The sequence below is a fragment of the Coloeus monedula genome, assembly GCF_965178545.1.
Source record: "Coloeus monedula genome assembly, chromosome: Z".
Taxonomy (NCBI): Eukaryota; Metazoa; Chordata; class Aves; order Passeriformes; family Corvidae; genus Coloeus; species Coloeus monedula.
Genome location: NC_138822.1, coordinates 459,904 through 741,564, shown reverse-complemented (window position 1 = coordinate 741,564; position 281,661 = coordinate 459,904). Strand labels below are relative to the sequence as shown.

Here is a 281,661-nt window from a genome sequence, read left to right as displayed (position 1 = left end):
CTGGAAATGATTGTCCTCTTTTGTTGTCAAATTATTGTGTATGTTTAAGGCATGTTGCGGGAAAATAATTGCTTATAAAGCTGGTGTATTTCCATCACGTGCCATGTCTCCAATGCATGTAATTCACTGGAAAACTCTTTCCTGTGTCACTGCAGTGCTGAACCCCACGTTGAGCTGTGGCGTGGGGGTGATGCTGTGCCACAAAGAGTTCCTGCCCTCGGTGCTGTGTGCCCAGTCCTGCTCTGACAATGGCATCGCATCGCGGCAGCAGCGCGAGCCCAGCCCTCAGGTCTCACTCGTGCATCTCAGCACAGGGGCAGCAAAGCCCTTTTCTGAGGGGAGTAACGAGAAACCTGGGCAGTGTGGAGCCATGGTGGTTGAAAGTGTTAAGACAGCACCAAAAAATCACTATTTACTGCAAGTTCATGCAAAGACGTGAAGTTTATCTCAGGGTGTGAGGGCTTCCAGCTGCTAAAGCCCATGGCAGAATGTGAGGAAAGCATCTCAGATCCCCATGAGGACAGATCTACCCAGCCATCAGCTGCTGACTCCAGGAAACAGTGGAGATCAAACTATTGGTCTGTGGCAGTGAAGCTTGCTTTGACATAATCCACACTCAATTCTTGCTACTGCTGCAAGAACCAGGCTAGAATCATCTCACATGAATTACATAACAATTACGAACGGCATGCATCTAAGTCTGACTTACAGCTCAGGGCTGACAGTCGAAGTGCTTGTGCCATCCCTGCAGAAGTTGTCTCGTGCTCTCTGTCCCTAAACATTCTTTCAGAGGTGCTCTGCGCACCACCACAACAAACCACAGCCCTCACCCAACCAGGGGTGCTTTGCCTGGAGCTGTGCAAACACAACTGAGCTGCTCTGTTGGTATTTTTGGCCTCACTCATCTCTCAGGGCAGGACGTCAAGAGGCAAACATTGTCTGCTAACAAAAAGCTGCAATGCATGGCATCACTACAGGAACACTGCAATCCCTTTCATTTATTCAACCAAAAAATGCCCTAAATGAAAGATCTCCAGCCATATGCCAGCCTCAGTGTTCAGAGGCTCTCAAACAAATTATAGGCTCATACCTCAATGTGCTGGATATCAGCACTGCCCCAAGGAAACAGCAAGGGCTCACACTGAGCTAAGAGAAGGCAGCAGAGTTCCTCCGTACAAAGACAAGGATACAGCACTGGAATACAGCAAATCAGAAGGGGTGCCTCAGAGATGTATTGCTTATGGTATGTTGATAATGCTGAGCAAGGTAACAGCGCCGTAATTGTCAGTGATCTCATGTTCAGAACAACTCAAACAAGGCACCAGACATCAGTTTCCAGATCTGAGTGTGCGTGTCTGATTGGGAGACCAATTGTAATGCTGGTTTTCAACACCTTTTTTTTTCTTTTTTAATAGGTTAGATGACAGTATATACTTCAAACAAAGGTATTATTCCTGCTGGTTGTCAACTGATTCTGGAACACCAGAAATTCTGGCCTGCTAGTGATGTGGCTAACCCTACAGGAGATGTGCAAGCATTATTTTTAAAACACAACCTGTGTTGGGGATATGGAAGTTACATAAAAATTTAAAAACACAGGGTAACACTATGTCTGTGATGGGTGCCAGGTACAGTAGGAAAGAATTATCCCTACCACATCTGGAAGATCTTGATGATAGGAGTTATGTAGGCACACTTCATAAAACAGCTTTAACTAAGTACGTTTAGGAAGTACATTTCAGACTGCAAGAAGGAGCTCTTCCAGATGGTGAGAGAGGGTTAAGCAGGTTTACTTTGGAAACTTAAATTGTAAATTTTCCAAAGCTTTGGGATACTCTGCCATGCTCTAAAAGTTAATCAATTTAATATTTACCAACAGATAATACATTAAATTTTACATAATATTTAACAACATACAAAATACCATTTTTAGAACACTTGAATTCACCTATGGACTCCAGCATATTCCAGAGGCAGGAACAACCTAAAGTGACTATCAGTGCACATTTCCAAAAATTAAGCCAATGTTGCTTATCCAGTATGTAAGAATTCAATGTAAGTTTTTAAAACAAATATTTCAACTGCTAAGCTTAAGGACATCCTCAGAGCAATTTTCAGTATCAACATCAACAACAAAAAATGTGCATCCCTCCATCCTTTTAAGTCCGTATTGCACATTCCGTGTTAAGTCACAGGGACTTTTGCTGTCTACTTACTCTGTGTTTGTTATGCTAACAGGTGCCAACACTTCCATTTAATCCAATCTGGAATGTCTGCTGTATCTTCCTGTGCCTTCCTGTGTCTATGTATGGCAAGCTAAGCATGCCCAGCTCTAAGACGCCTACAGCTACACAGCTTTGGCTCCTCCACAAGCTGCTGTACAAGCAGCATCTTTTAATTTAGCTTCCCTGAGTATTTAACAGGGGGCACTGAAATGGATTAAGCCTTTCTGTGCACCCAAATGGCTGCTACGGGTTTAAACACACCCAGCCTGCTGAATAGATTTGCTACTACTGTGTAGCTGGGAGAGGTTTGTTGCTCCGGGTGCCGGGGTGTTTCTGATGATACAAACACAAACAGCACGGTTCCCACCCTGTCTCAGCAGCAGGGCTGAACTCAGGCGTTGCCCAGAGGCAGCAGCACCAGGACATCAAAGCAGCACAGGGGTGGCCCAGCTCTGCCCGATGCATGGACCCACTCACTGCGGTGACAGTTTACACCACCACGTATTTCCTATCTCACCGGGACCAGGCAGCTCTAGGAACTGCCAACGCCATCTGCATAATTAAAACCTGCAGCTACTCCTGCCTGTGAAGGAGAACTTCATAAAGCAGGGAGAGATCCAAGATTTCCAGCACAGCCACCTGGTAGAGGACAAGGGGCATACAAGGAAAATAGGAGAGGCATTGAGACTCTTTGCTGGTAGAAAAGGATATTGTAGTCTACTGACAGTTACAGCCGTAAGAATTTGTTCTGTGAGACAGATTTTGTTCAATATAAACACTGTCAACAACTAAGTCCGCAGTCACTGACAAAATGCGTTTCAAGTATCTCACTAAATTAGTTTTTCCCCTTTAAGTCCTTACTTTAAAAAACAGCAACAAAAAAAAACACCCAAGAAACAATGTTATGACATACTCTATTGTGGCACATTGTAATCCCAACGTTGAAAACAAGAGAGGGTGCCAATAATTCCAGGCTGAAACTTTCCATATTTTTACCTTAGTAGCCTTGTGCTTTTCTCAAATAGTTCATGGAAAGTGCTGGTGCTTTAAGCATATTTAACACTCCCCAGTTTCCCAAATAACAAGTAAAATGAACACACACCGACATTTTCACATGAGTAATCTACAACAGAAGCTGCAGGTTACACATAACACACATGCAGAACTGGATACTATTATTCATATACGTATTACTGATTAATTAATTTGATGGGTTCATGATTCAGGGGATTTTAAGAGGGTAAAGGGAGCAGCCTGAATCTGGTAAGTGTTTTTAATCATATGAGTCGATACATTTGAATACTCTTCTTTGGAAGCTCTCAAAACTCCCTTTCAAATATGTTTTCCATTAATTATCCACACTTCCCTCAGCACTCCACCCCACTCATATCCTTCCTGACCCGGGTGACTTAAAAATAACCTTGAATCAAGAAAGAACATCAGGAAATATAAATGGAAATGGCAGCTGATCAACCCTTAATAAAAGGTACATGGTATTAAAGCAGATCAGGCACCTGGTCCCACTTGATATATTTAGAAAAGTCTATTGAAGTCACTTAGATTAAATAATCCACTGCTGTGAAATTACATCAGGTAAAGGACAGGCATTTATTGTATGTCTTTGATGTAAGAAATACCATTTATGTATTTTTATAAAATTAAGTGGAGTAGGAATAAACAAACCTTCACAATGCTGGGCTGTGCTGGGAGATGTTCCAGATTTATACGTGATGCACCTTCAGTACCGGGTATGTATTCCCCAAATATACCTCAGGGGGAGGAGATTAAATAAAAAGCCACCTGAGTGAACAGCAGGGACAAGTAAAGGGTAAGGGGAACATTGGAAAGAAAATGGGTAAAGTGACACACACTGGAGCCAAGGTGAGTCCTTCTGACAGTGTCTGGAACATCGTAAAGCTGAACAGCCACTTCTCCCTCTGTGCTTCTACCTCCGTAACGACACAGCCTGAAGAAGACCCACAGTTACTGTACACTTCCCAGGGCAGCAAAACTAAGTATTTTGAAAATATTGTTGCTGCTCAGCACAAGGAGAATACAAAGGCAGAAAACCACTGAATTACAGATATATTCCAAGTAACTCAAGACAAGGAAAAAAGGCTTCAGCTTGAGTTAGCAGCCGTTATATCACATTCTGTTCATTAGCGCAAAAAGTTTAAAGTTAAGTTTATTCTAGTTGCACAATTTTTTCCTGCTACAACTTAAACGTGAGCCAAACCAGAATGACTACTTCAAATTTAAATCAGATGGGAAATGATTAAAAAGAAAACAACCTCTCTCGGTCCCCCAGCAAAAAAAAGAACTGAAAATACATGCCACATACATGGTGCAGTTAACGTGTGCACTAAAGAAAAAAGCACATCACAAGCACAAAAAGACAGGGTTTTCATCTTTTTAGTTTACTGTAAACTCTTTAAGAATTCTGAATTTTTTTTATGGTTCTCAGTAACACATCAGCTAAGATGCTGAGCCAATAGTAAATTTCTTCCAGAAAGAAGACAAGACTGATCACTGTACAGCAACTTGAAACAATGTCCTGGCGTATATATTTCTTTTCACACGTGATTCCACTTCCTGACAACAAGCAGAGAGGAAAATTTAAGAAAGCAGAGTGGGAAGCCGTGCTGGTTTTCCTTACAAAGAAAATTCCTACTATTTGGGCCAACAGGCCCATCTTAGAACTAAATGTCCTGGGTGAAGGTTCAGTATCTTTTACTTGTCCTCAGGACCTGGTCGTTCAGAGAGTTTCAATCCACATCACTGCTGAAGGCTATTAGGCCGGTCAAGCATGATTTCCCCTTTCTAGATCCCCACTGACCACTCCAAATCACCCTCTTGCCCTCATGTGTGTGGAAATGCTTTCCAGGAGGATTTTCTTCATCACCTCCCCGAGGACTACAGTGAGACTGGTGGTCCTGTACCACCCTAGACCTCCCCAAAGCCATCCCCAAAGACACAAGGGATATCTGCTCTCTTCCAGTCCTCAGGAACTTCTCCCAATTACTGTGACCACTCTACAACTTTCAAGGTTCACTCAAGCAAAAAGTCTGGATGCCACTGGACTGCATTAAGAAATCACTGAAGAATATGGATGGATTCAAAGTCAAATAGGTTTGTGTTCCTGAGTCACTCAAGAATTTAGAAAATTCTGAATTTTTATATGACACCACAGTAATTTATAGAAAAAAAATTAGCTGTTTTTACTGCATATAACGGTCAAATGCTGACATTATTGTAAGGTAGGAAAGTATAAATATCAAAACATATTAGGGAAGATGAAAAAACACAATTCAAAAAGATGAGGTGTCTTACACTGCTCAGAATAAGAGGACTTGGTTGCTTACAGTTCTCCACCCACCTTGAAAACAGCAGCCAAAACTCAGGATCTCTCAGCCAGGAGAGGAAGAGATGTCCACAGAAAGAAATAAAATGTGGTTGCCCTGGAAGCTGCTGAAGCAACTGCACAAGTAGGACACAATGAGGTGGAGAATCCATGAGAAAGGACACAAATGATGAACTAAGTCCTACACAGGTTCTTGGTTCTATTCCTGCTCACACCTGGAGTCTTTTTCTGTCCTGGTCCCAATGAGGGGAGCACAGGGACTGACCAAGCTCATCCAGAGTTCCCAGCACTGCACATGAGGCAACTTGGAAGAACCACATTAACATTTGTGGGGCAGAAACCAGGCCAGGAAGATGAATCAAAAGCAGTTTGAAATTTACATGAGGTAAAACAAATGCTGAAGGGAAAGGGTCAAAGAGAGGGACACCAGAAAGAGGAACGAAATGTGTGAACAAAGATATGATATTACCCTGACAATGAATTTCAGTTATTAAAAAACTCATACATTCACCCTTCTAATGCAAGCAGTATTAAGAGGACCTGCAACAATTATAAATAACTTACTCACAAAAGAAATACGAGGAGTAAGAACTCTTCCCAATCTCAGCCAAGTGCATCAAAACCCAACTGCCTGAAACAATGTTGTACAACTGAGATCAGCAGGACTAGAGAGAACATTGTGCCTGGAAGGACAAACCTGCAAGGTGCACCCAACAGATCCCAGTGGCAGAGGGAAATGAAGCCATGAATTAGAAGAGGAAGAGCCCAGACACAGGACGGGGGACCTGGCACTTCTCAGGTCTTGCCGTGTGCTCTTCCCATGTGCAGAAACTTGGACGTGACACCTCGTGACTAATGTGGGAACCACTCCTGTGTCAGCCATGCAGCCACAGCTGAACACCCTAAAAGGCTGCAGGACAAACACACATCCCCATGCAGATGGTGTCACCCATATGCCAGCATATGGGATGGAATTCCACATATTAGGCTGGTTTATGTCTCCAGAAGTTATAGCAGACAGGAAGCTGATTCATCAGGAGGCCACAGGGTGAGAGAGGCTCAAGAGGCAAGCAACTCACGACACAGAAAATGGAGACAATTATCCTTCTACTTTGTATCACCCAGGTCATGAACACATGTAAGATATACATTCAAACACCCTCAAAAAAGTAAAAGTAAAATAAAAAATCAAAGACATATTTGCAGAAAGTCAATGATCTTTAGGAAAACCTGTTTGAAATCAGTGCTGAGTTATTTTTTCCCCTCCTTTCTATGGGAGGTAAATACATTCTTTGTCTCACACAGAACCACCTGGCATCACTCTCAATTCGTCAGGTCTCTCTGAGTGGCTGCTGTGCCTCGTTCCCTTCACTGGGAGCCACAGCCACGATCAGCTGCTGAGCCACAGGATGCAGAGCAGCATCCAGGCAAGATCCTCTCTCTCTAAATCATTTCAGCATCGTCCTAGTGGTGCAGACACGACCTCTGGCAGGTCTGCAGCCACTCTGGCACTGCTGACAGCAGAGCTCTCTCAGGTCACTGCGCATTCAGGGCTGGAAGTGCTGGACACCAGCGAGCCTGGGCTGCCCTCGGGCCAACAAGTAATGCTCTTACGAAACTTCTGACTGCAGCAGGCAGCAAACATGAGGAAAAACCCTCACTTAGGCCTGCAAGCTTACACCCATCACAACAAAATATCTGCACCCAAACAAATTGTTTCTGTGTGGTTGTCTCCGAAACCTAAGTCATGGGTCAAAAAAGCTCCATTTCTTACAAGCTTTTGCATGTCAGTTTCATGTTGGTTTTTAGTCTGGGTTTTTTAGTGGGTTGGTTTTTTGGTTTTGTTTTGGGGTTCTTTTTTTAAGTTTTTGGCATTAGGTTGCAAAGCCAGGTACAGAGAGGTGATGAGAAACACGGTGTTTGAGGCTGCCCGGTGCAGTGTGAATTCAGTCCCACGTGTGCAAACAGCGATTGCAGCACTTTTTTAGAGCATTCTTCTCTCAGGAGATCCTGGTTCAGTCACCACATATAAGTGAGACGTGATCTGATTCTTGGGTGCATGTCTCATGCACACTAATCAGCAGAGTTCAGAAACTTCTTACATCGTATCCTGTGACACCTCTCATTACATCATTCAGACGCTTCCCTAGAATTAACACATTTATTTTCACAACAGCCAGTGAGGTAAGAAGGAATTACTGCAAAAATGGTCAGTGCAAACCACAGCAGTTCTGATGCAACTCAGTTTGGATGCCTGGTGAGAAAAACCATTGACCTTTGGTGTTTAAGTGGCACTTTCATATTTTAACCACTACATTCACAGAGATTGGTTCTGCCTCTCAACATGCCTACTTCCTGAGCCAAGCTGGGTCCCTGAAAAGGATTGATTAATTACTGTATTAATCACAATCGCAATTCTCTTCTGACTATTCTACAGCAAAGGAGGCCCTGTTATTTCTCTCAGCCATCACGTACTTGCTGGGCCAAGAAAGCACAGCTGCAAGACCTCAGTGACACAAAACCAGCATAAAAATCTGGTAACTCACACACATAGGGCTCAGTCCCACCCCAGGAACCCTCACTTGCCTGACATTCCTGTTCAAGCTCTCAGAACAGAAAACAATACTTCAGATATCAAATGCAACTGCTTATCACCTACAGTGTTTGGTATCACTCCAGTGCCATTTAGCACTGCTTTTCCCTTCACCTGCACAAGCAAACACCTGCATGACCAGTGATGATACTGCACAGGTATCTCTGCTGGAACCCTCCACTCCTCTGTTACTTCTTCTCCCATCATTCTCGCAAGAGAGCTTTGCAGTTGGCCTACACATTTTTAGTTCTCCCCAATAGGTTTATGAAGAAGAAGCATTTTTAATAGTTCAATAAAATTGTTCCATGAGTGCCAAATTGAAGAGAACATGACTAGTGCAAAAGAAGGTTGCAATTTTCTTGTCATGCCTTATCCTCCATGAATGCAGAGGGTTAAAAATAAATTCTGGTTCAATTCTGGAGGACATCAGAGACACCCTGTCAAAGGTGTTGAACATGATCCCCAAAATTCAGAGAAGAATATAAAATCTTCGGCATTCGCTGAAACAGGAGAAACAACTTGTGTAAGGCAGAGGAAGTGAACAGAAAGCAGAATGAAAAAGAACCAGTGGTTACCAGCAGACATCCTAAATTTCCAAGAGGTGAGGATCCAACATACACCTGAAACCCCAAAAACAGCAATAGCGTGGTGTATTTTAGGATCCAACACGGGAAATGTCAGAACAGATGCAAACATCCAGGATGGGGTGACCAATTCCCCAGACTCCACTGGCTCCCCTGGCCAGGACTTCACTGTCTGCCACAGGATCCGGCTCAGGTGGGGCTCCCAGAGTCCTAGCAGCAGCACCCTGTCCTACATTCCACTCCTGCATGGCTATGGACATCTACAGAGAGCTTATCATTTACTCACAGAATGCTAAATCGAGGCACATCATTTTAAAAACGCAACATAATGAACTAAATATAATGAATTAAAGCAATTCAACAAGCTTGCTGAGTTCAAAAGATTGCAAAGGGCACACTGCAGTGCAATGGAAATGTTGCACTAATTCAAGAACTTGAATCATACTAGTTCAAGCCTGCAGAGTAATTTATCAGATAATTTCTGTTACCCAGACATTATATCACAGTCAAAAATCTCAGAAGGCAAAAAATGGGCAAAAGTCACAGTTCCACAGCACCATGAGAAAATAAGGAGACAATATAATTCCAGATTTTTTTCAACAGTTACAGCATTTACCCCTTCAAACACAATCCCTTTTTTTTTTTTTTAGGATGTAGTGGAGCTGATCAGATCTACCACAAAAAAAAAAAAAAAAAACAAAAACCACTTCCAGAAGTAAAATTTAAAAAGATAATATAGCTCAGTTCAGAATTGGCAGTTTATAAACACTTCCTAAAAAAACTCAGTTGGTTCTGAGCTCATGGCAAACACCAAAAGATACTGAAATGGCTGGACTGACTTGGGGAAGCCTCTGCTTCTATAAATACTGATTCTGTAGCTCAAACAGAAAACCTTATGGGATTGGTAAGTCAAAAAAAAAAAAAAAGAAAAAAGAAACATTGGAAGCTCAATTGCAAGCATATGTTCCTACACATTTAGTGCAGAGGCACAGTGTTAAAAAAACCCCATCCCTGGATCAGTCCTCAGCATCAGTAATGGCTGGTACACAGTAAGAACTGGGAAGACGTACTCCCTAAAACCTCATGTTCCTCCAGGGACAGGGACAGGCAGCGTACTCCTGAGCTGCTGACCCACGGCCCCACGAACACCAGCACTGTCCTCGACCCCGACAAACCCTACCCACCTCCTCCGCGGGTCGGCACCTGGCTCCCAACAGCTCACCACCACTTAAAACACAAACTGAGAGCACCCGGGACATTCGGGCGGGAAAGGGGTTTGTGCAGCCTCGGGGTGCTCAGCACCGTGTGCTTCCTGGCAGCCACATCTGCTCAGGAGGGAAACAAGGGCTGCGGGATCGGCACTTCGGGCCTGGCCGCCTCCACAGCCTCTGTGGGGATCCGCTGCCCTGAGGGGGATCCGCTGCCCTGAGGGGGATCCGCTGCCCTGAGGGGAATCTGCCGCCCTGAGGGGGATCCGCTGCCCTGAGGGGGATCCGCTGCTCTGAGGGGGATCTGCTGCTCTGAGGGGGATCTGCCGCCCTGAGGGGGATCCGCTGCTCTGAGGGGGATCTGCCGCCCTGAGGGGGATCTGCTGCCTGAGGGGGATCTGCTACCTGAGGGGGATCTGCCGCCCTGAGGGGGATCTGCTGCTCTGAGGGGAAGCTGCTGCTCTGAGGGGGATCTGCCACCCTGAGGGGGATCTGCTGCCTGAGGGGGATCTGCTGCTCTGAGGGGGATCTGCCACTCTGAGGGGGATCCACCGCCTGAGGGGGATCTGCTGCTCTGAGGGGGATCCGACGCCCTGAGGGGGATCTGCTGCTCTGAGGGGGATCTGCTGCTCTGAGGGGGATCCGCTGCTCTGAGGGGGATCTGCCGCCCTGAGGGGGATCCGCTGCTCTGAGGGGGATCTGCCGCCCTGAGGGGGATCCGCTGCCCTGAGGGGGATCTGCTGCTCTGAGGGGGATCTGCTGCTCTGAGGGGGATCCGCCGCCCTGAGGGGGATCTGCTGCTCTGAGGGGGATCTTCCGCCCTGAGGGGGATCTGCCGCCCTGAGAGGGATCCACTGCTCTGAGGGGGATCTGCCGCCCTGAGGGGGATCCACTGCTCTGAGGGGGATCTGCTGCCCTGAGAGGGATCCACTGCTCTGAGGGGGATCTGCTGCTCTGAGGGGGATCTGCTGCCCTGAGCGGGATCCACTGCCCTGAGCAGGATCCACTGCTCTGAGGGGGATCCGCCGCCCTGAGGGGGATCCACTGCTCCAAGGGGGATCTGCCACTCTGAGGGGCTCCTCCTGGGCCCAGGGGCACACTCAGAGTGGCTGGAGGGACACAAGGCCACAGCGTCCTGCAGGGACCCACCCTCAGCACCACCCCACACACTGGAATCCATAAACCATGGAATGGTTGGAATGACAGGATCACAGGATCACCTAGGCCACAAAACACCTCCAGGATCACTGAGTCCAGTGGCTGACCCAGCACTGAACCACGTCCAACTGGTTACCAGCCTGCTAAAAAATGATGGAAAAAATAAAAAAGATCAATTTTTAAAGTTAAATCAAGGCAAATTAAATGAATGAAGTACAATTATTCAGTAAATTAGGGACTGAGTTGCTATTTTGTGCTCAGAATTTGCTTTCTACAGACGTCCTCTTACATTTGAGGAACTAAACAGATTAAGCCGAGTCAATGCAACTCCCTCAATAAAGGAGATGAAATGAAATGAGCAGTAACACTGGCTATAAAACAGGTGGAAGAATGAAAGTCATGTTAAAGTGTTACAGTGCTTTATTTGAAATTTATTTTGAGTGTTCTCATCACCAACATGAGCCAAAGGGAGGTTCTGGTCACCTTGCACATCCCTGGCATGACATTTAAGGTTGGGACTGTGCAACACATTATTTTAACATGGTAAGTGATTGTCTGACATTTTTGGTCTTTGCACTGGGATTTTGCATTTCCAAGTAAGGTCTAACCTGTGCTTCCAGTCACTCAGTCACTGACATTTCACCTGTTAGCTAAAAGCATTTCCCAGCAACTCCACAAATAAGCCCTTGCCAAATGTCATTTGCCTTGGGATCTAATTATCATCCAATAACTTAATTACACATTATACACTTCTGTTAGAGCACATTGTAATATTTCAGGATCTTACAATACCTTGCAGGGAAATGCTGAGGACTTCACTCCATGGCTTCTATTCAATAAAACTCTGTCTCACCAAAATCTGGTCTTATTACCCTCAGTCCCAATGTCCTTGTAATTCCTCTCTCACACATTCAGGTGGGGTCTCTTGTTGCCTTTTGCACTCAAGGGTGACCAACAGTGAAGAACAGAAAACAATGGATCAGGCTTGGGTTCCTGACCAAAGTCATTTCACGTGGATTAAGGTTGCCAAAGGTTTAATAATAAGCTATTAAATGTCATCAATATTCTCCAGATTATGTCTGTGTGGATTTAACTAACCTTTCAGGAGGAATGCATGTCAAAAATAAACTACACCTACCTGTAACTCGATTATCAACTGTGTAGGTTCACGCTTCCACAGTTACAAACAACCCATTTGGTAACATGACAGAAGAAACATAACATTTTCAAGAGTTAGGAGGAAATGCCTAAATTTTTCCAGAACCGCAATAAATATGGCTGTGAGATTTTCCTGTTCTTCTCTATATTCACAAAATGTGCTCACTACTAAGCAAATACAAAGCATTAGTCAAAGAGCAAAATTCAGTCCCTGGATAGATCACAGGGTTTTTTTTTACTTTTTTGTTTGGTTGTTGGTTTGGGTTGGGTTCTTTTTAGTTTGTTTGTTGTATTTATTTCCCACCTGTTGCCTTAGGTCACAGGGGACACTGTAAATTCACTTTTCATTTCTTCACAAAGAGAAAGAGGCAACCCCTTGGCTGCACAGTGCCAGTGACTCGTTCTCTGTTACCCCTTAAAGATAAACCAGAAGAGTTTGAGTGTATTTGGTGAATGTGCCCACAAACTGTATGGCAGTGACTGAGGGACAGCATGGGGACAGGGGTAACCGGGGAAAGTGAACAAGAGCAGGATACCCCAAAGTTGTCTTCACACAAGAACCATTCAGAGACTCTGCCATGAGAAGATCTTACAAACACATTAACCCCCAGAGCACTAACAGCCATCTTTTTTAATTAACTGCTTCTGTTGAAGGTAGTCCACTAAAAAATAAAGTTTGGAGAAAACAAAACCGCAACACATCTTTTTTTTTTTTTTTGCTTTTCAGATGCTGAGAAGAAAAACTCATCTATTATTATGTAATTGCTCCTGAAAATTTCCAAAACATGGTGATCTCTGGCCTGCCTTTTACTGGAACATCAGAGGGAGTTACCTGCCCACATGCAAGCAATAAGATTTATGGACAATACTAATTCTGAAGGTACCAAAAACCCACCACTCCTCAGCCATTTACAACATTAAACAGGCACAGGACGCTGAGCAGCGCAGGGGGGTTGCCCAAAAAATGTGGATGACTTTTAATTAATTATATCTTCATTTAAAAATGCCCTTTAATGCTGTTGCTAGGTTAAACATACATTAAACTAGCTGAGAGGAACAGCAAAAGCTGTTGATGGCATGTGCCAAAGCGTGTATGTAAAACAGAGAGGTTCCAAACACCGCAAAATCACTGTGTCCTCTACAAAATCAGAGCTACAGTAGGCAGAAAAAAATTCAAATGATTGGATTCTGTTAATCTGTGAGGACATGGACTTAATACTGCATTTAATTTTGCTAAGTGGGAGGAAGATTATTGCAGGCAAGATACAAAGAATATCTCAGCTCTAATCATGTAACATTTACAACCTTAAATACTCTAAGACAGTTATTAATAACAGTATCAGAATATTTCCATGTATTCTATGCACAGTTATGAAAGAAACTAAACATACAGGCCTCCTCCCAATGCAGACAATAATAATAATGTTAATATTTACATTCCTCTAATCACTTGTTTCCACTAGTATTAAAAAAAAGTATTTGTGAACTTGCTGGATAACAAGTGCCAGCCTTCAGTGAAGCACTGAAGAAAGCGTGATTTGGGGCATTTTGCTTCACTTTTGAAAGAGACTAACTGCTCACTGAACCAAAGCCATTCTCTTTCCAGAGGTTTTGAAAGAAAAGCTGAAACTTATTCTCATCAAGTCTCTCAGTGCCACAGTGAAGGACTTGTTGGGAGCTGCACTTGTTTACAACCCTCAATTCCCATGAGAAGAGGCAGTTTAACTAAAATCAGAAGCTTTCTGTGCGTAGTATTCACATGTCCTAATTTGCTGTTTTGAAACACAGCTTCTTCCACATTGTTATTCTTTCAATAAATCTGTGTCTTCTTTTTTTGTCTGAAATGTGAAATCAGAGCGTACAGCTACACCGGTTTTGGTGTTTGTGAAAACTCCTCTAAAATCTGAGGGAGATCAAAACACTTTCCTTTAAAGACAAAAATTCCCTCAGCAGATCATTTAGTATATGCAGCATACTCAGTTTGATCACACATTTCCAGAATACCAGTTGATTCACTCTTGATGCAGTCATTATTAAGACAGGTCTGTACTTTTAACAGAATGTTCTTTGAAGCAAATATCCTTCTGAAGGAATAAAACATACTAATATATTAATGGAAAAGACAAAATAAGAGCATTCTGCCATTGTAATTGTTTTTCAAGCTCTTAATGCTGCAATATTGGAGCAAATCTTATGAAGGCATTTGGCATCTTCCACAGAATGGTGGTTCCTGTAACACTTTAATGTCCCTTCATGGTGGGCTGCTGGAAGGGCCTAGCAGCACCAGCAGTGGTGAAAGGTGCTGCTATCCAGCACCTGGGATTGCTGGGAGATGGGACACCCAAGCCTGGACACACCTGTTGGCCAAAATTCCGTGTCCTGTGTAGGACAGAACAGCCAACACTCGTCCCACTGAGCTCTGACAACTTAGAGAGTTGTACCTGGCACATGGCTTGACAATCAATCCTCAAACAACTGAAAATCAACATTGAAAGGATCTGCAAGGTAAGGAAAATAAAATCTATTTGTCCCACAAGCATTTTCCATAATCTTTATTACATAACTTGGAGAAAATGCACTGCTTTTTCAAATATCCACTCAAAGTATGCTGATGAAGCTCCCTCATGTAAGTAATTCTTTCTCTCCCTCATTTGTGTAATTCTATAGCACATATCACTCTAATGTCCAAGTTACTCAGGTAAATAAAACCTGGACTAAAGGAGATAACTTTTTTCTGGTCTCCTTCCTTTGGGGAAAAGAGATCTGATTCTTCAAAAACTGCCACAGAGCTTCTCTTTTTCCTTTCATTCCATTGATACATTTGTGTGGTAAAATCAAAGCAGATTAAATCTGTGCAGTTTTTTTACACTGCCAGGAGTTAGCATGTGCAATACTGACTTTTCATTATCATCTGATTAAAGTACATTTGCCTGCCTCTGTTAATAAACTGAAGATTCATGGTTTATTACTTTACACCTTTAAGAATATGTACACATTTTCTAAGTGAAGAAGACTGCTTAATTTTCAAATCTTTCTCTTTTTATCTTGTGATGGATTAGTTCTAGTCACTGAGGGAATTTCCTGCACACCTTAGCAAAGATTTGTATCTATATGTATATACAACAAGGGTGCATTTCAAGGAGTAAACATCTCTAAAAGCTACTAACACTCAAAAGCTTTGAATAAAGCTCTGGATCAATCAAAAGGTGAACAGAAAAAGATACTTCTTGATGATCTGCCTTGAAAATTCAAACTAGCATCCCATGAAAAAAAAATTAAGCATTCTTCTGCCTCTTTAATAGCAGTCTGCTATTCTTGAAAACACCAACATAGCTGATATTTGAAGCAATAAAAGCTCAGCTTCCTGCCCTGTAATTATTACTAGATGTTATTATGAACAACTCATTCATCACTATAAAAGCACAACGTAAGGCTCCCAGAAAATAGATATGGGAAATATTTGTTTTCATGCAGTTCTCTTAGTCAAGCTGCAGTTTAACAACATCACTGATAAGTGTAGTAAGCCAGTGCAAAGCAGGCAGGGCAACATCCATGTTTAATTTCATCTGGGTATCCTCCAGGTCTCCATTTATAATGCTATAAAAACATGCCTCAAAGCAATAAGCAAGAATTGAAGGGTGAATATGACATAACTACATAACTACAACCATCCCAGCTCCCCAGAGTTCACTCACTTAACCATGTAACATTCAGAGGCTGCCTAAGCACACCAGGATTATTTCTAGGTGGGAAAAAAAGCACAAATATAAGACAAGGTTCTGAGCTCTCCTTGCAAAGTTACCACTCCAGAAAAGCTCAGAGATGTGCTGGGTTTCAGAGCATGGCTTTGGTCTGTGTCACTTTCTCACAACCATGAGGAAACACCTGGAGCCAGCTCAAAACCACGCTCACTACAGTCACTCAAACTTCCCCAAACCAGTCAGACACCTGCTTGGCTTCTCCCATTCAGGGAGAAAGGCACCAGGGCACACCAGGACCAGATTCAAACACATCTCAAATAGGCAGTAAGTAAGATCAAGAATTCAGATGAGGCAACAGGAGGTGTGTGGTTAAGATACCCGATCTCTACCTACGCCGAACAACTACAGCGTCCTTTTCTTCCCGGTTATGTAATACACGAGAGTATTTAACCACTCGCTGGTTTGACACATACCTGTCAAACAGATCAGCTTTGGGGAGGATCAGCTGGGGCCGCCGAGGGGCAGGGGGGAGTGAGCAGGAATTTGGCAATTCACGAGCTATGAATGGTCACCCCTCTGGGGAAGGAATCCCACCAAAGCCTTCAGCGGTCCTCGCCCCGTGACAGCCGGGCAAGACCTGGATCGGGTGCTGTACCACCATTCCTATCTCAAGCACGATCGGCCTCACAACACCTGCCTGGCAAAGAACCTTCCCACTCCCGTGGGATGTCGCAGGCTGCAAATCAGGGTACGGGCTCACCCCGGCCGCCCGGCCGCCTGCTCGGCTGTCACACGCGTCCCCAAGGGGGAACTGAAAGACTGTTCTGCCCCCAGAGCATCGCTGGGAGAGGCGGCAGCTCCACAGAAAAGGGCTTAGTGTCTCCTGTGCTGCTTTGGGACTTTGGCCCCTCACACCCTCTACAAGCTGAGTTTGCTGAGAAATGTGTACGGCAGAAGTGTTGGCATCAAGATGAGTAAACACCTGGTTTGTGAGATGCTACTCTCCGGGCACCTCACTGAAATTCGGCGTGCTGTCACTGCGGGGGAAAAGAGAAGAGTCAGGGAGGAACGAAGAGTCGTCAGTGAGGACACCAAAACCACCAGCTTCGCCACTTTGTGAGTAGCTGCTGCTCCTGCCCGCGCCCCGGGAGCCACAGCAACTCCTGGCGGGGCCGGACCCGGGGGCGGCACCGCCGGGGGATGCGAGGGGGCGGCCCGAGCGCCTGGCTGTCCCTCCCCGCCTCCCCTCCACCCCCAGGGCGCGGGGCGGCCGCCGGGGCGGTACCTGCTTGTCCAGCGCAGCATCCTTGGCGCTGCCCGCGGCGCATCCTTTGGGAGCGGGCACCCGCTCGCAGTTGCAGCCCTCCAGCATGTACATGCCGGCGGGGCGGGCGCTCTGCTCGCCCTCGAAGTAGAAGAGGACGTTTTGGTAGAGGGCGAACCACTTCTCGTGCCAGCGGTTGGTCTCCGCCGTCTTCTTACTGAGATAGCCGCGCTTGGTGCCCTCCTTGCGGGCCAGCAGCGCCAGGTACAGGGCGTGCCCCTCGTTGTACCGCACGCTCTTCTGCATCGTGCCCGGAGCCCGCGGCCGCGGCGCAGCCTCGCCGGGCGCTCACGGAGCAATTCATGGGCTCCGGCACGCACCGACGGGGCGGCCCCGGCCCCGCGCCCCGCCCGAGTGTCCCCCGGCCCCCGCCCCGCCCCGCCCCGCGCCGCCTCCCACCGCCCCAGGCACCGGCGGCGGCGGCGAGCGGCCCCCCGGGCGCTGACGTGGGGGATCAGCCGTAAATCCGCTTTGGAGAGCGATTTAAAGAGCAAAGTCGCCGCCGCCGCAGCGCCCGGGTCCCTGCCCCCCTCTACCCTTCCCCCCATCTCCGCATCCCTCCGCTCCTCCATCCCTCCATCCCTCCGGGGGCGGATGGAGGCGGGGAGCGGGAGCGGGCGCGGAGCGGGGTCGGGCGGGGAATCCCGCGGGCAGCGCAGCGCTCGGCCGGGCCGGGCCGGGCCGGGCCGGGAACCGCGGGGTGATTTGGGTCTGCCCCGTGGTTTCTCGATAGTTTCCGGCTTTTCCATTCTTCGAGCGAAAATCTTGGAAAGCGAGAGGGCCGGGCAAGCGCGGCCGCCGGAGCCGGTAACTTCACTCTCGAGCTGTGGCGAAAGAATTAAAGCAAAAGGCAGCAGAGAAGCCCAAGCGAAATACCAGAAACTCGTCCCTTTTAACCCGATATGCACGCTGATAAAGGCGCGGGGGAGCGTCTCAGGTCTCACCCCGGGGAACCTCAACCCCGCATGTCCTTGGGCACCGCGCTGTGCGCAGAGACCACCCCGGCACGGGCTGTGGAGGGGCTCTGCCGTGTGCCGGGGTTCGCCTGCCGCAAATGGGACCATTTATAGACCCCAACTGGGCGGCTGCAGCACGAGGCACCGCGGGCGGGGACCGCCACCGGAGAGGGCAGCTCGCACATGCCGAAAAGAAAATTTCCCGGCAGTTAGGCGGGTGTGTTTTCACACCGGGCTAGTAAGGATGGCAGCAGGTGCGGTCTGGTTCCTGCACTCGGCACAGTGATACCTGCACACCTTAATTATAGCAAATAAACTTCGGCGAGGGAGCTGGCATCAAAGAATGGTTTCACATAAAACATAGCAATATGGAAATTTTTACCAACTAGAGCACACTGCACCTTTAATTTAGCAACTTAAACTTCCTCTTAAGGTTCTTTTCAGGAAAAGTCTTGGAATTCTTGCATTTGAAAACATATTTTGCATATGTAGCTTTCATTCTCTTTTGTTTTACTGCATCTGATGACTAAAAGAGAAAAAAGAATAAAAATGTGGAAGTTATAATATTCATTATTGCTGTATAATGCACAGAATGAGTTAGAAAATATTTCCTGTGTGATCTGTGACAATAGCTGTGGTTTTGTGTACTACTTGCAGGAACTACGGACCCATGCAGAATTGCAAGGCTCTCCTCTTGTCAACAGACAATTTTTTATTAGAAAAAACAAACAGATGCACAAATCCTGCTGGAACTGGCTTAGCTTGCCTTGTGTCTTCACATAGTGAAATTTGATCTTAGCGCATCATGCCCAGGGAAGTCCAGGCTTTGGACAGGGCTTGGACACCACCTGGGTGGCTGGAATGTGTGAAAGGACTCATGTTCATCCATCCCGGGCACTGGGGCCCCACCTGCCTCTGTTGATGCCTCCTTGCCTGGGTTCCCCTCAGCCAGCGCTGAGTCAGTGAATCAATTCCGTGTGTAAAATTCCATGGAATATCGTGTCCCTTGATGGAAGCAAATGGCAAGGCAGCCAAACCAAGGAGAGAAGCAAACTGCCACTCAGAAGAGCGTTCAGACATTTGACACTCAGTGAATAGCTGGAGCTTTCCAAAACAAGCACGTCGTACATCACAAAGAAATTCTATAGCAAGAACCCATCTTTGCCAAGATAAAGTTGCAGGCTTTTGTCCCAGCATACATAATTTGTACTTTTAATACAGCTTTTGTATAAATCACAAATGATCACACATCATCTATTCCACCAGGTCACCCGAGACACACAGAAAAAAACACATGACGGGAGTTAAATTTTATCTATAAAAAAAAAGAAGGAGAGGGTTTTCTTTGACTACATCATTTTCTCCTAGACATGCAGGCATTTTTCCTAAGCTGAAAATGTTGAATACGTCATTGCACAGCAATCTATAGGAACTATAAGGAGTCTAATATTCTTGTTCACTACAGGAAATGCTGTTTGTGTAACCATCAGTTTGTCCTTTATTGGTCAAGTATGATTTAGTTCTCTCAATGATATTATTACTTGATCATTCTTATACAAGGACCACCTATTTTTTCTTGCTTAAAATGTCTACGATGTACATATAAATGTATATACTATCTAATACATCTAAATGTATCTAAGTATCTATATGGGAGTATTTTTTAAAATTCCTCATTATCAGCAGTAAAGAAGGGGTTGTTTGTGCTTTTTAAAAAAGGAATTCTAGGCCAAATTCATATGTATGAACACGATCGAGTTATATGTGCAAACAGATGTAAAGGAATCTGTGGATGTAATTTATTCCATAGGGCTCCGAGGAAAAGAACATACAGATAAGCACACTGTTTTACTTTATTTTCTATCCGAATCTTCATTTTATTGTATTTTAATTCCGGAGGATTCATTTATCAAAATAGCTTCCCAGGTGTTGCCATGATAGGCCCTGAGGACCTTGCTGTAGAACTACAGTGGAAAGTTGTGGTTCTGTATTAGCAGAGATACTTTGACCCAATTAACCTACATTTAACCTGAAATTTCCTTTGGGAACTAGTCCAGTGCAAGGTGTTCAAAGATGTCAAAAAGAGGGAAATATGTAGTGTTGCTGAATCCAATACCCAGAAGTGACCCTGGGAGTTTGGGGGACAAGGGAGTGAGCTGTCAATCCTCTGGGTGACAGGAAAATCTAGTTTAAAAATCATGTAAATTTTGGGCCTCTATTCTGAAAAAACACTTTGGAAAAAATACTGTTAATGGAATGGTAATAAAAGTTCATTAAAGCAATGGAAGAAAAGTTGTTACGCTACTGTTTTTATGTCTGGGTTTGTATATATGTGCTCTGTGTTTTTATATGTTCATTTGTCACTAAATCATTATTTGCATTTTCACATCACGATAATGTATCAAATACAAAACAATTTAGTACAGCTGTTGAAGAACTGCTACAATAACTTACGGGAAAAAAAACTGGTTTCACTAAGAATGTACCTGTATGTCTCCCCTTACAGATTGACTGAGAAGCAGAACTGAACCAGTACCTTCTCAGTAATTTTACTCACATGCTTTTGCTGATCTAATTGTTTACTCTTTGGGGCACAGAGTATAACGTGGCTACTTGAAAGGTATTTGTAATATGCAGCTAAGATTTAGTTATCTGAGAAAGCAGGAAGATTTTGAAATACATACTATACATCACTGCCATAGTAAGTCTTGAAGACCTTGCAAACAACTTGGGGGTTAATACAGCTGATGACGTCATTTGAGATTTACTGTTCCTGTTTTATGGAGACATTTTTGGGGGTAACTGTCTTGTTAAACCAATTTTAAGTCATTGTATATACCACAATGGTAGTTCATTCCTCATGGATTTACTTGTGGCTGCACACACTCCTCAGTGGTGTGAGAGAGGTGGTAACAGGTGTCCATGAGATCCCTCCTTCAGGAATCTCTGGCCAATACTCAGTGGGAGTTCCAGCAGAAGGCAGTCAAATGCAAATCATTACCGTTATGCAGATGAGGATATCATCATCATCATCATCATTTTTTATGATCATGCCTTAACCTCTTAGTGCAAAATGTTGCAAACATCCAAGCCAGGAGCTACTTAGTCTAAGCAGAAGATCAGATCCCTAGAGCCAAGAAAGAAGTACAGGGACTATGTGCTGCCCTTTGTGACAGGCAGCATCCCCAGGACACAGCTGGCATATTTGCTACTGCTATTTTGGGAGAAGAATAGCAAAATAAGGTTATAGAGGAACTTCTGAGAGAAACAGTTTGGTGTGTCTGCAGAGGTCATTGGTGAGTCCTTGCATGTGGTCAAGGACAGCATGAGAAAATACAAAGCACTGTTGAGAAAAAATGAGAAAAAGAAATGTGTGGCAGAAGGTGTCTGACAGTCAGGCTGGAGAAAATCAAAAGCAGAAGGGGAAAAAAAAGACAGAAAAGCTGGAACCAAGGGACTCAATTAAACTGGAGAAATACCACTAGTGAGGCAGGAGGCAAACACGAGTGGGCTGAGGGAGAATTGAACCTGGCTGGCAGAGTGATGGTAATGAAAAATGATGAGTAAAGAGCAGAGGGAAACAGTGTGATTGAGCAAAGGCTGGGAGTGGCTGGGGGTTGGAGGAGACAGAACCAGGGCAGAGCGGGGAGGAACTGGGGCAAGGTGGGCAGGGAATTGTGGAGAAAACGAAGTCAGGAGCGATGGCATGAGAGTCCTGGCTGCTTGGTACGTCTGGACCAGCAGGTTGAAAAGAGCTGGAAAACACCCACTGAGATGTTGGGGGTGAGAGCAGGACTCTGGCACAGCAAGAGAAGGGGCCAACACATGGGCAAATTGAGGAGGTTGGTGGGCAGTGAATGGGAGAGAAAGAGGAGGGTCATGTAGGGTCAGTCCAACACAGCACATCAAGTGAAAGGATTAGATCGAGGGGGATGCTGGGAAAGAAAGTGGCATTTGAAATGTGGAAACCCTGATAGTTCAAATCAGCACTGAAATCACATGGGGAAGAAAAGACAGCAGCTTTTCTCCTTAAGCCTGTTTTCAGCTGGTTCCTTTTCAGCAAAGGTTTGCCAGCTGGGATTAAGATGGGAGAGCCAGGATTCAGTTTGTTGACCAGACATGAATTAAAAGCTCCAGGACTATTTTATTTAATACAGATGCAACAAGCATTAAATGCACTAAAGAACTAAAATGCACTAAGCACTAAATGCAAACTACAGTGACAACAATGCTGTAAAACTTTCTTGATATGACTACAATTTTCATATTGAGACACTCACTTGTTGGAAATATGACTGTCAGAGCTGAGCCCTAACTTTTAGAGTTAGTAGAGATTGGTCTGGGAGCTCTAATGAGAATTTCACAGACCCTGTTATTAGTGTGGTGTCCTTAAGAAGGGTATTGTCCTACAGCTCACAAATTGCCAGAGCATGAAACTGTCTCAATGTTCTTGGGAGATATCTCAAATTAGTGCTCTCAGTGTTCCAAAGGCATTGGCGTGCCCTAACACAGATTTCATAATGTTCTCCGAATGTGAGTCGGGAGAGGCAGTGTGATGGCTGAGCTCCTGAAAGCAAGGGGATCAGCAGACACTGGGCTATGATTGCTCTCAGTTTCAGAAAGCCCTGGGTAACGGGGAAAATGAGTTTAGAATTAAAAAGACACAGTGGGATAAAATTTCCTCTTTTTTCTTATTCCATGTGAACCAAGTATAAATGCAAATCACTCTTTGCTTATTCTGTCAAGATACTCTCATATATTGGCGTAGAAATAGGAAAAATGTGTAAAATATTAAAGCACTCTCATTTCTTGGGAAAAAGTAAGCCCCACAGATTGGAAGAAAGATACAGAGAGCACAGCGGGTGCCATCTGGAATAAGTAAGTAACCCTGGGAAGAAGCGGTGATGTTTACAAGGCCTGATGCTGATACAGAGAATTCTCTCCATCTGGCATGAAGCCTGCAAATAATCTGCCACAGGAGTGCATAATTCAATAGAAACAGGTTTGATAATCTGCAAGTTGCATTCCCCATAGAAACCTTGAAAGAGACATTTAATGTATTATGCAGGTGAGCAGCTTCTCTCTGCACCCGACTTCGAGGGCAGGCAGACCCACAGACCATAAAAATGGGGTTTATGGCAAATGGGATCCACTGTTCTCTTAGCAGAAAACAAACATTGCAGGGCACCCACATCCCCCCAGGATGGTGTGAAAATTCTGAGACAATACCTTCATAGGGGAACATTGCATTTATTTTTGATACAGATGCAATATACTGAAAATCATTTAAATGAATCTGTTCAGATGCAGCTGGGACTGTACAAATGCCTGGAGAAAATGTATGTAACAGCAGAAAAAAATAATCTTAAAAGGCTGTAGGCAGAGCAGCCCTGACAACAGTGATCGGAGCCAATGTTATCACCCCTCTCATGCAAGCAAAGATACACCAAACAACACCTTGTTAAACAAGAGCAAGGAGATTTAGCTTAACATCAGTCCCTGTTTATGTGGGGGATTTCTGGGCAGGTGGGAAGTGCATAGCAGGGCGTCTGTAATTGCTGACCCACTGTTGATAATGCGCATTCTTCCTGGTCCAAATTTATGTTGTTCACATTCTCAGCTGAAAAGCTTTGTAGCTGCCTGGGAGGTGTGGGTTGTGATTTTCTGTGGGGGAAAAAAAAAGAAGAGGGAAAAAAGTGAAAAAATAGCTTAGAGAAACATGATTTTAAAAAATTAAAATCAACAATATCCATAGGCAATTATATCAACAACTTACGTAAAATTTGTAACTTCATCATTAATAGTAGAATGCTTTCCAGGGGATAAGGATATTAATTGCACTTCAAATTGACACAGATATATTTTTTAAATAGAATACAAAAATAAACATTCATTTTACTTGTCACAAAGGCACTACTGTTACATGCTAAAATGTGCAAAGGCCTGAATCCATATCAAAGTACACTTGGTCCTTTTAATGCAGAAATAAGAGTTTATTTCACAAGTAAGTTCCTCTTGAATGCATGTAAGAATGTAAAATTAAAACAATTTTACCATGTAAAAAATGAAATTTCTGTTCACTCCTTTATTATTATTTTTGTTTTTTCTTCTTGGGTCAGTTGTATTGTTTCAAATGTTAACACAACCATTTTGTTAAACACTGGTGGTTGCAAGGGGAGCTGAAAAGTGTATTTATTCTAATTTGTCATCCTATTTAATTGTATCAATAATGAAGTTAGGTTGTCAATATTCAAGGATTTTGAGTGATATTATTGCTTGTTTGAGGCGTGCTTTTTTTCATTGAAGAAAAAGGCAACATGAAAATGCTTCTCTTGATGATCTGTACTGTTTCTATTTCTTGCTGTGGTGTTCAATGGCGCTGTGGAAATAATTCTGAATTTCTGACGTGTAGATACACAGATCAGATACAGCTATTGAATAATAGTTCTGTCAGATATTAAGAAAGGCTAATTAGATAATGCCTTAGAGTATTCTTCAAAAAGAGTAAAAAATATCTGGAAGTAACACATCCTATAGGCACAGGAGCCCACAGTACAGGGAAAGCAAGAATGTGCAGAAACCTCTAAAAAAAGTTCTCCAATACTCTGGGGAAGAAATGGATGAGGGAAATTGTATTTTTCAGCAACTGTCCCCATTCCGATGGAGAATACATCCTGGGTAGTTCTCCATGGTATTTAAAGTGCTCTCACTCTGGCGAAGTTTAGCTTGTATCCCAAGATATCATCCTCAGGAACCTCTGATAGACAACCTCTTACATCTGTGTCTTTTATACATTTCCTTAATACAGATTATAGTTATCCTCATTAATTGCTCATCTATCCATTTCTCTTTTACATGTTCCTTTGGAGTTAAGGGGCATTTTTGGACACTGCAGTGCTTATCACTTACTGATGCAATTACTGTGAATGATTAAGCCTGTCCATCCCACAGCAGGGACGGTTTCCCTTCCGGAGGGTTCGTCCTTTTGTGTTTCTGTGTTCCTGCCCTGTAATGCAGGCTGACAGCCAGTGTGATGCAGGGAAGGGGAAGGAGGGGCGTTCTGGGCAGACGCAAAGGTGGTGAAATGGTTTTGGTCAGAGGTTTGTTATGAGTGTCTCAGGGGGCATCCGGAGCAGCAGACGGAGTCTGGGGTATGTGCAGGATGGGAGGGCGACTCCAAGGTTATTCCTCACAATCCCCCCAGTAGCCACATAAAGGGTTTCCAATCTCTTTTCAGGAAAGCTTTCAGAATGTTCTGAGTGAGGTAAGTGAATGGCACGTGGAGTTAGTCATGGGATACAGAGCTTTGTGCCCTCAAGTCACCGGTTCACATTCAGTAAAAGACAGTAATTAGGACAAATCCTGCTCTGACTTATGACATTTCCACTGGAGTAAGTGACTGGTCATTTATCTCCGTTTGGTTACCTGGTGTCTGGTGAGCACAGGAACACACAGCATCTTCCTCTGGCCCAGGGGTCAGAAAATGGGGAGAAACACCCAAACAGCCCCTGGGGAATGCTGCAGGTGTGAACAGGCTTCTGCCTGTGCTTTTGGCATCTCCTTGTCACTGTGCCAGCCCCCCGGGACAGTGACAGCACTTTAGCACTCAGAAAATGGCATTCCTAAAAGCAAAACATCCCAAACATTTTCCTGCTGGTTTGAAATGAATCCCGTGTGATTAATCCTACCTACATATGTGCAAGAGCTTTAGGCACCTCTCACAGCTGGACTAATTTTATCATGTTACCTTGCCTGTTCATCTATGGCTGCAAGAATACTTTATACCTCTGATAAATGATTGATTCACATCTGGATTTGTCACATAACATACAGATAGTTAGAGATAAAGGTTTTATTTTTTTCAGTGTTTTATAAAGGTTTGTTTGTTCTCTGCACCTTATCCTTTCTTCGTAACAGTTAAAAGATCTTAATTGCCTAAAATTAGAGCGATCAGATATGACTAAAGCTGAGTTATTACATAAAAACGGGTATGAAATATAGATGAAATATATATAATTTATATAAAAACTATTGTTCTGATTTCATTTCTCTCTGCACCATTTTTATGCTCTGCTTTCTTGGATTATTATTGCTCCAACTTGAACTGAACTCTGAGCTGTACCTTGTCAGCCTAACTGGGATGTACCCTATGAATTATATAAGTCTATTAACATATATGCATCAGAATAGCTGTTAAAATTAGAAGTACTAGCACAACTGAGGAGCAGTCAAGAAAAGGAGTTGGGTAAAGAAGTTTGGTAGACAAGGCTGAAACAAAATTATGCTGGTTTCATTTGGATTTCTTAGTAATATTCACTGTTGCCATTCTCTCTGCTGCTTTCTTCCCAGATGGAGCAAGACACTTCATAAAGAAAAACAATCAGGAAAATAAAATCTCAAAGCGCTTGTTAATTCTGCTACTGATAAAACATCCTTTTCTCAGCTAATCTTCTTAATTAATCTAACAAAAGTACAGCTACGCACAGATTTCCTGCAGTGCTCATCTACCCAGATTAAAAAAAAAAAAAAAAAAGAAGTAAAAGCAGAAATATGAATCTATTTGCATTACAAACAAGAGTTTATTCCCCAAACACATTTTTCATTATAATCAATTATATTCCAAGTCTAGGCCAAACAGAGCTTGTGGTAAAAGCAATCATAGTCAAAATAAAAACTACTTAGGAAAAAATAATTATGGCAGTATAGCTGTGGTGTCACAATGCAGCAACGCCTGTCACGTACGGGCAGCAGCTCCCTGCCTCCCCCCCAGAGGAATCGGGCAGGGCGTGGTGGCACTTGGGCACACGGCCATAGAATGTGCACAGACTTGGCCACACACCGAGTTCTCAGTGCTCCCCTTGTCCTCAAAGCACCAAATCCATGAGCAAAAACAGACACCTCAACATCTCTGCTCCAAATTCCTGACATGGGGTGAAGCTCATGTTGAAAACACCCAGGAAGGTTCAGGCAACACTTCTGTCATTTAGGTAGAGACACAGAAGACACACAACAACGTATTTGTGTCCTACAAACATCAACATCCTCTGATCCTTTTGTCCTTAAGCAGTTCCAAATGGGTGTTTCTATTGTTGCCAGACAAAAGAAAGAAGGTCACTTACATCCTCGAGCCTTTGAGGAAGGGTTTTGCAGGACAACAATCTTCCCTGACTCCTGAAATCACAGAGTGGCTAAAACCCAGGAATACTGTCCATGCTACAATCCTGTATTATTCAGTCCTGTGTGTGTAAAATCTCCAACTACAAACGAGCGCGGAAGGAGCAGAGGAGCTCATCCCCTCCTTCCCGGGGCAGGCTCAGCAAAGGCAGCAGCAGCCTCATCTCTGCAGGTTCAGGGGTCTCCAAAGCTTTGGATTCTTCTCCCCAGGTGCTCCAAACCATCTCTCCAAGTGATCAGCTCTCCTTACCTTTAGCAGTTTTCCCAGAACACACACCTGGAGTTTTCCTTCCCCAGCCCCTCCACAGCCCAGGGGCGAGGCAGACCTGACTGCTCCGTGTTTGCCGCTGCCTTTCGCCGTTCAGAAGAACTTTCCTGTGCCTTCCTCCCTCCAGGTTGAAGCACTCTGCGGTGTTTCCTCGGCCCCTGTCTCCAGGCAGCTCTGTGTCACCTCGTCCCTGTCCTGGTGTCCCTGCTGTGGTGCCACTCCCGCGCAAGCCTGCTCAGCCCCGAGGGGTCGCGGGGCTGGCAGGGCTGGTGGGATTCACTCCGGCTCACAGCACTTCTTCCCTCTGTGCCAAGACGTCTTGACTCAGGTTCAGCTGATGATTGATGAGGAGCTCTGGGTCTTTATCCTGCAAACCACCACTTAAACCAGATGACAGGATAAGCTGTTGCTGGGATGTTAAAATTAGAACAAAACCTCCCAAAATCTCAGTTCCAGTGAGTGGGATCCCTGCCCACACCAGGAGGCTGGAAATAGATGGCCTTTAAGGTCCCTTCCAACCCAAACCATTCTGTGATTCCATGATTCAGTTTGGGGGACATGAAATAGTTTCTGGAAGGGACACAAATGCATTTAATGAAACTAAACCCTTATTTGCATCAATTGCCAACAAAACATCACTGCCAAATATGAGTTTTAAAAACCATAGTGAATCCAGCTCACAAGACATACCTTAGCCTCCTCTTTTCCAGGAGAAAATCAGCGTTTCCGTAACACCATTTTAGTGCTTATTTCTCGTGTAGGAATAGTCAAATCACAAGCTGAGTGAGAGGGTGTTTTTCTACGACCTTCTTTTGCCAAAAATATTAAAGGTGACTTTGAACAGCAAGAAAAATCAGTTTTTAGGTGTTTTAGATAATGACTCTTACTATGGGAACCATATTTATTTATTAACGGATTAAAATGCCTTCCTGGAAGTATAGGAGTATAGGAGAACGGCCACAGCATCCTACATACAATCTGGTAAATAGCTGCAGAAGAAAACATTGCACTTACTTTTGTTCATCTAGTTACCTGCCTGAGAAGGGAAAAGGAACAAGAAAAGGGACCTCGGGCACTGAAGAGTTGGAGGATAATGCTAGAATGGCTTGTGCCATGTTTTCTCCAACACGCTTCTGGCAGCAGAGGGGAGATGGACACAGGGAGGGGATGTGAAATGACCCCAAGTCAGGGACCTGGAGGGATGGGTCTGTCTGCTCCTTGCAGCCCAGCAAGTGGGGCAGGGACACTCCTGACACTCCTGCCAGCTGGGAAGTCCATGGGAAGAGGAAGGAGGGAGAAGCAGCCACACTCTCCAACGGCTCCTCTTCCCCACTCCTTGTGGGGAGTTCCCTAAACACATCAGCAAGTTTTGAGTTACTGATGTAGAAATCTGAGCAGTCCCCTGTGACTGGGCTCCTCCTGCAGCCATGTCCCTCCAGCTGTCCTTGTGACACCTTTGCATAGGAGATGCTTGTGGAAATTGTGTTAGACCCAGTGCAAAACTCTGCTCTCTGTCACTGTTGCTGTGCTGGCTTAGCCAGATGGGGGGAAAGGAAAACCTAATTACTGATGTGCTGTGTTCATGAGATAAAAAAAGGCTTGGGCTGCTGTGCTAATTATTTGGGTGGGGAGTTTCAGGGCATTAAGGGCAGAGAAGAGGTTTGCAGGTCTAGAGCTGCTGCCTGCCCAAGGGTTGCTGCCCCCCAGGAAAACCATGAGGGGCCAGTTTGTGTTTGTGCTCTGAGTCCAAGCAGCCAGACCAAGAAGGGGTCTGCACCATTTCCAGCTCTTCCTTTGCTGAGGAGCACCCACAAGCAAGGACCAGCGTCTCCCACAGGGCTGGAGCCAGTGCAGGGGGGGGGGCCTCTGTCTGAGTCTGGTGGGCACAGCCCCTCTCTGGGATGCTCTGAGCTGCAGAAGAGGCAGAGGGGATGGGTTTGTGCAGCCCAGGCTGTGCCTGCTCCTGTGCAGGCTCCAGGCAGCGTCGCTGACAGATGTGACAGTTCCCTGCAGGATGGGGCAGGGGCGAGCGGGGGACACTGCTGGGCTGGCTGTGCTGAGGGCACGGTCACAGCACGGGGACCCCAAGGAAACCTGCCAGCACTGACCTCCCTCTGCCTCCAGAGCTCAGGGTACACTCCGTCCCCAGGCCACAACCTGCAATTTCAATTTGGGAAACTCTAAGGGAGGAAGTGTAGCTTGCACAACTTATCTGAACCTATTTCCCAACAATAACTATTGTTCACTCCAGCAGCTTGACATAATATAATTTGTTTTGTGAAAAATAAATACAATTTGCAGCCTGTAACTGTAGTGAGACATACTGTGATTTTATTAGCAACAGTAGATGGATTTTTTTCATTGTTTCTGAAAGAAATCAACATGGTTCTGTTTGCAGAATGCATTAAAAACTCATCTTGAAACTCTTGAGATGGTATAGCATTGGTTGGTTTCAGTTCTTAACAACTTTAGCTGAGTTACAGGAAGCTGTGGCTTCCATATGCTGAAAAGGTAATATCCCTTTATTTTCTGTGAAGTAGCACACACACACACCACCATGGTTCACTAAGAGATTCTGCTTTGAAACCAGGAGAAGCAGAGTTATTTTTTTCATTTCTGCGCTTTATAATGAATCACTGTGTCTTTTGTTGAAGTAATCCTCTGTGAATCCTCTGAGCAAGTCAAACAAGCTGATTTGTTAATTGGGAAAATGTAGTTTTGGTGTCTGAAAATCTGAGAAATAAAGCTGTGGAAAAGTAAAAATCCAGAAAAGTGAAAAAAAAAAAAAAAGAGTCAACATATATTCTTGCAGGAGAACTTGCACTCTCTTGTAAAAGTTTATTTTCATCTTTCAGTTGCTACAGGAATTTCCCTCCATGAGTGCTGCAGACTATTTAAACTGACCTTAATCTCACCTACTTTTGCCCAGCTTCCATCCCTCCTCTCCACTCTTCACTGTGTGTTTCCCTTACTACTGATTTTATCTGTGCTTTTGATTCACAAATACAGTTCTGCAGAAAAAGCATTGTGCTTTTCAAAAATCACAATCCAGACCATTACCTTTAATCAATTTCTCTCTCTCCTACAAAAGCATTCACTCACATGCAGGTAAAAAATACCCAGCAGCAGAGAATCCCCCAGAACCATCCCAGATTCCTGCTTTCCTTGTGGAACTGTCCCTGCCCGTGGCAGGGCTGGAATGAGCTGATCCTCAAGGTCCTTTCCAGCCCAGACCATTCTGGGACTCTGCGATTCTCAGCCTCATTGTTTGGGAAGGTGGAACTGGCATCAGCCTGGACTTTTAACTTCAGGGGCTGATTCCACCTGAGCCTCTTCCCCGAGCCTGGGCAGGTGTTGGTGATTCCTGGTCTGCAGCTGGCGCAGCCTGGAGCCGTTTCCTCTCCATGAGCTGTTTGCTGGTTTCCACAACCCATGACTGAGGGGTGGGGAGATGAGAAGTGATGCCATTAATATTGCCTTGAGAGGCTGCTTTCTGCCCTGACCACTCCATGAACCCACAGAAGTGAATTTGTTCCACAAAATGCAAAAAGTGATGGTTTTTTAAGGTGTGGGGGCAGAGACAGGCTTTATCTCATTCATACCTGTAACAGCATGAAAAACTGGCTCTCAAGATTGCTAAGAACAAAACAAATGGTACCTCTAATTATGCAAATTAGAAACCAAACGAACTCTCCCTTATCCTGTGTGTAAACAATGGCACCTTTTTCCTCATGTAAAGCAATGAGACAAGGAGTGCATCATTAACTTCCCTGCAGCAGCAGAGCTGTGCAGCAGCCCTGGCTGTCAGCTGGGCCCTTCAGGCAGCACTCAGCATTCCCTGTGTCCCCACCCCTGCAGGATTCGGGAATGCCCTGATCCCCTCCCAGTGCAAGCAGGACCTGGCCTTGCCAAGAGCTCTCCAGAGGCGCTGGTACCAAAGCACTCACTGAGGAGCTCTGGGGTGGATGGTGATAAATTCTGACTCCCACTGCAGGGCAATAATCCAGAGCAGGTGTCCAAGGGACCTGGTGGCACCAGGGCTGTGCTGGTGGGCAATGCTCCTGGTCACACCAGGGAAGAGGCTTCAGCAGGAATAGAATTGAACCTGTCCCACCTCACATCCTCGGAATGTAGCTGGTTTCAAGCCTCACTCTCTCCAGGTTTTCCTCCACATCCCTTTGTCCATCTTCACACGTTGCTACCAGCACAAAAATTGCTCAGCATAAAAATTACGTGCTGCATAGTAGGGACTCTTGTCAGAACCCCTGCACCAGGGGAGGATCCTGGTCCAGCAGCAACGACAGCCTGAAAGAAGGATTTGGGTGTTCCCTGTGCCAGCCTCAACCCAAGTGCCTCTGACTGTCACAGTCCTCAGAACTGACCAGAAATAAGTTCAAAAAAAGAGAGAAAAGACAGGACCTAAAAAGGCAGGGGGTAAGACCTGAAGTTTCTGCTAACATGCCACAAATCATGATCCCACCTGTGACAGGTTTGGGGGCAGAACAACATTTTGGAGGCAGCTGTTGGGTATCTGGGCTGTCAGACTGTGCACTCTGTGCTCTTGGACTGGCAGAGGGAGGAATTTTCTGTGGAGAACGCAACTTAAAGGCAGGAAAGCGGCTGGGAGAGGAATTTTTCAGCCTGGAGAAGCTCCAGGGACACCTGAGAGCTCCTTCCAGTGCCCAAAGGGGTTCCAGGAGAGCTGGAGAGGGACTTTGAACAAGGGCCAGGAGTGCCAGGACTCAGGGAATGGCTTCCCAGTGCCAGAGAGCAGGGATGGACGGGATATTGGGAAGGAATTGTTCCCTGGGAGGGTGGGCAGGGGCTGGGATGGAATTCCCAGAGCAGCTGGGGCTGCCCCTGGGTCCCTGGCAGTGCCCAAGGCCAGGCTGGACACTGGGGCTTGGAGCAGCCTGGGACAGTGGGAGGTGTCCTTGCCATGGCAGGGGTGGCACTGGATGGGCTTTAAGGTCGCTCCAATCCAAACCATTCTGGGATGTTGTGAGTCCAAGAGCAGACACCCAAGGACCAAGAGGCACATTTGGACATTTTTTCCTCCTGTGTCCTGCTCTGTGTGCAGAGGGCCTTTTTGGCCTAAAACTTGTGCTTTGACATAGGAATCTTGTCCTGGTTTTTATTATTCAGTGTATGAGAAGTGATGTGGAAAAATGAGCCAGGCAATAACTATTTGGTGTGATGAGCTTTTCTGCAGGCCGGCTCTCAGCTGGTGGCAGTGGCTGATCCCTCTCTACACACAGCATGTGCTGCAGGAGCTGCCTCTGTCCTCCCCAGACCCCAAACACTGAACATCCCTGCTTGGTTCCCCTGGATCAGAGCTGCCCTGGCTCTCTGGAGAGGGGGCTGAGATGAATGAGCAGCCAAGAGCAATCCCAAGAACAGAATCTGGATTTCTGTTGGCAAGCCCCAGCTCGGGGCTGGGAGCAGTGGGGAATGCTGCTGCTTACAGTAATGCTAAAATACTCATTCTGTGCACCTCGGAGAGATTTACCTTGACAAGACTGCACAAAGATGAAATTGATGCCGATGCTATCCAAACAATGTCTGCTCTTAAAGGACATGACTGACAGACTGTTGCCTCCTATTTGTGTGTGAGGTGAAGGTTTCTGCCAACAGTTAAGTGCTGCAGCACGTAAACAACCCTCAGCTGAGGGCTGGATATGTTAGTTTTGTGTTTTCTACAAAGGTTGTAATAAACTGCCCTCTTGAAAGCTTTCCCTTTGCACATAGCATCAGATGGCTCTCCATTCAGAATAAAAAAAAAAAAAACAACACAACTTTAAAAAATGCTTTAACTATGTTTTGTTTACAGCACAGTATGAATTCCTGGTGAATGGGGGGAAAGGAAAGCAAAGCCTTGGTAACAATCAAAATAGACAAGGTGTCTCTCAGTGAGGTTTGCTGTTGGTAAATTACTGTTGGATAAGGCTCAGCTACAATCGGCCACTGGAAGTTGAAACATCCATGCTGATGCTAGCTGCCTCTTCCCAAATGAGGCTGAGAATCAGTCCCAGAATGGTTTGGGCTGAACGGACCTCAAAGCCCATCCCATCCCACCCCCTGCCATGGGCAAGGACACCTTCCACTATCCCAGGCTGCTCCAAGCCCCAGTGTCCAGCCTGGCCTTGGACACTGCCAGGTATCCAATCCAACGGGAATTTTTAAATGGCTGCCTATAGAAAGGATCTAACTCAGCTGGAACAATGTCTGTTGAGGATAATCGCTTTTGGCAGGTGTGAGCCCGGCTTCCAGGCCATGCCCAGCTGTGGATGTGTGTGAACAGCACAGCCCTGACCCAAGCAAACTTCTGTTACCTCACAACAGGGCTGTGCCTCAGGGGAGGATTCCTGACATCAGCACATCCAGCACGGGCAGAGCAGAGCCTTCCCCCAGCCCCTGGCCCTCTTCCCCAGCACTCTCCCACAGCCCCATCCCCGCGGCTGCTCGGGGGCTGTGACCTGCTGGGGGTCCCAGACTGCGGCCCCACAGAGCATGGGGCTCAGAGCCTCTCCGGGGCTCAGCGGGGCTCTGTCCCGCCACCAGGCTTCCGCCACGCTGCTCAGGAGCGGCTCTCTGAGGGGCTGTGCCCGGCGCTGCCCTGCCCACGGGCCGCAGAGCGGGGACGGCAGCGCCGTGAGAGGAGGGTAGCGCCCTGAGGGGAGAGCGGTGCCCTGAGGGGAGAGCAGTGCCCTGAGGGGAGAGCAGCGCCCTGAGGGGAGAGCAGCGCCCTGAGGGGAGAGCAGCGCCCTGAAGGGAGAGCAGCGCCCTGAAGGGAGAGCAGTGCCCTGAGGGGAGAGCAGTGCCCTGAGGGGACGGCAGCGCCCTGAGGGGAGAGCAGCGCCCTGAGGGGAGAGCAGCGCCCTGAGGGGACGGCAGCGCCCTGGGGGGAGAGCAGCGCCCTGAGGGGACGGCAGCGCCCTGGGGGGACGGCAGCGCCCTGAGGGGAGAGCAGCGCCCTGAGGGGAGGGCAGCGCCCCGAGGGGACGGCAGCGCCGGGCCGGCACCCCCGGCACCCGCGGGTGGGGACACGGCCAGAGCACAGACAGCCTGGAACTCCCAGCCCCGTCCACAAGGCAGGCATCTCAGAGGGACAACACAAAATCCAGTTTCCGTGGCTTTGGGGTGGTACCCGCTGAAAATGTTTTATTGTTCATAAACGTGATTCTACTGTCGGTTCATTTAGAATCCCGTTTACTTTTGGAGAATCATTTCCAATATTACAAAACTGTAAATTCCAGATCACTGTAGAGGTCTGACTGCCCAAGTCTGAATTTCTTTGTCAGTGTGAGGAGTGGAGCTGAAGCGAGTCAGGGGCTTGTGCTGGGACACTCAAAAGGTGTGTGCACCATGTACAGCCCTCAGATTCGGAAAAAAGAACGGGGTCAGGCAACAAAAAGTGCACTTTTCAATGCAGTTCTGTCCATAACTTTCTTTCCAATAGCTGGTAAGCCTTCAGGCAAGCTCTCACAGGCACACACTGTTTAGCTCATAACCTGTGTGTGACAAGACCACTTTGGCACTGGTGCAGGACCAGGATTTGTTCTTGCAAATAATTCATCTGCACTCCCAGTTGGGAACATTATAAACTATTCTGACACTCCTGCCTCGTGCTGCCAGCAAAGGAAGGGTTGTATTGCCTCGGGTCCTGCAAGGAGCTCCATTTTCCTCACTTGCAGACAGCCCAAATGCTGTGCCCAGCTCTGCAGGCACCGTGCCTGGCAGGGCAGCCGTCAGTGCTGCAGAAAGAAAATGGCACAGGAGAGAAAAGGGAAAGTTTTAAATCCTTGAGGGTGACCACAGAGATCTGTTGAGCTCAGGGAAACTCAGGTACAGCACTGGGACACTTGCTGTGAACCAGTCTCAAAACTTAGGGGACCTAAACATGAGAGACCAAGAGAGACTGAGCTTTGAAAATGTCAGGTATTCCTTTATTCCAATACTGTGATCAGCAGAGCATTAAAGGATTAGTGTGCAAAGGCGGGGAGGAGTCAAAATGCTTCTCCCTGTTGTTCTCTTCCCTACATTTCAAAAACATGGAAGACAGAAATCATTAGAAGTGAAAAACATAAAAAGTTTCAAACAGTTGTACAGATGATGTCAGCTGAGATTTGGTGAAACACAAGCAAAATAACAGAAAGATTTCTAACCCAGAGCCTAAGCCAACCCTTGCTGAAGGCCCTGGGAACATCTTTAAGGGATACTGAAGATTCAACTTCTAGGATTGAGGACGTGGAACAATCGGGGTGAAGTCACTCACCCTGGGAAAGGGCACAGGGGCACAGGGGAGGGGTCCCTGCAGCTCAGCTCTGTTTGTGGTGTGAGTGGGGTCATCCCCCTGCTCCTGCTGTGAGCAGGGACAGGGCTGTGCCCATCCTGGGCAGGGGAGAGGATACAGAACATGCTGCACCACGAGGAATGTCCCAAAACACCTTCACACCAAAGTGTTGGGAATGTAAAACCCAGAGCACTGCTGGAGCCTCCAGTGGAGGAGGTTGATTCCCCTTCGATGCAAGGAGCTGCTGTATAGAGAACAGTTTAAATGTAAATTGCTATTTAAATAAAGTTTAAACTGAAATCCTTTAAATTACAGGATCTAGGGCTTTTAAAAAAAAATTCCTCTTGAGCAGCCTCCTTCTTTATCAGGAGGAAGAAAAAGGCAATTGTAGATGAGATGGTTGTAGGACACACCAGTGGATATGAACAGAAAACAAAACCTGTTGTAGCAGTTAAGAGGGGGAGGATTTCCTAATGAAATCAGGTGGAGATTTTTGTCTTACTGCTGGGGAAAGGGGGGGGGGGAAGGAAAGCTGCAGCTTCTCAGCCTGATGGCTTGTGGGACAGACCAAAGGTATCATCAGCCACAGATCCCTTCTAAGCCTTAATTGCTTCTCAAAAAAATGTCAAAAGGCTTACACAGATTTAGTTTGCAAATTAATTAAAGGGTAGAGAAGTTTTCTTTTCCTATGTGGGAGCTATCGAGAATAGGAACTTACCTAGAAGATCAGCTCATTTAACATATCTACTTAATTCCATTAATAGAGCCTTTGCTTAGGCAAAGAACTGCAAATAGAGACGGTACTTCACTTTATACAGAAATACTTCAGTGAGATGAGGTGAACTTGGGGTGTGCATAAAACATAACTGAGGGGAACATAAACCCAGACAGCAGCTGTGGGGAGCAGGGTGGTCCCAGGGACTCTGTCCTGCCTGCAGCGTGGCAGCCTCAGAGCTGGGAATGTTCTTGGGAAGGCTCGGAGCACCTTGGCGTTCTGTACCTCACATTATTAAAACTTAATTACTTCAAGATCAGTTTGGAAAACAAATCCAAATTACAAGCTGCTCACCCCCTGGCGATGCACTTTGTGGGTAGGCTGGCTCAAACCAGGACAAAAATGCAGTTTCAAGGCCTTCTCCTCAATTATACCCCACTGCCCTGTTCCTGCCCCCTCTGGAGCCCCGGTTTTCCAGTGGTGGAGCACTGGGGGCTGTTTGATCCCAGTGCAGCCTCCTCACTGCAGAACAAGCATTTGCCCCTGTGCCCCAGCTAAGGCTTTGTCCCCGTGGTGGATCAGCCCTGGGGAGCAGAGACCAGGCCCTCCCCTGTCCCCCGCCCCGGGAATGGCAGCAGAATAAACCCCAGCCCGAGGGCAGCCCTGCTCCCTGAACAGAACTGTAAATGTGTGCTCACACCAGACACGGAATGCTCTGAACACCCAAGACTCAATTCCTAAAGCTTTGTGCAGAGAGCAAAATGCAAAGAGGAGTATTTCAGTACGTAGGCAGAGGGGAAAGCTCAGTACTCAACTGAAACTTTTATTTAGTGTTATGTAAGAGTGAGATAATTTTATCTAGCCATCTTTGTGGCACACTCTTGAGTTTTAATTCACCCTAGATATTGAGATTATTATGATTTCTACTTCCTTATTGCTGATTATGCATTTGAAATTTGCTGTGTTGTGTTTTCCAATCCCTTCTTTCCCAAGAATCATCCTTTTTCCTACAGCATGTTGCAAAGTCATAGAAATGGACTGCTTAAAGAATAAAAATAAAAGGTTAAAAGTTCCATTAACATCAGAAGTATTTTTCAGTATTGTTACTAGGGGCAGCATCCAGTATTTAAAATTAAAACAAACTTATTTTGTAGCACCTGAAGAAACAGTTTTACTTATTCTCAAGGAAAGATCTGGATGGAGGGCACTAAAAAAAATTACAGATTCATTGCAAGTGGAAAAGAACATAAATATTTGAAAACTATAAATGTCCTAAGTCTCTCTCTACAGGTCACTGGCTAAGCCAGTCCAGTTTCAGACAATACCTCACAGTGAACAGTGGCCTGCAAGGACTTGCATCTCACAAATCAAGGTGATTGTTTCAGAAATTGCAAAAGATTTTTAAGAAGAAAATATCCTTTGCTTTCTACTTGTCCTTAAGTCTGGGCAGGGAAGAAATCTAGAATGTAATTAAGGAAGTTGCACTTCTCTCAGTGCAACACAATCCACCAAACCTTTATTTCCCTACAAAACATGAATTTGTATCAGAACTGCTACAACAGTTCTACTAAAATAATTTAATTAAAGTAGCAGTATTTTTACATGGAGTCGGAATATTTGGATAATTTACTTTCACACAGTAAATCAACTATCAATAACAAACTTTACTTTCATTGCAGGAAACATGCTTTTTGTTGTACCTGACTCAGCTGACATTTCAGTGATCCCTAAGTTGATTCATACACCTTGTAAACTTTTGTGCTAGCAAATTCATGTCAATTCTGCAAAGACCTCTGGAAAATCCTCTGGAGAATTCCCTCAGTGAAAATGTTGTCTGGCAGCAACAGAGGTAATGGTTCCTGGTAATGTGCTTTGCTTTGCACATTCTGTAGTAACTTTTTTATATAACCAAACACAATGAGGCAGTGACTGCACCCAGCCTGTCCCTCCCTCTGCTCCATCCCAGTGCTCTGCCAGGTCTGGCTGCTCACCTGTGGCTGTGAGGTCTGAGGGCAACACCTTCAAGAGAAGATGCACAAAGGTGTTCCAATGTTTCTGCTGAGAGCAGGGAGGAGAGGACAATGACCAAGCTCAAGGAAGTGATAAAGCACTGCCTTTAAACACTGGTGAAAGCCATGAAGTGCAGAAGTCTTACAGGCAGGCTGTCCCTGTATGTGCAGCACAGAGCTGCCCTTCTCACATGGCTCTTTCACCATGTAAGTGCTGCCAGTAGAAGCCAATACCCTGTGCAGGTTTCCAAACACTTTAATGCTTGGGAAATGAGATTTAAGCATTCCTTCGTGAAGGCGTCCCAAGACTAGGATGAATTCCCACTGTGACCAGGCACCACCTAAGCACAGGGCACTCCTCTTCACCCTTAGAGGATCAGACCTCTTGACTCAGCACACAGACAAACCCTTATTACTCTGATGTAAAAATAGGGCCCATCTCCAAGATGATCCCACTACCAAAGCTGTACTTCAAATTATTTTTAGGATGAAGATTAGTGTGCTGGAACTGAAAAGAACAATTAACAAAAAAGGCAAGAGCAGCTTCTCAATGTCTCTCTGAGGACTCCTGCTATGACACACAGAGAAACCTCAACCTAACCACAGCAGAAGGAATGAAGACAAAAACCTCTTATAAAATTATGGCTTTTCCCAGTTTTTCAGTAAGTTTTTGTTTCTTTATACCCCACTCACTGTCCCAAGGCTGAGGAGGGTCTCCCTGGCTGGAAAATCTCCTGCTCCACAGCTGCTCACCTCAGCTGGGCTCCTGCCCCACAGCAAGCAGAGCAAGGCCCAGACACAGCTGCACTGTCCCTGCTGTGCCTCATCACAAATGTGCCCTGAAACCAGCAGCAAACACACCAGGAGCAGTTTGGATCTCCTCACAGAGCACCCTCCCATCATCACACCATTTTATCCATTCCCTAGGAATTAAATCAGCAGTGAATAAAAGAGTGCCTTCAATAATTACCCGGCATGTCACAAGACACCTCATGGGGACAGCCAGATAAGCTCCCCTGGTGACAGAGCAGGGCTCACCATCATTATTTGTCTCCAGTGTGAGCACAGATGCTAAAGCCTGCTGTGGTTGTTCTCCACAGCATGAGCAGCCCAGCAATACCAAATCCACTTCCCCAGGCTTAACTGCAGCTCTCCATTTCTTTCACTGCATCCAGGTCTTTATTTCCTTCCTTGTCAGAGCATATGAATGAATCAGAGCATCTGAATGCTCCCTTGAGGATGAGGACTAAAAGTGCATTTAGCACATACAGAAATTTAGCAATGGCTCATTTACTCTGTTTGATGACAATGGTCAGAGGTCCTCAGCCCCACAGCACTGCATCTGTGCACATTAATAACAGAGCACTGCATTCATTCTGCTTCACAAGGCTTGGCTTTGATAAACACACACCTGTAGTCACACCTGGAAACATTAATTCTCCTCTTCAGCTCCTCCAGTTTAGGCCCATGCATGGCAGAGCCTGGGAGGAGAAGCTCCCATTGATCCCTGCTGCTGGAGTGGCAGACAAACTGTTTGTTTCACTGATGTCCTGCCAGCTGAGGAGCTTGCAGAGAACTGCTAAGGTTAGCAGTTGGTTATGACAGGTAGAAAATGAGCCCCGGTTCTGCAGTCCTTCAGGGAGAGGCTGCTCCAGCCATGTCCCTTGCATGGGGTCAGTCCCTCAGGGACAAGCCCTGCCACCAGCCCTGCTCCTGGGGCTCCTCTCTGCCAGGAGCCTGCTCCAGCACAGCCTTCCCTGGGGATCACAGCCCCTCTCAGGACTCCCTGCTGGCTGAGGGTTCCTCAGAGCTGCGGGGCATCCAAACCCACGAAAGCACTGCATAATTCTTCGGACTATTTGCTGAGGTTTAGGCACGTCAGCATCCTTGTCCATTTTCACAGCAATGTATTTAGTCTGGTTATTGGTACCAAAACCAATCTGGATATCATATTCCCATATGAAATTTGGCCTTGGTAACTGCAAATTTAAAAATTAAGAAGCACATCTGAATTTTTCAGCTTCACTTTGCATTTGACAGAGCACTGGGGATGCCAGCTGCACACTCTGAATTGCCCTTTTCACTCATCCTACAATACCCCCAACATTATTTTTGGCATTAAGTCTTTCTCCAGACTATGCCAGACAGGGAAAAGATCAGGAAGAAAGGGTGCTCTAAAAAAACAGTGAATTTTTAATGCATTAATATTGGAACAAGGAAAAAAGTCTCTTTATAGTACCCAGTCTTAGCAGTTGCTGGCTGTACAGCAAAGTTGAGACTCAACTACATTTTCCCAACACACAAACATTTCTTCAGAAATTGAAGTACAATAAAGGTGAAACACATTATTTTATTTATAAAATATTTACCTAATAATTTATCAATACTTTTTGCATGGTTTTCAAACAAATTAGATCCAATCCCCATAGATATTTTGCAATTAAGGAAAAGGCTGAAAAGGAAGGGAGTGGAGAGAGAAAATTACACATGATGCAGCATCTGTGATCTCTCAGAAAGCCAAAAAGTTAATGGAATGCACCTGGAACTACACCCTGATAAAATCCATTAGTCTCCAGACATGTATTTTGCACCTCCAGCATGTTCCATCTTTAACCACAATTTGAGGATTAAAAACTGTCCTTTCTTTCATCTTCAGGTTCACACGTATTTTTCCATTTCTGTAGTTCCTGAGAATCATTTATCTTCCATGCTTCAGCAAAGGACTTCATTTTTTTCCTGTGGGAGAAAAAAAAAGCCTAATCAAAATACAGACACATTTTTAAGTGAAGCACATCAAACCCTGAAAGTCCTACAGTCATCTGCAAAATTTTATACACAGTCAAAAATAGCACAGCTCAAAATGTTTTCTGATTTTCAAACAACCAGTTAATATTTTCTAAGATATGTGTTCCTGCTCTAGGTCAGCAACAAATTAATTTCATAACTAACTTACAGCACCACCAGCAATGACAAAATGATGTAAAAAATAGAAATAACAAATTGTTAAAGGAAATAAACAGCATTGTAGTCAGCCCTGTTAAATTTTCATCATTCTGTTCCTACAAATTTGCACTTGTAGAATCATAAAAAGAAAAAGCATTTTCAATATAAATGAGTGCACACATCCTTCCTATTTTCTTCTCAGCATTTTTTGATTTATAAGAGCTGTGACAAATTACAAGACGTTTAAAATGGGTTAACACACGTTCCCGACGACAGTAATGTCAAAACTGGATTAAATTACCCAGTGGATTTTCTTAAATAGTATGAAAGTATTTAAAAAAATAAGACAAGGCATCTGGCCCACGGGTATTGTGACAGCACAAGTACAGTGCTACCAACAGGGCTGAGTTTGACTCCCCAGAGCTGGGAACTCCTGCTCCCACCAGACAGACCAGAGCCACTCCTGGAGCTGTCACATCACCCTTGGGAAGAAGGCTCCGGGCTCCCAGACTGAGTGGTGGAGGACAAAGGACTCACCACAGCTTCAGATGAAGTATTTACCCTTTTCCACTGTGAGAATAGAAGGAACTTGCCCTGGAAACCCGAAACAGAGCGGGCAGGTTTCGTGTCCCAGGGCTGCGCAGGGGGACACGTCATTAACTCTGCTCTGTCGCCCTCACCGTGGCCCTCTCTGGGCACCCTAAATCAGGCTTCCCACTGCATCACCCCACACTGCTCTTACTGCTCATGGGGTTTGGGTGCAGGGAACTCCCTTTCTAGCAATGAGGACATGCTGGAACTCTCCTGGACCCGTCCCAGTGACACGCCACCAGAATTCTCACAGAACAAAGAGAAATGGAAAGGATATATTACATTATTTCACATTTTATTATCCAGTAAGTCTGGCCTTCCATCTCAGATTCTCACCTTTCTGAACAATTTTTTCTTAATTTTAGAACCCTACACAGCCTGCAACAGCAGAGTTAAGATACTGCTCGAGATCTGTTGTTTTACTTTTGCCAATTATGGACTGGTATTTCCAATTAGTATAAGCTACCACATTATTTTTCCTATAAACTGTCATGTACCTTCAAATGTTTTTATTTTGCTTTATTAAGGGACAGATAAGAAACATCGTTAAGCGCCGAGCACTGTCGAGTTTTGAAGTTTGCACCTATAAATAATTAGTAGTCAAAATGTTCTCATACAAAATTATTCTGTCAGGATTAGGTACAGCCATCAGACAACCAAGATCTTGGTTCATTTTGTTCCTAAGGGGCTATGTGAATTTTGCTCATAGGACTGCCATGGAAAATAACAGCAACAGAAAAAAACCCAGTGAAAATGGATTATGAATATCTAAACTGTGCACATAATGTTACAGGATTTACAAATCCATTATGCCACTCAAGACACACAGGAATCTTCATAACTAGTCTCATATATAAGGTACAAACACCCCTGAATGAAAATTGGAGATCAGAAAAATATTAAAGTCCCTAGAACTTTCAGTAAAATTTTGCGTGTTTGTGGGGGCAATCAAAATACATTATAAATATTTATTTTCAAATTAAACTGGAAGAAGATTATCCACATTCCCTTCTTCACTTTAGTATGCAAAGACAATTCCAAGTTCCAAAGTAAGTAATAAATACTTTCTAAATTAAATTCATTAGTATTTTCAGTACCACTGGTGAGAACATAAGTAGGTATTATAGAAGGAAATAATTTTTAAAAACATCACAGTTGTTCTGACCTTTTCATATTCACTATTCTTTCCAACTCCTTTGATTTGTGAGCTGCTTTCTTCAAGATTTCTTGAGGAACATCTGCCAGTTTGGCAACATTTAGCCCATAACTCCTTGCAGAGACTCCTTTAGTTATTTGATAAAGAAAAGTGATAAATTCAGGATTCTCTTCCACCTCAGATCCTAAAAAAATAAAACCAAAATCAAAACCTCCTCCATGTGGCAAATACATAAGTCCCCTGTCCTGATTAGCTTACAATGTAAGCAGATAATACAGCATGAAGAATTATTTAGGGGAAAGGTAAATATCAGTGGCAACTCATTTAAAAAAAACCATTAAAAATTCTACAATTATTCTGTGAACAGACCTTTATGATGCTTCTTGTAATTCAGGCACTGGGACCATCATGTTTCAAAACAGTTTCAAAACAATCATATGTGTTTTTTCACTCCATAGAGTGCTAAATTTTGGAGCTGCTTGACACAGTAGGATGAAGACACTGAAAGTACAGGATGTTAAATGAGGCAGCCCCATTGAAATGAAATCCATGGGAGATACAAAACACATCTTGCTCGTGAAGGCCCATAAATAGCAAATGTTTTCAGACAGCGAGATCTTTCAGAGAAGGAGTTGCCATATGTTGTATCCCTAATCCCTCCTCCCTAATCCTTTGTGTTTGGCTGCTATGGAAGGTTGGATGCTGGGATGGGCGAATCTTTCAGCCACCTCAGCTCAGATATCCTCCTGAGACACGTGAAGGAAATGCATGTCCAGTTTTCAACACCCCCCTAAATGTTTGACCGGAGTGAGTCTGGTGGGTGTGTCACATCCAGGTGAGGTGTAAATTGTCACACCAGGGTTACTCTGTGCCAGAGCCCCTCTCAGGTTTACACTGCACCTTGCCGTTGCCCGGTTTCCTCCTCGTTGACCAGGAAAGCCATGTGGTAATTCCCCACTGTGTCGGGGTACAGCCGCTGCAGCTCACACACGGAGGGGTAGTGGGTGACAAACAGAGTCAGGGCCTCCACCTGCAGCACACACACACGGAGCAAGGGTCGGCCCTGATGTGGTTTTTACACAGCCACACAGGGCTGCTATCCTTCATGCACATCCCTCCGCCCTGAGCTTGGACATGTCACCTTCCCACAAAGGGCGGGCTCCCCGCGAGGCAACGCTCACTTACATCTCTGATAAAATGCTCAAGGGTGGCATAGGCAATAGCAATGCCATCGTGCGTGCTCGTCCCTCTGCCCAGCTCGTCCAGGATCACCAGGGACCTCGAGGTGGCTTTTCTGATTATCTCAGCAGTGTCTGTCAGCTCCTCCATGAAGGTGCTGCGGCCTTTGTAGATGTTGTCTGCAGCGCCCATTCTGCACCGGAGACACAACACAAGCACTTGTGAAAAATGCCAGCTAATGCTGGGAGAAAAATACTCATGGTGATGAAACCATCCTGTTGTAAATCTCTGGTTGCTGCTCCAAGCAGAGCAGAACTTTCACCTTCCATAAGAGTTTCCCAGCACACAATTCTCCCACCCTCACAAACAGGACAAGGCAGCCTGATTTTCCCTCAAAAAGAACCTTGGGACTTCAGACCAGTTAGCTCACGAGAATTCCAGCACAGGTAGCTGCGAAGGTGAATTCTAATCCTTCAGTTTAGTTCAGCCCTAGTTTTGTATGAGTTTCCAACGCTAACAATACCCAAAAATATCGGATAGTGGCATTGCCACATAGAGTGGAGGCTCATGAGACCAGGTATTTGTGAATCCGAACACCAGACCAGTGATTTCCTTCAGGCACTAACAAAATAACAATTATTTCCCCTAACTGCACAGGTATACAATCTCAACTAGCATACTTAAACAAGATTTAAAGGTATTTTGAGATTTCTCTCCTCATTCTGTTGAAACACAACTCTTAGCAGCCCCCAGGCAGGTGAGCTCCACACACAAATTCTTCCACTTTCCATACCACTCTTTTAGCTCTGATTCAGATCCATGTAACCCTCAACCCTCAAACTCTATCTCAATTTGTGATTGAATGGTCGACATGACAGAAATCTCTTATTAATCCACCCTGGTTTTCCCTTTTCCTGCAGCTTTCCTTACCTGTTCAAGTAATACCCATTCTATATTGAAGAAAGAGCATTTCCTTCCTGCATTTGTGCTTGTCCATTACACTAATCACATTGCAGCATCCCTTCTGAGACAGGTCATCATGAGCAAGCCACTCAGGAGGGATGTAAAATTGGATTTATTCACTCTTATCAGCCAATATAAAGTTACATACAAGCCACACTGATTTAAGCAAAACTGACTCGTGGACTTAGTATATTATATTTTCAAATTAAACAGCAGCCACAACAGTATTTAGGGCCAATCAGAACCCTTGAAGAGAAGCCAAATACAGCGCTTTTTTCTCTGTCTTTTGCTGGGTCTCTCCCTATCATAATTGCTTCTGTTACCTACAGAAACACCACCAAGATACAAGTAATTTCATGAGCATCTTATGACTAAGAGTAGTTGACAAAAAACAAGCAGGTTGGACCCAGTATAAGTATGATTTATATATATCCTCTGGTCCCTGCCCTGAAAATCTGCCATGGTATCATGCATAACTGCACAATAAGCAAATCTTCAGTTATAAATTAACTACTTGTGGTTGGAGATGGGCATATGAGCAAACTGAGTGTTTTTATTTCATTGAGTGTGTGCTAACACACAAGTTACACTCCCACATACCCAAAAAGACAGGTGATTCCGGCCATAAGCTAATTCAGCCATAGATGATTTTTCTCTGAATTGAATATATAAGTCAGGATAATGAGGTGTTGTGAAATTAACATTTCATTAAGCCACTTACTGCTGTAATCCTTTCAAATGCTGGGTTAGGAATGATGAACATTTCAGTGAATTTCTCACAGTGCCCCCACCACCCTGTGGCCCCTCTCCCAGCTTGGTTCAGGCACCAGGTACTGCTGTAAAACCAAACAATCCCCCTTATTGCACAGATGCGCAGAGAACAGTGTGACTTAGGTCTGGTTTAACACATTAACTGCAAATACATTCATCGGAATGACAAATACTTTTTATGTTTGAACAATCTCTGGCTCCTTAATGAACAACTTCAGTCTTAGTGTCCGACCCTACAATTAGTGGCATTACTATTTTCTCAGTTTTTACTTGGCTTTTCCTTGCAGGGACAGCATCTCACAGGCTGTCTCTTGTGTGCCTGTGATGATTACACACAGAGCTTCCATTTTTCTCTGGGACTGCATCATTTCCATAGAGTCCACAAAATATTTTAGACTGTTTTGTATCTAATTTGCATTCACAAAAATACTTTTCTGAACTTCCTCACTAAATGCTGGAGATACAAACAGAAATTAGTATTATCTTCCTCTTGTTGTTAAAGACAGCTGCAAAGAAGCCTTTTTTTTCAGCATATTAAAACATTCAAATCCAACTCAGGCTTAAGAGCAGATTAAAAAAAAAAGGTGTCTTTTTAAATGGCATAAAACCTCTTAAATGTCATCCTTAGAAAATGGATTAAATTGTTCTTTCTGCCTCTGTCCTTTACACTAGAAGAATTATAATTGTGTTTTGAACATACATGCTGAGCACTGTTATCCCAGAAGTAAGTAGGAATAACTGTGTTAGTGTGGATGATTGCAGTTATAAAACCAACAGTTAATTTGCAGCAAGGCACTGCTGCCTAACTTTATGCTCTGTTATTTCTGATACAACGAAGCTGTTGAGTCACAAAACCTATTGCTTAAACAACTCTTCCCCCCCCCCCCCCCCCCCCCCCCATTTAAAACAGCCATAATAAATCCCACCAAACTTCTCCAGGACTCAGTGACTCTGAATCCACATTTTAATGCAGCTCACCTCTAAATGTTTTTATACATTAAAACATTAAACTTCATCCTGCCCCGCCCTGCCCACGAGGAGCGTGCAGACAGGCAGTGTGAGCAGTGTCTCTTCAGATCCATCACTCCTCAGCAGATGCAATTTGGCTGGAAAACACTTGTTTTAATGTCTCTTTGACAGCCAAGCAAATCTTGGAAAATTAAAAGCTTTTCATCATATGATGTTCAACACATTTATTATGCAAACTTAAAAAAAAAAGAGAATGCATTCTCTCTTTTCAGTGCTAGGTTCAAGTAGCACAGATTCCTGTCACAGGCCTCAGAAAAAAAAAACTGAGAGGGAATGTTTTGTAAATTAATTTTCAGAGGGTAAGTTAGAGGATATAACTGTGCTACCTCACAAAAGAAGTTATCAGCATGCTCTTGGAGTTGGCTTGGTTTTAAGAGCACAGTGTGGACCCCAGAAGTTCATTCTTCTTTTATTTTACTGTGAATCTCTCACAGAGTTTGTGAAAATGAACAAGCAGCCTAGGAGCTGATAATGGTAACAAAACCCAGCTACATTGCACCAAATTAATCCCAGAGAAGAAGACAGCAAAGCCATTCCCTGGAGCCTTGTTTTCACACAGTTGCCAACAGCCCAGTGCTACTTACTGACTCCCAATCTATAGAATACTTAATGCTGGAAAAAAACCCCAAACTTAATTACATTTTCCCACTGACTGTAGTAACATCCCTGTGAGTTTAGAAGCTCACCTGAAATACTTACTGCAAAAATGGAACCTGTTGCAGAAGAATAAACCTAATTCAAGAACAATTAACATTACAAGAAAATTACCCTTTTCTCCAAGAATAAGGTGTAGAAGACTCTCAGCACCAACAAAAATCACTTTCTGTGATTCAAAGATAACACTGAGAACACCATGAATAAAATAAATTCATAATGTAACTTTACAATTCCACTCACTCCCTCACACAAACCCCTTTGAAATGTCATTTCAAAGATCACTGCATTTGCACAGGAGTAATTTAAATTAAAATAACCAGTTTACAAAAAGAGAGGATTTAGATGTGCTGCTGCCTCATAGTTCATCCCTGCTCTCCACAGCCTGTCAGTGCTCAGCAGAGCAGAGGGGTCTGCCAGGGCAGTGGGGACAGGCAGCCCACGAGGGATGGGCAGGGCTGAGGGCTGCAGTCCCGGACCTCAGCCAGGACAATTCTCAGTGCCGCCCACAGCAGTGCTCTGAACCCTTCTGCACTTCAGACACACTCAGGCTGCCCACAGGAATTCCACATGGCTACGCTGAAACATCCCAGCTTGGACTTCCTAACTTGTGCCTGCTCTCCACACACAATGGAGATGTATTAAGTAATTCCTCAGGAGACTGCATGTGCAAATTTATAGCAGCTCACTGGCAAGAAACTAATGCTTCACACTCCCCCACAACCTACTGGTACATCATCCTCTTCGTTTTCATCAAGATCTCACTGATGCTAACCAAAAACTGACAATAAGAAAAATAATTTCCAGAAGCTGTAATTACAGAATTAAGAAAAGAAAGAAGTGTGGCAGAAAGCATGGCTATCAGGACAGTTATTATTTTTGCACTGTTCATGGGTGACTTCTGAGAAGTGTGCCAAGTTACACGGATGATGACAGGAAATCAGAAACCTGTTTTCAGTCTACATGCACACACATGCTCAACCATTTCTACAACTGCTTATCTGCCACTTTAAATGAAGAAATACCAATGGTATGTTACCTAATTTAGGAGAACAGCTGTTGAGAAGCCTGACAGAATGCATTTAATGTAAAATACTTTTTTGTTTTGTAAATTATTGTAGATATGTGATAGTCTCAGTCACTGAGAGATTAATGAGGATATTAAAAGACTCTGAGGAATACAAATGTTGTGTTATCCTGGAAAGAAAAGCGAGTCCACAGTGATTTCCATGTTCAGTTTCATAGTGGTTTTTACATCTTTTTTTCCCCTTTTCCCTATCACTAGGTAACTGAAGCAGCCAGAACCAGTAATCACTGAAATCCTCCTTTCCTTCTAGAGCTGGCCCACAGGGGAATGCTGCACACACCAGCACCCCAGCGTTTTAAAAGAAACATTTCTAACAGGATTCACTTTCAAGATGTAAAGTGCATTGATTCTGAAAGCCAGAGAGAAGAGAAACACTCATGGATTCAATAATTTCAAAAGCTTCAGCTGGACAGGTAGTCCTGAGCTGCGACAACAGAATCCCTGTGAGTCAATGCAGGCCCCGAGTGACAAGAAGTTACCAGGACCCCTCATTCCTAGACTTTATAGACTCACAGGAATTCAGTTGTTACAAAAGGTTATGTTACATTACCTAGTGAAGAACACCCAAAAAATTTGCGTTCTGAAATTCAGCAATGATACCCTCCATAACATTTGAACTCCTTAAAAATACTTGTTACATTCCCGACGGCAAATACATCCCTCACTCTTAAATTATCAATGTAAATGTTATTGATGGTCAAGAAAAAGGCCAGCTTGTGAGTGCAAAGATTTTTCTGAAGGATAAATTATAAGAACAGATACTTAAATTAGGGTGTTTCTTTGAGAGTCGTCCATACTAGCCTGAAGATGAAAAAACGAAGACAAATCAAAACCCAGCGCGGGAATATGCACAGGTCTACACTCTCTGCTGCAGGACACCAGGAGGGAACTCAAGGTAATTAAGTTAATGTGCATTTGTAGCTGAAGGATTGAGGCCAGGGGGGATTAAAGAGCAGGAACTGTAGCAACAGAGTAGGGACAATGGCTGAAGCACTCAGCACAAGTGAACTTTTCCCCTTTAGACCTGCGGACACCAAGGACAATCCGATTCCAGCTGTGACTGGCTCAAGTCCTAGGATGGAAGAGGTTCAGAAAGGCAGACAGAACCACTCAGCTGCACTGTAGGACAGCTGGCCAGCTTGGCACGCAGGTTTCCTCCTGCCGTGCCCCCCTCCTGGGGAAGAGCTCTGCTCTGTCAGGGCACTGCGGCGGGCAGCAGGAGCGTTCTGTGAATCTCGCTGGACGTGTGAGTAACTCCCTGCGCCGACCGGGATGGATTTCCCATCTAAGGCCCTGCAAGCACAAGGGCCGCTTGTGTTCAGCCTTTATAAATACCATGTGTGCGCCCCACGGGCAGGCTGGGCAAACACGGCATTATTACACGTGCAAGAGACACAGACCTAACGCTGCAGATGCGTGTTTCTGTGAAGTGAGCAGAGACACCAAGCCCAATTAGCTACAGGTACACGCACAGCGTGCCTTAACTTGTTTCTGCAGAGCACAGAGCGCTGTCGGAAGCAGTTACAGCTCAAATGTGCTGCAGTCTGTCCAAGGCACAACTTTTCTAGGAAAAATGGAACCAAGTAATTTTTCAATTTAACAACACTAACTAAAACTCTTACTTATTCTCTTTTTTTTTTTTTTAAATCCAAACCAAAGCTATCTGCACGTGATGCAAAACGGCACAATGTACTTTAATACAGCAACCTGTTCTTCCCTGAAAGATGGGAACAATTTACCCCAGAGGTGCAATTACATGATTGATTGTGAGCATAAATGACAGGCTTAAGTAATTTTTGTTACTCTGGCAGTAAACAAAAATACAATTAAGGAGGAACAAAATGAAACAAATTACTGCCATAAAGAAGTAACATTTCTGAAAATTACTTTGGGGTTATTGACAGCTAAGAAGTTCTGTTTGTCTGACTCACTGTGCTTTCAATACAAACAATACTTTTTTTGGCATGTCAGTATATAAAATTCTCATGTGGACTTGCCATTCACTTGGGATTGCTTTGTGAGAACAGCTCCCTACTTTTCTGCACAATAAATAAATCAATGTGCATGGCAGAACCACTGAGCATTACTCCATACATACAGAATAAACAAAGATCTGGAAAAGTACCTTTGATTTTTTAATTTTCTGACCATTATCTTTCACAGTCTAACTGCTCAGGCAAATTGAGAGACTTTGCTCTATTTGTTCTAATTTTTTTTTTCCCAAAAAAAGATCTGAATTATTTAAACATTTATTTTCAGGTTTAAAGAACTTAAAAAAAAAATCTCCAAAGTTCTGGTCAAAACCAGGTTATGTACAAACAAGTTGTTCAGCTGAGATAAACTCCTCCACAGTTCTGAGTCAGCAATCAATCTCCTGGTGATTTCTGTACACACCTGCAGAACCTGCTGAACACTACTGTCACCTCCCCAATGGCTTCACAGCCTAGATTTTTATGATAAAGGTATGAAGAAGCTGACTAGATTAATGTCTTCATTTCTCTGAGGTGTTGTGATTGTAACTGGTATTTCTAGGAAAAATTATCTTCATCATCCTACCTTGTAAGCTTCAAAGAAATCATTGAAGCTTAATAAAGAAATAAATGGAAGCAAGGAATTTTTTAAAATTTAGACTCTGGTCTTTTGAGTTAAAACCAAAAAATTTCACATGTGATATAAAAATGAGAGGCAATATTTGCCTATTCCTATGCAAACAGGACCACTTCTAATAATGGAGCTTGTTACTTATTTACTATTTTAAATACAACTCTTTCCCCCTCTCTGTTCCTCCTGTGCAGCTCCCTTCTGACAAGCCAGTAAAACTGGCTGAATGAACTACGTGCAACGTGATTTGCCTAGTTACAAAAAGTTGGGAATTAATTTTGCCTCAAGAGGTGACATCAATGGAAGAGTCACATCCTCTAATACCTACGAGTATTATTTTACTTTTGTTCTTACATTATTTACCTCAGTGTATTGTGAAAGGCACTTGGAAAACGTATTCCACTCAACTTCCACTTTGATAGAAACATTCTTTTTCCTGCTTCACATACCCACTCCATCCTGTGCTTTCTGATTTTCTCAAGAGTTCTTAAAAAATATACTCTTAGCATGCCTTGGAACATTTTAACCTACAAGTAAATCTAAAAGTAATCTAAAGTAATCATGCAATTTTAAGTATCTCTCAAACTTGAATGATGGTGGCATTTCAATGAAGAAAAGAAAAAATAAAATACAAGCATCCCAAATCAACTGCCCAAACACTTGCAGGTATTCATACAGTATTTCCTTTCCCTCATGATTTTAAACCTTACTGGAATTTGTGATAATGCCATCGATATGAACATTTTATCCAGTTAAAATAAAATGTTTATCTACTTGTTTCTTTCAGCTCCACACACTTATGAAATAGTAATATGACTTTGTCAAGTTGTCAGAGTTAAATAGCTGCACATGCATGCAGGGAGGTAACACTCACAATACAGCTATTATAAGACCTGACCTTTCTGAGAGTAATTCCACCATTTACAGATCAGAAAAACAGACATTTTGATCAACCACACAGAAGAAAGTACTATGACTTGTTTGATACATGGCCTCTACAGAAGTGTGGAGTCATGAGGACTGAGTTTTCTTGGGTTTTTTTAGTTGGTCTGAAGAAATCCTTCATCTCTAAACTGTCCTCTTAAGCCTTAACAGCAATTCTTTCTAGATATGGGGAAGAGACTGAGGGCTCCATGCATCCTGCACAAGCCTACAGGGGCACAACCACGAACATTCCCTCATTTTCTGCCCCATAAATCTCTTTTAGGTGACAACAGTCAAGGCATAGGAAAAAAATGTGAGAGGACCCACGATGCCTGTAGGCAAATCATACCAGAAATGTCACTTTGGGACACATAAATGGCCCTTTCTCTTCCATCTTTGTGGATCCAAATGCGTGTGACTGATGTGGCTCTCTGCTCACGGGGTGATGGAGATGAGCAGTGCCAGGCACACCACTCAGACAGGCATTCAAACACTGATTTATTTTTTAATGCCATCATGCTGTGTCCTACGTGAGTGTGCAGCACTCACAAACCTCAGTGGAATGGGCCACACTCATCTGAGTGAGCTGAGATCAGCTGAGGATCCCACCTGAGCAGTGGCAGAGCAAGGGAGGAACAGCCTCCAGCTGGCAGAACAGCACCAAGTTCCCCCTGAGAGGGACTGAGGAAATGTCTTGGCTGCTCCAGCAGCTCCCTAAAGATAAAAAGAGACTTAATCTCATCAGTGTCACCATGTTAAGCTACGTGTATGTATAAATATTACCTTTTCTTCTTTCACCTGGAATGCATAACACATAAAAAGCATGCATAGTCACTCTGTCCAGACACTGGGGAAGGAGGAGCAGAGAGCTTTCCTCACACCAGTTCTGCTTCTTGGAAAAGAAGGAGCATCTGATGGGCGCTTCTGGGGTGCCTCTAAGGCAGAGGGCCACACAAAACCAGGCTCAGCTGGGGTGAAATAGCCAGGCTGGAGTGATGACAGAATATCCTGAGCAGGAAGGGACCCACAGGGATCACCCAGCCCAGCTCCTGGCCCTGCCCAGACCCCCCAACAACCCCACCCTGGGCATCCCTGGCAGCGCTGTCCCAGCGCTCCTGGAGCTCTGGCAGCCTCGGGGCCGTGCCCATTCCCTGGGGAGCCTGGGCAGTGCCAGCACCCTCTGGGGGAAGAGCCTTTCCCTGCTCTCCATCCTGACCCTCCCTGGCACAGCTCCAGCCACTCCCTGGGCCACTCCCAGGGACAGAGACGGGAGCTGCCCTCGGCAGGAGCTGCAGCCCCTGGTCTGGGACTGGCCATACCGTGGTGACTGACACTCCTGTGGCAAACTGAGTCATGCACACACCTGGTGTCCCCTCAAGGGTGGACACAGTGTGTGTGGACATGTTTCTCTAGACCCTGCAAAGGGGTGTGTTCACCACCAGACCTGTGTCACCACAGGCCACAGCTGGGAGGACACAGCTGACACTCCCATGGACCTCAAATGCATCTTCACTTGGCAAGACTCTCAGTTGTTCTGTTGTTGCTTGAAGTGATCAAAATCCCCTTCCTTTACTGAACCCATCAATCAACTCAGAAAAGCCACTCCAAGGTACCTGGCTGAGATTGGACCTTGGTGGCTGGAAATAACATGACCCAACTAAGGCCACTGGTGAGGGGGATGAAACTCCTCCATGATTTCAGTGCTCAGCTGTCCAAAGATTTCTGTGCTCTGGTTTTAATTGAACAAACAGCTTTTACACATGTTCAGAATCATTATACAAGAACAACAGATTAGAAAATACCAAAACAGTGATGTAACTTGAGACCTGGGACAGACAGATCCAGGATTCCACCATGGAATTCCAACTGTATTTGATACCATGAGGATTAAAGTCATGCTGAGAGGCTGCGAACAGCAAGATAACTCTTTCAAGAGAGACAAAGTGCATGAGAGGATATCTACATGCATTTTAGTGATGCCTCCATGTATTCATGGAACCTTTAAGCATGAGGCAGACCATGTGAGAGAGGCAGTTTTCAAAGGCATGTGAAGCACAGGGCACTCCGTTAGTTCAGACAACTGCAGCTGCACCTTTAATAGCATTCCCAGCTTGGCTGATGTATAAAACCTCCCTGGAAGGTGTGGGTCACTGTAATGACTGTGCTTGCTCCCTGAAATAAGTGAAAATAGTTCTTATTTCAACACAGAAGAGAAACCCTGGCAGGTAAGCACTCTAGGAAGGAAATTACTCTCTCTGCCCTCACCATCACCTGGTGCTGGCAGGGTTTGTTCTCCTTCACAGGGTTCTTTCTGAGGGCAGCTTGTGATATCCAAAAATTGATTCTCAAAGTCTTGAAGGCACTTGGTAATTGGAACTATAAATGAGCTTGTTTATTTGAAGATGTTTTGCCTTCTAAGTGCTCTAGCATTCTCCCTCTCCCTCCCAATTTTGAGCATGGACCCTTCATGAAGAGCTACTGTTGGCCCACAGGAAGTAGGATAAAGCCTCCTAGGAGTGGGAAATTCTTTCAATAATTAATGAGAAGTGGGACCTCTGCAAAGGTCAGCTTTCTTCAGTAGCTGAACATCGCCCCTCCTGAGGGCATGATTAAGCCAGCAGAATTCCGTTCATTAATTCCTCCATACATGGATGTCCACCCTTGCTCTGTGTTCCTACCCAAACACACAGAGAAACAGCATATTAATTTCACTGTCTGAATGACTATATCAGAACTAACAAAACCTGAAGGTTAATTTTAAAGCAGAAAATGAGCCCATTTACAGAATTTTCAAACATCAGAGAATTAAATATCCAAATCCCATTACAAGTCAATATAGATGGAGTTTCAGTCTTTTCAAAACCCTTCTATTTTTTTTTTTAATATAAACCCATTGATTAAGTTAAAATTCTTTAAGAAAAGATTGCAAGAAACCATTATCCCTTACTGGAGAAGGGAAAAAAAATAAGACAATATTAACCAACAAGCATCCTCCAAATCCTGTGTACTCCCCCTAGTCTGGCCTAGGATCAGCACTGTCCCCTGCCTATCTACCCAGTAATGAAGAAAGATCATTCCTGTCTCACTCCACCTGTAAGCAATTCCTCTTGCATCTTTAAAAACCGTTAATGTAATCCCGTATTTAAAGTCAATTTAGAGATGCTAGCATATATAAGCACGATATATCACATGGAATAACCATAGTAGCAACCTTTCAATTTCCATGGAAACCCTACTTGGAAAATAAGACACAAATCCTGGAGATACAAATCCCTTAAACCTGTATGAATTCACACTTGGAAGATGCAGTCTACAAACAAAAAAAGGGTAAAGCACCAAAACTGAAAAAGGTTTATCATGCAGAACTGTTGGTAATCCTGATGCACAGAACCCCTCACAGAGTCAGCCTGTAGAGCACCACTGACTGATCCCTCCCTGCACCCTTTGCTGCATCCTTCAGCATCCCTCCCTGCATCCCTGAGCATCCCTCACTACCCCTCCCTGCAGGGGTGCCATGCTAACAGCATCCCCCAAAACATCACCAGAGCAGTGGTGGAAGTACCTTAGAGACTGACACCTTCCCACATTAGGTTTTTAAAGTATTAAAAATATACCGAAGTTATCAACAACAAAATGAAAATTCACACTTTCCAGCAAGACCTTGTGGCCTGGGGTGACAGTGCAGAAACGAGGTCTACATAGATGTTATCATTAAAAAAAAGTAATTAAAAAAAAATCCAAACAAAACCAACCTGCAGAAAAAAGCACAGAAGACAAAACCAAAAACAAACAAAACAAAAAACAAACAAAACAAAAAAAAACCAAACAAAAAAACCCAAGAAAATTGGTGGTAGTTAAGAGAAAGGCTCTGATCTCTTCCAGGTCATTCCCTCCCAGGGGAGAGTACAGGGCAAAACCTGAGGTCTTAGAAAAAAGCATTAAACCTTGAGTAGGACACAACATGTGACAGCTGATTTATTGATTCTTTCCTCAAACCAGGCATTAAAAACTATTTCAAGGGTAACTTCCTATGGCTGTGAAGTGCCCTGACTACAACATCACATTTACCTGCCTGACAGATTTACCTACTTTAAGACCTATCCGAGAAACCTGAAAAAAACCAAAACCTACCCAAAAAAATCCCAAACCAACCAAAGAGAGGTGCCTATGTCTTGGACGGTCTCTGTACATCTTGAGCAGAATCTGGTAACCTGTTCCTTTTCTCCTTTTTCTTCCTGTCACCTTTTAACTAATGCATGACGATTTCTATCTTAATAATGTATTACCAATTTCTTCTGGATTGAGTCAATTAGTTTACTCTTAATTGCTAGTGCAATTACAAGAATTTCAGTAATTCTTCCACACATTCATCTGGTGTTTGACACATATCACATTAAATGAAGAATGGCACATCCAGCTGAGCTTCCAAAACTAATATAGACAAGGAGGAAAAAAAAATTTCAATTCCCTGTGCTAGAATGTGACTGGGCTACAAACGAAATGGCCTGAAAGCTCACAGAGTAACAAACACATTCTATGTCTGCTTGGCTTGAAGTCTGAAAGTAGAAGTGTTACCTTTGACCACACTACTTTATCAGCAAAGTTGTGAAAAATACTTGGATTTTATTCTAATATAGAGAAAAGTGAAGTGGAATCAGGGAAATACACTGGGGAACAGGTGGAACACAGATAAAAAAAACCTATTTGTTCTCTTTCAAGTGGGCACAAAACAAAACGTCTCTCCCAATGACTGTGTCACATTTCTTAGTATTTTCTGCAGAAATCATCCTTTTGCAATGGCAGTCTAGGAAAAGCAGAGGAAAGCAGATACTCAGCTTGAGAGTAACAGACTTACGTGTGTATGGTTAGAATTTAAGGAAGTGTGAACCCAAGTTCAGCTACAAAACCAGAGGAAGACTAAAATAATCCTCAAATGGTTAGTGATGCTGTAATGCTCCTTTTGTAACGTCAGCCAGATCCTGCGTCTCTGTGTCCCCACAAGAAATGCTCATCCCATCAAGCAGTCCTTTCAACACAGGGTAGGGGAAAAAAGTGAAGCATTTTGAATTCTCATCTCCAGGTACTTCTGGGAAGATGACACAAATGGTTGGCTCCGCACTGCACTGCACCAAGGTGCAATTTTCACTTGGCTTTGTCGTGACATAGTGGAAAGTAGGAACACAACACCTTTATGGGATGAAGCAATCCCAGGTGAGCAGTACCTCAGATTCTTGATTAAAAGTTACCTCTGGAGTGCACACTGGCATTACAGAACTAGAATTTCAGGAAATTCTAGCTCAGGTACCTGATTGCTGTGAAACTTATAACCATACATGATAATCCATCTCAAATAGCAGCAATAACACAAAACATTTACTAATTAAAGACATTATTATTAAAGAAAAGGGGGAAAAAACAGGGGAATAAACCATAACAATATTAGATTATAAAATACAGCGTTTTGACTCTACTGATATGTTTTACCAATTACTCATCAATGTCTCAAAAATGAGACAGTGAAATCAACTGTCATTATTCATTCTTAAAAGGACATCAAGTGAGGAGAAAGTGTGTTTAAGACTGATAGTACAGGAAGGAGATTAAGCATAGAATATATACTGGCCAAAATGTTCCGTCTCTAATATTATGAATACATACAACAGAGCTTCCCAGCAGAAACTGTGACATGATTTTCAGATGTGACAACATTAATTTTAGGAGAAACGTCATGTGGCCACCACCCAGCAGCACAAATTTGGCTGAGATGTCCATTCAGGGAGGTAAGTTAAATACCTGGATCTTAATCAAGACAGACACATTAAAATTCTTACCCTTTGAAGATTCAAAGATTACAAAACAAGTACTACAATTTACCAGAAAACTGGAATCACAACCTAGCAATGAACCTACTGTGCCTTTAAAATGAAAAAGGGAAACTTCAGGTATAAATTCTCAAGTTCTAAATGAAAAATTAAATTATACTTTGATACACACACTCCCTGCCACAGTAGCATTTCCATAAACATACAGCAAGTTTTGAGAGATTACCTGGTAAAAATTCCATCCACAACACCAATTGTGGCCTCCTCCGCAGGAACAAAAGAGCCAATCTGTGCCATGGCTGTGATCAGGGCCACCTGCTTGATGTAGGAGCTCTTCCCTCCCATGTTGGGCCCAGTAATTATCATGACCCTTTCACCATCTCCCTGGAAACACAAAACAGTGGTGAAATACATGGCCCTGCACATGGTGCCTCTACCAGAAAGTCTGGTGTGTGCTTAGAAGGATGCAGGACAAGTCTGCAGGATTAAATGTTCTATTGAACTCTTTCCCTCATTCTTGGAGTTCATCACATTTGCTTTTCCAGATATTCTCAAGTCCCAGATGCACCAAAATCAACTTTGATTACTCTTGAGCAAAATGGACACAGTGAGGGGGAACCTTCCTGTCCTCCATCAAGGACCCAAGAAAGAATTGAAGAATTTGGTCCCCAGCACAGGAAGCAGTGAGGGATGCTGAGGGATGCAGGGCTGGATGCAGCCAGGCCAGGGCAGGCACCAGGATGAGCAGAGGGATGGAGCAGCTCTGCTGGGAGGAAAGGCTGCCAGAGCTGGGCTTGTTCAGCCTGCAGAGGAGAAGCTCTGGGGTCACCTCACTGGGGCCTTGCAGGGCCTGAAGGAGCTGCAGGAAACCTGGAGAGAGACAATTGCCAAGGGCTGCAGGGCCAGGACACAGGGAATGGCTGCCCAGTGCCAGGGGGCAGGGCTGGATGGGAGATTGGGCAGGAATTGTTCCCTGGCAGGGTGGGCAGGCCCTGGCACAGGGTGCCCAGAGCAACTGGGGCTGCCCCTGGATCCCTGGCAGTGGCCAAGGCCAGGCTGGACATTGGGGCTGGGAGCAGCCTGGGACAGTGGGAGGTGTCCCTGCCCATGGCAGGGAGTGGACTGAGATGGGATTTAAGGTTCCTTCCAACCCAAACCCTTCTGTGCAATTTCTTTGGAGAAAGGGAGAAAGTCATGAGGTTCCAGCACAGCCTGCACTGCCTGAATCTGGCTGTGATCTGGATTCCTCTCCAGTTTGAGTTCTCATTGTCAAATGCTAAGATCTGGTAGGCAAAGACCTGACATAGATTTTACACTCATAACTGCCTGGCTTGGTATGACATAAGGACATTCAGAGTGGCTGCAACAAGGCATCAAGGCATTCCTGAGTCTGGCAATACCTGACTGCAACACAGCTACTGTGAGCAGACCATACCCAATCTCCATCAGTGTCTGTCACCATTAAAACCAGACGCAAGAAAATGAAATCAGATGCAAGAACTCATCTCAGCTGGAAGACTCCCCATGGTACTGCTATGTGTCTGCAGCTCCAGAATTAAATTGTCTTCTTCTAGTGCAAGACAATTGCTGATACAAAATTAAAACCTGTCAGTGAACCTATAAAGCTTTGTCACAGCCTGAATCGAGACTAAGAGCTTAAGTTATGCAAGGACATCACACAGCTAGATGTCTCCAGAGGGTGCATCTGATGAAATGCACCAGTGATGATCTAAACAGAAGGCAGCACTCTCCACTGCCCCACAGGAGGGGCAAGGGAGACAGGACAGGCTGTGCACAATGGACATTAGCCACACTACTTGAGGAACTTGGCACTGATCAGGCACTGTGGTAACAGCAACCACCAAATCTCCATGCAGCAAGTCTGAAAATCTTCACAAATTTGGGGTTCAGATTGGGCTTTCATTCTGTTTATAGGGACACACCCAAAACACAGACAGGACTGTCACTGATGTTATAATTCAGGTAACAGAGATGATGCAAGACCTCAGTATTTATTATATGTAAAAAGCTGACCAGCTTTTGAAAAGAAACCTCATCCATACAGAAGTGGCAATAAAGTCAAAATACAGAAAATGCCATTTCTGGGAAAAAAGGATGGATGTAATCAAGTGTGCATGACTGTATGAGAACAAAACTCATAACACTGAGTTCACAAGTTCATCTGTTAGAATCCACGGATTTTTTGCGTGTGTTTGGTGCCTGTCCAGGCTCCCTGCAGCCATGCTGTGGGACTGATGGCAGCTCTGCCAATGTTCTGGTTTTCAGGAAGAACATCTGCTGCAACATCAGACCAGAAAACGCCTCTGTCCTTACAGCTGATGCAGCCATAAGGCAACATCTTATTAGAATTCACAGCTGAAGTTAAAAGTTCTGAAACAACCCACAAATGTTTGGGGAAGAGAGGGGCAATGGAAAAATAAGCTGTTTATTTCAGGGCACTGAAAAAAAGCTTTTCCTCAAGTTAGATATTTGACAACACTTCAGCTGAAGACATGACAGGAGATGTATTTTCCTGCTGATCCAAACACATCACTTAAACACAGGAGACGCTTTAATAAACTGGTTCCCACCCACCTCTCTCAAGAAAGAGAGAACTCAAACAACTGTAGAAGCAAAAGTGATTGTGCCGTGATCACTTGGTTTTGTAATATTCAGTATTTAGAAACCCAGCATAAGAATGGCACTAAAAACGGAAAAGTGCATGATGATTCCTGAATGAAATGCTGAATTTCTTTGGAAGTGCCATCTGTCACTTGTTTGGAGTTGACAAATAATTTTGAAAACATTCTCTGATGTATTACAAAATATCTGTATCATTGTTCAGTATAGAACAGCACTTAAAAATGTTCCCCAAGAAATACATACAAATTTGAATGCTGTTTTTGCAGCAAATGTCTGGCAGTGTTTCACACCTTTCCTGTATTTACGGTATAAAGAGGCAGAGACACCTCAGAGATAAGTTGTGAGCATATCTTTTATATTCATTAAGAACAGATATTTAATATTTATAAAAATATATGGAGAGATAAATATTTAACGAATAAATTCAAACAGGATGTCATTTAAAAGACACATTTTAGTTTATCAGGAAAAGAAGGCTGTATGACACTAATATTTCCAGAAAGAAACTGCATGGTAGAGAATACATTAAAAAATTACAAGCAATCTTAGAATTAATCTGGAAAACCAAACCTGTGACATGTATTTGCATATTAAAAATTCCAAAACTTAAGAGTTTCGACAAAATGCAGACTCCCCATGATGACGCTGTTAAAAAACCTGTAATTATTCATTTGTTTTTTGAAAATAACCATTTGAAACACACATTTTCCTAATTTTGAGACTACCTCGCCTTTCTTTATGCCTTAAGGCTGAACAAGGTTGTGAAAAGAGCATGTGGCTGCAAGGTACCAGCAAAGGGACAGAACAGATGTGGTGACATCTAGCAACACCTCTCTGAAATGCAGCCCAGCAGGCAGTTGTGTGACTGAATCACCTGTTCCAACTCACTGGCCCAGAAGCTCGTCCCAGCCTCTTTGCCTTGAATCATTTTGAAGCTCAATCAGTTTCTTGGTACTTACTGAAAGGCTGGTGGTGTTTGGAACATACTGATCCTGTTCTCCCAGCAGAACATCGATCACAGGGTGCCTCCCATTTTTTATGATTATTTCACGCCGATTATCTTGCACAGTTGGTCTGCAAAAAAGGAAAGGTATTAATTCGGTGTTCTTTGTAACTGATTGTGTAGAACTACTGTAACTAAGGCCTGCAGGAGGGTCACCTATGATGTAGGTTTCTGTGGAAAAAGTACAAAATATAAAAATTAATTACTGCCACCAACTATTTCTGAAGACTGAGAAAAAGAGAATTCTGGAATAAAGCCACAGAATTTTACGACTGGAAATTAACTAACTCTTTGGGTGGACTTTAAAGGGAAGATGTGGGGAGTAAGATTTTCCTCAGGTTGAAGAATGATAGTGCAATTTAAATGGAAAATGGAAATCAAATAAATGGCGTCCTATAAAGACAAAGCACTGGGGAAAGAGGACAAACTGATAATGGTGGGGGTTTTAGCACAAACATATTTCCAACAGTTGTATAACCGAGATGAAACCAATATATAGACAGTCTTAGGCCTTGCACCATCTCTTCAACAGCATTCCTTAAACTTAAATTCACTTGAAGTCTGCAGAGTAGACACTCAAACATCAGATGTTGTTCTCTGGACTGCCCACACCATCACCTTTACACCTCCACTCGCTGCCTGAGAGCCCTGATGCTGTGAATTGTCTGTGCAAAGGAAGAGCCTCCCAGCACACTGCAAGAGGGGCTCACCTCTCCAACACCTCTGCTCCTGACCTGACTCATTTACCTGCCTCAGGCAGGGCCATGCCAAACAATTCTCACAAGCCAAAAAACATTCCTCCAAAATACTTAATATTGAAGTCCAGTCTTCCCTTCAGCAGCCCTCCAAAATAATTAATTATTGACACCTTCCCTGCAGCTGAGTTTTCCCTGAGAAGTCTCCTTCCTTCTAGTTCTAAAATTCAGTGTATTATTTAAATTCTGCACAGCGAATTAATCAGATTTCAGTTTGTTTTCTCATCTGAGTATACAGAAATAAGTGAGCAATTATTTTCAAAGAGATTTTGATAGAGGCATACAAGATCCCAAGAGTCCAGGAGTGATCAATATTATCTTTAATGATGTATCAAAGCAGAAGTATTTGCAAGTGGATTTCTCTTCATGCCCCTCTCAGTGGATGGGTCTTGGGCAGAGGCAGCAGGTCACTCATCAGCTCTCACACTTGAGCCCAGGTGAGGCATCACCACTGCTCTGCATTAATATTTACCTGTTAATTACCTGAGATACACCCTTGAAACATACCTCAGATACCTCAGACACCTCAGACTCTTAAGTATTAGAAAGATATCATAAGCTCAGACCTTGCTGAGAGTAAAAAAGAATTACTTTTGTAAAAAAGAATTACTTTTTTAAAAAAGACAGAAAAAAAGCCCATGCAAAGTCCAGCATTTATTTACATATAATTAAGACATCATCTACTAGACTCAGGTCAAACAGCAAACACAAAGATATCAAATTTGAACTGCAATGTTTACAGACTTGCATTCAGTCCAGAAGTGATGCTCTGCAAAATCAGATTAGGTTGAAACTACGGTAAACAATTTTAGCAGTGCTTTTTATCATGGTACACATATTAAAACCTAATTTATTTTAAATACGGTCTTATAATTCCGTATAAAATCCTACATAAAAACTAAAAATTAAAAATTGATTACCTGCAGTAGTCTCCTTGTTTGGCCACCTGGGCCAATGAGAACAGGCAGTCCACAGTTGCTAGGTGACAAATGGCTTTAGACACACGGTGATAATGCTCACTGAAATGGCTGCATCAAAACAGGGAAAAGTTACACAAAAACAGGGAAAGAAATAATTCTGTGCAGATACAAAAAGATTGTCAAAATGCACCCCATGCAAGATCTTCACAGGGCTCCTGTGCTCTTTAAATCATTCTGAATCTAAATCTCCCAGCAGGTTATGAGATACAACATGAGGACCTTAATCAAGGTGGACTTCACCTCCCATTCTAACAATGAACTATTTTTTAAGCACAGAAAATCAGGAAAAATTAAATTCATTTGACAGCTTGTAAAGGGTCAGCAGTTGATCCCTGCTGCCTAAACGAGGTGTACAAAAATGCCACAATTTATCAGAATTGATATAGAATCTCAGCAGCAGAATCCCAACTGCTGATTCAACCTCAACCATATGTTACAGTCAAAAAAGAACCAAACTAAGAGTGTCTGAGCACAGGAGTTGTCTACAATTTCAACCAAGTATGGTATCTGCAACAGAAAATTCAAGAATTCATTTTCAGTTTATGGTGCTGCTTCCCCAGTGCAATAATGATGTTACCAGGAGAACCGAGTTTTCAGCAGAGTTCATTCTCCTAGTCCTCTGGAATTTGTCTTTTCCTCTCCCTTAGTCTCAAAGCTACAACACTGAATATAAAACCAGCAGGGGGGCAAAATTTAATAAACAAAGACATAAGTGAATTGAGCGGTGGGAAAGAAGAGCACTTTCCTACACACAGGTCTTCCCTTTCTGTCTGCTGCTCTCCTACAACTCTGCTGAGCACAGCCAGGTGAACATGGAGAGAACTACTTTTATAGTTCTGCGAAGGAAACACAACTGGGGAAGTGTGAATTGGAATGTTTTCCCAGTTTCTACTCAGTTTTCAGAATTTCTGGGTTGCTAATGGGAAGCAAATCCAGTGAGACAGCTTGAGCAGGGACTTGATAAGTTTTTGCAAACTATCACTGCATGACAAGAGGAACAATTTCAGTGGTTCTGTAATTCATGAAGTGAAAAATAACAGATAACCAGGCACCTGAAAAATTAAAGACATTCTGAGAAGTTCAGGACGTATTTTTTAAAGTCCCATTTTAAAGATCCTTTGCCTAAATAGGCAAATGACCCCACTGAAAACTCTGATCTCAGACAAACAGATGTGCCAGATGTGAGGGACAATAAAACCACCAATACTTTCTATCAAACTCTCACAGTCAGGATAGCATACAAAATATAAAAAATAATACAACTACTACATAATATTAATAAATAATATACTAAAACCAATAAAACCAACTAGATTCAGTTTCACTCAGAGTTAATTGTACTTTCAGATTCTTAATGCTGTGATACTATTTTTCAAACTTTGGGAGACACCTTATATACTTTAAAGTATTATTTTCATCAGAATTTTCAAATGTAGAGACATGACTGCTGGTCTCAGGACGCGGGCTCAAAGGTCTTGCCCTCAAATGCTTTACAATGAAGAACAACCTTTTAATTGACTACTTGTGAGGACAACGTAACTATGAGCTGTTGTGTTTATAAGATAAGCATTCTTCTGTTCCTATAGCGGGGTGGAGCAGAGTGGTGAAAGCTGACTCTGGTGCACTCACTCCAAGAAGCGCAGCCACTCAGCGCTGCAGCCAAGGACGAGCTGCTCCCGGAGCTGGTTCAGGAGTCTGTAATTTTCTGTAATGAAAGGCGAGTGGAAGCGGCTGACAGCTTTTGTGCTGCAACGGAGAGAAAGGACTGATTGGAAATCAAGGTTACCAGGCAATCAGCTACACCATCTACATGCAAAATTGGAGTAATTTCCTTAATCTCTGTAAGCCTCGACAATGGATGCTCTAAAAAAAAAAAAGCTCTTCCATTGTGATACCAAACCCTATAGATTCCAGTGGCCTCTACTGTGAAAAAAGTGGTATCAGAAGGCTTTGAAATGCTGTGCACAGTGTGGCATTATCACCCAAGCTTACGTATTTCACAAAACTGCTCAGCCATAACTGCCCAAGTGCATGACTTTGCTGTGACGGGTTGATATACAATGAACTAGACAAAACCATATTCATTTTAAAGAGGAAAACTTCATGATAACCCTGAAATAAACATAGAAAATACAGATGGTCTTGCTAGTTTCCACTTGAGGCACTTGCTATTTACTCATGTATTTTCATTAAGGACTGCATTTGGCATATCCAGGCATTCTTTTACAGAATCCAGACTAGCTGTAATTTGTTCACCAAGTTAATTCTGTCTGATCTGTGCACTTTTGAGTATTAAAAGAAGTTTAATTAAAAGAGAATTGAGTGTTAATTCTTGCGTAAGTGAATTGAGCATCACCTCAGAGTTCAACTTGGTGAGAGATGTCTGTGCTCACACATTACACACTGGGGCTTGTGGAGAATTCAGCATTTACATGGACATTGTAACTTTCAGGTATTCAACCCATTCAAATCATAAATCAAATCACTGAAAAGAAAAAAAGCCAACTACATCATTGAGTCCATCTATGTTTCATGTGCTGGAAAATTATCCAGATTCAAGCTTACATTACACCAAGTCCCAAGGCAAGAAAAGCTTGCCTGTATGAGTAAGCAAAATGGTATTTTAAATGCACTGAATTTACCGAGGTGTATGAACAGATGTTAGCACAGCTACTTGACCTTTCTGAATAAAACAAAAACAATCAAAACTGTATGAAGGATCTGCACGTGCAAGCTACAGGCACAACTGAATCAAGGCCATAGTTCTGACACCAGGACATGCACCTTGAAAGATGGGGTGAGTAATTCTGTGCTCTGAGGATGTACTGTGTAAAAACAAATGTTGTAAGAAATCAATTTTCCTCGGTTTTGTTTGGGTTGTTTTGCTGTTAAGCAATAACTTTACTACTTGGTTGGGTTTTCAGCTAAAAAAAACCCCAACAAACCTAAACACATGGGACGATGAAAATGTGCATGTAATCAATTGTAATACCAAAATACCTCTTGATTTTTCTTCTCTATTAGAACAAACTTCAAAGACATTTTACATACCTACTAACCATAACCCAGTCAGATGGCACAGATGATTTATGGGAATTCTTGACTTCTATCAAAAACTAAAATAACAGAAATGTAACGTTACACATGATGGGAAGTCAAAGGAAGAGCAGAGAATCAGAATCGTCATTTATCAAACTGCAAGCCTCAGAGGAAAAACCATATTGAGCCTGAAGAGAAAGAGCAGACCAGAAGGGAATGTTCTTTTCTCCCCCAAAAAAGCTGGGGTTATGACATACATAACCCCTCTGCACCTACACAACTTTGCTTCAGGTTCAAATGAACTCAGGTCAGAAAAGGAGGCACAGGGAAAAGCAGCAGCAGTGTCAAGATGCTCAGTGCAGTGAAATTTACGTGACGTGTTTATTGCAGTATTTTATATGATTCATGTCAGTTATCTTTGTAACAATAGCCTGAGGTCCTGAATGTCAGAGAGTGGAGGCATTCTCACGTCACAGAATTCAGCTGGAAAACGAATTTCCTGCACAGATTAGGTTAACACAGAACCTGACCACATTTACGGAAAGCCACAAGACCCATGTCTGACAAAACTTTTCCATTGCGGTTAATAAGATTTAGATAGAAACTTCCAGAGGAGCCAGCAATCACCCCCAAGAACAAACAAGAATAACAGTCCTAACACACAAATACAGCAAGGACAGAGGGCACTGGTTCTTAATTCACCCAAAACACTTCCAAGATATTTCTCTGTTGTGAAGAAGCATTTGAATTTTACATCTATCAGGGTGATACAAGAACATAAGGAGAATATACCATACAGATCTAAAGAAGAAAGAGCTCAAACCAAATAAATTCCTGTTCTAGTCCTGTGTTCTACTCCTCCCATACAATTAAGTTTCCATTATTTCCATTCCTCTGGCATCTTTCTTTTCCTCACTGACCATCTTCTCTGACCCCTCTCTGCTGCCTCTTTTGGTGTCTGTGAAACACCCACACCAGATGTCATTAAATAAGAGCTATCCCCAACCTCTGCAGCTCCTTTCATCAAGGCACCAGACACATCTCTGTCTGCAAAGGCTTCTGAGCCGTGCCCTGCAACAAAGGCCTCCTCTCTGAAATGTGTGCAGTGACTGCTGGCTCCAAAACCACTTTTCAGTCCTTCCTCGGATGCTCTCCTCCCTTTGATGAGTTCCTCTCTTTTTCTTTACTTCACACAGATGGCAGCTATTAACCCAGCTTCCCTGAGAGAAACCTTGCAAATCCTGCTCTTCCCTGCCTCAGATAATACTCAAACACTCTTTTCACTCTTCCCTTGGATTTCAGCTTCTGTGCTGACAGCCAACCCGACTCTGGGGCTGTGTGTTTCCTGTTCTCAGCTTCACCCTCAGCAGGAACATCCACTTCAGGTCTTTATGAAAGGCTGCTGTCTCTAATTCATCCCTTCCATCATTTTCAGCAGTGCCTATTTGCTCCCTCCTGTGTCTCTTGGATCTTTCTCAGCTTCCTAAGTGCCCCACGGCCGATTCCAGCCCCTTCCCTCCCTGTCCTCACCCACTCCTCTCTTCTACTCACAACTCTCATTCTGTTTCCTAAGTCCTTTCTTTCCCCAATTTTCTGCAGAGTTTTTCCCAGCTTCCTACTCTCAGATCCATAGGAGAACGCTGAGCAGTCCTACCTCACTGTTCCTTTCTGTTCCCCCACAAACGTGGCAGGGTCTGTTGTCTCTGTTTTTCACCACTGAACTTCTCAGCTCGCTGGATCACGTCCTGCCCACACTTGTACTGCATCCACCAACAAAAGTTCCAGTCCAGAACACCATTTCCAAGAATTGGAAGTAAAACAACACTTATATTCTTTAATACTGTTCCCTCTTCTCTCCCATCTTTCAAATTACAGTCTGACTCAGTACTCAGAAATCCTTTCACCATTCTTCAAATTAACCAAATGCTGTGCTTCCTGGTTCTCTGAGAGCATTCCAGCACTTAATAGCCATACAATTAACCTTGCAAGTACGTGAGTGTTTTTACGAAGACAGAAAAGCAAAGCATTACTGAACCAAATTCAGCTGCACTGATGTGTTTCTATAATTTAAGTCACTAAAGTGATTGACTTAACAAATAAAGGAGTCACACAAATAAAGGTAAAAAAGCTGTTCTTCAAAGTTGTACAAAAGATTATAGTCAAATGCCCTCATGAAGCACCACACTCAGTGAATAGAGTTCCAGCTAGGTCCCGCTTTTAAGCTATTTTCTAGGCAAGGATGGGTACAGTCATACATAATAAACCCCACAGTACCTCTTGACCCGAAACGGTAACATACTCTGCAGAAGGGTTCTTAATCTGTTTACGAATATCCAGCAGATGCAATTGGATTTTAGAAAGCACATCCTGGATCTCCTCCTTCTTCTTTCGGATGACAGGGAAATCTGTGAGGTCCTTGAACAACTGTGTTTTATCTCCAGTCCTATCCATAAAAAATGTAAGATAAAATAACAGTAAAAACAGAGAGATATTCCCCAATTCTACTGTCTGCATCCTTATTTTAATTTATTTTCATTTGTTTTAACATTAGCTTAATTCCCGTCTAAACACAGATTTTCGGGTGCTTGGTCACAGTACAGCCCATTTACTGAAATGTGTAGCCACAACATAAACAGAGAGGCACTTTGTATCCAGAGCCCCCCAGCTGCTGGCAACACCTTAACTGCAGTTAAATGTGAAACTTTAGCTAATTTCTGCATAACATGAACACAGATTTTTGACACATTTAGAATTTGGCCAAAATCAGACACATTTTTGTAAGGATTGCACGGAAAAATCCCCCCCCTCAAGGTCCTCATCGAAGCAGAATGCCATCAGCACTTTCCCAGAGCAGCTTCCTTCTTTTGTCCAGAAAAGATTAACCAGAGTAGTTTTAAGTACATGCAAAACAATGTCCTTTTCTAGTTTCACTGCCAGAAAAAAATGACAGAACTGTTTTGGCAGCATCAGGACTGAAACCTGAAAGAAGCAATGCCACTGAAATGGTTGAAACTGAGAAGCTGAACTAGCAATTAAAAATGTGGCTGTCAACAAACATAACAAAAATTTAACTTACCAGGCAAGTAAGTACCAGGCAAACAATAAAAAGCATTGTGATCAGCCCTAAGTTAATTGCAATATAACTTTGCATTTTAGAGTCAATACAGAACTCTGCAAGTTAATTATATAATTACCTTGAAAACTAATATGTGGAGAGCAAGTAATTAGCGAACTGAAAGTACTATAGCATGGAAGTAATAAAAAAATCTAATATTCTACTTACTCCACTACCCCTTTGCCTGCACATGGAACTACAGCTGGAGCCAGTGACAAGGCAGGTAACAGAGCTGTGCTTTGGCTTTGCATTCCATCGTCGTTGGCATTACATAAGTGACAGCAAAGATGCCATTTTAAAGTACAATACTAATTTTTAGAAACGATTTTGTGGTAATTAGACTAGTTTCCATGGGAATGCAAGGCAAAAAAAAAAAAGATCACTAGTAGCCAGCAGCTGATTTTGAAGACTGTCACTGCTACGTGATGCCTACAAAAAATTTTAATGTTGACACCTTAAAAAACACAAATCCCAAAATCCCAAACTCCCTGTAAAGAAAAAATCCTGGAGCAAAGGGATACTTTTGAGAACAATTACAGGATTTTATCCACACCTCATAACAAAGTTAACACGTGATGCAGGATGTGCACAAGTGTGTGTGTGCATGGATGGTTGTGAGTAGAAGCCATGATTTTGATGAAAGAAATGTTTTTGAGTAAAAACAATACCACCACATACATTTGAGAGATATAAAGGCCAAACAGTAAGTCAGGTTAATCATTTCTGAGTAAGTGTAAGTACAATATACCCAATCAGCAGATCAATTGTATCTTGTGTACTATTCTAGCCATCATTAGCACAGTGACAGAGAAAAACACCTCATGTTTTGAACCTACCTACAGTAAATCTGGTACAATTTAGACATGGTCTGTTTTGGCATAAACTGTCACAACTACAATTGGGCACCAGGCATCAGCAGGAATCTCAGAATCCCACCTTTCCAATGGTCAGAGGAAATCCTTCTGCCCTTCTCAACTTCTAACTTTATATACCTCAGATCCATCTCTAAATCAAAAGCAAATAAAATTAGGTTCTAGGCTTCAATTCTTAAGATTTATTTTTAAATCTCAGTTTGGAGAAGATAAAAAATGTTTTATAAATAAGGTGGACGTTTATTTCTAGTCTGTTTTGAATATAAAGTTAAGACTATGCTGCTCCCATATAAACACACACAACTTTTTGCCACAAGCTCAGCAAATAATCCAGGGGTAACAGTGGAGGCAGCAGTTCTTCAGAGCTAACAGTACCCAGCAAATTCTTTAAATATGTTCTCCAATATAATGTGTATAAATTCCAATTTAGCATCTTCTTCCTCTGTCTTTTTTTTTCTTGGACAAACAATGGACGTAATTAAGACAAAAAAGGGCAGACAGCTTTAATGCATTCTCACAAAAATAGTGAAAGGCATATTCCTGACACCAGACCTGCCACTCTGCTGAAGGTCAAGTCTGTCTTCAAAAGCATTAGCTTCTCTTTAAAAAAATTTATTGATTTTTAATTAATTAATTAATTGTTAAACAAATTAGCGTAATGCAAAACATATTTTCCTGTAAATTCATCACCCAAAACAGGTGGGAAACTTTCAAAAAATCCTTCAGCCTGAGGCAGACACCCACTAGGCAAAATTCTCCCTCACCTAGTTTAACTTTAAAAACAGAATGGAAGCCACAACAACAAACTCTGCTTTAACTAAAAGGAACTGTACATAAATAAATATGAAATAAAAAATATAAAGCTAAGGTGTATTAAGCCAAGATGCAAAATTTGCATAACTGAACACATCTACTCAGAAAGCCTATGAGGCACAGGAGAATCACGTATTTTTTCTACTTACTTGGCTGCTTCTTCATTAAGGATCTTTAAATACTGTTTTACTGGGGAGAGAAGGTCTGGGATTTCCAGCAGTGCATTTTTTAACAGAGGAGATCTCACATGGGAATGTATGACTGGGACAAAAGCTTGAATTTCCAAGTCCAGACGAGACAGGGTGCTGACTATCAAGAAGAACTCCTGCGTAGAGCACTGAGAAGGGAAGCAATGTCTGAATCATTACAATGCATTATATTTTCACTAACAGAAAACCTACAGGTTCTGCTCTTTTTTAAAATGTGACAAAATGCAAATAAAATGTATGGACAGTGACAGAGCTGCACCATCTTGCCCCATGCAGGGGGTTAATTAATCACACCAATTGTCTCAACCGTTGTCCTTAGGAATTTGTCATGAGCTGATCTCCAGCGCTCCTGTTGCTGGGGGCAGATGTGCATAGAAAAGCAGAAGTAGGGGCAATAACATGCACACAGCCAACAAAGCAGGCTGGGTAATTTCAGGAGCACCACACCTTGTCCATACAGTCCTGTGCACCCCAGGCTGCTGACCTGGCAGGACAGGGTTTGGAAGGCAAGGTCAGGCGCAGGCAGGGAGAGACTGGGATCAGGAACACAGGAAGGAAAAACATAGAGAGGAGGAAAACCAGCACCCTGTTTGAAGTGGTTATAGCTACTGACAGCTTGGGCTCTGTCTGGCTGCTCCCAGACCTGCGTGAGGAAGACAGAGGAGAACACACCAGCCCACTCTGCATCTGTCATCCTCTGATCACCACAATGGAGGATCCTCCTTCCTCATTCAGGCAGTTATCCAGAGTATTCTCTGTCTCTCTGTTCTCTAAAAGGGAACATCCCAACCTGGGGCCAACACACACAGCACTGTCAGAGCCTCATTCATGACATTCAGGGAGCAGGAGCACTCTGCTTCCCTTAAAGCAGCTTCTCACCAAAAGCACCAGCTCTAAGAGAGAATCTCCTCTCCCTTTTTGAACCATTAACGTTACCTGCAATGTGGTTCAAGCCTTCTGCTGTTAGGTTCTGGATGCTCCCCAGTGTCAGCATGGTTTGTTACCTTTAGCTCATGTTCAGGAAGGGCTTCTCAAGCAGTGACCACCCCTCCTGAAACAATTCCCATGCCCACCCACGCAGGAGGCAATGCTGATTCTGAAATGCTCTGCACAGCACTGGGTTTGCATCTGTGCTGCACCACAGCTGCACAGCAAACGGAAACCTGGTCCCACAGGACACTCAGTGCTCTCCAAACTCGCTGAACTCAGTTGCACTCCCAGGACTTTCCAATTTCAGAAAATTTTTTAGAAGTTGCCCATAATAAATACGTAATTATGCTGGTGTTTTTTCATATTTTACTGATCTGTAGAAACATTCCTCCTTTAGTCTTCTGAAATTCCCCTATCAGTCAACTGACAATGCTGAAAGAAAACCAGCTTATTTTTCTCACCTGAGGATGCAAGGAAGGCAGTAGGATATATAATATTCTTTGTCTGCCACATCCTTCTGTTCCTACATTTTTTTCTCTCTTCTACCATAGAGATCTAGAATTTAATTTCTGGACAGGACTGTGTGGTGATCAGTACAAAACTGCTCACAGAAGAGGGAGGCTACAGTGATTCACTATTTCACAGAACACATCTGCATTTTTATTTTGTCATCCTCTTTCAATTCCTCCCCAAAAGTAAATTTTTCTTTCTCTCTCTTCCCATACTCAAATGCAAGAACTAAGGCAATGCTCTCACTATAACACTGTAGTTATTCCCAAGGAATGTCTGTACCCAAACACAGAATCAAGTATTAGCCAAAATGCAATTTAACCACAGTTAGGAATTCAGAAAGGCCACAGACACTGCACTCTGAATGTTTCTGGAAAACCTAAGCTCATCTATTTTACAGAACCACAGAGTCAGGGATAGAGGAGACCCATGAGGAGGTTTCCCTGCAAATGCTCCAATTTTTCTGTGTTAGTTTTCCTGTATATTCCGAGATACTGTGTGCTTACCACTAATCCATAATGCAACAACTATCATCATGTAAAAGTGTTATTAGCAAAAATTTCCTTTCCATTAAATTAATCCAAATGTCTCTGGTTTTACTCTTGTGTATTACACTAACTCAACTGTTTCTTTGCTGTTAACACCCTTCAAATACCTCTAAGCCTTCTGTTCTCCTTTAATCATCAATTTAACAAAAAAAAAAAAAGGTCTTTCAATCTTGCTTCTCAACAGTCCATCATTCTGCCTCATGAAAACTTTGGGTTTCCTCTGCAAAAAACTTGCTGCAATTTATCATCATCTTTCTGATAATCTGGGACTTACTGCTTCTGTCTTGCAAAAGTTCTGACAACAAAATAAAACAAAAAAATAAAGGAGTAAATATGTCAACGGTGTTTGAAGTCAAAGCACAGAGGAAAGGCCTGAAACTGTGAACAAATGATAAATCCAGGCTTGGACTCAAAGTCAAATAAAACACTTTCTGACCGATTATATCATCATCATCATCATCCACATCCATGCAGATGAGGGATAAAATCCTGCCAGACTTCCCTGGACTCCAGAGTGTGCACAGGAGGTCCCTGGAGGCAGCGGGGTGATTCCCAGGGGAACAGTGCCCAGGACAGGACAGGAGCAAATATGCACACTAAGAAACTCATCAGTTCCCCAGATGATGTTAATTGGGGCAGGGGGGTTAATTGTTCCTCTTTTACAAAAGGAAGTAAATAGGGCCTTGATCAGTACACAATCTGCAGGAGTGTGGGAAGGGGAAATGTTTGTGGGTATACATGAGAACACCTGGCTGAGGTATTCGCCAGTCAGGGTGGTGAGGCTGGTGGAGCTGAGGCTTCACTAAGAGAAGAAAGCTGGATTTCAAGGCAGTGTCACCTAAAACAACTCTTGAAGTTATAAGATTTGTCAGAAGATGATTAATAAACATGCTTTAAGTTCCTCACAGCAACTCTGATGGCCTACAGGACACTGTAAGAGTCACCTAATGAGTGAAAAACCTGTTCGATTCTGTGACTACAGACCTTTGGAGAAAGGGAAATGCAGCATGTTTTACTGCAAACAACCTTATTAAATAGAGTGTCTCCAAGAATGAGGGTGAACATACCCCTTTTGTGCTGATTCAGTGTCCCTGTTTCCCCTGGCTCCATTTTAGTAACACTGCAGGACTTTGCATCTAAAATTTAATGTCTCCTCTGCAGAAATAAATTTACTAAGCAAACAAATAACTTGGAACAGATACCTTCAAATAACTCTGGAAAAGCTGGGCTCCATTACAGTGGGGCTGATTCCATTCAAATCCTAAGTATCCTTACAAAAGATACATAACTGCGTTATAAATTAGAAGCTTTTAAAATACAGTAAAACTTGTTCACATAAAGCAGGATTAACAGCCTTGCATTCACAGAAGATCCTCACAAGCTTATCCAGTGCTACTTTTGAAGTCTGATTTTGAGATGACACCAGTGATAGCCATAACTTCTCTGGCACTGGAGAAATAACCTCAGAGTGATGCCAAACAATAGTTTCATCCAGCAGTTTATCAAGCTGTCCTGAAATGGGGTGGCTGCCAGTGATCTAACAGAGATCTAACGCCCTCTCAGCAACATGGACAGCAATCCAGCCCTGTTTGCATTACTGAAATTGTTTCCAACAGAGGCCCACAGCTGACAGCCACTGACCACTCACTCCAAGTTAAAAGCATTTAAAATAAAAAATACTGGTGTCTAAATGCAGTATACATTTATCACTCTTGTCAGATTGTAGTACCCACCTTTATCTCTACAGCATAGAGAGCACACTTTGGTTTGGGAAAAATGAGGTATTTAATTTTAAGATTACAAAGTCCCCTTGTTATGACTTTATATTAATCAGCTTAACAGGGAACAGTTTGCTCAAATCAGCATTTAGCATTGCAAACCTAAAAATATCTTCTTTTAAGATTAAAAGTTTTAATTCTTTGAAAGATTGAAAGTGTAGCATAAGCAACACGTGCATGCTATTATCATGGTAGAAAAAAAAGTAAAAAATAAAAGGTATATGTTAGCAGAAGTCAAAGGATTATCCTATGGGGAGAACATATTTAAAACATTCTATACAAACAGTAACTAATTTCCTGGGCATATATAACAGGTATTCATTTCACACAAGAAAAAAACAAACCAAAAACCAAAACCGTAACATTTTTCTCTGAATCTTCTGAAAATTACACCCTCCTCAATGACGTATCAAATGCACCTTCCAGGGAAGGGCACATTTTCAGCACCACTGAGCACACCTGGCACCCAGCTGAGCTGCACCCTTGTCCTCTGAAGAGTCCGGCTACGTCCAGGAAATAGTGAGATATTCACTGAAAAATGGGAAGGCCAATCCCCGGGGAGGCTGGGGGCAGACAGGCACTAAACACCCCCCTTGCAGCACCTGCCTGCTCCATTCTGCTCAGGTGAGCAGCCTGGCACGTGGGCAGGAAACCTCTAGAGCCTGATCCACAGCTGAACAGGTTCTTCCCAAGTGCAGCAGCTTGTGAGGAACTGGGAGCAAGAGAGAGCCTAGGGTCGAAGTCAAAGGCAGAACAAACTGAAATGATGTTTTACTACATGTGGTGGTAAGGTTTGATCATTGCTCTCCATCCTTAGGTAAACAGCTCCACTTTAATCCGTTTTGTACATTTAATGGCCAATTGTTATGACGAATCCTTTGGTGACTGTGATTTAGTCAAAACAATAATGTTTATTGAGCAAAGGGTACAAATAAGATAAATATTTATACAGGTTCAACCCATAAATGTTTATCTTCTGAAACACACTGAAAAACCACGCAGGAAAACAGCAAGAAACATCAGGCTGGCCTGTAGGACACATTTCTTAAAGTACTAATGGCATGTTTACTCCGTACTGGTTTTAAAACCTGTTCAAACATTGGTCACTGACCCTCTTTTGCCACACTCCAAGTCAAGTTCCCACTTTAACTGAGGCAAAAAAAAGTAGGGTCCTGCCATTTGTATCTCTCACCGATGCCAGAAGGAAATGTGTGTGGTCAGAATTGTGCCAGGTGATCTGGTGATTCTCCTCAGGCTCCATGGGCTGATCTGGTGCTGGAAAACTCCGAGCACCACCTCTGCCACCAAGGCCTGATTCTGCATCAGCTCCAGGCACTGCGGAGACCAAGCTCTTTAAAATTGCCTGTCTCTCAGCTTCCTTTTGCAGTCAGCTTCTGTGGGCTACCCAGAAGTCTTCAAACATTTCACCTGCACTCACCCTTCTTTTTCCACAGAGAGGAGTGAGGCCTGTCTGCAGTAGAGAGCATTTCTGCCTGGCAAGGTGTCAGGTGCTGGACCTGCACAAACTGAGAACAACAACCAGCCCTTGTGAAGTTAACTCCTCTCTCCATGGCAACTGCAGTACTGCTCCTGCCTCCTTAACCACTCCCACAGTCCTTTTTCAGGCTGGGGCAAAACTGCAGCTCAACTGTGACTACCAAGGGAATACCCAATTCCCATTGCAAAAATGCTATTCTAATTCAAGATTGCTTATTCCTGGGATAAATCGGAAACAGGTCTTGGTGGTTTGAGGCAATGGGAACTTGTGAAAGGCCAAGTTAAAACTGCCAGCTTGAATTACGCTACTAGATACAATTTATTAGCAAGCTTTCAAAAAAACCCCAGTGTAAGTCAGACCAGGAAAACAGACAGGGATGTCCTTTACCACAAGAGCTCTCATCAGGATGCTTTCCCTTACAGACCATTGTTTTGCCTTCATTTTTTTCTGTCTTCTCTAGAGGTTATTGGTGCACAGGGCTTTGCACAATGAAATTTCTGAAGTGGCTGACCTGACTGAAAAAAACATCCCAAAGAATGTTTGGAATGACTGAGACACCCCAGCCATGTCTGTACACCTCAGAGTCTCCTTGTACAACACACCTCCTCAGGTAATAACTTCACTGAAGTAAAAAGGGCCTGGAGGATGAAATGCTTGTCACATTCACCTATTTTTCCTGCTGCTGACAGTGAACTAACAAGCAGTTAGTTAGATGGCTTCAGTGAAGCCATCAGTGTGTTCCACCCAGAGTCTCGACTCCCTTCATGGGAATGAAATTGCACCGAATCTCACTTTGAGTGTGTGAGAGATGGACATCTGGAATTAACAGAACTGGAAAGGGTTCTGTGGTGGGAACTGAAATAGCAGCATTCACTGGGGGGGAGGGGGGGGGTGGAAAAGACCCACAAAAAAAATCCATGAAACCCAGTTACTCCATGTTCTCTAATACCTATCTGCTTCACTGGGACCCTTCTTCAGGCTCCATATTCACCACCTATGCTTCAGAATCAATTTCCCAGAGTTTCCTTTTGACTCTTTATTGAAAACAGACCCTGTCTCTCTCAGGGACACTGCCATCTCCTTGAAGTCCTAAAGGTCTTCAGAGATTATTCAGTGCTTCAGGTCCTCTCCACAGTGCTCTGCATAACCCAGGATTTTACCAGGGGAAGCAAATTCCTCAAATGAAAAGCGTGTCCTTAGAGCTTTCCTCCCTAATTTACCCTTTTTAGGGATTCTGCTGGAGCATTTCTCCTCTCCCGCAGCTTCTTTCCAACATCTGACTCCCTAAACACATACCTTCACGCTACAGTGGCTGCTGTTCAGACAAACTGCATTGTCACCTCATTTCAAAAACCACACGAACATCCAGGTCTCTGCATGGCTCCACCTAAAAGTGAGCTTAAAGCTGAGAAAGGCAAGCAGTTCTACAGCAGGGAGGGACATCTGAAGAAATGAGTACACACAGAAAATAAAACTAACCAAACCAAACCAAACAAACCCCACAGGGCAGCAGCAGAGCAGTGCCAGGATGTTGTGAAATGAGGATACATTCCTAGAAACGGTACTATGTATGAAACCTGAAATGAGTTAAACCATTAAAAAGTGAATTACCTAATTCCTGGGCAGTTGTTTGGACTAAGAAACCCAACAATTGTTTCATGTGAATATGGTACACTTTAGAGGATGGGTAAATTGGTGCACACTCCCTCTTGCCACAACCTTCCTTACAGCTGGACCTCTGCATCCATTCACTGAAATAAGCAAGCCTTTCCAAGAGCCAAACACTGCAACACCTCAGGGCTTTAAAAAGTGCACAATAACTGGGTTTCAGGTTATCACGAACAGGAAAACTTTATGCTGTACCATCCAAAAAAATTGCAACTTTGCTCTCGTTCTATTCCTTTATCTAAAACAACCTGTCAAAACCTCTAAATAGAACAGTGAAATGAAAGAACATTAAGTACTCCACAGGTGCTGTTGGCACATTAATCTGCTCCAGCTAAGAATTGTCAGAGTCTCATTATAAGTGATTCTTGTTAAAATGTGGATGTGAGGTCCAAACTAGAGGATTTACAAACAAATCAACATTCACTTCAAAACAGAAAACTACAGCCAAGTGGTTTCACTTGCACATGTGATTTTAGATCACCACATGGAATGCAAAGCTTTAAGGCAAATAACAGTTAATGGCAAATGGTTATTGCACCATGCCACCTCGCTGAACCCAGCCACTAAATCATGACTACCACAGATGTTTCCCTGTTATCACTAGCAATCCAAAGCACTTGCTTTAGAACCCTGCCCAGACATTTCTTCTATCAGCATATTGCTGATCACAAAATAAGATTTTACCACATCTGATTTTTATAAACTCACATCCCTTTAATATGTGAGCCTCAGTCTTGCTAAGTAGAAAACATTTTTAAACAAACATGCAAAACCAAAGGAAGTACACTAAGACAGAATGATGCTGTTTAGAGAGCAATAAATTAGTGTAATGATGGGTATACCTTCTTGTGGAAGACACTGCAGAGGCCTCTCTGTAAATCTGGCAGCTTACAAAGCAGAGTTTGAATCTGACCAAACACGCTGGATTCTGACAGCAGAATTTCAGACACAGCATCAAGCCGGGCATTTATCTCACTGTAAAAGAAGATGATCAATAATTAAAACTCGTATTTCTCTGAGGGGAAGGCATACATCTAATGAACCTCTTCCTTTGGTTTGCTTTGGGTTGATTTTTTTTAATCCTTGACTGATGGCACATCCTCATGAGTAGGCTGGTAAAAGAGCTGAGGAATGCAGAGAATCTCGGGATTTCACTCAAAATGCAAGCAAGATCCTGGACATGAGCTCGTTCTCCCCTCTCCGTGCTCACAACAGCCCAATACACACTTCAGTGCCCAATTCTGCATGTGTCTCTGGGGGTTATAACAGGAATAACACTGAATCCTGAGTACTCCACCCCAACTGTACAGACAAGTGCCTGGAGGACGGGCAGAGGGAGTTTAGAGTTCACATCTGAACGCCATGTAGCATACTTTATTCCAGCAGGTTGTAAATACCCCTTACCATTTTGCCCCTCTGTGTCTGGTCCCAACCAGTGATTGGCAATTACATGGATCAGAACTGTGCTGGTTTTTTTACTGGTTTTTTGCTAAAACCTGTAACATTTATCTCTGTGTTTTGGGACTGAAGTCAAGGAAATGTCCTCCTGAAGTGAGGAAACACTTTTTTTATGAGAAGAGGCAATTCCATAGTTCTTGGCACCTTTCTTACAATCATATTCTTAAAAGCAAAGGGCTGCAAAAATGGACAACTACCACCAAGTTTTACCCCAATCTCCTCTGTATCCTTCCAACATATCCATGGACTGGCTGTAGATTGCAGAGGTAACTCCATTTCTGCTCTCTGCGCAACCAAATTAGCTTCCTGCTGCTTCCCAGGGCAGTACTGAGAGTAGGGGTGAATGGGTGTATCCAAAGCCCATCCATCCATGCAGTTTGAGGAGAAATCAGTCCTTTGATGCAGACACTTCACATCCCAGACAAGTGTGTGCACATGCAGCCCAGCCCACAATCTCAGGGACCAGCAAGATGCTCAGAGCTCAGCCAGCACAGAGGGATGGGAACTAAGGACACAATCCAAATGGAAGATTTCTGGAAGATTGCCTGTCTTGCCCCTGGCTTTTACTGCAGAACTTTCAGGCCAGTTGCCAGTGTGGCTGCTCATAAATGGTGTCCATGAGGAAACCAAAGAAATTAGGCACCTCCACAGGTTGCAGACATTACAACAGTCCAGCAGTTAGAGGCCTCTGGCCCTGAAGACAGCTGAATCTAAGTCCTTGAAATTTTATTGCACCTCATGTGAAAGGGGAATATCATGCCTGGGTGTGCTCTCAGATAAACACAAACCTAACAGCTGTCATGTGCCAGGATTGTTTCAGTGTCACACTTCTTTATGCCAAAGCAGTAAAACCATTCCCTCACCTGCCACAAATGACATACCCTGACCCCCAGAGCAGCCTTGCTGTACAACACCAGGATGGCCCTGCCCACCTGTGCCCTGGAGCACGGGAAGGTGCACCCTCCCACTGCTGCCACGTGAACAGGGGACAGCCTCTGCTGCCTGGGCACCCTGGGAACTCACCACTATCCCTGAACTGCAGAGACTCTCTGATAGCACCGGAGCACTCACAACACTCCGCTATCCAACACTGGCTTTTTTCCCAACTCTGAGGAAAACAGAAAGGTGAGACTTGGCAGGCTCTGCTTAGCAGTCCTGTTGCAGGTCACAAGAACACCCGATCCACTGCTCCGGCAATGCCAAATTCACACATTCACATTCACAAATTCACACATTTCCCCCATTCCTATGGGCAGCCAGGTGACCTGGAAGCAGCAGCAGCAGCAGCAGCAGCAGCACAGAGCAGCCACTGGCAGTGGTGCTGCTTGAGCACAGAACAACCTGAGCCCTGGCCCCGAGCCGTCAGAGCCGCCCCACGTGCTGGAGCAGCCTGGCAGGGCAGTGAATGACCCACAGGAGCTGCACCCCAGGAGCAGAGATCTCAGCTCTGCCCGTCAGAGAGGTGCTCCCACCGACAGCAGGGTAACAGGGAGGAACCTGAGCAGTGCTGACAGCCACGGCAGAGCCACCCTGAGCACACAGCCCCAAACCAGCAGCTACAGTGATGTTCTGAAGGGTCAGTGTCACCACCCACAATCCCATTTTCATGGAGAATTACTTAAGCTTGCTGCACTTGAAACCCTGGAACACTTCTCCTCCACATGAGGGAGTACTGAACTGTTAAATTATAAGCGTATGTACCTTAAAGAAGATAAAAACCTTTATTTTGTATTATAAAAAGCACTGTAAGCAGCAAAACTCTGTTCCAGAACACTTTAATTTAATTTAAATGGCACTATTACTATATAGCCAACTGGAAACTGGCAGCAATATGTTAAATAGACAGAGATACTTGAGAAACCCCTCCCTCCAAAGCCTAATCTGCACTTCAATCATCCTCACATATGGCTGTGTTACTGGAGCTCCAGTAATCTAAAACTAAGCATCCACACAGTTTTTCTGCTTTACTCCCACAAAGAAGAAAGGGTCAGGAAAATGGTACTCAGTACCAAATTACCCCTTTTTTTCCACCTGTAACGAAAACCTACTGGGATTCCTATTTCAAAAGTCAGAAAGTACAGCGAAGGATTGTGTCCTTTGCTGCCCATGAGGAAGGAAGGACTGGGACAAGATATCATAAAAACAGATGATAAATTTTAAAGTATGCTTTTAAACTTTAAATATTTAGACTGAAATGAACAAACATTTTATTGAGTGCCAATATATAAATATATACATATTACACTGATCAGTTGCTAAGCCATCTCTAAAGAAATTTGTTGTGCACTGTACAGTTACCCAGCATATATGATACACAGTTTGGGGTTGCCAAACTCTCTGTGGTCTGGAAAAGAATTCCACCACCAGAAAACCTGAATCTAACATTATGCAAAGAAACTCAACAGCCAGCTAAACTTGATGCTACTTCATGCTGCATTTAGGTGCAATATTAGCCTGTTCTTTCTCATCTGTATAAACCATGTCAGCAATCTGAGCTTTATCCAATTTTCCAAGCAATCTTCTGTGGAATAATGTAACATAATTCAGTTGACTAAAAGCAATACTCTTACTTCTGCCATACCCCCCTCTAAGAATAGCATCATTAATACAATACGAAAATCACTTTGCAGTGTATTTAAACATAACAAAATCTAACTGCAGAATTGTTATTGGAGTCATTTAGAAGAACTACTTGAAGTGAAATAATGAGATACTCCCCTGCATTATTCTGCTGCCAAACAGTGAACAATACAGAAAATTAGAAAATACGAAGAACATGTTTGAATCCTGAACTAAAAATTATTTTGACAAAGCAGAAGGCTGCAGACACGAAAGCACTGCACTGAATTAACATCTGAGCAGTCTGAACAGGGTTGCTGGCTGCTGGAGTGGTAACAGAGGTCTGCTGGTCTCTCCTGCAGCAAAGCAAACCTAACATTTTTAGATGTGAAAATGTATCGTTACATTTAAAGCAGAGTGAAATTGATAATGTAACTGCAATATAATAGCTGCAGGACATTTTCATTCATGTAAGGTATTATTTAAAGCCAAGGTAAATAAATACGAATTTATCAGAAATCTCTTAACTTATGCTAAATGCACACAGTATGAATTCATTCATCATGCTAAGGACATAACTCAAGTACAGTGTATACAATTAAAATTAATTTTATTAACTATTAAATCCATTCTAAGAGAACAGAGATATGCAGAACTGTCAGTTACAGGAATTCAACCCCTTAAAAAACATAATGAAGGGTATGAAACAACACACACTGCCTTCCATGGACTATGGTACCTAAATCGAAGCCTAGCAGCCTCCTAACTGCAGCATTGTAAAGAATGAAAATGTATAATTTAAATTATTCGATTATGTATTATGGGTTTTTTTCTGACCTCCCCTCAGACCTCCGTTCACGAATGAAGACTTTGGATGAGCTGATTAAGTTAAAGACCATGTTAAATGGTACAGAGTGTCCCCTGCTTTAGACCACTCCCTTTCATGACAGGCAATTAATGCCATCAAAACCCACAGCCCTGGCAGAATTACCACTATGCAGTCCATAAACTCAGGATGTCCTTTCAAAGAACAGAAGAGAAAAAGCCCTGGCTTACTGCAGAAGCCGGGGAGGTCAGGGCGAAGAACACCCCAACGCCGACGGGCGACAGCTGCAGAGGCAGCCAAGGCTGCTGGCAATGGCAACCAAGGACTGTTGTGGCTGGAGCAGGGACCCTGTGGAGGCAGGGACGCACTTTTCCGGGACAAACATCCGTGCTGTGCCTGCTGGAGATCAACAGGAACGAGGTCAGGAAGCAGGAGGGTCAGGACCACCCACACTCCGGAGCCTCCGACCCTTTTCCAGACAGGTCTGGAACAGACTGCCTCTCGTAACTACTGTGCACAGAAACCCAGGAGCTTATCTCCAGGGCAGGAGATCTTATCTGTGAACAGGTGCCTGCAGGAGTGGGGCCGCAGGTGTGCACGCCCCAGGGCCAGGAACGATGAGCCCTCCCTCCCTTTCTTCCTCTCTCCCCTCTCTAATCCACCTCCCCCCCTCTCTCTCCCCTGTCACTCTGTCCCTCTGGTCAAACCCCACTGCTGGTGCTTATCCTGCTCAGGATAACAGACCAATTTCCCTGCCAGGTGTGTCATCTGCTAACAAAACCCCGGGGCCTTCTGTGGGCCCTCCAACTTCTGCCCTTCCTCTCAGCCATGAGCCCCGGCCAATCTTGGGTGCTCCCTTCCCCTAAAGGCTGGGATGCCACCCTTACCTCTGGCTTTTTACTTATGGGCTGGCTGAGCTAGAAACTAGCTAATTTATGGGATGAACCCCCATCTGTAAAATTTTGGTGTGACTGTTGGAATTTTATCCATTAGCACCAACAAAAAAGTACAAACAAGGGTAATTCTATCATAATTAGTGCAGTGAAATTTAAGTGAAACCTAAAAAAATTAAGCATCCTTCTGGATCTGTTCACTTGTTTTTCAAGTAATTTACTCTCAAAACTGATGTCTCATGGCTCTCCAGAGAGGTCCAATGTGAACATGCAGCCAGGAGAGGACAATCTCCCTGAATGGATCTCAAATACTTAACAGCAGTATACAAGTACCCTAAACTTTATCTTCACATCTGTTAAAAGAACGTCCAAAATATGCAAATGGTAATCAAACACTTTGTTTATGTTCATACACAATATATTTCAGCTATTTGTGCCTAAAAAGGGAACAATTAGCTACTTTAGCCAACATGAATGAATGCCTGATTGCTCCATTTATAAGGAATTAGACACAGCATTCAAAGGGACCAAAACACAGCTAGCAAAAATGAATCAATACATGTGATGATGCTGCAATCTTTTTCTTTCCTAAAACAATTTTGAGATCTCAGGCATATGCTGTAACCTGCATTTGTGCATTTTATACTGGCACTGATTCTATAAAGTCATTATTCTTAGGAGGAAAATTTAGCCCTGCTGTAGGATCAGAGGATTTTATTCATAAAGTACTGCTGGGGGAAAAAAAAAAATTCTAATCCTGCACTGGATGATGATGGTATCAACTGACAACCAATTTAAGTCCGAATTAAGATGGGTTTCTCCAAGGACATTTAGATAGTTTGTTTTACTGCCCTGATATTTTAATTATGAGAACAAGGACAAAGTCAAACTTGAAAGAATTTCCTTTAGGATTATACTTTGTGTATAGAAGTGTAACTAAAACAGCACTCAATACATTCAAAGTGAGAAAATTTAGAACAAAACATTATTTTATATTACAAAAGATGTCATTGCCAATCTCACTATAAAGGGACCCTCTTCTTCCCAGTTCTACAGTATATATCCTCCAAGTAATGCATGTTGCATTAGTAATGCCAATTTACACTCTTCCTCTTCTTCAGGAGTAGATAAGGAACTGTCTGTAGTCCTGAATTGTGCAGTTCTGAATTTGCTATACTTAAGTCATTCTGAGCTCCTGAGAACAAAGCATATTCAGACTAATAGTAATTATCAATACTATCCTACCAGGCTTCAATATTATAAAAGCATCATCTCATCTAGAACTGGAAGAAAAGGTGGGGACAAGGAATCCCAGGGAAAAAATGGAAATCCAGTTTTTGAGAGGTAATTAAAATTTTGGTTCCTCTAAAGCACAAAGCAAAGGTTGACATGTTTTTGGCAACTGTCTAAACAGATACAATTTTTCTCCTTTCTGGAGATTTAAACATCAGCTTTGACTAGAAAAAGATCAGGCGAATATAAATTGGCTACAGATAAATTCAGGCACATCATATGTAACACTAAAATTCTAAGAGAGACAGAAGAATATTAAAGTAAAGCAATCCAGGCACTCATGGGTCACTCAGTCTGTTTAAACTACTTCAAACATGAAAGCCCTCAAAAACCCGTACAGAACACCCCAAGGGGAGAGATTACTGTGCAAACTAATATGTGCACATCACACACCCCCAGTATCTTACCACTCCCAGTTTATCTCACACACATCCCTCAGCTTTTAAAATTTTGCATTAGAAACTCTTTTAACCCAAAGAAGGCACTTTTGCAACAGAAGCAAACAGCAGTCAGGTTCTCTCCCAGTTCCACAGCAAGGTCTCTCCCTCCCCCTGGCTATGGCACCAGAAATCACATATCCTGTCCACCCACTGATGGTTAAAAGACATTCCACCTCTCCAGCAAGAGCAGGAGAGTAGGGGAATCACCTTCCTGATGCAGTGCTGCCTGTACTTACAGGCCACAGAGTTCACACAGGCCTGTGTGAACCTTGTCCTTCTCCACCTCATGCAGCTATTGAAAAAGCAATGACTTTCACATCAGCCTCAAGGGTTCTGAGATCTATTTCGCATTAGGAAGGAAAATATTTGTAACTGTTGCACACAGACAAAGACACAAAGATCACACTGTGCTACCACACTGGACCCTGTGCGCTGTCCTGAGCCCTGTGGCTGCTCTGCTGCTCTCCTGCTGGAACCCCATTGCCCGACAGGACGGCAGGTTTCACTCACTCAGAAATGTTCCAGGACATCTCTTTCATTTCCTTCCACTCTGCTTACAGACATCAGGTGAGAAAGGCACTCGATGGAACTTGAATTTCAGAGGTAAGATACCACTTCTATAATCCACGTAAAATACGTAACTTCTGCAGGAAAACAACTGTCCTCATTACTCCTAAAAAGCTCAGTTGTTGGTGACTGATACACTCTTATCTCGTTACCTTCATGTACCCAGGTGAGTAAGTGAGGACTTTACACCCCTATTGGTTAAGCTTTTTTTTGCCATTTCTTTTTTTCCCAAATGTACAGATTTTGTCTCTACATGTATTGCATCACTGATGATTTAAAGAATATCTTCAAGTTTGCCCAAATGAGTCTGTACACATTCCATCTTTATTCAATCTAATGTATGGTTCCTTCACAGGAAATTTAGTCATCATCCCAAGTGATTTTCAACTCCAAGGCATAAAGCAGTAATTACACCCTCTCACTTCTTGATACACCTACTCAGTGACTGGGAAAGATGCAGTACAGAAGCCTTACTTCCTCTGAGAATGTCACTCCAGGAGGCACAGGTAAATTACAATTACGGAATGTTCTCTGAGTGCATTTTTGTGCATTACTGGGAACAATATTGCCAGATGCCTGATGCACTAACTATCCGAAATTACAACTTGAGAGTACAAAAGGGAGAAGTACACAGAGCAAAATAGCTTTTTCTGCTTCAAGTAGTACTGAGGAGCACCATCATCTCCAGCCACAGAAAATGCCAAGCATCCCTCTCTAGAAGTGGGAAGGAGCAGAGGAGTAAGAGAAGGAAACAGAACTACGAGCCTGTAAAGTTCTGCACTTAGAGAAGGGAGAGTTTAAACTAAACATATTGGTTAACAAAGAGGGCCTGAAGTCCCCAGGGAAGCAGTCTGCAGTCTGCTCCATCTCCCTGTGGAGCGGTGCTTGAGCTGCTGACCTACAGGCGTGGTCACTCAGGAGCAGCGTGGCCGGAGGGGTCTGGGAGAAGCCCGAGCAGCGTCCTGCCCGGGGCCATCCTCAGTGCTCTGGCTCCCTCCGCTGACAGCTGCACACACAAACCCAGCAGGTCGCCACGGCAGGAAGAGAAATAAACTGATTTATTTCCATGTATTCCTGCAAAGTGGCAGCGGAATTCTACCTAAATGCTTTTCAGGTGAATGCAATGCTCTGACTGACCTCCATGCTGCTTAGGATGGTCACATCAAAAGCCTTTGCAAGTGGGTAAGATACATGAAAGCTATTACCAGAAGAATCAAAAAACAAGAGGCCCACTGAAATTAACTTATTACAAAAAGGCTAATAAGAAAATTAAGTAGTGATGCCTCAGAAGTACAATGCTTTAACATACTAGATTTGGTCAAGGAAAAATAGATGCTTCTGAAGAAACATTTGTAAATTACCAGCAACAGCAAGATGCTAAAACACTGGTATACCTCGCCATTTAAACCTGTCAAAAAGCAATAAACATTAAAACTGCTTAATATATTTTCAGAAGTAAAACAGAGGGGAACGATACTGTGGATAACCAAGTCAAAAGACCTGCTGTATGCTACAACTGAAGGGAAGAAAGTGACAACTTCAATGAACTCTACATTAATAATCCTCAGGAAACACACACCCAAATGAATGGATCCAAAAACTCAACATGTAGGCAAATGCAGCCCATGGACTCAATACTGCTATTTACCTCACATTCAAGCACAACACTCAAATCGGGTCAGCAAAGAGAAATCAGAAAAGATGGAGCCCATTTCAAAACCGAGACAAGTGAAAACCAGCATAGCACTGCTACAAAATACATCACTTCTAAAGCACTGATAAATAAATCAAGCACAGGTCAAAATACAGGAGTGGCCAAACCATCATCACATTTCAGGATTAATAAAAAAGGAACTCTCTCCTGGTGCAATACATGTATGCAGGGATAACAAAAACATCCACGGCTGCTTCAGAAGAAATTAAACACATTAGGGATGTAAATGCTGGTGAAGCAAGGAAGACATTCAACATTAATGGGCAAGTTTAGGAATAAAAGAACCTGCGGTCCCAGGTGATCCTCATTAACTGTTTAAAAAAGGATACAGAATTAGAATGGTGTCCAATCTGACTTCTGCAAAGCAATTTCTAACTTGGTCCAAACCCGCTAGTAATTATCTGTGCCGAGAGAGAGTGGTTTAACTCCTTCAAACCTAAATATAACACCCACAACTTCTACTGTGTCACTTCCTGTGCAAACTCTGCTGTGGATCTCAGGTCTTCTGGACAAACAAAATTCATTGGGCATACTCATTATCACAACTATAAAACACAGATTTAGCCCAGGATAAGGAACCATCTCACCTGGATTTCAGAAGGGGCTGGGTTACCCATTTCTTCAGCCTTCGACGTCCAAAGGAAGTTTTAGTATGATCCAAGACCCAGAGTAGGCTTCCTTTAGTTTTCATGTCAGTCTAAAACAATGAAAATAGCTTAATTATTTTTAACTGAGCAGTTGGTTTTGCAGTGAAGGATCTTCACGTTATTCAAAACATTGTGTTTAGGCTTTAAGATATGGCAACTGTACATTCATTATCAACCTCATTCATCAACAATGCCTTACATCAGCTACCTCCAGGAGGCATAAGATATTTAAGTATGTTTTTCCTTTAGCTAGACAATGGCTTTTAGAAATTGACCAGAATGAATTAAACAGTTAAAATAAGTCTGTGCATAAAGCTCTGAGCAGGAGCACTAAAACAAACCCTACTGCAGACATCACTCAACTGCAGTTGCTGAAGAAATTAAATTTTAGGAAAGTTCTTTGTTAGTCAAAGTGCAGCAATGTTCCTAACTCACAGTAAAAGCCAGACCAGATTAACTACTTTTATGCTTCTGAAAATGTTATCTTCCTTCAGTCTGATCCCATTTAAAATAATTTAAGACTTATGGGCCAGATTTGCAAATCTGATGAGCTTCACTGGGAAAAATATGTCCAATAGCTGTGAAAATCTCAGCATTTACTAAAAAAGCATTACATTGGTCCTTACCTGATTCTGTAAAATTTCAAGATTTTTCATTGTTGTCCCATTAATTGTCATGTATTCAGTTTCACTAGACAACCGTTTGAAATTGCTGGGGAGAGGAATTTCAGATGTTATATCTTAAATTTGGGCACAGGCAGAACACTGAAACACTATCAGGTTTCTCACATTAGAGAACTCAACAGTTATGCAAACAAATTTTAAAAAGTCAAGTAGGAAATTAAAATCTGTTCAAATAAATAAAGGAACTGAACACTAATAACTTCTTTTAACTTTCTGCTTGGGAAAATAAAGTTTCAGACTCACTTCCCCATTTCCTACAATGACTCTGACAAAGCTCAGAACAAAATCCAGCCCTCCTGTTATCTAACCCTTTTCCACTAAATGGTTACTTTATTCAGTTTGTAATTTAGCAAGGATAGGACTAACAATTTATACTTTAAGAGTGGAACAGACTTTTAACACAAATCATCCTCAAAACATCATATTAAAATACATATTCATATTTTTTATCACTACTGAAAATTTAAACAGGCTGCAAGTGCAACTATGTAGGAAAACAGAAATAGGGGAGATTGAAACTATTTGATTTTGTTTTAATTATGTAATAACCATGACCAAAATTACCTGACTTTTGATACTCCTTCACAGAACCGGATGAGACCAACCCAAAGGTTGTGTTGCTTTATTTAATAAAATAATGGTATTAGGTGTGCAATCACATTAGATATAAAAATCATTTCAGCCTCAGACACACACATAGTAGTCAGGACCACGAAGTGCAATACCCTCACTAAATGCTTCTGACAAATCAAGTCATGATTGTCTGGGTTAATCATCCTGCTGACTGCCCTCTGCACAGAATCTAGGACACTCTTTGCTGGCTTAGACTAAGCAGAACCATTTGCTGGGCAATATTTAAAACTGTTTTCTTGACTTTCCACCATTTTTTTTTTCAGTGCATTGAATTTTAAACCCTCTGGAAAAGTACTGAATTCTCAACCTTTTCTGTTAGGCACACACAGCTGCATTGCTGCTACACTAAAAACAAGAACAGCACCAAAACTTTCAGAAACATGAAATATTCAAAAACTAATCTTATATATTTATGTTGTATGCAGGTGCTTGGGACTGCTACCAATTTTTTTCCTAAATAATGGGTCAAATTAGAAGTATTTTCCACAGAATTGTAAAAAAAGCAGATTCTACTGAGGGCCCTCAAGAAGTTTAATGACAGCTTGGAAGTACAGCTGACTCAGAACCGTACCCATAGTCATAATTATTCTGCTTTGTGTGCTATTTCAGAAACCAACGAAGTTGACCAGCAAAAGAAAACACTGGAAGCAAAACCAGCAACACTTTCCAAATTACACAATATTGTAAGCAACAAAACAATACTCCCTTTATTATCTTCAGTCACAACTGCTGATGCTGGCAAAAATTAATTAGGAATGGTTTCTACTTGAGTCCCACTCCCTGCATAAAACAACAAGTCCCATCTGGTGTTCCAAAAGCACCTTTCTACACCCAGGACTGACTGCAGTTTCCCTATTTGGCACTGCTCAAGCCTTTGGTCCCTTAAACCCAGCTGGGTGTTCCTTCCACCTCCTCTCAAAAGCCAAAGGGTGCTCCTGGGTCTTCCTGTCGCATCAGAGTTTCAGGATTGTGGATTTTACTGGCTCTGGTGCTCCCCCACCTCTCCTGGCTTCAGAGCACCTAGCACAGGACACACCCTGTTCACAGCAGGGCTGCCCAGGAACTCACTCTGTTCCACCACACAGTGGATTTACTCTACTTTCACAGTGTATTTACTCTTCTTTGACAGCGTATTTACTGTTCTCTCACAGTATATTTACAGTTCTTTCAGATCAGATAAGATGAAGTTGTTTTCATAGCATAAATTATGTGTGTCTTACATTTCCCAGGTGTTTTCTTTATCTGAGTTACTTCATCCTGCTATTAATCTTGGTAATTGAGAGTTTAGAGTATATGAGTAACAGTCAAGATCAACTGCAGGATATGCCCAACCAACAATTCTGCATGTCACAGAACATGTTTTGCTTCCACCCGCTCATCTTCCTTCAGCCTGGGATCAGCACTTGATAAAAATGTGAAAAAACCCCATGTTCTTTATAAGGTATTTAGAGACCAAATGGCAGAAGAAGGTTGTAAGTATCTATTAAGTCAGGGCTGGTTTTGCAGCAAAGGCCTCAGCATGATCCTTGTGTGAAATGCTAATGTGGTGCTATCAGCCCTCTCCTGCACTGCTGAAAGTGACCTTTCAGAAATCATTTTGACAGGATCACAAGGCCACAACTCCTCCTGTAGGTGACACTGTGACCCCAGTTTCAAAGAACTGACGTGCGACAGTCTCAAGTACTCAAACAGCACAAAACCCAAGTAATGGAAACAGCTGGCAAGTCCATAACAGAGGAGTGTGGCAAGGCAGGGTTACGTCAGCTCTGGGCTCAGAGAAAGGGAAAGAGTAAACAAACTCAAGCTTCTAGGAAGCTTTAGGAATCTTATAGGGACTACTCATGAGAATGAGGTTCCTACTCATAAAATTACTTTTTCGGAGTAGGACCACACGATGATGAGTATGAAAAGGTTACTGCTCTGCCTCAGGACAGCAAAGTACATCCTCAGACTTCAATCATTATGTGTTATTGGAGAAACTGGATCATCTTTGTCATTTTTTCAGTACTTAAGGGGGTTTATAAAAAAGAGTGAGAGCAACTTTCTACACAGGCGGTTACAACAAGAGGGAACAGCTTTAAACTAAGGAGAGATTTCGTTTTATGAAGGAATTGTTCCCTGGCAGGGTGGGCAGGCCCTGGCACAGGGTGCCCAGAGCAGCTGGGGCTGCCCCTGGATCCCTGCCAGTGCCCAAGGCCAGGCTGGACATTGGGGCTGGAGCAGCCTGGGACAGTGGGAGGTGTCCCTGCTCATGGCAGGGGTGGCACTGGATGGGCTTTAAAGTCCCTTCTGATCCAAAGCAGTCTGTGATTCTGGTATTTTGCCACTCAAGAAGCTTGCAGCGAATGGTGGTTTTATTGCTGTATTCATTATTTTCTCCACAGGTGATAATAAATATAGTTTCATACTTAGTATTTCAGCCTAAGTGAATGCACGTTATTTAGATAGGGAATTTTCAACTACTTTCCTTTTCCAAATCTCTAATGCTTCTGAGTGAAGCTGCAAGGCACCCTGAAAGCAACAGAATTTCTTTGCTCAATTACCTTTTACAGACCTCTAGAGATGCTGTCTTTTAGATCCCTAGGGCTGAATAAACCACAGAATGAACTTACACAGACAAGAAATGCAGGAATCCCTAAAAGCTTTAAGAAGTAAAAACAAGTCCCTCCATTTTTCAGGAGCATTAGTTTTCTTTATGTTTTCTTTAGGCTTCATACCAAAGACATTTACCACAATCTGTGTAGCAAAGGATGTCAAGCCCAGACTCTAATTAACCAGGTTTAAAGTCATTAGTGAGTATTTCCACAGGGCTAGAACTTCTGACCTGAATCCCTTTTTGTTTTGTGTATTATTTCCTGCATTTCTTTAAGTTCACCTATCTACAAAGTCTCTCTCTTCCATATCCAACACGCTGGAAAACACAGAGGTAAAACTGAAACACACCAAGACACTTTCTTCAGCAACTGCTATGCAAATAATGATTTTTCAAACAAAACTGGGTACTCGAATCTGCTTGAAAACCTCTCCTAGATGTGTACCAACTTCTTGACAAAAGCCTTTAATAAAGGTCTCTCCGTATGTAAAGGTATTAGAACACATTGATTCACAAAAACTTGTGCCATTCATTATTAAATCTATTTTTACTTGCTGCTGGAACTCTAAAGCAGCCTAGCCATACCTTCGAGTCCTGCAGTGGTAGAAATCTTTATTTCTGTGCAATATTTTGATGTTTTTAGGATCTTAAAAGTAGATTTAAAAGCTTCATCTACATATTAGAGCAAAACCTGTTTCCCCCCACCAATGAGGATTCCTTGATTTATATGATATTTCATTACTCTTCCTACTAAACTGAAATGGAACTTGTTTCCAGTTGGGAGAAGAGTGTTTGTCCAAAGGCGGTACAGAGGTGCAATGAATTCTTCTGTCATTCTTCCTATCAAACAGGTCTTCTTCATCCAGCTCTGTGACACATTAACAGACTGAAAACTACCTCACAGCTCCATCCTCATGCTCTCTGACTCATCTGTACATGCTCAGTGACCTGAATTCTTCAAGGAATTTTAAGTTACTTGACACTGCAATGGAAGTTCTTTCTCTTCTATTTCCTAATTGAGGAGATTCATGAGCCTGACATAATTTGCTTAAAAGTCTTTCAGTTTTCAGTATTTAGATAGCATTTCACTGGCATTAGGAAAATACTGAAGTTGAGTTTGCCTCAATATTTGGCTCACTTTGTTGATGCCCATGACACACTACAAACAGCAAGTGGAACTCAATACTGGGTAGCCAGAGCATAAAGGCTTTAGAAATAAACACAGCAGGATCCAAGCTCCTGACCACAAGTTATCTCAAAAAATGTTATTTTATTTCTCCACAGAACATCACCAAAATATTAAATATTTCTTTGCCTTTTCACTCAGATGCTCACACATTACCCAGAAATCCATTAGAGCAACCTTCAGCAGGCAAATGTCGATGCCAAGATTTAGTTTTCCTTCCCAGTCTATAATGTACTTGATTTTAGGATGCAGCTGTTACAAATGTGACTGACTGCTGCTACAGAAGCCTCCACATAATTACATTTGTCCTCTGCTACTGAATTACTTCTACATAAAAGATGGATTTCACATTTTCTCCAGCTGAAAGAACATTCACCTCCCGTGTGATTGCACACAGGCCATTGTGACAGCAGTGACCCACGAGCTGACCACGAAATGGCATTTTCTTGGAACTCATTTTCTTCCTCAGAAACTCTACAAGGTTTCTCCACCTATGCCAGCATATTAAAAAAAATAAATAAATAACAAAAAAAGGCAGTCAAAGAGGATAATCAGGCACACCACAGGGCTGGAACACACAGATCAGCACACCCCTTGAGGGATCAGCAGGGGAGATGCCACAGGAATTCTCTCCTCATTAGGTCTGTATGCACATCAAATTTTTTGTTAACATTTAAATACAGCTTGGAAAGAAGAGCAACCTAAGGAAAAAAATCCATCCCAAAATTCAGAATACATGTATAATTCCCAAATGTTTTAGTGGACACCTGAAAAAGTGTTTAAAAAGTGTTTAAAGCTGCCACCAGCAGTGGATTTTTTAAATGCAGCTGGTAATCTAAACTGGCAATGTAGGGAGCCCTTCAAAATTAGGCTTCAAACTCTCAGAATCTCATACCACATGTGAATGGTCTACAAATGACATGACATATTTCTAAGTTTCCAGTCTGCAGCCAGACTGACTTTATGAAATCCTGCCTACTTATGGGACAGAGGAATACTGAGACAACTGGGAGAATATTTTACAGAGGATCCACGACAGATAAAGCTGTTTTATTTAATAGGCCTCAATGATATCTTCAAAGCTAAGCCAGGTAGGACAGCAATGTTTTATACTTGTGCAGAACAGGATATGAGAAGCTTTAGCAGCGACACCTTTCCATTTTCATTTGATTCCACCTGCATAATCCTGTCACAAATCTTGAGTACTCATCTGAGCATATCTAATAAACCCAAGGGTTGGGATTACTTAAGAGGTGACAAGATTATATCCATGTCTGTGTGGTTTTGCAGTAACTTTGCACAAATGGTGGTGGTCTAGCGACAGTTTTTGTCATGATCCTTCTCCCCACTCCTACTTACCACTGAGTCCAGCCAAGGGATTTTCCAGAAAGCCAGGATGCATTAAATGCCCGTTTTCTTTAAAACTGATACCTCGATTCAACATCTCAAGCAGATCTGCTGAGTACTGCCTGAGCATTACAACATGCTAGTTTATACCTGCCTCCAGAGCTTTAGAAAGGAAACATTATTTACACGCTGCTGGCAAACTGCAACGACATCTGCAAAGCTAAGTTGCAACAGCAATTTATTTTTTTTTAAAGCTGCCCAAAAAAAGCCCTACATGTTGGTTACACAGTAAAACTGAGGTTGAGATGTGACAGCTGATACAAACATGCTTAAAAGTTTTCTCCCTGGTATCTACCAGTTTTTGCACCTTGTTTGTTCTCAGTAACACTTGGCAGTAGTACATGCTCATTCACATCACTAACAGTAATGTCTACACAAACATACTTCATAAACATTTTCATGAAACACCACTCAAAGAAACCACTTGATTCTTTCAGTTCTGATTAGGAAATCACATGTAAGGTGTAATTTTTACAAAGACTATGTTTATCACTAGCAGGTTTTTCATTACAATCAGGGACATTGTCTGCTAAAACTTGCAAGAAGTGGTGCTTTGAATTGGAAGTTTATATAAGGCAACTTACCTTGGATTGTAAAGCATCTTTTCCAAATTAAATTCTTTGAGATATGCAATTACTGCTGCCAGAGAGCAAATAACAGGCTTATCCAAGCTTAGTATTACAGATAGTTTTTGAGGACCTAAAAAAAAAATTCTTCTTGTTAAATGCTTACATTCTGGTTAACTCACTGTCTGTTACTAATATATTGTAGAAAAAGCATAATCTGCTTTTCAATTTATTCTGATAGAAATCTGTGATGTATGTAAAGTGCCTTATGAGATCCGTAAACCAACTCAGAGCAAGGCTCCAAAATAACACTTATGGTTCCAAATAATGCAGAACATTGCCACAGTGTAAACACATTACGAAACAGAAAACATTTGACTCCATGGGTTTTTCTTCATAAAAATGATTAACTGTTGGCATAACAAACTTCTAAAGATACAAACTAAGAATGGAATTCTGACATCTCCATTTCTGTGCTCAGTGCTCTACTACAGTGCCTCTTCCAGCTGCAACAACACAAGAACTCACTCCACAACACCACAACATAAACTGGCATTTTTAAAAACCCACGCAGTTCAGTTTTTCTGGGGATGTCCTCCTGTTCTCAGAGAACACATACAAGAACTTTAGAACTTAGTAACAAGAATGTTACTCCTATCTTCAAAGGGACAAGAAGGAGGACCCAGGAAATGCCCAGCCAGGCACCTCCATCCCTGGAAAGGTGAAGGGACAGGTGGCTCTGGAGGTCATCACTAAGCATGCAGAAGGAAAGGTCATCAGGAGTGGCCAGCAGGGATTCACCAAGGGGACACTGTGCTTGAGAGAGCTGGGCAGAGAGAAACCTAATGAAGTTCAACAAGGGCAAGTACAGGTCCTGCACCAAGGGAGGAATAACCCCAAGTACCAGAACAGATTGGGAATGACCTACAAGAGACCAGCTCTGTGGAGAAGGACATGGGGGTACTGGTGAATGACAAGTTCACTGTGAGCTGACAGAGTGCCCCTAGGGGCCAGGAGGGCCAGTGGGATCCTGGAGTGCATCAGGAAGAGTACAGCCAACAGGTCAGGGAGGGGATCCTGCCCCTCTGGCCTGGCCAGGTGAGGCTACATCTGGAATGCTGTGTTCAGTTCTGGGCTCCATACTTCCAGAAAGACAATGAGTTGCTGCAGAGGGTCCAGCAGAGGACATAAAGATGATAAGAGGCTGGAGCATCTCTTATGAGGAGAGACTGGGAGCTGAGCCTGTTTAGTCTAAAGAAGAGAAGACTTAGAGGGGATCTCGTCAATCCATAGAAATACCTCAAAGGGTTGTCAAAGGATGGTGCCAGACTCTCTTCAATGGTGTCCTGTGACAGGATGGGGAGCAGTGGCCATAAAATAAACCACACCAAGCTCCAGCCCAGCAGGAGGAAGAGCTTGTGTCCATGGAGGGGCAGAGGCCTGGAACAGCTGCCCAGGGAGGGCCTGGAGTGTCCCCCTCTGGAGACATCCCAAACCCCCCAGACAAAGGTTCCAGGGGACCCTGGCTGGGGTTGGGGGCTTGGGCTGGATGATCTCCAGAGAACTATTTCAGCCCTAGATATCCTGGGATTCTGTGAACTTGAAGAAACATTTCAGATGCTGAGTAATCCCCCTCAGCTGCTATATATCTTCAAATTTAAAACTGTCTAAACACACACCTTCAAGTTACGAAAAAAAGTAATGGTTGGCCTGTATTCATTTCTATTTAAATAACGTTCCTTTTCCTCCAAGCTCAAAATAAAATCCCACTGTGCAAAAATTAAGCAGAGGTGGCCAAAAGCCTGCACGGATGTAAAGGCTAATAGGATGCATGATTCAAAGATATTTGGAATAAAAGACCTGTAATGTCAGGCACTTATTTTGCATAAAAATCTGAATTACATACCTGTAGTACCAGGCACTTCTTTTGCATAGAAGTCAGTAACCCTCTGGAAAGCATGGCTGTACTCAAAATTGAGGTTTTCCATCCTTTCTATCCTAATTCTGTCATCCTGTAACCTGCAAAGAAAAAATATTTGACATTCAGTTTTTTACGTTCCCTCCATGAAGAACACTGAAGGAGGTTGCAAAGGTGCACTCTCCTTTGTCTTTGCTTTGTTAAGAGTTGAACGGGTAAAGAATGAAGAGATGAGCTATTAAAGTGGGTTGAGAACATTTCCAAGTGTGGTGTGTTTTTTTAAGTGTTTCTTCCAACCTCTGTAAAAGTGCAAACAAAGCAAACCCAAACAGCAGCAAGCCCACCCAAAAGAGACTGCAAGACGTGGTCTAGCACACCTGCAAGGTAGAGCAAACATGCCTTCACCAATCCTAACAAGTATTTGCCTTATCTCTTCTTAAAGGCTTCTGATGATCAAGCTATTCTCCTATGCTATCTGTCACCATATTTAATTATCCTTTGTCTTGGAAGACTTTGTTCCATGCTGTAGAACTGAAGGGCTGGATTTCTTTTAGGTTTTGTGCAGTCAAGCCAGTCAAGGATGTTATTACTGATAACCAACTCCTGCCAGCATATCAGCAGTTCCTCCCAGTTTAACAACAGCAGCAAACATAGCAAACTGTACAAGATGCAGCATTTCTACACTGGCTGCTTTTCCTAATGGGTTGCTGAAATTAAGATTGGATGCTGCTTTACCATTTCAATTTGCACAGCTGTTAATAAGCATTAAACAGATATGCTGGTTAAAAAAGCACAAGAAGAACACAGGGTGCCTCAGCCACCCTGGAGCACAGTTACACAGCTACAGCGTGAACCAGGGGCCAGGAGAAAGCTCCAGGAAAAAGACACACACAAAACCTACTCAGCCTCAGTGTTTTCACTCTCAAACCCCCACGGGATGTGAATTAACCAAGTGCTTTGAGAAGCCTGGAATTACACCAGTGAGAGGGGCTGTGTAGCTATTACAGCATGGAGATTAATCAATACCCGTTTTGCAGGGCTTTTCAGCTTCACAGGAAAAAACAGACAGATTTTCTGCCTTACATTCAACATACTCCCACCTGAACGGAACAACATATCTCTGGGGCCCAGCTCTTAAAAATGAGAGTTAATTTCCACAACCTGTGTCAAACTAACCAGGACATGCTCAGTGATCTTCTCCCTGCCTTCGTTTTACCTGACTGATCCAATTAATTTTCCAGTCTTTATACTCTCTGGGAGTCCCCTCTCCCCAGCCCTTCTCAGAATGAGCAACCATTCTTAAAGCAAAGGAAAATACCAACACCAAGCAGCTGTTTTCTTCCTTGCCTTTCTGCACTCGCTCCAACCCTCACCAATCATCTGCTCTACCACATTTCAGCCCTTTTGCTGAATTAGCATGTGCTTCACTGCAGCCTTGTGCAAAAACATCCCTTCAGCACTACACTGCTCGTGATGTGATGTATGGTACGTAGAGGTCAGCAGAGCACAAACCTTTGAGTCAGCCTTAAAAGACAGAAGGGCCCTTCTGCTGACCATCTGTAAGGACTTAGAGAAATATTTTTAAACGAAGATTTTATTTTTAATTTCTACCTCTTTATGTTTTCATAGCAATGGCTACAGAAAAGCAAGGCTTAACAAGGTCTGCAGAGCTAATTTTTAGAATGAAAAGTCAAAAAGGAAGGCTTTGGGGTGTGTTTCACTGGATGGTTCATGCCACACCTGCTTGTTTTCTTAAGTTTAAACATCAATTGGTGTTGTTTTCCTTAATGTATTTGTGATTTTATTCCCTTTTATAACCAAATTTATCCAACTCCTGAGCATAAACTCTGGAATATGATAGTTACAATCAATATAGGTTGAGGAATGTCTTACAGTATTTTTCTTTGTCAGCTCTATGAATGGGAAACATTTAAAATTATTCATTAATTTAAAATTATTAACTCAGTGATCTGCAAAGATCTTCAAATATTTTAATATTTGTATTCTAGATACAGCAACATCAAATATATGTATGACATTCTGACTATCGAAGAGTATGCACCTGATATTCTAGATAAAGTGAAAAATGGGAAGCTACAGATTCCATGTGTGGAAAAAACTAAACTATTATCAAGATGTATAAAAACAAAGCTTGCAGCAGCAGGTTTTCATGTGTGTCCTTTGTGCAGCAAGATGATCACCCAAAGGCCATCTTCCTGATTACAGGCAGGCTGATATGTCGATGTTTATTTTATCTCTCCAGCTACCAGTGCCTATTTAAATCACAAGTCAATTTGCCATCAACTTCTGTAAACATCACTCTTGTCAGAGCCCCCAAATGAGCTGCAGTTCAACTCATCTCGTGCCTCCCTGATACCCTCCCAGCTCCCTGAAAACAAGCCATGCTCTCAGTCCCTGGCATGACAAGGCTCCTCAGAGATCAACTCAACCTCTCAAGGGTCCCTCACCTCCCCTGCCCAGTCCTTCTGCACCTCCTGAACTGGACACTAAGTGACCAGGGAGCTTTGGGGGTTCCAGCTGCCAGCTGAGGGTACAGAAGGACCCGCAGTGCCCCTCATCAGAATCCCTGCTCCTCCCGCACGCTGGGATTTGATGCAGAGCTGTTCCTCCTCACAAGATGAGTACTAAAGTTGCTCAAGGAGATGACCATCACCCACAGCCAAGGATCTGAAACCACAGTGCAACCACAGACAGATGCATAAAGGATGGGATGCTAAAACACACAGTTACACACAGAGAGTAATCATGTAATAATGTGACATGCACGTCCTAACCTACACTGTTCTATGATTCTGTTACCAGAGGGACTAATCTATCAGTCACCCTGCTGGCAAAGTGAAAAAGGACCAGCACTGCTGCGTTTATTTCCTCTACTTATCTGACAATCCAATGCATCCACTTAAAATTCATTGTTTACCAAGTGCATAGGAAAAATAATTGAAAGAGATCTCTCAGTTTGGATGGGTAAGTCTCTTAAGAAAAACATTTATAAAAATGCTAGAAGCTAAAAGAAAACAACACAAAACTAATTTACTGAAACTGACTCAAGATATCTAAAACATAATAAAATCTTTTACTGAGAATGAGCTTGCTTTAAGCAGGAGAGCTAACTGCAGTTTGCTGAATGAAGCAGGAATCACCTCACTGCTGCTCTTCAATTCACAATAAACAGGCATAACGTGAATAAAGACTCACTGCAAAACAGACACGTCCAAACTGAGTTTTCTTAAAGCTCAGGAAGTCCTCCTAAGGAAAACAAGTAACTGCAGAATTTTATCTTTCAGCTACTATCCTGCCACGCCCATTATGCTTTAGGGCATTCAAATGCAGGGGGGCATGGACCAAAATTTCAGTGTACAGCCCTGTATCACAACACAAGGACATCAATGATGCAGAATGTGGGAAGGTGTCTGCTCCTAAAATTTAGGATGCAATTTTTTCTTCTGATGCTAAGCACAGATCCGTTAAGCACAAATAATTTATTTAAATTTTTCCTATACAATTTATTTAAACTGATCTTTTCTCTGCATTTCTCATAGTTTATTCTGCTGGGATGACCAGTGTGTCACTGCAGGGAAAAAATGCCAGCACTGCCCAGCAGGGCAAGGCAACCTGAATGTATTAGTCCTTTCAGAAACCCAAGCACATCATGTCACCTTCCCTTACCAATATGCTTGGCAGAAATTGCATTTCCTTTACTTGTCATCACTGTGTTACCTTTGTTATCCAGCCACTCTTAGCTCGGGGGCTGAGTGTGTCTGTGGGATTGGAGAACAACCACCCCCCTCCTTTTTTGGTGAATCCTGGCATGGAGCTCCAGCAGCCTCTCTTGCAAAGCCCGAAGGACATTTTCAAGCAGTTGTTCTTTTGGCACCAAGCACGCACATTTTTAGAAGCACAGCTTTTTCTCCTGTCAGAGTCAAGTACTTCCCCACATTTGCTCTGAGCAGCCTTCAGATGCCAGAGATGGAGACTGCTGTTGCAAGAAAGCAGCACAGTCACCTTCTCTGAGTAGCTGATACAAATCACTGCTGTCCATGAAAACCAAAAAATCACCACATGGATGTTACGTTATATAGCACAGATCACCCCACGGGACCTCCAGCTTCCAAAATGCTCCATCCCAAACCCTTCCTGAATGTCAGAAGCTGCTGAAAAGCCCAGAAGCAACCCTGACACTCTTTAAAATATCCGTATACACATACATGTATATCTACTTACATGCATATGTATCTTACATACAGATATACACACACAGAGAAAAACTTGAGGAAAACTCCTTGCTTGCCATTTTCTGTCCAAACTACCAACACTTCTCAACACATTTTCTGATTTTCTCAGGAAGAACTACATCTGAAAAGAACTCCAACCACACTGACAAGCCTGGAACTCAGGAATTTGAAGGAAACATTCTTTTAGCTTTAGGAACTCAGAGGCAGGAGCTGCCAAAGAAATGAAGGAAGGAGGTTATGAGAAAAGCAAAGGGCAGAGGGCTGTGCAGGCTCTGTATGACACTGCATCCCTTCTGTGAGGGCAGAATTAGGCAGCACGGGACAAAACACAAGCACAGTTGTACTGCAGCAGTTTCCGCATCCACAAATAGACACAAATCTTCTTCAGGCTCCTTCCATCTGCCTGTCTGAAGAATGGGATGAGACACACTGCACTCATGTCTCAGAAAGTAGAAGAGATCAAGAAGTGCTAGGAAACTATTTCTTAGCACCTAGGAAAATCCAGGATGAGCAACAGTCAACACTGAAAAAAGACACTCCCACCACATCAATTTAATTTCCCTCAAGTGCAGAGGAGCGGATTCTGTGGACAGAGAAGACGCAGATCCTGTACCTGCTTGATCTCAGGGAGGTTATTTCACACTGTTTCACACGTCCTCACAGCTGATCTGCACAGCATGATTCACAGGGAAGTGCTCTTACAGAACGGGCCCACACAGGCTGGAGAGCAGCACTCAGGGGCTCCCTGTGGAAATGAGGTGAGTGCTCTGCACAGCTCCATCAGCTCAGCACTGCCCTGCTGCTCCAGGCACCACTCACAAAGGCAGTGCCAGAGAGGAAACCCCAGCCCACTCAAATGTGCTGTGAGGCTGACGTGGCCGCAAGCAGTGTTAGAAAACCTGACTCTAAACGTGGCAGAGAAATTACCTAAAAAGCACCCATTTTCTCCATCATGTACGGCTGTGAACAAACACATGGAGGGATAAACAAAGCCCTAACCTCTAATGAAGAAGTTCTTTCCATTCAATATCCCAAGCATGTAGAGTTTGCTGCAAAGTGACAGCACAGAGCAGGCCCCATGCAGTGACCAGCACTACTTAGAGGACACTGCAGTGCCTTGTGCAGGCATCAGATCACAGCTCCTCAGAGCCAGCACAGTATCTCACCACACCTCAGCTACAATGACTTTCCTCTGTGTTTTGCAGGCGCTATACAGAACATGATGCTGGGAGGATGCAGCTCACACTGCTTTGGTGCCATCAGGAGCCTGGACCAATCTGCAATGTGATTGTCCCACGTGGACCATCACATGCACCTCCACCTGCACCCCAACAGAGATGTGCTACTGACAGCCTGGTAAACGAGCTGCACAAGTTTGTCCCCAAAATCAGTGGTTCCTCCATTCAGGATTATGCCAAACAGCAAAAATTGCTCTTCTTGCAGGGCTTCAGACAAATTAAACAAAACAAAAAAAACCATACCAAACCAAATCAAAACCAAACCAACAGCAATGGAAAAAATCAAATAGCAACAAAATCCAACCAACCACAAACAAACAAACAAAGGCAACAAGAACATCACAAAACAAAACACAGGCAAACCTAATAGCTGTCATATTGCATGCAGTAATGCTCTTTCTGTTAAACCCCACCGAGGAAAAATAGCTGTTTCTGAATCCAAGTGGGAGTGAGGAGGGAGTGAGGACACAGAGCCAATCATTTGCTCACAACATCTTGGGATTATCCCTATGGGCAAATCCAAGTCTTTCTACGTATGTGTATCTATACAACAAAGATGAAAAATGCACTGGTGACGAATGAAACTCCACATGTATGCTGTATATCATAAAATCAGGCGTGGAAGGCTCCTCCCCAGCTCTCTTTGTTGTACCTCGCTGACAGACCATGAAACATGAGCCCTACACTGTGCTTTTGGGATCGTTTTCTAATTCCAAGCCCCCCTCTCCCTCTTTTTGTCCTCAAGGATGGAGCATTTCATATGCTTGTGTTTCCCAAGTTTTTGCCAAGTAGTAAATAAAATGTTCATTACCTGTGTTCTTTCCCATCAGATAGGGTCATTTTCTGTATTTACTTTCAGTGTGGGTCTTAAATTTCACACAATGTACAGCTGGACAAGCAAACTTTATAAAAAGGAAGTAATTACTCATTTAATTCAACACTAGCTCTTACCATTGTGTCTGGTCTCAATTGCTTAGCAGCTGCAGCTGTGTGCATGTCCACACCACTGCACCTACTGACTGCCATAGCACCACTCTTCCTATCCCCACTGCTTCCTCTGCAATGGCTGTAGAGCCTCCCTGACCCTGCACCAAGCAATGGGAGCATTCTGTGCCAGAAAAAATTCATGGTGGGAGGAAGAAAACACAACTTCTTGCTGGCTTAGCACGGTTAAATAACTCAGCAACAGCAAAGTGAAAAGATGGTGACGGTGACAGGACCAGAGCAGTCATTATGGGAAAATACAGAAGGTTGTCACCAGACAGTTTTAGGAGCACTGGCTTATTGTCTCAGGATTGCAGCACAGTCCTGTTCCAGCCCTCTCTATGGCCAGAAGCTTTATTTCACTATTTGCAGTGGCTCACTGCAAGACTGCAAGGGGAGAAGACTCACTCCTCAGAGATCTCCACCGTCCAGCCCTGCTGCCTCCTGCGCCTCCAGGTTTCTCTGTTTTCTTTCCTTAACAACTTGACTGTGATGGTCAGCGAGGACCACAGGAGCAGAGCCAGGCACCCCAGAGAGAGCACTGGGGTGCAGCTGTGCAGCCCCCGGGTGGGCAGGGCTCCAGCAAGGTGACCTCCCTGAGGTACAAGCGCCTGTCCCTGCAGGGACAGAGGTGCTGGAGGAGCAGAGCCAGCCCCAGGTCAGGCCCAAGTGAATCTGGCAATGCAGCACCACAGAAAGCTGCAGCGGGCTGGAGCTGCAGCCTGGGCTGCCAGAGCAGCAGGGACAGTGGCACAGCTCCCTGCTGGCACAGCCACATGCCAGGACACTGCCCACAAAAACATCTGGTACAGCAGCCACTCAATACTGTTTTAATTTCTTTTTGAATTACCAAACCTTTTAGAAGCCCCAAAAGGGCCTTCTAAAAGCAAGTCTACACCACCAGACAATAGGTTGGCAGACAGAAAAGCTGAGTACTACACATTATATAACCAAAAAATATTACCACCTTACCTTGCATCATTTAGGAGGGAAAAAAAAAAACTTTCAGGTGCCTCAGAAGTATAACCAATAAATTAAACAGTAAGAATAGTGTGACTAAAAGAAACCAAAAACGTCTGGACAGGCAGAGCAAAGAAAAAGATGACAGAATAGCTTGGAAAGAACTAGTTTTGAAACTCTAATACAAAACTGTGGACTATCACCTCGTTCTAAACAGCAGCATTTCTACCACCTCTTAAGAACCCCACAGCTCCATCAGCGTATCACACACCTTCCCAAAGTGAATGCACAGCTCTGTGTTTCACAAGGACACGTGTTGTCTGATCATACTTGTCCTGACTGACAGGAACACAAATCGTTCTCATTTTCAACAGCAAAAACTTCTGAGCACAAAGCACTTTTCTCTTGTCTCTCTTAAAATATTTTTGCAAAGGCTTTCCACCTACAAAGGCTTCCCAGATCTCGCAATGAAGTCGTAACCATTGTGCTTCTGTCAAATCACTGCCTACTGTCATCAACACTCACCATCACAACCTTTCTCTAGCACCAAGCTGATGGAGGAAACATTCAGTAGAAAACATCTTATTCAAAGACACATCTTCTCTAGCAGCAGAAGTAACAGTCTAAATTCAGCTTGAAGAAAGCCAAGCTCAATGCTTAACAGTATTTCCCAGCTATTCTAATTATCTCCCCTTCCCTCATGCTGTGTGTGAGCACAAAAATCTCCAAAGCATTTTAATTTCAACAGATCTGAAATAGCACTGGCCCTCAAAACACTGGAAGTTATGTGGGTCATACACACACATATGCAAAACACACAGTGCTTTGTCCAACAAGACAAAAGCGTCTCCTAGGTGAGGCTGTTTAATTAAAAATTTAAAGCAGATGGCTACAACGCAACATACTTCTGGAGAGAATCTTAAATTCAACTTAATTACTTCTCCACAGGATTAAAGAGAACCCCAAAACAAAGCTGAATGCTGCGGAATGTATCAGCCACAGAAAATCCACAATGGAGCTGCTGGTCAGGGTCCAGTGGAGGCCAGAGAGGTGATCTGGAGTCTGGAGCAGCTCTGGGATGAGCAGAGACTGCGGGAGCCGGGCCTGGCCAGGCCGGAGAAGGGAAGGCTGAGAGGGGATCCCATCAATCCATACAAACACCTCCGAGGCTGCCAGAGGATGGTGCCAGGCTCTGTTCCGTGCTGCCAGGGACAGGGTGGGGAGCAGTGGCCATAAAATAAACCACACCAAGCTCCAGCCCAGCAGGAGGAAGAGCTTGTGTCCATGGAGGGGCAGAGGCCTGGAACAGCTGCCCAGGGAGGGCCTGGAGTGTCCCTCTCTGGAGACATCCCCAGGCCAGCTGGACACGTTCCTGTGCCACTGCTCCAGGGGACCCTGCCTGGGGCTGGGCAGGGGCTTGGGCTGGGTGAGCTCCAGAGGTGCCTTCCAACCCCAGGTGTGCTGGGATTCTGTGATACAGGATTACTGCTGAAGCAGGAATCACGTTTGCCCAGGCAATTGGTAAAGGGATATTCTACAAGCACAGACTGATAACATCAACAGGAAGCTGAATGGAAGCCACCATCAGCTTATGAAACATCATTCCCAATGATTATATAAGAAATAACTGAGATGTGACAGAGTCCATCCATGTCTCTGTTTTAAATCAGTCTGAGCTAACCTCCCACACTGCTACCACTACTCTACCTGCCAAGAACTGTCAGAAACTTAATTCCTGTTCTTTAATCAGCATAAGAATTGCTGTAGAAATTCACAAGGAGCACTGAACATCCAGTACAGATCTCACAGAGAAAGCATGCTGCCTCTGCAAGCAGGAAGGCCACACCTGGATTTTCCACCCATCACTGCACTGAAATGATTCAGGTTCATGGCTCTCAAGAGGGGATCCAGCTGCTGTCCAGGCTCTCACACACCTTCCTTTGGACTGCAGACAGGGAGTGCCCACTGCTTGGTTTTCAGCTTCCTGTGAGAGAGGCTCAGAACAGAAGAGCTACAGCAAGCCCAGGAGAGCCACTGGCTGGGCTGGAGCGCTGTCCTGAGGGCCACAGGGCACAGAGTCCCCAGGAAAGGCCTGGAGGAGGGAGAAGGCCAGGGAGCAGATGGCTGTACTCTGCACACAGCGTCACAGGGGATGGAGGAGCTGCAAGGCCTCCAGGAACCTCTCTGCATGTCCTGTCTGCACTGCAGGCAGCCACGTCCTGACCCAAACTAACAAAAACCACAAAAGCCAAACAAAACTACTAAGAATAAAAATCCACCCCACTGAATCCTCTTGATTAATACTCAGGCATCATGTAAGGTTACAGACCAAATGGATTAATCAGAAAAAAATAAAATCAAAACTAGCCCATAATACCACAGTTTAATTTAAGCATGGAAGGAAAGTATATACATTACTATGTTTTCAAACTATGCTGGTAGGTTATTACACGTGGCACTCAGGCAGAAGACCTGCAATTGTTCTTTAATTCTCTGTTTATTCTAAGAAGTTATAATAAAAAGGAGAAAAAAATCCAAAAGATGTCTTCAGAATTTTGATAATTTTATCCAGATATTTCTGCACAAGACTTGATATTCTGAATTAATATCTATGATAATTAACTATATTCAAAATAAGTACCTGATCTATATCGAAACCTGAAAATTCTGGATACTTGCTCCTCTGGGTATTAGCCAACATTAGAAAAAAATGTGGAGAATGCATTCACTCAGGCTGCACAGCAGAAGAAAAACAGTGTGGGGATTGCATTCCATTATTAGGGGGCTATAGCATATGTCAGATGAGGACAGACTAAGGAAACTGAATTCATTTGGCATGGAAAAAGTTAAGAGGGCATCTTCTACCACCCAAGGGGGCATTCAGAAAAGCCCAGAGCAGACTCTGGTGAGAGGTGCACGATGAAGGGACAAAACTGAGCAGCCATGAGCTGCATTCTTTCCCACAAGACCAGCTAAACACATAAATAGGTGGCACGGTGAAGCTGGGGGTTTCCCTTCCTTGGGCATTCCCCAAAGCAGACAAAACTGTGTAACACCTGAGTTCCAGAAAGCTCGTCCAGGCAAAATTTTCCCAAGGTTTTGCAAAAAAAAATTGTTCTGAGGGAACTGTGTAAGTCATTAGGTGTGACAAAAACCAGCTGTAGATCAACTGCACAAGTAAGAACAAGAACAGGTGGACTGGCTGCACAGCCACTGCTCCAGCAGATTCCCCTGTGCCACAGGAAAGAGCTGAGCACACACATCCAATGTACTGCTAACAGCAGCCCACTGATGAGCTCTGAAATGGGCCTGACGCTGGGGTAGCTGCTCCCACAGCTGGACCATGCCAGAAGGGGATCTGCTTCCTCCTCATCTCAGGAACTCAAGGGCTGTGCTCTGAGCAGTGGATGCTCTTTGGAAAACTAAGGGATTTTCCATGCAGGAGTTCCCTTACCATGTTCTTGTAGAGAACTTCACCCACCTACGAGATATGTTCTTCCCTTATCTATGGGCAAGCTTCATCTGCAGCAGGAAGGGCAGGACGTACTATTTAAGACAAATATCCAACCACATTTTTCAGCTAAGACTGTGGCACAAAGTCTCTTTTTTCTTAGTTTTTGGCATGTGTAACTTGCTGTTCACATTTCATCCTCCTCTCATGCCACTGACAGAACCACTTGAACCAACTCCAACTGAAAGGATATGACAGATTATGCAACTATTTCACTTTTCCCTTTTTCCCCCCTCGATTTGGAGACTCAACATTTGGGACACTAGCACATGCAAGTACCTTCTACACTACAGAAATAAAAATTTTAAAGCCACAGCAGGATCTTCCAGACGTCAGCATCTGTAATTACAGATGTCATCAGAGACCATAAAAAACCCCAAGTATTAAACAGCTCCATCCTAAAAATCAAACCCACTGTTCTGAAGACATTTCAAAAACCAATCAAAATTTGCCTTTGTACATGGCCTGTACCTTGCAAAGCCTTCTTACACATTTCCAAGAAAGATCCAGCTGCGTGATGCTCCACTGCATTGTCCCTAATGACCTCACAGCCGAATGAGGCTGGAAAATTGTATTACCCCTGATTTTCTTCCAGAAATGTCTCCATCCAAGCTCTCCAGCTATGATTAAAATAAAGACTCCCAATTCCAACCTCATAAAGACACCCAGGGAGAAGCTACCTTCAAATGTAAACACAATAGGCAAAGTTCTGCTCTAACCCCACTCCTTTCTTCCTCGCTGTTACTGGAGTTATTCTCCTTCAAAGCTGTCAAACCATGGCAGTACTTGGAACAAAACTTGTAAGATGTGAGGAGGGAGCTGAATATAACAATAAATCCAAGTATGAAGTGAGCAAGAAACTCCTTAGGAAGTAATCTGAATGAAAGCAGAAGAAGAAAGAAAAGAGCAGGAACCTTTATTGTTACAGGTATTAACTTGGCAATTAATACTGCTTTCATTCTCCACTCAAAATCCAGGAGAGGCTTCAGGGTGTCGGTAATGTGCATTAATGGCATGCTATTTTTAATAACTCTACCTCAAACAGAAATGTGGCTGTCATACATCTAATTAAAAAAAAAGCCCTGCAAATCGTAGACAGATGTTGGAATAAGGTTTCAAACCCTGAGAGCTCTGTGCCAATCACCAGGACGGCCAAGCTCTGGTTTCTGAAACAAGGAAGAATCTGCTGGGTTTGGTCATGATTTGCCTTGCACGATGACAAGTGTGGTTTTGACACAAAACGGGGGTGGTTCCGCCCCCAGGAGCACAGAGATTCCCCATGGCCGTGGGGCTCTGCAGCTCCCCAACACCTCACAGCAGGGAATGAAACATGGGACGGGTCCAGGAGCCCTCCTGCCACCGGGGGGGAACCATTTCCAACTTGGGAACAAACCCTGTAAAACCAATGCACAAAACACTCTCCCTGTGCAGGAGTATCTGCTCACCCAACACGCCTGAACTCAGAAAACACCACCTAAATCTCACTGCTTAAGCAGAATTTGGCATGGGGAAGTGCTCATCTCCCTCAGATAAAGAGCTTTTGATGTTTTGTAATGGTTTTAATAGAGGCTGATGGACAGAAAATGGGATACATCTGGCCGGTCAATTACACTCGTAATTAATGTCTCCTCTGGTAAGCTGATACAGATTTAAGAGTCCATTAAATGGGATGAATTGAACTTGTTAATTTTTCAACAAACCATTTCAGGCTTTCCTGTGAGATGTACAAAGATGTTCAAACACAGTCTCATCTCTGACAGATTAAATACAAACAGAGTGTTAACAATCATACCCTCCATATTAAAATATTTTCTTCTTAGGCCACATTCCTGGAATTCAAGAGTGGGATGTTTTCACCAGAAACGGCTACTTACCTTGATTTTCTGTTCTGTGAAAAGCTAATACAAGCAAAAAAGCAAGGCAGTTCTTCTTCCCATGGGTTAATTCAGCATGTAACTCAACAGATGCTGTGGACTATGTATTCTTTCTTTCCAGTGATTTAGCATTAAGGAGCCAACTGCAAAAACCTTCTTAAATTATTTTACAAATGAAAAAAAAACATTTGAAGGAAGAAGGTGAAGGCAGCATGGGCCAAATGGCATGCTTTTATAGAAAAAAAAAGAAAAATAATTCTAAATTGAAATTCAATTTATCTCACATTTACACTTTGGGGGCTGGCAATGGTTGAGCTCAAAATAGAATTTTAAGTATCAGAAGGCTGCACATAATCTCTGCAGAAGTGAGCTGAAAACAGGTGGCAGAGTTTTGTGTTTGTTCTGCCTGGGGTTTTTTAAATAAGTCAAAAACTGAAGAAAAAGGTAGTATCTTAATTCTACAGACAACAGATACTTACTCAAACTTACTAGATTTTGTTACTCAACACCTAAGGAAACTGAGTAATAAATCTTCTATTACTACCAACCAATTAAATGGTTACAATATTAGAGGGAGTAGAGGGATAAAGCTACTAAATGAAACTAAGTTTTTTTGTCAGATAACGGATTTTTGCTCACAAGACACACAGCCTTTTTTTTGTTCATTACCTGCGTTTTAAAATACATAAAGTTGTTAGCATAATCCGTCTATAAAGAATGTTCCCAACAAAACCACAAGAATTTCCCTCACCCAGCTTAAAATGAAGGGTACTGGTCCAGATTCTGCTCATGGTCAGTGACGAGCCAGAGGTATCTGAAAAGACATCCCTATTAATACACATCAGTTCCTTAATATTCCTGAAATCCTTCCTGTGTACGGGCTGCAGCAGAGGGCCTTCAGTTCCCTGCTGAGTCCTCCCCCAGCAGCCAACTGCAAAGGTACCACTCTCAACTCAGCCACGCTCAGGACAAGTGCTCTTTCATCAAAAAACAAACAAAAAGGATTATATTAGAAGAAGGAGGTTTCTTGGTGTTTGTGGGTTTCTATTTTCTGTTTTGCCAGTTGCAGTCCTCTATGATGCCACAAAAACTTTTGCAATGATCATACAAAAAAAGGGCTGTGGGAACACAGAGACAACTCCTTAACCCACCAGTAGCAAAGCTGCTGCTGAAACTCCATTCTGCAACTCCTTTCCTCAGTACATTAAAAATCAAATGTGTTACTTTCAATTAATAACGTTTGACAGCATACTAATTATATACCACAGGATGATTAATCGATAGAGTGGGTAGTTCCCCCTCTACCATGGCTCACAAAATTACATCATGATTTTGAGCACTGAACAGCAGATTCCACAACACACATTCCAAAATGCAACTTAATTGAAGTTAATTATGAGTGCATTTGATGATGATAGATATGAAAGCATTTCTTTACTTAGGCAACCCAAGGGCTTTAGCATTCAGACTCTGGTGCCAGGTCAGGTCTGTGGTCTGACTCTGGCTGGGTCCAAAAGTTGGGCCACGTGTAATTTGTAACACCCAGACTGCTCTGTCACACAGGTCTATTTTCACCTAAATTAACTCAAAGCACCAATTCTAGTGTTAATTAGAGACAAACCAAGCTGGGTTTTCTTCTCAAAGCTGTGAGGAATAACAAGTGCACTGTATTGGCAATATGCACAGAATGCATCATGATAAGACCTAACTTCTCTGCTTCAGGATGCAAATGCATGTGCTACCTTTTCAGACAATTAAAACGTCTTAACAAACTAATTAATACTCTAAGTAAGGATTTTTGACAAAGTTACACAGCTGTTTCCCTTAAATGAAAGGCTTTTTTTCCCCTCTTCCTAGCTCACTTTCTCCCAAATGAATCCTTTTTCCTTTTTTTTTAATTTGGTTTAGTTCTGGTTTTTGTATAGCAAATACAGCACTGCCCTGGGAATGGATTTGATGGATGGACTGTTCAGGAATCAAGAATCAGTTGGTTGGGCACATCCAGAGGGCAGTGGTCAAAGGCTGAGTCCCAGTGGACATTCAGTGACCAGTGCTGTCCCTCAGGGGTGTTTGCTGGCACCAGTGTGATGTAAAATCTGCATCACTGACACCGACAGAGGCACCCAGGGCACCCCCAGCAGTCTGCAGGTGACACGAGCCTGAGGGTGCAGTGACACCCCTGAGGGACAGGAAGGACATCCCCAGAATGACCCATGGAGGTCTCATGAGGGTTAACCAGGGAAGGGGCTGGGGCTGCCCCTGGGTCACGGCAGCCCCGGGCTGGATCCAGGCTGGGGATGGGCAGATGGAGGAGCCCTGGGAGAAGCCCTGGGGGTGCTGTGGGGGAGAGCTGGGACCCCAAACCCTCTGTGCTGGGACCCCAAACCCCCTGTGCTGGAACCCCAAACCCCCTGAGCTGGAACCCCAAACCCCCTGTGCTGGGATCCCAAATATCCATGTGCTGGGATCCCAAACCCCCTGAGCTGAGCTGGGACCCCAAACCCCCTGAGCTGGGACCCCAAACCCCCTGAGCTGGGACCCCAAACCCCCTGAGCTGGGCTGGGACCCCAAACCCCCTGAGCTGGGAGCCCAAACCCCCTGAGCTGGGATCCCAAACCCCCTGAGCTGGGCTGGGCCCCAGCGTGGGCAGCAGGGCAGGGGGGATTCTGCCCCTCTGCCCCCTCAGCTGAGCCCCCACCTGCAGAGCTGCCCCAGCCCTGGGCCCAGCTCAGGAAGGAGCTGGAGCTGCTGCAGCCAGGCCAGGGCAGGCACCAGGATGAGCAGAGGGATGGAGCAGCTCTGCTGGGAGGAAAGGCTGCCAGAGCTGGGCTTGTTCAGCCTGCAGAGGAGAAGCTCTGGGGTCACCTCACTGGGGCCTTGCAGGGCCTGAAGGGGACCCATGAGGAAGATGGGGACAGACTTTTTAGCAGGGTCTGCTGAGACAGGGCAAGAGGTGATGCTTTTAAACTAAAAGAGGGTAGGTTTAGACTGGATATCAGGAAGGAGTATTCTGCCATGAGGGTAAAACCATGAGGCTGCCCAGGAGGAGGTGCATGCCTCATCCCTGGAGACATTCAAGGTCAGGCTGGACAGGGCTCTGACCCACCTGGTCTACCTGAAGAAGGGGGGTTAGTCTAGACGACCTATAAAAGTCCCTTTCAACCCAAACTCTTCTATGATTATATGAACACCACCTTGCTCTTCACAGTGCTCTCCTGGTTCTTCCTCAAGCCCTGACAAGACCTGTTTGGTAAAAAGGAAAATGCACAGCCACAAAGCAATAGAAGACATGCAGTGACATGGCATGTGGTTGTCCAGGCAGCTGTCCAGGAAAGTTATCCTTCCTTTTCAGACCCCTGCACTACCCAGGGCATGTCAAAGATGACGCAGGTTGGAGGGGAGTGACTTGTGCCCTCGTCAGACTCATACCTGCTGCTTCTCTCTCCACCTCAGCCACAACTCTGCAGAGGGGGCTGCAGGGGCAGGACAGTGCCAAGCTATGAGGAATGCCTGCAATCTTCCTGGAAATGGGGACAAAGACACCCAAGACACATAAACAGAAGGGCAGAGACAGGAAGAGGTGGCAAAGACTCCAGAAAGCAGAAGCAGAGTTGTAAAACAACAGGCAGGAGGGATGGAGGGGCAAACAGTCATCTTCCACCTGACAGAAGCCAGCCAGACAGGCACAACATAAAACAGGGACAGACTCAAATATATGTGCTAGAAAATGGTTTGAAGTACATCCACCTCCCCCTGCAGAAAGTCTTTCACATATACTGAAAGCAAGTATCATACACACAATTTTTTTCCGTCAAAAAATACAGTGCTTCTCAGTAACACCGTTAATTACTGCAGCAGTGATTTCAAATTCTCTATTAAGAACCCATAAAATATTCACATGAATCTTGAACATCTAACAATCATTTGTACTATTCCAAATTCCCAGAGGAGGAGTCCATGCCTAAAGCACACTCCCCACAAGCCTAATTTACCAAAAGCCTCTTACTTCTGCCATACATAGAAAAGAACTTCTGTTCAAAGAGACAAACATTGTCAGTCAAGCACAAAATTAAACTGCTAAAGACAGCCCAGAAGATAAGTCTTGTTCCCTTCTGCAGTTCAGAAGACTGATGGCACATAAAAACCCACTTCAGTTACATTCTCTTCAAAATTAAGAAAACTAATATATTCTGGGTTTATGAAAAGTAACTAAAGTCATGGCCTTTTCCTCTTCCTCAGCTCAGGAGGGGCTGGGAACCACGACTGCAAGAGCATGACTCTCCTCACTCCATATCAGTACTACCTGCATGTCAAACACAAACACAGCCTCAGTCTTCCTCTCTCCCACATGGTCTCATTTGCACCACTGCTTAGATTAAACTGCTGAATGTCTAACTCCTGACACTAACCACGAGGGCAGGAGATGGGGGAAGAAGTAATGTCTGAGAAGTTAACACATCCAAGGCATCCTCAATGCCACTGCTTCACAGGGAAAGAGTTATGGCCTTAGTCAGCTACAAAGACGAATAAATTATGAAAAAGAAGTCCTTCTTAAAACAAAATACTAGAACTTTAACAAATATGCCAACATTCATACACTGTTAAAAATATTTAAACTTGCATGCCAGTTTCAAGAGCTTAAGAGTCGTTCTCCATTTGAAACTGTGAAAAATCACAGCCCATGAATATATACTGAGAGAAAAGAACAAGCAACATCACAACCAGAGAGGACAAAAAAAAGTACCCAAACTTACATGTCACCTCCTGCAGTTTCTGATCTGTCCTGTAATAATAAATCAAATACTTGCCAAAACATGAAAACAAAGGCTTTAAAGTTTTACTTTTTCTGCTTCTGTTTATAAGGTAGGGGGCTTTCTCCTACGTAAGAAGTTAACTTCTTGACACCAAGAAACTGGACAAGCATCAAGCTCAAGATTTAATTGTTCTTCATTTAATAATTTCTATCTCAAATGGTGGAGGGGAAAAACAATCCAAAACCGTGAATATTACTAATCAGTGCAAGAATGCCACAAATACAGCAGCTGAGCACAGCACGTTTTCTGTGCTGTTTGCAGTCACATGAGAAATAATGCACCTTCGAACCAGGTGTGAGTCTGGGGCAGCTCATCAGAGCTTCAGCCTGGGGTAATCTACAGAAACACAAGGGCCAGGCAAAGCAAGGCCCACAAAGGCCAGTGTTGCTGTAAAAAGCAATGCTAACACTTTTTATCTGGTTTACCATCAGGGTAAGAACAGTGCTCTGCACTGCATTTGGACACACAGCTCTGCAATTGCCTCTTTGTGCCCCTGCAGCAACAACTCTGTGTGCAAGGGGGGACAGTAATTCCACCCAGAGGATGCCCCAGACTGTGAAGGGCAGGCAGGCAGGCAGGCATGGCAAACAAATACACTTCACACATAAGCAATCTGTCAAACAAGATTTAAGCCCCACATCCCTTACCTGCAATGCCACAGAAGGCAGTATGAATGCCAGTACTGAGAACAGCAATGTTTCATAACTGAGACAGGATTAAACTGAAAAAAAAACCCCATCCAACAACTCTTTCAGGTTATTGCATGAAGTGGTAATACTGTCATGGAGTTTTTTCCCCTGTTCATTCAAAAGGAGAGAGCTCTGGTGTGACCAGTTCAAGCAGCTGGCTGCAGAGACCATGAGCTGGGTTCTCAGCAGTGCAAAACACCTCTTTGGTCAGTAAACATCTGATGCCTCTGGGTTTGTGCTTACAGAAAACAGTTCATGTGCTGGTTTTGTACTTCAGTTGCTTTTTTCTTCCCTGCTGCAAATTTAACTGCTCGTAGCTTCCATTGACAAAACATTCTCAAGATGTTTGTCACAGCTTGCCTTCCACTTAAAAATCCACGGGAATATTACAAGCTATACAAACCATGAAACCACTGGTTTCTGTGATCACCAGCCCTTTAGATACTCTTCACTCCTCTGCTCTAAAATTTAATGTGCAATGCTGTTTACTCTCACTGTAACCCTTTGGGGTCTTGTTTTTGCCACTACAACCCTTCCCGTCCTCGCTCACCTACAAACCTCAGGAGCTGAGCTATGTAAATAAATGCACATGCCCTTCATGGAAAAAAACTCCTCAACATTAACTACATGAATGCATCCCCTAATCTGAGCAACCAGTCACATATAAAGACCTACAAAATTAAAAGCACTTTGTACACATTTACAAGTCTGAGTTCATTGCAGCCGAGTTTCTACTTGACTGATGACATAAATCCATAACTGCATCCATGAGAGCAATTAGCACTGAACAGCACCGTTGACCAAATGTAATAAATCCACTGTAGCTCACTCTAAGAGACAGAAACTAGAGAGGAACACATTGTGGAGACCTCAAGTGATACACCTAAAACCAGAGGCCACTGCTAAACCAGAGGGCTATCAGCACTGCACTTAGCAGAAAGAGCTTGCAATTTTATTTGCAGAGGTCCTGAAACACAAATTAAAAAGGCTTGAGTTGAACATAATGATGGAGGTTCGGCTACTTGAGGGACTCCATCATGCCTAGAGAGGGAGGATGGGTTTAATTCTCTATGGGTTTGAAAGAGAAGGCAATTCCAGGGAACAAACTCCAAGCCAAAGACTACTGCAGTACTCAGGAGAAAGCAGAAACCTGAATTCCATGTTCAGAATCTTATCCCAGGGCAACAAGCTGCAGACTACCTGCAGCCTAAAGAAAACAGTGCAGACCCAGGTGAAATGCTTTGGGTTAAAAGTTACTTGTGATCAGTGTGTTTTCACATGGTGTCCAAGAATGCTACAGAATGAAACATGGCAAAAAAAGGGCAGATGGAAAAAAGAGGAACAACGGAGCACTCCTAAGATGCTCCTAATTTTTCAATGAAACAAGAAAGGGGCACATGAGAAGAGCAAAAACATCCCAAAGGAGCCTCAAACACAATGTCAGAAGCCAGGTTTTAAACCAGCCAACATCTTAAGAAGGGTGGGTGCTGTCCCTTGACTAGAAAGAACTTGGGAGTACAAAACACTGTGTTCTTCTGAAAAAATGTATGTATTTTCTGAAGGCAAGACTACTTCTTCTTTTTTTTTTTTAATTTTTCTAGAAAGAAGGAAACTAAAAACATGAAAAAATTTTGCTCCAGGCAGGTCAGCACTTGCCAACAGATGTTACTAACAGTTTGGGAACAGGACAGTACCCACCAGAACAGCTTGTCCTGAACCAATTTTTGTAACCTACTTTTAATATAAGCTTTGCTTTTGAGGGAAGGCTCTTCACTGGCCTCCAGCTCAGTGTCCTAGAATAGTATTTTCCAGTCATTAAAACCACCCTATAATAGTAAAGAATAAAAAAAACCTCACAGAAACTGAAGGGAAGCAGACACTTTCAACTCTTGTCAGTGTAACAGGGTACTGAACCACCTTAGGGCTGCTCTCATAAAGCTGCAGTGATTTACCTCGGCTCAACATTTTATTTTACTCTTGTAGCAGCCATAAGCACAGTCTTTGTGCTGGCCACATCACCTTGGTCACTCAGTGCCAAGTCCTAATATGAAACATCCAACACCAAAACACCCCTGGTGCAATTCCTACACCACACAAAAGGAGTAGAAAGTCTTTTCTCTTCTCTACTCTCCTCTCCAAGCTCTAGTCTCCTAGGACTATTTTTCTCTCCCATCTTTACCCTGTTTTTATCATTTCAGTGTTTTTCTGCTGCATCCCTAACACACAAAGAGATGAAGAGCCTTCTTGAACCACAAGAGCTAGTTCCCATGGTTTTAGTTAGAAAGGTCTTCAAAAAAATTACGGAAATTAAACTTTTCCCAGTTCATGGAAGATTCTCAACAAGAGGTTTTAGAAAAGAGCTGGTAAAGGATGAAATCACCAGGTACTGGGCCAATAACCAAACCTGGATACTACAGACATGTCAATATGCTTGAAAATGAAATTTCTGCTGTACAAAAGAAATTGTACAAAAACGAAGCCTAATTAAAAAGCACAAGAAAGCAGCATATTGAAATCACTTAAATTACTATGAAATACTTCAGGGCCCTCTAGTGGTTTAGTCTCTGGTACGAGAAAAAAATCCATGAAAAATTGTTTTTAAAATAAGGCTACTGAGGTGTATTGCAATAATGTGTTCTATTTCTGTCTCTCTTATGTAATTAAGGGCATTTAGGCTGGAAAGCTGCCTAGCAAATTACCAGAAATGTGAAAAAACTACAAACTAAACCCTATTCACAAACTCAACTAATGGGTAGCATTTTTTGCCTTCATAAAAACAAGAAGTCACTCATTAACGTTCTCAACTGTTCACAACCAAAAAAACACAAAGAAAAAGGAAAAAAATAAATCACAGCCACTCTCCCACATTCGCATCAGAATGACCATTTCGTTAAAAATTGAAATGTCAAGCTCTAAACTAGCTCTCCATAGCCCAGAACTGCACTGTTAAAAAGAAAAAAGTGAAAAACCGAAACTTTCTCCCAAAAAATTGCACCTGCAAGATTTCATCCCCTCTTCAGAAGACTGCTTCATCCTTCATCCATCACCCTAAAAATTACGTCCTATTCCGGTTTTATTACACAGCAAAACTGATACAGAAAACAGGTAACAAATTTCCTCTTGAAAAGCACAGAGACCTCAAAGCAAAGAGATGATCAGTCACAAAACTTCCAAGTCTGTACCCAAGACCAAAATGGTGCAATAGGACAAACAGGATGAAATACCAGTTGCAAAGGCTTTCTTCGCCTATCTGCATTAATAGAAAATGTAGTTTCATGTCTTTTAGAGACCTCAAAACTATGACAAACAGGAAAAAGAAGCTACATAACACCTCTTTCAGATCTGAAAGGTAAGTGCATGAGCTTGGAAGTTATTCCAACAGATCCTGTGATTAGGAGTGTGGTGGCAGGACTGTGACACTGACAGTGTTTAAGTGCACAAATCTTTCAAAGGACAGAGAGAGAAGCCATGGACTTCAGTCTAAATACACCCTGGGAGCAAGTGCCTAGAATTTGGTGGGATGTGGGAACTCCTCAACCCAGCAGCAAACCACTCTGAAAAAGGCCATGACAGAACTATACATTCATACCTGCTTCCGGATCCCAGCTCCAACAACGGCTGCAGGGAAGAGAACCCCAAACAACCAAACCCCCACAGAACTTACCTCATGGAGGTTATACTGTGGATGAGCTTTTCAGATTGATCTGACAGCCTGGATGGAAGAATTATTTCAACTGGCTGCAAACGCAGAACCCGACTCTCCAGCTCCGAGCGAGAAGCACAGTCCCGAAAACTGTCAAAAATTACCTCTCCTGTAGTTGGCTGGATAGCCTGCCAAACAAAAACATATACACATATATACTGTATCCACTGGATATTACATTTTCAGGGGCTGCTTCAGTGGCTCAAACTGTTAAACCAGAAAGAAAATCTACGGTGTACAGCACAAAATTATACAGCACCCACACACACAGTGAAAGTGGCAGATCAAAAAACTTGATTGTGCTTTTTTTCAAACCCATGATAGAACAATAACTCCAAAACACTAACACAACTTTGTTTTGGTAAGTGGCAACAATACCTCACAAATGTAAATGTGCTCTTGTTTTTACCAGTCCAGCACTGTTCAATTTTTAATACCAGAAAATCTATTAACTGAAGTCTATGAAATGCACCTGTAATTCAAACTGGAATTCGAACACTTGCTCTTGTTGTTCTCTCACAGCTGCAGTGTGACATTCAAACAGGGGCACAATCAACATACTTTTTAATTAATTCATTACCAGCTGACTGGGCATCAGTTATCATTGTGTTTTGCTGGTTAATCGGGACTGGGTTTAATCCTCACCATAAAAGACAATACAAATCTGAAGTGTAAAGGGTAAAAAAATCCTAAGGCTCTTCCTCTAAATAATGGTATTCTGTACAGGAAAAAAGTGCTCACAACCTTTAAAATATTGACGATGAAAGTGTTTAAACACTGAAGTTTGTAAAGCATCTGAACTAATGAATTCCCTCATGTATTTGGGTAAAATACCAATATGTTTTCAAGTGAAACAGGAGCAAAACCAGTTTCATAAATGTTCAACTATCAACTCCATACCTTTTTTGCTGTTTTCAAATAGAAAGCCATCACAGTTCACACACAGGTATCTTACCTAAAGTGCTTTTTCAAAAAAAAAAAAAAAAACAAACAATTCCTACTCCCCTGCAAAATAAAATCTGAAAGACAGAACAGTCATGAATTTAACAAGGTAGCCATCCACCTCCCCAAAAAAAACCAAAATGCACAACAAAACAACCCCACGGAAACCCTAAAATACTGACTCCCTGAGAAACTAACTTACCATAATGCCTGTAACAATGTCACCTTTCTTCCTGTCTTTCAGGTTGTCTCCATTTTCACAGACACAGAGGAGGTAGTTATCTGGGACATCTGCTGTTACCCCTTCAACATCTACAGAATCATCCAGCTTCAACAAAGGGTTCACATGTAACAAACGTTAAAAAAAATAGTACAGAGATTTGGGTGGATTATCTTTCTAGATCTAAGTCTTGTACTCTCAGACATTAATCTAACAGTCTTTTTAGCTCCTGGTATCTATTATATTAGTTTGAGAAATTACATTTAAAAAACGTGGTAGATAAGACAGGATAGAGGAAAACAAAAAATGAAAGAAAAGACATTAAATTCACTGGTTAAAAGATGTTTCTATCCCATTTTTCCATTTTCTAGGCAAGACCTGCAGGACATTGCAGATTTGTAAGTCCACTCTGTGACTTCAGAAAGCAACTACAGTAAACACAACAAACCTACAGCCCTGAGAAGATTCAACTGTTTGTAAAGCCAGCAAGATGTTTTACCACAACAAATACAATTAAAGGAACTTCATTTCCTGCTGCCACTCTTATGTCAACCCCTAGCTGCTCATGTTGCATCCTGGAGATAATACTAGAATCAAGGCCTCCCAAAGGTTACTCTGAAACCAAGTTTATTTGAAAAGGATATCTTCTCCAATAAGTGTAGACTTAGTGTAGAGGGCAGTCAGCTTACGGCTGAAGAGAGAGCTTTTATTTTCTCCAGCAGCTTTCAGTGCTGCAGTTTCCATTTGCTTTATTACTCCAACCTACAAGCAGACAAAAAAGAAAAAAGTTAGCTCTCTGGTAATAAATTATTTTTTTTATTATTCTATATATCTGGTAATCTTTTAAGATGTGCAAACAACAAATGCATAATTCAAGCTGGAATACATAATCTACAGAAAGGGCTCTCACATCAATCCTACTAATGAGATTATAAGGCATTGCTTTTCCTGACCCTTTTCCTACTCCTAAATGCCCTCTCAACTTCCATACCTGCTTCTTATCCTATTTTGAAACAATTTAGCTGGAGGTCACTGCTCGTTAGAGAATGGTTCCTGCACCCAATTTAGGATCAACAAGTCCTTTTCTTAGAAAAGGAAGCAGAAAAAGAGGTTATCACCAGAAAGCCACAGAATTAGAGGGATCCAGAACATGAAGGAACAGAGAAAAAAAAATGGGCTGGGCTAAGAAAAACAAGGATGTGAGGAATAACAAAACAGAGAGACTATATGTACACGTCTCCTTTTTAAATGCAAAAGCTTGATACAGAAACACTGAGAAAACTAATTGTTCTGGAACTGTTTCTAAAAAAATGAAGATACTTCTCTGAAACTGCTAGAGGTTCACAACACCCCCAGCAGAGAGAAACTGAAACAAAGGGAAGTTGGCCATTTCTATAGCAGGAACCAGCGATAACTTGCTGCCCACTTCTCAGCTGAAACCAGGCCCCGGTACAAGCAATGCAAGCTCTTTCCGAGCTATTCTGTACTCAGTGTGACAGAAGTCGGGGTAACCTTGTGTCCCTTGGCTACGAGGCGCCGCACGTGGACGAAGAGCCGGTGGCTGGGAATGCTGGCAGTCATGAAGTTGTGATCCAGGTGACAGTAAATGTTCAGTTCTTTAGCCGCGATCTGCGAGGTGCAACAGAGTCAGCCAAAGGGTCACAAAGTAATCTAAGAAGATAAGGATCTTATCTCTATGACAACAATGATGCACAACTACAATTAAAAGCTCAGTGACAAAGGGAAAACATTCCAGGAGAAAGCCTGGAGGGGCCCCTGCAGCTTCCTGTGCCGGCACTGCCATAAACAGGGGATTCACTATCACAGGCTGCAGGTGTCAGGTTTTAAGGTCGCACCTTGATCTTTACCACTGTGAGGTAAACCACCCACACTGCACACACAGGGTCTGAAACACAGCTCAACAAAAAGGTCAAATGGTTTTCTCGCCACTAAAAACACAGCCGGAATGGAAGTATTTAGCTTGTGGTCATAAGGATGGGATTAACCTGGCTAATCAACCAAAACACTGAAAAATCAATATTGAACAGCAGTGGGAACCAAACACTTAATAAAAAAGAGTAACAACAGGTACTAAAATGTGACATTATCATGTGGTTTCTACTTGTCTTTTTGCTCCTTAGCAAAAAGGCAGGTGATCACTGACCAGAGAATGTGGTGTTAGGCAGGACCTGCAGGCAAACACTGACCAGTCTATCTGAACAGCCTATTTCTATTCCTGGACTGTAAGTACACCAGCAAATGAGCAGACAAATTACACGGCACAAATATGATGGGAAAAATTAATTCCCAGTAACCAAGCAACGTTTCTCACTGGTCTGAAGTGTGGAAATAGCACCAAACAAAGGTTGGTAGCAATGACTTTGGGACAGATCATAAGAAAAAGAATTATGAAACATTTATGAACCATCACTTTAAAATTATGTTTGTTATATAGTCCTTTCCAGCTCCTACAGATCTGCCAGGCACAGGTGCCACATCTGGACATGCATTCAGGATGCTCTCTGCACCCAGGGTAGACCTGATATATTCACCTTTTTCAACACCACTTGCTCCACTGTTTTTCAATCTGAAAAATTCCTAATGTCATACATTAGAGTTATACATTATATATATATATAATAGTAGAGTTCTGAGCCATGATACATAATTCATCTCTGAAAGTTTTTCAACTTTAACTCTGACAAAAAATTATTCTAGGAACTCACCTTAAAATCTCAACATACAAGACAGCAAGCACTACCATGTGATTACAAAATAATAACTGGCAAAAAAATGTGTGCATAATGGATAGTCTCCTATCTTAGCATGCAGAGATTTCTCATCCCAATTTCAAGTAACAAAACAAAATACCCCACAAAACTTATGCCCCCAGAGAAGCATCCCTTCTGGAAGTGGCCAGAGACCTAGGAGGACACCAGCATAATGCAAGTAGCTTTCCATAACCTTGGAAAAAATTACCTCTGCATCTTCCCCAAAGAACCGGTATTTGTATCCACATTCCACACACAAAACAGCATCTTTATACTTTTTCTTCATTTCTATGAATTGGAGTTCTAGTGGAGTGTAAATGCTTTTGGTTCTTTTATTAAGACTTGTATCTGAAGAATTTTGAGAGTTTTCATAGGACTTAAGGGATGCAGAAAACTGACTAAGATTACATAGTAACTCCTCCTGTAAATAAAAGATGGAAAACTATAATTAGGAATCATCAAAGAAATCAATTGCCCCCTCCCTTGGCTTACACTGACCACAGAGCTAAAGATTGCTCTGGCATTGAAGAGCCCCCAAAGCTGCAGCACAACTACTGAAGCAGGATATACAGAATACAGTATATTTGGAATTAAACGGAATTAAAAAGCCATGAAAGTCAAAGTTAGTTAGGTGAAATCAGAACCCTAATGTATCATAAGCTCTCCAAGCACACACTAAGACACTGCAGGCTGCAAAGACTGGCCAGTCTAAACTGGCCATATATTGAAATAAGGATGAATTACTGCCCCAGTTCACAGGTGAGAAACTCCAGCATGGAGGGATTTATGATGTTCCAAAACATCCACAGTAAATCAAGAAATAAACCAATGTGAGTCTCAGTTCCCTGTCTCAGCCACCAAAACTGTACTCCTTCTCCAGTCTGCACTGCCTCTGTAAGTTCAGTAAACCTCCCGGAATAACTTAAACATGGAAAATCTATACTACAGTTTCTAAAACCTTAAATGTGAAAGGCTTTGAGCCCACTCTCAATGCAGTTTATAATTTACAATGACATTTTGTAGCCTATTCTTGCCAAGCAACTTCAGCTCCACGACTCTGTGTTGTTCTGTATTGTCAGCAGAGTGATGGGTTCAAAAGTGCAGAGAAAAATGCTGAAAAGTATTTCACTTACAGCTAAGTTACTCCTCACTTATATCACAACATCCAGCACGGATAATACTGGTTCAAACAGAAAAAAAAAAAAATATGAAGACAACACCCTCCAGAAATTTTTAAAGCATATGACTATTCAAAACTTAACTGATCAGGTTGTGCTATAAATTCTGTATTTGCAAATAAATCCATTAAACTTCCATTTCTACAAAGTGACCCATTCAGATTACAAGAAACAAAGTGAACAGACTGCTCAGTAGCAACGGCACTTCAGAAAAAACACAGAGATTGCTTAAATCATATACTTTGTGTCATAGGAATGTACAAAGAGTGCAGTCAGAGACCAAGTGGGGAAAAACAACACTTAGCTGTAACTGCAAAATCCCCACAACTGCACACCATCAAGCAAGAGAACACAGCCCAGCACAAATAAAGCTGCACTACACCCAGAGCTTGGGTGGCCTCAGGAGCTCAGATGTCTCAGCTGCGAAATCCCCAGCCCAAGGACTTGGCAGTCTTCAATCCAAGGTCTGTGACAGCCAAACAAGATGACCTTGTCTCATTTTTACAGGAGATTGTCGTGACAAAGCATCTGGAATAAGGCCATGAAAGAAGGCAAAAGGAGTAAAAACAGACACAAAAGCGGACTTGTTGAGGTGGTTGTTAAATCAGCAGTTGCAGGAAGGTCACTAAGAAAAAAGAAAGACACAAACACTTAAAAGGTGCCCAAGGAGGGCAGGGGCCAGCCCTGGAATCAGTGTTCTGTGTTCTCCAGCTCATCACACCTTCATAACCTCAATCTCTTACCACAACAGAATTCTCTTGCCACAAGCTGCTCACTGCAGCATTTGGATCCCACACTCACACAAAGCAAACACCCCCAGTGGAAGGTCACAGCCTTCAGGCAGGACAAGTTAAAACTAGCTGCACAGCTTTTCATACAAGCTCCTTCCCCCAAAAAGCCAGATGTACAGCTCCATTAAAGAGCAGTTGCCACAGTAAGCCACGGGCTGCATTCTAGGACCTGAATACATCAAACTGAGCAGGCTGACCCCCAAAACCACCAATTAACTACTGTTAACTAGCCCCATAATTAAAGGGGAATCAAAACACTGTTAGTCTACTCAAGTCTCTTGACTTGCACCATACATATCATGATGATAATTCATGTGAGCTACCGCCATCTTCTGCAGATGAAAAAGCAGTGATAGCTTTACTAGTTAGATTTACCAGCAACTGTTTTAAGCCACGTCTCAGTGATAATCCTAAACAATATTTTTGCAAAGAAAGCCTGTTAGAAATTTGAGAGCCCACATCAAAACCGGCAGAACTAAAGCCAAGCTGAGCCAAGTGCCACTCTGAACATGTGTTATTGGGGTATTACAGCTTCCCCCACAGCCACATGTTACACCGCCAGGGCTTCTGCTCTCTCATGATGCCACTGTTCAACGGTATCACTGAAGAGCCAGAACAGCCATCCCACTCACCACGCAAAGAGCAAACATTCATACACAAACACAGGTCTGTAGGGTTCTGCTGCACCATTTCATGTCGGAGCACAGAACACAAAAGGAAGCTTGTGCCAAGCTTGCTGTTTTAACCCATAGCAAGCAATCTACACACACCACAGGACCAAAGCTCTGCGTACCTTCTGTGCGACCTTTGGGCCAGTGTCCCAAGAGGGGAGAGGATTTTTCAACTCTGAGTTTCTCCCCGTAATACTGGGACACTTTTCCAAACTCAGAGATTCTTTCTCCTGAAAGCCATCCTCCCGGACTCTGGTGCACTGCTGGTTTGAATCACTGCAGAACTCTCTCAGCCTGTCCAGAGTTTGCCAACAGATACGGGACTTTTCACACTTCTGAGATTCTTCTTTGGTGAAAATACACAACAAAAACATATAAGCAATTTATTTTCTAAAAAAGAATGTCTACTAGAAGAACATCAGTAAGGACAGAACACAACCGTTTTGCTCCCTGTCTCCCTTCCCCACGTTCCCTGTCCTCTCCCACTGCAGTATTTCTGCCAGCCTGACAGAATCATGCATGTAAACAGCTTGGTTAACTTCCCTGGAAAACCAATACTCCTCATTTGTGTGCTTCTTTCTACATGGGAAGAGATGCATCATTATTTTTTGGACTGACAGCTGCACAGCTACAAGTTAGCCAACAACACTGGGAATCAAGCACATTTTCTTTCAGTACATTTTTTAAGCAGACAGTATTGCTTCTTGAAGGTGTCCTACAGATACTTCAAAGCATCACACCAACAAATTTAATACTGTTCCCACTTTGAAACTTAAGAGGCTAATTCTTTTACTGAAATGTAATGAACTTTACATTCAGTGACTGGTTTTCATACCAGCATTAACTTACTAAATTCTCTGTTCAAGGCCAGACGGAATTCCCGCATTTCCGAGGCAATGGAGCAGCTGCTGCTCCACAGCAAGAGCCTTGCATTGGAACTATTCACTGAGGCAGCCTGCAGGCACACCAGCCACAGACCAGGCTCCACGGAGCTGTCAGTGTCAGCCATGCCTCAGAACAGGCCTAAGACTCTAAAACCAACACAGGAAGGAAAATGCATTTCTGCCTGGACCTCTGGACTTTACTAACTTAAGAACCTGGTAAAGCTGAGTCAGATGAAGGGGATTTGCAGAGTAACTGTGGAGCAAGGCTCAAAGGCCCAGCTTCTGAGCCACAGAAAGGTGCTCATCATGGCTCTTCAAAGACGTCTCTTACGCCCAAGAGATGCATCTTGAAGTCGCTGCAAAAACACTTTCCAAAATTTATGAAAAACTTTATTTACTGCCTGTCAATGCTTGAAGGTTTGCTTACAGTCCACTCACTTTTAACCTGAGCCTGGAGTGGGTTACAGATCTCTTCCAGAGTAATCTGTCGTGCCTTGATCTTCTTTTCACAGGGTTCATTGCTTTTGGTAGATGTGCTCCTTTTTGCACCAAATTCAGAAGCCTGAAACGTAAATTAAACTAGTAAGTTCAGTTACCTTTTATGTTTGCTGTCCTCTGAAAGAGAATAATGCAACCAGCAACTTCATGAAGAGTAAATGCAAAATAATCCAACCTCCCATCCCTGGAATTGTTCAAAGCCAGGTTGGAGGGGCTTGGAGCATCCTGCTCCTTCGATGTCTTTTGAAATATACACTTGGAACACTGTGTAAACAGAAAATTCATCAATTTTGCTGTATCACCATTGATCTATTGCAAGAAGCTTGACTAAATATGAAGAAGTAACTTATAACTCCAACAAAACATCAACACCTTGCACAAAAGCACACAACGGGTTCTTTCAGCAGCTTGCAGCCACATTTCATATGGTAACCTCTGATGGTTTAACCAGGGAATTTCAATTTCCTTAGAACTAAACAGGAACACCAGCCTCACCAACTAAGCCCAAAACCTCCACATAAGCACAGCCCACAAGAGTACCAGTTTTCAAGTCCACTGTTAAATACCACCAGATTAACACTAATGATAAAGTTTTTTCTACAAGGACAGAAAACCATAATCACACCTTTCAAAATATATTTGGACCAAAGGTAACCAAGATAGCTGACTTGAGTTACAGGTAGAAAAAGCAAATGCGCTTCCAGGGCCAGAAGAGTCTAGAAACACTAACTACAGGGAGACTGGAAAATATAAACTCAGAACGAAATCCAACTGCAGAGACACAGCCACTTTCTCCCAGCGGTGACACTGGGAGGATCTGGATCATTGCACCTAACAGCACTCGGACCTGGAGTCACCTGAGCTCCAGCCCCTGGGCCAGGAGCTCAGCTCACTGTATGCCAGAGCTGCCCAAGAAATGGGATTCATTCCTCAGTGTGCCACAAGCCAACGGTGCCACGCAGGAGAGAGACACTGGGCCTTCCATCGGCGCTGGCCAGCCCTGGGTGCTCGGTGTGTTCCACAGCTCCAGCTCTCCCCACCGCCCTCTCCCTGACGTTATTTACCACAGAAATAATCCAGAGCCGGTAACTTCTCAAGCACTGCCCCCCCATTAGCATTGATTAGGAGCTGCCATACAGGTTCTGTGACCCCAGCCACCCTCTGCACCTGCTCAGGGGCAGCGCCTGCGCCTGGGCCGGGTCTTTCTGAGCTGCAGGCGTGAGGTTTGGTACTGTCATGAACAGGGTTCAGCTGCAGGAGATGCGGACCCTGCGTATTTTGACAAGTTTGCAATGCATACATGGACATACACCACCATCCTGATTTACATCCTCAAAACTTGCTAATTCCAGGCCATCCTTGACTAAGGGATGGAGTTGCTGCCTGTCCCACTGATCAGGTCTCACCTCGTGCTGATCAGGCTTCAAAGTACACAAAGATCAAACCTCTAAGAACATCCTGACTTATGATAACCTCAATATATTCCACATTTTGCAAAACTAGGAGGCACAACGTGTCCCAGGGGTCGAACACTGGAGTGATGCCCCAATGACACAGACCAATGCCCTGGCCTCACTCAGCTCACCAAACCCGTACCAAGCTCCAGCTCCTCCAAAACAGGACCATCCTGTATCACAGAATCCCAGCACACCTGGGGTTGGAAGGCACCTCTGGAGCTCACCCAGCCCAAGCCCCTGCCCAGCCCCAGGCAGGGTCCCCTGGAGCAGTGGCACAGGAACGTGTCCAGCTGGCCTGGGGATGTCTCCAGAGAGGGACACTCCAGGCCCTCCCTGGGCAGCTGTTCCAGGCCTCTGCCCCTCCATGGACACAAGCTCTTCCTCCTGCTGGGCTGGAGCTTGGTGTGGTTTATTTTATGGCCACTGCTCCCCACCCTGTCCCTGGCAGCACGGAACAGAGCCTGGCACCATCCTCTGGCAGCCTCGGAGGTGTTTGTATGGATTGATGGGATCCCCTCTCAGCCTTCCCTTCTCCGGCCTGGCCAGGCCCAGCTCCCGCAGTCTCTGCTCATCACAGAGCTGCTCCAGACTCCAGATCACCTCTCTGGCCTCCACTGGACCCTGACCAGCAGCTCAGTGCCTTTCCTGCCAGGCTGCTCCCCGAGTGCTCGGTACCAGTGCCCTGCGTCACAGAGATGCTACAGCCGGGACCCCGCAGCCCGGGCTGCGGCGGCGCTGAGGCCGTGTCCCGCCGTGCCCGTGTCCCGGACAGGGATACCGGGATGGCGGGCCGTGCCCGCCCCGCCCCGCCCCGCTCGCACCGTGTTGCGGGGCTCGCCGCCGCTCGCCGCCGCTCCGAAGAACCTGCTCAGCACCGGCTGCTGCGCGCCCGCGCCGCCCCGCCGGCCCCGCGGCATGACCGGGCCCCGCGCCGCCGCGCCGCCCCCGCCGGATGCGCCCGCTCGGCCCGCCCCGACCCGCCCCGCCCCGGCCCCGGCGCTGCGCGGAGGGCGCGGAGCGGCCATGGTGCGTTCGCTCAACTCCATCGTGGCCGTGAGCCAGAACATGGGCATCGGCAAGGACGGGCGGCTGCCCTGGCCGCCGCTCAGGTACCGCGGCCCGGCGCCGCCGCGCCCCCCGCCCGCACTACAGCCCCCAGCGTGCCCCGCGCCGCGCGGCAGCAGGCGGGCTCGGCGGGGCCGCGCGGGGCGCGCTGGGAGCTGTAGTGCGTGAGGGGGATGCTGTGTGAGGCGGGAAGGCGGCGGCGTGGCGGGACTGGGGCTGTGGGGTTTGGGGTGGGTTTTCTCTCGTGGCACAGCCGCGGGGTATCGCGCAGGTTATCGCTCATGCGAGCACAGCGGGGCCAAAGGTCCCGCCACGGCACCGGCCCAGGCCCCGCCCAACCGCCAGTCCCCGCGCTCCCGCAACACTCCCCTCACGAGTGGGGGTTTTTTTGCTGCAATTAGAGAACTTGCAAAAAGCAATAGAAATGAGAGAACTTATTCTTAAGACACGTTGTAACGCATTTCGTGCTTCCCCGGCAGGAATGAGTACAAGTACTTCCAGAGAATGACGAGCACATCCCGCGTGGAAGGTAACGTGCGGGGTGTGTGGCACCGGACACCCAAAACACGAGACTCTGCATTTCCCTGCCTCGGCCCTATTCCTGCACACAGCCTCACCAGTATTTCAGCCCTCTGTAATCGTTCGGGGTAGATGAGGAAAGATGATTAATCACATATTTCAGAGGAGATGCAGGTGATCTGTTAGGAAACAGTTTTCAAATCTTCCTTTCTCTAGAAGAGTAGAAAACGTTATCAAAAGTTTACCTAACACATCTTTACATGAAACTTCAAGTTAAAAATGGGAAGGTTTTCACAAGCTGCTTAATTAGCAGGGGTGGTTTGTTTTTTTCAGCCTGGATTAGTTTATCTAACTTGTTTGCTGTAGCTCAGCCTTGGCCATTCGATCCACCCCCTGACCCTTGCGGCAGTAATTTTGCTGAGTTTCCTGAGTGCTGAGCCATCCCCATGCACCAGAAAATCCAAACCATGTTGATAGCATAGAGCCGAAATACTGCAGTCGTTTGTCAACAGAGTCACTCTTTCATGGTTTGTGTAGGGGTGTTTTTATGCTGTTAAAACTCACTTGTTTGGTAAAAACTCACTTCTGGTTAGTTTGATACATTCCCTTGTTTTGATTAGGAGACTTACTCAATTTTCTGATTTGAAGGTCTGTTCCATAATGCACAAGGAATGTCTAATCTCATTTTGAAACACTCCTAAGCGAAGGACTTTACTTATGTTTTGGAGACCTGATTCAGCCCTTTGTAACTTTATATGTATAAAAAAAGGACAGAACACAATTGACAGTTTTAAGTCTTTTTAGATGTCTGCAAGTTGCATCTTACCTTGCACAAATAACCTGTGATCAAGAAAAAAGATACTTGAAATGCAATTTAAAAGAAACATTTTGCTCCATCCTGCCTGCAGATCTTTTGACAGGCTGTGATCTTGGATGCTAGGCAGGTAAACTGCTTCATAACCACTTCTGAATGGATTATGCTGCCATAAGTGTTCACATCAGGGATGTCAGCATTGCCTCTGTTGTCTCTCAACCTGGAAACTACGTGGAAAGAGTGACCATGCTGGCATTGTGTTTATTTCTCTGATAACTCCATTTCCTCATAAAGAGAAACATTCCTTTCCTTAGCAGTGTTGCATGTAAGAGGTAAACAGGTTATGAATGCTTGGGTTTGGTCAGTAATTAGATTTATGGGTTAATGTTATATGATTGAACACCTGTAGCACTTCGGCTTTGGATTAAATTTGACCGGTTCTTCTCCTAGAAATTATTGTGAGTTTTTGAATCTGTGTGGGACTGTTCCAGTGTCAATTGCCTGACCAGGCTTTGAGCCCACAGACAGGCTCCTCTCTGCCTGTGGCTCATCTGAGAACTGGGGCCTGAGCTTGTGCTTTTGTCAGCTGCTGAAGAGGGGCTTGGAAGGGAGGGGAAGTCCATCAGTGTCTCTAAACAGTTCAAATCAATTCTCTCTTGCTCAGGTAAACAGAATGCACTGATAATGGGGAAAAAAACGTGGTTCTCCATTCCTGAGAAGAACCGTCCTTTAAAAGACAGAATTAATATTGTGCTCAGCAGGGAGCTCAAGTAAGTATGGTAAATAAGGGCCCTGTGAAACAAATAAAAACCTGCACCAAAAAATGTCAGTAGCGTTACAACATGCAGTAGTTCCAAATGTAGCATTTTTGATACCTGGTTAGAAAGCATTTCTGCTGTTGGTTCTGAGTGTTATACTTTACTCTTAATTTTTAATTTTTTAAAATTCATTCACAAGGTAATTGTCATTACTTTGCATCATGAGTGCTACTTCTAGCTCTACTCACAAACCATTTGACAATTTTGAATAGTGTTTCTGACTCATGTATTTAACTGTATTTCTCTAGTTCCTGCTTAGATTGGTGGCCCTGAATCCATTTTTTGAAGTTTATTTTTATTAGGATTTGTGAATGAACTGTCCTTTTTCAGACCTCTGTTCTTGAATGCATCACCCACAGTCACACAAATATTTTTAAATACAAATGTCCACTTGTTGTGGTTTATTGCTTTGGAGGGTGTTGGTGGATTTGCAGCTGAGTATGTGGGTGGAGAGGGAATATTGGCTTTTCAACTGGTTTTATTTTAAGGAAAATGCTTTTTTTTAACATTCCAGAATTCAAGTCAAAATTTACATTTAATTTCTTGATGATCTGCATTTAATAATCTAAGTTTAATTTATAGATTATGTATTTACATTATAGTTACGTAAATTTCTCAGTTATACTTCTTCAAAAACATGTTAAAAAAATTCAGATTTTTAAGCTATAATGCCTCCTAAGTTATGGTTCAGCTGTGATCTGTTGAACAATCCTGCAGTCAGATGAGACTTCTAACATAATATGTCAGTAATAGACACTTCAAAATAATTAACCAATGTGAAACTTTTCGTTATTTGTTAATTCAGCAATTCACATTTTGTATCTCGTTTGTATTGATGATCATGATGAATTGTCCTTTATTTCCTTAGTAATAGAACTTTGCTTTTTCTAGGGAAACCCCAAAAGGAGCACATTATCTTTCCAAAAGCCTGGATGATGCTTTAGCTCTTTTGGATTCACCAGAGTTAAAAACTAAAGTAGACATGGTTTGGATTGTGGGAGGCACTTCAGTGTACAAGGTACATTTAGCCTCCTCCTAAATTACTCATTTTCTGTGATGGGATGAGGATGAAGTTCCTATTACTGCTGCTTTAGGAAGTGTTTTCCCTTTATGTGGCCAGCAAACTGCAGTGATTGCAACAGAACAAGTCTCAAAGAGTAAGATCTCATCTCTCAAGTTCAGAATACCCATCCAGAAATTGAACATTGCTCTTGCCAATGGGCCAGTGTCACACAGTTGTTGTACTTTTGAGAGCTCTTCTTAAATACCTAAATTGCTAGGTTTTTCAGGCAAAGCCCATATTGTTATGTTTATTTTACTGAGCCCATGTTGTTATGTTTATTTTACTGAGATTGCTGACTGACCCTGCGAAGGATGTGAAAAGAAAAAAAAGGAAAAGTGCTCCAGCATTTTTAGCCAGAGTATGACACTTTATGCATGTAAATGGGGAAGAAAATAGGAATTAGAGAGAGCTGACAGGTCACAGTGTCATCAGTAATAGGAGATAATCATACAACAGAAGGTCACACTCACTCTGCTTTCCCATCTAGCAGTGTTCCTACTGCTCCCACTCCCTGGGTCAAGAATTGTAAAGCAAATTCTTTTTAATGTAAAAGAAACAGTGCTGCTGTCCTTTAGTCATTACAAGCATGCTGGGAGATACACTCCAGTTGTTGTTTGGCACTCAGACATTAGATGTGTGGTGACAGTGCCATAGTGCACCTGGTGGAAGATTAGGGCTGATACTGTGCCTTGTTGTATGGGGTAGGAAAATGCATTTTTGTGGTGCTTCTTGCCCATTCCCTGCCACAGCCACGGGCTCAGCTGTAAAGAGCTATTGCTTCTGCTGCTTCTTCCAAGAGCACCTGTCTTGGAGGCTTCTACTTTAACTACTTTTCCAGCCTCTGGCTGGTATTATTGGTATAAAAGAATGCCATTTTTAGACCATTACTCACCAATACTCAGATTATAAATTGGCAGTTTTGATCAAGAGCAATTCCGGATGTACTATTTGAGCTGATCAGTACAAGGGAGTGAGAGACCTGGTTACCCTGGACATGGAAAAGCATTGAGAGAGCTGGGAATGTCCAGTCTGGAGAAGGGAAGGCTCCAGGAAACAACAGAGGCCCTTTCAGTGCCCAAAGGGGTTCCAGGAGAGCTGGAGAGGGGCTTTGGGCAAGGGCCTGGAGTGCCAGGACAAGGGGGAATGGCTTCCCAGTGCCAGAGGGCAGGGATGGACGGGAGATTGGGCAGGAATTGTTCCCTGGCAGGCCCTGGCACAGGGTGCTCAGAGCAGCTGGGGCTGCCCCTGGATCTCTGCCAGTGCCCAAGGCCAGGCTGGACATTGGGGCTTGGAGCAGCCTGGCACAGTGGAAGGTGTCCCTGCCCATGGGACAAAGATGAGCTTTAAGGTTCTGCCCAGCCCAAACTGTTTTGTGGTTCTAAAATTTCAGCTCTTTCCCCTCTTTCAGGCATCTAAGCTTAATTACATTAGAGAGAAATCTGACAGTTTTATACAGATTCCTGCACTGTTAACCTTTGTGATGTTAACTGAAAGGGTTTGATGGGGCCATACACCTCTACCAAAACTGCAAGTAATATTTTTAGTGCGTGTATTAAAGATGCACAAAGGATTTTACAGGACTATTTCTATTATACTATGTAGAAATATGTGGGAAGTAAAATAGCAATTGGAAATGGAAGTGAACAATTTTATTCAGTAGTTGTAGGTATTTGGTTTTAAAGCATTATTTTGATCTCACTAGTTTGTGTAGCTCAAAGGTTGAGAACTGATTTTGTTCATTAATACAGGCCTGTGCTTGCCTACAGAAAGGGCTACCCCATTTTGATCATTCAAGCTGTTACAGGACTGTCTTACAGAAAACCAAGTCTGTTTATACTTTCTACTGTCAAACTGAAAGGATGTTCACATGAGAGCTTCTTGCTGCCCCTTTAGATCAAGGCAAGCACTTGCAGGTGGCAGATTTGCAGGTTCCCAGTGGGATTTGCCTCCAACTTCTCTGTGATGGTTTTCTGTCTGACCCAGTCATCCTGTGGGCAGGGAACATGGTCTGTGCAGATTAGTTCTGTGGGTTGCTAACTCCTCGAGGCACAGTGATTTTCTGTCAGGATCACTACAAAATGGAACCACAGGCACCCGTGGCACTTAGGTGGGGCTGCTCTGACAGCCGGCTGGGCTGCTGTGGGTGTCAAAGGAGGAGCAGGAACACGTGGGGACTCTCGGGGCAGCACTGCAGCTGCTCTGCCCAGGTTGGTCTGTGGCCCTTGGCACTGCGAGCTCAGTCTGGTGACATCCCTTTGGGGTCCTAGGGAATAGGAAGCAGACCCAGAGTGGTACTGGATGTGAGGGTCCACAACTGAGGGCATCTGTCAGAAGCTACAGCAGCAGCTTTGCCATTGCCAGACAACACCTCCAGGGCCCACATCATTATTTGAGATGGCAGTATTTTGTCCTGTGGAGCCTTTTGACACACAGGCTCCAGAGCTGGTCTGGCAAACTGAGGAAGCATTTGCACTTCTTTTATGAAGGTGGGGACAGTGACACAGCTGGTTGGTTCATTCAGCTAATTAAACCATTTACCTAGAACAGAGGTCACCATCTGGTCTCCTCTGGGTTAAATTCAGCCTTCTTTGCAACACCTGTGGTCAGTCCCTCCCTGTGCTCTTCCCTGGCTTGTTGTGGTAATAGAGAGTTCTTGATGAAGCTGAATTCCTGCAGAGTTGGATAGCAGTTGATTTATTCTTCTCGTACAAAGCAGAAGTGCCTCTGTTTACAGAACACAACATGTTTTTATTTGTGAAGCAGATTATTATTCTTCTGTCATTTTGCAAGTGTGACTCTTCTTACCTCTCTGCCCTTAAAGGGAAACACTAGTACAAACTGGATGGACACCAGTTCGGTGCAGTTGGATGCTTGTGTGCTGTGTATTACCCTTTCATTTTTAACTGGTCTCTAGTAAAGCAGCTTTTCTAGAAATTAACCTCTCAGCAGTAGTAACAATTAATTTTACTGGATTCCATTTGTTATTACTTGGTTCCTGTGCTTGTTGAAATAGTACCTAATAGCCCTGCTGCATGGTGAGTCACCTTCCACAAAGAGCATTGCTCCTTGTCGGTTTAAGGGAAAGGGAGGAACAGCTGCAAGCTTTTCAAAAATATATTGTAACCAACCCCAGTATAGCTTTTCATGGGTTATTTTAATGCCCACATCTGGAAGAGTTGCCTTATTTCAATCTCAAGACAAAATGTATATTCTTAACTCCTGTATTTGTTAGTGAAAAACTCACCTAACAAAGTGTTGTCTTAGAACATTTTCATCCAAGGAGCTTGGAAATGTAAAAACTTTCAGCATGTGTTACTATTTTGCCACAATCCAGAGATCCGACTTTGAAGTTCAACTAAGGGGTAACTTGATCTCTGGAATTCCAAAAAATACAGCACAAATCCCTAGCAGTGATATTAATAAAACTTCAGAACAAATTACCTTGAGGTGTGAGCATCTCCCACTGCCTAAACCTTCCTGCCTCTCAAGGAGATGTGATTCAGAAATTGCTTGTTGCAACTGTGCCTATTGTTCCTTTCTTCTCACAGGGCTATTCAAATTTTGTTGTTAACTTCTGTCAGATACCCCAGGCTCTGAGAATAGGTATTGCTGCCACTTACCAGGTGGAACTGACACAGGGCGAAATTATCCCTTTAGAAAGTGCTCTTCAGCGGAGTCCAAAAGAGGGGATTCAGAGTATAATTTTCACGGCTTTGCTAAAAGCCTGTGATACATAAAATTGTGACCGAGTTTGTGTTGTTTCTAAAGGCAGCAATGGAGAAGCCAATTCATCATCGATTGTTTGTGACAAGAATCTTGAAAGAATTTGAAAGCGACACATTTTTTCCAGAAATTGACCGTAAAGACTACAAGCTTCTAACAGAGTAAGTACCATAATGCATACCAGGCTTGTCTTCAGAATTATCTACTTTGAATGTTTAAGTGTTCTATTAAGGCTGTGTTGGTTTGAGTTAGAGGTGAATTTTTCCCCAGAATCATACCTTACCTACAACCTGGAATGGCACCACACTCTGCACAGATTTTCTTGGAACTTGCTGTGTTCTTCAACTTTCCTGTAATCTTTACAGTAAAGAATTGCCTATGTCAGTTTGCTTCAAAAGTAGCTTTTTCTTATTGTTTCCTGGTTTAGAATTACTCAAATATTTACTAAGCTTTGTAACTCTCAGTATGTTGCTAGTAAATAGTATGTGGCCTCTAAATGTCTTTGATTAATTGCCAAAGATAAATGGGTTTGACTGGAGAAGGCATGAGCTTCCTAAGGTTATCCCTTTTCTCTTGAGAAAATTACTCCTTCCTAACAAACATAGTAGTAAAAGGTGTACAATAACTTACAGTTTCTGCCATTCACTGTGGTTTCTTCTGTATTATCCTTGTCATATTTCAGTTGTGCTTTTATATCCTCTCCAACAAGATTACATCCAACAGGCACTAAGGAGGCAGCAGAAATTCAGACACCTGCCTCAAGGACCAGGGAGGACCAGACCACCTGTTCCTGTTTCTGATGCTCCTGTTTTGGCTCTCAGCTGGTTACAGACCGGCAATGGAAGAAATAGAAAGTATGAGGAGCCAAACTCTGCAGAGGTCACAGGAATGGATTAGCACAGCTCTGGGGGAGGATAGGCAGGGGCAGGGAAGAGGGTTGCAGGACAGGCAAGGTGGGTGGGGAGGATGAGTCACCTTCTCCAACTCCAGTATATTCTGAACTACTCTGTGCGCATTTGAGTGTCCTGAGAGCTGACCCAAAGCTCCCTCAGTCTCTCAGCTGTTCCTCAGGTATATGTTGTTTTTGGCCAATGTACTGAAATGAGCATTGGCATCAGAACATGATTTTGTAAAATAACAGGTAATTTCCTCACTAAAGTGGAAACTGATGATGCCAAACCTTACCAAGTAAATTTCAAATTTATCTCTCCCTCAAAGTCGGTATTACTCATACAAAATCCTTGTTCTTTCATGGGGAGATGAAAAGATTTTTGAAAGCTTCTATTAATAAGAAGTGGTTTAGAAAACCTGGAAGATAGAGGAACTCTTTCTATGGTAGCAGTCACCTGCTTTAGTAATCTCCTGCAGACTTGTAAAAAACCTTGTCCTTAGCGTTTCCTCTAAACCAACTTAGGAAAAGGAAGGCAAGAATAGAAACCAAAGTGTTCCAAAATCTCTTCTTCCTTGGCAGACATTTTGAATAACATATTGGAGGCTTTAATAAAAATGTTGGGTATTTCTTTATTAATCCAAAAATGGGGTGGTTGTTTTGTGTTAGAGTATGCTTTCTTGATATAAAAGGTGTGCATATAAATCGTGGATAGTAGTTAATATGATTCCTAAAAACTGTGTACCTGTTCTAAAGACTGTTTTCATTTGTTTTTCCAAACAACTTGCTTTTCTACTTGATTGGATAAATTACAGGTGAATCATAATGATATTCTTACCTACTTGCTGGCTTTTGCTTTTTCTTCTCCTCTCTCCCTAGGTACCCAGGTGTCCCTGCTGATATCCAAGAAGAGAATGGGATCCAGTACAAGTTCGAAGTGTATGAAAAAGCTGTCGTGGCACAATAAGTGAGGCATTTTGTACTTCCATGTAAGGGCAGGTATTTTAAATCATGGAGTTTCACTGAGTGTAAAGATACATTAAATTTTTGAAGAAAATCATGCCTGATGGTAAAATACCTCAGAAGTGAATGGTTCCAAAAACCACACTCCACACTCTGAAGGTACACCCTGAAGAAGGGGGTGTGCAGTGTGAAGGAGGTAGATCTGAGCAGTTGCACAACAAAGGTTACATGACACCTTGCATTGATCTTACAATCCATGGCAGCGTCCCTGACAATTCCATGAGTGATGAAAGGCATTAGACTTTGTCAGGGCTTTTCTACTGAAACAAAGGGGTTTTGTATCTATCTCCTTGTTCAAAACATCCAGCACTGAGAAAGCATCCATCCTCCCAAGTTTGACTGGGATGTTGTGTACATTTATAACAGCCTTTAAAATGTATTGGTGTAGAGGTAAAGGTAAGGAAGCCCAGCAGGAGAAGGGGAGTCTGGAAGCCTCACACAGCAGTGGAGGGAGGGATGCACTGATCGGGGACCTGTCATTGCAGGGCGGGTCCCCGCAGGATCACCAGTCCTGCTACAGAACCTGCTCCGGGTGGGCTCCTGTCCCCATAGGGCCACAGGTCCTGCCAGAAGCCTGCCCCAGCACAGGCTCCCCACGGGATCACAGCCTCCTTCCTGCATCTCCTGCTCCCATGTGTGCTCCCCCCGTGGGCTGCAGGGGAATCTGTGCTGCCTGGAGCACTCGCTCTGCTCCCATCTGGCCTGGGGGCTGCAGGGCTTTTCTCCTCTCCTCTTCCAGCTCCTCTTGCCACCGCTGTTGGTCCCCACAGGGTTTTCCCCGCCTTCTTAACTCTGTTATCCCAAGGGTGCTGCTGCCACTGAAGTGGCACACAGCCTTGGCCAGCAGTGCCTCTGTCCTGGAGCCGGTGGCACTGGCCCCATGGGACATGAGGGAAGCTTCCAGCAGCTTCTCACAGAAGCCACCCCTGTAGCCCCCCCGCTCCCCAAACCTGGCCTCACAAACCCAGCTCAATCTGGTAAAGAAGCTGTAATATTTCCCTAGCTTCACAGCTGTGTGAAAGCTTTGCTGCTCTCATAAAAAAGTCACTGTGTCAGTTTGACCGCAGCCACTTCAAAGTAGAAGAAAATACACATTGATTTCTTAAAATCTATGTTCCTGTGTTCCCGCCAAGCATTATCAGTAAAGATGCAGTTCATTTGTCAGTGTGATTTTGAATAATCTGTCTGACAAATATGGATTATAAGCAATAGTGGAGTAGTCCTGTTTCACCTTTATCAAATATAGTTAAATATAAAAATACTAAATATATTAAACTAGTATAATAATTTGCATTGATGGTCCCTTACAATATCAGCTATGCGCACCCCTTGAATTTTCCATGGCACTGTCGTATAACAGTAGCTGATAAAAAACATATTTTTTGCAACACCTGCTCTAAGTTGTCTCAGTTTTCTATGTTTCCTTTGAAACTGTAAGCACTTCCCTGTATTGATCTTCTTGTTCCATGTGTGCTGATGCTACATCAATCGATAAAAACAAGTTTATGCTTACATTAATGCAGCAAGAAGTCTCCAGAGTTTTAAATTGACAGCACATTGTTGAAGGGGAGGAAAGAGACTGTTACCAGGGAGATGTCATGTTTTTTTTTTTTTTAAATACAAGTCACAGTGACCCTGGCAAGAGAATAACCTCCCGAAAGTGTTTAAAACATACCTGTTATAGGTCAGTGTTGAAAGCTCTGACACTTTGCAAAATACTGTGTTTAGGACAACTGACATTTATTAAAAATGGGAGAAAAGAATTCATGCAATGTTGGCTGAGGCAAACATACATTAGAAAATTTGTGCCTAAGCACAGAGATATGGTTCACTGAGGCCAAGATGTTTTGTAGAATCATTTTAGTTTCAAAGAACTTTTAACTTGGATGCAAAAGCCTGCTGAGAACATAAGTGGTTACCCTTGATTCTTCGTGGACACACTTAGTCTTCTCCAGATTTAACTATGTCCTTTGTCAGATACAACAACAAATTAAGTTAATTTACGTTTCGTGGAAATGCGAACTTCTGAGTCTCCTACTTGAAACTTTTCAGAACATAATGATGTTCCTTCAGCATGGCTCTCTGCCACAAAGATGCACTTTTGTTTGGTTTGTTTTTTAGTAGAAGCACTGCATTTGGACAGCACCTTTTGTACCACATCTTTTCAGTATACAAAGCCCTATCGAGAACTAGGAAGATGCATTTGACTGCAGCACAGCTGAATCCAAAATCATGTTCACCCTGATGACAGACACGCCAAGCACCACTCTTTAACTGCACCAAGGTTAAAGGCTTGCTGTGCCAGGATGGGTAGGCAGAAGGGTGTGAGTCTGTGTGCTCAGCAAGCACATGCAGACTGTTTGCTGTTGGGTGTCTTGTGAGGATGGTTACCTGGCACCTGTTAACCTCCCCGGGGTAAAAATAAGTCTCTTATACTGTGGCTTGAAGAAAAAAAAAAAACCTGTGTTCCAAATGCGTCTTCCCCATGTTTTGTTTACTCCTGTACCTCATTGATGAATGATTCCTTGAAAAGCCATAGATTCTCATTATGTCCAGTACAGGGGAAAATGTCATGTTTTTTACCCAGTTCCATGCAGCTAAGTGCAATGAATAGCATCATGAGTGACAGTGTAATTACCAATCACCAAGAAAAGTCTATACAGGTATAATTTAATCCCCCTCATTCATGCTTTCCTGGGAACAAACTGTTCCAAACATATTAAAATTTTAATTTTCAAGGATAATACTAGATTTAACAAGATAGATAAAACCAGAGAGTTTGGATAAAACGTGAAAAACAAACATAAATGCTTTTATTGCTTTTCTATTACTCATTATCTCTTATCTGACAGTGGACAGCGATTTCCATTTGGCAGTAGAAAGCTGATGTTTTCAGTAGTGTTAGAGCCACAGTATATTCAAGGTCAGAGCTGGGAACATTCCAACAACAAATCTCTGTCATGGACAGCAATCCATGGAAAAGAAAGGTACACTCTGAAAAATAAGTTCACTAATTTAGCAAATAAAATACTATTAGTATTTATACAGAAGAGCAGGGGAAAAACAGGAAGGGGAGAATTGCAATGATTATCTTATTCAGGTTATCTGAGGGGAGCACTGGTAGCACTTGACATGACATCTTAATGGGGAACAGACAACGGTGCTTGTCTTCGTCAGACAGCAGCTAGTTTGCTCAGGACTCAAACCTAAGCCCTAACTTACTCTGAGTAGTGAAGAAGTTATGCTAACAGAAGAAGGTAGGAGCAAGCAGAGGCAGCAGCTGACTTGGAGAGGGGAGAAGCTGAGGGAAGGATTGTTTGTTACTCGAGACAGAAAATTGGGTGAGTAGAGGTGACAGATGAGGCGAGAAAGCCTGGTTAAGTACAAAACTGGGAGATGCCTCCCTTGTTACTCAGGTGTGCATTAGCTGTCTCTGCTTGCCCTGGAGGGCTGTAGGAATGAAGCCAACCAAACTAGGGTAGGCTGGCTGAAAAATCTGAAGAGCCAGGTCCTGAAACAGAAGAGTGGAAGTTGAGAAAGAGAGCTGAGAAGAGGAAATTGATGTTTCTTAGAAGGATACATGGTTTATCGTGTTGGTTTGCCCTGTAGCTATAATTACTAAGAAAACACTTTGAGAGTGGTGCGGGGTTTAGCACCTGTAAGATGCTGTGAAAAAGAATGTCATTAGTGAGGGATTTTCAGGATCTGGGCATTTGTGTGACTGCGTTCGTCAGCTCCACAGAAATCTTCAGCTGGACTTGCTATCCTGAGGCGCCTGCTCTACACTGGAGAGCGAGAATCCCATACCAGAGCATCCAGTGCCCCAGGGGCTGTTGCTGTGCCCGGGCCAGTGCTCTTCTGCTTCCCTCAGTGGACAGCTTCTGCTTCTGGGTCTGCATGTGGGAAACCTGCTCTTTTCCCTGTGTCTTCACTTGTTTTCAGCTGGCTCTGGGGTGATCCTGGGTTATTCTACCCTCTGTTCTGTGCAAATCATTCTGTCTCCTTTCTGTAACATCAAAGCAAAATTCATATAAGAAACCTTTTGTTAGATTAATTGACATGGTTGGAAAAAGAATAGGTGAGCTCTCAAGCAGAGTCCTATTCTGATTACATTTTCAGGACTTTTTTTCAAGTGACTTGGACAAGAGCTTACATTGCAGAAGTTGCCTGTTCATCTCCAATTAAATTGGGTCGGTTAAAGTAGATTATCTTTTCTCGTACATCTTGTTTTGCTCTTTTGATAATTTAATGGTGTTGCTACAGCATTTGTATATTATCTTCAGTCCTTGAGCTGTAGTCCTCACCATTCTGTCCCTTATCTCTTCAGCTGTCCCATTGGATGGAAAATTTACAGAAATTCAGATAATTGGGCTGATCAAGAGAAGCAGCTATTTCAGAGATGTCTCTTAAGTATGTGCTTATTTCTGAATAACTGGTGGTGAAGTGTTTTTCTTGGAATTGGGCCATGTATTTGCCTAAGTTAGCAAAGCTGTGGGTATTAAAATAAATATTTTGTTAAGTGATGCCTGCTGTGGAAAAAAAAAAAGATGGGGGGGAGGGGGAAGTAAATACAACCTGAGACTAAACAGACCCTGAGAGGACAGGAAATGGATGATCCACCCTTACCAATGGAGCCCTAAATCAATGTCTTTTCCTTCCTTGAGGAGTTCAGTTTAACAAGTTCCTAATACCCAAGCAGAATCTTTTTCAATAAGCAGCCATTATTCAGAAGCCATAAAATCATTATAAATTGCGTAATTGATTTAATTGAGATGGACACGTGCATGAAAACAGAACATTTTAATGTTCATCCTTCCTCTGCAGCTTTCCACACAAAACCCTGCTGAGACCACTCACATTGGTTTTGGACAGCTGTCCCAGTGGATGGATTACCAGCCCTTCACTGGAGATCCCTGTTCCACCTCAATAACTTAAAATGGATTGGGCCACTGAATTGCATTGATGCTTGTTCAGTTGTACTAAGGAGCACTTTAGAAGCTTTTAGTCTTTTTAGTTCTGTATCGGTAGCTCATTGAACATGTCCGAAAAAGCTCCTGAAAATGATTTATTGTGAAAACAGCTTAAAAAAGAGCTTCATTTTCACAAGAGCAAGAAGGAACTTTTAATCACCATACCGCCTCTTGTTAGGTTTTGCTCAAAAATGTTAAAATTTAGATCTGGTCCCACCAGCAGTCCTAGGTGGAAAACCTCACTAATTTAACATATCTAAGTTTAGAAAAACTTTTTTTTTTCTTATTAATTTTAAATCCTTTTCTTCTTATGTCTGTTGAGTTGTTTGTCACAGTAAAAGGCAACCCATTCGACTGGAGTTCTTTACTCACTGAGTATGTTTGTGCGCATTGCTATTTCAGCCAGTCAAAATCAATTTCTTCAGTGTTGACTCTCAGTGTCTGTCATGAAATTATGGTTATCTTTCCGATGGAATCATGTAAATTCTGTTCCTTTTGTTGCAGACCAGTTTAACTTTTTTCTGCACAATTCACTCTGTTTTTTCCTAGTATATAATTCAGATTCTTTTAGAAACTGCTCTGGACATAGAAGTACAGCCAGCATTTTGCTGTAATCTAAACAACAATTTATGAATGTGTGTATGAGAAAGAATCAGCTCTAAGGATGTTCACAGACTGTGGGAACTGGCAAAAGAGTGTTATCCCGTGAGCCTGCTGATTTATAGCACAGAGGAAGGTAGCACTTGAATTCTGCAGCATTGCAAAGACTTGTGCCCATGGAACAAGACATTTATTGCAATATATTCTCTAAAACTGTTTGAGGAAGCCCCGGTTTCATCACCAGTCACAAATTACTCCTGCAAGCGTCAGAAGTGCAATTCCCACACACACTCAGTTTTTTAATCAAAGTACTTGGCAATAAACCACCAAACACTTCAGAGATAATATCTTTCCAGGCAGAAAGCTCCACGTCATAAATAGCTAATTAAAACATGTGTGACAAAAACCAGGAGATACCTCGGCACTGGTATGATGTGACTGAAGGAAGAGGGTCATGCCAGACAGCGCGTCCAGCGTGCCTGAGGGGCCGCACAGAGCCTGTTAGCAGGGACTGTGCAATGCCGTGTGTGCCTCAAAATTGCCTGGCTAAACAAACCAATAACATAACAAGGTACTTCGCTGGATATTACACTGCACGTATGGGGGTTTTTGTGAGACACTTCATAGGCTCCTAATTCCTTCTGTTTGGTTTTGGTCATTATTTTTGAAGCACAAAACATAGCACTCCACTTCTCTCTTAGACCTCTCAACTGATGTCTCTACATCACGACCATAATTCCCCTTCAAGATTTTGAACAAGCAAGCAGCTGTGCCTGTTACATTTAAGAGATGTATTATTAAGAACACTGTTGTTTACAACATTACTGCATTCCTCTCAGCAAACAGTGCTAGTACAGTAAACATCTGCCTCTGTACCTAATGGTTTAGAATGTATTTAAGCTACCAAATTAGTATGTGATAAAAATGGTTTCAGGGTTTGGGGCTTTTTTTTAGTCATTCAACTAAACCAAGTTAATTATACTTCTATATTTTTCCATTTATTCACCATTTTCAAAGAATTCTATGCACTAATACATAATAAAGTAACTGAATTACTAGAATGACTTACGTTGCATTTTATCATGCTCAAAAATTTACATGGCAATGCATTAATGTACAAGTAATTACATATGTAAGCAATCATGGCTCCTCCTTCCCTTGAATGAGATCTTGGCTGGTGTAGGCCAAGGCTGGCCAGTACCAAACACACATGATAGAGTGTTTACAATTTCTCATGGGAAGCAAAATCCAAAACCAGGGGAGGGGGTGGGGATGTCAGATCAAATTTAACTATTTCCATTCCTTTTCTTTCTTTTACTTTCCTCTAAACAAAGTGAAGCAGATAACTCAGCTGATTCCCAGGGTCCCCAAGGACACAGAAAGGCCCCTCTGTGGTTGATAACACTCGGACCCCCACAGGCCCTCAGGGGTGCTCCGACTGCCAGCTGCCAAGCCAGGGGTTTCCACTCTGAGACCACCTTCCCAGAACAAGGCTCCTGGGCTCCAGGCCTGCAGTCCAGGGCTGGGCTTCCTGCAACTGGCTGGCAACTGGCAACCAGAAAACTAAGTATGTGCTTTTCGTTCCTGCCTGCCCGCCCATATTTGGGCACAGTTTATCAAGAATCACCCACGGGGGGCCACTCTGTGATCTCAGAAATGCTCATTAGGCCACGCGGCCTTGATGAACAGCACCTGGGCTGAGCTCCTCTTGCATTATCAGAGACACTGTCTGTTCCCAGGATCTAGTGCTGGCTAATGAGCAAGTCCAAGTGGACAAACAGTTTTGTTATTGAACATTCAAAGAAAGTTACCAACCAGAATTGCAATCTGGGTGGAAAGTCGCTATGAATAAAGCCAACTCCCTTCTGACCCTGCAAACATTGGGCCTAAGTGAGACCCCCCCCAAGCTCTCCTGAACCTGCAGGGGCTGTGCCCAGCCCCTCTTTTGGAGCAGGGTCTCTCAGAGCCAGCCAACGCTCACGTTGGCAATGCTCAGAGTGCCAATGCTGCCAACAGAGCCTGCGCTGGGCCCACACTGCTCAGGGCTCAGCCCTTCACCCTTTGGGAAAATGCAGAGGCACCCACATGAGTCCTTCCCTGAGCTCAGGGGGATTCCCCACAGGTATGAACCTGTACATGGATTGTACACACCCTGTACAGGCTCCGGGTCTGTGTGCAAGTGACTGTGAATGTGCTACAGCAAATGTAGGAGGAATGTTGCTCTCCGATTCTTAAATGCGTAAGACTCATAAGTCCGGCCTATGAGTTACTGTCATGCTTCTAGTAAATTCTAGAGTCTTTTAAATTCTTTAAATTAGGCTATCAACTCAGTGCTGTTAAGTTTAGGTGCTGTTAAAATCTTTAGACCTAAAGCTTTGGTCGAGTCTGAGGCTATGTTTTGCAGGGAGGTATGCTCTGAACCCTGTAACTCAGCGAGAGGGTCTCCCTTATTCCTTTCTATGCTTACCCTTTCCCATTCTTACTCTTCTTCCTGTCCTCAGCCTCCACATATATCACTTTTGGTTGATTTTAATTTTAGATTGATTGATTCTAGATTTTGGTCTGTGTGCTTTAACTGTGTGGTAAGTAGTAAAATGAACCATGCCAATGAACTTTGTTGCACTTTCACTTTTATATGAAACCTGATTTGATGATACCTCTGCCAGTGATTCTTTGAGAAACCTAAGACACTCATTTGTGACAAACATTTTTCGTCAATTGAAATTAATATTAGAATTTTGTGACCATGGAACTTTCTCCTGGTACATATCCAGGTAGCCCAACTGTCAGTGAAGTAGAGGCGAGGGATATCAAGAGGTGCAATAAACAAATATGTCATGTGCATATGCAAACATCTTTTGTGTTTTAGAATAAAATTTGTGCTCCATGGATGTGTTCCCTGCTCTGGTTTTCCACTCTCCTTCACTTTTAACAGGAACTTCTTGATACCAATAGTTGTTTTTCTATCCAACCAAGAGTATCCATGGTGATGTTTATAAGAAAAAAATCTAATTATCTTCATAAAAGTGTTCTTCCAAGAGCTGGTTTGATACACCTTTTTTTTGTTGGTCAATGATTCATGTTGGCTATCAAGCACAACAGCACAATGCAGGCAGGGATGGAAGGAGGAATAAGAAAGCAGACATTTAGAGCTGCAAGAACTACAGAAGTGGTACTGTTTCAGCAGCAGGAGTGCTGGTATATACACAAGTGTGCACTGCCTCTCCATCTCATAGAATTAACCCAACAACAGGACTGTGAAGAGCAGTAAACTCCTGAAGAGTTGGTGCTCAGTACCCACAATGTTCTGAGGCTGCATGACAAAGACAGTGTATTAAGAATGTAGATAAGGTGGAGAGGAAAAGATAACAAAGACAATTAGAATCTTACCACAGGCAAAAATAAACCCCAAAACATCTGCGGACATTCTCCCAACTTAGTTTTTGAAAGAGAAGGTTAAAAGAGTAACTGAGGAACCTGCCCTTGGAATGCTGTTTGTCTTAGTGGCTTATTCATACCATTTATCCAGCTCTTAGTCATGACGGCCTCTCATTGATCCTGACGCGCACTTTTAAAAAATAGCAAGGCACAAATCCCCTTCACAGTGCTCCTGGAACCTTCTCTTTCCTGTGATGCCTAAATCAGTCCTTTGCCGCTGGATGCTGTGCTGTGACTTGCTGCTCATTGTACCGACCGTGGTGGCTCGTTTGGCTGTCAGTTTACCCTCGCCTCCCCTGCTGGTTTGCTGCACTCACCTGTTGGCTTCTGCTGTGTGCTCAGTGTCAGTGAGGCAGCAGTGCCTTGCCAGGGGGTGAGGACAGGGTCTCACACGGCGCCAGCACCGCAGCCCCGCAGTGCACAGCGTTTGCGAGGAAGCCCAGTCGAGTTGCATTCCGAGGAAATATCCTTGGAGTCTCCAGAGGACCACCAGGAAGTCCTGTTGCTCACATATATGTCTGAGAATACTCTGTGAGCATCACCATAGGCACCAAGCAACTAGAGAAGACCACAGCACAGTGATTGGAAGAGTCAGGCTGGCTGCTCCAAGGGGAAGCCAAGCTTGGCCAACCCGAAGACCTCCTGCGATGACCTGAGTGGCCCAAGAGAAGGCCATGGATAATGCCCACCTGGATTTCAGTGGAGCCTTTGGCACTGTCTCCCAGAAGATCCCCACAGGACCTTTGTCAGAGGTGAAGAGGCTCAGGCAGCTGCTCCTGGTTAGGCTGGAAAAGAGAGTGCCCAGAAGGCGTCCCACTACTGTACACGAATACCTGAAAGGAGGGTGCAAACGAGACAAAGCCGGATCCTTCCCAGCACTCCGTGACATGGAAAGAGCCAACGCACACAAACTGAATTAAGGCTCTCCCTCTGAATCCCAGGAAACAGTTTTTCACTGTGAGGGTGACCAAGCACTGGCACAGGTTGCCCAGAGAGGTTGTGGAGTCTCTATCCTTGGAGACATAAAAGAAATGGTGGCAGGTGGCTTCTAGCTGTTCCCAGGTGACCAGGAGGCTTGGACCAGATGACTTCCAGAGATCCCCTCCAACCTCAACCAGTCTGTGTTTTTGTGAAGGCATCCTAAACTTGCATAGAAACCAGGAAGTTTCTTTGACCATGCTTTGAAATGTCACAGGATTTTAGCCTCTGAAATTAACTAGGAATTATTGCAAAGTCAAACTTGATCACACCTGAGGGAAGCATCTCCTTGGGCTCAGCTTCCTCTCATCCCCATTAAATCCTTGCCCTGGAAGCAGTGTGGTGGTGAGGAAGGCCTTCAGTGGGTTGTTTCTCCCGTTTGCTGCACCTACAGGAGATCACGAAGTACAGCCAGACACTGTACCAGCGCTGCTGCTGCCCGGAGCAGGGTGGCCGCACTCCGCTCCAGGGGAAACAGCTGGAGGTGCTGCGGGGTGGGGGCACGGGAGTGTGAGAGGGAACCGGGCTGGGGTCAGGAGGTGTGGGGGTGACGGGGTGTGTGGGGCTGTGAGGCTGTGGGAGGGTGTGAGGGGTGTGAGGGTACCTGGGGTGACAGGAGGGGTGGGTAAGAGCAGCGTGCTGTGGGATGTGAGGGGTATGTGGGGTGCGAAGGGTGCGAGGGGTGTGGGGGTGTGAGGGATCTGAGGGCTATCTGGGGTGTAAGGGGTGTGTGGGGTGTGAAGGATGTGTGGGGTGTGTGGGGTGTGAGGGGTATCCGGGGTGCGAGGGGTGTGGATTTGGACGGGAGTGTGAAGGGTAGCAGGTGTAGGCACCTGCGGGGTGTTGAGGGTGAGGGGGGCTGTGGGTCTGGATTTGGGGCTGAGGGGGAGCGGGTGTGGGGCATACGGGGGGCCCGAGGGCGTGAGGGGGCAGCGGGGCCCGCGAGGGGTGCGGGGGCCGTGAGGGGGTGGGCCCGGGGGTGGGGGATGCGAGGGGCAGCCACTGCGGCCGCCCCGGCCCAGCCCGCCCCGCCGGCCCAGCCCCGCCGAGGCCGAGGGCGGTCCCGGGGGCGGCGCTCGGTGTCCCGGTGTTCCCGAGTGTCCCGGTGTCGCTCGGCTCCCGGCGGCGGCGCCAGGAGCGGCGGCTCCGTCCCGTCCGCCCGGCGCGGGAGAGCAGAGGCGCGCAGGGAACGGCGCTGCCGCCTCGCCGCCGACAGCGCGCGGGTAAAGTATTTAAACTCATTTCACAGCTTTTATTTAGTATTCATGGTCTTTATAGTATTACTGTGCGTGCTGCCACTTCTCTGCCGAGAAGTTTCCAGTCCTTGCTTTTTCCCAGCTCCTCTCAGGGAGCTTTTTAGAGCCGTCAGATTGCAAGTTGTGGTGGAAACTTTGGGGTGGTGGTGGAGTAGTTTTGGCAGCGTTGGAATGGTAATTTTTTTAAATCAAAAGTAGCTCAAATGTGGTAAATTTCAACTAGGAAAACAAGTTTTTATTACCCTGACTGAATTTGCCAGGCTTAATGTGTATAAGAAGAATCATAAAAATACTTAAATGCTTATGCTCTTTTAGTGTGAAAGCATGTCTTTTCTGAGATGAGAATCAATGGCAATTTTACTGGAATGATTGTAGACTCTGTAAACACAACTGTGAGAGCTTGTTTAACTCTGAGGGTGCTGAGGCACTGAGGGCAGAAAATCTGGCTCTCACATTAAAAGGTGAGGAATACTTTGCAAGAACTCCTTCATTCATATCACATATTCATGACACTGTTGCCTGTGTTAATATGTTATAACATCAATGGGCTCTTTCCCCCTCAGTGTTGTGATTGCTTAGACTATTAGATTGAATACCAGGTTTTCATACTATAAGGTGCCTGGTGCTACATTGTCTCAGAGTACTTTCCAGGACAATATTACTTTTTGAAAATAAAACTAAGCACTTTCTAGACAGAAAAAGCCATGCAGGAATATTATTTGTACAAGAATAAGAGGAATTTGTGGGTGATTTGACAGACTAGTCCATGATTCAGTGTCTCACACTGAGTTGCAGAGTTCCTCATTCCTCAAACTGCTTTAAAGATTGAAGCTGCTTTTAAAGTTTACCTTTACAAGTGAGAGGCAACTGTGTCAGTCCCAATACCTTAGGAACTCGTGGAGTACTTCTTACATAGCAGTTAATTACATTTAGGACTGTTTTATCATCTCAATCTGTTCTGCAATGAATTATCCAATAGATTACTGTTTTAGGGAATCTGCTTGACCTGTGGTCCTTCACTTCCAAATAGCCAGCTGGGGAGTTTTTGGAGCAGGCTGTACCCAGGCCAGGTGTGATATAGTTAACAGATTCTCCAGATGAAGTTGTGGCTATCCTCCAGCACTGCGAGTGTGTTCTGCTTTATATTGTTCCAGCTGTGAGTCTGTAACACTTTATTGTGATTGTACAATGTCTGATTCTGCAGTACTTGTGGGGGTTTGCTCCCCATTTCATGTACCTTCTCTTCACTTTTCTCTGCACAGAAACATCTCAGGCTTTCTCCAGGCAGGTTCATACCTGCCAACACCATTTACTCCTAACTTCAAACTTCAACTTCTGTCTTAGGACAGCCTTCCACCCCCATCAGATCAGCAGTCCTGGTGAAGTCGACAGAAACAGCAACTTTAGGCAACAGGAGGGGTTAGATGAGATGTCAGAAAAACAGCCTCACCTTTAGCCCTGACCTGCTGCACGACTTCAGGTAGCATTATTCTCTTTCCATGCCTGTTTAATATTTAATGTCCTTTTGGCCACAAAAGGTATTTCTACAGATGAAAATGCTGATGTAGTAAGAGCTATATGCCATCGCTTAAGTAAAGTGAGCCGTTAAGTATCAGAAGAGCTTTAGATAAATAGGAAGAAATGTAAAATCACCAATAACTTCGAGGTAGGTCAAAACCAAAGGAGAACACAATCAAAATTCCAGCACGTGTGTTATCTACCAGATACCTCTCTGCAGTTTCCTTCTGGAAACCTAAACGCACAAACTGATGGGATACTTTTATAAAAGACTTTACAATAATCTTGAATACATTAAGAGTCAAAAGTACACATAAAAATCATAATAATAATTTGCACTTCAATGAAAGCTGAGATAGACAGTACTGAATCCTGTACTTTCAGTATGATGGAGTGAATCCTTAAAGTAATTTCGATGCAATTACCTTTTAAAAATATTTTATCAAGACAGAGGGGGAAAAAAAAAACAAGCCCCAGTTAAAGTCAGATTTCCTCCGCAGATTTCCAGGGAGGAAATCTGACTTTTTTTTTTTTTTTTTTTTTTTTTTTTTTTTTTTTTTTTTTTGGCTTGTTGGACTTTTGGAACAAACTGTATTGAGATCATCCTTTGATTTTGGCATTCAATGTAAAACAGAATGAAATTACTGCTTCTCAGTTAATCACCAGAACATTAGTAGTGTTTTCAGTGATGAACAAAAATGATTAATTAATTTCCTTTACAGCTAAACTAGCTAAACATTTTTATTTCTCTAGAAATAGACTGTAAATAAATGAATGTAATAATCTAATCCATACCTAATCTTCTATTGAAATTAAATTGCTCTGCCAATTATTAAATACTGGGGTTTTTTCTCTAAAGGTTTTCCCTACACACAGGTAAGCAAGCACATACACAACATAAAAGTTTTAGTTGCATGTCTGCAGGTATACATTTATATAAGACCTTTTGTTATTTATGCCACATTAAGCTTTTTTGTGTGAAACATCCTGATTCTCTCTGATGCGGTCAAATGTTTCTTTTGTTGTAGAGCTGATACTGTCTGCGCAGGCAGAGGACTGTGTACAGGACAGTCAAAAAGTAAGGAGGTGATGGTCATGCTTTAATCTTCTATAAATGTTATAACTGTACTGAAGTGGGTTTTTTTTTTAAGTTTTTAATGCCTTTCTTGTAAGCCTAAAGGGTGGGGAAACCTTTCTTCCTTTCTTCCCTTCATACTTTTTTCACAAAACCCAGGGCTGTTTACAGGAGCAATTAGCACAGTTAAACCCTCTCTTTGTTTTTCTATTTCCTTCTATTTCTCTGGGGGACCCCTTTGGTTTGTCCGGCAGCCAGGTGTGGTTGCAGCCCCTAGGAAGGTGCAGGTGAGCAGAGCAGGATGATGGATGCGGTGGACGTGCCGCCCGAGGGCTACTCCCTGATCAAAGCCGTGTACCAGCGGCGCCTGCGCCTCACCAGGCTGCTGATTGACGGCGGGGCCTATGTCAATGAGAGCAACAGCAGGGGTGAGACCCCTCTCATGATTGCTTGTATGACCAAACACGCGGACTTACAGAGTGCTAGCAAGGCAAAGATGGTGAAATACCTGCTGGACAACAAGGCTGACCCGAACATACAGGACAAATCTGGGAAGACAGCCTTGATGCACGCTTGCATGGAAAAAGCAGGCCCTGAAGTGGTGTCTCTGCTGCTGATGAGCGGAGCTGACCCGAGCCTGCCAGACCACTCCAACTGCTCTGCTCTGGTGTACGCAATAAACGCTGCAGACAAGGACACCCTGGAAATTCTGCTTAAGGCCTGCAAGGCACGAGGGAAAGAAGTGATCATCATCACCACAGGCAAGTCTGCATCAGGGAGGCTGAAGACAAAGCAGTACCTGAACGTGCCTCCTCCAGACCTCGAGGAATGCGCTTCCCCAGCTGATTGCACCTCCCTGTCAGAAATAGAACCAAGCGAGGGTCCAGAAGACCCGTTCAGCTTTAAAGAGCTGTATGGTGGACACCCATATGATAACCCATCTGAAACAGTGCCACTAATGACCAAATCCAGCTCAACACCAGCACGGTTCAAGCTGACACAGGTGCTGCAGTGTGATCCGTGGCTAAAGTGCTGTCCAGCAGTGTTTCCACAGAGGAAAATTGCTTCTTCACAAGAACTTCGGGCTATCAGTCCCACAGAAGACCTCTCCTGTAAATTCAGTGCCTTTGACTTATCCAAGGGCATCACCACCAGTCACGAAAGTAGAGACAGGAAAGACACTGCTCATGTACTGAAAACCTCTGATCAAACCATGTCAAGGAAAGCATTACGCGATGCAATAAACTATCAGACTCCTTTTACTGAAGAGAAACATAACCCCAGTGAGATTCCCATGGGCATGGATGCCAGTTTGGGACAAATCAGCTTACTTTCAAACCTCGGCAGTATTATCAAGAAAGGAAGTGGAGAATCAAATTACAACATCTCCGGTTCTCAGCTAACTAACAGTCTCATTCCTGCTGCTGATACAAAAGACAGTAAGTCACCAAAAGGAAAGAAAGAAATTCTTTCTACATACCAGACTTTGTTACCAAGTCCGAGAAGAGTTCTGGAGAAGATGTCTCCTGTTTCTCCGAGAGGCAGAAATCAGGCTTCTCTAGAGGAACAGGGTTCAGGAGCCTTAGTGCTGGATCAGACAAGGCCAGGTTTTCTGCCACCACTGAATGTGAACCCTCGCCCCCCAGGTCCAGAGCTCACTGTCATAAACACAGTTTCTGGAACTATTTCTTATGGACAAACTCACTTAGTACCCCCAGGATCTGCTGTCCCTAGGGGGACCAAAGATACGAATCTGCTGCGGAGGAGGCCATATGAGCAGATTACAGTCTGAGCAGATTCAGCAATGACTGAATCTTTACCAGGAGAGCAAAGGGGATCTTTATGATATGTAAATATTCACTGCAGTCCTTGAATGTAATGGTAGGTACCACAAAATACAGCAGGTCTGTGATGTAAAGTGATGTCTGCCTCAGGATGAGTGGGATAGCTCAGAGACTGGATGAAAAGACATACTTACCTAACGAGGCTGCCTTCTGCAGACTAAGGAATGTTTATTTGCTGCTTTTGTAAAGTTTTCAAATTGCCTGTGACAGAATGAACCCACAATGGCCTTAGGCATTGCAGTTCTCATTGTAGGTTGTACATACTACCCCTCCTAGATTTCCCCAAACATACACCCTTTCTGCACGCAGAGAGGTGGTGCACATGGAATTGGGGAACCTGAAACATTGGACTGTGATGCTGGACACCAGACTGACTCTATCAGGTTGTATATATCCAGAGAACCCTGAGGCGTCAGCACGCAGTGGGGTGGGTGGCAGCAGGTGTACACAGGCAGTGTCTCCTGGCCTCAACAGCTTCACTGCAAGCGAGCAGACACTGCAGAGCTGATGACACGTTGCAGAGCTGTGCTGCCCACGGAATTCCAGCTAAGGGAGCGTGCTTCAGACGCCTGGCTGGCACTGGGAGCCAGTGGTGCACAGCACGGGCGCTCTCTAGCCCGGCACACGACGCCGGGCAGCGCTGTCGGGAGCCCAGCAGGGCGAGTGACGAGCCCTGGGTGTGCCACAAACCAGCGCTGCCCCCCCAGGCACTGCGGCCACCTCGGGCTGCCCCAGAGACAGCCCCAGAGACAGCCCCTGGGATCTGCTCCCTTCAGAAGAGGGAGGGTGGGGGAGGCAGAGCCTGGATCTCAGTCAGGGTCTGTTACTTTCTGCAGTTCTGCAGTCCCCCAGGAAGAGATCTCCATGTCAGGCTGGAGCAATCTGCCCCCAGTCACAGCCCTTTTCACCAGGGTACAGACGCTGGGACACACCGAGATGTTGTCCTCATGAGCAGGGGCACTTCACACACACATACACACATACACACATACACACACACACACAATTTTTTGGAGCAGAGAAGAGCTCTGTTCTCCTGGTCAGACAGACCTAAAGAAGATAACAACTTAAGGGAAGTTGAGGCACTGGCACAGTTTTCCCAGAGAAACTGTGGCTGCCACATCCCTGGGAGTGTCCCAGGTCAGGTTGGATGGGGCTTGGAGCCACCTGGTCTGGTGGAAGACATCCCTGCCCATAGCAGGGGGGTTGGAATGAGATCGGCTTTTATTTGAGATGGTTTCCAACCCAAACCATTCTGTGATTCTGTGAGTCTATCAAACTCACCTGGGAGATGGAAACCCACATTTTGCCTAATTTGAAACAGGACTGAGTTTCCCACAAGCGGAAAGGAGTCCTCTGCAGCCTCCAAGCTACTGCGTATTTTCAAGTATCTCTATCTTAAAATCTTTCTTTCCTTTCCATTAGTGTTTTGTGATTCCAAGTATCTCCCTTGTCTTTGTATGCACCTCATAGATCCTGGATTTCTGGTATTGCATTTAGCATTTTAGAGCTCATCTTCTAAATATTGAGAAAAAGTGTATGTGTTCTGTTTTGTTGTAATTTACAGAAATTAGTTGTATTGAAATAGTGTCTGTGTAACGTGAATTTCAGTATACTGACATTAGGTATTCCTTCCTGAAAATATTCAGTGGGCACAACCTGTCTTGTTGCAGCTTCAGTCAGGGTTCACCAAATCTGACATTGCCTAATATAAGCCTGTAATGTTATTTAGCTTTGCACTTAGTAGGAGACATTTAACGGGGATCTTAAGCATAAAGCAGTGTGAAGGGGATCTTAAACATATACCAATTTAAAGAAGATTGGAGACATAAACCAATTTGAAGGGGATCACAAACATACAAATATTTAATGGGGATCATCACAATAAAACAATTTAATGGGGATTCTAAACATTAAACCATTTAAAGGGGATTATAAACATATACTCCCTGTAAATAACCTTTTGGGAGTATTTGTTTCCATTCAGGTTCTGCCTTTTCCTTCAGGAGGTTTTCCTGGATCAGCCCCTGTGCACACCAGGTACAAACAAGGATTAGGTGGATATATTTTCATGGTACAGAAATCATGGGGAACAACATATGTCAGTATTAACTGAATACAAATTGGTCTCTACACACAATACACTTTCCAAATGGTTTCATGATATTATAAAAGGAAATGGCAAATTCTCATCTCTTCATCTCATAATGAAATTAAATATTTGAAGGGGAAAATAGATCTTTAAAAAAATATAAATTCTTTTGTAGAAGAAATTGACTATCATCAGGTGTTCTAACTGGTATCTTTGCTTAGGGTAAAAAGCCCAATTTATGCTGGTTTGATTTTTAAATTAATTATGTATATGGGACTATGGCTCCCTTAATTAAACCATAATTTTTCTACGAATGCTCAGACAATGAAGGGAAGTGGCAAGTGTCTTGAAAGGGGAAGTTTTTCAATAGTGTTACCAGTATTTTGTGATTGTGATGCAAAGTAGTGTGAAGTGTTACTATTATTGTTTGTGTTACTGTTACAAGTGATCTTCAAAGGAAAAAGCTTTGTTCTCTTGCCGTTGTAATGCTGAATAAATAAAAGTTATTTTTTCCCCCTCAGAGGGAACATGGAAATAATCACATGCTTTTATTCACTACTCAGGAAATGATGAGTCACTGCAAAAGGTACTCACTCAGAAGTGTTTCTCAGCCTGCCTCTGTACAAGAAAATGGGAACAGTTACTTCGATTTAATCCAATATAGCTAAATTTGTCCAAAGTATGGTGTGAGAGAGGCTCTTTCCACCTGCCGGAAGCTGCCCGTGGTTCCACTTGTGGAGCAGAGATGCACTTGTGTTATCTCTGAAGTCTTAATCCTTGACATTTCCCAGCCACCCCGACGTTCTTTTCAGCAAAGAACGGTCAGGCTGACCCGAGTCTCTGATGTTAAATCCCTCCCTTTCCGAGATACCCGGGTTAAAAACAAGACCGTCCAGGTGTCCTTCATGGCTCCTGGCACGGGAAGCACCACAGGCTGGAGCCTCCCTGGCTGATGTTCAGGGTTGTGGCTCCTCGTCCCTCTGCTCCCAGAGCGAAAGCAGAGGCAGCTCCTCTGCTGCAGCTCGCAGAGTGACCCCAGAGCCGCAGGCACGGCAGTGACACAGCGGCACCGGGCCGAGTGACATCCCCGCCGCCATCAGCCACAGCCACACACCACCCGTGACAGAAAGGACTTTAAACCTTCCTGGTTCATTTGGAGAGGTGAAAAACAATTTGGGGGTTTTTTTTGTTTTTATCCCTAGTCTTCATTTTCTCTGCAAAATGCTGTGAGACCATACAATGAAAGTAACTTCAAAACAACAGTGGTGGCTTCACAAAAAGCGGTGATTATAGAAGAACTCCCTTTATTTTGGTTTAAGAGGTTTAAGAACAGCAAGTCACTACACAAAAATGTCATAAACCAGCAGTTTTCAAGGTTGTGTTTAAGGTGCAATGTTCAGAATACAGTCTTCAAAGTATCTTTCCCTGCACATTTAATTTGGTTTTGCTTTTAAGGAGTAATTGCTTTGTTTTGATCTTTGTCTTTTACAATTGCACAGCACTTCCAAAAGAATATTGCCATAATTTGATGCAGCTACACAAAAATAGTAAACTGAATAGTCATTAAATTTCCTTTTTTTCCCCTCATGAATCCCAAGGAAGACCTTTATCTTTCTGCATCTGATATACACCACAACTACTTACTTTTCCAACTAAAACAAGGGACTTTATTAAATAAAGATTCTTACATTTTCACCCTAAAGTATTACTGGCACTGCAGTACCTTCAAGGAGATCAGGTTTCATAAGGAAACACCTTAAGAAAGCTCAAGGCGGTTTTCTCAGAGTCAAAGGGATAAAATTCCAATTGTCATCACTAATATTCCCACAGAAGACCCAGCTATTAATCCTCTTTGGAAGACAATAAGTCTTCTACTCCTGTACACAAGTTGACCTTTATTTAAAAAGCCCCCCACATTAGATATACATATAAATTTATGCAAAATTCCTGTTTCTCAGCAGCACCTGTTACCTGAGCCAGCTGTTTCCTGGACTGCTGACGCAGGCAGCTGCAGATCTCATGTTAATCCAGGGGTTTTGTCCCAAAATTTATGTCCAGCTATTTAAAAATGGTGCTGAAATCTTACGCTGAACACCAGAGATGATTTCTAGAAATGTACACAGAGCTATTGATTGCCAAGTTCCTGAAATCCAGACACAGAGGCACGCTGAGGAACTGCAGTAAATTCCCGTGTTTTTTTCCCCGAAAGCATCAGTAATTTTGAACACTTTCATGTGTGTTTCACAGATGGAGTGAGTTGCACCCGGCTTTCTCACAAAACAGTTGATTTTAAAGCACAAACCTGACCTGTACATACATTTTAAAAACACATTAATGGGAGCACCTTTTAAAAACACACCAAGTCTGCTTGGGCAGATCCCTGCTGAGGTTATGAACCTGTGCACGGGACTGCTTCTCTCTACAACAAGGAGAGAAAACACGACCAGGCAGTGGAACCAACAATGACAGAAGGATCACTGGAAAGTTCAAGGGAATCAAGTCAAGGGAATTAGGCCAAAAGACCTGTAAAAGCAGTAATTCAAGGGAATTCAAGGAAATTAAGCCAAAGCATCAGGATATTAAAAATCAACACGCAACTACCCCAAAAATACGTCAGTTCAAACTTCAGAAGATAATAGAGTCCAATACTTTGAATTTTACTGGAAGCAAACAGATATTCCTGCAACAAAACAATAAACAAACTGAAAAATAGGCAACTGGGAGCATCACAGTACCACAAAAAATTGAAAACAAAACTGGTTTTCAATTACAATTTCAAGAAAATAAATATTTTGTGCTAGAAAAAGGTCTCTAATTAATACAAGGTTATGGATCAATAAATCTGTCTTTAAACAATTGTCCAAACACTTCCTCTTACTAGAATGCCTCTTATTACATTAGTACCTTTACCCTTACTAAGAGAAATAGTCTGAAAGTTGAAAGACATTTTTAATCAAGAAATTTCAGAGGAACACTGGAATCTGTGGAAAATCCCCCGTCTTGGATACAATGTAGGGTACAATTCATGTACTCCAAGGCTTTCCTTAACCCTTCTAAAACAAACCAATCCAAATACTTTTAATTCCCAACACTCTAATTTCTGTATTTTTTCCTTAAAGGAAAGGATGGGGCCATGTAAACCACCAAGTTATTAAATGAGTTATAAAGACCCTGAGCATAATTTCATATTTAATTTGAAGGTATGAATTGAAAAAAATACTCAGTTTGTTCATTTTTATTTCAGTCAGCAGGTTAAAAAATGCATCCCACTTTGCATGAACGCTGAAGATGGAGAAGGGCAGAACACCAGATGGAGAGCCATGTCTGAAAAATGTGTCCTTGGGGGCATTTTCTTTGATTGCAGAGCACATTTAAACAACAGAAACCTTGGCAAATATCTAGTGCTCTGCTCCCACCAGGATGCTTCCCTGTCACGGCAGGACACAATGACAACTCTCTTCTTTACCCTGTTATCTATTTACTAAGATCCTTCAAATTTACAGAAAAATACAAGGCTTGAAACTGCAGTAAATTACAAATGTTCGTGTAGTAGAAGTGACAGAACTCTGAAAGAAGGTAAAAGAAAAAATACTAAAATAAAAGACAGCTACAGCTGGAAAAACACAGACCTGCTGCCCCCATCAGAACAAATACCTGACTTCATCTCTCCTTCACTGTCTCACTGCCAGCCCCACAGTAACACGCTGTATTTTAGGAAAGCATTTGAATAAACGCAGAGAAACAAAATCAAATTAATTTATTGATGTGCAAGTCAGACTAGACTGACAAAAACAACTTCACAGGGGACTAGCAAAGACCCATAGGTAAAAATTACATAGAGAATTCATATACATACAGGTTAATCCATACAGAATAATCAAATTCACCACAGGCACATCCTGGTAATCCAGATGATGTCTTCTTTTAATTTTAGCTGATTATCCCTGTTTACTGACAGGCACAGATATTGCTCAGATATACTTCTTCCTTAAAAACATTTCTGGCAATTGCTGATGTTTTTTTACTTAATAGTTTAATGAGTTTTAACAAATTCCAGTACTTCAGGTGGGAACTGGACAGTGGGAAGATTTCTAAATAACAGAAAAATGTGGTCCCAAAAAGGCCTTACCACTGAGAGATGAAATCCTGTAAATCAATGAATGCAACTGCCTGCAACAAACCATAAATAAAAAATACATAATTTCTCCAAACTCAGTACAGAAATAACAGAGCCAAACCTGACCCTTTCGTGGTACTGCCACTCACTTGGCCTGCTGCTGCAAATTAAATCAAGTACTCTGTTTAGCTATCCCAAGTATAAACAGGTAGTTTCCTTCCTAATGTGGAAAAATATTTCCTAATTGTAGCCAAGCACATCTTAGCAGATGACCAAAATGAGAAAAGCTCTACCCCTCAAAAACATAAAACAATTATTGGATAAATCTCTATAAGGGGTTGTAGGTAACAACAAGGAGTCTTGAATTTCAATGTGAAATCACCATATTTCAAGATTTAGGATTAAGAAACGTAACTACCTTTTCTATCACAGCTGTAGCAATGCCATGTAAGAACCAAACATTTATCCAATTTACTGTAGCAGTAACAGCCTGTAAAATGTTCTGTACAATATCTGAGGTAACAAAATTTTCACAAGAACCATGTGAGAGGAATGGGAAAAGGAGTACAAGACGTTGACAGAGTAATGCTTCTCAGAGCATCAGCTTTTATTCAGAAGCTAAAGTGTCTTCTCTGAACCTTTGGTTTTTCCGGTATCGTTTGTGGTGTTTGGCAGAAGCCAATCCCACAGAGACGGTGTCTCAGTCTGCGTGAATTCTGGGGAACTGCAGCAGCCAAAGAGGCAATAAATGGTTTAAATTAACCAGGTCAGGCTCTTCCTGCAGGTGGTTAGCAGGGTTCTAGCTTTTGTCAGGGGAAATTTCCACTTTTGGAAATTTCTGAGAAAATTCTGAGAGCTGCAGGGACGCACAGGCCCCGACAGAGCAGAGCAGAGCCGTGGTCACTGAGGGAGCCCCGTGTGCTGCAGCGGCCCCACGGGCACCCACGCCCTCAGAGCCACGGGCAATGACCCCTGCCAGCCCTGGAACTGCCCCGGGGACCAGCACTGCCACTGCGGCCACCAGCTCTGCTGCCACACAGGGCCCAGCCCTCGGCACCATCCAGGGCTGTTCCCCAGCCCGAGGCCGTGGCCTGGCTCCGACACTGCCCAGGCACAGAGACCACGGGCCCGGGACCACGGACACAGTGACCACAGACACGGTGACCACAGGCCAGGGACCGCGGGGCAGAGCAGCTGAGCAGTGCCAGTGCAGTACAAACAGCCATTGTCCCCTCCTGGAGTGTGTGGTGCCCATGCAGTGAGCAGGGAACAATGGGGAAGGCACTACACTTCTATTTGAGAAGCCTCTCTATGCAGTGCCGAACAAAAACTCCTCCAATAACCACAGGTGTGCTCAATACAGTCCTTCTGGCAAGGAAAATGCATTTCTCTGAACAAGAAATCCTCACATTTAAAGGGGTTTACAATAGAAAGCATTATAAGGTCAGGCACTGCCTGCTTTGCATTTACCATTCTATTCCAATGGCTTTTTTGAATTCAGAATTTTGTGGCTCAAAAATGTCGTAATAAACCCTACTTTTATCAAAGTTTTCTCGGATGAAAAGCAAGTCTTCTACAGAATACACATCTTCCTTTCCTGTCCAAACAGTGAGGCTGTATCTATGTCCATAAAAAAAGGGGAGAAAAAAACAAAACAAAGAGAAAAAGAGAATGTTAAGATAAAGCATGTAAACCAGAAAGACATTGCACTAGTAAGTTCCTACTTACTTAATTCAGGATTACAGCATCTTAATTTTAGAAACATAATTAAATACAAACAACTGCACCCCCCCAAAGAATTTCTGCAAGTTATCTGTGATTGTCCTGCCAAACCTCGGGATGAGTTAAATAAAAAACCTCAGGTAAATATGCAGCAAAGAAATTCAGCAGACTGAGCATTTAAGGTTTGATAAAGTAATCAATAGTCACAAGCTGAGCCTCAAAACAGGAAATATGATGCAATCCCAGACGCAGGTGATTGCTGTGCTCTGTGCTCTGTCACGTCAGTGATGTGTAGAGATGCCACCTAACCCAATTCTCATTAATTGCACAGAACTCCTCAAAAAACACTGAAATCCCCCAAAGCATTATTCAGTTAAAGGCATTACCCTCCACATCCTTCACATGACATACATTTAGTTCTTCACCTTTGTTTAATAAAACTAGTAATTTTAAAAATGGGTAAATCAGAATTCAGTTGTATGTGAGCAAAACTGGCTCAGGAATTTCTGTCTTCTAATCATGCCACTAAAAACCCCCAAGTTTTATGCTGAGGTAAAAGAGAAAATCCTAATATTTCAGTGGGAATAATGTTTGTATCCAATGAGGATATATTTGAGACTGGCACACTTCATAAGACATATTCTTTATGCAAAAATATTTTTAACCTAATTTCCCAGTTTAAAATGCTTAATTCTAATTTCTGTCTTGAGTCTTCACCACAAACAAGAAAATCAGCATTTTATTTGTCCACCCTGTTGTTTCTAAATAATTAGAAACTTTTCAGAGACTCTCTGAAGTTTTCTGTCTTGGGCTTTGACCTTGGTTGGAACAACTTTATTAAATTTTCAGTAGGCAGAGCAAGTGAAAAAGATGAGTAAATGGCAGTATGTGGGAAGCTGAATTTATTCTCAGTCTATTACATGCGAATAACTTCTATAATGAAACAGTTATGGGTTTATAAGAAAAATCTTTAAAGGAAAATGTAAGTTCGTTTATGAAAACCACTGAATGAATACATTTCAAGTGCCTCAACAAAATTAATTAGCTTGGAGGGAAACACCTGACTGCCCATCTAAAAATCATCTCTAATATTTTTCAGGTGACATTGTTACAAAAAATATAAATAGCGAATCCAATACGAAGTCTTTAGATTGGATGAATTCCCAACTGCAACATCAAACTATGTAGTCTATTTAACTATATTCATCTCAGGAAATGTTTGCAGCAGAACCGGATTACACACCTACGCACCATTTGAAAGTCCTTACTGGAGGTAATGAAAAAGGAGCCTCTGGAATTTAACTATTTTAAAGAAATTAATAGCGACCTTCTGTCAGAGGAATCGCTGTGAGATCTGAGGGAAATAAAGAACCGCGAGCAAAAGCATTTCCAGGGCCACCGGGATGAGCAGGGGCACATGAACGTGCTGTGCTTGATACACGCAGACACGAGCTGGTCAGGACAGGTGAGGGCTGGCACTGACCTGTGGGACTGCTGCATCAGCCACTGGAGCTGCGGGATGGAGCTGGGCACCAGCGCGGCCCTGACCGCGAACGTCACGGGCTGGGACAGCGGCTGGCACAGCCGGGACATCTCCTGCACCATGGGCCACGCGTAGCCTGGGGACAGAACCGGCGCTCAGAGCCCGCAGCGCCCGCTCAGCGCGGGGCCGAGAGACACAGAACGGCCCGGTGACCACAGAGCCCTGCAGGGACAGAACCGGCCCGGTGATCACACAGCCCTGCAGGGACACCGCCGGCGGTGCGGGACAGAACCGGCCCGCAGGGACAAGCAGTAAAGGCAGCATCGGCATGGGAAACAAACCTACGATGAGAACCTTTATTTCCCACACGTTACATAAATAGTTACTTAATTTACATACAGCTACGGAATGTGACATTTTTAATGTATCTTTGCCCTTTCTCTAAAAGACTCTACGCCACTGACTTCAATGTGGCGTAGTTTTAAATTGTCAGGGACCATTTAAAAATAAAAACAGAAGAAAGAAGAAAAAATTAGGAAAAAAACCCAATCCACTAGGAATGCGGTTATACACAAATGAAACACACACAGACAAAAACATTCTGTGCCTAAGAATGCTAAAATCAAGCAATCTAAAATAGTGAAAGGAACTTTGCTGAGATTTTTACAGGGACTGGAACTATTTCAAATTATATTTAATTGCTCTTTTGTTTCTACGGGCTATGAAAATCCTAGTACAACGGTTAATAACTTTTTTCTCAATTACTCATATGTAATGTGGTGACTGGAAAGACTAAAAAAGCACTAAATATTAAAAAAAAGTTTTGTTGGGCAAGCAGCAACTTCTAGTTGCAATCACCCAAATGACACGGTTTTCTTTCTTAACTCTTACAGTAGAACCTTAATTAGTATTTCCATAAAGTGAAATTTAAAATGGAGATGAAATTAACTTAATTTTCAAAGGTTACTCAGTATTTCTAATGCATTTCCCAGGAATTGTCTCCTGCACTGAAAATACCTGGGAGAAAGCACTAAACAGTTTAATACAATTGCAGTGTATCATACAAAAAAATACTAAATCTTGTTAATGAATAATTAGGAATGGGAACGGTGTATAATCCTGCCATGGTGGCTCCAGACATTTGGAGGGGACTCAGCTACTTATAGTGGGAATTGCAAGAGGAAGCCTGTGAAAAAAGCTCTAAAACAATGAAAATTTGAAGGTTCACTGCAAAAATTCAAGTATCCAGGAGAAATGGAATATTAGGGATTATGCTGACCCACAATTCGATTTTAGTGGTCAGAAAAAGCAGAGCTAAAGTTTCAAATTTTCGGCTGCTCTGTTTTTCCTCAGGACACATGCCAGGATTCCGATCACCAAACCAATGCTCCCAGGATTCAGGGACAGCCCTCCTGCGAGCAGAGGCGAAGGAGTTTGTCCCTCAGAAGCCCTCAGCAAGTGAGAAGGAACAGTTAAAAGTACAAACCAGCTCACTTTAACAGCAAAGAGATGGGGTTTTCCCCCAGCTGTGCCGCCCCTCCAGCACTGCCCGAGCTGCGGTCCGGCCCTGCCAAACCCCTGAGCGCAGGAGAGGCTCCCACAGCCACCGCCCTCCGGCCCGGGGCACGGCGCGGGGCCGGGGCCAGCCGGAGACGGGCCCGGGGCCAGCCGGAGACGGGCCCGAGCCCTGCCCTTACCTTGCCCTCGGTGGCAGCCCGTGGTCCAGCCCAGGGACAGGGTGGCGGCGGGGCACGACGAGGCGACAGCGGCCAGGAAGGCGCGGGCGTCCAGCGGCGGGCGGCCCCCGCGGGGCCCGGGCAGCACGTCCCCGTTCAGCCACACGGGCCGCTCCAGCGCCCGCCGCAGCCGCGACAGCAGCTCCAGCGACGGTCCCACGGCGCCCAGGCTGTGCCGGGACACGGGCGGCGTCAGGGCACGGAGTGCCACCGCAGGGCCACCGCAGGGCCCGGGGACCGCCGCCCCTGCGGGAGTCAAACCGCCCAGCCCCTGCCCCCAGCACTGCCAGGCCTCCCCTCACGGCCCCGGCCTTGTCAGCTCTGCATCGCAGGCCTCAGAAGGGTTTTAACAAAGGAAGCCACTGCAGTCTCTAACACTGCTGCTTCATCAGACCCGAAAGCCACAAATGCTGTAAGTTCGGTCCAAAGAGTGAGAGTCATCTCTCGTCACCTTAACCACGCTCAAGGTGGCAAAGACTTTAGCACTATTTCAGATCCAGACTCAAAGTTACCTCCACATCTGTGCAAGATGATGCACCTGTACTAGGAGAATAAAAAGCTCAACACGGACCAATTTCAGGCAACTGAAAGAGTGAAAAGGCACCCACTTGAACATTTAGCACCTGGTCGTGGCTTTTCCCCCAGTTCAAAAGTGTGGCAGCACAGAGAAGCCTACCTGTCCAATGTTCATCTGACAACTAATTATTAAATGGTTAAAAATCACTTAGGCAACCAGTGCAGACACCTTGTGAGCATTTAACAAAATCTACAGTCACATATTCCTACTGTCCTGTCAAGCCAAAAGTAAAAGCACAACTAGCTTTTTTCTAACTCTATCCTACCAAAATATTCGAAGTACTGTGGAAGGAAAGGAGATGTGGAACAATTGGAAAAAGAAATTTACACCAAGGAAATCTTTCTGCCACTGCACATTAATTAACACACCATGTAACACTGAGGAATTTAAAATCAGTAGGGTCCGATTTTTGAAATTAGGTTAGCTCTAAAACCAGCAACTGTCCCCTGAGCTGTTTGTCTTGTTTCCTCTGTAAAGTCACTTTGTATATTTTGTCTTTTGTGCTGTTGGGAAAGCTGCACAGAGGCAGGAATTCCACTCACTCGGGATGAGCTCAAGTTCTCTAGGAGAAAAGCCAGTGGTGGCTTGAGCTAACATGTGGGCTTCAGCACTTCTCACACTGTCTGGGGCCAGAACAGTTCAGATCCTCACATACGAAAGGGACTGCCAGGGCGAGCGGAATGCCTTCCTTTGTACTGCAAAGTATAAGGTAATGTAGTGAGAAAAAAAGCCCAAACCGAAATGGCAACATAGACAAAAAAAAAAAAAAAAAAAGAAAAAGAAAAAACCAAAGCCAATCACCAATCAACAAGAACAAAAAAACCCAACCCCAAAAAAACTCAGACCCCAGAGAGCACTGGTTTTGTTGTAGAGCATTTAGAAAATTCAGACTTACTGCTGACTTCATGTGAAATGACTTTGGCATTTCTGAAGTGGGACACTGAAGACCTTTTGCAGAATACATTAATTTCAGTAGCCAAAGCCAGCAGGAAATGTAATTACGTGGTCAATCAAGCTGATAGATATAGAAAGTAGATTTTTCAAGTACTATTGGAAAAATCTTCAAAACTTCAGCAATGGCATCCAAATAAATACTATCCAAAGGAACATCAAATTCTCTTAACAGTTATTTGACTCTGTCTGCACTGTGTGGTGTATTTTTAAATGCTTTTATAGAATCAGGCCTTTATAATGCAATGTACCTTTAAAAGCTTTTTTAAATCACTGCACTTGGCTCTAAACTCCTTGGGGAAAAACGAAAGGTAGGCGGCTTAGAATTAATTTAAACAATAATTAAAATGGAGGAAAATCCCTACCAAAACTCACAAGAAATAAGCCCAAACAAATGCCTACTGCTCTTTTTTCCCTTCTCTGCCCAGAAAGACACACACAGATCCTGTAACAATAAACGGATTTAGCCTGCCCACGTTTTGCACTTTCATGAACTTTTGCATGAAAATCGTGACTGTGTTACACAGAACCACAAGCATAAATCATATTTTACAACTATCTTGAGGGGTTTTTTGCATTTCTATAGAGTACTTAAGCGCGATGAAGCTCTTTGTAATTTGCTGCCAAAACACACTTAGCACATGGAAACTCAGACAAAGCCAGAGTGAGGAGCTGAAGGGGTGCATGTCTGGAAATCACAGCTCATCTCGAACTCTTTAAAGGCAATCTCGTGGGGTTTTCAGGTGTATTTTCCATTGAGACAATGAAACAGCTAATGGTTCAAACTGTGAATGAACCTCTGAACATTTAGTTAATGAGTTAGGCCAGAGAAAGGGGCCTTCCAGAGAGGCACCACCATTTCACCTTCCCATGGGAAAGTTCTGCTCACGGCACCCAATTCACTGCATAAGAAATCATTATCTGTAGTTCAAAACACTTTTTAAGGTTTTGTTCTTGCCATGCTTTGAGTATTACGGACCATGTTTGCCTATGGATTATGCCCTGAATACATCATGCTAAACTGCACAAGGAGCTGTTTGGTTGACGATCACCTGTAGAATTGTAACTGGTAAGAATGCAAAGAACATAATCTTTTTGTTGAGATACCTCTTAAAATCCAGCTTGATGCCTTTATTGGTGCTGACCATCTCTGCCAGCCACTCCTGCAGGGTGATGTCACTGTCAGTGTCTGGGGGGTGAGCCAGGATGGGGTCCCCGCTCCCTCCCCGCAGGAGAACATCGGCCTCGACCATGTGCACATCGCCTGGGGATTGAGAAATTAAACCGAGAAATTAAACCTCAGCTTTCGGTGCTTCAGGGCAACAATTACCCAGCAGGTCTGTCTGCACCACCCCGTGCACTCTTACTTCAGACAGGAACTGCTGTGACACAAGAGGCAATTTTGGGGGGTTTCTGGTCACTAAACTCTTTGCAAACCTACAAGCATGTGAAAATTGATCTTTGAGGATACATTTGGCCAAGCAACCACGTGGCGTCTTTTCTTCAGGGGAACAGAAAAACGGACACCCAACATGTGAATGCACTCTTGTTAAATTTCAGGTCTTTTCCTCTCTAAACAGGGTTCCTGACAGAGGAAAGATGAGCACAGGATTTAACACTGGCAGAGACAGAGCATTCCCCTTGACTCATTGTCAAAACTGACTAGGAAAATGTTAGCTATCACACAACACAGGCGAAGACGGGTCTTAGGAGTGGCTCCAGCTCTTGAAAACAGCTTCATATCGTGAATCTGGGCAGTGCTATCAGCTTTGCAGAGAATCCAATACACACAGACTGAAATACGAAGAAAAGAGCTAGTGATAGTATTCAAGATAAAGCATATTATATATAAATTTACACAAATATGTATTTGTCAAATATTCACAAAAATTTACATAACATTCACTGCCGCCCAGGCTGGTGCACCAGGGACCTTGTGGCTCTGCACAAGTCCCTGACAGGAGGGGACACCCGGGGGTCGGGCTCTGCTCGCAGGGAACAGGGACAGGAGGAGAGGGAACGGCCTCAGGCTGGGCCAGGGCAGGCTCAGGGTGGATATTGGGGAAATTCCTTCACAGAAAGGGCTCTCCAGCCCTGGCACAGCTGCCCAGGGCTCTGATGGAGGCCCCATCCCTGGAGGGATTTAAAAGCCATGGGGATCCTGGCGGAGGGAGGGGAAAGGGAAGGGGAAGAGGAAGGGGAAGGGGCCTGTGCCACACTCACTTCGCGCGGCCTCCGCCGCCCGGGCCCTGCTGTTGGCGGCGTGGAACCAGCGCACGGCGGCCCCGTCTCTCGCCCCGATGTGCCCGGTGCGCAGGAAGTGATCCACGGGCCACTCGCTCCAGGCGCCTGCGGAGACACGGCGGGGACCCCTCAGCGCGGCCCCCTCAGCGCGGCCCTCCCGCCACGGAGCCCCGGCGGAGCGCCGGCAGAGCCCCGGCCCGGCCCCGGCGGAACCCCCGTGGATCCCCGGCCCGGCCCGGCCGAGCCGCACCGCTCACCCCGCGCCCCGCTCGCCATGGCCCGGCCGGGTCGGGCCCGCCCCGCCGGGGGCTGGGCCGCGCCGCCGCCGCACCGGGCGGGGCCGGGCCGGGCCGCGATGGGGAATAAATCAAAATTATCCCAAGTAGGGATGATCTACCTCTGTGTCCTTTGAAGCATTGTCAGCAAGGACTGACCTGGTCCGTGGGACAGGCAGTGGCTGCACCCCGCAGTCACGGACAGCCCGGACTCCGAACGGTGTAGGGCACGATGGAGTCAAGATGAGAGCACACAGTCTTAAGCTGGTCCAGGGCAGAGTTAGGTTGGACATCAGGAGCAATTTCCCCATGGAAAGGGTGCTCAGGCCTTGGCAGGAGCTGCCCAGGGAGGTTTGGAGTGCCCATCCCTGGAGGTGTCCAAGGAAGGGCTGGAGGTGGCACTCAGTGCCCTGGGCTGGGGACAGGGTGGTGGGGATCAGGCACAGCTGGGACGCGATGGGCTGGGAAGAATTTTCCAACTTGATCATTTCTGTCATTCTGTGTGAAATCAGGATGTTGGTATACATCCATGCATGCATTGCAAACTTGTCAAAATACGCAGGGTCCGCATCTCCTGCAGCTGAACCCTGTTCATGACAGTACCAAACCTCACGCCTGCAGCTCAGAAAGACCCGGCCCAGGCGCAGGCGCTGCCCCTGAGCAGGTGCAGAGGGTGGCTGGGGTCACAGAACCTGTATGGCAGCTCCTAATCAATGCTAATGGGGGGGCAGTGCTTGAGAAGTTACCGGCTCTGGATTATTTCTGTGGTAAATAACGTCAGGGAGAGGGCGGTGGGGAGAGCTGGAGCTGTGGAACACACCGAGCACCCAGGGCTGGCCAGCGCCGATGGAAGGCCCAGTGTCTCTCTCCTGCGTGGCACCGTTGGCTTGTGGCACACTGAGGAATGAATCCCATTTCTTGCACAACATCAGGAGTCCCAGAAAGCTGCAGAGACAGGACACACACATTCCAAATCTTTGTTTCATAATAAATAAGAGGCAGGAGATTGCAAGCACTGTAGTTAATTTTATTGATCATTACAGAAAAGGAGTTAGTAGAGGTTAAGTGCCAAGAGGCAGCTGTTCCTTTGGGTGCCCTGACCCCGTCACAGACCCGAAACGCTGTTCAGCCTCGTGCTGGGGCTCCCTCGAGGGCCTGGGTGCAGCTTGTTTTCAACAAGGACATGTTTTGTTCCTACTGTGCCTGGGTTCAGCCCTTCTCCCTAGTGGCAGTGTCTCAGAAGAAGTCAGCACAGAAGCTGAAACGCAGCTCAGTTCCATCCAGGATAAGAGCTTGAAGCCTGAACCCTTCTAGGACTGGAGTGTTAAAGCACAGATAACAGCAGAGCAGATTAGGTTACATTACAAATTGTTTTTGATACAAAAACATAAAATATCCCCTATTAGCATCAAGAAGGCATCCAAGTTTTAATACTCTCATTATAAAATTGTACCAGCATTTTTACTGAAAACAATATAGGTCTTGTATATATTTAGTTTTGGTTCTGTCCTCGATAAGCAGTTGTGTGGCTGCTACCAAACCCAACCGCAGTTCGATGAACCTCAGTACAAATCACATGCATCACAAATACATAAATAGATCTAAATGACCCAGTATCAAAAATACATCCTATGCAAGAACCTCAGGTATACTAAAAATCCCAGAACAGTTTGGGTTGGAAGGGACCTTAAAGAGTTCCAACCCCACCTGCCATGGGCAGGGTCACCTTCCACTAGAATCAACCTGGTCATGAAAATTCATACTTAATACATCTGTTCTCCCTGAAAGTAAAGGTGGCTACTAAAATGTGGCAAAAGCAGTAGACAGGAGCAGAAAAAATATTGCAGATTTCTTGTCTGACTTATTGCTACATGTAGATTACATCAAGGCTAATCTGTTTCTTCCTAATCCTTGAAAGGTCAAATTCTATATGGAATTCTGAACACAGAGTAAAGAAAGAAGAAAAAGCACTTTTTATAAAAATAGCATCCATTTAAGTTAGAGAAATCCTTATAAATACAAGAAAGAAAACAGTTACTCTACGAAACATTAATTGAGAGCATGTGTTCCTGAAGCACCAGCATCACATCCCCAGGTTAAGGACCTCAACCATGTGAGGCCTTTATCCCCACCCCCACAGCACTCCCCCTGCGGTGCCAGAGCTGCCCTGATACACGGGGCTCGCAGGCAGCTACAGGAGATGTCCTGTCTGAACCTGCAGCAGCAAGGACACAGCTCTGGGCCAGCTCTGCTTCAGTGTTCAGCTTTTGCGGGGGGAAGCACATGCAGAGATCACATGGAACCCTAGCAACTTCAGCAAGCACTAATGTGAGGGTGAGACGCAAGATCCTATGGCTTGGAGTTACACTACACCTAGTAAATGCTACAACTGTGTGAGGAGTAATGAAACCTGCCCTCTTCTGCACCTGTATTAAGGGTAAACTTCCCAAACTTCATGACACAAACTACAACTCTTTTGTGGTAGAGGAACCAGAGAGGATCTGAGAGGCTTTAAAAAAACAGTTTGAAAAGCTATTAAAACGTAACAGGTTTAGAAACTAACATTTTTAGTGTTTGTAGCATTACAACTTTGGTGTTCAGATCTAGCAAATCAGTATATGCATGTAATCAGCCTCATCAAAACAGGTGTTCTATAATGAAAAATATTAATTCCATTTTCAGTGGTAGAGCTGTAGGATCTGACATTCCACCATGAATCACAGGAATCAGAGCACTGTCCAAGTCATTCAGATACTTCTGTGGAAGAAGGTGCCCTCCAGATCCTGCTAAGTATTCAACCTAGGAGGGAAACATACTAACATTGATATTAAGTAACACTTTTTGTATTAATAAGACTATGCAAAAAGTGCTGTATCACAGTAAAAGAGTATTTTTCTACCATTAAGTGAGAAACTAATGACTAAGACAGCTTCTTCCTCAAATTTCATCGCCAGCCTGGATCTGCAGTAGGGAAAAACTCTTGAAACATTAATGGAGAGATCCAAGGTATTTAAAAGAGAAGATACTTCAGAGGAAATGGAGCGACTGCAATAAAAGCTGAAAGCTTACCGTGTCTGAGTCAATGGAAACTCTGAGTCCTATCTTATTCATCCCATTATTTTTCAAGGTTTTAAGGTGAGGGCAAAGAGCAGTGCTGCAGGCAGTGGCAATCTCTTTAGCAAACTGGTGAGGAACAGCACTGGATAGTTCATGATCCTTTACAAAATAGTAAACCTGAGATCAGAGAAAGGGAAGGATAGTCAGCAGCCTGGTATATCCCACAGTTAGGAAAAGGACTAGTTCAGTATCACAGAACGCCAAACAGGACAAGCTTTGATGCTTGTTTGCTGGCAAAGCACCCAAGTATTTCATCCATACAATCAAAATCCTTCAGGAACCATGGGAACGCCTGGATTAGGCATCCACAGAGCTGTCTATGCTAACAGACTTCTTTTTCAGAGGAGAAAAATGACGAGTATGTAAACTCACCAAGGAGCTGCAGAGAATGTTCTGCCTGGCAGGATGGCTACACATAGTATCAGCTCATTTTAATAGCATCACTTAGTACTACGGTATTACCACTTAACTATTCAAAAAGTAGCAAAAAAGGCTTAAGAACCAAGTAATTCACTCACTTCAGTGCACTTAATAACTTTTCCCTCTCTTTCGAAGTCTCTGCATTGTGGCGCTTTTTCACTCTGAGTTCCTTCCATTGATTTTCCATCAACTGGGCTTAAAATTCTATGGAAAACAGTAGTATGATTAGGAATTTGAACAACATTTTATACTTTAGATATAGTAACTTCCATGAAAAAGCATTTAGCCATGTTTCAAGGCTATTTAAACAACCTTACAACAAAATACAATACAGGACTTGCATCATGAAAATACAGACGGTACAAAAAGAAACACCCTAAGTAGGGAACTAACAGGATTAACAGGAACCTAATCTTGCAGGTTAAGATGCTATAAACCATCTTTGCTATCAAGCACCTTCTGTCAAAAAAAAAATACTTTGGATTAATTTCAAGAAACTAAAGGCAGATATTTGAACACTGGGAGCAAGAATTCTCTCAGGTGTCAGGCTTTGGTAGTACATTTACCCTTTGTTTGTTTTCTCTTCAGTTTCTACCCAGCAAATATCTACGTATTCTTTTGCGTCCCCTGCATCCATTTTTCCACAGGTTATTTTGAAGTCCTTCTTGTCTCTTAATGCCTGACGTAGGCTTTCCATTGTTTCTCGTGTTATTTGTACCATTAGTCCATCTAGAAGAAAACCAGTTAGAACTCCAAATTATCCACAGAAAAAGCAGCACAGCTTTTCACAGAATCTTGGTTTAAATACTGCTGAGACCAACCATCTCCTAGAGCTAATTAATAAATGCACAAAAGCACTGCATCCCCCACCTACAGCACTAAATGTTACATGAAAGAGGAAGAAAACCTTTTTTGTCAACAGAAACTAAAACTAAAAGATCATGTTAAAAGTTAAGTTTGGAATTTTTTTTGCATATATGTATTTCAGCAATATGGCAATGAAAATAGTTCCATAAAAAAAGACCTGCATGATTAAATAGTTTAGATTTGAATGTTGTTTTAAAACAAGTAGGTGAACTATCATGTATTTTTATGCAGCATTTGTTTGCAACAGGTTTCATACAAAGTTAAAAAACCTGAAAATAAATGTTTAGCTTACTGAGGCATAAAGACTTTACACAAGACTGCTGCTGGTTTTTTTTTTCAAGTCTCTTAAGAGGAAAAGAGAACAAAATTCTTACCTTCAACTATACTGGACTTGGCTAAAAATCCTGAAGATGTTTTTAACGCTCCATTAAACACTACAAAACTTGCACCTGTAACTAGAAGAAGTAGGAAGGAAGTGAGCACCACTTTGTGTCACTCCAGTCAGTCGTAACTGACGTTAAACCTGCACTCCTCTTTAAACTCATTGTAATGTAACACCACAGATGCATTTTCTGAGCAGCGTAGCACTGAACCTCCATTTTGGCTCTAGAGAGGAGATTTTTCTCCAACAAACCTCTTACCTTTCCTGGGATGTCCCGTGGCACTGATTGCCTGTGTGTGATAGAGGCCATGCTTGTTCTGCACACACACCAAGTGAGAGTCTGCTTCGGTATTAACACTTGCTCCAATGCTAATTACATGTTCATTAGAAGAGTTGATCACCTTCATCACCTGTCAATACAAAATTTGTCATTACACTGACAAATCCCACTAGGAGGGGTTTTTTTGGTTGTTGTTTGCTTGTGTTTATTATTTTTTTAAAAAATTCTTAAGCAAAACATCATCATCAGGAAATCTGTAAGAGAGAATATTTGAAAATACATGCTGAAAGACTTTGAAGAACTGCTGATCTTTCAGTACTTAATAGCTATCCTAAAGCTCAACTCATCATTATCCACCTTCCAGCATATCGTAGAAGGAAGTAAGTGTGTGCCATTTCCATTACACATTTAGGTCAGTATAAAGTTCAGAGAGGTTTTCTTCAAAGAGCTCATGGTAGAGGTGTGACTGGTACTATACAAAAAAAATGAAGACAAAACCAGCTTGGATTAGAGTAACCAAGATGGGTTTACTCACCTCATTATACTTCCTTACAGGTATTTTAATACAGCTTCTGCCCATTTCCACATGAACAAACAGGTTGTCTATGGTGTGCAAAGTATACTGATAATTTCTAAGGTCCTATAACAGACAAAGTATCTATGTTAGCAGACAGTTCATATTGTTTTGGTACCTTTTCCTTACCTTTATCACTTAGATGAAGGTACTCTAAATAAATCTCTAGGACTTCTAAAAAACAGTAGTATTAAGAGTGGCTAAAGACTATGGGATCCCTTTTTGCCCACTGGGTGTACGTGACAGGCACCTCGCGAACGTATTAACAAATTCATAGCACTGACAAGGTAGCTCTATTAACCACTGGGTTATTTACTCAATGGCTACTTCATACACATTAGAATCCCAGTGTTTTAGGGAAAGCAAAACTTCCAACACCCTCCCTCTCTGACAGAAAAGTGAAGTGTGGAAGCCACCATCTAGATGAGTTTGTTTCCAGGCTCACAGCCTGTCCCCTAAAGCTCTAACTTGTTCATTTACAGATTGAATACTGCACCATTTCTTATCCCTTTCTGTGGCAGAAGTAATCACCCATCACCTCACCCACTTCTGCAAAATTCTGTTTACTTCCAGAACAACATTAGGTATGAAATGGTCTCATTTGCTTTTACTACTCCAGGTGAAAAAAAGGTATAAAGAGGCTCTTTTCACCAGCTGAGCCAGGCAATCAGTACCTTTCTCCATCCACACGGCTTCCGCAAGAAGGGTATTTACAAAAACATCTCGATGCACTAGGTTTCCATGGGACTGGCATCCAGCACTAAGGATGGAAATCACAGGCACCCTTTGCTCAGTGACTTGTGTGGAGAGAGGCTCTGCAGGAGCCCACAAATGCTCTGAGCATTTGTACCACAGGTGCCAAGGCACCACCAAGAGAACATTCTGCAGACATGAAGTGATTAAAACTCCTGCAAGGAGCACATATTGCCCCTGCCTGCTTCAGGCTGACACAGCTATGAAAGGGAATCCAAGTAACTCTAATCCACCTGTAAAGAAATTCCATAGAAGCCCCACTGAGCAGCAGCACAACATTAAGGCTGCTCAAAGTCTGAGGGTGCAGTTACCCATTGGCACTGGCACATCACCAGTGAGGCTGGGAGCTGGCTCATGGATTACAGTTTGACTCCTACATGAAGGAGAAACGTGCTGTTCTTAGATGGGGCACCTCTTCCAACTGATTGCTCACGTAGTGATCTGCACACCAGCACTGGGAAAAAGGGGGCAAAGACTGCAGTTTCATCTCAGCTACAACGGTCTCCAGATCCAGGAGAGGATGTAGTGATGGCCTAAAGGAGACATGCAGTGCTTTCCATGGCCTTGCCCTGAATGCTCTGATGGAAAGGGCTGCAAGTTCTATAGAAGTATTAGAAGAGGAACGTTACTGGTCAGGAACACAGGCTTACTGCAATCTGAAATCAAATTATTTGGGTAACAGAGGGAAAGCTTCCACAGGGCGTGGCATGAATTCCAGACTAAAGAAGTCCTTCACAAAAGACAGTCAGGCTGAATAACTGTGGCAAGGTTAAGTTTGTCCGACAAAGTAATTACTGCTGCAGTTAGTCCACAGCATCTACCTCTCAAGTCTTTCTTCATATGTAAAACTGTCAGGCTTAAGACCAGAATCCCTGTACCACAACGATGCTAGGAAGAGAAAAATGCACCAGAACAATGCTGACTACCAGCATCAGCACAAATGTCAACATCTCCCTCGATCACTTAAAGCCTTTTTTCACTACCAGAACTAATGCATAACAATACAAGGTGAAACAGCTTTTCTAAGTCACTCACCAGTTTTAAGTCAAGTATGAAGAACAAAAATATTAGCTCTGCTTTCAAGATTCAGGATTTCTTTGTTTGGAGGATATTTTATGTAATTCAGATTACAACAGGAAGGGAAGATAACAGAACATCTACTCACAACAAGTAGATTCATAATTGTGTGTCCAATCTCTCTGAAGAGTGGCTTACGATTCCTGACACTTACCACAGGAGCTGGATAGGCTAGGAAGAAAAAAGATCATATTTACCTATCAACAACAACTCTAAAACTTGCTAAAGTAGTTTTATGGTCTTTTTCAGCTACAACCTGTTTCTAAATCCCAATATCTGACCAGCCAAAGGAAGCACAGCCCCTCTCTAATTTTCAGCCACTGTGTGTTTTTCCCCCTCCATGGTTACATCTGACAAAATTGGTTAAAAAAACAAAACACAGCAAGTAGTTTGGTAAGAGAAAGAACAACAACAACGCAGCCACCACCCTTGTCACCATGCAGACAGGATCCAGCTGGCAGAGATCCCCTCTGGGCTCCAGAAATCCATGAGCAAGCAACGGGTACATGTTTATGGACTTGCAGCTCCTACAATGGTGGGATCCTGCCTTTTTACATGCCTAGATGTTTCCAATGTATTAGAAAGTTATCCTTATAAGTAATCAATTTATTTGGTTTATGAAGCAGCAATCTTTTGCCAATATATTTAAGTCAAGTAATTTAATTAAAGAGTTGTAAACTGGGATTGTGAACATCCCTTCAAACCTTTCTCCTACAATCAAAAAAAAAAAATCTTTGTATTTTGCTGTCAGTTTTGATTTCTTAGCTTTCTCATGAGCCAAGAAAAAAAAAAAAAATCTAAGAAGTCTAGCAGGACAATGAGCATTCCCAGGTGGCTCCCCATGTCCAGCTTACACAAGTAATATAAAATACTGCAAAGATGATTTTAAGTAGTTTGCTTGCCTAAAAACCCCTTGTATTTTCCAAAGGGAACTTTACATTTATACAGCTAGTGCAACCATTAAAACTTACCCCCATATTCTGCTCCTAATCTCAACATTAAACGGATTGGAAACATTTTTGCCCAGGGTATTTCCAGCTTATGGATAAGAATGCCAAAAAGAAACGGGTTATCTGGTAGAATCTGATCATCAAGTTTCTGAAAAGTTGGTGAAACAAACAGGAATCCTCCATGCTCTTTGTTGCTGAGAAAGTTTTCTGTAAAAGTAATGTTTTCCATATTTTTTATGAACGTTCCTGTAGAAAGAGGAATGGAGAGTGTTTACAGATCTGGGTCACTCACACTGTAGTGCCAAAAGAACTGCTCTAACCAGGACCTCCGACAGACTTGCAAGCCCCCCATTTGTCTCACATCTTCCTGAAGTCTGTCAGATATCTAACCCACAGAATAAGGGCCCTGCATTTCACAACTAAATGAACCTGACTATGAAACTAAGTTTCTCCAAACAAGTGCCAAAAGTCCTAAACACATCAATTGATGAGTTTTGATCGACAGACCTAAAATATTTACATACATGAGCACTGCACTTCTACAAATGAAGTGCCAGATGTCCTTAAAACCATAGACTCAAGGGCTCATACCCAGAATCTCCACCACAATATGACAAAACAACAAAAAAACCTGCAAACAGAATGCTTACAGAAGCATATGAAACACAGAAACTTAAATTCTTTTGTTTCTGTTATTCAGAACTCTTAACACTGCAAGCTCTTTCAACAGAATCACCAGACAAATAATTCCAGAAAAATTACCTATCAACTTTAAGTTTTAAAGATCAGTGAGAATATACTACACAAGAAAAAGTTAGACATTAAAATGACACACCTTTCATTGCATCATTATAGATGTCAAGAAATAATTTGAGTATTTCACTAGGGAAAACATCTTCATCTGGCAAACGCTGCAACAGAATGACAATTTCTGCCTGACCCAAACCATGCAGTCCATTTGTTGAGAAGCACCAGCACTTTTCTGAGGAATCTTTAAAAAGATAAGATACCACAGTAATGCTGTTTTACAGACAGGAAAAAAAAAAAAAGGCTTGATTTAACGGAAAAGAAGATGTGCAGTACTTACATGTTATTAGCTTAACATTGACAAGCAAGTTTGCATTTAGAATAAAAGTCAATGGATTAGGACCTCCTTCCCCAAGCAGCAAGGTGACCTTTTGGTGAAATGGATGTTCCTCCACCACAAAATCTAAATAAATTAACATATGATTTAGCTCAATACACCAGCCAATGACGGAAACCAAGAATTAGTCCACTGTATGACACATCATCCCATCCTCCTACCCTGGTAGTTATTCCCAAGCTTTGAATAGCTACAGATCAGCTAGTGAACAACTTACCCTCAGATTCAAGGAACAAATAAAACTGAAGCAGCAGCTTCTAACAAAGGTACAAACCACGGCTACCATTCCTTTGAAAAATCCCTGACTGAACGTGTGCTGACTCTTCATCTGTATCCTGATTCTGTCAGGTACCAGTGATGAGCACAGCTATTATAATGCATTTAAGGGGTGAAGCATTCTCTTCATAACACACTGACCTTGCTAAAAGTCCACAGTCATTATCCAGCCATCCAGTACGCAACCCATAAATTACATGAGAATTATCTTAGCAAATTGCATGCACATGAGTCTGTATTTAGAAGTCTGGGATAGTGGAAGGTGTCCCTGCCCATGGCAGGGCATGGCACTGGATGAGCTTTAGTGTCACTTCCAACCCAAATGATTCTAGGATTCTATGAGTAAATATTAACAGTTTTCTCAAAATTTTACCGAATTTTACCTTTCTCTTTTTCACCCAGTGCAAGCAGAAGTGGGGGCAGCTGATCACCATCAGCAAGAAGGCTGATCTCTCGTCGCACCCAGTTTTCTACCCCACAAAGTGCTCTGTAACTTGAAGCACTGACAGGCACATCCTGTGTGCTGTGATCCACTGAACTGGGCCTGCTCTTCTCAGCTTCTGCAGGAGAACACTCTTCAGTTCCTAGAGTGTCAAATTTGTAACTAGGTGCCACCTCACTCTGGCCTGGAGTGGCCTGCTGTGCATCATCTGAAGGAACAGAAGGATGGAATTCCTCCATTCTTGTAATCCTATCACTTTCTTCCTTCAGTTTTTGATTTACATCAGTTACTCGGTCATCTTCCTCTGGGTTTGCAGCCTGTGAAGAAGAAATAACAAAAAAAATCTACACTGTCTCACAACCAGCTCAACTTTCATTATTATCATTCTAGAAGCACAAAGAGAAAGAAATCTATCACAAAAGGTGAGAATACATTTCCTCCTAATAAGAAGAATGCCAGCAAATCTCTCCTGGATTCTCTTCTTTTTTTTTTTTTTGTTTAGGAGTCACACAGGTGAAGATGCATCGCTCATTTAATAGTTTGGTAACACAAGTTCAGGTGGGAGGGCTGCAGACTGTCCTTGTAGCTCATGACAGTCAGGTGTAACACAATCAACACTCCAAGGACCCCCTCAGGAATCTGCTGTTAGTTTGCCCCACTCACAGCCACTGAACATTGGCATCCCTTGGATCAGCAGTTAAGTACTGCAAACATATTTCTACACTACTTCTACTATTCCACTAATAGCTGAAGCATTCAGTCTGAATAATTTCTAGTTTGGAGTCAAACCTATGCTGCTCCCCCAGTGAAGCAGGTATGACAAGCCATGAACACAGGTACATTAGGATGTCAGCTGTCATAAAAAAATGAAATGAAAAAAGGCAACCCCCCCAAAACCCCTCCAACGAAAACAGAGATGCACATAACCTTTTGTTAGACTTGCATCCTCTATCCAGAGAGAAGACTTTGCCCATACAACAAGAAAAAACCTGACAACTTTATGCTTGCCCTGTAGCAGTTCTCCTGGTGTCCCACCAGCTTCCAGCAAATCCTCCATTTAATGAATATGCTGCCAGAAAATTAAAGAAAGCCACCAACCCCAAAGGGAACGCTCCACAAAAGCACAGACAAACACATTACTGAATTGGCCAATGGACTTCTTCCCCACGAATGTGCTTGCTGGTGTTTCACACCACTCAGCACTTTTGCCCTTCACAGCACCCTGTGGCAGCACTTTCAGGATTTTGTGCTGCCTTTGCTTCAGAGCTGCACTGTGCTGGTTTTGTCTGAGCTTCTGAGGCTCCACAGAAAAATCATCAACTGCCTCCCCCACTCACTTTTTCCATGCTGCTTTTAGTTTTAGACATTGCTCATCTTCTGCAAGTGCAAATATCCTACTGTTTCCCCAAAATGAAAGACAGGATACATCTTTCCATTACTCCAACATCTTTTGATTTGATTACTACTGTTCTTCATGAATAAAAGCTGATTTAAAAGCTATACACCTGATAAGTGTTCAGATCCCCCATATACAAATACTGATTACCTGGTTTTTTAGCTTTAAGAATATATTTTGAAAACTTTTGAGTGCTTTGAGAATCATGGAATTTATGTTATTACTTGAGACAGTGCTCCAGTGCTATGTTTTATCTCAAAAAAGGCTTCTCCTGATGAACCTTGCTAAGTCTTTCCACAGCAAACTTATACCTCTTCTTTGGACTTTTTCTTTTAAAGTGCAGTTCGTTCAACATCATGCATATGACCCACGATAAAAAAAACCAATCCCCCTCTCAGTTCAATATTAGTTCACACTAAAAGCAATACGCAGATTTTGTTGCACCCTATAATGTGGTATTGCAGGGCACTAAGCAACTTGTGGTTAGTCTAATTCATCAGGGAAACTACAGCAGGCCACTGGAAAAAAAAAAACAACCAACCACAAACTTCTATAAGCACGTTGGTAACGACAGGCTTCAGAACTGTGGCTGAGGTCACCTTCATGGAAGTGGTTAATCAAACACTGTGTACAAAAAAAACTGCTTTGGAAAATTTTCAGTCCCACCAGTTTTGAAGTTCACAGACACCTCCAACCAAACAGGGTTTTCCTTTGAAAACTTTGCTTGGTTTTACTCAAATTGAAAATTACTACTGTGTTTTCCAATTGAAGGACTTCACAGCCCCCACCAAAAAGACTCAAATATTGTCTCAGATTCCAAAAGCTGTGAATCCAAAGTCATGGTCTGTAAGGGGCCCCATCAGTAGCAAGCAAAGGTCTCCCAACAGGTAACTCATGCAGCTAAAACATCCTGGCTCCTACCGTGAGTGTCTCCGGCAAGTCTGGGTTTACTGGGCTGGACTCCTGTGACCTCTTTGCTCCAGAGGACAGTTTTGCTGTGTCTGCCACTTCACCATTTGGCAAAATACCATCTGCAAACCAAACCCTCCTCTGTTCTCTGGGGCAGAGCCCTGGGACAGGTTAAAACAACAACTCCATATTATCACACTGTTCCAATATCTGAAAGGGACAAAAATTAAGCCCCTTCTCCCCACCACATGCACAGACAATCTGTTTACTGGAACAAAGCACAGGCAGAGGTTGATATTAGCCAGTCTCCAATCAGACAAACACATACAACAAAATCTCTCACTTGCAGAGGAAGCTGCCCTGCTACAGTTAAATCTATCAATTCATACTACAGAAGGCACCTCCTCAATCCTCCCTGTGTAGTGAGATAAGAATGAAATGCATACGACAAGTAATAGATGAAATACACTCTGAAAAAGTTGAGCAATCACTTAGTTTAAAAATGTATTTTCTTTGGAGAAGGTCAGATGTTTTATAAAAGTGGAACAAAGACACTAGTTAGCCACTAATTATTTCTATTTACATAGAAAATGAACCTTTGCTGCTCCCTTGCAACTTCTCCCTGAACTGATTTCCTTTAAGATTGGCAGTCCAACACAAGCCAGAGATCCCCCAACACATATAAAAACTATAAAATGAACAGCTACACAAAAAGATTTACAATATAAACAGAGAGGGCAATGAAAAAAAGTAACATCCACATTTCATAAATGGAGATTTAGGACCAGTTTGGGCCTGGCACCAAAATTAGGAAGCGGAAGTGTTTCCATTCACAGAGTTCCTGTTTCACACAAAAAATACCAAGTATGAATCCCAGATGTGATAAGCAATTCTTTCCAAAGAGACTCTTGAAGTGCTAGATATATGCTATATTTAGCATCTGTACCTTCAAGACCAGGTTGTTTAAGTGCTGAGATAGGCAACAATGCAGATGGTGAAGGAGAGCTGGCACTGCCAGGTATCTGGGCTTCCTCTACAGGTGGAACAGCAGAAGAATGTTCAGAGGAGACACTGGAATTGGGGACAGGACCAGTTGGACTCATCATCCTTTCAAATGCCTGTGCTAAAAAAATGTGGTTAGTTTTTAAGATTCTACAATTGATTGAATTTCATTTGCAGAGCAGTACTGGGGATGGGTGGGGGTTTTTTGGCAGAGGCAACGCAGACTTTGTGATCTACTTATGAAAAATAAACACTCAAACTGTTGTATGGAAGAAAATTTAGGTTTATTGTCTACCTGCATATTTGCCTAATTTCTCATGAGAGAAAGAGGCCTCCCCTTGCCTGTCCTGGCAGCACTGCAGTGACTACACTGCACCCTGTGACCCCCAACCCTTGGGGCAAACACATGTCACCTCTAGCAGGTTAAACTCCATTCAGGTGGCCTACTAAAATATCTGACATGTTTTCAACTTGCTATTTACATACTAATCAACAGACCTCAGCTGTTTCTCCTGATGTTTTCACAAGCATTCATGCTTAGTTTTTAGTTAAGAAAATGTTGTCTGATGAGTCACTTACTGCAGCCCTGGTAAGTGACTTGTAAAAACACCAGGACAGGAAGCAACATAAAGTGGGCAAAAAACCATGTGAGAACAAGCAGGGATGTGGCCTTTAAATACACAGAGGGCTACTGTGGAGGGAGGATCACTTCTGCTAGATTCCTGTCACAGATGACTCAACAGGCTAAATTGTATTCCTCTATAACTTCCTATTTAGTCCTAAGGAGTTAAAAACTTTTTTTTTTTTTAATAAAAAAACAAGCAACTTGAGACTCGAAGTTCAAAATAAGAACTGGAATCCAACTAAGAGGTACAATTATTCTCTTCATCCTTCCATCTCAGAAATAGGAAAACATACACCAATTAAAATAATCAAGCTCCCCAAAAAGAACAAAGGTTAAAGAGATACTTCAATGATTACTGCAATTACTCAAAAAACCCTCTTTACCTTTATTAATATCATCATAACAGCCAGTGCAGACTCTTGCTTCCTTCTCCATGTATTGTAGTTTGCATTTTCGTTTGCAACAGCTACCACAAAAAACCTGATTCAGAAAAGGGTTGCATTAAATATTATAGACATATCGCACAGCAAATAGAAAACTCTTCCAAAAAATACACTTGCTTCATTCTAAACCATCTGCAGCCTTATATTCAAGCCTCTATCTTAATTCCCCACAAAGAAATCTTCAGGAAAAAAAAAAAAAACAACCAACCAAGAACAATATATACCCAGCAGAAAGCAGCAACATGGAGGACATAACTAAAATTATATTAAAATTCTTACACGGAGTGATGCAAAGAACTTCAGGTTGCACCACCTATCCCAAATTCACTCCTATTTCTGTTCCTCCCATAAGTATTTTACATTAAACAACAGTGATAGGGTCAAGGACTGAGACCCAGAGCTGGGATTTGCTCTGGTGCTTTAGGATCACCTCTGCAGCACTGTGCTCACCAAGGCTCTCAGTAAGACTTTACCAGTTTGTCAGACACTCACGCTGCCTCTCTTCCCTGGGACACCGGGGTACCCAGCGCTCCCTGCCCCCAGGCTGCAGCAGCTAAGAGGGCTCTCCTGCTCCCTCAGCAAGAACAAGCAGCATTGCCCTCATGTGACAAGCTCCCTTCTGCAAAGTATTGTCAAAGAAAGCTGCTTGGAAAGAACAGAATATGCTCTTCTATTCCAACAGGGTGTATACATCCTGTCTATTTTTAAGCAAAGAAGGGGGGAAAGTGTGTCTCATTAGCCTGGACAACACGGGCACAATCCCATTCAGAGAATTATGTCTTTAGAAAAGCTGCAAGAGTTGCCATAAATATCTGGACCTTTTGTCACTTTCCCCTTATGTTCTTTCAAGGATGATCTCTAAGTTTTTTACGAATCACACCATTTTTAGCTGTATGCAGACTCCGGAGCCTTTTACAAAAGGTCTTCTGAAAACCCTAAAGATCTTTTCTACTCCTAATTGCTCCCAATCCAGAAAAACAATGTGGATCAAGGGGGGAAAAAAGTCCCAAACAGTAGTGGCATAGGAAAAGAAAATAACTTATTACAAGTGAACTCCTGTAAGCAGGAAAAGTCACTGTAAAAACAGTGAACAAGCTAAAACAGAAGTATTCCAGCTGCTTCTGGATTAGAGCCACTGGTAATTTACCTCAACAGGAAACACGCATGCTCAGTACACACGTTAAGAATGTAACTGATGAGGATTAATTGCTCATCAGTTATAATCCACTTTAGGGCTTCAAATGCCAAGCAGCACAATCCCCTGCAAGGAGTATTCTCATACCCTCGGTGGGACCTGCAGGGGATTGCAGGAGGATCAATCCTAACGCACCTAAAAGGTGAAGGCAAACTAAGGGACAGGAGAAAGGAGGTGAATAGCAGGCTGTTGAGCAAAAAAGTGGGTTCTGGTTGAACTAGGAAGAAGGGTACCACAACAAGAGACAAACACCTGGACAGTGGAACTGCAAAGCTCTCTTTGCCTTGCAAGTGCTGCAGACGGGAGAGAAAGCAGGAGCCACTAACTTCACACCTTCCTCCAGCACAGATGCCAGAATACACAAGTGTTGCCATTTTCATAGATTAAAAAAAACACAGGACTGCAGGAATCCATAAAACTGTCTTCTAGAATAGCCCACAGAAGACAACTGCGAATTCCTACCAGTTTTCCCTTACTTTCCAAGCAGCTGAAAACACAACAAACAACAGCTTCCCAAGGAATGTTTGGTTTGGGAGTTCTTAGGACAAAAAAAGTTACTATTAAAAAGACAAAAAGTCTTACAAGGCAGAAAGTTAAGCTGCCCAGTTACAATTGCATGCCACTCCCATATCTGTACGGTTTAGACAACTCATGCTGCCTTCCCTCACTCTCCTCATGAAGAGACATTGTGATGCTCCCACCAAGGACACTGCTGATCTGTCAAGAGCCCCTCAGCTGACACACAGCTGTCTACAGGAGCGTGTCGTGAAGGGTCTCCCTTCCCCATCTCTAGACAAGGTGCAAGAACTTCACAGTGAATGTAAACAGGAACTTGAGCTCAGTCAGTCTTATGACTAAAATGAAACCCACTCTGAAGAAGTGTTTTAAACCCTCACAAAACCTCAACAGGATATTCTGGCGGTAAGTTCAATGGCTTCCAGGTTGGCACAAGGAGCTCTTTGTTTCTTGGACACTCCAATTCACACCTACATTTTAGTTCATGCTGACTGCAGTTGAGTAAACGAGCACCAAGCTTTGAATACACAGCACTAGAAGAGAGGTGGGAAAAAAAAGAACCATGCCTTTCCAGGTGGTGCTTAACACTGGGGATGCAAAAATTTAGTACTGACACTACTCTTAATTCTGTCTCCTCATACTTAAAGCCTACAGAGCATCACTGAACAGTAGGTCATTAGTACTGCTAGCATTTCCATTTAGTAGTACAAGCCACAGTAGATCACAAGGGAATTCTGAACCGAGTATCAGCTTTGGCATCACTTACTGTCTGTAGAAGACCTCAGGCTGAAAAACAGTTCTACAATTACTCATTTTGTTGGTGAATCATATACTTTCCCCCCGACATGAGTTCCTTAGAAAGTGATACATTTAAATACACAGGAAGACAGATTCAGACCCTAAATCCTTTTGCACTGGTACTGCTGTTACGGCTCCTGAAAGAATGCAATCCCTTCAGGTTCACGGACAGTGCTCTGCAGTTAGTATAACCACTTATAACCACTGGATTCTCATCATCACCACCTCAATTCTTTAAAACATAAATACCTAAGTTAAAAGCTCAATAATAAGCTGATTCAGCATGATTACGATGAAGTAGTCCATCATCTCATCTCCCCTACTCTATGCAGAACACATCAGTCTAGCCAGTAATGGCAGATAAGAACATATTGTGTACTGCCCTGTAATTACAATTTTCACAAAAAAAGGTCATACGTTTCTTAATTAACATCAGTCTTTTCCAACAGTCTTTAGGTTCCTATGGAGGGAAAATAAAAACTGGTCTCTGTTAAATAAAATACTCTGAGCCTACAAAACTTCTGTCAATATTCTTTCCCTTCTACATCTCAGTTACACCTACATCAGAATCTCCATTTCCTGTCAGTAGCACAGGACCCCTCTCCAATAACTCACCTTCCCACAAGCTCGGCAGTGGTGTCGTCTCTTTGTGAAGGTGAACTTGGCCTGGCAGTTCATGCAGTTGGGTGCCTCTGAATCCGGGACCCACAAGGGCTGTTTCCACGACAGAGCCGGAGGTGTTTTATGTGATTCAGTGCTTTCTGATGTTTGATTTGCTCCAGCTTCAGAGCTGCTTTCCCCAGGGTCAGAATTATTACCAACATTTACACTGGTGTCTGAGAGGGGAGCTCCTGGGGTAACAGAACCAGATCCCTGGTTTTCTCTTTCAAGTTCATTTCTTCTACTCAGTTGTTTCTGACCACCAGCTCCCTGGGAAAGGTCAAGCAACTGCTTTGGTCTTGCACCTTTAATACAAACATCAGAAGCCAAAGCTCCACTGCCACTCTCAGTCGTGCCCTGACCATGAGACACACTGACTTCTGCTGCAGCTTCCACTTCACTGGCGGGAAGAGACGCTTTAAGGGTACTATTAATGCTCGTTATCTCCTCCAGTTTTGTTTGCACAAGTTCTTCATTGACGTCTGTGAAATTCAGGCTGTTCAGATCTGTTAAATTCCCTCCATCTGCATCAGCTTCCATCAAGTTACCATCATTGTCTGAAGACTTCAACACACTGGACTGCTGACTTTGTCCATACAAGAAATCATCGAGCTCAGCGTCGCTTATTAGAATATCACTTTTAATAACATTCTCCTCAACAGTAAAGTCAGCCATAACAGAGCTCATGCTCTCATCATAAAAACTGTCTACACCAACACCATATGGCTCAGCCTCAAGGTCTAGAAAACCAGAAGAAAAACCTTTGATTTGCTGAGAATAACCATCATCAGTTACATTCTCAGTATCATACTTCTCTCCATCTCTGCTTTTCTCTGCAATACTTTCACTGATTTCAGCCAAATCTTCTTGCTCGTGCCAGTTACTATTTTCACAGAATTCCCTGCCAGAAAGATGAGTTTTAGACTCCCCAGCATGAACAGGTACAGTATCACTAATAACCTCTGCCACTGCACTTTGAGGTAGAGGATCAACCTTTTCTTCTGTTACAACTAATGAACCACACATGGACACAGGAAGGGAAAGACAAGACAGAGATGTCTGGACATCCTCAGCTGAAATACACGAACTGGAAACACTGCTTAGTATCTCACTGCTATTAAGTTCTTCACTATCTACATTCTCTTCTGTGACTTTCTTTTCCAATTCTACTTCAGCTCCTATTTGACACGAGGAGCCTGGTAAGACACAATTTCCAGGTAATGTTGCACTGCTTTTATGCAACTGCTGCCTCTTTGGCAGATCTGAAGGCATGGAATCAACATTACCCCCATTGTTTGGGTCTACCTTTCCTATGGCGTTTCCTCCACACACCTCTTTGCTTACTGCACAGCATGCACTGTTGTCTTGTGGTTCACAAGGCAGTTTTTCACAGGCTTTCTCATCTTTGGGACTGTGTGCGCTCAAGCTCTGTGAGGTTACAGTGACACATTCAGTATCCAGGGGAGCAGTTTGTCCAGGATGGTCAAATACTTCATTGCACTCTACAAGTTCTGTCCTGTGTTGGTCATCACACAGATCCAGGACTGTTCCCACAGCATAACTCTCTGATGTTAAAGCAAAATTATTAATCTCCTCTGTTTTAAGAGGCCCTGAATCTTGTAACACTGAGTCCCCATCACTCTGCTTTGAGCTGGCAGCACTTCTGCAGCCAGATGATGACACACAAATAGCACCAGGGATACAAGACACCCCACAGCCAGTGGGCCCTCCGCTGTACTGGAAATCATCCAGCTGCAACTTCTGAGTCCCTTCACGAGCAGCCACTGAGTGGATTAAATCTGCAGTGTCATTGACAAGATCACACACAGGTATGCTACACCTTCCCAGGTTTGAAGCCTGAATTTCGTTTAGGGGACCACTGTCCACAGTGGACAAAAGGTCAGGTCCAGCAACACCCTTCTCTTTGGGTGGTGAGTAACTGAGCACATCACTTGCGCCTGCAGGGGCATAAGGTGAGGTGTCCTCTGGGGCAGGACATCTGGCAGGATCCTCTGGCAGGTCTCGTGTGGGGTGTGCATGCTCTAAGCAATCCAGGACTGAAGAAAGCTTTGAGTCATACGGATTTTGAGGTGTTCTGAAGCACTCACATTCATCTATTTTAAGCAAGAAGAGATCAAAAGCAAAGTTTATAAGACTCCTCTCTTTCCACAGTGTACTCCCTCTCAATCCCATCTATTCATCAATACAAGCTTTTACTTAGCAGATGCTACTTTCAAACTCCATGGTAACAGTCATTTGACCATGTACTTCCACGAAAAAGGCAGTGAAGAAACCAACCTGTATTCTGCTCAAATTCATCAAGCAGTTTGTCCAAGTCACAGACTGCAGCTTTAAAGTAACTGTCCATTCTAGTCACAGGTCTAGTGAAGCTTTAGCCTTCTTAAGCCTACAGAGAGAAACACAGCATGTAATTAAAAGCATGTTTTGTTTGCAAAGCCTAAGTGCTCATATTAGACAACAGCTCATGTGGGGTATTTTAAAGTTTTTATTAACACTTTGTTCTCCTTCCATGTAAACAAACCCTAAACACAAACAGGGCTGCAGCCTCTAAGTACTTGGGATATGCTCAGTGTACTCAGCACTATGAACAATATACCCAAAAATTCACTACAAATCACAAAATTGAGGCTACTTAAAAAAAATAAATTCATCTGAAAGCATCCGCTATGGTATTACAATGTCAGCAAGTTTAAAACTGTAAGGAATATTAAGATCTTCTAGCCTGACCCCATATACATTTTATGCCACAGAGTTCATAGGCAAAAAACAAAACACGCCGTTATTACCTTTCAACACAACTGAACTGTTTAAATAATAATAAAAATTAAGAAGTCCAACATTGTACTTCAGCTAATTATTTCTGTTCTACTCCGAACACATAAAACAATGATACTTCTAGGACCCCAAGAACACAAACTCTTGTTATAGAATTACCAGCTTATGAGAAATCTATTTATTAATCAATCACATTCACCACTGAAAAACACCCTAGTTTATTTCTTTAATGAACCTTTCCAGCCACTCAATGTTATGCCTTTCTGGACACTGAATTGCTTTCCAACTGCACATCTTTCTTTCATGGCTGAACACCCATAGAGTGCAACTGCCTATCAAAAATCAATATTTACACTTCCCTTGAGCAAACTGAAGGGACTGAGATCCATTTAGTCTAATGTCTGGAAACTACACCTGCAGAGACCTGTCTAGTTTTCCTTCTGCTTTTATCAGTGCATTCAGTCTCTGCACTGGCTGACTTCACACCCTACCCCAATGCAACTGATATTCTGACCACCTAGTAATGCTCAGTCATTCTTCTAAAAGCTTAGAGCCCAAACAAATACTTAAATCCTCTCATATCACTTGTGCCACTCCACAGCTGCAGATCTAGATGCTATGCCTTGCTTCCCCCCTAAGCTCTAAGGTTTCCCCTCCCTGAATAGTTCAGATCAGGCGCACTAACTTATATTAATATGTAATTGTTCACCACAAATGGTGTAATTATTTACCACACTAATATGCACATGACAAGAACAGTTTAAGGCAACGTGTAGTTCAAATAGAGACTTGCAAAGCGTAAGAAAGGTGAAACAAATACGCAGTAATGCAGTACTTTGTGCCCATATGTAAGCCAAAAATGAACAATATATCACTGTTTTGATATCCACAGCCATTAATTAGTCACAGCCACGATCTTCAGGCTGCACTCTAATACAAGTCCCTCACAGCTGTCTAGAGCGCCCAACGAGCAGCAAGCACAGACTTAGGGCCCCTTCTTCTCACCCATCTGAATACAGATCTTTCCTGTAACAATCACCACCTCTCGGCAAGGGCGATGCAACAACATGAACTGGAAGTTATTTCAATTAAGAACCTTACACGATTAACTGCTTTTGGTGATTCACTGAGAGACATCAAAGCACAGATCCCATCCCTAAAGCACGTATCTGTGGACAGTCAATAGTCAAATAGACCACATAAACAAGAAATATTGAAGGGTTACAAGAAAACCGGGGATCAGAAGATGTGTAATGCGGATTTGTGTTTTCTGTAGGTATTTATTACACAATCTCACCAGATATCACAGATATCAATACTGACAGAAGCTTATAAAAAACAAAAAACCATTCGTATTTCAAAAAAAAATATAGAGGAGAGCCAAGTAATTATTTCATCTACCTTTGTCATTTACTTAAAAACACCTACAGAATATTCATTGGTTTGCACTCTTGAGAGATACACAACAAATTCTGGTTTAAGCATAAGGGCATTATTAGATTACAACACTATCTATTATTAGACTATAATACTAATTAGAAGGGTGCATTTAGTTGGCCCACTAAACTCCCCAAATAAAGGAAGAACTCAATGCAAAGAACTGTAGAACTAAAATCATATGCAAATATTTATGTCTATTTAATACAGATTAACTCACTTCAACAGAGAGCTCAGAAAACTATCACTCCTCAGTCTGCCAACCCAGCAATGTTGCTTTGTTTAGTTAAATCTATTTTTGAAATAAAATGGTTATTTGTCTTGGTAAAGTATTTTGAGTAACGAACCCAACCTTGAAAAACTACTACATATATTATACCTAGTTTCATTACTTTTTCCTCAAATTTTTCATAGGCTTTCAGGTTTTCTACAATAGGGCTACAAGCAGAAAACTGAAACTCACAACAAAATCAAAACCCCCAAAACAGGGCAGACCAGCAGCAACCCCTTGTCTCTCTTGCACCTCTCTGTCTGACTCCATGTGTCTGCATCACCCAAGAATTGTAAAAGCCTTCTAGTTTCTCATGTTTCAAATCCTCTTTCAGCGAGATGAACAAGTTTTCTTTTCTGCTGCTTGGATTTGCCTACAGCCTGTCCCAGTGTTTACATTAAGGGACTAGAAGCCACGAAAAAGCTCTGGTGACACATTTTTATTAAATGGCTGCTTGCCAGTAAAGGGTCTGGATGAACCATGTGCTTCAGCAAACTGCATTTGTTCTGAACAGATACTTTTAAAACTTATACTTGTAACAAAAGAATTACAAGATATTCTACCTATCGGAAACCAGAAGCACCACCACCGTACATGTTTTTTAGGTAGGCAGAACTGTTGTTTTCTAAACATGTTTTTTAGAGCTCTGAATGCACTCATTAGACACTCTCTAAACTGGTTCACAGATCAGTATTTTTTAAAAATAAACTTAATGCTTATTAACTTCATCTGAAGCAGTAAGTCCCTAACACTGCAAGGGGAAATACAACTTATGGGTCTCACCAGTTCTATTGTATAGATTTTTTTTCCCAGACTTTTAAACAATATTTAAATCACTGTCTGCTATAGACTATATGCTTTCACATAAAGATAGATTAAATATTCATGTACAAGGAGACTTGAAGATAAAATAGCAGTCCATCTCAAAATAGGAAAATAACAATCAAAGCACAAAATGTACTACCAAAGAAGTGCACACTGGATGTGCCACTTCTCCAGATAAACCTTCAGTGTGTCTCTGAACAGGCTCATCTTAGACCTCCAACACACAGGCTGACACACTCCTAACAGAGCACTCTAGACTGCACACAGACCTAGCAAACAGAGGCAGTAATTCTACCACATTAAAACTGTTAATTATTAACTGTGGAATGCAAATTCTGAGATCTCGATGGCTGTACTGACTGCAAGTGTGACAGGGCACTTAAAAACACCTCATAGACTTCAACACTTCTTTTATATCCTTTATAAATTACTTATCCCTTCTAACATAACAGGAACATATTCCAGAGTTCAAAACCAACATTCCACTGGGGATTTCTCAACACACTCTTACTTAAAGGAGAAGATAACACTAGGCTGCTGGGATATTGAGTGGCCAACTGACAGGATGGATTGTCAGGGTTTTTCTTCCAGATACAGTCTCTATAAATGGAGGTAATTAGCAGTTTCCAGTGGTGATAACTTGCAAAATATAATGAATAAGTTAATTATTACCAACTAACCAATTCAAGGTCTGAAGACAAGCTACCTTTTGGTGTCCAAGAGTCCCTGAAAACCACTCTGTCCAGTGTCAGCACATATGGGCACCACCAGATCTGCAGTTTGCTACAGCACCAGGCCCGCTTTTACACAAAACATGTGTAAAACTGCTCAAGCTGGGGTTTAGAGACAAAGGAACACACAAACAGGGGCACACGGGTCTCCACTCCAGGAGATGACCACAGAAGCCACCTTTATTCTGATTACCAGAAATGAAGTCTCTTTGCTTGCTGCACAGCCACATTGCTTCAGCTCCATCACTGTGTTTAATCATTATATTTAGCCTGAGCAGAAAGCTGTACTGAGGATTGTAAGAAGATTAAAATGGTATTTTCCACCTTACCACCCCAGCAACTACCACAAGTAGAACAAAACCTCCAATATAAACATGACCACTAAGCACTAAGTTCACAGTGAAATGCTCATGGAGCACAGTGTGCCTCTCCCCCCTTTAGTACACTAAGGGTACTAAAGGAATTAATTACCAGCTTTTTCCTTCTCAGCCCCCTCCCATACCCAACACCATACACAACCCATAGACCTGAGGCCCTATGGACAAAAAGTTTAAGGGAACAACTGCCCACAGAGCTCATCAGCAATCAGCCTGATAGAGAAGTCCAGTACAACTGAACAAACCCTGCGTGAAAAACTCACATGAAAACAAAAATGAATCTTGCTGATCAAAACAACTTATTGTCCAAACCAAAAGCTGAGGTGGCTGCTGCCACAGCAAGTTTAGGAGCTGAATCACAGGGTGAAGAGGAAAGCTGCAGAAGTTTTCAGACATATAAGGACAAGCTTACAGGACACACCACAACAAATAGTCCTGCTTGAATAATGCCATTCTCGTAGTTCAGCACAGACTCTTCAGAAGGACAGAACTCCACCCGCAGCGTGACGACATCACCACCTCACAGCTCTATTCCACACCACCTTCAGCTTCTGAGGATTTTCTTTCATGCATCCACCCATAAAACCCCACTCCCCTGAACTGAGAACAGCATTACTCACACCACCCAGAGAACAACAGAATCCCTGAATTATTAGGGTTGGAAGGGACCTCTGGAGCTCACCCAGCCCAAGCCCCTGCCCAGCCCCAGGCAGGGTCCCCTGGAGCAGTGGCACAGGAACGTGTCCAGCTGGCCTGGGGATGTCTCCAGAGAGGGACACTCCAGGCCCTCCCTGGGCAGCTGTTCCAGGCCTCTGCCCCTCCATGGACACAAGCTCTTCCTCCTGCTGGGCTGGAGCTTGGTGTGGTTTATTTTATGGCCACTGCTCCCCACCCTGTCCCTGGCAGCACGGAACAGAGCCTGGCACCATCCTCTGGCACCCTCGGAGGTGTTTGTATGGATTGATGGGATCCCCTCTCAGCCTTCCCTTCTCCGGCCTGGCCAGGCCCGGTTCCCGCAGTCTCTGCTCATCACAGAGCTGCTCCAGACTCCAGATCACCTCTCTGGCCTCCACTGGACCCCCTTCTGTAGATTCTTCTCTCCTGCCATGAAGCTCAGACCTCCACACAGCAAACTGGAGCCAGAAAACTGACTAGTTCTGGTTCTCAGCGTGTCCGGCACAGCAACAGCAGCAGCAGCCAGTCCCACTGCTGAGGAACCCACCGGCCGCCCTGGACAAACAACCCACGCACGCTGCCCTGTGCCACCACCACTTCCACCAGCATTTATCACTTAGTGACAGAAAATGAGTCTAGAGAACGGCACTGCAGCAGGTCAGGCAAATCACTCCTCAGTGGAAGCCACTGTTCGCACAACACCCCGTTTGCTCTGATGTGCATTATTAACGAGCCAGTGTTCACATCAGAGCACCTCAGCCACAGAGCACTGACAGCACCCGGCTCCAGCAGCCAGCTGGACCCCCTGCCATGCCCCCAGAAGGTGTTAATGACCAGGTCTCTGCCATTACTGCTTGTATTTAAAGACAGATTCAGGACGTTTTACACTCTGCTAATGTCTGTAAGCGTACAGTGCAAGACTGTCCATTACACGCTATATACCATACACGTATTCTCCATAACACACATAATCTCATATATTTTACCTTATATACCATGTATTTACTCCATATACCCTACATAATATTTCCTGCATATATATTTTACTCCATATACCGTATATAGAAACAAACGGAACGGCACTAAGCAATAATATCACCAAAATCCCCAAACCTCCGGGGGCAAATAACCCACCCAGGCAACCTCAGCCAGAGGACAGACTCCCACAGGCGCGTCGCCCCGACCTCACCCGGCCGGTCCGGGGCCGTCTCCCCTCAGGGCCCGCCCCGGCCCCGGCCCCGCCGGCGGCTCCGGGCGGCGGCCTCGACCCTTCGCTGCGCGCGCCGCGCCTGCGCGGCCACACCCGCGCGTGACGTCACAGAGACCGCGCCCGGCCCCACCCCGCGCCTGCGCCTCCCGCCGCAGCCGGAGAGGGGCGTGGCCCCGGGAGGGGGCGGGGCCACGCGTCTGATACACAGCGTGAAAAGGGCGTGGCATAGAGGAATGGGCGGAGACATGCCTGTGATTGACAGCGCACGGGTGCGGAGCCGCCAATGGGACAGACAGCGGGAAGGGGCGGGGCCTGTGGGAGGGGGCGGAGCTTCCGGTGCAGGTCGCACCCCCTTTCCGTCCTGCGCCCCGCCGGCAGGGGGCGCCCCCGCCCACTTGGCTCTCATGATGTCACACCTCTCAGACGCCGCGGTGACGTCACTCCGGCTCCATCAGCCCCCCTCAGCCCCGCTCCCTGTCTGCACTGATGACATCACGCCCCTCACAATGACATCACTCCGGCTTCATCAGCCCCCCTCAGCCCCGCTCCCTGTCTGCGCTGATGACATCACTGCCCACACAGTGACGTCACTCCGGCTCCATCAGCCCCCCTCAGCCCCGCTCCCTGTCTGTGCTGATGACATCACTGCCCACACAGTGACGTCACTCCGGCTCCATCAGCCCCCCTCAGCCCCGCTCCCTGTCTGCGCTGATGACATCACTCCCCTCACAGTGACGTCACTCCCGCTCCATCAGCCCTGCTCCCTGTCGGTGCTGATGACATCACTGCCCCCACAGTGACATCACTCCGGCTCCATCAGCCCCGCTCCCTGTCTGCGCTGATGACATCAGCCCCGCAGCGATGCAATCACAGCACAGTTTCTGGTGTTTCCACAAGAAGTTTCTTTGTTATAAAGCTGAGCTGCCCTCACGCGTGGCTACAGCGAGAGCTTGCACAGCCCCCCGGCCACCCTGCTCGGCCCGCGTCCATCCCCGAGCGCCGAGGGCCAGGAGAGCGACTTTCGAAGCCCTGCTAGGGCCACTCCTGTGTGGGGCAGGGCAGGAGAGCAGCTCAGGGCCGGGAGGCGATGGCTGCCGGTGTGAGGGGGAGCCGGCAGGCCCTGGGCTCCAAGCCAACACCTTCCTCCCGTGCGCCCCTCGTCCTGGCCAAGCGCGGCCTCCCTGGCCTCGGCAGCCCGTGCCAGCATGTAGCTGACCTTGCGCTGGTGCGCCAGGGCCTCCTCCTTGTCGTTCACCTGTGTGGTCAACAGAAAGGAGAAGAGGCCATCTGTCAGCTCAGGGTGTGTAAACATGCATACGCTCTGAAGAGCCGAACCAAATACTGACCAGATCTATCAACATCCTCAGGATTTCCTGGGGATTGTCCAGCTCCTCAACCTTCCTGCAGTCCCCATCTGATGAGAGCAGGCTGGACAGCCTCTGCCCCAGATTGTCCTTGTTCCCTTGTAGCTTGACACGCTCTAAGGAAAACAGAAGTACATCAAATGCAGAACAGCTTAGGAAGGGAAACAGGACTTAGGGATAAAATGGGCACTTGTAAACCTGGATCTGAACGATCTCATCGGAAAGGGCAATGCAAGCTGCAGCTTCTCCCACTGCATGGGACACGGCAGGTTCCTACCATGCAGCACTACTCCTGCTGTCACATAAAGGCTACACAGACCTTACACATGGGCAAACTGAAAACTCTTTGTGCCCTATGAAAAATAAACTTTTGAGAGCTAGTTAAACAATACTTCATGGAAATTTGTTTTTGAACAGTAAGTAGCCTGAAAAAAAGCCAAAGATTTCTCTGACACAGGTCACTTACAAGTTAGTAAGATTTCTAAAAACAGTAAAATACATTAAAATAATGGGATGTATGTACCAAGTAATGGAGCCTGAAAGCAATGGTGTCAGTATAGGGGAAACAGCTAGTAAAGGTTATGCTGCTGTAGTACTACACTCCAGGAGTGCCCAAGGAATCTGGAAGACACACCACACTTCTAAGCCTGGCAGCTCCTGGCCAATGGTCAAAACAAATGCACTGTGCTGCTCCTAAAGTGTGCAGTGGTTTTGACCATAATGTAAGCACTTAAATACTTCTCTTTATCCCTTTATTTTTTTGAAAGAACAAAAGATTACTAGAATTATTCTTACTTTACAGATTAGAATTCCTCCTGTTTTACACAGGACTTTGTAACTCTGTATTAGTGTAAGAACACTAATAGACACTAGTATTGATACACATGCATAATAAAAGGCTAAAAATGTTTAAGGAAAAACAGGACAAAAAAATCTGTTTTGTACTCCAGTGAATCATAGAATGGCGTGGGTTAGAAGAGACCTTAGAGCTCATCTCGTTCCACATCTTCCACTAGACCAGGTTGCTCAATACCCCATTTGGAGCTAAAAAAGCCCCAATTTTTTTTTTGCTTTGCTTTTCTTCTCCTTCCCCAGCTCTTACATAGAGCTCAATAAAAATCCCCAAACAACAGAGAAGCACTTAGAACAGCCAGATGTCAGTTTTTCTCAGTTGCTGTCCATAACCCTCAGTCAGCAGCTGAGCCACCAGCACACATTTAACACCAGGAGAGGTACTCCTGGCTCCTGCTCCCTCCCTTGCCAGTCCACCCCCACGGACACACAGATTGCCCAGCTACCAGTGCCTCGCAGACGTCTCCAGTTTGCAAATTTTGTTTCCTTCTTCATGTTTATCGCTTCTGCCAGCCTCAGGGCCTGGTCCTGCCTCTGCATCAGTTGCTGCTCAAATGCAATTCTGAAGGCATCTGCCATGATATATGCTTCATCCTTACTCTTCTTCAGATTTTCAATCTGGTTTTAATTCAGGGGAAATTTAAAGTATGTTAGCTAATTTGGAAGCAAAAGCAGATTTAAAATTAATATTAAGAAACAGACAACTTGCAAGTAAATATAATCAAGGAAGCAGTAGTAGGAACCAAAGGGTTTTCCTGACGTGTAAAGAAATGTGTTTTGAAATATGTATTGAAGTCCTTACTCTTCACTGTCTGCACATGTTCACACCACCAGCCATCTACACAAGCATCGCTGTGTATTTATCTCTGCACATGCAGAGAGCTTGAGGAGGACAATAATGTCCCATAACAGCTGGGCCAGGAGCAAAAGGAACAAGAGATTGGAATCTGTATCAGGGATCATAAGGGACAGGCCAGTACCTATTTTCAAAACCAGTTAGTGAACTGGAACTTCTGCAGCAGGACCACAAGGATGGTTACCACATTTGCAGAGTCAAACACAGATTAGAAGAAAAATTCTAAATCCACACCATCTCACTACATTGAAAAAAATTAGGAGCTTAAAATTCATGTCACTGATTTAAGCGTGAGGTAAATAGGTATTTTCCAGCAAGATCAGCTTGCTGACCTAGCTGGGTGAGCGGGCTGTGGGTGCTGATGCCAATACAAGGGAGGGGTGAAATGCACTGCCAGGAAGGAAGGAAAAGGCTCAGTGCCAGTCCACATGCACAGTGTGTACATTCATGGAGTGCATACACTTAGGGTGTGTTCTCTTTTTTTTAGATTAAAACAGATGGGAAGAAGAAAAAATAATGCTAATTTTTTTTTTTTTAACTAGTAAAGCTGAGTAGATATAATTAAAACTTTTCTACCAGCAGAGGTTAGGGCATTACAAGCACCACAAACAAACTTTACATTATTTCTGAGATCAGTTCTGGTTGTGGAACACCTGCGTTTGTGTAAGCAGTGGTTGAGCGTTTCTGGCTTTGTTTGGATCGGAGCAGGAGCAGCCCCTCCTTGTCCCCACCCAGCCAGGCCTCATTACCTCTTGCTTGAGATGAAGGAGTTGCTTTCGAGTGAGAGCTGCCACTTTGGCACACGGACAAGGCTGCCCCTCAGCAGTACTGCAGGTGCAGGCTCCGAGCACCGCCAGCTTAAAACCCAAAACAAACCACAGGTAAGGATTCGCTTACAGAGATGCCAGCAAAAAAAAACCACCCTGAAACTAAACAGGGAGTGTCAGTCAGCGGGAGCAAGGTGCGAGAGGTGGAGACGATCGCTTCTGACACTCAATGAGAGGTGTGCTTTTCAGGCAAAACCTGACAGCTGCGCGAGCCACGCCCTGCAGACCTCACTGGGATATTACTGTGCTCAGTAAAGCACGAGCAAGCAGGGTTTAAGTGCTAGGAAGAAGAGAAATAAGCACCTTGGCTTGTGAAAAATAGCTTGATGCTTCTTCTATCTGATCTTTCTTTGCAAGGTGGACCAGAAGGAAGAAAACTAACTAAAAGGCATGCAAAGGCATGTTCTAATTAGCTAAAAATGGGTCCAAATAAAGGGATATACAATGAGCAATGAATTTTCTCAGTGTATTTTGAATATAGATCTCTGAAGCAACCAGTTTGAAAAACACATAAACAATACTTACTTCAAGACCTGTAAAATCAGTAATGTCACTTTTGTTCAACGACATGTTCTCCTGAAAAATTTTCTGTTGTTTCACATCTAGCATTGCAAGCAGTTCCAAGCACTGCCGGTTCAGGACTACAAAAAAACAAAGAAAGAGATTACAAAAGTCTGCTGCTCCGATTTCCTAATTTCTGAGTTCAACTACACCCAAATGAAGCAGTTTTACAGTTCAAGCACCAGTTTAGAAACATGATGAGAGTGTAGAAGTAGAAACTCATATCCCAGTTGTTTTTTCTTCTGTGTTCTCCCAGAAGTAATGACCCACTTAGAGAGAGACCATTTCCTGTACTGCTCTGCCTCAGGACTGAGTGCTCATCTCCTTGTACACTTAAAAGTCAGGCAGCCACTCATTCAGAACAGCACAACATTGGGGAAGTAATTATTTAAGTCAGCTATTTTAAAGCTTTTTGGAAGGCAAAAAAAAGGGGAAAGGGACTTGAGCACTCTGATCTGCCCTGGCTACTTTTCAGTTTAACTTCCAGGCTCCTGCATATTCACTAAGATCAGCTGCCAGTAACAAGACACTGATGCCCACAGGAAGCTTCTATCACAGCTACATCCTGAGTTATTCCTGAAAAACTGTATTCAGAGGAATAGCTGTTGGTGGCTTACTTGCATTTTCAGCTTTAAGTGTTTTAACTTCTTCTGTCCTCAGTTTCAATGCTTCCTTAAGAGCTGCATTTTCACAGTATATCCTGTAGAAGTTAGAAAGTGGCTTTATTGTATTTTTAAACAATGTTTTTAAATGGGCATTCAGTAATTTAAGAAATAACCTGTTGAAACACAATATCTCATATTTCTGCAAATTAAAATTAGGATTACTTAAAAGATGGAAGAAAAAAAAACAAAAGTGGAAGGAGTTTAGTACTAGGTTTGACAAGCTATTAACCATGGAGTATCACTCCACCAGTTTTCTCACTTTTGGTATTTTTTATGGAAAAAGTGACAGTATTTTCCCATAATATCTGTACTGATAATCTGCATTATGCTGTCAGAAGCAAATCTGCTGGCCAGGGGCCGGTAAGCAAGGTGCCAGTCCTGCTGACCCAGGCCAGCACGGCAGGGAGCACCAGGCTGGGCTGTGTGCTCAGCCCTCGGCACCCATGGAGCACTGCCAGGAACCTCTGTGCTCACCCTGAGGGTGCTCTGCCCCCCTGGCACCACGGGCTGCTCCAACAGGCTTGCCCTGTTCGTGACACCACACCCTCACACTCCAAACCCAACCAGGTATGCTCAACTGAATGTTAAAAAAGAAAAAATCATTCCCATGTAAGTAGGTGGTGCCAACAGCTTTAACAAGAGATCACTGTAAGTGCCACATTCCCATTAGAAATGCAAATAAATTGGTAATTATGGACCTCTGAAACACTTGCTAGATACCTCCTACTTCCTTGAAAGAACAAAACTGATATTAGAGATGTGACAGCTCTGGTCTGTAAACTTCCTGTAGTCTGAATCCTGTTCTCAACAACAGCTGTGCCTTCAGGTGTTGCAACGTGAGAACACACAATATGCACTGATAATGCATTTTTCCTTGAAGTATTTCCGTCTTGAACAGAACAGTGGCAATCTGATGCCCTAAATGTCAAAGCAATACAATTTATTTGGTGCATCTCCTCAGCTGTCACTAAATGCAGCCTAGTCTGAATTATTTCACTTGGAAAAAACCAAAGGAAAATGCACATTCTTCTTGTCCTGCTGCCTCAGATGTCAGAAAACTATCAGAAGAATATCAGATGTTTTGCAAAGCAGGCTGAGCCCCTGGCTGTCAGTTTTCTGAAGCTATGTCTCTATCTTTCAACAGTCAACACCAGTTCTGTGGCTCAAAACTGCACAGCTACACTTCCAACCTACTCAGCCAGGAGAGGCTTTTCAAGAGACATGCCTTGACAAATGTATCTGTAGTACAGTTCGTAAACTTTTGGCTTATTCTTTGATTCAAAGCTGAAACGTATTAAAATAAAAATACATGCTGAATGATAACAACAACAGCAATAATAATAACAAATAATGACAGTAACAACTCCTCTGAGGGGTAGACTTCAGAGACACAATTTCTACATGAAAATGAGTGAGTCTGCTGGTCCCATTTTTCAACATCTGTTATGTATCGTTAGTTTAGTGCCTCTGGTACATTCTTCTTGCCCAACTACACCTGCTGTCCAGCCAGGGTGGCTCTTACTTAATAAAGAACCTCTTGATCAGCCTCTCTCTAAAGCACTCCATTTTCCCTGTACTCATGCCCAGACCTACAGTGCAAGACAATAAAGAAATGATTAACCAGGAAATTATACTTCCACATGCATACATATACCATTACTTCCTCTGCCTCATCTACAGTTAAGGTAAATAAGGATAATGAGTCTCCAGCTGGCTAACGTCATATGATGAAAAAAAACTCAGCCTAGCAAAGCCAGCCTACAGACACATTACAAAAAAAAAAAAAATAGGACAGTAATTCCAGAAGTTTTAATTGAAAAATACAACTGTTACTAGTGTGAAAAATCAAAATCTTCCAGAATTTGGAAGGGAATTGGGAAAATACAAAACCCCAAAGAACCTGAGGAGGCAAGTTTGGAACAGAAAACAGATGACAGAGCAGTCAGGGCATTTCTTAAAAATCAAACAAAAACCCCAGCAATACACAGTGTAGGTCAAATACCTGTCATATTTTTCGGTCCACGTGTCTTCTATGTTTTTAAATCTGTCCTGATCAAATTCAATTTCCCATTGCAAAATATTTATTTCCTGTGGAAACAAAACAAACTTGCAGCAGCGCATTACAGGGCTCCCCTCAAAAGGATGCCAGGGATGCTGGGTTTGGCAGAGATCTCAGTGACAATCTGTGACACTGCTGATAACAAATGTGGTACCAGACACCAAAGGTTCTGCATCACTGACCTGTGGATTCCAGTCTGTTACAGAACTAATGCTTCTAGAGGCCTACAACAAAGACAAACCCACGCTGCCACATTTACATTTCCCTGTCTCACTCCTATTATGCGGGACAGAACAACAGTAGGAGGAACAAAGCAAAAAACTCAGTTTAACAAGATAGCTCAACGCCACCTTCCTCTTCCTCCCCACCTTCCCAATGAAAACTGGGAACCCATTTCTTAGAGCCCTTGGGAAGCCTGAGCTGAATCACTAAGGAGTTGTGCAGCTCACTCTGAGCAACTGGAACCCACAACAAACACCATCTGAAAGTACAGGAAGAACTCTGCTAGTTTTCAGGTATTATTTGTACACACTACAGCATGGAAAGGTCTAGATCAGGAGAGTGATACATTAACATTTCCCATTCTACTAGAAGGGAAGAGGAGTTCCTTTTATAAAACCCCTGGAATTAATGTCAGGTATGCACTGATTTAAATAAACAGCCTGATAACCCCTTTTTAATAGCCATGGGCTTCTCTGTGTGAAGGAAACACCCACACCTACCTTCTCTAGAGTCCTCTTTTCTTCCTCAGTTTTCTGAAGCATTGCTTTTGTATGACTTGTGGCTTTATCAAATACTGCCTGCAAGATTAACAAATAATCAAACCAAAACCCAAAATGCAACTCTGTCAAATACTGTGATTAAACTGACTTAGTTTTCAGTTTTACACCTGGAGACATTTACATGTTCATAGTTAAAGAGCAGTGTGCAGAGTTACAAACACCAGCAACTCACTTGTGAGCCCCAGAGGGTTCTGATTTCAAGTCACTAACTTGCATAACAAACTTGGGTTTCAATCCCATAACCTCAGCTATTGACAGTGCAGCATCATTTAACTTGAGATCGTGTCTTCTTCACGGCTCGTGCAGAAAATCACATCTTAAAGAACTGGGTTACAAGACACCTAAGCTTTGATCCAGGCCTAACTTGCTACAAATATGTGAGAGTATAAACTGCACAACTAGAAATGGGTTACATAAGTAGGCTAAATCCCAGGAACTGATTTCAGCAGAATTTGTTATGAAAGAGAATAAAAATAATACAAATTGTGAACAAAAGAACGACCTGACATATAAGGCATACTGTCCTCTAGGGCAACAAATGGAGCAGTCAACTCAAAGTACTCGTGCTTTGCAGCAGGATTACAAGCACTGGCAAAATCTTCAATATAAGGGACTGGAAAAAGGCCTTAATTTTATGTTCAATAGATAAATCCTCAAGAATCCTCAAAGATAAAATTATGACAATTGCTACAACAGTAAAGTCTTCTTAAATAACACACTAGTTCCAGTAAATTGCAGAGGCAAATCTATAGACACCTGCAGACTCAATGATTTAAACTGCAGCCCTGGGAAGGCCTTAAGGTTTTTGAGGTTTCGATGAGGAGCAGCAGCAGATTTCCTCTGTTTTCCTTGTTACCACCAAGTGATTTCTGAACAGCTCCTACCATGCTCTGCAGGATTCTTAGAGCTTCATCTTTTCCTTCAAGCTGTCTTTGAGAAGCTTCAAGCTCAGCTTTCAAAATTTCAACTTCCTGAAGTAAAACAAAGTAGATACACTGAGCAAAAACCAACGTGCTCCTGCTAGGATTCGATGGTAACAGCAATGCAAATCTGCCCTCCTCAAAAAACAAACCTCTGTTTTACCTGTATGAAGTCTTTTCATGGGCTCACCTGAGGTTAAAGAACACAGTGCAGATGAAATGTGTATTTTTACAGTGGAAGTCAGCTGGCTGTGATGCCAACACCTCAACATATGTAACCACAGTAAAATAAAAATGGACTGTTAGCTACCTTTCAACAAAAACGCAGACTAAAAATCCAAAGATTGTTTACACTGCAGGTTTTCAAGCCCCAAAGCTTAATAAAAAATAAACATCTGCTAGAAAAGTACAACAGTACCTTCAATATTCTCCACATCTTTTTAAATACTTTCTCTGCCCCCTAAAAAACAAACACAAACAAACAAACAAAGCCCCCAGAACATAATGCCCACCTCACACTATGATATCCTGACATAAAATTTAATGAAGCTTCCAACTACCACCTTAATTTCAAGAACCTGGGTCCATCCAAGTCTCTCAGCATTCCAAGATCCTCTTGCTACATTGAAAGGAAACACAGATTTGGAGAGCAGCACCGTGGGCACTGTTACCAACCTCTAGAGCTTCCCGAAGTTGTTGCTTTAGTTCTTCATTTGACACTTCAGTATTAGATTCTGTGGGATTAATAGAAGATACTAAATAGCAAGATATTGTAATATTTAAAGAAAAAAAAAGGTGGGGCTTTTACCCTGAAAATAGGTAATATACAAAGGTGAATTTTCATCTTTGTGTTTTGGGGTTTTTTCTTGTGGAGCTAATACATAGATTTAAGAAATACATCAATACAAATGTCAAACACAGTGCTCCACAGTTAAAGAAGTTAAATGGGGGAGAAATGTCTGTTGTAAAGAGACATAAAGACAAATATTCTATAATTTCCTTTAAAATAAACCCAACAAAATTGCCATCTTAATTTTAAAAAATTAACTTTTTGGATTCTTTTCCGACTGTAACTTTTCATTCAACAACCTCACTCAAAGCAACAGCAGCTAGCACTATTTAGAAGTAGGGGCAATTTTCAAGAGACAGAGATAGCTCAGCTTACTGTGGAAAGCATAATGGGGAATTATTTAAAGGAGAGAAATAAGTTAGTTACACAGAAATACCTCAGTCAAAATATTAAAATTTGACAGGAAAGTAGCTGGATTGTAATGAACAGCACTGCCTACACTTGAGTGTTTTAACAGCAGCATTGCCTTCACAAAAAAGATGAGTGCCAATGCAGGTTCTAAAAACGACTTCCTAACCCCTAAAGTAAGCCAATTCACTAATTTCAACTGAAGAGCAAATAAGATTTTGAATATTTAGCTGCAAGCTTTAGATACCATCTTTAGGAAGACTTTCACTTAAACCAGGAGTCCAAGCAATGCCATTCACGTATATACCCACGCAGGTACACCCCCGACATGCTCTTTGCCACATGTCACTTTCAAATGCAAAATTAAACACTTTAAAAGTGGATCTTTTACACTAAGGATGGTCATTGCCTCGACCACTGAGAAGCAATTCTGCCCCTGATGTCCTGGGATGAAGGAGGAAGATCCCAGCAGGCACTGGAACCCTTCAGGGATTTTGGCAAGTGGTTTGAATTAAACTTGATGGCACTTTGTGAAGCAGCTGAACGGCTCACTTTCACTAACAGAAATTTGTATCATGGTGAATAATTAACTTCCAAATTACTCTTACCACAGCTATTCTGTCGTGTGGAACTGGGAGCAGTTCCCAGTTTTTTGAGGGATCCATCGTAAACGCTGTTTCGTTTTGGACCAGGAAGAGCTGCAGCATCACTTTCCTCCCCTATCTTTGCTGACAAGGGGACATTACAAGCTTTTCCAGATCCCTTCCTAGATCTAATTGAATAGGAACTTTGTAAGTTTTCCCCTTCATAAACACCGCCCGGTCTTCTCCCAAGTCCATTCCCCAAGTCTCCACAGGTCATGTCATCCTCTTCTGCTTCCTCCATCTTCTCCTCCTGCTTCTTTTCGGGTTTTTGGTTGCTTTGGGGTTTTTTTCCTGACCGAAGGCCCTTCACCTACCGGCGAACAGCGCCTCCCGCAACGCCCGTACTTTATCTGGGAAAACAGGAAAGCTCCGTGTTTACAGCAGCAGGACAAGACCCAAGCGAGAAACGCGAGGCTGCCGGAGCGCGGCGGCTCGGGGCTGCCAAATCCCCGCGGTGGGACCCCGGCCGGGGGCAGCGCCTCGGGAGACCCCCGGGGCACCCCGGGCACCGCCGGCCCCGCAGCCCCGGCCCCGCACCCCGCCCGCAGCCCCCGACCCACCTGCGCGCCCGCAGCCGGCGCTGCCGGTCCCGCCCCGGGGCGGGAGGGACGCGGCGGCTCCGGGAGCTCCCCGCAGGCTCCTCAGAAGGAGGGGTTTGTTTATTTTTAATTTTTATTAGCGGTCCGCATTGTCTGTGCAGCCCCGTCCCCAGCACAGCGCTGACAGGCGTCGGGCAGCTGGGGGGAACGCGACCTGAGCTTACCCAGGCGTGGTCACTCCAAGTGTTCTCAAGGACTGGGATTCTCCTGATACCCCAAGAACACCCTCCGCCTGTTTCCTACTCTAGGCCAATCTCTGCCCGAACTTCCGCAGTGCCTGGGCCCAATTCTCCGGGGAAACTCACTGTTTTTCACCATTTTGGTTTATAGTATCATCAAATCGTTGTTGCAGTATTGCTCTGCAAGTGTCACCAAACAAAAAAAAAAAAACAAACCAACAGCAAATACAGAATAAAAAATAAAATAGTAAATATGCAACAACAACACTCTTTACAACAAAAATTTTAAAGAAAGTTGTTTTACTATCCAAATTCATGTATATAAAGGGTTTATAAGCAAGCACTTCCTACGGGATCTTTCACAAAAGGCTTTCTTTCCAAGCAGCTCTTCACTGAAGAAAGGTTTTCTCTTCCTTGTACAGCCCTGCCCCCCCGGGGCCCAGGCTTTAATAGCAATCAGAACAGAACTGTGACCATGTTTAGGTTCACTGCAGGTTTATCCTGACAAGTGATGCATTTCCTGGGTAATCCTGCAGTGATGTATGTATTCCATGACTGTACAGGGAATGGGGAATACAGAGAAAAAGGAGAAGGAAAGTTTATTGTTAAACACTCCAGACCAGTGCAGACATAGCCAATGTTTCCTTACACACAAAGGAACCTCCAAAGTTCTGTGCAATCATTTTGAAGTAACTCTCACATCACTTCTTTTCCCTCAGAAACAAAGGACTCACCTCAACCTGTACCAAACCCTCTCACTCTGCGTTCTCCTCACATGCCCAAGGCCAGAGTGGAGCACTGCAGGTTTTAGTCTCACAACTCCACATCAAACTAACTCCTTTCCAGGACATTGTGGAAATCAAAAGTGCCTCAACTGCCACCAGCTATCAGGATTTTACAGTTGTCTTGCAGGTTTGGTTTTAATTGTAAGGTCAAAAGAATTCTCAGTTACTGAACATAGCTCCTGCTACTCAGGGCAACGCGTGATCTTCATCCTTCCCTCACTTGTATCAGTTCTGCTGTTGCCTCTCCAGGGTGTTGTTACAAACCCTCACAACCTGGCCACTCTGAACCTTCTTCTAGTCCCCAGCTATATCCAGTCACAACAAAATCCATGTTCATTTATAATACAAGAATTATGAATACAATTTATTAAACCCTCCCTCCCAAGAAGAGATCCAGCAGCTACTGTTTCACCCAAAGTCAGTTGTTGTCCTTCATCCATTGCTCAATCCATTGCATAATCTGATCCAAATTTCTCTCTAGGTCCTCTGGAGTGTTGCTGGGTAACTGGTGAACAATTTCCTTTTTATATGACAACACAGCTTCCTCATAGAGAGTCTGAAAAATTTCACATTGAATGTTGTCTTGCAGCTTCTTCCCCGTGTAGCCCCTAGAGAGCAAGAGCACCAAGAGACAGTCTGAGGTACAGAGAAACGGAGGCCTTTTTTTGAGAATCAGTGACTTATACCCTAAGTGAAGTCACACAACAGCACTTCACTCCTTCTTTACCCCAGTGACACACCTGCTTTCCAGCCTGTCATACAGAAACGAATTTTCTGTGCGAAGAACAAACACAATGTGGAACCAGCGCTCGGGGAAGAAGTCACAGCCGTGGTAATCCACAATCACTCCTCCCTCGCTCATCCTATCCTCGAGTTCATCAATCACCTGCACAAAGAAAAGACAGAGGCAGGCTTGCCTGGCACTGCACAGCCAAAATACCGAGAGGGGGGGTCCAGGGGTGGGACTTACCCTGTCTTCATCCAGAATGGGGCAGTCATACTCCTCATCAAAACCTTCGTAGAGCTCTCCTGCAGCAGAGAATCCGCGGAGGTTTGTGGGGAAGCAGAGTACTTACCACAAGTAATTCACATTGTTATGTCTGTCTCAGGAGTTTGCAGACAAAAGACAGAGCTCAGGGTAGGGAACACCTTGTTTACAAATCCATCTAAGGATGAGTTTGTTATTTATTAACACCGAGTATGCTGCTACAAAAACCCCTGCTAAGTAAATTCATTTAATGATATAGAATCACAGAATGGTTTGGGTGGGAGGGACCTGAAAGCTTGTCCACTGACACACCTTGCTACCACCTCCCACTGTGCCAGGCTGCTCCAAGCCCCAATGTCCAGCCTGGCCTTGGGCACTGCCAGGGATCCAGGGGCAGCCCCAGCTGCTCTGGGCACCCTGTGCCAGGGCCTGCCCACCCTGCCAGGGAATAATTCCTGCCCAATCTCCCATCCAGCCCTGCCCCCTGGCACTGGGAAGCCATTCCCTGAGTCCTGGCACTTCAGGCCCTTGTTCAAAGTCCCTCTCCAGCTCTCCTGGAGACCCTTTAGGCTCTGGAAGGTCTCCCAGAGCCTTCTCTTCTCCAGCTGCACACCCCAGCTGTCCCAGCCACCAGACACATGTGCAGGGGCTCCCAGACACCACGAGTACAGTCATGCAGAGCAGAACGTCCCCCGTGCTCGGGACACTCCTGTGATACAGCACCTTCCTTTGCCAAGTCCCCCACGTTGACGTAGCTCAGCCCCGCTCTGGACGCCAGCTCCTTTCCCAGGGTGGTTTTCCCAACACCCGGAGTGCCTGGAGACCAAATCCACAGGAAAGGGTAAGGGGAGAGCTCGCACGTCCCCTCAAATACCCCCCACCAGGGGAACTGGAACCTTTTGACAGCCAACATGGGAGAGCTCATGTGATGAAAAACGGGGCAAAAAGCTGCAGGACCAAGAGAAACAGGCGAGGAGAGTGAGACAGGAAAACAGGGAGAGAACTCTGTGTGCAGGAATGTCTCCCACACCGTGAGGGTTCAAAGGGAGATCTCCATTCGTTTGAAAACCCTGAGGTAATACGGAGGAGCCCCAAATTCATGGAGCAGAGCAAAATCATCCCGGGATGGAGCCCCGCACCCCAAATCAGCCAGGCTGGAGCCTCACAACCGAAATCACCCCGGGCTGTCATGGGGCCGGGGCCCCAGACCCCAAATCACCCCGGGCTAGGACTCCACGCCCCGAATCACCTCGGGCTCGGCCAGGCCCGGGACCCCGATGAGCCCAGGCTGGGACCGCACACCCCACACCACCCCGGGCTGGGACCCCACACCGCCCCGGTGCCGCCCCGGTGCCCACCGGTGATCAGCAGGTTCGGCCGCCTCATGGCGCCGCCGCCCGTCGCCTTGGAGACACGTGCGCGGGGGCTTCCGTCGCCCCCGGCGCGCACCGATGGCGTCACCGCGCTGCCCGGCGCGCCGCGGACAGCTAAGAGCCGCAGGAGGGGAAGGACCCCTCGTCGCCGTGTGAGGGGACGCGGCCCGGCCGGGACCGGAGCGGTGAGAGCTCCGCGGGATCCGCCGGGCACCGAGTCACACCGAGTGTTACCCCGCGCTCTGCCTCCCCCCGGAGCACCGAGTCACACCGAGTCCCAGGCCCCGGGATCGGATCTCCGCCGGGGCCCGGCGGGGGCAGCGGGGCCGTCGGCGGAGTGGTCCCCCCGGGCGAGGATGTCCGGCAGCAGCCCGGGAAGGCCGGCGGAGGTGGGTCCGGGGAAGGGGCACTCGGCGGCCCGGCAGTTCCTCCGTGGGCTCTGTACTGGCAGTTTGCCCTTTTCCAGTGGGGGTTGTTCGTTTTTTTGCTAAGGGAGAGATTTGGTTTGGTGTCATTGCGTGTGGAAGGGACCCCCCCCCCGCCCTCTCACGGGGTTCTGCGGGTAACTATGCAAATTGAGCCAAACCCAGCTTGTGTGAGAGGAACGGTGCAGCGGCCGCTGCTCTCTGCCGGCTGCTGAGGCGTCGCGGGCACAGTGAGAGCTTCTGAAAAAGTTTATCAGTTTATCCCGTTGAGCCACAAAGTGCAGAAGGGACCCCAAGACCTCCCACAAACCCGCAAACCGCCCCCAGACCCTCCCCGGAGAGGAGCCCGGGTGCAGCCGGACCCGGGGCCAGCCCCAGCGCTGGTCCGTGGGTCACGGCTCCGGGACTGAGCCCGTCCTGTAACTGAGCCTTACACAGCTGTGTCCTGCATGGTTAAGGACGCCAAACCAGGTCTATTCATGCAAATGTAGTTAATGATGATCAGACAAAGAGATCTTAATCAGAATTATTCACTACGCAGAACAGGGACTCTAAGCACTGCTACAGTTCACTGTGAAGCAATCGTTGAAATATGAATATAATTAATATTATGTGAGCACTGGAAATAGGAAGCAAAGGCTGGCCTCAATGATCTTGGAGGTCTTTTCCAGCCTTAATGATTCTGTGAATCTGAATTTCGAAGTAATTGTATTAAAGCCAGCAGAAACAATTACTGAATAGAGATTGATGCTACTCACGCCGACTGTGGGCATTTGGCTGAGCCTCAAGCAGTGACCTTGAGATCACATCATCCCCACTCCAGGGCGGAATCCCTACATCCCCCAGGAAGGGAAATGTCAGGAGACACTGCTGTTAGCATTTGGGACGGGGCTTTCTAGTCTGAGGTGCTGCCCCCTCAGTCAGCTGTGCCCAGGCTGTGCCAGCTCTGCAGCTCTGCAGAAGTTCTCAGTGCTGTCACTCAGTTGTTCCTTTCTTTGGGGGTTTTTCCAGCTCTGCCACAGCTTCAGCTCCCTCTCAGGACGTTGAACTTTGGGATGGAGGAGTCAGGCTGGTTTCAGCACTATGCACCCCAAAAACTGTGTGACCCCCCTTCTGCATTCCCCCCCCTGGGGCTTTGCAAACAGGGCCTTGCTGGAGTTGTTTGAGCCCATTCCAGGCAGAGCCTCCTGCTGCAGCCAGCTGTCAGGCAGTGTCCTGTCTGTCAGCACTGTGCTGTGTTGGTTTGTGAGGTGTGTAAACTGTAGGATTTCACGGCCATTTTTGGGGATGTTGTGTCCGTTCTGTCACTCACGTTTCCACCAAGGGGTGTTGGCATCCAGCCTGTGAACCCTGCACTGAGGGGCTGCCATGTGGCCCCTGTGGTGTTTTTTGGGCCTCTGAGAAGTCGCAGTGGCAGGCGAGGCTGCAGCCCTGTCCCAGGGGGTGTTCCTCAAATCCAGAGTTAAACACCAGTGCTGTTAGCAGTGCTGTTCCTCGTCACTGGCATGGGCTCTGGTTCAGCCCAAGCTGCCCACTGCAGCAAACACTCCCTGATTTTACTGTGCTGCCTCAATAACTGTTCTCTGTGTCTAACTTTTAAACACAAATGGTTGCGTTGTAAATATTTTTTTAAAAGGGGGAAAAAGTGCCACATACTGAAAACTACACAGAGACAGTGTGAATATGACCTTGATGTAAAAGTGGTCTGAGTAAGCTGATGCTGCTTTTTCGTTCTTTTTTAATTCTTTAGGTTGGATGTGTGTTTGTGGAGTTCTCAACTTGTTCTGATGTGCCAGTTTGCTGCAAAATACTCCTGGCACAATGATGCAGCTGGTTTTTTAATACAGAAGAGTCACATAATCCCAGACCAGTTGTAGTTGGAAGGCCCATAGAACCATCCAGTGCCACTCCCTCCCATGGGCAGGGACAGCTTCCACTAGACCAGGTTTCTCCCAGCCCCATCCAGCCTGGCCTTGGACTTTCCAGGGATGGGGAGGTGCACACTCCGTAAAAATCTCCCATTTCCTAGAGGCAGCTGTGCCCAGCTAAGGGGTGGAGAGCACAGCATTGCTACCACAGCGTTTGTGTTTCCCCAGGTGACGGATTGGCTGGAACATCCATCTGATGACTTCTTTGGAAGCACAGGTGTTCCCCCTTGCGCAGTTCCTGTGAAGCCGCTGAAAGGCAGCTCTGGCAGAGGCCGTGGGCAGAAGCAGAAGGACCTGAGCCCTGTGCCAGAGAACAGCAAAGCCAAAGCTCCTCCCCGGAAACGAGCGAAGCCGTGTGCCGTAGATCTGCCCCGTGCCACGTCCAGGCAGAACCGGAGCCGGGCCCAGGATGAGCTGCCCTGGGTGGAGAGATACAAACCTGAAACTCAGGTGTGAGAGCTCCTCCGAGTGCCAGTGTAGCAGTGACATCGTAGGGACACGTTGTGCTCCTGTCCTAACCTGCACGGGGCAGGCTCTCACCAGACCCTGTCTGGGTAAAGCACAGGGGTTCTGGGTCAGGGACTCACTGCCAGCCAGTGCACAAAGCACACTCCAGCGAGCTCTTGATCTGTAGCAGACACATGTTCCCACAGGCTTCCTGAGGAGGAAAAGCTGCTGAGGAGATGTTGTTTCCTGTCACTTGCAAACTTTTGAAGCTGTTACTGAATTCCAGACACATCTGATAATTCCAAGCACTGGGAAAACCCAGCTGTGTGGGATTTGCAGAAGTTCCAAAAACCTCTGCAGTGTTAGAGTAATAAAAGTCAAAAGGACCAGCCTCAGCAATAGCTATGGAGTATCCTGACACCAACAAGATTGTAGTGTTATTACTTAAAGAATAATAAATAGCTCATTGTTTCCTGACTACAAGGAATGGAAAACTGATTGTTTGAGGAAACAGGTTGAGATGATGATCCTTACCTGTGGCATTGCTTCTGCAGAGCACACACGTAACTGGAACACATACCAACGTGTCCGTTGATATTTTAGTCAGCATTTATTCTATTCTCTATTTTTAGTAGAAACCAAGAGCTTCATTTATAACTTTCACATATTTTAACCTTGTTTCAGAATGACCTCGCTGTGCAAAAAAAGAAGATTGAGGAAGTTGAAACCTGGTTAAAAACGCATATATTTCAGAGGCAGACAAAGCAGGTAAAGTTGCTAAAATCAACAGTTGGAGGTACCAAACCATACAAGTGAGCTGGATGCAATTTCAAGTTCAGAGAAAAACCTCACCTTAGAGAGGCAGTGATGGTGTATCTTCTGCATTGTAAGAAAAACTCTAAGAACATATGTTAGAGCTTGTAACATTTGTTTTGGGCTTATGCTCCTAAGAGGTGGATTCTGATTTTCCTCAGAAATGTTATTTTCTGGCATCCAGTCATAAATCACAACTCTTCAGTATGTACTACATTTTATCTCTCCCAGGTTAATTTTTAAGTCTCATGACACATTTCCAGTTGCACTGCGCTGGTGTAACAGGATGTTTTTAATCTTTATTGGTAAGAGGCATTCTTAGACACAAATTGCCAGCCTTGCCTAGAGTTTTCCAGAGCTGGTTCTCCAGTTCCCTGTCTGCTGTGTGGCAGTCACATGCAGTTTATGTACCAGAGGCATTAGGAACAGAGCAAGGCTCTCAGAGTCCTGGCCTGGTTCTCTCTGTCCGAGTACTCAGCAGGTAAATTAACAGCTCAAGATGTATGACTGGGGTTTCTCTGGGAGAGAGGATCATTACCAGAGAAACTATAGGAGAAATTCAACCAATATTCATCTTCAGCCAACTGTCAGCCTTTATTTATCACATTTGTGATTATGTTTTGTATCTCTGTGTCAGGGTGGCTCTGTCCTGCTGCTGACTGGCCCTCCTGGCTGTGGAAAAACTGCAACTCTGCAAATTCTAGCCAAAGATCTTGGCCTTCAGGTGCAAGAATGGACCAATCCACTCTCTTTAGACTTTACAAAGGAAGACTTGAGAAGTATGTTTGACCATGGTAAGTATGTTGGGGGCTTTTGTTTTAATCTTTTTTTTCCCTTCCAGTTACTTTAGTGGGTTTTCTATCTTGTATTTTTGCTTCTTTTCTGTCTGTCACATATGAAATCAGATCCACATCCACGTAAGTCAATTCCTTAGTGTTTAATGAGAATCCTTCTGTTGCTTTTTTCTGGAAAGGGATTTAGGTTTATTACAGTGTTCAGTCCAAAATAATTGACGATCCAGATCAGTATAGGGAGCTCTATACAGCCTGGACATAATTTGAACCAAATAAATGAAAAGAGGTAAGTGCCTTTGTCTGAGTCTTCAATTGAATTACACCCCTTTAAAAATTCTGCTGTGCTTGTCACATGTTTGCCAAAGGGCTTGTTCATTGCTGCTGTCAGAAAATAGCACGGGTGGGTATTAGTTTGTGGGGGTATTTATATTTTACTTGGTATAATATAGAATACATATTTTTAATTAGTTTTCTTTTTCAGACTCAAATTTTCATACGTTTCCGAGTCAGGCCCAAGCAGCTCTCTTTCAAGATTTTCTATTAAGAGCAAATAAATATAACAAACTTCAGATGCTTGGGGAGTCCTCAGAAAATGATAAAAAGCTTATTCTTATTGAAGTAAGTGAAAACTTGTGAAATGTTATGTTGAAAACAGTACCTTTTGTTGTAATATTTACATGCTAACTAGCTTCAGATGCTGGGTTGGTGTTTCCCAAAGTTGTCTGCTTTACTGCAGATGAGGTCTTCATTACTTTTTGGGTCTCTGCAGCAGTCTAGAGCCACGTCCTACCTGTAGTTATGCCACAGAAGCAAGTAGTCAGGCAGAAATGGGAGTCTGGTTTGAGCACAGAAATGTGTAACAGTATCAAAAAGTAGATCAAACAATATTGAGAAGTCATTCCCATGTTTCTGGATGATTAAGTTTCTAGAAATACGTGCATATATATGTTTAAACAGAAAGAGTGGAAAAACCACCACTATTCCTGTTGTTTCATGATGCAGGAGAGTGTAGGAAACACATGAGAATGACCACAAGCAGAAACAGTTGAAATTTAGCACTCACTCCCTGGTCTTAAACAGGTGGTGGTGTTTAGGGCAGAGGTGTGAACTGAGGGCTTGTGGGCAGCTGCAGGACAAGGCTTTATTGGTGCTTGTGTACAAGTGTGTTTCAATAGCAATTTCTTTCGGAACTTTCCAATTCTTCACCTGAGAGAAGCTTTAGAAATTGATAGCCAGGTTGTCTGTAAACTTTTAAGACCAAAACAGGCAGAAATTCTAGCAGGGTAAAGTGATGCATTGTAGAATTTAGGAAGCAGAGGCTCGTGTGACTTGTCTTTATAAAGTCACCTTCTTGGGTGGGTCCTGTCAGACCTCACATGGGTATCCTGCCCTCTTCCCCAGCAGAGCTGCTTCCTGGGGTGTTTGTCCTCCAGGTTAAACCCTTGCTCACAGGCAGTGTGACACCCAAGGCTGTGTCTTAGAAAACTGAGACAGAAAGAAAATACTTCTTTTTAGGTGATCATTTTCCATAATGAGACATACTGTGCCAAATTTGGGTTTGTTTCCCCCTGCTGCTCCTCTGACTGTGTCCAGTGTCAGCTGTGTTAAAATGTAGTTTACAGCAAGCAAACCAGGAATTAAAAATGTGTGGCTATGCAGTGTGCTGTGACAGTCAGTCTGTGGAAGAGTATTTACGTCTGAATATAATGACAGCAGCTCTTTGTTTTGCACAGGATATTCCTAACCAATTCTACCGAGAGCCTGGCAGTCTACATGACATCCTCAGGTCGGTGGCAAATAAGCTGTTAATTATCAGCTTTAGCCACTTGCGGTAAGCTGGAGTTTGATTTTCATCACATTTTGTTGTTCTGCAATTCAGGAGGTTCGTTCGTACAAGTAGGTGCCCCCTTGTCTTCATAATCTCAGATAACTTCAGTGGAGACAGCAGCCAGAGGTCACTATTCCCCACGGAAATTGTAGAAGAGCTGTGTATATTCAGTATTAGGTGAGATCTTTTACCTCATTAAAGCGTGCTTCTAATAATTGAGAGGTTAGAAACTAAGTAATTTTTTTTTAATGAACTTCGACAGTTTCAAGCCTGTTGCACAGACAAATATGATGAAAGTTCTTAATCGAATAGCAGCAGCCGAAGCCAGTATGGTAAGTTGTCAAAGTTCGTAACTTCTGTGCAGTGCTAGGACCAAAAGATTGCACACTTTTATGTCTGACATATGTTATTTTTGTTACTGTATTTGATCTTTGATAGCAGAGCCCCACATTTCCCCCCAAAAAAAACATTTTCCCCAGGGCAACAAAAAGCAAGGAACAAGCTTAGTTTCACTTGATCTGTGGTCCCGGTCTACAAAGTTACTTCTGAAAATCACTGTGCTTATTACAGTAACTATATAAATGAAACAACAATAGGAAGAGACATAATCTTTCTTGTATCCAGCAAGGCCAGAAGAAGTCATGAACCTGAATCCTGTATTACTCCTGAACTGTTTGATTACAAGCAAGTATCATATTGGGTGACACCTGGCAAAGAGTTATGTGCATTTTTCTCTTTAATATTGTTACATAAATTGTGACAGTGTGCTTAAATGGATTAAGTTTTTTAAAGTCTGCAGTATGATGTAGTTTGAGCACATGGTGGGTACACAGTGTCTGTTTATGGTGTGTGTCAGAGGTGGGTTGTCACAGCCATGTTCAAATACTCCTTTTCCTGCTCTTCTGTTGTTTTGAGTGCTGTTTTTCCTTGTAGAACAGAGAGAAGAATTACACCCTTGATAGAACTTCTCTGGAGTTGCTTTGCAGAGGTTGTTCAGGTGACATAAGAAGTGCAATAAACAGCCTTCAGTTTTCCTCTATGAAAGGTAAAAAACTGTGGCTTTGTTAAGTGAAGTGGTATTTTGACCATTTCTGCTGAAAACATGTTCTGTTCACAGTTTCAGCACAGCTGGGTGAGTTGCATAAACATTCTTGACACGCTTCTGTGGAGCAGGAACAAACACAGGCTGTGTCGGGGCATGAGTGAGTCTCAGCTGTTGCAGGCTGGGGTTAAACCATGACATGTATGCATATGCTGATGTAATTTAGTGAAATGCCCTCTTTTCTCCCTGCTGTCTTTGCTATTTGTTTGCTGCTCAAAGGTTTAATGATGCAACCTTAGTTCAAAAGGGATACTTTTCATTGCGTGGTTGTTGCATTTCCTAAACTGATCATTTTATGAGCATTTTACATCTCAGTAATTGTTAAGGAAATGATGTATGCGAGTTGCATTTGTAAAAGGAGTACTCTGGCTTGTGTTGTTCATTCTAAGGACTGTGAAATGGTGACATCATTTGCATTCAGCTTAGAACTAAGGAAACAGACTCATCAATTGTCTTCTGCTTTGTGAGGTAGAGCTAGCAATGATACGGTTTCTGGCACACATTTTTTCCTTCTCATTTGCTTTGCAAACAGAAATTGTGCTCATAGAATACAAGATTAAAGGTAGTTTCAAGCCCATTTTTTAAGAGGGAGTGTTGTACTTTGAATTTAGAGTATATTGAAATTAGCTGGGCAATGTTAGTTAAATTACACACAGCAGAGAATAAAGTTTCTACCTTTAACTTGCAGACGTTGAAGGTCAAATATTCTGATGATGTCTTCAGCTACACCAAGCTTGGATTGTTCTGTGTTAATGAGAAAATGAGAGGATTGCTCTCAGTGGGATGATTATGCCATTAGTAAGAATGAATAGTTAGATTGGTGATATCTGAGGAAAGCATGCAGTATCTCACTGCTGGACACATCCCCGAGACAATCAAAATAGTCTTAAAATAACTAGTTTGTGTAATTTTTAATAAGTTACCTTAGAAATGTAAAACCATGAGAGTTAGAACTTGGGAGAGAACAGAAACGTATGACTTTGGAGCTTCTTGTGTGTGGACTATTGGAATCATATACTGAAGTCACACTGATTATTCTCCTCTCACATTTTCTCTAACATTGAGAAGGTGCTTGAACAGAACACCTTTAGTTGTGCAGGTATTTCAGTGAGGTGAGTGATTGGTAGCCAGTGATACTTACACAGGTGTGGGAGACACCCAATCTCCTTGTTGCAGCATGCAGCATTTGTTTTTATGTGTGTAAGGTTTGTTTCTTCATGTGTGTATCTGTGTAAGCACAATTGATACATTCACTTTGTAACACTATTAACGGGTAAAATAGATCCATGGTAATTGTGGGAGAAAAGAAAAATACCTAAAGGATAAATTCTCTTACCTCAATAAGGAACATTCAAATGCCAAACTGTGGGTGAAGATTTCCAAGTTTATTAACTTAGAATAGAATAAGTTTTATTTCATGAGGCTCATAACTTTGTGAAAGATAGTAGGCAGTTGGAAGAATGACCTAAATTAAAGGGTTTCTTTGCCACTTTCAGGGCGGTTATTGTACAGATAATGCCAGTAGAAGACAAATTGATACGCAAACAGGACGTAACTGAAATATAATTTACATATATTTGCACTTGTGCTTTATAAACATGAAATTCTAAACATGGTCAAGTGGGGAATGTATCAGAAGTAGAAGGGATAAGCCTGAATGCTTTTTTCAAAGACAGCTGTTTATTGTTCAAAAAAGTACTTGGTTCCTCAGCTGTGGCTTAAAGGACAGAAGTGGAATGAAGATAATGAATGATGCTAATTTAGGTGACTGGGTTGTGTTCCTAATAAATGAGTTTTCTCATAGTGCTCCCATTTATATAACCTGTTCTGTTCCTTTCGTAATTACTGTTTGTTCACACAGAACTTCAGCAGTACCAACATAATAGAAAACTTCTGCAGAATCATGTACTCTGTCTTGAATTTATTTTTTTATTTTATTGACAGACTGCTCATTGGAGAAAGAATTTTGGTCAAAGAAGAAGAAGAGCTCCACAATAAAATGTGAGGAAGCAGGAGTATCCAAAGTACAAAAGAAAAGTAGACATGATACCTCAGAAGACCAGGAGATACAAGCTATTGGTGGCAAAGATGCATCCATCTTTCTTTTCCATGCTCTGGGGAAAATAATTTATTGCAAAAGTAAGAAAACTTTGACTTGTTCTCCCCTTCAGTGGGCAAAGCATGTCAGCTGCTAATGGCTGGAGTTGCTAAAGTAAGGCTTTGGATGGCCTCTGTCTGGGATGTTTGGTCAATAACAACAGTATAAACTCAGCTGAATCGGGGTCCCTTGTGCCACTGGCTGTGCACATTTTGGTAGTAATTCACAATACTGGCTCCAAAACCAACTGAGGAGAAGTAGTGAGGGGAGGGAATACAAAAATAATTCGATTAGATTTGTTACATGAAACTTAATGCAAGTAATTGTGTGCTGATGGCTATGTAGTATTTACTACAATAATTAAGTACCTGTGCCTGTCCCAGAGCTTTCTGGGAATGGAAAATGCTATAATTGAGCTGCTGGTGGGGCTGACAGTTGCCAACAACGTTTTTGAACATAAGAACTAAAGACTGTGCAATCTTTTGCAGGAGAAGCAGTGTCAGAAGCAGAGTCCCCTCAGCTGCCTGCTCACCTGTCCAAACACCATCGGGACACCTTGCTCATTCAGCCTGAGGTACTCCTGCAATGGCTCCATGAGTTCAGCTGGGTTTGAAACAAACCAAGACTGCTAAGTGATTAGTGCAAATTCTCAGTCACATTGGTTCTGTTACTGATCTCAGTTGGTGTGCATTCAGTCTGTCTGAGTTACAGAATAACTCATCTGGAAGGGACCACTGGGGCAAACCAGCTCCTTGTTGTGTCTGGGCACCACGGCACAGACCATGTGTTCCAGCTCCCTGACTGAGATGTCACAGCTTTTTGTACACAGGATCCTGCTCCTTATCCACTTGTAAAATCTGAACTTTTCTTCTTCTAACAGGGTATTGTGGAAAAATCACATAAGTCTGGAAGCATATTCAATCTCTACCTTCACCAGAACTATGTGGACTTTTTTTCTGATATAGATGATGTGGTGAGAGCCAGTGAATATTTGAGCGCTGCTGATGTCCTTTGTAGTAACTGGAGTGTAAGTGTCATCTTTTTATAGGCACAGACTTGGTTTTAAGTACTTTAACATTGAGCCTCCTGACTTTTTGCTGCATTTTTGAATGTTTGCTGCAAACTTACGGTGTGAATGACATGAATTGTTAATGAATGCTAAAGTACATCAGTTGCAGAAGAGATGCAGAGCCAACGTTTTGTCCAGCTTCTCTCAGTGTTTATTATGGTGGGTTGTAGTGTTTGTAGGACACTCTATGAAGAATTTTGAGTAGAATATGTTTGTGCTAAGAAGGAATCAAGCTGTTTCTTTTTTGCTCAGCTGCTTTGACTAAAAGTTCTGCAGTAATCTAAACTTTAAAATGCTGTGCGTGTTGTGCCACTGCAGTTAGTGAGTGTGTTTCAGTGCAGATGAGCTGCCTCAAGCTCACACAAGGCCCAATTTCCCTCTTAGACACGGCTTGTGATGGAGAACTACAGTGCCTCTGTGGCTACCCGAGGGGTCATCCACTCCAACACATCCAGAGCCTTTGCCCACCAGCAGGGGGGAATGGGGTTCCGACCCTTACATAAACCCCAGTGGTTTTTGATCAGTAAAAAGGTAAAATCTTGGTTTTTTTGGTTTTTTTTTTTTTTTTTTTTGGTTTGGTTTGGTTTGGTTTTGTTTTTAGGGTTTTTTTTTCATAAGGTGTGACTATTGAATATAGTATAGATGAAATCTGATCACAAGTGCTAAACTTGTCAAATATCCTATTTCAATGTAATCTGCTTCTAAAAAGCACTTGCCAGAAGAGCAGTTTGCATCACTCCTTTAATGTAAAAATAAATTGGAGGCCTCTGACAAAGTCTGATTCCTGTGTCCAAGCTGGCATGCTCCTGGCAGAGTCTTAATCCTAAATTAAGAGAGACAGTTGGCATTGAAATACTGTTCAGTATTTCTAGAATTGATTTCCTGTGTGAGTTTGGTGCAGTTTGAAGCACACTGAACAGTTGTATAAGTGTAAGACATTTCTGCTGTTGTGGTTTATGTGTTTATCAGAAATAGCTCATTCAGCAGGTGTTGGCATTTTGTTACATTTGAACTAACATGTTGGCAAAAAGCATTGGCCTGGATGGGTTGGGAATTCAGTAATCAAGGAATAATTAAAAAAAAAAATTTTAATGCCCAGTAAAAGGCAAAGTTGAAGGATTCTACCATTTTTATGATTGGTATATGTTAACTGCTTATCTTTCCTTTTGGTCTCATTTCTCCTACACAAGTAGCTTGTGTGTAGTCATCCTGTAGCAGGCAGGAAGAAAGTCTGTGTGTTACAGTACAGAGCATTTGCATTAATAATGGTTTACCAGGTTTTTTACTTGTGTTCCCTCCCAACTCTTACAGTATCAGGAAAATTGCCTTGCTGCAAAATCTCTGTTTTCAAGCTTCTGTTTACCACCTGAGTGCCTTCAGACAGAGCTGCTGCCTTACCTTGCTATGTTAACAAACCCGATGAGAAACCAAGGTAAGATGGGTGTAACTCTTGATCTTGGAGTCTTCTGACAGTTGCAACATACTGACAAACTTCATAAGCCAGAAGGTCAGTACTGTTTGTGCTTTTGCCTCAGTGTGATAAATTCCCATGGTAAATGTTATGTAGGTGATGCCCAAAGATGCCCAAAATTAAAGCTGCCCTGGTAGGTTGGTCCAACTGCAGTGATTAAGTTGCTCTCTAGGCTTAGGGCTTGTATTATATTTGCCAGAGGATTTGATGAGAAGAGTTTTGGAAACCTAGTAAGCAATATTGACTAGATCTTCATTGCTTACTGATACCTTTCCTGTAACATCAATAGACTTAGAACAGCTCCAAAAGCCTTTCACAAATAAAAGAAGCAAAATTCATGTCTGCAGTGCATGAAAAAAAAGTTAAATCTTCTGAGATAATACATTAGCAAACAGTTCATGCAGAAAAATTTACTTTGTATGTTACATAATGCAAGAATTGGTATTTAGATAGCTGGGTCACTTATGCTGTTGTCAATTGTCTCTAATAAAAAGCATCATCTCTTAACTAAGGCCTTGACATCAGGTGAATTTTGTAGGCTGTGGAATAATAGCTCTACATGATAAATACACAGGATGAATGTCAGGAATCTGGGATTTTGTGTGTAGGCCATCTGTAAATATGTTGTAGTAAGCTGTAACAGTTTGGGGGAAAAAAGTTACATGCACAGTGTTTTGGTATCTAAAATATTTCAAATACATACAGGAATACTCAACTAAGGTCATTGTTTATTAGCCAGTATGTTCAACTGTCTGTTCACTATGATCTGCCTCATAAGATACTGGTGGTTCTTTGTTCCTAGCTCAGATTGCTTTTATCCAAGACGTGGGGAGGCTGCCACTGAAAAGACATTTTGGGAGGTAAGCTGAACTTCTGTCTGGACTTAAATAAAGTAAGACTTTATATATATGTCATGTATGAAGGAGAAGATAACCCTTTCATCACATATCTCTGTGATGTGACATTCCCTCAGCATGATAATTGTCCCGGTTTTCCAGTTCAAATCTATTTATCATTACAATATTGTAGCAGTGTTTCTACTCAGGTCTTGCTTTTAATCCTTGTTTAGCTTTCTTTTCCATTGTATCAAATATTAGCTCTGTCCTAGACATCTGTTTCTCTAGCACATGATCTGAATAAAACATTTTCTTTACTGTTAAAGACATCTCTGTGAGAATAGAAGTGAATTGATGCAAAGAGATTAGTGCCTTTTGCCTGTTGTTTAATATGAGACAAAACAATCTGGAAGTTTGGTAGGACATTCTGTGTTCATCTGAGTATTATATTAGAAGGTCAGAAAGAAAGGGCAGTGGGGAATTGTTCTTACTTCCTTTGAAGAAGCTGTATCCCTGTAGAAAGACAAAGTATTTTTAAAAGTTTATTTAGGACTTATTTAATCTAAAATTAGATAGCTGCACTGGTTTTATTTTGTAGAAGTTTTTCCTGTGAGGCTGCTTACGATAAACCTTTGTTCAGCATGCATGGGTTGTAGTCAGGCTGTAGCTACTGAATACTGAAAACCCAGGTTTTCTGTCCTGTGAGACTGCAGTGCCCTCCTGAGAGGCTGCGTGTGCAGGCTCAGGGGTGACATGGCATGAGGTGCTCTGTTGTGAACCCTCTGAATCAGAGACTTCATTTGCCCCAGCAGAGCCTCAGTTACACTTCCATAGCTGTGATACCTCTGGAATTTAAAAAGCTTTTTAATTGCTCTGTTTCTATTAAAGAATCATGTTCACAGCTGCAGTGAGACAGACTTTCATTTCCTGACCAGGACAGAGTTTGTTGATGCATCTGACAGAGCATCTCCTACTCGTCCCTGGTGTTGCTGCTGAGTGTAACTGTGAATTTCCAGGCTGTATTTCCAAGAGCCATCCTGTTCCCCAGCTGTTGTATTAAGCCATTTTGGTTGCTGATCAGGGAGGAAGGAGAGTATATTTCTTTGTAATCCCCCTGGTCTGAGCCACAAGGTGTGGAGCTTCTCAAATTAATTGTAACTTCCTTTTTTTTAAGTTTCCCCGCAGCGTACCTGTGAATACTGACATTTTGTATCTGCATTAATAAGTTGGTGGGGTGTTATTGAACGTCTGTTCTGAGGGGTAACTTCCTGCTGAAAACACCATCATCCTTTTCCATCTGTTCAGCGTGCTGGGACCGCAGTACAGAGAAATATAGGAATTTGCTTCCTTCAGGAATCCTGATAGGGAGTGATCTGTGTTACTGAGCAGTCCCGAGGTGCCTGTGCCAGAGGGAATGAGGCTCTGTTTGCAGCGCTGGCTGCGGGAGTGCAGCCGTGGGCTCGTGGTCACGCCGTGCTGCACTGGTGCTTTTGCAGGCTGAAGCTGGAAGCTCTGGGTGACAAAGACCCCGGGGTGCCGGAGCTGTTCTGCTGCGACGGGGACGGTGCCGACGGCGATCCCGAGGGGCTCCCGCTGCCCTCCAGCCAGTCCAGCGGGAGTGACCTGCCTGGCAGCCAGCCCCAGCCCATCGCGGCTCAGGCCATCCTGGAGGAAGAGGAATTGAAAATCGAGGAATATGACAGTGACTGAGAGACCAGGACACAGCCAGTGCCGTGCCTGAGTGGATTCGTGTGCTGCAAAGACCTGAAAAGCATGGTCTGCCCAGCAGCGCTGCCCAAGCCATGCAGGAGAGCTGGGAGCCGAGTCTAGACCAGCTGTGTGAGCATCGAGACAGCTCTCGGCATCCTCCTCCCTCTGCAGGGTCAGCCTGAGCTGAGTGCTAAGGTACAAGCTATTTCCTGCCCCTTCTGAGCCATGACACTGCCTGAGGGCAATGACAAGAGAGAAATAAATGACCGAAATCAGTTTGAAAGAGACTACAGATTAGCAGTGTCAGCCTTAAGTTATTTTTACACATTTTAATCTACTTTGCAGTAGATTAAGTTGTCAGCATTTGAAGAGTTTATTCAAATTCACACTTTTCAGAAAAACTGCTGTTTGGAAGTTTGGTCCTTCTTGCAAGAAGAGGCTGAAATTTACACCTAAGAAGTCTGATGTCCCATACTGATGATGTACAGAAACCTTCTACTGTATTAATACTGTTTTGTACTGTGCCTTACAGAAGACATAAATAAGATTTTCATGTCCTTATAAGTGGAAAAAATGTTGTGCCAGAATTATTTTGTATTCCTCTTGGAAAGATATTTGCATAACTTTCAGAGGGGAAAAGGCAGCAATTAAGCATAGGTTGTACTTTGTAGGACGTTAAATGTGTCATGTGCAGTTTTTTCCTTGAATTGCAGTTGTGCTGGGGGAAACACTGATCTTGTGTTTGGTAACTGGCACATGATGGAGTGCTGTGGTTAGTAGTACCCCCAACAGTGAGGAAGACAAGTCAAACCAAAACAGCTTTGTGTGATGCAGGTTTGCATTTCTGTATTGCTTACAGCCGGTTTAGTGAGAGAAAACACATGTTTATCCCCCCTGCCCTTGGAGCAATGCTATTAAAGAGTCTGGATCTGTCCCCTCCCAAGGGACAGGTGTAGTCTTTCCATCTACAGCTGTTGCTTAATTTTGAAGAGGGAAATTTCTCCCCTAAGTCTAAAATTCTGTTGCAGCTATACTCATTACAGCAAATCACAATGTCTTTGGCTGTTGATGACCATTAACCCTTTTCCTCCTCTCCAGGGTGCTTTGGATGGGCTGTTCCTGGGGTGCCTCCAGCACAACAATGAGGCACAAAATACTGATTTTTATCTTGCAAGCACACCTCCACTCTCCTTTGTTGTATCTTTCAGCTTTCTTTACAGTAGCACCAGCTAGTAGCAGGTGCTGTGTTGGCCTTTTCCTTGTTAGGGCAGAATTCAATACTCACCTGGTAAATCCCACCTGGCACTGTGAGCTACAGAGTGCAGAGCTGTTGTGCAAAACCTCTGTCACATGAAAACACCACCTGGGCATGCACACAAAACCCCCACTATTCTTTTTGAAGGCAGAATGTCTCGCAGTGCTAGTGCTGCCCCATTAAAGCCAGTGCCCAGTTAACAACCCATCAGGTGAAGTCGGGGCTGGCAGCACAGGCAGGCAGGTGCAAGCACGAGTGTCACTGCTGTAGCCCCCCCATTTCGGCTCCCTCGGCACTGTCCCAGTTACAAGGTGGGGAAGGAAGAGAACTGGCCTTCAGATAGGGGTGACAGGGACCTGGGGTCGACAGCCAACTGAACATGAGCCAGCAGTGTGCCAAGGCGGCCAACAGCATACTGGCCTGTATCAGGAATAGTGTGGCCAGCAGGACCAGGGAAGTCATTGCTCCCCTGTACTTGGCACTGGTGAGGCCATACCTCAATTACTGTGTCCAGTTCTGGGCCCTTCCGTTCAGGAAGGACATTGAGATGCTTGAACATGTCCAAAGGAGGGCAACAAGGCTAGTGAAGGGCTTGGAACACAAGCCCTGTGAGGAACCACTGAGGCAGCTGGGGTTGTTTAGCCTGAAGAAGACTCACAGGTGACCTTACCACTCTCTACAACTCCCTGAAAGGTGGTTGTAGTCAGGTGGGGGTTGGTCTCTTCTCCCAGGCAACAGCTGACAGAACGAGAGAACACAGCCTTAAGCTGTGCCAGGGGAAGTTAGGTTAGACATCAGGACAAAATTCTTCCCTGAAAGAGTGATTGTGTGCTGCCCAGGGAGGTGGTGGAGTCACCATCCCTGGACGTCGTTACAAAAATCCTGAACGTGGCGCTCAGTGCCATGGTTCAGTTGGTCATAGGTTGGACGTGATGATCTCAAAGGTCTTTTCCAACCTAGTTAATTCTGGGATTTTGTGATTCAGGAGTATCCCCAGAAGGCAGGGTGCACGTGCTTTCTGAGTGTGGTCAGCTCTGGGTGCCTTTGGGGAGCCCCATGGCCCCGCTGGAACCACCCAGCCCTGTCTCTCTGTGTAGCTGCTACTGAGGGTGGGCTTGGGGCTGGCGGTCCCCACCAGGCCCTCCCTCACAGGGGACCTCGGCCATGCTTAGGGACAAGACCCACAGACATGGATGCAGGTGGCCGAGAGCGGCATGGAAATGCAGAAGTTAAACACAAGAAGCTGTATTTTCCTTCTCCCCCGATGCCTGTGGGGGCCAAAGTCCTGCTGCACTGTCACCTGCTGGCGGAGGGTGACAAACCAAGTGACTGACTGTGACATTACTGGGGGATGTGTTGTGATGTCACATCCCTCACTGATTGTATCTGGGCACTGGCAGGGCCAGCATGGCTCGAGCCTGGACTGCTGCCAAGGCTGTGAGGCCTGGACCATCAAGCCAGGCGTCTCCTGCAGCTGTGTCGTGGGCTGGGGGCTGCCACTGGGAATTCCCTGGCAGTCCTGGAGCCGTCACTGCATGTCCCTAGCCCTGCCTGGTCTGGGCAGCCGGCACTGCGGTGCTTGCAGCACTGCAGGTGAGCTCTGTGGGGAACTGCTCCTCACACGGTATCTGCGGGGTGGGCAGGGGGGCTTAGGGAGCAGGGATGGTGTCCTCGAGGGGCCTGGGCATTTCTTCCTCCCATCCATGCCCCAGGACAGCCAGTGGCCAAGGCCTCTTTCCATCCTGCAGCACGTGCCACGCTTTGGAGGCGCTACGGAATCATCAAGGCTGGAAAAGACCTTCAACATCCCCAAGTGCAGCTGTCGGCCCAGCACCACCTCCAGCGCCAGCAATGGGGAGCATCCTGTCCTCGTCTCTCCCTGCAGCGCCGCAGACCGCGGGCAAGGCCACGCAGACGGAGTGGAACTGCCCCGTGTGCCACAGCGTGCAGAGCGACACCGACGCGGTGCCCTGCGGCCACCGCTTCTGCCTGGGCTGCCTCCTGCGGCACACGGCCACCAGCCCCACGTGCCCGCTCTGCGCCAGCCCGCTGCTCAGCGCCCGCTTCTCCGTGCTGGGGCAGAACGACTTCCTGCAGTGCATCCTCAGCCCGCCCGGAGTGCCGCCGGGGCCCGCCGGCTGGGCACGGAGAGCTCTGTTCCGCCTGGTCCACACCCGCCCCGGGCCCTCGGCCCCGGCTGAGGCGGCGTGCGCGGGCCCGGAGGCCGCGGGAGGCTTCCCGGCCGACGAGTGGGAAGAGCTGCTGCGCGGACAGGAGCAGCTCCTGGAGCCCGTGCGGCCCTGGCTGCGGCAGAGCCTGGACGCCATCTACGGCCCGCAGTGGTGGGAGGCCAGGCCGGTGGAGAGCATCGCCCTGTCCACCCTGTGCATCTGCGGCCCGGACAGGGAAGCCCTGACCCACATGCTGCGGAGCTACCTGGGGGAATACACAGCACCGCTGGTGCACGGCCTCATCCACGTCACCATGCACCGCTGCAGGAACGCCTGGACGCCGCGGCGCTCCCCGGCTGCCCGGCAGGAGCAGGAGGAGAGCCCCGTGGCCAGCGCCGGCCTCTCGGCCCCGCCGGGCGGGACCCCCAGCCCCAGCCTGGCTCCCGGCCCCGCAGGGCCCGGCGGGGGGGACCCGCCCAGCGCCCCAGAACCCGCCCGCCCCCGGGGTCCCAGCCGCGCCCCGGCCGCGCCCGCTCCTGCGGAGCAGCCCCAGCCCCAGCCCCAGCCCCAGCCCCGGGCCGTGCAGCAGGAGGCCGCGCCGGCCCCAGGGCCCTCGGAGCCCCGCCCGCGCAGGAGCCTCCGGCCCCGGCCCACCCGGCGCTCTCAGAGGAGGAGAGCCTACAGATACCGGCGCTCTTTGAGGTTCAGAAGGAGGAAACCAAAGACGAGATAAAAGGCTATTTCCTTGACACAGTCTCCCGCCCCCTTCTCCTGGAGGACTTTCCGTCGTGCCCAGCGTTGGCCAAGCCCCTACAGCCCCGGGAGATCCTGCGTGAAGCTGCGTGGAAGTGACTCCAAAGTGCTTGTGCCGAGAAAGATTCTTGTATCGTGTTGCCAGCTAAGCTTCCCATCCCCTTTCTGATCCCTTCAGTCAACCCATTGTTGACATCTCTCAATTTCTGTGATGGGAAATCATCAGTCTTCTCCAAGCGGGGACCTGGGAATTGTACGGGAGTCCCTGGAAGGGCAGGAAAACTCAAAAGGGCCAAAGATGTCCCCAGCTCACTCCCACAGAGGCAGTCTGTGCTGAGGCATGGGGTTTAAGGGTGCCCTGGGCAGTTCTCACATGGTGGGATGTGGACTGAGACAGGGAAAAGGACAGGCACAGGCTGGCAAAGGGAGAAAGCTGAGGTTGGGATGGACCTGGGGCTTGGTGAGGCTTTTTCCCTGATGGCTCAAGGGGTTACAGAGGAGCAGCTGCAGGAGAAGAGGGAGGTGCTGGGAGGTTTGGCACTGCCCTTCAGCCCCACGCCAGGCCCCCGGAGACAGCACCCGTGGGGTAGATCCATGTCCCGGGAAGCCTCTCATTCATGGCATGTGCTGGCCAGGCCCGGGTCCCGTGTGCAGACACGTGAAACAGAAGGGTAACAGTGCCACGGGCCAATTTCCGTGTCCGTGGGCGCACCCCGGGCCCGTGCCCGGCCAGCCCTGCCCTGCAGCCCCTCAGAGTCTCCCTGGCCCGCGTCCCACAGCCCCGGCGGAGCCGGCAGGACCCTCCTTTGGCCGTGGTCCATCTGTAGGATCACAGAACAGACCCCTGAGAGATTTTTCAAGCCGATGGAGAATGCAGCAGCAGGAAGCTCTGCCCGCTCCGCCAGCCGGTGCCTGCCGCCGTGCCCGCGCTCGGACGGCTGTCAGCTCCGACCGGCCCAACGCCTGCCCAGCCCTGTGCGAGCCGGGACTCCTCAGGGCTTCCTCACGGCTTCCTCAGGGCTTCCTCACGACGGCAGAGCGGCCGCCCGGCTCCGCGTCCCCCGCTCCAGGCCGGCGGCGGGCGGGCGGCCCCGCACTGCCCCGACCCCGCTCTGGCCGAGATTTACCCCCGCTGTACCCGGGATGTGTCCCCGCTGTTCCCGGGCTGTGTCCCCGCTGTGTCCCCGCTGTACCCGGGCTGTGTCCCGGGATGTGTCCCCGCCGTTCTCGGGCTGTGTCCCCTCCGTGTCCCCTCTGTACCCGGGCTGTGTCCCCGCCGTGTCCCCGCCGTGTCCCCTCTGTACCCGGGCCGTGTCCCCGCCGTGTCCCCGCCGTCCCCTCCCGCTGCCCGGGCCCGCCCCGTGTCGCGAGGGGCGCGCGCGATCGCGACGGCCGGCGCTGATTGGCTGCGCTGCGCCCCGGAGGCGGAAGCGGCGGGGGGAGCGGCGGCGATGGCGGCGGTGGCGCTGGAGGTGGCGGCGGGCGGGCAGTGCCGCTTGCGGCCCTTCTCCTGCGAGCTGGGGCTGCTCTCGCGGCCCGACGGCTCGGCCGCCTTCCTGCAGGGTGTGTGGGGCTCCGCTCCCCGGGGTCCCCTTCCCATCCCTTCCCATCCCTTCCCATCCGACCCCTTCCTGCAGGGTGTGTGGGGCTCCGCTCCTATCCCGTCCCTTCCCGTAGGATCTGTGGGGCTCCGTTCCCTGGGGCTCCCCCTCTTTCCTTACTGGGGCTGCTGTCCCCAGCCTTCCCTTTCCGGGACTCTTCTTCCCAGGCCGCCCCTGCTCCCCTTCCCGGGGCTCCTCATTCCTTCTCAGCCCTTCGGGCTGGGTCTGTGGGGCTGCCCGTCCCAGGCCTCCCCTTCTCTGCTTCCCGGGCTGCCCTTGCCGGGGCTCCCTTTCGCAGCCCTTCCTGCAGGATGCCGGGGGCTCCCGTTCCCGGGTGCTTCCTCCCCGCCGTGATCTCTCCTCTCTGTGTCCCCAGGTGACACCTCGGTGCTGGCCGGGCTCTACGGCCCCGCGGAGGCCAAGATCAGCAAGGAGCTGCCGGACCGGGCGGCGCTGGAGGTGCTGCTGCGCCCCAAGGTGGGGCTGCCAGGTGGGAACCCACTGTCCTGTCCCTGTCCCAAAACAGGTTCTTTTCCCCAGAGTGCCACAGTCGAGGTATTTGGTTTATTTACTGTTCTTTAGTTACATTTTGCTGGGTGGCAAATTCACAAATGCAGCACAACCAAACCCCTCCATGATTTACACACTTTAGCAAACAGAGGCATTTGTGTTCATTTGCTACAAGTTACATCGTTCTCTCATTAATTACTGTTCTACGCTCTGTTGGGCAATGGTTCCCTCCCTCTCTCACGCTCATTAGTGCCACGCTCAGTCTTCCCCTGCTTTGGGCCGGGGGTTCCTCGGGTCGCGTGCCGGGAGCTGCCCCTGCCGGAACCCCCCGTTTCCCCCGCAGCTGATTCCAGCACAGCTGCTGAGCTCTCTTCAGCAGTTTCTCCCTTCTCCTGCCGGTTCTGCCAAACGTCTTTGGGCCCATGAATTCTGCCCTGCCCGTGCCCACTAGCAGGGAAATGCTTCTCGCCGGGCTTTGTTAACCTCCCCCAGGCTGAGACCACTGACACCCGCCCAGCCCTAACCCTTAACAAGGCAGTTCCATCCGTCGGGAATGTGTCTTTCCAACGCCTGGACACCGCTGAGAGCTCGTTGGCCGCTCCCTTTCAGGGATTAAATCTCCTTTTTTGAGGCTGGGAAGTGCACAAAGCTCGAGCACCGCAGGGGGTTCCTGGGGGGACTGTGACACCCTTCTTGTTGTGCAGGTGTGATGGAGCGCAGCCGGGAGCAGCTGCTGCGCCAGACATGCGAGGCCGTGGTTCTGGGGGTGCTGCACCCCCGCACCGCCATCACCCTGGTGCTGCAGGTGCTCAGCGACGCCGGTTCTGTATCCTTTTGTCTGCGGGGCGGCTCAGAGGGGTGGTCTGTGGGAAGGTGGCCTCGGAGCTGTTGGTGCTGTGGGGTCCCTTGACACACCCCCAGCTGCTGTCCTGCTGCCTGAACGCCGCCTGCATGGCACTGCTGGACGCAGGGCTGCCCCTCACCACCCTCTTCTGTGGTGTCACCTGCGCCCTGCAGCTTGACGGCACCATCCTGCTCGACCCCACAGCCCGACAGGAGCAGGTGAGCCCTGGGGGGATGCCCAGCTCTGTGCATGCCCCCCGAGCCCTCCTGACCCCTGTCCCCACAGGAGGCCCGTGCCATCCTCACCTTTGCCATTGCCAGCAGCGAGAGGAAGGTGCTGATGGCCAACACCAAGGGCAGCTGCTCTGTGGAGGAGGTGAGGGACGCCCTGGGGGGGGTTTTGGGGTGTGAAATTCCCTCGCAGGGAGACCCCCACACCCACGGCTTTACCCCTGGTCCTGCGCAGATGCAGCAGTGCCTGGCTGCAGCCCAGCGCGCCGCCGACACCATCTTCCAGTTCTACCGTGACTCTGTGCGCCGCCGCTACTCCAAGTCCTGACCTGGGGACACCCTGCGGGCAGCTGGACTGGCCTGGACCCCCACCACTCAGTAAAGGACCCTTTTTCCCTCTACTCTGCCTCTTGAGTCCTTCCAGTGCTGACAGGGGCTCCTGAGTGGGGCACACACAGGACAGCACTGGGCATCTGTGTCCTGGTACCCCCTGGCTCCCGAGACCCCCGGAGTGGGGGGCACACGGACGCACTTTGGGACTCGTGTCCTGGTGGGACACCCACCATGGCGGCTCCCAGGGTACAGGCACGTACCGGTACACCCACCATGGTGGCTTCGGGGGTACAGGCATGTGCCGGTACACCCACCATGGCAGCTCCCGGGGTACAGGAATGTACCGGTACACCCACCATGGCGGCTCCCGGGGTACAGGCATATACCGGTACACCCACCATGGCGGCTCCCGGGGTACAGGCACGTACCGGTACACCCACCATGGCGGCTTTGGGGGTACCAGGCACATTCCGGTACACCCACCATGGCGGCTTCGGGGGTACAGGCACGTACCGGTACACCCACCATGGTGGCTTCGGGGGTACAGGCATGTGCCGGTACACCCAACATGGCGGCGCAGCCGGTACAATGGCGCTTGTTGGCGCGCTTTGACCTCCCGGGCATGGTGGCGCGGCAGGCCGACGCACGGCCGTGCCCTCCTGGGCGGGGCTTGTAGCGCCGCGACCAATAGGAAGGCGGTATTATGGGTCACGTGTTTGGGGCGGGGCACGGGGCGCATGCGCGGTGGTTGCCGGGGTGGGTGCGGGGCAGTACCGCGGGCGCTGGGGGTGTGTGTGGGGCAATAGCGAGTGCGATGGCAGGCGGGCTGCAGCGGGCATGTGGGCCGGAACAGCGGGGCTCCATGGGGCTCTGGGGGCAGTAACGGGGGCACCGGGGGACAATAAGGGGGTGGAACGGGGTGGTGGGGGGGAAGATGCGGAATGGGGGTGTAACCGGGGTGCTAACCCCTACGGAGAGAAAATAAGTTTAAAAAACCAAAACAAAAAACCACCCACGCGAAGCCGTGCCGCCCCCCACTACAGAAAAATCTTCGGTAACTCAAAAGAAGCCGCGGTAGAAGTTCGGGGAGGGGAAACACGAAAGAAGGGGAGAACGGCGTGTGGGGGTGAGGGGGATCCGCTCCTGCCCCCCCCCACGTGACCGCGCACGTGCCTGCCCACGTGACGCGGCGCGGCCATGGCGGCGGCGGCGGCGGCGCTCCGGAGCCGCCGGTTCAAGTGGTCGCTGGACCTGGGGGCGGCGCCGGGGGGACGGTGAGGCCCGGGGGGACGGTGAGGCCCGGGGGCTCGGGGGGGAAGCGCCGGGACACCGGCAGCTCCCGCTCACCCGCCCCACTGTCCCCAGGCCCCGCGGAGCCGCCGAGGGCCGCGGCCCACTCGGGTTCGCTGACCGGCAGCTGGGGGAGGGCGGCGTCCACGAGAGCGACAAGATCCTCATGGAGAAGGTGGGAGGGAGCGGGGGACGCTCGGGCGCGGGGTGGGCTCTGTCCCGGCCCCGTCACGGCCCGGACACCTCTGCAGGGGCGGTCACTGCCCACGGGGGTGGTCCCTGGCCCGGGTTCCCCACACTCCGTCCCGCCCTGGGGATGGCTCCGGCCCCGGTCCCTCCGATCCCGGGTCCCCGTGGGGGCGGTCCCTGTCCCAGATGTGCCTGACACCGCGGACAGCTGTGGGGGGACGGTCCGTGCCTCAGGCCCCCGTGGGCTGCGGTCCCTGTCGGTCCCGGCTCCCCGTGGGGGCGGTCCTTGCCCCGGGTCCCTCCCCGGCCCCGCCTGAGGGGCTCCCCGCGCTGGGTCTCCCCGGTGCCGAGTCCTGGCCCATGCCCGCCCTGGCCCCTGTCGTTGCAGCGCTGCTGGGACGTGGCTCTGGCGCCGCTGAAGCAGATCCCGATGAACCTGTTCATCATGTACATGGCCGGCAACACCATCTCCATCTTCCCGGCCATGATGGTCTGCATGATGGGCTGGCGCCCGCTGCAGGCCCTCATGTCCCTGTCTGCCAGTGAGTGCAGCCCCCGCGCGGGGACGGCCACGGAGCCCCACAGCCCCCGGGGTGTCCCACAGCCCCCTGAGTGTCCCACAGCCCCCCAGCTGTCCCACAGCCCCCGAGGTGTCCCACAGCCCCCTGAGTGTCCCACAGCCCCCCAGCTGTCCCACAGCCCCTGGGGTGTCCCACAGCCCCCCGAGTGTCCCACAGCCCCCCAGGTGTCCCACAGCCCCCCCCGAGGTGTTCCACAGCCCCCCGGCTGTCCCATGGCCCCCTGAGTGTCCCACAGCCCCCCAGCTGTCCCACAGCCCCCCCGAATGTCCCACAGCCCCCCCAGATGTCCCACAGCCCCCCGAGTGTCCCACAGCCCCCCGAGGTGTCCCACAGTCCCCTCAGCTGTCCCACAGCCCCCCGAGTGTCCCACGACCCCCTGAGTGTCCCCACAGCCCCCCAGGTGTCCCACAGCCTCCCCCGGTGTCCCACAGCCCCCCGAGACTCCACACAGCCCCACAGTCCCTCAGCTGTCCCCACAGCCCCCCCAGATGTCTCCCATAGCCCAACAGTCCCCTCCGCATGATTCTCCTCTGCTCAGCACTCCCTCCATGATGCTGCCCACCCCCCATGAGCCCTGGTGCCCCCTGTGCCAGGTCAGCAGCCTGGGAGTCGCTGACAGGCACCCCAGTCACCTCTGTCCCCTCCAGCACTGAAAGCCCTGGAGAGCTCCAGCCGGCGGGCACTGCAGGGCCTCGTGTTCCTGGTGGGCAATGGGCTGGGGCTGGCACTGGCCCTCTACAAGTGCCAGGCCATGGGGCTGCTGCCCACCCGCCCTTCGGACTGGCTGGCCTTCGTCACCCCCCCGCAGGTGAGCCCGGGGGTCCTGGGGACACCCCACAGGGCCAGGGCTCCTGGGGTCGGACACCAGCGTCCCCCCACTCACCCCCTTCCTCTCTCCTCTCTCTCGGCAGCGAATGGAATTCACTGGGGGGGGCCTGATCTTGTGACCCCCTGCGCCCACCCACCAATAAAGGCGATGGCAGGATGGTGACATCATTTTTGGGGGGAATTCCAAGGGTTTGGGGACTCAGCCCAAGGCAGCACTGGGTTGGGGTGAACCAAAAAGTGTTTATTGGGCTGTAGTGGGAGCACTGGGAGGGCACTGGGATAGCACTGAAATCTGTACTGGGAGTGCTGGAAGTGCAGTGGGAACCTTGGGACCTGTAGTGGGAGCACTGGGAGCCCTGGGGAGTGCACTGGAGTGCACTGGAGCTACACTCAGAGCACAGGACCCATACTGGAGGGCATACTGGGAACACTGGGACTGTACTTGGGGCCCATATGGGGACATCTGCAGCCCGGGGCTGGCTCTGTACTGGAAGTGCTGGGTTCATACTGGGAGCACTGGGGATCACGTCAGGATCCTGGTTGGACTGTAGGTCATGCTGGTGTCATGCTGAGAGCACTGTGGCCATACTGGGATCCTCCTTGAAGAGCTGTGGCTCAGACCAGCATTGTACTGGGAGTGTTGCTGGTGTGTTGGAAGCACTGGGCACATACTGGGAGTGTGGCAGCCCATGCTGGGATCGTGCCAGAAGACCTGTGGCTCAGGCCAGTGTTGTACTGGGAGGACTGGGCCCACACTGGGATGGTGGTGGGTGTGCCCATGCTGCTGGTTTCTGCCACATTTCACCATTTTACTCTGCTGTTTCCCCATTTTGACTGTTTTTCTCACCACTTGTTGCCCATTTGTGCCCCATTTTTGCCCTTTTCCCTTGTTCTTTCATACATTTTTCCCATTCTTACAGTAATTTTTTCCACTATTGCTCCCAGCAGAGCCCAAACCTCTGCTTTCCAGTATGGGCCAGTGCCTCCCAGTACAGCCTAGTGCCCTGTGCAGGACTTTGAGTGTGATCCAGGACTCCAGGATGATTTTAGCACGGCCTAGAGCCCAATCCCAGTATATCCCAATCCCAGTATATCCCACCAGCTCCCAGTGCCTTTCCACACCACCCCAGTCTCCCCAGTGGCACCACAGCCGTGCTGGGGCCTTGGGATGGGGCAGGGCACACACCCCTCACTCAGCTGACCTGGCTGTGGCTTGTCCCGGGTGTCACCGGGTGTGCTGGCTCAGCACAGCACTTGATGGACACGCCTCCAGTGTGAAGCTCCCTGGCCAGTGGAGCCCCACCCCTTCCCACTGGGCTTGCTGCAGGCTGGTCTGATGCCTTGAGAGGCTACCTAGAAACAGAGACTGGACAGGAGTAAGGGAATAAGGCAGGGATTTGTTTGAAAGGGCTTCAAAGGTACCCCTGGGAGCCAGAGGCCACTGCCCAGATGGACCCCAAGGTGGACCCCAGGTCGCAAGTTCTTCACACTTTTACAGGTTTGGTTCATTGGCATAGCAGGGTGAATTCTCCAATTAAAGCTTCAGTTAATGATGGAGTTTCCCCAAGCTCACCCCCCTCTTAAGGTGTTGGTTTACACACTTTGGGCCCAGGAGGGTCTGGGTGTCCCTGGAGAGCAGGCCCAGAGAGGCTTTGTTGTGTCTGCCCAGCACAGAGAGCAGCAGTGAACAGGCCACAAGGAGCTGCAGAGTCACACACTGGGAAGCACAGGATTGGAAAGTATGAAAGTTGAAACCTAAGGCATCACATCCAGGCTAGAAAATCCCTCCCAGCCCGTGGAGTCGCAGCTGTGCCTGATCCCCACCTTGTCCCCAGCCCAGAGTGCCACCTCCAGCCCTTCCTGGGACACCTCCAGGGATGGGCACTCCAAAGCTCCCTGGGCAGCCCCTGCCAAGGCCTGAGCACCCTTTCCATGGGGAAATTCCTGCTGCTGTCCACCCTGAGCCTGCCCTGGCCCAGCCTGAGGCCGTTCCCTCTCCTCCTGTCCCTGTTCCCTGCCAGCACAGCCCGACCCCCCCGGCTGCCCCCTCCTGTTACCAACAATCAGTAAAAATGAACCTCCCTAGCAGCAGTGCAGCATTAAGAAGCAGCTTCATTCAGCTGCAGGAGTCAGGGGATGTCTCCTCTGCAATACCGTGTGTGCTGAGCACACAGAAGCTCCTGTTCATAGGCTGTACATCACATGCATGCTCACAGCTCTTCCCAGAAGAAACACGCATGTGGGAACCATTTCCCTGAAGCCATTAGCACACATTCCCTCCTACCAGCACATGTACTCTGTCTCAGGGGTGTCACTGGTGGTCCCTGAGGGCCAGTGACCCCACAGTTGTGTCTGACCACCTGGTGAACTGGTGCTTCTGTGCCCAGTTAGGAGGAAGGCTGGCATAGCTGGCCTAGCTTGCTATTTGTGAGGCTTTGAATCAGTGGAGTGTAGTTTCTTACTCCTTTCCTTGGTTAATGTTTACTGTACTTTTGATTGTGCACTTCCATAGTCTAATGATTTTGCTAAATGATCATTGTATTAACCCACCAGGTGCAATCAATTCTTCATCTTGCAACACTGTCAGGGACTTGTGCAGAGCCACAAGGTCCCCCCTGAGCCTCCTTTGCTCCAGGCTGAGCCCCTTTCCAGCTCCCTCAGCCGCTCCTGGGGCTCCAGCCCCTTCCCAGCTCTGTTCCCTGCCCTTCCCTGGACACGCTGCAGCCCCTCAGGGTCCTGCCTGGATTGAGGGGCCCAGAACTGGGCACAGCCCTCGAGATGGAGCCTCACCAGTGCCCAGCACAGAGGGACAATCACTGCCCTGCTCCTGCTGGCCACACTATTCCTGACACAGCCCAGGTGCCATTGGCCTCTTGCCCACCTGGAACCGTGTCCATGATCCCCTGCTCTGGTCCTAGCTGGCAGCTTTCCCTCTCTCTCCAGCTGCGGAGGCTGCCTGGTCCAGCCGTGTCTCCCATGGGACACTGCACACCAATGCCAGCGAGAGGGTCCCCTTCTGCCTGTATATGCCCCATTCCCTAAAGCTTTGTCATGGCCATACTGCTCTCCTTGGAGCTCAGACACCATGGATCATCCTGGCACGGCAGTGAGTGGGACCATGTGGCACAGAGTGTCTGGGAATGACAGAGCCTGCCCTGGGAAGGGACCCCTGCTAGTAAAACCCACGGCCTGTAAGGCAAGGGGGCACAAATGTGGGTTACAAGTGGGAAGATTTTGTGAAGAGATGGCTGGCTAGTGCTGGAAAACCATACAGAGCTTCCCTGTCGGCAGGTGCACAGAACTGGCAGGGCTGGACCGTTTGTGAGGATGCCAAGGCACAGGAGCAGCTGCTCAGTGCCTGGGGATCTCATGTGCATCTCAAGTGGCTCCGTGCTGGACCTGGGGACACCTTTGTGTTGTGTTGTGTCCCTTCCCCAAGGTCAGCATGAAACGCTCACACCGCACCCACCACAGCCACACCCTCGGGGCCTGACCCTGCTGTCAGCACTGTCCCCAGCACTGTCCCCTGGGCCACACCAGAAGGAAAACTCCCCTTCTGAGAGCCAAGAGGGGGAAAAGCATCTTTCTCCCGGTGGCCATCAGGTCACGCAAGCTCAGGAATGCCCTGGATTCCATCTCCCAGGGGAATCCAGAGCCACATGTGGGTGGATTATTTCCCTGGATGCAGCAGGCAGCCGAGGCTCCAGGCAGGAAGTCTCCAAGTGACTTGGTCACCCTCCCAAATTAACACCCTGTGCCCAAAGCTGAGCTGCACTCCCAAGGCCCCGCTGCCCCAGGGGCTGAGCTACCACACTGTGAGCCAAGGACAGATGCAGCTGGCTCCTGGGCCAGGCAGAGCTGGCACGGGCTGGCTGCGGGGCACTGAGCTGTCCTGCCCTTGTGCTCTGTGTTGTGACTCCGTGTCCCACCTGGAGCACCTGGAAAACACATTCCCACCTGCACCAGGCACTCCTCTCCTCTGCCTCCTCTCCATTCGAGGTGGTTCAAAAGAAGAGTGATAAGCTCAAGGCAGCAGCCAGGGAACTGATCCCAGCCAACCTCCCTCTCACCCAACGATTCTTACAAACGAAGCATGACCAGGGCCCGGTGACACAACTGCTCTCCCGTTTATTTCAAATCAAGCTGCTTGTGATCTGGATGCAGAGGAGGCTGGATGTCGCACACAGACGGGGGTGGGGCGGGCAGCCACAGCGCAGCTGCCAGCGCCAGGCGTGTGCGGGCTGGAGACGGGCTCTGTTGACACAGCACAGGCAATGTTCTGTCACGGGTCACCGCTCCATCGCACCGGAGCGCTGCACGGCCAGCATTCACCTGCGGGGCCCGCAGGCCCTGCCCGTGCAGCCCGCCCGGCGCTCGCTCCCCGCCGCCCACGCTGAGCTGAGGCGCTCCGGAGCCATGCGGCGCCCGGGAGAGAGCAGCTCCAGGTCGTGCCACGGCTCATATACTGTCCAGCTTCTTCAGGATGAACGGAGCTGGCAAAGAAAACAACGCGGGCTCGAACTGTGCAGCACCGCAGACACCGCGACCCCGGCGGGGACACCGCCCCGGCACATGCGGGAAGGCGGGCCCGGCGCGCCCCGGGGCCGGACACGGTCACTCACTGATCCGGAGCAGGGCGACGTAGATGAGGAAGTTGCGGACGGAGGCGAGCACATCGCGGCGCATCTTCCGCCTCAGCTCCTCCGGGTCCATCTTGGGCCCCAGCCCCTCGATGCGGAACATCGCGGACCCGGCCCGCTCCCGCTCCGCTCCCGGCCCCGCCCGGAACCGCCTGACCGGACGCGCCGCCTCCTCACGTGACCGAGGCGGGCGCATGCGCACGGAGCGCCGTGACGGCGCCGCTTCCGCCCGGCCGCGCTGCGCGTGTGGGGAGCGGGGCAGGGACGGGGACAGGGACAGGGACAGGCACCGGCACAGCCATGGCCCCGGCCACAGCCACGGCCACAGCCCCGTCCCAGCGTGTCGCGAGCCCTCCGCGGGCACGGCCGGGGCTGCACGGTCGGGGTGTGTCACAGCTCCCCTGGGAAAGGGTTTCCTTTGGTGCTCGAGCTTTGTGCACTTCCCAGCCTCAAAAAAGGAGATTTAATCCCTGAAAGGAAGCGGCCAACGAGCTCTCAGCGGTGTCCAGGCGTTGGAAAGACACATTCCCGACGGATGGAACTGCCTTGTTAAGGGTTAGGGCTGGGCGGGTGTCAGTGGTCTCGGCCTGGGGGAGGTTAACAAAGCCCGGCGAGAAGCATTTCCCTGCTAGTGGGCACGGGCAGGGCAGAATTCATGGGCCCAAAGACGTTTGGCAGAACCGGCAGGAGAAGGGAGAAACTGCTGAAGAGAGCTCAGCAGCTGTGCTGGAATCAGCTGCGGGGCGAACGGGGGGTTCCGGCAGGGGCAGCTCCCGGCACGCGACCCGAGGAACCCCCGGCCCAAAGCAGGGGAAGACTGAGCGTGGCACTAATGAGCGTGAGAGAGGGAGGGAACCATTGCCCAACAGAGCGTAGAACAGTAATTAATGAGAGAACGATGTAACTTGTAGCAAATGAACACAAATGCCTCTGTTTGCTAAAGTGTGTAAATCATGGAGGGGTTTGGTTGTGCTGCATTTGTGAATTTGCCACCCAGCAAAATGTAACTAAAGAACAGTAAATAAACCAAATACCTCGACTGTGGCACTCTGGGGAAAAGAACCTGTTTGTGGGCAAGGGAAGGCCTGGCTCTGTGTGTGTGTGTGAGAGTCTGAGCAACAGATCCCAGTTTATTTGGGGCTGGAAGGGACCTCTGGAGCTCACCCAGCCCAAGCCCCTGCCCAGCCCCAGGCAGGGTCCCCTGGAGCAGTGGCACAGGAACGTGTCCAGCTGGCCTGGGGATGTCTCCAGAGAGGGACACTCCAGGCCCTCCCTGGGCAGCTGTTCCAGGCCTCTGCCCCTCCATGGACACAAGCTCTTCCTCCTGCTGGGCTGGAGCTTGGTGTGGTTTATTTTATGGCCACTGCTCCCCACCCTGTCCCTGGCAGCACGGAACAGAGCCTGGCACCATCCTCTGGCACCCTCGGAGGTGTTTGTATGGATTGATGGGATCCCCTCTCAGCCTTCCCTTCTCCGGCCTGGCCAGGCCCGGTTCCCGCAGTCTCTGCTCATCACAGAGCTGCTCCAGACTTCAGACCATCAGACACCAAGTGCTGACATTAGCTGTGCTTTTTTTTAGGAGTTGGAGCTGGATTAGGCCTGAAGCTCACCCAGAGAACTGCACCAGGATCCCACAGTTGTACCCAAACATCAGATTTGTTGCCCAACATGCAACAAACCAATAATTACAGACTGGAGTGAAACATTGAATATTTATGTCAGAGTTGTGTAAACCGGGGTGCTCAGTGTATTCACAAATGCAGCACAACCAAACCCCTCCATGATTTACACACTTTAGCAAACAGAGGCATTTGTGTTCATTTGCTACAAGTTACATCGTTCTCTCATTAATTACTGTTCTACGCTCTGTTGGGCAATGGTTCCCTCCCTCTCTCACGCTCATTAGTGCCACGCTCAGTCTTCCCCTGCTTTGGGCCGGGGGTTCCTCGGGTCGCGTGCCGGGAGCTGCCCCTGCCGGAATCCCCCGTTCCCCCCGCAGCTGATTCCAGCACAGCTGCTGAGCTCTCTTCAGCAGTTTCTCCCTTCTCCTGCCGGTTCTGCCAAACGTCTTTGGGCCCATGAATTCTGCCCTGCCCGTGCCCACTAGCAGGGAAATGCTTCTCGCCGGGCTTTGTTAACCTCCCCCAGGCTGAGACCACTGACACCCGCCCAGCCCTAACCCTTAACAAGGCAGTTCCATCCGTCGGGAATGTGTCTTTCCAACGCCTGGACACCGCTGAGAGCTCGTTGGCCGCTTCCTTTCAGGGATTAAATCTCCTTTTTTGAGGCTGGGAAGTGCACAAAGCTCGAGCACCAAAGGAAACTCTTTCCCAGGGGAGCTGTGACACACCCCGGCCGTGCAGTCCCATATGCTGGCAGCGCTTGGAGCACCGGGAATGCTGCCTGAGGTGGACACAGCTCTAGGGATGCCAGAGAGGGGCAGATGAGCAGGCAGAGCCTTGTGGCTCCCCCAGCATCCCCACAAGACGCCCGCAGTGCTCAAGGGCCAGCCAGTTAGTTTAAAAAAGGGATTTCTCTCAGCTAAGCTGCCTGTGACCCGAGGCAAAGGCAATTACAGAGCAGCTGCTCCCACTGTGCCAGTGATTACAGGGCTAATTGAGCTTTCCTGGCTTCGTGCCCGAGCCAGGTGGCCAAGGAGGAGCGTTCCCAAACCACCTCACAACCAACACAGTCACAGGACATTCAATCCCCGTGCCCGCTGCCAACGAGGGGTAACCTGTCCTGGTCACGGAAGATGGAACGCTGCCCTCCTGAGAGCTTTCCAGCAGAGTCCCAGGGCAATACACAACACAGCTGCCCAGATCCCCCGCTGACACAAACTCCTGGCTGTGCCAGCTCCAGGAAACCTCATTATTTACTCTGGCAGGTGGCTCTGTCCAGTCTTTGCTCGGCAGGTCCCGAGTCCATTTTGGCAGAGGAGCAAGGAGTCTCATCCTGCATTTTGTGACTGCTGTTCCTCCCAGTCTCACTTTCTGTTGGAAAAGCAGGAGAGGGGCTGTTTTCCCAAGCATTGCTCTGGAGGAGATGGAGGAATGTGAGCAAATCTGGGCAAAGCCAAGTGAAACACAGCACAGTGTTGAGAAGGGACTGGAGCAAGGAGGGGACAGAAGTGCTGCTAAGGAGCAGTACAGGTCTGCCGGGACACAGACTGGGAAGTTCTTGCCACAAGCTGTTCCACTGGAGCCACCCCATTCTCCTCATCCTTTTGTGGGATGGAGGGATGAGGAACATTTCCTGTGGGAGATGTTCCCACGGGATAGACTGGAGACTTCAGGTGTGAAGTGACTGGCAAGGGAGAGAAGGCCTTGGCTTTGGGGTTTGACGCTGTCCGGAACTGTCCTTGAAATGTTTGTGGCAGCTTTCCAGAATTCCCTCAAACCTCCAAACTCCAAAGCTTGGACCATTCATCCCCTGTGTTTAGTCACAGTCAGTCCCATAATTACAGGGGAATATTACCTTCCATCCTCTGGAGCTACAGGAGGATTATGACTCTGACTGGGCACTGCCTTGAGGTCTCTGATCAGAACATGGCACGACCTGTGTGTGGTAGGTAACAGCATGAGAAGCTGACAAAAGGTGCAGACATTGCCACAGGGACAGCTGGGCCTCCCACGTGGCTATGGAACAGTGGTGTGAGGAAAGGCCAGGCTCGCAGACAGCTGGAGAGAAGCACTGCAGGCTTCCAGGGGCAAGGCCAGAACTGGTCAGCAGCTGTGTCAGGTGGAGCACATAATGCCCAGATAATACCAAGGTAAAGGTGTCACAAATACTGAATTAGATGCAGATCTTTAAAAATCCCCACATGGTAGCAAGGGGGAAAAATAGTTATAGGCTGGTTGTTCCTCTGGGAGGAGACTGAGCAGACAAAGGAAGTGCAAGGATTGGGAGAAGAAGGGTCAAGGATTGTGAAGAGGGAATGCAGAGGTGTGCAGATGTTGTGCCAGTGCTGTGAGGAGGAAGCAGCCCAGCAGCCCAGAGCTCCAGCCTCTGCTGGAGCATCATGCCACAGCTGTTTTGGCCATGGTGGTACTGAAAGCAGTTGATCGAATCCCTGACAACAATGGAGCATTAAGAACCTGCCATTCTTCATTTGGCCAGATGCATGAGGGGACATCTCCTCTGAAGTACTGTGCATGTTGAGCAGAGAAAAAGCTGCTGTTTAGATTCTATATTTTACATACATATTCATTGATTTTCCTGGAATAAGCATACATACGATAGCCACTTCCCCAAAGTAATTTACTTATGTTCCCTTCCCTTTGTGTATCCTTCTGTCCTGGGGGTCTCTTGGTGGTTGCAGACCCCAGAGTTACAGCTGAGCACGTGAGGAGCTGGTGTTACTTTCCCAGTATGGAGCTGAGCTGGCACCACTGGGCTGGTCACTCTCCCATTCCTCTTGGTTAATGATTGATCGATCCCACAGAATGAGCATTGTGCGGTTCCATAGGACAGCAGGTTTTGAAGAATAAGTATTGTGTGAGCCCGCTGGGTGTGCAAACAGCTCTTCACTGGCACCAGCAGGATGCACACCAAGCCTGCTGTCCTGGTGGGGAGCATGGAGAGGAGGGCAGGCCTGAGGACACCCAGGTGAACAGGCTGAGCTCCCAGCAGAGCAGTGTGGGTGCATCTTCTGCGTGTGAGGGCTTTGGCAGCTCCCTGTCGCTTCCTGTCATTGGAGAGAAACAGGTTTGCCTTTTTCTAGCTGAGAACAGATTGGGAAGGTGACAGAGAACATGAATTTCCATTGGGCTACAGACCAACCTCGCAAGTTCACTCCACACACCAGCCTGTTCAGGACCATGTCAGTCAAGGTGTGTTTCAGGTACGAAGCACTGGCACAGTCTGGCTGCCTCCTCACCCCAAGGGCAAAGCCAGCAGGCAGCTTTGGTTCTGGTTTCTTCTTGCCGTTGCTGTTGGTAATCTTTCTGGAAAACTGTGGGATCTGGGTGGAAACAAGCACCACTGGCCAAGGAATGGAGCCTGCAGGTGACAGGGGCAGGGCTGCATGCTGAGTGGGATGCAGACGAGAGAGGATGGCTGGGCAGAGCTGCCTGGGAATCTGGCAGAGCCCAGACACTCCAGCTGAAGCTCAGGCTTCTCTCCCCATGAGTTCCCCTGCTCCCATAAAGCCGTGGAACTATGGCAGGATACAGCTCGTGCAGCTGGCAGGAAAGAAATAGCCCACAGAAATGAAAACTGCCCTGGTAATTCTTTTCGAGACCTCAGTTGGGTTTCTAGGAGCAAGGAACTCACCGCAGTGGACTGATTCTCCTTGATAAAAACGTTCTGTGGAGTGGCCCTTCAGGTGCTGTCCTGGGGTGTTTCTCCAGGCTGCTCCTGCATCGCGGAGATGGCTCATCCCCAGCTGGCAGGACAGCATGCCTTCCTCCTGGAAAAGGCAGCATTAGCCTGGCCTGGCCCCTCTGCACCTGTTGGTAAGATGCAGAGGAGCACCAGGGACCTCCACTCCTGGGGCTGGCCCAGGATGTTTATCCGAGATGCAGGGCAAAGGTTTTCCAGAGGCCCTGTGGCAGAAGCACCACTGAGAGGCACAGCAGGTAACGCTGGAGCCTTGGTGCTGCTGCCACGTCCAAGGAATCGATATTGGTACAGCTCTAATGGCAGCTCTTGGCTTTGTGCCCACGGAAAGGCTTCTCCGTGTCTGCCCCGTGAAGTTCAGCTCGTCCTCCTCCCACCTCCACCAGCCAGGGCCGCACTCCGGGCTCGTCACACCAGACACGGAGCGGCTCCTGCCAGCCCGCAGGGCCTCCCAGCCTCCCAGGATGGTGTCGGGGCACTGGTGTCCCTGCTGGGCTCAGGACCGTCCCTGGTGCTGGCAGAGGACAAGGAGCAGCGGGACAGGGCTCGCTGATGGCGCTGCTGCTGTGGCTCTGCCCACGGCCTCTCCATGTGGGCATGGGGGTGGGCACCACCCGTGTGTGATACGGGAAACCATGGGCTGGGTCGTGGGGAGGGGGTTCCTTTACCCTCAGAGGTCTCTGTCCCACCAGGCATCCCCAGACAGCCCCTGCCGCCCTGTCCCAGCGATGAAGCTCCATGTGTGACCGACTGGCTCGAGCCCACCCCGACTCCTCAGGATCACACCTGCTGCGAGGAGCTCTCCTGCTCCTCCTGTCCCTGCCATGTGCCACACTCAGGCCCTGTGGGGACAGCCTGGGCAGTAGCTGTGGCAGCTGCTCCCCACGGCTGGAAGGAGGCCAGCACAGCACCACAAGGTGCAGTGTGGAGGGGCTGTGGCAGTGCTCCTGCCTCCTGCCCTGCTCCTGCCGGGCTGCTGGGACTGCGCCTGGGCTGCTCCCTGCCCAGGGTGTGAGATCCAGCAGCCTGGGAGGGGCGAGGAGCCAGGCTGAGCACGTATGGCCAGAGAGCCCCGGCACACAGGGGCCCTGCACACAGGGGCTGCCCCCGGCTGGGTGCCGTGTGTCCCCAAAGCCACTCTGTCACTCCCCACCTCGGATGGAGAGGAAATACAACAAAAGGCTGGTGGGTTGGGATAGGGTCAGGCAGAGATCGCTCAGCAATGACTGTAACGGGCAAAGCAGACTCATCAGGGTCACAGCCTCCTCTGGGCATCCCCCTGCTCCACTGTGGGGTCTGCCAGGACTGCAGGTGGGTCTGTGACCCCCGTGGACCTCCCCAGGCTGCCGGCAAATCTCATCTCCAGCACCTGGAGCACCTCCCGTCCTTCCACATGGACCTGGGCTCTGCAGGGCTGTTCCTCTCATGTCTTCTCACACCTCTCTCCTCTGGTTCCAGCAGCCCCTGTGAATTAACTTCTTCGTTTTTAACTCTGTTATCTCAAGGGTGCTGCTGCCACTGAAGTGGCACACAGCCTTGGCCAGCAGTGCCTCTGTCCTGGAGCCGGTGGCACTGGCCCCATGGGACATGAAGGAAGCTTCCAGAAGCTTCTCACAGAAGCCACCCTTGTAGCCCCCCCGCTCCCCAAACCTGGCCTCACAAACCCAGCCCAGTACCCAGGTTTGTCCATGTGTGGCCGCACACACCAGCACAGACACCCTGAGCGCTCACACAGACAGCGCCTGCTCTGCTTTCTGGCCTGAGACCACCATGGAAACACATTGCAGAGAGCCCACTCGGGAACTGGGGCTGGATGGGGGCAGGACGACAGCACCGACCCAGCGGCAGGCACTGCTGGACGAGCATCCCGACCGAACGCTGGCCCTGTGCCCCCGGCCCTGTGCCTCAGCCCTCAGTCTCTGCACGTTTGCTCTCCCCAAACCCCATCGATGCCCGCGTTTCCCTGCGGTCAGTTCCTCCCCGGGCGTCCTGCAACGAGCCCCGTGCAATGCTCAGTGTTCTTCCCCTGTGCCCCAGGGCACTGCATCTGTGAGGTGCTCAGAGAGGGTGGTGTCCCCCAGCCCTGTCCCCCAGGCTCAGCTGCCTTGGGACTGGAGGTGCTGGATGGGGGCTCTGGGGGTGCCTCCCGAGGCTTGGGGCTCTCCTGGTGTGTACAGATGAACTCTTCATCACCAGTGTTCTGTTCTCTCTGTTCTCTCATGTATGAGAAGGCCAGGAGTGAAAGTGGTGTCACTGGACCAGCCACGCTGGAATGTGCCCCAGCCAGCTCACCTGAGGCCAGATAGTTTGAATTCACCCATAAGTGCTCAGCTGGGGCACCCCAGGGGTGTTTTCCGCACCCCAGGTGGGTTTTGTCACCCCTCAGACAGTCCTGTCCTGCTGTGGCCTGGGGCATGGGGGCTATGTCATCCCAAGGAAGCAGGGTGCCTCAGCACTCCTGGCGCTCCAAGGGAAAGCTTCTCTTCCTGCAATCTCCTCTTCTCCTGGGAGAGGGAAATGTGGCCCTGCCACTTGTGGAGCTGCACCCACTGCTATGGACCCCCTGCACTTCTGCAGACTCTCAGGTGGCAAAACCACCCCCAGAAGCTTCAGCAGGAAGGGAACAGAAGATGCTGGAAAGCAATGTCAAAGCCTCAAGGCAAATATTTCAGACTTGTCACCCATTTACCTGTGATCCAGAACAGGGAGGGACAGAGGTAAGAGGAAATGTGAGCCCACAAAAACTGCGACCTAGAACCACAGCACCTTCTGCACCAGCACCAAGGTTGAACATGACTTCCGAATCAGTCTTCAGCTGATTCAGAGTGCTGACCTTTGTGATGAAGAGAACCAGAATCATTCAAGCATGTGGCAGAGAGGAGGAGGGTGAAGGTGCTCCTTGTCTGCAGCCTCACCCTGTGGAGGGACAGGCAGAGCACCTGGGAACTGGAGCTAGTCCTGAAGGGCCCTGCAAGCAAAACCCTGGAACATGGCCAGGGAGCCCTGACACATCTGCATGAGGGGCTCCCAGAGGGGCTGACTGACCCTCTAAAGGTTCTGGTTTTCTGCTGTGAAATGTGAAGGGATTTCCTCCTTCACAAGATCTTAGCTATACTTCTTCAGAGCTTTGCAGACCCTTAATCCCCATCATTCCAGAGGTGTCATCCGGATCACAGGACAAGGAGCTAAGTGGGCTCACAGGGCAAGCTCACGAATGGGCGAGCTCCCAGAGCCTTCATCCTTCACAGACATAGCTTGGTGTGCAAGCAGCCACAAGCTGTAGCTTTCCAAGTAGTTCCAAAATGTTTCCCAGGACAGAAGGCTTTCTTTCACAGGTCAGCTGTGACAGGATCCAAACCTGAGTGATGATGAATGCTGCTTAGAGACAAAATGTCCCGTAACTTTTTGGATTATTGTTCCCCGCGCCTCTGGAACTGTAACTACTCAGAGAGAAGAAAACCATGTGCTCAGCTCCACCCCACACAGGCCTAAATGTCACGTTTCACAGGTCAGCATGGCCTTCAGATGTGTCTAGTGGATACCACTATTCACCTCCACGATAAACAACCAGGGCTTTATTTCTTTTTTAATTAAGCATCTGCTTCCTGTGTTGATTGCTTTGAAAACATCACCCAGGGCCACGTGGGAAGGGAGATGTGATGCATGTTGCCCAGGGAAGCTGCATGAATCAGCAACTGATGCAAAGCCTTTTTCTGGGCACTGTTTAATGTTACATTAATTTCAGATGTCAGGCCCCAACATCATTTTTTTGTCAATTTCAGTGACCACAGGGTAGTACTGTTAGTGAAAGGTGCCAAACTTAGTTCCTACGTCAGCAGAAGAGAAAAATAACGCTATTTTCTGCAGGCAAGCTGTTTTGGGAGAGGAACAGTTCCTGGAAAAGGGGCAGAGGGAGCAGGTCAGGCAGTGGAGAACTCGCAGTGCAGAAATGCTGCGAGGGGCCGGAGGGGCGAAGGCAGGGAGGCACAAACCGGAGCTGATCGATGCCTCTCCGCGTGTCTCGAGCAGCACCGCGCTAAATGCAGCGCTGCGGCGGCGGCAGCGCGGTCACGCACCGAGCAGGGCACCTTCGCGGCCAGGGCAGGTGCCAGGGGAGGAAGGAAGAGCGGACGTGGGGGATGTGGGTTCCCTGCCCGCGGGGCACGCCGAGCCGGGCCGTCTCCTGCCGTGCGTGTCCTTGGCACCGCCAAGCCCCGAGCGCCGGGAGCGGAGCCCCGTGCGGGGTGTGGGGTGAGCGGGGCTCCGCACACCCGGGGACACGGAGTGGGAAACCCAAATAACCCTCTGCTCTGTCTGCTCCCACCAGCCCTGCCCAGGGGAGCCCAGGGGCACAGAGGCAGCTGGGAACACAAATCAGGGACTCGCAGGAAGGGACATCCCGTGCGCAGCTGTCCTGGAGACACTCAGCCCCGTATTCCAGGGGTTACGCCTGTCAGTGCAGGTCAACCAACACCTGCGCACCCTTAGGGCCATCAACAAGCCCTGGGGCACAGGGGAAAAACACTGAGCATTGCACGGGGCTCGTTGCAGGACGCCCGGGGAGGAACTGACCGCAGGGAAACGCGGGCATCGATGGGGTTTGGGGAGAGCAAACGTGCGGAGACTGAGGGCTGAGGCGGGCACAGGGCCGGGGGCACAGGGCCAGCGTTCCGGTCGGGATGCTCTGCGCTGGGTCGGTGCTGTCGTCCTGCCCCGCCCCAGCCCCGCTTCCAGCGCTGTCCCGAGTGGGGGAGGCTCTCTGCCCGGCGCGCTCGTCTGTGCCCGTGGGGCAGCACCCGCAGCGAGCGCCGGTGCCCGTCCAGCCGGACACGGAGCCGGGGGTGCCGGGCTCCAGGGCCGAGACCACCCGGGGGGCGGGATGCGGGATGCGGGGGCGGGATGCGGGGGCGGGATGCGGGGCGGGATCCGGGGCGGGTCCCGGGGGCGGGCCCCGGGGGTTGTCATTGGGATGCCGCCCGTGCCCCGCCGGCGCGGCAGCGCTGCGCTCCCGGCGGCAGGTAACGGGGATCGCTCGGGGCGGCGCGGAGCTCCGCGACCCTCCGGGGAGCGGGGTGGGCGCGGGGCTTCTCCGGGCGGGTCGGGTCTCACCGGGGCGCGGAGCCAGGACGGTGCTGCTGCCGCCGCTGGTTCCGCTCCCCCCGGGTGTCTCTCTTTCGGGGCCGCGGGCTCCGTCCCCGTCTCTTCGCGTTGGGCTGATGGTTTGGCGATTTCTGCCCGATCTTGCCCCAGACGCCGTGGGCTGGTTCTCTTTTCGGTGCGAGGAAGCCATCCATACCCGTGCGCCCCGCTGTCTCTAACAACAAAACAAGAGAACAAAAAAACTCCCCACAGTTCTCAGCTGTTGAATTCACAGACAGTGATTTTGACTTCTTAACCATAATGGGGAAATTATTGTGAGAGAGATTTCGCCTGAGCTGGGGGGAGCAGGAGACAGAGTGACTTTAACATGGGGATGTCAGGGGCATCGGTGTGAGCATCTCCGTCCCCGAGGGTGGTGGTCCCCGCAGGGCAGCTGGGGCACAGGGCTCCAAAGGACGGCAGACAGGCAGTGCATGCTCTCTGGTGGGTGTTAGAGGGTTTTACCACTGCCCAAAGCGCTCAGGTTTGTTCCATTTGCACTCACATGGCTCTCCAAATACTGGAAACTCACCTGCCAGCTCCCGCCCGTGTAACCTGTTCTGGGTGTGTTTGCTGCTCTCCATCTCCCAAGCATCGTGTGTTTTTACTGACAATCTCACAGCTTCTCGTGGCTCCTTGTTGCAGGTGTGTTTGCTGCAGTCCTGGGAAGCTCCTGAAGTTTCTCCTTCCAGGCAGATTTGGGTGAGACTTAATGTGCCAGTGGGATGTGTGGGATAAGTCTGAGTGGTCTAAAGGGGCTGTAACATGGGAAATGTTATAACCCCAGTGGACATGGAGTTCTTGTTCCAGAGGAGCAGACTTGCTGGCCCAGGAGATTCTGCAGATTTAGAGATGGAAATTACAATCATGTAGGCTAGGAAGCCCTCAGTGAACCATTTCCTTCACTTTATCTCTTTCTGTGATTCTCTTCTTGCTCCCATGTGGGGCCAGGCAGAGAGGCAGATGTTTGGAGAGCTGTTGTACAACTTGAGAAAAATCCAAGCTAGAAAATAAAAGAACTCTGGAAGTCTGTAGGCAGCATTTAATTCTGCCTACTTAAATTCCAGCTGACACTGGCTAGCGAGGCACTTGCCTCATTCCCCCATCTGTGAATTGACCTGGCCAGACTGGTGAGAAACCTCTGGGCCAGACTGGGTGGGAAGGCCGAGGCAAGGGCATGCGTGAGTGATAGAGAGCACATGGCAAACCCTCTGCCCAGCCCGTGTCCTCTCTGCCTCCCCAGTTCAGCCATCAGGAGCAGGCAAATGGCACACATTTCCACGTGTGTTGCTGTGTAATTTATCCTGGGTTTTGCTCCCATAAGGTTTAGTAAATTACCCTCTAAACTCTTCCTGAGCAATCTGCTGTCAAACAGTTGCTTAATGCCGTTCAGTGCTCTGGGCTCTCTCTCTTTGTGGAAAGCATGTCTTTCTAAAGCTGGAGAGAAGCTCTGGTCTCTTCTGAAATGGCTCTGTATGTGGCACGACATTCCTGAATCAATATTTCTGAAGTGCAGGTATTTTCCCTTTTGTCTTGTTCTTCCTTTCTTGACATTTGCCAAAAGGCCATGCCAAATTTGCTTCCCAGCACATGTCGAGATCACCTTTACTGACAGGTGTCACCTGCTGAGGTGCCTGCCCTGAACTTGAGGTTTTTCCTCTGTGGAGAGTCCCAGGAAGGCCACGAGAATACTCCAGAGTGCTGAACTCCACAGCACTTTGGTTGGTTCCAGATGTGCAGCAGGACACAGAGATCAGTGACAAGATGTGGAGTTCTGCACAGAACCTTTTTTTTGGGGGGGAGGGTTCTTTTGTTGGTGTGTTTTCCCCTGTTGTGCAATTTGCCAGTGACATGGCAGTGCTTCTCAGAGGGCGAGCTGCTTGACTCTGTGGCACTGTGTGTGCAGGGGCTGGGGAGGAGGATCCATCCACGTGCTTGGAGGCAGCTCTTTTCCTCACCGTGAAAAGGAGTTGTAAGTCAGGGAAGCAGGAGGAAACATTCCTTCTGTGCCGGCAGTTCTTGTCCAGGGAGATGGAGCTGAAGGGAGGAAAGTCCTCACACACTTCCACACCAGTCTATTTTTAGGAGTGAAAGCTATTCAAGAGGGAAGTATTGATTTTCCTCCTTTCCACCTTGAACATTCCGTTTATTGTTTCCTTCAGTTTGTGTGTAATGCACCATGCACAAAGCTATTCTTGCTTCTCCTCTCGTGCCCCCAACCAGTCGAGGATGTACGGCCTTTGCTGAAACCATTTTTATTTGGCGCCTGAAGTCTTTGCGTACCCAGAAACTCATAATTTAAAACTAATTCTGCTTTTTGGGAGCCAGAGTGTGTCTGTGTAAAACTTCACCATTGTCAGCTCAGAGAGGAGAGTGGGGACACGCAGGTGCAGAATCTCTCCTGCCTTCCCTGGGCTGACAAGGGCTACATTCTCTTGCTGACTGTTCTTGATTTACAGCAGCTGGATGGAGCGTGGGGGTGGTTGTTGGTTTCTTGGGGGTTTTTTTAAAAGTGGGGTTTGTTTGCTTGTTAAGGTGGGGTTTTTTTTGGTTTTATTTTTTTTTTTCCTGGTAGCGTCTGTCTATATGCAAAAACCTGGGTCTGCAATAGTATTAAAAAGCAACAGTGCTGTTTTTTCATTATTTTTTTTCAGGGGGATGTGTGCTGGTGGTTAATCTTTGCCTGGTATGACACAGAAGTACTGAACCTCACAGGTTTCTGGCACAGCACAGGTTCTGTTCCTGAACCAGGGAAGGCCAGAGGACCAGCCTGGCCACCCTGCAGGGCAGAAGTAGTTGTGCCTCTGGCCCTGGGAGTGATCAGATGGCAGCTGACCTGAGGGTGGGGGAGATAAACTGGTCTGCAGGGAGCTCAATCCCATTAGTGACGTCTGGCAGCGTCACACAGTGCTGTGGGAGTGTTTCCTGTGCGCTGCTGTAATGGGCGAGGGGACTGCCCGTGGCACACAGGGTAGCTCGTGGCCAGGGTGAGGACTCTGTTCCAGAGCCTCCCTGGGCAGCAGTGTCCCCACCTGTGCCTGAGACCCTCGTAGAGCAGCACCGTGTGTGTGTGGCAGTTTGGGCTGGCCTTCAGTCTGGGCAAGCCCCCCATGAGTGCAGCTCATCTCCTCAAAACCCAGGCAGATATCACAGGCTTAGGGACAGGATGGCCATACTGTTTGGGTTTTTTTCCTGTTTTATTTCTTAATTTTCTTTTTGCAAGAATTATGTTCCCTATATATGCACAGCCAGTGTGGTGGGAGTGCAGAGTGCCATGGGAGCTTTAACCCTGCTCCCTGGGCTCAGCTGTCTCCCCCTCTGTATCTCCAAGAACATCTTCAGAAGCTGCTCTGTGGAAAATAGGTGAGTTACAGTTCTGTCCTCATGTCTCATCAGAACTGGCTGACCTTCAAAAGCTTTGCTGCAGAGACGCTCGGTCGTGCCAGAAGAGTCTTCTGGTGCAGCTCAGAACCACGTTTGTCAAGAAGGAGCTCAGTTTCCTTCTCCCTGCCTGGGAGAACAGGGATGTGCTGACCCTCTGGGCAGGAGCAGACCATACCTGGTGAGCTGGGGTGGCCTGGGCAGGGATCAGCCCTGCTTCATCTTGGAGCTGCTCTGTGTGAGGATGTATCACCAGATCAAGAGGTGCAATCATGAACCACAGCATGGTTTGAGATGGTAGGGACTTTTAAAGGCCATCTAATCCAACCCCCTGCCATGGGCAGGGACACTTTCCACTATCCCAGGTTGCTCCCTTGGCGACTTCCAGGACTGGGACAGCCACAGCTGCTCTGGGCAGCCTGTGCTAGTGCCTCCCACCCTCACTCTGTACTTTTTTTTGCTTATATGTAGTCTGAATCTGCCTCTTTTACTTTAAACCCATCATCCCTTGTCCTATAATTGCAGGTCCTGCTCAAAAGTCTGTCCCTGTCTTTCTTATAAGCTGCCTTGAGGCACTGGAAGGGGTTCTAAGGTCTCCCCAAAGCCTTCTCTTCTCCAGGCTGAACAACTCCAGCTCTGTCAGCTTTCCTTGTAGCAGAGGTGTTGCAGACCTGTGGTTATTTTTGTGATCCTGCTCTGGACTGGCTCCAGCAGCTCCACATCCTTCATGTGCTGGGCCTCAGGGCTGGAGGCAGGTGGGATCTCACCTGAGAGGGGCAGAGGAGCAGAATCCCCCCTCCCCTGCTGCCCCCCCCTGATTGGGGGTCATCCCAGCACAGGGGGGTTTCTGGGTCCCAGCACACAAGGCCAGGGCAGGGCCAGCTCTCACCCACCAGCAGCCCAAGTCCTTCTCCCAGGGAGGCTCTTGGTCCGTTCATCCCTCAGCCAGAGACCATCCAATTCACTGCTGATGGGCATCCATTACAGCAAGTACTTGGAAGCAGGCTTCCAGGAGCCCCTATGAGTGAAGTTACAGGTGGACAGCATCCAGGGTTTTACAGCAGCTTATGGCAACATCTGGTCTGGCCTTTCTCTGTCAGCATGGGCAGCAGAGCTGCTGTGCCCACCGCTGCTCCTGCTGCCACGCTCTGATGGGAGGCAGTGCCTTAAAACAAAGGTGTAATATCCAAATTATCAGAAAAACTTTTGCCCATCAGAACATTTCAGTTTGATGAATTAATACTTCCCATGAAATATGAAGTATTCTCCATGAAAGTGGGTATGGTTTTTTTTCCGTGCTGGTCAGATCTGTGCTGTGCACGTCCTGACACTGCTGGCAGCTCTGGTGTGGGCTCTGACCTTCAGGTCTGCTTTGCTCCTGAAGACCCAGGGGCACCCACCCGGGTTTCCTTCCAGACACTGAGCTGTGGCTCTCCAGAAGGGTCAGGTGGCCATGACAATCCCTGTCGAGTCAGTTCCCTCTGGCTGAGTTGAAGGATCTCTGTGTATCAGGATCCCAGCTCAAGCTGCTTAGTGGTGTGCTCAGGGGCTTGGCTCAGAAATAGCTGCAGAAGGACAGGTGGGAGCAGGGCCCGGGCTGGAGCTGCTGTGGGACATTGCAGGGTGGGGAGAGGTGCAGCTGTGTGTGCAGGGTGGGTGATCCTGGTGACCCTGTCCTGCGCCGCATGCGTGGCTCGTGGGGTGCCCCGAGGATGCTGTGGGGGCAGAGGCTGCTCCTGGTGCTGTGCGTTGTTTTAGAGAAATGCCTGCCAAGCTGTCTCCTCCAAGACACCTGTTGTTTGGCCCAAACGCTCCAGTTTCCTGAAAGGACAACATGGGGTTTTTTTATTAGTATTCCATCTGGGGTTTTTAAATATTTGTGTTTGTTCTTCAGGCTTGTCCTCCTTATCCTACAGGTTAAGAGACTTTTTCTGGAAATTCTGTTTTGTGAAGCCCAGAGAGAGGAGTCTTTCCTTTCTGCAGAGCAGTGAAGGGGAGGGGGTGAGGGGTGGAGGTGCAGATGGAGGTGATGAGGAAGCAGCGGTGCATGGTCGGCTTCCAGGCACCCAGACACGGAGCCCGGGGCAGGAAGGAGCCCCTGCAGGCACAGCCTTCCTGTGGCTCAGAGGGAACATTCAGGTCTTTGGAGGGGAGTGGGAAAGCCAGAGCACTTTGTGCTGCTGAGCAGAGAGGTGAAGTCAAAGAGGCCAAGGCTGCGGCCGCTGCCACGCGAGCGTTACAGGCGCAGAACGCTGGGGACCCGTCTGCCCAGGCTCCCTGGAGAGATCCTGCGTGTGTGTTCCAGGCTTCTGCTCCTTCTGTGGGCACTTCCTGGTCACCCTCTGAAAAGGGGTCAGATTTCCCATCCTGTCAGCTGTAATTTCTGGAAACAGCTGGATCAAAAGGTCCCCATTTGTGGTTCAGAGATGCTTCTCAGGAGCGGATGTAGGAGCAGCGTGGCTGAAGGAGCAAGGTGAATTGTGTTGTGTAAGAAAGAAAGCCCATAGAGTGCCCAGTGTAAGAACTGCTGAAGGGCTGAATTTCCTCCATTTTCTGCCCATGGCTGAACAGGCAGGAAGCAAAACAGGCTGGAGTGGCTCCTTGTGAGGAGCGTACCAGCAAATGTGGGTCCTGCCCTCCCTTCTTGATTAGGAAATGTGAGCTGGGGGAGGACAGTGGGCTGGGAAGATGCTGAGTGGAACAGGTCCAGTTTTTGTTGAGACAAACCTTTCGTGGCTCAGTTGTGTGAGCTTCCAGCCATCTCTGCTGTTCATAGGTTAACTTAGTGATATTTCTGTTACAGCACCATTTCTACCATGGACCAGCAGCCCGCTGTCCCAGTATGACAGAGCATGTCCCTGAGGCACAGAGCTCCCTGTCCCAGCAGAAGACACGAGGGAGGAGGTCAGGACATACGGAACGCCTAGCCTGAGCAGAAGACACGCTGTGAAAGGTGGATATAACAGTTTTGGGTTTGAAATACAAAGAAGAGCTGATATTCTTCACGACTTCTGGCAGATACAGACATATTTTGTTTCATTTTGTGTTAGGCCCACTGACAGCCCACAGTTCTTCCCAGGGTTAGAGCTCAGAGTATTGGCAGGGGTACATGGCTGCAGGCTTCCTGTGCCTTGCAAGGCACACTGCTAGGGTGTGCAGTTACCATTGATGTTTGCAGTCACAAATATCAAACCAGTTACCTGCTTTGGCTGAAGATTCATGGTCTGGTGGGCTCTGATAGGGGTGGAAAGCTGACCCAGCCTTTGCACCTCCAAAAGAAGCCCATGGATCCATGAAATCCATGGAAAAGGAGCACAGATGTCACTGTCTGCCATGGGAGGGTAATGCAGTATGACCATGACACAGATGACCAAGGGCACCAGAAAGGAGAGGCTGGGTGGGCAGGGGTGTTCTGTGACTGTCACCACAGGTGTTACCTTCTGTTAAAGCTCTGGTCTTCACAAGGTGCCAACAGATCTTTGTATTACAAATTAATCGTGAATTAGTGTTGGTAACTCTGAGAGCCGTCCAGAAGAGTTTCTCAGTCACTTGTCATTCTGTTTCCCTGTGATTTCTGTCACTTCCAGGTAAATGGGAGATTTGGAGACTAGCTTAATCCATACACGAAAAACATGTAGAATAGAGCAAATGGTAGCAAAATGGCTTCATCGCTCTCGGGACAGCGCACCCAGGTAAGTGTGGTTTTTGTGGGAGGAATATCTATGATCACCTTCGATCAGAGACAGCACAAGGCTGTTCCAATGAACAGGGGCTGGCACAGCCTGCAGATCTCACTCACTGTTTCCGCTGTTCTTGGGAAATATGCACACAGAAAAAGAAATCAACAGCATTTTTAAGCAACCCCCTTGGCTTCCAGGGACTGATGTTCCTGCCTTGCTCTGCTGTGGTTTTGTGAAGAAGAAATACAGCACTGCTCCATGTGAAACTTGCTCTTCTCGAAGGTGGGGTCATGGTTCTCTTTGTGGGCCCACATTTTTGGGCAAGACTAGGCTGTATTTACCAGGGATCCTGGCCTATGGCTGCTTTCCTTCCCTGAGGTCTGAGAGTCGGCATTAGGGTGGAGTGGACACACGTAAGCTGGAGTGGATCCCAGCAGAAGCTGAGAGCTGTGCATTCTCTCGCTGCCTCGCTGGGTGAAGGTGCTGCTGTTTCCTGTGGATGGAGGTCATGGCTTGCTGTGGGGCACACCTGGGCCTCTCTTCTGTGTGACCACTGGGCTGGGATGACTGGAAAGTTGTGGTTACAACCAGTCTGATGTCCTCAGCTTCCTGTGGAGGCCAGGGAGTTGCTGCTGGCTGCAGAGCCGGGTATCCAGGAAGCACCAGCCTCAGTGCAGCACGGCAGCCCACTGAGAGCAGGGAAGTGTGTGGGTCCAGGTCCTTCTGAAAAAGAGTCTCTGATTATATCGTGTTTGATTGTATCTCGTGACCTCACAGGGAAAACGTGCCGGTGATGGACAGCACCGGGGACAGCGCAGCCCAGCCCCCCAGCCGGGTCAAAGTCACCGTCACCGTGTACAAGGACCTCGTCCTGCAGCACTACGGCTTTGAGATCTGTCCGAGCCTTCCCCTGACTATCGCCTCTGTCACTGCAGGTGAGCATCCTGTCCTCCCTGGAGGCCGGGTCTGAGAGCCCAGCAGGGTCCCAGGGGGCCTTAGTGATAAACTCCTGGCAGGGGTTTGTGGCTTCTGAGGTTGGTGTGTGACCCCTGAGTGCTGCCGGTGGCAGCCGGGGTGCCTGCGGTATCTCCCAGTTCCGACAGCGTGGAGCCAGAGTCAGTATCCCGTGGATCCTTGCCCGTGCTCGCTCGCTGCTGACCTTCATGATGCAGAGGGCTGCTCAAAGGAAAGTTCTTCCTGGTGTTTTATCTGAAATGCAGAGGAAGAATTTAATCTTATCTTAGAGAATTTCATCTTATTCCACTGTGGCCACAGTGATCTGTTGCTGAACAGACCCTGGGCTTTCAGCCCTGTAACATGGAGAAGTTTGCTGCTGGGTGCTGGCAGTGCTGAAATCAAGCAGATCAGCTCCTCTAGCTATAGAAGGGAGGGGTGCAAGTCAAAAACTGTGAATCTATTTCTTATTTATATATATTTTGTAATGGCTACACAAAACCATGTGGTTTTCACTCACTGGTGTGAGTGTGGCAGCCCTCTGTTTGGGGGTTGGTGGGGCTCTAGGCTGGGGCATGTACCCTCTGTCACCTCCCACCTCTCTTTGTGCCCCTTCCTGTGTGAAACATGGTGAAATGATCTGAGAGTTGTGGTGTGTAAGTGGGGGGGTTTTCTGCTGTGCTTTTGTTTTTTCCTAATCAGAAAGAATCAACATTTTCCTAAAGCTGAGGCACAAAGAAGCCTGCCCTTCTGACCCTGTGCTTTGCTGATGGGAGCCCATGGCTACACAGGCCATGTTTGGTTCCCAGTGGCTTGTGTGGTGGGCTGTGACAAGGGGACAAGCACATGCTGGAGTGGTTTTCCATGAGGCAGAGGGAAGCTCAGGTGGGGGCAAGGACACAGGCAGGGACACACCGGCCTGTGTTACCACCTAGTGTCCTTCAACCCCTTTTATTTTGCCATCCAGAGGTGGTTGCTGAGGGAAGCAGGTGCTGGGAGAGAGGAGGAGCTCACAGGGAGTGTCTCTGGACATCCCTAGTGCTGATGTGGCACCTGGGTCAGTGGTGGACCTGGCAGTGCTGGATTAATGGATGGACTCTGTAGTCTTAGAGGGCTTTTCCAATCTAAATGACCCTGTGATCCCCTGGTGGGATCTGGCTGTGACTCAGGCTGTGCTGGTTGCCCTCAGGGAGCACGGCCGAAGGGAAGCTGCAGCCGGGTGACCAGCTCCTCATGATCAACTCCACCGCAGTGGACGACGTGTCTGTCGAGCGGGCAGCCAGCATCATCAGGTGTGGACTGTCCCCCGTGCCTGGCTGTGGCCAGAGGGGCTGGGGAGGGGCACGGGCCCTGGCTGACCATGTGTCTCTGTTGCAGGGAGGCCGGCGATGAGCTGCTCCTGACCGTCCTGCGCTGCGCGTCTGTAAGTGGCCCTTCCTTGGGCACCCTTTGGTATGGCCACAGTCGAGGGGTGGCTGGACTGATGTGCAGGCTGTGAGGGGCTGGCCAAAGCCATGAGGGTGCCCTGAGCATCCTCTGCTGTCACACACACCCTTGGAGGGGCCTGGGAAGAGTGGGCAGTGACTCCTCACCGCCCCTGGTGCGGGGCCAGGCTGGCCCTGCCATGGGCTGCAGGGAGAGACTCTGAGCTCCGTGCACCCCGGTGGGCTCTGGAAGGTCTGGACGTGCACAGAGGCTCCTCCCAAATCCCATCCACTCTCCCTACCACGTGTCCTCAGGGCAGGATGGGGCCGTGGCAGGCCAGGAGGCACAGGCACTTCTGACAGGTGAAGGATTGGCTCTGCCTGGAAGCTACGTAGGAGACGCTGAGGGATTCTGCTACTGTTCTTGGGGACCATCATACCTTACAGGCCACGTGTGCACAGGGATTTGGTGGCATTTGTGCACAGTTCCTGAACACATCTGGTGTCTTGTGAGCTTGATAGGACCCTGTCACGGTGACAGCAAGGTTATGTGACAACTGTGCAATGTGGTCAAGTTGCCTGTGTCACCGTGGGCAGTTTTCCAAATGGTTTCCAGTTTGCGGGACACTCTGGGAAGCCCAGCAGAGCGGGGAGGTGCTGCCCACGTGGGTCTGCCCATCACTGCCCAGCTCTGAGTGTGTTGGTTCAGGTGCAGCCGCAGTGCAGGCCAGCTGCTGGCAGAGCCCCGCTGCTCCGCGGGGTCCAGCTGCGTTGTGCCATGTGGGGAGAGCGCAGCAGCTGGCACCGTGCAGTGGCACTGGGACAGTGTGCCACATGCCACACACGCGTCCTGGACAGCCAGGGCTGGGTTCAGCAGCTGCCCAGGCAGGTCAGAAGGGCCTGTGGCAAGGCTGGGAGCTGAGAGGCTCCCCAGAACCCCTCTCCGTGGGGTGCGAGGCAGCACAGTGGGAGCAGCCCCCGCCTGTACCCCTGCCCTCGCTGCGGGCTCTGCTCCGCCCGCGGCTGCTGCCCTGACCAAACTCCGCTGTCCTTTCAGGGTGGCCCCAAGTCGTCGTTCCTCACCGCAGAGAAGAGGGCGAGGCTGAAAACAAACCCCGTCAAAGTGCGGTTTGCGGAGGAGGTGCTGCTGAACGGACACTCCCAGGTCGGGGAGCGCGGCTGCGGCTGCGGGAGGGAGGCGGTGCGGGCTCCCCCGGGGCTGGGGCACTGCGGTCGGGGCTCGCTGCCCTGGACACGATCCAGGCAGCTGCTCCCTGCTGCTGCCTGAGGTGCTCGGGGCCGGGGGAGAAGCACCGGCGGTTCTGGAGGGTTTTGTCTCTGATGTGCTTACTTGGACTGATGGAAAATGCCCACATGCGCTGCTTCTGTCCTGTTCCCCTGTCAGACCTCAAACCGTCCCCTCACCACTTCAGGAGGCAGCTGTCATCCCTCGAAGTGCTAATCCATCCATGGTGACCCCACACTGAGCTGTGGGCATGACAAATCCTGGCCCAGAGATGAGAGGTGAACGCTGGTGTGTGTGCCAGGTTTATGTGCTGTTGGGCTGTCCCCTCCTGGGGACGGGTCACACCATGCTCAGAGGGTGTGTCACTGGTCACTTCACCTTGCTGGTAGGTGTGACAGTGTTCCCGAGCTGACAGGGTGGCAGCCTGGTGTCATATCCTTGCAGAGGGTTTCCACAGAGCACCCACGGCTGCCTCTGTACCTGACCCTCTGCGAGGTGAGCTGGGTCACAGCTTGCTGGAGGTGCTGCGGACCCAGCACCAGGTTCCTAGTGCTGGTAGCAGCCGATACGGGTCTGCCTGTGCTGGTCTCCCTGGAGCAGAGGTGAGAACACTTGTATCTTCCCTGAAGTGTGAACAGCTTTTGAGGGTCTTCTTTTCTTTCTGTGTAACTTTCTAAGCTCAGTGGGGTGAACTGGGGTCAGCTGGGAGTCATTAGCTCTGTCAAGCTTTCCTTATGTCTTTCAGAATGAGAGAACTCTGTGGTCAAATCCCCCTCTCTCCTCCCCTGCTCATTAGTGCTGTTCCGCCGTCCAGGTCTGACCAGGCCTTTCTGCTTTGCATCAACGATGAACTGCCCACTGGGCCCTTTTCCTTTTCCCTTCCTGTCTGTCCCTTGTTCCCTGTCGCTGGTGGAACTCTCCTGGTACAGCTCAGAGCCTTCCCAGGGCAGATGTTTCCTCTCTTTCCCTTGTACATGGGCAGAGATGCAGCCAGAGGTGCCATGGGTGTCACCTGCCCACAGTGTGAATGCAGGTGGGGCCCCCTCGCCTTTGGCCATCCCTGCAGGATGGGCAAGGGTCAGCTATGCCTCCCAACGTTTGCCAGTCTGTCTCTCTGGACCCTGGGATCCTGCCCTTCCTGCCATGCTGCTGCCAGGTGTGCCAGTGCTGCTGCAAGGCTTGTCCCTGCCCTCCCAAGGGCTGTGCTCACATCCCTGGGTGTCTGGGACCCTGCCTGGGCAGTGTGGCAGCAGTGCCCTCCCTGGGACAGATGCCTCGTGCTGTTGGGAGATGTGACACCCAGATCACCAGGCAGGGAATGGGGAAGGGGAGGATGTGCCCAGGAAGTGGTCCCAGGCAGAGATGCGTGAGAGCTTTGGGCAGGACTGATCGTGGGATACAGGCAGATTCGAAATCACCAGCAGACCCTGCTTTTCTTGTAGCTGGGAGCTGACAGAAGTGTCTGCCTGGAGGTTCTGTGGAGCTGTGTCAGCCAGAGGCTGGGCCCTGGTGTCGCAGACCATGAGGTCTCAGATCTGTGCCAGCCACTGATCACAGGGGTGGTCTCAATGAGTCTGGAAAAGGAGCTCTTGAGAGGTGTGAAGAAGGTACTTCTGCAGGGAATGTTGCACTCTGTGCCTCCCTAAAGCCTCTGTCAACACTGTGCTGAGCTAATCATACCTCTGCCAGTGCAGAGGGACACAATCAGTGTTTAGATTGCTATTCATTTAATGAGAGCGGAAAGGTAGGGCAAATTAATTCGGGTGCTGGGGGCCCACTGGTGTTAGCTTACCTCTTCACCATCTGGACGTGCAACCTGCTTTGAGCAGTGAAGGATTAGCACAAAGGAAGAGTAAATAGATTTGTTGCATATTTATAATTTCTTTCTGGAAAAGCACTATGCACCTCAGCAGCCCTGAGTGCTTAACGGCTGCTCGCCTTTCCATGGACTGACGTACTAAGGCAGCCAAAATGGGCATTATGGCCCTGAAAAACTGTACAGCCTCCTGTTTCAGTAAATATACTGCTCTTGTCATCCTAATGGAGCACGGCTAAGTGATCCTTGTGGCGACGGGAAGGATCCCAGCGGCTGCGTTCTGCAGCTGAAACCCGAAACTCCGGGCTGGGAGCATCAATTATTAATGAGGCTCGCTGCTGTCCTGCCTCCGCTTTCCGCAGACTGATGATGTATTTCTGTATCACTGAGCGATATGCAAGGGACAGGCGCCTGAGGACCCTCGGGCCAGCGCCAGGCAGTGTGTTGTTAGCTGCTGTAACTTGGGGGGCATCAGCCTCACCCCAGGCAGGACAGGAGGGGTATGGCTGTTGAGGCTTTCAGGGTTAATTCATAGCAGCTTCTGATAGCCTTCATGGAAAGAGAGAAACCTCTCTGGGTGTTCTGGCTGGATAATTGGATCTGACCAGGAGAGTGGTGCTAATTTGTGCAGATGTTAAGTTGTGTACTGGCTGTGCAAGGCCCCCTCACATGGTAACTGTGGCCAAGGGAGCTACCAGAGGAGATGTGCAGCTGGTGTAAAATGGTGCTGCTGTCCTGGAGCTGATGGAGGATCCCACACCTGTCAAATATGTTACATGTTTGGGCCAGTTAGCACAGAGGAGTTAGATCCTGGGGCTGGGAAGAGCTGCAGTGTTCTCTTCTTCTTTCCCAGCGGTGACCGTAGGCAGCTTGAACCCCACAAAATGGGTATGAGAGGAACAAGGAAGGGATTCAGGAGGGTTTTATGTTTGCTCTGGCAGTACTTCCAGGGTGTATGGGCTCTCTGTCTAGAGGGACCAAGGCTGTGAGGTTTGTAATGTGTGGCACAGTGAGTGAAACACAGGAGAGATCGTCTTAGGAGCACCATTCTTAACCCTGAGACTCTGTTGACAAGATGACCCCTTTAAGTGATGGGAGTCATGTGCTGGTCCAAGAACATGAAAAACACATGCTGAATAGGAAGTCCCAGAGTGGAGGAGTAAACCTCCCCAGCACTGAGCAACCAGAGGAGCAGCGGTGAACCTGGGAGGAAAGGTGGAGGTATTCTCTACTGACGAGTGAGGTGGAGGGCTGAAAAGTGATGCTCTGGGCTGCCCCAGCAGGACAGAGGCCAAGTCCCCAGACCCTTCTCAAAGCACCCAACAGAGATGTTGTTGCTGAGTGTGTCCCCACCTTGGCCCACGTCTGGGACCTATCTCAGGACACTCTGGTAGCATCATCTCCATGGCAGCGTGGAGGGTGTGGGCAGCGCCTGGGGCGAAGCTGTGACTGCTGCCGGTGGGATGGTGTCAGTGTGGGCTCTGTGCTGCTCCGTGATGGGTGATGTTTTCTGGAGGCGCTGCTGGGTTTTGGTGATGAGCAGGGAGGATGGCTTTCTGCTTTCAGTGCCTGCCGGATCCTCCTGTGCCGCTGGGAACGGAACGGTGCTCCCAGGCCACGTGCAGCCGCTGCACTGCCCGCAGTGTTACGGTAAAGGCATTTGTTGTGCTCTCTTTGTGTCATTCTGTGCCAGAAGCATAATCAGGAATAAAGCTTGGTGCCATGGAAGAGGGTTGCCAAGGTAGAGAAGGATTTTCCTGGATGCCAGGGCTTGCAGTGCCAGGCAGAGCAGCTGGTGCCCGCAGGCCGGATGCCCGAGGGTCCAGCTGCTGCTTCTGTTCTGCAGGGGAGCTCCCTCCTGTTCATGCCCAATGTTCTCAAGGTGTACCTGGAGAACGGACAGACGAAGGCATTCAGGTTTGAGAGGAGCACCACTGTGAAGGTAAGGATGCTCAGCAGGCTGTTCCCACCACCCCAATCCAACCCGTCAGCAAAGGTGCGGGCAGGGCGCTCGCAGCCTCCGGCGTGCAGTGGCCAGCTGGTCTGAAGGGGATTGCTGGCTGCTGCTGGGCACGCTGGGTTGTCTGTGTTAAGGATGTTCCCCTCCTCTGGAGACATGAGCGCTGATTAACCCCCTCAGGTGAAAGAGCAGCATGTGAGGGAGTGATCCTCCTGAGTGAAGAGCGATCCTCCCTCAGATCACTTCTGCTGGGGGCATCACAGGCAGGTTGCCATTGTTCCCCTGAGCATGACGCTGCTCTGCAGAGCCATTGATCCAGCCCTTCCCATCACTGCTCTGCTTGGACACAGGCTGACACACTTCCAGTGCTTCTGGCCTGATTGTTGCAGCTGCTCAGAGTTTACTGAGTGAGATTTGGCCATGCTCAGTGGTTGGAGGTCATAACTTAAAGGATACGTGGTGTCCTGCACCAGTGTAGATGCTGTGGGAGAGATTCTCAATGGACAGACATTCAGGGGTTATCAGGCTGAATGTAAATTAAGGGGAAACGCAAAGGGACTTCATTTATCATGCAGTGAAAACTTTCCTCAGAAAAGGAGGAGTTTGTCTGGTTCATTCAAGCTTCACAAAACCATTGTGATCTCTCAGGCAAGTGTCTGCAAGTATTTTGACTTGCAGGGTCTGGAAAAGCAAAATAGTGCAATAAAGCAAGGAGGAGGTAGGGAAAGGGGAGGTGAGTGGTAAAGAGAGATTTGAATGCCTGTCTCCAAGGGTTTGATTTCTAAAGGATGCATTAGCTCTTCGTCTTTGACTTGAGTTTCTCAGCTCTGACATGGAATAAGTTTTCCCAGTTTTTGAGACCAGCTCTCAGTAGTGCCCTCCAGAAACACCTAAATGAGTAAAATGCTTCCTAAGTTAGGTGTTTCTAGAAATTCCTCTGTGGTTTGAGATATCCTGGCTTAAAACTGCGATGAGTTAAACATTTATGCTTACCTCAAGAAGCTTGAGTGAATCCATAGGCTTCTGTTTCACTTTGTGCTCAGTCAAGCCTGTGGTGATACTTTCTTTTTGCCTAAAGTAAACCTTGTTACTTCCATAACAGTATATTTTCAGAATTGTCTATTACAAGCTAAACACCAGTTTCAGTCAGATTGGCAAGACTTTTACAATTACGCTCTCAAATTCTTTTTTTTTTTTGTTGGAGAGAAGTGTTTTTCACCAGTTCTTTGTAGTTTCTTCACAAATCACAGAATCGCAAACTGATTTGGGTTGGAGGGCACCTTAGAGACCATCCAGTTCCAGCCTCCTACCATGGGCAGGGACAACTTTCACTAGACCAGGTTGCTTCAAGTCCTGTCCAGCCTGGCCTTGGACACTTCCAGGGACAGGGCATCCACATCCCAAGTGTTGTAGAGTTCTAGAAAGCTGGAAGAACAAACACAGCAAACACTTGGGTCAAGGGTCACAGAAAGTGCTCAAAACCACTCAGCTGAAACCTGTAAAACATTGAGTGTGAGCAGCTCAGGACAGGCAGCTCCAGGAGGTGGATTTGATGCCTATCACACCTTGGAGTTTGCATGTTGCTGAGCTCTTACCATGGCAAGCTGCAGCTTCCCCACCTTGTCCTGCTGCCCTGCTGGGATGCATTGTACCTGTCCGCTGCTCCACAGGTCTGCAGGCTGGAGTCACACAGGGTGGCGTGAGCCGTACTGGTGCCACACCTGAGCTCTGTGTGACCCCTGTGCCCCCAGGACATTGTGCTGACGCTGCAGGAGAAGCTGTCCATCCGCAGCATCGCCCACTTCGCGCTGGTGCTGGAGGAGCAGTACAGCCTGGCCAAGATCCACCTGCTGCACGAGGAGGAGCTCATTGCGCAGGTGAGCCGGGCCCCCCTGCGCCCCATGGCCCTGCAGGGGCACTGTCCCCCAAGAACAGAGGCCAGCGAGGGGCAGAGGCAGCCAAGAGCTGCAGGAGTCACCAGAGCAGGGAGCTCAGCCCAGCCCCCTGTGATGCCATCCACCTCTGCCATGGTGTTCACCCACAGCCCTGGGGAAGTGGCACTTGGGGAGCACCCTGCCCCGGCTGGACTGCCCACACACAGAGCAGTACCCAGGGGCTGGTGTTGCCTGGACCACATAGAGCAGTTGTGGGTGACATCCTTTGTGCCTCCTTTCACATTGGCCCATCTGCAGAGGACTGTTTGAGCCTTACAACAGCTTGAGGACAGCTGTGCATGACCTTGTTGTTCACAGTTCCCTGGGTGGTCAGAGCATTCATCCAGGCAGGGGCCACTTGGATTAAGTTCTGAGCCAGGACCTTGTGTCCTGTAAACATGAGGTGAGCTCGTGTAGCCCTGCTGCTCCAACAGTGGTCCTGGGCTCGTTCAGTTTGTGAGGAAGTGCCTGCTCAGGTGTCTCAGCTCCGTGCTGATGGGTTTGTTGGTTGGCAGTCCCCTGCAGAGGGGTTCATGGAATCGTATATAGAACATCCTGAACTGGAAGGCGCGCACAAGGATCACTGAGTTCAGGTCCCTCAGTGGCTGATGCTGTCAGACCACTGAGCACATGGGTCAGAGGATTTCCGCTGGGCAGGATTTGCCCAGAATAAAATATGCTGATGTATAACTCAGTCTTGACATTGTATTGACATTACAGTGATGATGCAGGGGTCTGTTTAGGGCTGCTGTGTCTTGTGACTGAGCTCCAAAGCAGAGCAGCCTGCCCCTTTCCCTGCTGTTATCACGCAGCCCCAAGGCCTCTGTCCTGGTCACACTGCAAGCCTATGGGATCAGTGGGTATTTAAATGAAGTGTTGCTGTCAAAAGGCTTCTAGGCTACTGCAGGGAGAAGAAAAAAACAGATGAAGAATCAGAGATAAAATTACAAGCCCTAGCAAAGTCTCCTCGTGTTCATTAAGGACAATCTGCACCATCCCTCACCAGGGGCTTTAAATGATTCCCGTGGGTTTGCGGGAGCAAAGGCTCATTGTGCGCTCGTGGAGGGAGGGCTTGTGGTGTGATGCCCTCTGTCTGTTGCAGGTGGTCCAGAAAAGAGACTCTCATGACTACAGGTGCCTCTTCAGAGTGTGCTTTGTCCCCAAGGACCCCTTGGACCTCCTGCAGGAAGACCCAGTGGCCTTTGAATATCTGTACCTGCAGGTGACACTGGAGCATTCCATGCTTAGGAATCCCTTCTCACCCCATTCTTATTTTTGCTTTAAACCAGAGCGAGCCTCAGACTGGCTCAGCTGTGTGGATGTGAAATGCAGAGCAGTTAAAATCGGAGCATTTCAATTCGATTTGCCTTGAAATTCTTACATCAGCTTGTATGCTTGGCTGGTGGAACCCTTAACTGGATGTGTGGTGTCATGTTGGCGGTCTCGTTCGGTCTTCTCCCTGACCCAACTGTGCTGTGTTTGCTGCAGAGCTGCAGCGATGTGCTCCAGGAGAGGTTTGCCGTGGAAATGAAGTGCAGCGTGGCGTTACGTCTGGCTGCTTTGCACATACAGGAGAGGATCTATGCGTGTGCTCAGCCACAGAAAGTGTCCTTGAAATACATCGAGTAAGTGCACAGGTTTCTGTGTTCTCTTGTGACTAAGCCTGGCAGAAGGAGCCAGCCACAGGTGGCATCAGCTCGCTGCTTGCCTGGTGTTTAGCTCTGCACAGGACTCCAGAGGGGACTGCAGCCTCTTGGCTGTGCTGCTCGTTTTAGGGCAGGGTGGCCTCGTGGGTCTCCCTGTCCCTAACCTGCTGAACTGCCAGAGTAGTACAGACAGTGAACCACTGGGTGTGTCCCCAGGGAGAGGGAGGTTCTTACCTGTCACAGGGGCAGGGACTTGAAACTGCAGATCTCTCACACAGTGATGGTTACCCAGGCTGCTCCTGCCAGTATTGATTGCAGTACCTGGAGAGAGGGGGTATAATCATCAGCTTTGCATAGGCAGGACATCTCTCCATCCACCAGAAGCATGCCAGGTATACCTACTTTGGGCAGTGATAGATCCTGTGAAGTATTGGGGTCTGTGGGGAAATGACCAAGAAATACTTTCAGGAGGAGCAGGTGTAACCCATGCCATGCTGCACCTTGGTGCTCTGAGACTGCACCTGCCCTAGACAAGCGCTGCTCCACGAGGCAGTGACAAGCTCTTTGTTAATTACCAGGCCCTGGTGTGGTGACGGGCAGTGCTGTGCACTCCTGTGCAGCCAGATGTGCCCAGCTGTGTGCAGGGAGCGGGGGAGAGGGGCAGCGCTCTCCCCTCAGGGGTGTTTAATGCTTGGGCTGAATAAACTCACCAGCAGCACCCATGGCCCTCATTTTGGGTCCAGGAAACTGAATGTGCTGAAATGTCATGACCTTGTCACCAAAGCAAGGTGCATGCAAGGACAGTATCTCCATCCTCTGGATGATGAGAGGAGATTGGGGCTGTCCTGCTTATGAAGGCTGTGAATTACCTCCTGTAAAACCACGTGAAAATGGCCATTCTGCATCAAAGTGCACATTGTCCATCCCGCTCCTGACCCGGTGGCAGGTGCAGGTAGCGGAGAATTTGAGCGAGTGAGGCCAGTGGGTGTGTTACAGCCCCAGGGCTGCCTGCTGCCTCTGCCCTGTCCTGTGCTGCTGGGGCTCGGCGTGGCTGGGACCCCCTGTGTTCCCTCCCCTCTCTCTGCCAGGAGGGACTGGGGAATCGAAAACTTCATCTCACCCACCTTGCTTCGAAACATGAGAGGGAAAGACATCAAGAAAGCCATCAGCTACCACCTGAAGCGGAACCAGGTGCTGCTGGACCCTCGTCAGAAGGTAGCGTGCAGCCCCAGCTCACAGAGCCTCCAGGCTGGTGGCAGCGTCCTCCCTCCGTGGGTCCCCTCCCTGTGTGCTGCTTGGGGCTTCTCTCCTGCTTCTCATGCTCTGTGCCCATGCTCCCTGACCTCCCTGCATCGTGTGTCTTGCTGCACTTTGCTCTGGGGTGCCAGATGCCCACTGGGCCACATGGGACAGTCCACGGACACCTCTGTTGCCTGTCCAGGCTGAGCTTGATGTGTTGGTCACATACCCAGTCCTGCACCAAAGAACGTCTCCTGTCCTGCAGCTGCCTGTGTCTAAACTGTGTTTCCTCTCTTGCCAAACAAAGCACACGCTCACAGCAGCCCAGGTGCGCCTGAGCTACCTGCAGATCCTGGGAGAGCTGAAGATGTACAGCGGGAAGATCTTCAATGCCACCCTGATGGTATGAGCTGTTTGTGTGATTGATTTTGGTGTGCTGTCCTGCTGGTCACACGTGGCCAGGTTTTATTGACAGGTTTAACCTCTGCCCCTACAGCAGCAGGACAGGGAGTCGTATGTGGCGTTGCTGGTGGGCGCCAAGCACGGAGTGAGCCAGATCATCAACAGCAAGCTCAACATCATCACGAGCCTGGCCGAGTTCCCCAGCATCAGCAGGGTGGAGCTCAGCGAGGAGTCCGAGCGAGTGAGCACGGTCAAGATCTACTTGCAGGACCTGAAGGTGAGCAGCTGTGTGGGGACAGAAGCGCAGGGGCAGTCACTTGCACCATCAGCTCTTCTCAGAGGCTGAGGGTGTCACCAGTATCAAAGGCTTAGAACAGACTTGGGAGGGGAAGTTCATAGGAAGAACCAAAAAAATTACCAGAGAGAAGTGATTCTTCCTGCTGAGGAAAAGGGATTCTTCCTCCATCAGTGAGACACACCAAAGGCACAAAACACAAGAAAAATAAATTACTCCTCTTTGTGCTTCCTGCAGAAACAGAATGAGGGAGGTATGAGATGGAGGGGGTGCCTTGTCCTTGTGCAGCCTGTTCGTGCAGACTGTGGTACAAACAGTATTTATTTATTCTAATCTTTTTTTACCCTTTTCTCCCCTACACCTCCAAAAAATAAAACTAACAAAAAAAAGCTGCTCACTCTGCTGCTGGAATCAAACAGTGCAAAGGATCTGGTCTGCCTCATCGTTGGTTACTACAGACTCTTTGTGGATGCAAACGTCTCCATATTCACGTGGGGAGAGAAAAAACAGCAACTGCACCGTGTCTCAGCTGAAGAAGGTTTAACAAAACAGCCTTTTTTTGACAAAGCATGGGGAGGGAGTGGGTGTATGACCCTGGGAAAAGCATTATGTGGGCCTGGGTGGTGGCACCTGCATATGATTAAAGCTGGACCTGATGATCTTGGAGGGCTTTCCCAGCATTCATGGTTCCAAGATTCCGTGATATCTGCAGGCTTGTGGGGGTCGCAGACCGAGGCTTGGGGCGAGGGGCCACCCGGCAGCTGCCCTGCAGCTCCAGGGGTGCTGCTCCGGGGCAAAAACACCCCACAGGTCTTCCCTTGCTGCCTGGTGAGCTGGCAACGGCTGAGCCCCCTGAGTGCCCGGGGCAGTATCTGATCCCCCTCCCCACGCCCCGGATGGGCTGACGAGTGCGTTTAAATCCCAGGGTATGAATCCCGAGCCTGCAGCGACTCTGAAGATTCCTGGGACCCGGATTCCTCCTCGGAGTGTCGCACGGACACGGCTGTGGCGTGCGGCAGTGAGGAGGGGCGGGGGGAGCCCCGCAGCCCCGGCGGGAGCAGCGCAGAGCCCCAGGCTGGAGGGGGTGACCCGCGGGCCGGGGGTGACAACGCCACGGACAGCACATCCGAGGCGTCCGACTCGGCCAACACCGAGAGCCGAGGGGTCAAGACGAGCGGCTCCAGCGACTCCGTGGATGCGCTGGAGGAAGATGAGTTGGCAGCGTGCTCTTCCTCCAGGCCGGAGCTATTCCACTTCTACGCGCCGACCGTGCAGGAGATGAGCAGTGCGGACCGGAGCTTCGTGCCGGTGCGTGCCGCCGGGAGCGCCGACTTCTTCTGCTTCCTGCAGGTGCCCGGGGACAGCCCCTCGGAGCCGGGCGCGGCCGGGCTGTCCGAGGCGGACCCCGGCGGCTGCTGCAGCCCCGGCTACAGCGCGTCCCCCGCGGGCAGCGCGCAGGGCGGCGGCGCCAGCTCGGGGCACGCAGGGCCCGGCGACCTCGTCCTCAAGCCGCCCCCGGGCTTCGGGGACTCCAGCTCCGAGGAGGAGTTCTACGATGCTGCGGACAGGCTCAGCCCTCCGGACGCGCTGGCAGGTAAGCACACACCCCCGTGCTGCAGGTCCTGCCTCCCGCTGCCGGGGCTGGGGTGCTGCCTCTTCCCCCCCCAGTCCTCCCGCGGGCTCGCCTTCCAGCTCGTGGTGGTTTCTCCAGGACTTCTGAAGGACCTTTGAACGCCCTTTCTTCCCAGGCCACTCCTCAGCACTGTTACAGTGACATTGCAGGGGGATTTGTTACCGCATGCAAGCGCTGTGTGTTGGGAAAAGTCAGTTTTCGGAGGAGTGGCATTCTGGAATCTCTGCTCTCTTCCTCTCAGCTAAGGAGACCCCAAACCTGTAAAACATTGTTCCATGAACCCCCAAGATCAAAAGGTCGTGTTCAGGTCAGAGGCTTGTTACATAGATGGGTCAAGGATTCCCAGGGCTGGCAGCTCCCTGGCCATTGTATTTTCTCAGAAATGAGATGATCCTTGTTTCTGGAGTAATCAGCTCTTTCAGTATTAACTGAACCTCTTAAGAATTCGATTTGTGCCATTAGAACAGTTTTGGCTTTCATATTATTGCACAGTCACTGTACTGTGTTCAGGAAAAACCTGTCTTCTGTGGAAATTTTTATCATCTAAATATCCAGCTGGGAACCTCTGACTGCGTTTCTATTTGATGACAAGCCCACAGCTGTGGGCAGTGCTCTTGTAGTGCTGCTGCTGTCCCCAGGTGTAACTGGGGACTTACAGCCGTACCTGCCTTCTGGTGAGGCGACTCCAGAGCCCTCATCACTACCCCTGGCCTTCAGTCCTTGTAGCCACACACCCAGGCTCTGCCTTTTTCGTGGCGTCCAGCCTCCAGTAGGTACTTGATCACGAGAGACCGTTTCCTTTTGCCCTTGGGAGCCAGGCATTGCTGCTGGGCATTTGTGTCTGTGATTCCAAGTCCTGTGCCAAGAGCTTTTTGGCCAGCTGTGTAGGCAGGTGGATATACTGCTGCCCAGGATGGCTTCGTGATTTCCATGTTTTTTCTTGCCATCAGGTTATGATATGGCATCCTGGGAGGGTATGGAGAGCTCCTCCTGCATCCCAAAGAGGCTGAGGTGCTACAGCCTGGGGGAGACCCCATCGATGAGGGAGAAGCACGGGCAGGAGAAGGAGCTGACCTACACCAAGAACCTGAGGAAGAGAAGATCTTTCCTGAAAACTGACTACACCTCTCAGGTCAGTTTCCCTGCAGCTCTCCCAGGCTCTCCACAGCGCTGCTGCTCCTGGCCATCCACTCAACCCTCTACAGAGGACACAGGGAAGGACATGGACACGGGGCTTCCTCTGGCCACCCAGGCCCAGAGGGACCCTGCTGGCTCAGACCCCTGCTCTGACCTGATGGACATGAAGCCTGACACCACGGAGACAAAGTCAGTGAGGGAATGGGTGGTTTCATCCATTTCGGACATTCACCATCCTGGTGACCAGCGTGGGGAGGAGGACCTCCAGCCAGCACACCCCCCTTTGCTGTCCCTGGAGGAAGCTGAGCCCCTTCCCAGAGGTCAGAGTGGAGCTGCTCAGGAAAGCTCCCCAAAGGAGGCAGATCCCGGGTGTCTGAGCGAGGAGAGCCGTGTGCCCACGGGAGGCTGGCAGACCAAAGGGGCGCAGGAGGGGGGGCGTGGGGTGGTGGCCACCCAGCACAAGGTTAGTGTTGTGCCCTCATCCTGGGATCCAGAGGGGACCTGCCCCCCTGACAAACTCCTGCTGCTGCCACCAGCTCCTGGCCCCAGCATGGCCCCTCCCCGGGAGCTGGCCCAGGACCAGGGGCCGCTCCCTGAGAGTGTGGAGCCTTCCCCCACTCCCTGTCAGGAGAGCCAAGCCAATGGTCAGAGCTGTATCACTGGCAAGGGCAGCGCTGCTGGCGATCGCTGTGCCGATGGTCAGCACTGTGCTGAGAGCGAGGGCCATGCTGATGGTCAGTGTTGTGCCGATGGTCAGTGCCATGCCAACAGCAGCAGCGATGGGGCCGTGTCCTGGGCGAGGAGCCCACAGGTGGTGAGTGGGGAGACCCTGTGGAAAGTGCACGAAGGCCACGTGGGGTTCCCAGAGGCAGCCCAGCTCCTGGCAGATGGCAGCAGTGCCTCGGGGCCCTCCTGGCTCTCGTTCGGGGTGAGGACAGACCCTGTGTCACCCAGCTCACTGCAGGACAGGGTGGATGACCCACGTGAGCCTTTGGCCTGTCTGAGGACCAGCGGGTGCGTGGGGGCCAGTGCTGTTGGAAGGAAGATGCCAACAGCCCCTGCTGGAGCAGGCTGCGGCAGGGAGCTGGTGAGCAGCTCTGGGCCGGGTGAAGGGCAGCCCACGAGAGATGCGGATGTGACTCAGCCAGAGCCTAGATGGGCTTCTCTTCCCAGAGAACAGGCTGCGGGGCTGGGGAAGGACTCCTGCCTGGCTCTATCTGCAGCGCTTTCCCTCTCCTCAGTCCCAGTTCCCTTGGGGAAAGGAGCAGGAGCCCACGGGGCTGCAAAACACTCCTTCCTCTGTCTTAACCCCGAGGATGGTGAGCAGACCCCTTCACCCCGAATCCCAGCCGGGCCCTTGGGCTGTTCCCTGGCACCACGTGGGCTGGAGAGCTGTGGCTGCCGGCTGCCCTACATCAGCTGCTTCCCCCAGCCCCACAACCAGGGGGAGCGTGACACCAGCCCCCCCCAGTTTCCAGGGCCCCTCACCACCCCACCCTCTGGCAGCTGCAGCCTTCCCAGGACCCCTGGGAGCAGTTTCCCAGTCTCCATTGCTGGGGACGGGGCAGGGCAGGACCCCCACATCCGAGTGCTTGGGCAGCTGAAGGACCAGGCATGGATGAGCCCTGCGGATTTCTCCCGCTTCCTGGCCTACACTGCGGAGCTCCAGGAGGTTGTAGGGAAGCTCTGTGGGAACCAAGCAACCCACCTGCATGACCAATGTGCAGAGCAGGGTGCAGAGAGCAAGGGTGCCTTGGGCTGGGCTTCCCAGGACCTGCTGTCCAGCTGCCAGGCGCTCCTGAGCACAGAGCAGCCTCTCACAGAGATGCAGCGTGCGCTGAGGGCCACATTCGACCGCCTGGTTCACCTGGCAGTGACCTGCTTCCAGGTGACACACTGCCGGCGCTGCAGGCAGAGGCAGCAGGAGCTGGGAGCTGCGCTGGGGGATGTGGTGGGCACCTACCAGCAGCTGGTGCAGGCTCTGCACCAGCAGCTCCATCGGCAGGTCTGCCCTGAGCTGGGCACCAAGCTCCTTGCCCGCCAGCACACGGCCCTAGCAGCTGCTGTCTTCTGTCTGCTGCAGCAGTTCAGGGCATCGCCGTGGATGTGACAGGCTGGGTGGGGGTACACGAGGGCACTGAGGGGGACAGAGGCCAGACGTGTGCCCTCTTTCCACCTCAGGCTCTCTCCCAGGCGATGTTTAGCCCAGGATGGCCATGGGAGGATGTGCCCACACCTGTTGGCTGGGCTCCCCAAGAGCAGCCGTGCCCTGGGCTGCTCTTGGAGCACTTCAGTGTCTGTCTTGCCCAGGGCTCGTCCCTTGCCTCCCACAGGCTGTGCAGGTGATCAGTCTCACGGTGTTGTCTCAGCTGCCTTTGTCACCCATGGGGAAGGGTGGGAGCCTTTCAGCCTGCCTTTCATCCACTGCTCTCCAGGCAGGCTCCGGACTAAAGGCACATCGAACCCACCCTGGCCTAACGTGAAGGACCCCAGGTGGCTTTTTCCACCTTCTGCGGCTGAGGGAACACAGTGATCCTGTATCAGCTGCTTTTCCTTAGCAGGAGAGGGCTGTCCCAGCCAGGGCAGCTCCTCTGCTGCCATGTGCTGATGAGCGAGACAGGCCCTGATCAGCTCCACCCCACCCTCGGAGCTGCTCACGGCTCGGTGTCTGCCAGAAGGCAGGGGCAAGCCCCGACACCGTAACGCTGTGGTTGGAGCTGTGCAGGGGCTGTCAGTCGCTGCCTCGGTGAGGACCGGCCCGGTCCCCCTCCTCCCACCGCACCTGGCCAGCTGTGAGCTGGAAGGGGTTTTGCTGTGCATCCCCGCGGGGCAGCACTGCAGTGCCCTTGGGGGGAGGGGGCAGAGGCCGGTCCCTCACTGCTGAGGTCCAGCCTGGGGGTGTTGAGGGGCGGCTGCCTTTCCCCAGGGCGCTGTTGCTGCAGCTGAGCGTGCTTAGGGTGACAGGGGTCTGCACCAGCAGCTGAGGGGCAGGGGTGGGCTGGAGTGACGGCACCACCTCTCCCCAGGCACCGTAGGGACAGGAGTGTCCCCTGGCTCTGGGACACCAAAGGGGACCATCTCCAGCTTGCCAAGAGCCCCCAGGGCACAGCGACAGGCATTTGCCAACACTGACACCACAACACCCTGAGTCCCTGTTGTGGCTTAACCTTGGGCTAACCCTGGCTTGGGTTAAACCACGACAGCCCCCCAACAACTCCAGCGGACCCCGCTGTCACACGCACTTGGGCACAAGCCCCAAGGCTGTGAAAGGGTCTTGCTGTGAGAGAGGAATGAAAACACATAACCAAACTTACCTCAGATGACCTTCAGGTCCTGCTGCCACTGGCCACGAGGTTTTAGGGCTTTCGGCAGCAATGGCTGAGGTAATGTATCAACTCAGCTGCACCCAACACACTTCCTTCTGTGGCTGTGGCACGTGTCACTGCTCTGTGCAGGGCACGGCCCAGCCCAGGTACCTCCCAGCAGGGATGTGGGGGTCAGGGACCTGTGTGTGTCAGGTGTGACGAGGTATTGCTCATCAGTAACTGTAGAGACACAATGGGGATCTAAACGTTTTATTTTGTATTAGATGCATACTACTAGCCAAAGGCTTCAACAACTCACCTAGTCTTCACTGGGTTTAAGTTGTTGGGACATAGTGCCCTTGGGAGCTGCTCCCTGTCCCGCATTCTCCTGCAGGAGCAGCACTGTCCTGTCCCATGGTAGGGGGTTTTCCTTGCCCATAAGCTTTGCAATCCTAACTTCACCTTTCTCTGTTTCAATAAAATGAAGAAAACACCCTAAGGCTCTCCTCCCCATCCCAGAGCAAGTGTAGGTGCAGGAGTCACAAACAGCTGCAAAGAAGCAAAACTGAATTCCTGTCAGTTTTCACTTGATCGCAGGCTCCACCAGCTTTTGTTTCCTGCTCAAGGGGATGGGGATGTCCAGCACCACACTCCTGAGGTAGAAGGTGTCACTCCAAGAAGGTCCTCACACTGCTGGAAACCAAGCTGTCTGCTGTGCACAGTCACACTGGTGCTTCCTGCCTGTGCAGCTCCTCACCACAAAATAAAGCATTTTCTTGGGCAGCAGTGGTGCACTGGGCTGTCTCCACCTGTTCCACTGTATCCGGTAGCACATAGCCTTTTCCAGAGGAAACTCCAGCCCTCAGGGCTGCCGGCCAGCTCCGTGTGTTGTAGTAGGTGGACAGGACATCAAAGACTGTCAGGAGCAGAGAGATATTGAGTCACACACATGCTGTGAGGATGGTGGCAGCAGCTCTACAGACACCCACTGAACATGAGGGAGGTGATAACGGCTGACCCAGAGAGGGTCCCCACATACCACCTGATGAGCTGGTGCTTGAGGCAGCTTACCTAGGGGCAGACAGCTATTTTGGAGAGGACTTTAGGGAGCTCTGGGCAAAGCAAAAGTGACTGTGTCAACTAGAGCAAGGTGCCACCTGTCACTGTTTCGGCTGACATGTACCACCTGTCGGTGTCCCCCCTGTAGAGAGCCACACCTGCTGTGCTCCCACCATCACTCCCAGGCACTGACACTCCACCCCGTGGGCACAGAGCCCCCAGCCACTTCCACTGCCTTGTGTCGATGGATGGAGGGGCAACACAGTCCTCACATCAGGGGTAAAAGCATTGAGGAGCTGGCCTGGGTCATGAGCCCCTCCGCAGTCACCAGCAGAGAGACGTTCGCCTTGCAGAGGTGAAGGAGCATGAGCTCATCCTCTGCTGTGAGCAGGTGTGCCAGCCCATTGGGGTACAGGACACCAACACCCCTCCCCGCCATTGTCAGACTTGGCTGAGCGTGGCACAGACCTCAAAACTCCCATCCCTCCGTGGCCCGTCCCTCAGCAGCCCTCCAGCCCACTGTCCCCTGCCTTGTCCACAGCTTCCCGGGGAGCACGGGATTGCGCCTGGCCTTTGGATCACACCAGACCCCAGGGTGTCCCCCGGGACCCTGCAGCCCCGCTGCAGCCCCTCACCCTGGTTGATGGCCAGCGTCTCGGAGTGGTAGTTCCTGGCATTGGGGGCTTTCACCATGTACTCGCGGATGGGGAGTCGGGCTGTCTGCAGGGACTGCTCCCGTGCCCTCCGCAGGGTCAGCTGCTGCAGGGGACACACGGACACGCTGATACACAGCGTCCCAGATGTGGCATGAGCAGCCACAGAGCCAAAACCCGCCCTGGGGCTCGTGGCACCCGCACTGCTGCGGCCTCTCCCAGCTTGCTGCTGGGCCCAGGCAGAATTTGAGGAAAAAGGGATGGGGAGGCAGCCGCAGCACTGGGATGTCTCTGGTCTTGTGAAGGAATGGGGCAAGCATCACCCACCTTGTGAATGCTCTCATCCACCAGCCCTCCCAGCACGTACACCTTGTCCCGATCAATGTCTTCAAGGACTAGAAATAGGACATGCACTGGCTCACCACCACACAGCAGTAAATCCAGCAGGACACTGCTCTGCCAGCAGATCCCACGTCCAAGGACAGCAGTGGGCAGAGCGCCCTCGCCCCAGGGGCTGAGGCCTGGGGGCAGATGGGTCCCACCAGCACAGATTTAGCACCAGATGTGAGCACACAGCACACCCTGGCCAATGTGAGACAGCCTATGTAGGAACGACTTGCCTGAAGCATGGAATAGCCTCAAAAAGAAATTTCTAAAAGCCAGCCTTTGGCTCTGTTTCTCCTTTGCCTAAAGCATGTGAAATATTTACCGTTCTCAGAGTCAGGAGTGAGATAAACAATGGCATCCAAAGGAAACAGGTCCAGGTAACTCTGTGGAGTTGTATCCATCTGAAAACACCAGACAGAGTGAAGCAGCCAGTTAGCCCAAGGTGCATCTGACAGAACAAAGCCCCCTCACAGACACAGAGATATCCTGGGACTGACACTACTGCTTTGGACACACAAACTCCTAAAGATCTTGTAGATCCTACAGATCTCCAGTGACCCAGGGTTTTTCTTTCTCAATTGGAAAACGTCTTCTGTTCTAGGCACTGACAGACACGCTTCTAAAAACTCCATTAAATTCTCTCCTCATCAGAAGTTCTCAGTGCGCTCTGAGGAAGGGAGAGCAGCAACAACTGTCTAATTTTAAATATGATGCAGAGCACAGGGCTGAGCTCTCCCTGATCCCGTGGCCAGACCCTCACCAGGTATCCGGCGAAGCCGTCGTTCATGCGGAAGCACTGCTCGTAAATCGGCGTCCCCGCCGCGAACTCCGTCAGGCACAGCCAGAAGGGCCGAGCGGCGCGGCGGTTCGCCCCGTAGAGCCTGCGGATCTGGGAGGCGAGGCGGCCACTCTCCTTGGGAACAGAGCGGGACGGTGACCCCGAGCCCGGGGCTGGCGGTCCCGCCGAGCTCGGTCACACGCCGGCTGGGAGCCCAGGGCGGGTCCTGCCGAGTCCCCGGTGCCCCGCCCGCGGCAGGGACGGGCACACGCGGAGGGCAGCATGTCCAGGACCCCCGAGCAGCCCCCGGGACCCCCGCACCTTCTCGGTCATGCTGCCGCCCACGCCGAGGTCCACGCAGAGCCGCGGCCCCGCCGCCCGCGCCTCCAGCAGCCGCTCCGTGGCGAGGGCGGCCGGGACCCTTCCGCTGCCGAGCGCCGGTCCCGGGCCGATTCCGTCCGCTGGTGCCCGCCGTGCCCGGCGGCGCTGCCGCTCCTGCCGCCGCTTCCCGCGCCGGGCGGCGAGAACCCGCTGCCAGCGCCGCCGCTTCCGCAGCGCGTTCCTCTGCGGGAGGGAAGCGGGCACGGCGCTCAGCGGGGCCCGGCGCCGATAGCGGCCCCGCCGCCCGCACCGAGCACCAAGCACCGCCCCGCCGCACGCACCGAGCACCGAGCGCGGCCCCGCCGCACGCACCGAGCGCGGCCCCACCGCCCGCACCGAGCACCGCCCCGCTGCCCGCACCGAGCACCGAGCGCGGCCCCGCCGCCCGCACCGAGCACCGCCCCGCCGCACGCACCGAGCACGGCTCCTCCCCGCCGTCCGCCCGCCCCGCGCTGGGACCGCCCGCGGCCGAAGGCTCGATCCGCAGCAGCCGCAGCGCCTCGGCCGCCACCGCGGCCTCCGCCTCGGTCGCCGCCGCCTCCATCCCCGCCGCCGGCCCTGCCGCCTCCATCGCGCCGCTGGGACGGAAGGGGCGGGTCCGGGGCGGGTCCGGCCGTTCCTCCGCGGTACGGCACCGCCCGGCCGAACCGAGAGTTCCCCCGCGGAGCCCCGTACTCCCGGTGTCCGTTCTCCCGCCGAGCAGGTCGGCTCCGGTGCCGGTCCGTGACGGGGGTCTCGGCTATCAGCTGTACAAAGTGTTTCACGCGCCCCCCCAAAAGTTTGGTCCTGAGGTGGTTTCCCTGTTTGTCGCCGTGTTGAACCAGCGGTTCGCACCACAGATGCCACAGGCCTGGTCAGCCTGGGGCAACTTCCCAGGAATGCTCCTCCATCGTGCGCCACCTGTCTT

General features: G+C 46.5%; 13 protein-coding genes across 19 annotated transcripts; 6 read left to right on the top strand and 7 right to left on the bottom strand.

Annotated features, from left to right (window-relative positions):
- Nucleotides 1-41,068: 41,068 nt before the first annotated feature.
- Nucleotides 41,069-130,553, bottom strand: MSH3 (mutS homolog 3). Of its 2 annotated transcripts, none has more exons than XM_082301435.1 (24): nucleotides 130,451-130,553; nucleotides 128,113-128,236; nucleotides 126,913-127,136; nucleotides 124,359-124,571; nucleotides 122,892-123,008; nucleotides 122,024-122,141; nucleotides 121,362-121,507; nucleotides 120,179-120,345; nucleotides 98,180-98,292; nucleotides 96,292-96,406; nucleotides 89,832-89,916; nucleotides 89,146-89,255; nucleotides 79,651-79,783; nucleotides 71,817-72,004; nucleotides 69,142-69,310; nucleotides 66,880-66,944; nucleotides 65,458-65,574; nucleotides 63,769-63,876; nucleotides 62,050-62,164; nucleotides 58,674-58,831; nucleotides 44,603-44,789; nucleotides 44,318-44,447; nucleotides 43,427-43,601; nucleotides 41,069-41,463 (listed from the first exon to the last, which is right to left on the bottom strand). In XM_082301435.1, the coding sequence occupies exons 1-24, from the start codon at nucleotides 130,544-130,546 to the stop codon at nucleotides 41,355-41,357; spliced, it is 3,282 nt and encodes a 1,093-aa protein (XP_082157561.1). In that variant the 5' UTR covers nucleotides 130,547-130,553; the 3' UTR covers nucleotides 41,069-41,354. The 2 variants fall into 2 exon arrangements, with proteins under 2 accessions (XP_082157561.1, XP_082157562.1); XM_082301436.1 differs by having other exon boundaries at nucleotides 126,913-127,133.
- Nucleotides 130,554-130,629: 76 nt separating this feature from the next.
- On the top strand, nucleotides 130,630-139,530 carry DHFR (dihydrofolate reductase). The gene is made up of 6 exons (XM_082302270.1): nucleotides 130,630-130,738; nucleotides 131,174-131,223; nucleotides 132,692-132,797; nucleotides 133,737-133,863; nucleotides 137,677-137,792; nucleotides 139,400-139,530. The coding sequence occupies exons 1-6, from the start codon at nucleotides 130,653-130,655 to the stop codon at nucleotides 139,485-139,487; spliced, it is 573 nt and encodes a 190-aa protein (XP_082158396.1). The 5' UTR covers nucleotides 130,630-130,652; the 3' UTR covers nucleotides 139,488-139,530.
- Nucleotides 139,531-153,679: 14,149 nt separating this feature from the next.
- On the top strand, nucleotides 153,680-155,170 carry ANKRD34B (ankyrin repeat domain 34B; the record flags this gene model as incomplete). The annotated part of the gene is made up of 1 exon (XM_082301449.1): nucleotides 153,680-155,170. One exon carries the CDS (start codon nucleotides 153,680-153,682, stop codon nucleotides 155,168-155,170), a length of 1,491 nt encoding a protein of 496 aa, XP_082157575.1.
- A 7,343-nt stretch (nucleotides 155,171-162,513) lies between these two features.
- Nucleotides 162,514-170,420, bottom strand: FAM151B (family with sequence similarity 151 member B; the record flags this gene model as incomplete). The annotated part of the gene is made up of 6 exons (XM_082301223.1): nucleotides 162,514-163,051; nucleotides 164,637-164,772; nucleotides 166,334-166,542; nucleotides 169,008-169,164; nucleotides 170,124-170,249; nucleotides 170,402-170,420. 6 exons carry the CDS (start codon nucleotides 170,418-170,420, stop codon nucleotides 162,898-162,900), a joined length of 801 nt encoding a protein of 266 aa, XP_082157349.1. The 3' UTR covers nucleotides 162,514-162,897.
- A 1,036-nt stretch (nucleotides 170,421-171,456) lies between these two features.
- ZFYVE16 (zinc finger FYVE-type containing 16) lies at nucleotides 171,457-196,622 on the bottom strand. 2 transcript variants are annotated; one of them, XM_082301925.1, is made up of 18 exons: nucleotides 196,492-196,622; nucleotides 190,544-190,652; nucleotides 188,201-190,359; nucleotides 185,017-185,113; nucleotides 183,953-184,129; nucleotides 183,019-183,167; nucleotides 180,643-181,018; nucleotides 179,927-180,049; nucleotides 179,675-179,830; nucleotides 178,861-179,085; nucleotides 177,978-178,060; nucleotides 176,021-176,125; nucleotides 175,465-175,615; nucleotides 175,198-175,278; nucleotides 174,523-174,685; nucleotides 174,055-174,160; nucleotides 173,489-173,653; nucleotides 171,457-173,218 (listed from the first exon to the last, which is right to left on the bottom strand). In XM_082301925.1, exons 2-18 carry the CDS (start codon nucleotides 190,611-190,613, stop codon nucleotides 173,057-173,059), a joined length of 4,548 nt encoding a protein of 1,515 aa, XP_082158051.1. In that variant the 5' UTR covers nucleotides 190,614-190,652; nucleotides 196,492-196,622; the 3' UTR covers nucleotides 171,457-173,056. The 2 variants fall into 2 exon arrangements, with proteins under 2 accessions (XP_082158051.1, XP_082158052.1); XM_082301926.1 differs by having other exon boundaries at nucleotides 196,542-196,592.
- An 882-nt stretch (nucleotides 196,623-197,504) lies between these two features.
- CCDC125 (coiled-coil domain containing 125) lies at nucleotides 197,505-207,545 on the bottom strand (the record flags this gene model as incomplete). Its single annotated transcript, XM_082301128.1, has 11 exons — nucleotides 207,260-207,545; nucleotides 206,129-206,187; nucleotides 205,418-205,504; nucleotides 204,474-204,551; nucleotides 203,695-203,780; nucleotides 201,645-201,727; nucleotides 200,992-201,107; nucleotides 200,389-200,496; nucleotides 199,230-199,401; nucleotides 197,914-198,047; nucleotides 197,505-197,822 (listed from the first exon to the last, which is right to left on the bottom strand). The coding sequence occupies exons 1-11, from the start codon at nucleotides 207,534-207,536 to the stop codon at nucleotides 197,505-197,507; spliced, it is 1,518 nt and encodes a 505-aa protein (XP_082157254.1). The 5' UTR covers nucleotides 207,537-207,545.
- An 860-nt stretch (nucleotides 207,546-208,405) lies between these two features.
- AK6 (adenylate kinase 6) lies at nucleotides 208,406-211,279 on the bottom strand. Its single transcript, XM_082302042.1, has 5 exons — nucleotides 211,205-211,279; nucleotides 210,570-210,662; nucleotides 209,829-209,887; nucleotides 209,599-209,744; nucleotides 208,406-209,466 (listed from the first exon to the last, which is right to left on the bottom strand). The coding sequence occupies exons 1-5, from the start codon at nucleotides 211,230-211,232 to the stop codon at nucleotides 209,277-209,279; spliced, it is 516 nt and encodes a 171-aa protein (XP_082158168.1). The 5' UTR covers nucleotides 211,233-211,279; the 3' UTR covers nucleotides 208,406-209,276.
- A 179-nt stretch (nucleotides 211,280-211,458) lies between these two features.
- RAD17 (RAD17 checkpoint clamp loader component) lies at nucleotides 211,459-226,597 on the top strand. Of its 2 annotated transcripts, none has more exons than XM_082301279.1 (16): nucleotides 211,459-211,608; nucleotides 213,741-214,022; nucleotides 214,704-214,787; nucleotides 215,470-215,626; nucleotides 216,108-216,244; nucleotides 217,360-217,412; nucleotides 217,506-217,631; nucleotides 217,717-217,786; nucleotides 218,388-218,499; nucleotides 220,501-220,695; nucleotides 221,143-221,228; nucleotides 221,535-221,681; nucleotides 222,108-222,254; nucleotides 223,035-223,155; nucleotides 223,997-224,054; nucleotides 225,527-226,597. In XM_082301279.1, exons 1-16 carry the CDS (start codon nucleotides 211,576-211,578, stop codon nucleotides 225,738-225,740), a joined length of 2,022 nt encoding a protein of 673 aa, XP_082157405.1. In that variant the 5' UTR covers nucleotides 211,459-211,575; the 3' UTR covers nucleotides 225,741-226,597. The 2 variants fall into 2 exon arrangements, with proteins under 2 accessions (XP_082157405.1, XP_082157406.1); XM_082301280.1 differs by having other exon boundaries at nucleotides 224,002-224,054; nucleotides 225,527-225,686.
- A 4,756-nt stretch (nucleotides 226,598-231,353) lies between these two features.
- EXOSC5 (exosome component 5) lies at nucleotides 231,354-233,505 on the top strand. 3 transcript variants are annotated; one of them, XM_082301106.1, is made up of 6 exons: nucleotides 231,354-231,482; nucleotides 231,897-232,010; nucleotides 232,735-232,856; nucleotides 232,952-233,092; nucleotides 233,198-233,249; nucleotides 233,340-233,505. In XM_082301106.1, the coding sequence occupies exons 1-6, from the start codon at nucleotides 231,371-231,373 to the stop codon at nucleotides 233,399-233,401; spliced, it is 603 nt and encodes a 200-aa protein (XP_082157232.1). In that variant the 5' UTR covers nucleotides 231,354-231,370; the 3' UTR covers nucleotides 233,402-233,505. The 3 variants fall into 3 exon arrangements, with proteins under 3 accessions (XP_082157232.1, XP_082157231.1, XP_082157230.1); XM_082301105.1 differs by having other exon boundaries at nucleotides 233,195-233,249; XM_082301104.1 differs by having other exon boundaries at nucleotides 233,160-233,249.
- A 1,104-nt stretch (nucleotides 233,506-234,609) lies between these two features.
- On the top strand, nucleotides 234,610-236,493 carry EMC4 (ER membrane protein complex subunit 4). Its single transcript, XM_082301984.1, has 5 exons — nucleotides 234,610-234,711; nucleotides 234,803-234,902; nucleotides 235,305-235,458; nucleotides 236,145-236,305; nucleotides 236,409-236,493. The coding sequence occupies exons 1-5, from the start codon at nucleotides 234,635-234,637 to the stop codon at nucleotides 236,442-236,444; spliced, it is 528 nt and encodes a 175-aa protein (XP_082158110.1). The 5' UTR covers nucleotides 234,610-234,634; the 3' UTR covers nucleotides 236,445-236,493.
- Nucleotides 236,494-240,433: 3,940 nt separating this feature from the next.
- Nucleotides 240,434-241,112, bottom strand: TOMM5 (translocase of outer mitochondrial membrane 5). Its single transcript, XM_082301214.1, has 2 exons — nucleotides 240,948-241,112; nucleotides 240,434-240,818 (listed from the first exon to the last, which is right to left on the bottom strand). The coding sequence occupies exons 1-2, from the start codon at nucleotides 241,066-241,068 to the stop codon at nucleotides 240,784-240,786; spliced, it is 156 nt and encodes a 51-aa protein (XP_082157340.1). The 5' UTR covers nucleotides 241,069-241,112; the 3' UTR covers nucleotides 240,434-240,783.
- Nucleotides 241,113-258,416: 17,304 nt separating this feature from the next.
- Nucleotides 258,417-276,301, top strand: FRMPD1 (FERM and PDZ domain containing 1; the record flags this gene model as incomplete). The annotated part of the gene is made up of 15 exons (XM_082301127.1): nucleotides 258,417-258,517; nucleotides 259,283-259,440; nucleotides 260,649-260,751; nucleotides 260,837-260,882; nucleotides 261,941-262,048; nucleotides 265,792-265,887; nucleotides 267,657-267,782; nucleotides 268,942-269,061; nucleotides 269,328-269,464; nucleotides 270,574-270,700; nucleotides 271,032-271,127; nucleotides 271,221-271,403; nucleotides 271,812-271,959; nucleotides 272,347-273,015; nucleotides 274,005-276,301. The coding sequence occupies 15 exons, from the start codon at nucleotides 258,417-258,419 to the stop codon at nucleotides 276,299-276,301; spliced, it is 4,515 nt and encodes a 1,504-aa protein (XP_082157253.1).
- A 1,457-nt stretch (nucleotides 276,302-277,758) lies between these two features.
- Nucleotides 277,759-281,305, bottom strand: TRMT10B (tRNA methyltransferase 10B). 2 transcript variants are annotated; one of them, XM_082301385.1, is made up of 7 exons: nucleotides 281,170-281,305; nucleotides 280,695-280,937; nucleotides 280,356-280,508; nucleotides 279,918-279,996; nucleotides 279,536-279,603; nucleotides 279,191-279,314; nucleotides 277,759-278,412 (listed from the first exon to the last, which is right to left on the bottom strand). In XM_082301385.1, exons 1-7 carry the CDS (start codon nucleotides 281,296-281,298, stop codon nucleotides 278,219-278,221), a joined length of 990 nt encoding a protein of 329 aa, XP_082157511.1. In that variant the 5' UTR covers nucleotides 281,299-281,305; the 3' UTR covers nucleotides 277,759-278,218. The 2 variants fall into 2 exon arrangements, with proteins under 2 accessions (XP_082157511.1, XP_082157512.1); XM_082301386.1 differs by lacking the exons at nucleotides 279,191-279,314; nucleotides 279,536-279,603.
- Nucleotides 281,306-281,661: the final 356 nt, after the last annotated feature.

Excerpts from the sequence above, each read along its gene's own strand:
- TRMT10B (XM_082301385.1), bottom strand. The coding sequence starts at position 281,298 with ATGGAGGCGGCGGCGACCGAGGCGGAGGCCGCGGTGGCGGCCGAGGCG. Across the intron at positions 280,938-281,169 it reads GCGGGGAGGAGCCGTGCTCG|AGGAACGCGCTGCGGAAGCG; the intron begins GTGCGTGCGGCG and ends TCCCTCCCGCAG. Across the intron at positions 279,315-279,535 it reads TGGATGAGAGCATTCACAAG|CAGCTGACCCTGCGGAGGGC; the intron begins GTGGGTGATGCT and ends TGTCCCCTGCAG.
- EMC4 (XM_082301984.1), top strand. The coding sequence starts at position 234,635 with ATGGCGGCGGCGGCGGCGGCGCTCCGGAGCCGCCGGTTCAAGTGGTCG. Across the intron at positions 234,712-234,802 it reads GGGGCGGCGCCGGGGGGACG|GCCCCGCGGAGCCGCCGAGG; the intron begins GTGAGGCCCGGG and ends CACTGTCCCCAG. Across the intron at positions 236,306-236,408 it reads CCTTCGTCACCCCCCCGCAG|CGAATGGAATTCACTGGGGG; the intron begins GTGAGCCCGGGG and ends CTCTCTCGGCAG.
- DHFR (XM_082302270.1), top strand. The coding sequence starts at position 130,653 with ATGGTGCGTTCGCTCAACTCCATCGTGGCCGTGAGCCAGAACATGGGC. Across the intron at positions 130,739-131,173 it reads CTGCCCTGGCCGCCGCTCAG|GAATGAGTACAAGTACTTCC; the intron begins GTACCGCGGCCC and ends CTTCCCCGGCAG. Across the intron at positions 133,864-137,676 it reads GAGGCACTTCAGTGTACAAG|GCAGCAATGGAGAAGCCAAT; the intron begins GTACATTTAGCC and ends TTGTTTCTAAAG.
- ZFYVE16 (XM_082301925.1), bottom strand. The coding sequence starts at position 190,613 with ATGGACAGTTACTTTAAAGCTGCAGTCTGTGACTTGGACAAACTGCTT. Across the intron at positions 179,086-179,674 it reads CTATAATGATGCAATGAAAG|GAACGTTCATAAAAAATATG; the intron begins GTGTGTCATTTT and ends CTCTTTCTACAG. Across the intron at positions 178,061-178,860 it reads ATTAGGAGCAGAATATGGGG|CCTATCCAGCTCCTGTGGTA; the intron begins GTAAGTTTTAAT and ends TTTTCTTCCTAG.
- MSH3 (XM_082301435.1), bottom strand. The coding sequence starts at position 130,546 with ATGCCGCGGGGCCGGCGGGGCGGCGCGGGCGCGCAGCAGCCGGTGCTG. Across the intron at positions 98,293-120,178 it reads CACAGTATAACCTCCATGAG|GTTACAGGATGACAGAATTA; the intron begins GTAAGTTCTGTG and ends TTTTCTTTGCAG. Across the intron at positions 69,311-71,816 it reads CTTAATGAAGAAGCAGCCAA|GACTGGAGATAAAACACAGT; the intron begins GTAAGTAGAAAA and ends TTTTATGGATAG.
- EXOSC5 (XM_082301104.1), top strand. The coding sequence starts at position 231,371 with ATGGCGGCGGTGGCGCTGGAGGTGGCGGCGGGCGGGCAGTGCCGCTTG. Across the intron at positions 233,093-233,159 it reads CCACAGCCCGACAGGAGCAG|GAGGCCCGTGCCATCCTCAC; the intron begins GTGAGCCCTGGG and ends CTGTCCCCACAG. Across the intron at positions 233,250-233,339 it reads GCAGCTGCTCTGTGGAGGAG|ATGCAGCAGTGCCTGGCTGC; the intron begins GTGAGGGACGCC and ends GGTCCTGCGCAG.
- AK6 (XM_082302042.1), bottom strand. The coding sequence starts at position 211,232 with ATGAGGCGGCCGAACCTGCTGATCACCG. Across the intron at positions 209,888-210,569 it reads GGGGGACTTGGCAAAGGAAG|GAGAGCTCTACGAAGGTTTT; the intron begins GTGCTGTATCAC and ends TCTCTGCTGCAG. Across the intron at positions 209,467-209,598 it reads TATGACAGGCTGGAAAGCAG|GGGCTACACGGGGAAGAAGC; the intron begins GTGTGTCACTGG and ends CTTGCTCTCTAG.
- RAD17 (XM_082301279.1), top strand. The coding sequence starts at position 211,576 with ATGTCCGGCAGCAGCCCGGGAAGGCCGGCGGAG. Across the intron at positions 218,500-220,500 it reads TCAGTTTTCCTCTATGAAAG|ACTGCTCATTGGAGAAAGAA; the intron begins GTAAAAAACTGT and ends TTTTATTGACAG. Across the intron at positions 222,255-223,034 it reads GGTTTTTGATCAGTAAAAAG|TATCAGGAAAATTGCCTTGC; the intron begins GTAAAATCTTGG and ends CAACTCTTACAG.
- TOMM5 (XM_082301214.1), bottom strand. The coding sequence starts at position 241,068 with ATGTTCCGCATCGAGGGGCTGGGGCCCAAGATGGACCCGGAGGAGCTG. Across the intron at positions 240,819-240,947 it reads CGTCGCCCTGCTCCGGATCA|CTCCGTTCATCCTGAAGAAG; the intron begins GTGAGTGACCGT and ends TTTCTTTGCCAG.